This window comes from Carassius auratus, chromosome 49 (genome assembly GCF_003368295.1).
Source record: "Carassius auratus strain Wakin chromosome 49, ASM336829v1, whole genome shotgun sequence".
NCBI classification, from domain to species: domain Eukaryota; kingdom Metazoa; phylum Chordata; class Actinopteri; order Cypriniformes; family Cyprinidae; genus Carassius; species Carassius auratus.
The window spans coordinates 11,415,834-11,704,191 of record NC_039291.1 but is presented as its reverse complement, the minus strand read 5'-3'; the positions used below and the strand labels follow the sequence as shown (position 1 = coordinate 11,704,191).

The window sequence follows — 288,358 nt, the reverse complement described above, 5'->3', positions numbered from 1 at the left end:
GCTTCAAGAAATTATAACTGACCCTCTGATGTCACTTTGTGATGTTTACTTTGATGATGTTTTTATTACCTTTCTGGTACACATACTTTCAATGGAGGGACAGAAAGCTTTCGGACTAAATCTGAAATATCTTAAAATTTGTTCCGAAGATGAATGGAGGTCTTACGTGTTTGGAACGACATGAGGGTGAGTCATTAATGACATCATTTTCATTTTTGGGTGAACTATCCCTTTAAGATGACATCTGTATTTCTATCAGCTTTTACATTTATGTGGATCATATAGCCTCTGTGTGTTAGGTCATTTTGAAAATGAATATCTCTTCCACCTGAAATGTAAATCCACCTTTTCCGACTTATCTGAGAGATATTCGTATACCTTTTTTTTATAGCGGAACATTTTGTTTCTGAAGCTCCTTACTTTGTAGAGAGGTTTTCAGGCAGTGTTCTTTGATCTTTTTTTCCTACTGCCCTTCTGAGTTTCTAAAGAGAGAATATCTGGAAGAGTGTGTCTGATTCTAAGCTTCATACTTCATTTCCCTGAAAAGGGACCAAAAAGAATCCAAACACTCACACAGATAGATTCAGACACTCAATGGTGCATCTCAAAGGCATAGCAGTAACATCGACACATCTCATGAGTAACATACCTGCAGGGAACTTGAAATCCTCCTCTTTTTTCCTCCTTAAAATGTGCTGCTTTAATAAAACATGCAAAGCGTTTTAAAAGTGTTTTACAGTGGGTTTCTACAAACACATACCAAATAAACTCCACACAAACAAATTTGTCTAAATTAATGCAAAAAAATGCTAATTTTCCTTTCCAAATAATAACTCCCTCTCTGATCTCATGGAAATAAATGTAACTGTTTCTTTTGTTTCATCTGCAAATTACTGCAGAAGGGAGCTATCAAATATTCAGTGCTGATGAGAAAAAGAGGCCTCACGGACACCAGTGAACATAGAGCTTTTTTAAAAAGAACAAAGATTCAACGCCTCACCTGCTTCCAGTACTGAGATCCCTGAATGAAGACACTGGCTTAACATTGGAAGAGTGAGCAACATGCTGAAAGAGACTACTGGACAGGCTAAAGGCATTCCCAAAGGCCCTGCTATGCTTTCAGCAAGCTTGTTTATGAAGGTTTACCTTCCACCCGTCCTAGGGGCCCACAGTCTACAGACTTATTGCACATGGAACATAAGACCACCAGCTCATGTCAGCTGTTAGCTGGTGTCAGTAACCTGTTTGAAATGGAATTTAAAATCTATATGTTTGGCCTTGTTTCGGTCCCAGGCTTTGTTTTTCTAGAAAGGCCTTCATTTTAGACCTGCAGGTTTGAGGCGAGAGACAAACAAGCCTGATTTACTCTGCTTTCCTCTTGTAAAATAAGCATAAAAGGCCCTTTGCCAAAACAAAATGCTTACAGACAGCATTTATCGTACATTAATTCCAACAAAAATCTGATTGACGAAGACGAATCCGGTAAGGACGTTTCGTACGGGGGCTCTGAATAATTCAATTCATTTTTAATCAGGGATGGGACTCCAGGTCTATCTTCTCTCTGCTGTTTGACAAGTGTAATTCATCAGGGGTAAAATCTAGTCAGTCGGAGAAGTGTCACTGAGGAAGAAATTGACCAGTGGACCTCATGCATCAACATCCACCTACAGCGGCTTGCACGCATTCTCCAGCATTATACCTGGCTCGAGGTTCCACCCATGTATCATCATTCATTCAAACCAATTAAGCACTTCTCAATAAAAAAAATGTATGGTATTTCTAAGTAAGACTGAAAGAGGTGATCCAGAAAGCCATTTTCCCTCAAAATCCAATTAGAAAGGTGAAAAAGTCTAACTGATGTCATAAAAGCAGGGGATTTTGTTTAAGGACAGAAAGGTATTACAGGGCAGATTACTTGTGGCTTATTTTCTTTGTTGGAAAATTACATTGTGGAGTACTGGCTTTCAGCTGCACAGGAACGATGAATTCTCATCCGACCAAGTTTTAAACTTTAAGGTTGTTGTTTTGTCTGCAGTCAATCTGGCTCTTTTAGATACCAACAACTTTTGCCAATGTACACACTGTGACAGGTTGTAATCAAGGGTTATAAAGCAAATCTGTGCGTTTCTATGTGTTTATAGCAAACAGTTCTATGTCTTGAGGATTCGTGGCTAACGAAATGGTGCCTGACATCGCATCTCTTGCTTCTCATCTTGACATCCCACTGAGCTGCTGTTGTGCTCTTGCTTCAGTCGACAACATGATGGCGTAGACTCAATGGAAAAGTCAATAAAACTTGAGCTACTATCTAATTTTGCAACTCAGTCAGAAAAAAAAAGTGATTTTTTTTGAGGTCCCTGCAAAGTTTCCGTGTGTAGCTGAATCAAACTCGGAGGACCTGGTTAAATTAACTGTTTTATTTGTGGATGGCTTTCAGGAGTGGAGTTAAGTCAGAAGACCTTTAAAAGACAATGGTGCTTACTTGCTCTTAAACTCGCTCTTGCTCGGTCTATGACCCTTTCTCCTGTCATTTATTACAGGGTGGTCTCTAAATCCATAATCACCTTCAGCTAGACCTATAGTCCCTGCAAACTTCACAAGCGGCCTCTGCAACTTTCTTTACTGTCTGAAGGTAAGACAACAGTTCAGATTAGCAGAGAACTGAGGTAGCGATTTATCGTACTATAGATCACTGTGAAAGCATCTGCAAAATTCAAATAATATTTGTTGCTAAGCATGGAAGTAAGATCATTCGCATATTTCCTAAAATGTAATTTATAGGGTAACACTTTAATGATATGACAGTGACATGACAAAATTGGTTAACACTGCATTAGGCATCAACTAACAGTGAAAAATGTTGTTGTTTTTTACAGCATTTATTTAAATGGGTTAATATTAATGTCTGCATACGACAAAAAAAATTATGTTTCAAGTTGTATACATTAAAAAACAAAAATTTACATTTGAAAGAAATAATGTACTAAAGGAAAATTTATTAACAATGAGCAGCATTATTTTTGATAAATAAACAAACTGAATAATACAATAACAAGAATTAATAACAACAAAATTAAAATATTTATAACTGATTAATTAATTAATGCTGTTGAAATTGGTCATTGTCAGTTCATGATACCTAAACCAATAACTAATTTTACTCTCATGAACGCACATTGGCTGACATGGAAGAGAAGAAATGTATGAATAAATAATAAATAATAAATAATAAATAATAAATGTATGAATAAGTCAAAAAGTAACATTATGGTTGAACCAATATATCGATGTCCTTACTACCTTTCTGTGCCATAAAACACTTCAGTTGCATTCCTGTCTATGGAGTGTCAGAAAGCTCTCAGATTTCATCAAAAATATCTTAATTTGCGTTCTGAATATGAATGAAGGTCTTACGGGTTTGGAATGACATGAGGGTGAGTAATTAATGACATCATTTTCATTTTTGGGAGAACTATCCCTTTAATGAACCATAAAATGATTAATCATAATATAAATATTTTCCCGTGGAGCAGAGATCTATGGAGATGAAAAAAAAAAAAAATGTCTTTTATTTTAAAAACAAAAATTCACTAATTATAAAGCATGATATAGCAATCATAAATAATTTTCTTCATTAAACTTTTTATAAAGTGTTAGAAAAAAAGAGAAAAAAAAACATGTACTAGCATAATATAAAAAATTTCACCAGTATATAGATATTTTAGATATTCATGAGATGAATATTCTTATTCTAGTCAATGTTATCAATGTTATCAGCTATCAAAAAAGAACTAATAGAACATAGAAAAAAATGATTTAGCTTAAAAGGTCAGCTAACCTCACAGATAACAAAGGCAAAAAATAGCCAAATATCATCATCATCTTCTTCTTGTTAAGAAGTAGTGATCAGCCAGATATATGACCCCAATGAATTACCAGGACAAGAATCAATGAGCAGCAGGTCTTGAGGTGTGGTATGGGAAGCCTCTGTCATCCAAGAATACTCTTTCATATATCAGCTCATTTATCTCTGACAAAAGCACAATGCCAATCTCATGGCTAACTGAAAGCTTACGAAAGCAAGTTATTCAAATGACAAAATAGTTCCAGGCAAGCCAGCCAATTAGGGGCTTGCGCATCGGGGATAGCTAACTGTCAATGCATCTTTGCATTTCCAAGGGACTCAGAGGCATCCCTCTGGCCTCAAGGCCACAGAAGTTTCATTAGAGAGCATGGCCAAAACTAATACAAATGAATTATGGATCTCAAACAAATGAGACCTTGACGGGCAAATTGTCCAGGAAGATTGAATGAATGAATGTCTGTGTATGGGTAAGCAAATTTGCTTTAAGCACTAGCACAGATAGGGAAAAAAGTTATAATTTTTTTAATTTAACCTTTCCCAAGAGATGGTCTTTCATACACGAATATTCAAGTCCAGCAAGTTACTGCATGCTTTACAAAAATAGCAAGTACTTCTCTTGTACAGTCTACTCCCTATACCTCTGGACTCCAAGAGAGGCTAACAAGGGAGCATTCATTATACCTGAGACAAGAATGGAATCTAAATAACCAGGCCGAACCTCTGCCAGAATATATTAAAAGACCAATACCGTTTTAATTCCTTATGGGCGCAATTGGCAGGTAACAGGGGCTTTCATGTTGAGAATGACTTTTATATAGAGATCCATCTGAAAAGCAAAGCCTGCGACATAAAGGGACTGCACTTTACACTGTGTGACTACCACATAAAGGCAAAAGGCACAAATGATCCCCAGTGTCTGATCAAAGCCTCCTTACAGCATTCAGATATATATTTGAAACGGAGCAATTACAATGCAGCCCAATCCAGGTTGTTATAATCTTGCTTAAAAAAGGGGGGCGAAAAATCACGGAAAATTTTATTTAGTTAGTCTGACTCACTCTAAGCAAATCCATATGGTGCATGTGTGCAAATGTCAATATTCAACCAAAATTCAGTGATTGTTCTCCTCAAAGACATGCACAAAGCAAACAGTGAGTTCAGTCGAGTTTTCGAATGAGCCTCTGACATTTTAACACTGACTTATGGAAAAAGGTTTTCACTCTTCAAGAGATGTATTCAACCACAATGAGTTCGCTCAAATGGCTCACGGAGGAATTTAAATCCCTTGCAGGTGTAATACTTTCTCCTATACGACTTAATTTGCAGAGACAACTATAAGTAAGCCATTTGCAGGTTGATTTCCGCAAAACGTCAAAACGCTGAAGCTTTCAAAACAGTGGGTCTCACTCAATGTGCAAATAAACCATGTACACGAGTTCACATTAAAAGATATTAAAATTCATTCATCAATTAGGACAAAGCTTAGAAACAACTGAACAGCTTATGAACATTTAAATAAGAATAAAATGAATTACAGCAATCAAATACGCAAGTTGTTTATTATTTTTTTCATGAATCTTTTTTTTTTATATGAGTATGAAACTATCTCACATTGTTAATTGGAGTCTGTATACTGAAATGTTGAATGTATATATACAGTTACCATGCCAAGTCTGCATAATTCAATTACACTATACAACATTATACATTTATTTCACATCGATAAAGGGGCATATTGAGGAAGTGAAAATGAATGGAAGAAAGGTCTTAAGATGCGTTTTAACAGCTCATGCTGCAAGATGCAAAAAAAAAAAAACATCCGCAACTGGACACATTGCAAGAACTTGTCCTGTTTCAACGTCCTGTGCATGCTTTCTCTGTTCACCAGTATGCATTTGTGAAAAGTAGATTTTAATGTATTCCCAAATGTAAAAATGAGATACATTAGGTAGTTTATGCATGTTAGTATGTGCCTTGTTTCGAAAATGATAAATATGACACATTGCTGATATTCCTGTGGCTGTTCAATCTAGTTCTGTTTCAAGTGTAAAACTAGCACAAGTTACTGGTAAAGGAAGAAGAATGATAAGATGACTTCAAGCTGCTATAGCAAGCAGTGCCCTCTGTTGGTCAAAAGAAACATCAAATGGAACTTATATTTCCTGCCAGATATTATTTTCACCATGTGGCCTGTTTTGACTGTACAGTGAAAAAAGGGCCATCTGGTCATCGTACACAAGTGGCACAAGATTAAACACTCAGCTTTTAGTTCCAATTGAAATCTTGCCTTTATCCCTCATGGTTCTTTTTCCATTTTCAACATCACCCCTGTCTGTTCCTGATTATTACAGCCCTAAATTGAATATGAACCTTAGTTACACAAGAACATGTGCGTCGATCAAGTAGTCCAGTCTGAAAACAGGGCTGCAGAGGCTAAAAGAACAATTACATTTCATGTGTTTTCAAACTGCCCTCCTCCTACTCTAAATTCTTGGAAGAAATAAAATAACAAACCGCACAGTCCCGCGGTTTACGTGTAGCCGTACGTCTCTTTTATAGAACGTTTTCAAGCATATTTCTTTCATTACAACCTGCGGTTTGGATGGATTTGTCCTCTAAAGCAGTATTTACACTATAGTCTTAACAGCTCACTCCATATTGCAGCCAGTTTTAGATGATAATGGAGAAATCCTGTGTCCGCCTATGAAGCGTTCATGACACCGCTTAAGAACATCTCTTTAAGAAATAGTGTTTCAGTTAAGCAAAACATAGAATGTGCATTTAAATAACACTGAAGCCAGGCTTTCAGTTCCTCGACCTTCCCGTGACCCGTATGGAACCGCACGGACTGTAACCGCTACTGTATGGCACAGACTTCCCTCAGGAGGCCAAAGCAATCAGGACGATTCGGTGGAAGCCAGCAAACATCTGCCAGACACGTTTGGCCAAAAAACAGAGCTGTAATATACATTATAAGCTATACATGTGGAGCACTGGGTCGCATGGATACACCGAGCATCACAAAAGACAACAAACTAAGATGCTGGTGGTATTCAGGACGGATGGTTCTGGATTCAATGAAGTAAAACACAGGAAACATCTCATGGGGGCATTAAATACAGCTCATTCTAGGTACTCAGCGCTCTTTATGAGGAAAACATTTCCTTTAGTGTGAAGGGAAGGGAGGGCATAAATGGTTTCTGTGGACTAACAAGAACAGACTTTGAGTCTTACATAGCTTTAGTAGTGGTCGACTACTGGATTCACCAGTTTGGTGCAGAAAAATGACGGAAAACCAGCCTGCTACTTTATGACTGCAGATCTCAGCAGTTTAAAATGTAGATAAACCAGATGGTCTCTTAGAGGCCATGGGATTTGTATTTAATTATTTATAATGGTCTAAAACACTTTCCGGTGATTGTCTATATTGGGATTCAAGTTGAATGTAGCAGCAAGGGTTGGAAGCGTTGCTAGAAAATGGCACATACATGAACAGCCACGCCAAACCAAGTTCATCAGGGAGTTCAAGGCTAAATCAATGAATACTTTCCTCTCAATCAAATTCATTCCAGCAATACAAGGTTTAATTGTTTTTCTTTTTTTTTTGATGGCTGAGTGTAAGGGTGGATCAACTAAAATCAGTGTTGTTTCTTCATAAGATGCTTTAAAAATGGTCTTATATGCATGTGTGTGTGTGTGTGTGTATGTGTGAGCTTGTTTATGTAGTTAACGAGGACACAAATTTGTATAATGACATAGGAATGACACAGGTATTACAATGAGGAGGTGGTTTATGAGGACATTTTTAGTGTCCCCGTAATTCAAAACGCTTATAAATCATACAGAATTAGTTATTTTGAAAATCCAAAAATGCACAAAGTTTCCTGTGAGGGTTAGGTTTAGGTGTAGGATTGGGGTAGGGCAATAGAAAATACAGTTTGTACAGAATAAAACCCATTACGCCTATGGAGAGTCCCCATAAACCACATATACCAACATGTGTGTGTGTGTTTATACAGTATATATACATATACTCTCTTTAATCACTCGCTTTAGTGATTAAATATAAACAGTTTGAATATATATATATATATATATATATATATATATATATATATATATATATATATATATATATATATATATATATATATATACTAATTAAATGAAATTTTTTATAAAAGGTAGAGTGTTATCTTCAAGTGAAGAAATCATTTATTTTTTGCTTCGGACACATGGAAATGTTTCTTGCCCCATGGACTTAAACAGCGAATGAGCCTTGACCATTATTTTCATAAAAGCAATATAGACCTATAATTACAAAAATGCCAATAGGAATTTATCTTTCAAAAATCTATAAAGCTATTAAGGGTATAATTAAAAAGATCTGTTATTTTTGCACAAGCATCTGTGAAACTTAATCATGTTTATTTTCGTGCAAAGTCTTGAACAAAAACATTAACTTTGAAATATTAATCCAATCTCCCTTATTGATAAAAATTCAACAGCGTACACAAAGCCATGGCTCATACATACATGCATCATTACGCTCTGCCGCAATTACACAGGTTCATTACCTTCCAAAGAGCATCAACGGAGAGAGAGAGAGAGAGAGAGGGAAAGAGAGAGAAGATAATTGCATCTCATGACACCCAGAGGTGCCCGTGGGCTGAAGGTACGATGTGAAACAAAACAATGGCTGGTTTTTACAATTCATATCTTTGAAATTGAACAGAATCTCTGAATTATGATATTCCACCATTGAACTTCTGCTTTTTGGTGCCTAACGCCCTGCTTCCCATTCATCATAGCCAAATGTTTTGATCCACTTATTTAAGCCCTGGATATTAAGCAATTTTCCAAGGCCTTTAACGGGATTTGATTTCCTGAGGTCAATCCTCCTAGAAATGGCCTTTTCTTTACATTACCGGCTCCGGTATGATGCCTACTGCATCCCATCCCTCCCCCTTCTCATGCCGGGGATAAATAATAAATGAAAGTGGTATTTGAGTCTTCAAATCATCCGTTGGGTCGAGAGCCCTTCCTCTGCCTGAACTTTGAGAGACGTGTAGTGCAGCCTTCCCATGCTAAAGGTTAGCCGCTTGGACAGGCACCCTGCTTTACGCTAGCGAGCATGGGTAGTTTATAAGCATCTCCTCAGCATATCATTGAGAGACTTTTCATGGTGCAAATCCTTTTTCCCTCTCATCAGGGGCTCGGTGAAGTTGAGAGACTGAGAACAAATGCAGGAAAAGTTAGCATGCTCCCTAAGTATATATCAGCAGCTAAGCTGCTATTTCGTATTGATTTTCCTGAAGCCATATAATTTTGAAAGCTTGTAACAGAATATGAGGTAAATATCATTTTATTTGCTCAGATGGTCTTAGATTGGATCGGCATGGGGAGAAGTAGCAACAAGCAAATGTGGACCAAAATCAGCAATTTCATATAATTGTTTTCAGACCTAACTAGAACAGATCACTTTTCCTATCAAATTATCTCCTCTGAGAAGAGAGGAAGGGGAGGTCTATTTGGTTAATTAAGAACCATGAAAACGGAACAAACTCAGAGACAATTACTCCTCTTATGGTAAATAAAGCAATGCACTCACACAAGTTTCCAAGGACCCTTCATATGATCATCTAGAAATTTAGAGATGCAAGTATGACGGTGATGCTTGAAGTAATACTGTGGTTCCAAAAACATGTAATTAAACGAATGAATGTCTTGTGAAGTGTGGCCAATTACTTTTTGAAACATAAAATAAAAATACTCAAAATAGCATCTAAACTAACTTGGTTAGTTTTGAATTTCTCTCATAAACATGTCATTCTAAACTTTTACTCTATGCAATTATTTCTTCTGCTGAGAACTTTTGGTTCTAAATAACATCGGACTGCTCTGATGTTAAGACATACAAGTTTGGGATGAAAAATGCTATTTTAGTATCACTTATATACTATTATTGTATAATATTTTGGATTAGCTTTACTCATTTATATTTTCAGTTTTAAAATAATAATTTTCATTTGTTTTATCAATTGTGTTGTGTTTGTCATTTTATATGTACAATTATTTCTATTTAGCTTTATTTTCATTTCAGTTTTAGTCATTTTAGTACTTCCACTTAAACGTAAGTTCACGTTTCCATCTAATATTTATATTGTATTTAATATGAGCTTTATTTCATTTATCCACAACAATTTTTAACAGTTGTAGTTTCAGTTAAGCATAAAAACACTGGGAATGACATGAGACGTATTTTTTGGCTGAAGTGTCCCTTTAAGAATATTTGGTGTTCAATAGAGCAGCTTTAGACTAGTGCAGCCCTATTTCAGCATGCCAATGGTCGTTTACAGTGATGACGTAGTGTCAGGCTGTTTTTCACTTCAGTCTTTACAGCCTGGGTTATTTTGGGAAATGCTTATTAGCTAAGGTCAACTAATTATTTGTACGCTTAATGAAGGTCACTGTTGTAGTCAGGCTTCCCTCAGAGCTCTATATGTGATTGGGTTAAGCACCCTTCTTCAACCTGTTTCATCATTTGTCTTTAGACTGTAGTGGACTGAGGAAATTACAGTGTGACAGTAAAACAATGATCTTGCTTTTACTTTGCATGCAACCATAGGACAAATACATACATTTTTATTTTAAGTATTTTATTAAGTATTGTTTTTAATGTAATATTAACAATACACTGTATACAGGTGCTGGTCATATAATTAGAATATCATCAAAAAGTTGATTTATTTCATTATATCCATTCAAAAAGTGAAACTTGTATATTATATCCATTCATTACACACAGACTGATATATTTCAAATGTTTATTTCTTTTAAGTTTGATGATTATAACTGACAACTAAGGAAAATCCCAAATTCAGTATCTCAGAAAATTTGAATATTAATTAAGACCAATACAAAGAAAGGATTTTTTGAAATCTTGTTCAAATAAAAAGTAAGAAAAAAATTATCCTCTTCACAATACCCCATAGATTTCTGTGGGTTAAGGTCAGGCGAGTTTGCTGGCCAATTAAGAACAGGGATACCATGGTCCTTAAACCAGGTACTGGAAGCTTTGGCACTATGTGCAGGTGCCAAGTCCTGTTGAAAAATGAAATCTGCATCTCCATAAATTTGGTCAGTAGCAGGAAGCATGAAGTGCTCTAAAACTTCCTGGTATATGGCTATGTTGACCTTGGACCTCAGAAAACAGAGTGGACCAACACCAGCAGATGACATGGCAACCCAAACCATCACTGACTGTGGAAACTTTACACTGGACCTCAAGCAACGTAGATTGTGTGCCTCTCCTCTCTTCCTCCAGACTCTGGGACCCTGATATCCAAAGGAAATGCAAAATTTACTTTCATCAGAGTACAAAACTTTGGAGTACTCAGCAGCAGTCCAGTTCTTTTTGAAGCGAGACGCTTCTGATGCTGTCTGTTGTTCAAGAGTGGCTTGACACAAGGAATGTGACAGCTGAAACCCATGACTTGCATACGTCTGTGCGTAGTGGTTCTTGAAGCACTGACTCCAGCTGCAGTCCACTCTTTGTGTATCTCCTCCACATTTTTGAATGGGTTTTGTTTTACAATCCTCTCCAGGTTGCGGTTATCCCTATTGCTTGTACACTTTTTTTCTATCACATCTTTTCCTTCACTTTCGCCTCTCTATTAATGTGCTTGTACACAGAGCTCTGTGAACAGCCAGCCTCTTTTACAATGACCTTTTGTGTCTTGCCCTCCTTGTACAAGGTGTCAATGGTCGTCTTTTGGACAACTGACAATTCAGCAGTCCCATGATTGTGTAGCCTACAGAACTTCACTGAGAGACCATGGACTTTAAATGCATTTAAAGGTGTTTTGAGTTAATTAGCTGATTAGAGTGTGGCACCAGGTGTCTTCAATATCGAACCTTTTCACAATATTCTAATTTTCTGAGATACTGAATTTGGGATTTTCCTTAGTTGTCAGTTACAAACATCAAAATTAAAAGAAATAAACATTTGAAATATATCAGTCTGTGTGTAATGAATACATATACAAGTTTCACTTTTTGAATAGAATTTGTGAAATAAATCAACTTTTTGATGATATTCTAATTATATCAATATATGACCAGGACCTGTACTGTATGTGTTTATGAATACAAATATATACCTTTTTAAAATGAATACATCAAACTTTCGATAGATAGATCAATAATAAAAAAAATTATTTATTAAGTTTGTGCCTTCTTATCTCCTTATAAACATTTTATCACACATTTTTGTAAAGTCACAGTTCAACTGAATCATTTCTCATGGCAAGTATGAAAGTCCATCTCTCTGAAACAGTAAGACTGTACAGTTCTTCAGCATTACCATACGCATTACAGTTTCAGCACAGCCAAGCTGCAATATACATCTCTAAAAGTAGTTTTGAACTGAAACTTCTCCCTAAGTGGGAATGAAGTGTTCTGAAGGATATCCTATTTTCCTGAAACACTCGACAGAGGACACATTGAACTGAATGGGGTGGGCATCTCTCACAGCAGCCCATGCATCTCTTTTCTTCCTTGCCCAGGCTCTCTAAGTTGCATGGAAAACCCAGTTTATATTCCCACAGATGTCTAACAAGCTGTGGATATGGTACAGGATTATAGACAGGACTAGATCAATAGCCTGCTGTCTCTGAGGCATCAATATAGATTATGAATCACAGCTAGGAAGTAGTGGGTGATGGCTCTTGCTGGCAGCTCCGAGGAGCTCTGTGAGTGTGTGTGTGTGTGTAAGCAAGATTGAGTGAGTGAGTGATTTAGTCTGCTTTAATAGACTCTTTGTTTGGGCAAACACACCAGGCAGTGATCACCACCATCTGCCAGCTTTTTGCATAATGACACTAACATGCACTGATTCTTAATGATAGAGCGAGGACCCGGGGCCAGGACAAATGCAATAGTCAATTATGCTTCATCCTCCCTCTCTCATGCTCGTTCTTTCTCTGGCTTTCTTTCTCCCTCAACTGTCGCTGCGCTATTATAACATTCACAAGGCTCAGAAGGACTCAATACTTTTTGACTTCCCCCAATCAATGGGCCGCATCAAGATCCGTCTCAACACGTCTGACATCGGCCGTGTTAAACCATACAAAATCTCAATCGAGGGCATGAGCATCGCACTTCACCTAAAATCCATAACCTTGATGAGTTTACCCTGAGCGGGAGCTTTACATATCCAACATATTGAAGGGTCCTGATCTGCTTTCCATTAATATTGGCATGTGTCTACATCCCAAAGAGCCATCTATCACAACAGGAGAGCACGGGGTTACTTAAACACAAACTAAACATGATATCTTCCTCGCCCAGAGCAGCCCGGCACCAGCTTGTAGTGTAGTGCCCCCTGGCTTGTTATCTCAAAGATTGCTATTGAATACCTTTCAAAGGTTACGGTGCCAGAGGATGCCTCGTTGTAAAAAGGGGAAACGGGGTCAGTAGTCCAGCAAAATCAAGCATGTTGTGTGGCTAAAGGAATGTAATTTAACATGAAGAGTAGGCCTCATTCACAGGACCCAAAACAAAACCATATGATGTTTTAATGTTTCCAGTACTTTGATAAAACTAATTTTTTAAGAAAAAGAATGCAATTTCTTTGCCCAAACTTTCTTTATTGGTAAATGTTAACCTCTAATTTTTCACCTATAAATGATGGAAGTCAACGCTTTGATGAACCAAACATCTGTGTGAATGCAAAAGGAGAAAAAAATTATCTACTTTTTAAGATTAAAATGTTCATTGACAATAGAAACTGTGCCTTAAAACATATCACATCGCATTAAACATGAATTGTGCCTCGCCTCCAAAAGATATGGACTGAAAGCTGCTGTACCAAAAAAGACCAGCGAGTAATTGGAAAGAGTCTTTCTGAGAACGGCTTATCATGACTTCTATTGCTCTTAATTTCTGGACATTATAGGATGAAAATGACTGAATTTATTGTATCCTTTTGCCTCTCTCTCTTCCTTTTGGGGTCTTTTTTTTTGCTGAGAGTCTCTGGTGCTGTCAAGGTCGGAAGGAACACAGGACGCTGGAAATGATTAATCTGTCAATCTACATCAAAGCTTCCAGCTGCGTTTCCTCCCGATTGCCTCCCCAGCTCAGCGTGCAGAATGATCCGCTCTGCATTCTACTCTTCCAGCTCCAGCGTTCCCACTACAGCAGCCGGTAATATGATGACAAGCTAAAACATAGCACATAAAATTACTTGTTGGAGTCTATTTTACATCTCACCCCAGACTGTGCTTCCCTCTTTATGTCCCTATGGCAGGCCATTTCACCATAAATACAATGATTACTGCTATTTTCAAAGCAGGTTCAAATCAGACCAAAAAAAACAACAACTATGCCATCTTTACATGCCTCCTTGTCACAAAACACTGAGAAACAATAAACAATGTGCAAACATCTATGCAAAGGGCAAGGATCTATTGAATCAATGTAAAATGTTCTATAATTTGAATTCAAGATACGCTGTTTGCAATGTGGTAAACAACAGGATTGAATAAACATAAAAAAATTGCAATGGTGTGATCAGCAGACATCAGCACTGAATCCAAATACCAGCTAACAGAACATTAATTGAGCAAACATACACTAAGCAGGCCAAAAATAACAGCAAAATAATTTATAGGGGAAACCAGTGCTATTTGTGACATGCACAAGTTGTAACAAAGACTTTCATTCAGTAACTAAAGAAGTCAAAAACTGTGCTTAAAACGAGTATTTTTATAAATATTATATTGTCACATTCATATTGAGCAGGTCACTTGTGATTTAAATGGTGTAATTTTATTGATCAATTCTATTTTCTGTTGGCCAAATCAAAAAAATGTGATGCATATTTGTTTGTCATATATAAAACGGGTAAGAAAAATGTCAGATAGTACGCATAATTTATTAACAATATGCATTTTTTATACATACATATATATATATATATATATATATATATATATATATATATATATATATATATATATAAATTATTCAGATTGTTTAGAATTAGCATAAATCTGTTCATTGGGAAAACAATTACATTTATTTAGTTACAATGTATGAGCGTTGCCAAAATTACAAATGTAAATAAATTTACAGTCTACACGTGGTATAAATGGTATAAAGTCTGATATAAAACTGATTATACAATAAAGTTATATGAATGATGAATGAAGTCTAAAATTATAGATACTCCACTTTGTTGTCGGGAAGACAGAACATAGCATAAATCCAATCAGATTCTAACCTGCCACAAGTGTTTTGTGTAATATGTATTAGACTGTATATCAACAGACAATAAACAAACCTTGTTCTACCTCTTATGGTCTTATTAGTGCATATGTTGAGGCATACTGTAAATGTTTCTCTCCCTGCGATTAGTACGAGCCTGTTGTGGCTCAAGAGGAAGGACTGGCGCTTTTCAAAGTACATCCAGAGCATTAAGGTGCACTTAAGGAGGACACTGTGTCTTCATGTAGGTTTAATCAGGAGAAAGCACTCTTCCACATGCACCCAACTCCATGAGTGATACCCAAACCACATTACCCACAAAGCCTGCAAATGCTAATTGCAGACGACCAGTGTAGTTTATTAAAAGTTTAGAAATGGGTCCAAGATGGGCAGAAATCCATTCGATTTTTATTAGGACCTTAAAAGAGTTATGCGATTCCACGGGATTCAATCCCCGTCAATCAGCCATAGCAAATTGGATTCTTGAATAGGGAAATCCCTGGGGGAGGGTTGATGCTATCTGGATCAGACGCGGTGTTGATTTTTTCCCAACCCTTCACTGCTTGGTGCTCCTTGTGCTCTCCGGGTTCTGTTCTCACTTTAGTACCAACCAGACCATAATACGTATTGATTAACTCATTACTGTGTATTATTCACTTGCTTTGGGCTCGGCCTGTGCTTAAAGGCAGCGCCTTAGGTCCTGTCAGTTTGTATAAATAATAATAACAAATAAAATAAATATTTTAAATATTAAAACAAATACACATATACATACACGAGTGTATTATTTTCATAAAATAATATATACATTTGCATTACATATTAAAAAAAAAACAATTCTTGCATGAATCTGAATGCAGTAAACAAAACCGAAAAAGATACAAAAATGATTCATAATAAGAGTGCTTGTGTTTTTACAGAAAGCACATAATTGAGAGGAAGGCTTTGCTTTCAATAAACAGATGTAATCTGAGGTCATGGCAGCAATTAGTTTGTATGTCAATGCTCCCATGATGCTCTGCAATGGTTTCAGCCTCCCCATTAGTAGTCTGCTTGCCGGCAAGCCGAACCGCGTGGTGCAATATCCAGATAATCAGAGATCAGGCCGATAAATGAAGTTTGATTTCAGGGGACAAGGTCAGGCGCTGAATGGACACAGGTCAGAAAACTAGCATCAGGGTGAGCCGTCTCCTCACGAGCGCCTCAGTCCACGCCGCATGGATGGGTCGAACCCCCTTTTAATTCACAAGTCATTTGCTTCATCTGCCATGTGAAAGCGACACTCCAGGGCACCGCGGTGGCCATTGTCCAGTCACGTGACTGCAAGACAATTAGATGGCATGTTTTAGTATATTTTCCGCCGTGTCCGAGGCTCGCTTGATTGAGTGATTTCCGATACAGTGTCGAGGCGAATCACAATCACTTAATACGATCTTTGGGAAGTGAGGCTGAAGAGGACACAAGTATTAATATAAGACTGTGTAGAAACTGACACTCTGTCCCTAAGCCCTGAGGCAATATTACTCACGACCCCCTCCCTCCTTCCTTGATAGAAGAAATGCTGTCTCCATAGCAATTACCTAAGTCTTTTATCAGTCATTTCAAAGGAAGAAAATTAGGGCAATTGTGTCAGGACAGTCATATGGGCAGAAATTGCACACTTATTCGGTCCACTTACGTCTGTGACTTTGTTCCTGGCTGATGGGGGCTATTGTTCCCTGCCATGTCTTTGAAAGCTTAATTGGGTTTGAGCAGATGTACTGTACCAGCTTTTGTTTCCTCGGCTACTGCTTTTTATTTGAGTTCTAGTCGAATATAAATGACAGCTTTCTCAGTGTTTACACAGAGAGCCTTTTTAAACACATCTAGCTACTTATTGCACTGCCAGTAACCAAATACGACGGTAAAAGATAATCATAACACGTCTGATTGAAATATCTGTTTTTATCACATCTATGAGTTTTAGCTCATTTTTTGAGAGGCGGCACTTGAATCGTGGTTGTAATGGAAGTAATTGAAGAGCATGCATTAATTACCAGAGCAGAACATTTTACTACTTACAGGGAACTGACACTGCATATTGAATGGAATTACACGGAGGGGGGAGTTAAAATCAGGGAAATTAAAATGATCAAGATTTCACTGGTCAAAATCATGTAATTAGAAAAGAGGAAGATAATTGCTCACAGGACCTAATCCAGCGCCCCGTGTATTGTAAGGGAAAAGCCCAGATGATTTCCTTGCACGAGACGATAAGTCTAACTTAGCTTTAATGCTAGCTATGCTCAGCCTGGGACCTGCAAGCCTAATCTATCCCCAGTTCACCGCCCATGCCCTGTTCTCTGTATGTCTTGGCATATTGATTTCCAAGCTGTCTTATTGGTTCCTAACATAATTATACTAGGAGTAGGTCTCTTAGTGCAGCTAATACATTTACACCATGGCATCTAGGGAAGCTTATAGTCATGTCGTTTATTCAGGCAGTGGATTGTGGCTGCTAAAAGGCTGCAGTAAGCAGTGAATTTGAGGATTTTCTGAAATGAGAGAGAGAATTAAGTTGCAGCGCACAAGAAATGCCCAAATCAATATGCTCTCATCAAAAAAAGGAGATAGGCCTTGTATCCTATAACCATGAAAATGTACTGCATTATCTATGGGCTGCTATGTGCAATTGCATGTGTACTATATCACAAAATGAACATAATAAAATGTGAAAAACACTCAAGTTAACATGAACTGCTACATTGTGTGTGTAGGGGGGGGGGGTCAATGAGAAAAGGGGATTTGAATTTATCTATCAGTTGACTGAATAGTGGGTGTTAAAAACCAAATACATCAAATTTCAGTACTTAGAACGCAAAGATGATGTGAGAGACGTGATGCAGACATTTTAAAAATATATTAAGATGCTATAGTCACTAGTAGCAGTGAATGGGCTTTATGCTTAGCACAAGATTTACTGTACAGAAGAGACAGTGAGAAGCAAGGCTCAAGCCAGGAAAAGCTCCCTTGTGCCTCGTACTGCAAAATTAGCAGTTTAATGATATGATCCCTCAACGAGTGGTCCTGACTGCTTTTCCTTGCATATGCAGATCCTGTCAATGGCTGATCACATTCTCCCGTATCTAATGACAGAGGGAAATACTGCAGGAGAAAGGGTCATTGTCTATTTATTCTTCTCCTCCTAATTGTTGTCAGAGTCTGACCTGAAATTCAGAGCCAGTATTTTTCAAAGTCAAGGCTGCAGATGGCCATTTATCACGGTTTGTTCCTTATCGTGCGAAGGTCTGTTTCTTCTTTAATTCCTGTGATTTTGTTGTTAATAGAAGAAGCTGCCTCATAAATTAAGGAAGCGCTCAATTACGGAGCTTGACAGAGGTAGATCAGAGGGCAGCCATTGGTCACCTCTGGCAGGTGAGGCCAAACGCCGCAACACAAGATTTATATGAATTAACAGACATTACTTGAATTACATTATATTGACTAGTGTCACCAGAACCTTTGTGCCATGCAGCCCAGAGGCCAGGGCTGGGCGTTATCACAATATTTTATTCCATATAATACAATTTACATTTTTATCACTGTATTCATTTAGCATTAATGGGAAAATAAATGTTTTCCACTTGTTTTTTAGACCTTGAAAATGAATGTAATTTTTACTTAAGCAATGATAATTCCACTGTACAAAGGAAGCTACCTTGTAATTAATTGAGGGCCCCATGAAATTGATTTTATTTTTTCCAAAATTTTGTATTTTCCATTTTATTGTTTCTGGATTCTGTGTTTTATAATTAAATATAAATGTATCATTAATTGTATTATAATTATTATTATTATTATTATTATTATTATTATTATTATTTATAATGAAAAAATATGTCTAATGAAATTAATTAAAACTTTAGCAATTTAATATTTTTAAAAGTAATCAAACGAAATTTTTGTTTAAAAAAAAATTATTTACAACAAAACAGATTTTTTTATTTATTTTTCTAGTTTCGTTTTTTTGTTAAAGAACTGTATAATTAAAAATTTAAATGACCTTGTTGTATAATATTCCTTAAAAATATTATAAAGATTATTATTATTATTATTATTATTATTATTATTATTACTTTGAGAAGTAAATTTTAAGTTTATTACAGCAGTACATTTTGGTCATCAGTTCTTTAAGTTGAACCAAGCTTTTATTTTGGCGGTCTGCTATGAAGATGTTCTCTGGAGATGTTCATGTTGTGCCTTATTTATTGAGTCCTCATATATAGATTATCCATACATACTGAGATGTTGAAAACACAGTGAGTGTTTTTCTGACCTATAGTAGAAATAAACTACGCCACTCATTTACAATGACACACAAAACATGCAGATTTACTATCTTATCTATTTAGAGTAAAAATCTCCTCTATGCCTTGCTTCTGAAACGCGTCGATTTTCATAAGGCTCATCTCTCTAAAAAGCGAGGTGTGCTGTGATTGGCCAGCTATCCAGTGCGTTGTGATTGGCCAAATGCCTCAAGCATGTGACTGAAATATTATGGCGGTGGCGGCGATGGTGACAACAATACTATAACTAGAATAAAATGTACGCCTTTGCCTTTATAACCCTCCAAAGAGAAAGGAAAATGTGAAATCGCATCATATGACCCCTTTAAAGCTAGTGCTGTCACTTGAATGTCTCATTTCTATTTTATTCGTTTCTTCATATTGATGGTAAGTGGGGGGGGGGGGCATTTCTGTAGCTGAGACCCTTTCACACACAAGCCACCGGTCATCAGATCATACCACAATCAGGCATTTCTCCACCTTATCACTTCTGAGCCAGAACTGTAGGATCATCCAGCCACTGGATGAAAGGAAAAAGCAAGCATAGCATTTACATTTTTCAGCTACCGTCGGATGAACCCTATGAATCCGTCTGAGGTCACATTTCAAATGCGTCAAAGTGTGTGAAGAATAGAGGCTTGATGATAAATCTAATAAAGAAGCTTTGAGTATTAGGGAAAACAGCATTGCTGAACAAAACCACATTTGTTTTTGAGTGGAGCCACTTATCAAAGATGATCTGAGCTTGTGGCAATCTTGAAAGCATGTACGTCCTTTGTTATGAAATTGCATCGTTCGATAGCGTATTCTTTTTTTTTTTTTTCATGCACATATTTTTTTTCTTACAAGGTAAGGTATTAATTCACACTAAACACATTTTGCAAATGACTTTCTTTTAAATCATATCTAAAAGCCCTGGAAAAACTAATGATTTTTATTAGATTACTATTCTTAAGGATGCATTAGACAAATAGCAGGAAGTTACACTCTGCAGGCCCGGTAATGCAATAAAGGTCCAATTATAACACTTACGTACAATAAGTGGGCTTCTTTTTGCAGCGTTGCACACAAATCACCATTATATTTCTAATTCAATCTGGATGTGAAAGCTTCAGACATGTAATACATTTTTCCGCAGTCAAAAAAAAGGGGGGTAATTGTTCCAAAACTGTCATGCTGCGTTTGTTCGAATATGATGGCAATCATACTCTATGGGACATCCTGAAGGTCAAATGTTAGAGGGATATCAGCTACCCTTGTTCTGTTTTGCCTTTTTATTAGCCTCTAAGTCCCTCAGAGTCTAGAAGCCACAACATAACCGGCGGTGTGTTTATGGGGGGTGCCAAGGATTAGCCGTTGAAAGCCTGTTCTTTGGCTGTAGGCAAAGATCTGCCTGCCAGGCAACCCAGATGACCCCGTCGGCCAGTCAGTCATCATCTATGAACACTATCGTGCAGCGCGGGCAACCGAACATCATACGATTCCACCCGATCAGGCTTTACTGCAGTTAAAGGCTGCCATTTGCTTCTCATCCGCTCCTCCCCTTTGGTAACAGAGGTAGAGCCATGTGACTCTCTGTAGGGAGAGAGGACCAAAGCTAATGAAAGTAAACATGCAGAGGCACAACAGTAGGCTTTCCTTTCAAATGAACTTTTTTTTTTAAGTGAAAAACATGTAATTCAGAGAGAGTCAACCTGCAGGGACTGGCTGAAAGACACAAAGGCTGGAGAATGATTGAAAACATCAAACGGCAGTGTTTCCCGTCCCGCTGGTGTGGCCTCTGAGATTGCTTTAGCTGGAGATGTTCATTGGTGTCAAAGGATTCCACATTGAACTATAATGATATTCAAGTATCCTTCTCTCTTTTTTTTTCAAGAAATGTACCATTCACACAACATTATCATTCAACTAAGAAACACAGAGAGAATTTATTAATTTCCTTTCTTCATGGGTTTAATAAGCCTGACACAGGGAATCAGTTTTCCGGGAATGTGATGATATACACTACACATTTCACATAAAAGGTTGGCAGGCTTTAGCACGGCATTTGACCAAAGGTCAAACAGAAACAAAGCATGAAGGGTGGTCAGTTGGACGTTGGACATCTAAAATAGGATCTAACGTCTCTGCCATTTGCACCTATGATCCAGCAAATATATATATATATATATATATATATATATATATATATATATATATATATATATATATATATATATATATATATATATATATATACACATATATAAACAGGTAGGCTTGTTTCCAGTTATGTGTTTTTGCTCATTTCATAATCCTGGATTCAAAACATCTGCTGTACTATTCAAAGATATTCCCTTACCCATAATGCATTAGCCTGAACCTTTTTGAATGACAGCCCTGAATACATATTTGCTTACTCATGAATCTTTAAAGCATCTACAGATGAAAAGCTCAAATTGCTCTGACGTTCAGGGATGTGTCCGTAGGTGAAAGCCTAGATTGGCCAAGGTGCTTAACTGCTAGTACACGAGTACTATCACAATGACCCATGGAAGATGATGAAACTTGGCCTAGAAACATATGCCCGAGACATATGTTTCTACAGCGGATGTATCCGAGGTATATTCTTGACAGTTTTATAATTAAGCTTCAAAAAAAAAAAAAAAAACCCCGGCTCCATCTCACAATACTTGATACACAGGGATCAGCAGACACAACTTTTAAATGAGCTTCATCCAGATGTTGACTGTCTGTCTCTTGTTATATTTGTAGGGCTTTCATGCTATTTTGTTTCCTTTTTTATGTGATGTTGATGCTTTATTTATTGGGTGTTGTGTTTCTGTACACCCCAGTATTCTCCAGGGAAATCAAAACAATTGGAAGGATGATGTTTGATATCAGTGTTCTTATTGTTTTTCATGACATGGGGCGGATGGTAAAACCTGAGTGTTTAAAGCACACTAAAAGTAGCATGATAAAGGTCTGATGACTAATTTAGCAACCAAAAGAGTTATTCGTTTTCTCTGCAACAGGAAAACAAGAATTCATGTCAGATTTAGTTAGCAAAAATGTCATGCATGTGCCCCCTTAGATCAATTGTTGAACTTAATGATTAAATGGAAATGAAATATATGGCAACTATATTAAATATTAAAAAACAAAGTAGCTCCCTTGCAAATTTCCTTTGCTATAATGGATTGTTAAAAAAATATATTTTCCACCCTTATTTCAGCAAGTGATCGGTCCTCATTTACAGTGATCCTCGTTTCTACATTAGCTGCTTATTAAGACCGGTAAACATGCATGTAAATGTCTTATTATAGATGACACAGGCCACTCCCTCATTATCACTCTTATTGTTGCCTGTCTGAAACAACACTTTCTAGTTAAACATTATCTCCATTTAAACAGGCCCAGACGGTGGACTCAGGTCAGATATAGCTGGTGGTATATGGCAGTGGTGCAGCACTCAAGCAGGGGGGAGGGGTGTAGAGGTAAGAGAGGGGCGGGGTCTAATACAAAAGAGCCGTCTGGGTCCGACTCGAACTGCATCAATGGAAAGCCAATTAACTTGCTCCATTCGCATCCCAAGCAGGGCCAGACTGTTATCCTCAGAGCAAGGGTCTTCTGGACAGACCGTTTGTTTAAGAAGCCCCCCCTATCCCTTCCTCACCACAGGGGAATGACCTTCATTTAAATACAACCCCTATTACAGACCACAAAGGGGAGGCTGTAACAATCTCCCAACAAAAATATCACATGCACACCGCAAGGCTGGTAGCCATTACTAGAATATTTTTACAAATTATGTTTGTGATATGAATATAAGTTTAAAATAAAACATATTAGAGGTACTATAAGCGTTAGTTATGGGAGGAGGAAAGGTTTGTGCACAACAAGCCTCTCTACAAACGGACTCCCATTTATCAGGAACAAAGGACCCCAAAAGTGGCAGAGAGTAATGAGGGGAGAGAATCTCTCTTCGTGATAATATGGAGAAATTAATTAAAAATAAAGAATGGTAGCTCATTCTTCGCTCGCAAAATCATTTATTAGAATGGTAATTGCTCCTCCCTATTGCAGGTTAATTCTTTAAACAGTGTTCTACATCAAGATATTCTAATTCTCCTGATCTATAATTCATGATATACTTTGTACCAGGCAAAGCTGTTAAATATTTAGAGAATCATTGCCTGCAAACTTAATCACCCTGCAGTAACCGCATGTGTTTTTTAATGCATTTTTCATTCTTTTCCATTTAGTTAAAGTGATACACTTGGTGGTAATTTCACAATCAGAGATTAACATAAAACAACTTAACACAATGAATTAATTAACAGACTTTGTGTGGAACTACCGTACCGCACAGCGTGAGAGGTAATTATCATCCTGTTTTATAAAGTTTTAAGCATGGTACATAATTTAAGCTGATCTAATGAAACATTCATTGAGTATTCTCATTGCACCTCTGTTTAATTCTCGTGCTTATATTTCCACATCAGTGCCACAGGCCTGCAGAGTAGGAAACGTGATCAACAAGGCCATGAAATGTTTCATCACCTCCTGCCACTCCACTACAAGAGCTAACCATCAAACAACAGCGGGGTCAATCTTAAAAGGGTAATGAAGTGAGAAATCTAAATTCCCTCGACATTTTTACATATAAAAAGTTATTGTTCTATTAAAACATCCCGTAAGTTTCAGAACACAAAACTTTCTTGTTAGTCAAAAAACTGCTTATATTGATGCCAATGTGCCAAAACGACAGTTTGTGAAATGTGCCACTTTATTACGTAATAGTGTGGCTAAACCCCGCCTCCGCAGAAGATAATCCACAACCACTTCTACATCACTGCCTGTTTAGCCCCGCCCACCGATTCAGAAAGGATTTTCAGAAAGATGTTGTGCTGTTGGATCCAACAGTAATGTCGCACCATACAAGTGTAACTGTTTTTATTAAGTGGTCACTATTGCTTGGTCTGTTATTACATATCATTTGATATGTCCATTCAAACAAAGTGCTATGATGAGAGGGTCAAAACAGGACAGAAAATAGCCTATTACTTCTAGATTATGATGTTTTTTGGCTATATATATATATATATATATATATATATATATATATATATGATTTTTTTCTAACTTTATTTCTATCTTGTGTGGTTAATATTTCTGCCATCATTTCAAATACTGCGAAACTTAATGCGGGAGTTTCCTTCTTATAATTTTTTTTTTTTTTTTTAAATGACTGTATAGTTACAGAGAACAAAACTGCATAACAGGAATCACCCAACTTGATTTAGTATATGATGTTAATGTACAGTATCACCGGTTCTCATGATAATGTACCAGTAATGATATCTGTTCAATCACTGATGTACAGTAACCCTAACACACAGCGAGCTGTTTGTCTCTTACTGATTTCACATTCATTTTCCTGCTTCTACAGTCTCTTGCTGGATTCAGAGGTGTGATGATATTCTTGAGCGTGCAAGGTCACGTACTTAGCTGTGAATAACATCACATAAGAGCGAGGTGATACAAAGTCTCCGTCAACTCACAACAAACAGGACATACTGCAACAAAGTACACAGTGCCATTTTAAACAGCCCGTTTCAATGATTCACTAAGACACTTTGTGCCTGATTTATAATTCACCACTCTGCCGTCATCCCTCTCCACTGCTGTCAAGTAACAAACAATGAGTTTTTGATGTGAATAATTTAAAGTGTGTTACGCTGTACTAATATTAGAAGAAGAGTGCTTTTCATTATAGCATTAATTTCCCAGTAGACCCTTCGAATGAAAATGGAGACTTTTCACCAAAAAAAACAGAATAGAAAAAGAATATTCAACATCTGGAGAATAAATATAAAAACTGCATTTTATAGATCTATTTGATACGTAGGGAGTTAAGGTATGTCATGTATATGTTCAAATAACTGTTTTCAAGGGGTTGAAGCCAATACCAGCCAATAACAGGGTTTCAAAAAGGGGTTTACACTTCAAAAAATCTGTCCCATGATCCCAGTGCTTCCCAAGGCAGAATCCAGAGCTCCGGCAGCATCAGAGCAGATACATCAAAATAACTCTGTCGTGAATTATATCCTAAAGCTCCTAAAACCCCCTCCCCTTCCACTTCTCATATGTTGCTGTGTGCAAAAGAAGCAATTAATAGATTCCCCAGAGGAAACTTTATTGCTCAGACGTTGCTCTTTCATAGCTCTCGAGACTTATTGGAGATACCAGTTATGTTTAATTTAAGTATGAACTTTGTCGCAGATGTTTCTCATGAAATTCCGTTTGGAAAAATATAAATAGAAGCAGAAAGATTTTTAACTTAAAACTAGAACATATATGTTAAGAATGTGTTGCATTGCCTGGATGATTCAGTTTTTGCAATAAATGAAAATAAAATGCATTGGTTCACTCTAAAATGTTTGACTTTTCATTACATATTTTGGCATCTTGGCAAATTCGAGCACATTTTCAACACTGAGATATTTTCTTAAAGTCTACTGGAGGCACGTATGAGATTAATGGAGGACATAAACCCAAGCAAATAAAATCTCTATTTGTTCTTAATCTAATTGCGGTGCTGAAGAAACAATTCAGATTCTGAATTGATTGCGATATTATGTCATATAAATAAATTCCCTCATCATTTACTCTGTATGTCTGATTTTTTTGTCCTGTAAAACATTCAGAATTCAATGGGGTCCAAAAAACAGTTTTGGACCCCTTTGACTTTCATTGCATAGACAAAATGAAAACAAGACATTTTTGGAAATATCTAAACTTTGTGTTCCACAGAAAAAAGTGAGTAAGGTTTGCAATGACAAATTAATTTTTCATTTTTTAATGCATCTCGAAACAATAAACCAAATGCCACAAACCATATTAATACAGTACATGCTAACAAGAATTTTTTTTTTTTTATTTGTAACTGTATTTTCCTATTGGTTTAAAGTTCTATCAGTACAGTAAAATCCACTTTCTCTTCTCTCCAGCTATCTCTAAATTTCTTTCTGGGTAGATTGTGGAGTATTATCGATATCACTGCAGCAGAGATTATCCCATTCACGCTATCAGAGCAAAAAGAGCCCAGGATGAGAATCAACCAGACATTTTCTATAGTTTCATTACAAAAGATTTAAAAGATGAGGGCTTCAGTCAGATCATTGCAGATATGGCTCCTATAGATTGAAAATATGCAATAAATCTATAATGTGGAAATAGGCAGTGCATCAGGAGGAGGGCAGGTATTAGTAACCTATTGTATAGATAAGTGACGATTTCCTATGAAGCTTTTCAAACGGGCCTCCCATCGTCCCATTGAATGTGAGACTCTGATTGTGTGAAATCACCACAAGTACCTTCAATTACAGGAGGCAGTCAGTGAAGGAAATGGCTGCTATAGGTCAGAAGGAGAAACGGCTCTGATGAAGCGTCACTTTCAGACGGCAGTCTACATACCTATGTGAGCAGATAACGTTTATTATTTAGGGCTTGATAAAACACCGCCCATAAAATGAAGCATTTGGATAAACAATGATCGAGGAACACACAAAGCTGTAAAGACTCAGAGAGATTAGAGAACAAGAGAAGATGAGGGAGAAATGAAGAAGGAGAGAGAGAATGTTAAAAGAGAGGACAATTTTTTTAGCAATGGACAGATTGATCTTAAATATGACAACTCACATTCAAATAAAATAAAATATAATAATATAATATAACTCGTGATTTTATTATTTAGAACAAAAATGTATGTATATCAAGGTCGCAAAAAAATATAATAATAATTTTTAGCAAATTCACAAAAATTATCCAATCACAACATGTATTCACACAGAAAGAGCAGAGTAAATATGTGGCCTTGGGCCAACAAACTAGTCTTAAGTCAATAGGGTATATTTTTAGCAATAGCCAAAAAACATTGTATGGATCAAAATTATAGATTTTTCTTTTATGCCAAAAATCATTAGGATATTAAGTAAAGATCATATTCTATGAAGATATTTTGTAAATTTCCTACCATAAATATATCAAAACCTAATTTTTGTCAGATAAAGTATTGTCAGATCCTAATAAATAAAAAAAACGTATTTATTCAGCTTTCAAATGATGTATAAATCTCAATTTAAAAAAATTGACACTTCAGACTGGTTTTGTGGTCTATGGTCACATATATCATCTAGAGTTGTTTCACATGAAATAATGGTTTTAGAGAAATCTTTTAATTACAAGTTATTTATATAGACCTGATTCTGTAATCATAGTTAATAAGACCAACATTTAACATTTCATGATAGCTTTCAAAGATAATGTTAAATGGCTTTAATCACTCATTTTATCCTCAGAAAACACAACAAGAACTTCCATTTAGTACACAAATATATATATCAAACATTTTCATGTTTAATTCAATGTATTATGCATTTGTAATTAAATGTGAAATGTACTAGCAATACATGAATGAAAATTGTTTATATATAAATATATATATATATATATATATATATATATATATATATTTTTTTTTTTTTTTTTTTTTGGTATTGCTATCATTGTGGATCTGCTATTGACATTGACACCCGGTACTGAATCCCAAAAAATAAAAAATATAAAAATCTATCCCAAATTATTTTCTTCTGATCCATATGTCAGTCACATGATTCATGGCAAACCACACATTTAATGAAGCCAGGAAATTGTGATGCAGTTCCTGGGATGATGTCAAGCAAGTTATTATGGGGTTGCTAGGGTGGATGCTCACCCACCCCAATTCCCATGTCATTTGGGTCCCAAATATGGCTTTAACATGTCAACTTTGGCCGTTTTACTATCCACTGGGTTAAAAATGTGACTAAGAAAATGATTAAAACATGATTTGAGGTATCCCCCTTCTATAACATAACCAGTGTATGACAAGTTGTATAGAAAGTTGAATTTTTCAAACAAACCCCTAACCCTAAATACAAATAACGGTAATAGTCCCGCTAACGATCCACCAAACCAGAATCCACACAAGTTAGCAAAGGCTCTGCGCTCGTTTCTGTTAGCGTTCTCCTGGACACAGCAGGGGATAATCTCTCGATCAGCGTAATGAGGACATACATACGGTTTGATCCCAGCAGCTGACGCATGGCCTCAAGACCAAATTACCTTTTAAATCCTAAAATAACTTTTTCCGCCATTACATTATCCTTCAAAGAGAGAGCGGTTCAAATCCTCCCACAAACCTTGATTTATTTCCCCTGTTGGACGTCTCTTCTTTGTTTTAATTAAAGCTAATTCTGCCGAGGGGCGAGTCGCACAGAGGCCGAAGGGAATTTTTCTAATTATTGTACCCATCAAGACCGAATCTGGGTGATTAAAAACAGCAGCAGTTCCAAAGGCGCCATATATGACCGGGATCGAAACGACTCCGCAGTTTTTGTTTGCGTGCGAATTAAAAGGATTTTCCTAAACCATAAAACAACCTTGCCTCTAATGAAGATCTTGCACTGAAGATGATAAGACTTCTTTCAACCATACCATATTTCAAAGTGCAATACAAGCGAGATAAAAGCATTCACAGCCTGCTTGATTTACTGCGCAGCATATTAAAAACTACATTGATTCATTAACATGGAAACTGCCTCAGTGTCATTAATATTGGTGTTTGGAGACGCCAGGCTAGTGCCGTGGTTCCTCGGACCTGTGTAGATTGGGTTCAGGGCTTCTATTTCAACTGAGCCCCTAACCTTTGTTCTCCTCCTGTCCCAAGGGTAAGCAAGGCGAATAAAAATGCTTGATTACTTATGGTATACAACCATCAAGAGACAAATGTATGCAATTATTTGAGCATCTTACGCTGCCTTAAGTTAAAAGGAATTAAATATGATGCTACCTCCTTCATGATGAATGTTAGAAATGTCACGTAATATTTAAAAGATGACATTTGGCTGCAGTTTCTCTGATGCTATAGTGTTGCCGACGCACAAAAAGAGCGGAGAAGCACTTAATAGCGCTGGAGCTAATTGAAGTATGTTCTATACACATAGATTAAATTACATTCCTTTCATATTTCAGGTCTTTTCAACAGATGAATTCTTTGCATTCATTACATAAAAGGTGAAATTGATCAAAATTGCAAATTGTGAATTATGAAGCTACTGCACAGATAATCATCCGTCACTTTAATGATAGCGACCTTGAGGTGAAAATGTTCCATCATTCTCTATTCTTACTCATCAGTGAGATATAATAACGCTTGGTATTTCTATTTTGACAAAGACAAAGAAACAAAACACATTTTCCCCCTTGACAGTTTATTATTTTTATTCTCCTCCTGAAATGTAAAAAAGGGTACACTATGCGATTTTGTGATCAGATCACCTAATTTAATGAACAATATCACTTTTTCTCTCCTTAAATTGTAACTTGCATCTCTCTTCTGATCTATTTTCTATGGAAGCCTGTTTCCATCACATAATTAAAAAATACAAAAGGTAATTGTGACTTTTCCTTACAATTCTTTTTTATTCTAGTCTATATCTCGCAATTCGAAATATAAATTCCACTTATTTCTCCTTTGGCGGAAATGGGCTTCCATGGCTTTCTCCTTTTTTCTTCACTTCTAACAAATAAATCTACTAAATAACTGAAATAAATATTTATTATACAATTATATAATATTATATAATTATATTTTAATATAATATAACAACAGTATAATATATAATAATAATATATTGTTTTTTAAAACAACAGTTTTTATTATTGCAACAGATGTCTAGTCACCAAAATAATAAATAACTGTATTTTTAAACATAAATTGTTTGAAAATCTTGAATTATTTATCAATACTTTTAAAATCGTCTAAGTGAAATCCACTTCTCCATTCTAAAACTGTTCTCTCTTTTTTTTCTCCACTCTCCCTAACACCAAGGGACGATTTGGCCCAGAATGCAGCTTTATCTAATGGGTGTATCGTCTTGAGAAGCTGGTGACAAGTAAGGCAGTCAGAGGCAGGCTTTCATCACAGGTTATTTGGAGAAATAACTCATTTCAGTCTTTCTCCCAGCACGGACTCAAACTGCTTCCTCCTCTGGAGAGTTCATTAAGACCCTGGCATTCCAGATCTCCTAGTCAACAACTAAACATGGCAGTAACCTTTATACTGCAACAGTGTCTCATCTTGCCTTCGCCTGCACATGCTTAAATTCCAGTGTCCCATTCAAATGAGTGCTTTGCACAGACAAAGGGCACGGAATGTTTACAGAGAATTATGCTGCTGTGGGCCAATAATGAAATTAGATCACAAAATTCCACCGTAAACATTGCTTGAAAATTGTTTGCTTAAAAATAGCTCAATATATTCAGGTTTTAGACATTAGAAAGCATACATGTACAGAATAGCTCAAAGGTTTAATGCTTAAGTGTGTACTTTTTCAAATACTAAAATGCCTATTACTATTATATTATTTAGAATTACATAAATAATTTAAAATTTTAAATTGCATTTCTTGTATTTATTAGCAGTAGTAGTAGTAGTAGTAGTACAGTTATCACCGTTAGAGAAAAGTTTTAAAAAGTTTTTTTGGGGTTTTATCCCACCATATTACTCATGTGCCATGCCAGGCTTATGGTGCCAAGTCAGGCTTGAAGGACCCAAAATTGCATATGGCTCCCACTCCACCGGAGGCACAAGAGCCCGTGAAGATTGTGCTAATTCGCCCATCTCAGTCAACAAGGACAAAAGCAGGAGAGTAATTATTAATTCATTATTAAAAACTCGTATTATTTATTAGTCTAGGGATTCTGCCGCCTTGTATGTTTGGCATTCTGTCCAAAGAAGTCCCTCTGTTGATGAACACCAGCCCCAGGCACTGTACTGCCCTCTTTCTCTGTAGTCCAAGACGAAACCCGCTCCCCTGGGCATCACGTCTACATTCAACCAGGCTTCCACCTGAGACATCAGCTCCGTCGTGGCCCCGTCATCAGTGTAGGTTTCTTCTGATCGTAAGTGACCGAATTCCCACTTACAAGGCGCGGTTGTCCGGTTTTGACCTGATTTAGATTTAGCTGTGTCTGGACACTCAGACCTACGCAAAGGAGCAAAAGGAACCCGATGCGAGATTCAACGGCCCAAGGCTAAAGGTTGGCTATACACAAGTGATGAAGAGGACTTACAGAACGAGCTGTGATCAGGCTTTATTGATTTTTCAAAGCACTTTCAAAGTCATAGCCAGCTTGTTTGTGAATCACAGAGTAATGCGCTTTTTGCAGGAGAAGAAGGGGACTTCTATAAATTATAGCAGTTTTCACTATGTTGAAGCATGTGTAGATTTGAATATTTCCAGGTGCTTTAGAACTGCAGTTCCTTCAGAACTTCACGTCGTCACAGAGTTTTAGCAGTTAGGCTGATGGGTTTAAACCAGCCCCCACCCGGCCCCCTGCCAAAAACAGATTGTGAATTAAAAGCATGTTAATGGAACCAGGGGCAACAGCCAGGCTCTTGATCAACAAAATGTTTCAGTGTACGACTGCAAAGTGATATTTATGTATATGTTTAAAACTCAATTTAACATCAGGATAGCCTAACTATAATGGGCAGTACTTTTTGAGCTTGGGGCCAATCAATAATTGCTGAAAGCACAAATGATTCTTTTTTCTTGGGGCCACTGGAATGATGAGGGAATGGCTGAATTTGATATGTAACTGAATATTCTAGCAAATGTGTTAGATAAGATTATCATTTCGACACCATCAGGCATGGGGACTTGAGAAGCAGTGGGAGACAAACTCAAATCTTCACTGATTGATAATGAAAGGATCTCTACTCTAAAGGCGGGCGTACACGGTGCGATTTTTGCTGTCGTACGAGTTTGCATGCGATTTTTTTCAATCGTGTGGAAATCGTGTATTCTCGTATGGTCGCGGCTCGTATCATTTGCGATGAATTACGAGCCGAGCAGAGTGGCTTACGAGCACTTCCCGACCTCCCGATCATTTTTAAACATGTCTAAAAAGTTTGTGAGCTATTGGTTTGAATTCGTGCCATTTGTGCGGTTGAACGAGCCGATTTGTTGATTTATCTGAAGTTGACCAACCACGAACTAGGAAAACCACAGAAGAAGAAAGACGAAGACGGCAGCGCCACGACGAATGTGGACTATTGACCAGGAGGATAAACTTTAAGTGCTGCTTAATTTTTGTGGAAATTGTGATAAATGCAAGGATTCTTTTATGTACAGTATATAAAAAAAATGTGAGCCATAGTTCAAACTCACATTCTCTAATACAGTATACAAGTTTATACTAAAATATCATAAATTAAATATATCTCCATGTACAAATCATAGTAAGAAAGACATGGACATATCTTGAACAATAAGTGAGTTCAAAGAGAAATCGAAAGTTATAAAAGTACCAAAGTACCTAGTCAACAAACTAGACTATTTACGGTTTGCAATTTCAAGCTGATACTGCAGGTAACACAGATGCCTTTCAGTCTTTTATATAAAAGTCTGAAAAAAACTTAGTCAATGATAACCCTTTACCACAAGTATACTGTAGTTATGAATATACTGTATAGCGACCTGTGCGACTGAAAGACACACATACAGACAAAAAAAAAAAAAAAAACATCATGGCCTCTCAGTCTTAAGGAAGCCATTCAGATGAACATCCCCGTTTTGAAAACATGAACACAGCATCCAGTGGTAAACATTTTACCTTGAGAGCCTCTTCAGCATCGGTAGATAAAAGCCTTGGTTAACAATCAGTTAATCAAAACGTGAAGGTTTTTTGTTAAAAGTGTGCTTTTCTGCTTTCAGTGGGTCTTGCACTGCAACACAGAACCAAAAGAGTCGTTTTGTTTTAGTAAAAAGAAAGTAGACAGAACATGCTCTTCACAAGGACGTTGTAAACCCAACTTCGTCAACTTTGGCACTGTCAATAGCCCAGACACCCAGCACATCACGAATGACTGAATGAAACCCACAAATAAAAGCCTGCCCAGCTTGCCGTTTCAGATGCAAAGCGTATACTGTATGTAATTTAATTTCTCCGAAAAAAGGTGTCCCGTCTTATTTTATTATGAGCACCTTGGGAGGCTGGTGTTAAATGCTGTTTAGGTCACCTCTATCTGGTCTAAGTGCAATCTATCTTCCTTTGTCACTGTCACAGATCCAGGGTCAAAGCACAGAACCACCGAGACTCTGCTTTCCACTGCCTTTGTCAGACTAAGAGTTCATTACAAATCCATGAGAGAAAAAACAGGACGGATTAAAACAGGAATAGCTTTATTGATGCAGCTGTTAAAGAGACTTGTAGGGCATTCAAAACACAGACATACTGAAGCTCTGACTTTATATTATATAGACTGTACTACTAAGACTCCATGTCCACCATTTAAACAAACATGAGTAGGACAGATGCTCAGTGTTGCCATTAACTCAGCTTTATTACCTGCACTAGCAGTGGATATTCAACATAAGCTAGTAGAGCTTAAAAAAAAAAACACTTCTATATAAAAATATATTATGTCATTATTATTACTCCTTTGTCTGTTTCTTATTCAGAGCAAAAAACATTATCATTTGAATTGTTAAATAATAACACTGAGAAATGATCCGTCCTTATAATTAATTATTAATACTGTATTGATAAAACACAAAGACATTTTTCAGAAAAAAGCTCTCCTTCCTGTTTTGCATAAAGATTTGAACTGACATGAATGTGAGTAAATAATGACATAATTTTTTAGGGGATTCTCATAAAAACACTGCACATGAAAGGGTTTTCAACACACAAACCATTAATTTTTGCAAAGTTAAATAAAGGCCTACAAAGAAATCATAAATTAAGAGCCGTTCAGGAGTCGAAAGAGCCGGCTCTTCTTTGGGAGCTGAGCCAAAAGAGACGAACATCCCATCTCTGAAAAGAGCAGAAAAGAGCCGAACATCCCATCACTAGCTCATTTGTATTTGTATGTTTTACTGCTATAAATACGTCAAAGTTGTACGTTTTTATGTGCATGAAAACGTAAGTAAATGTACGTGCGGTAGAACCACATTTAACATAAAAATACACATGTATTCTCATGAGATCACGTTATTTAAATTCATCTGTAACAATTCATTTTAAAAAAATACATAAAATATATTTTTAAACAAATGTAAAGTTCCATTCATCTTAACCTGGACTAAGGTTAAAATAATAAAATAAAATTTCAAAAAGTACTTTCAAAAAGATTTTAAAAAAATATTAATATAAAATAAAGACTTTTCTCTGGACATTCATGGAAGCAGTCATATTTTATCCTTCTCTTACTGTCTGTATTGTTAGGTGTAAATCACTGGTTACTGAAAATCAGAGGCTCTTGGCCTCAAATTTTATTGGATAATCATCACTGCCAACTGGGTTTTGACCGATTAGGGTTCCTTACCGTAACTCCAATTCTGCACAAACATCAAACCATAATGAGAACTTAAGCAAAAGAGAGGCCCTCTGGTTCACTGGAAGGGGAATCACAGAGATGCCAGTGTGATTTATGAATTAAACATTCTCAAAGAAAATTTTGTTAAGTAACATTTTGCAATATACTATGACTTTCCTCCCTTTTCATTACCAACTGAAGTGCTGTAACAGTTGCTGGCAGCACAGAGCCAGTTTTGAATGCTTTACGCAGAGGAAAATTCATCCCTGGCATTCTAGCATAGTCACACATGGCCTTCCCAAAACAATGGAGTCTGGGTTTAGCAAAATAGCAGCCTGTGCTACAAATAAATGTAGCCGTGGCAGACAGATTGCCTTGTTCCACTGTGAAGAGTCTGAGTGCACCATTGTCTTTCCTACAAAAGTATATTCCAAAAATCAATAATATACTGACAGATTGTATAAAGATCAGCCATCTGCTTGCGGAGACCTCATTAGCGTACATACCTCCAGGAAAAATGTGCTGATAAATGAAAATAAAATTAACAACGCAGGAGCTCTTTTAAGAACTTGCCTGCAGTGTTCCTGTTAATTATTTCAGAGACCAAATTAGAATGAGACTAACCCGGCTTTTCACCTTTGGCTTTTGTGGAAAATAATACAACCTTTGTGTGGCTGTGTGTTCCTGGAGGCAGTGTTTCAGGGATGAGGGTAAACAATTCGCTTTCACTGAAGTGCAAACACATCTGAAACGTGAGCCTTTAACAGATAATGACATGCCATGGCTCCGTTTGAAAGCTGCCATGCTAAGCTCAGATTTAACTAGTTCACTGCCAATTTCTAACATATAATGAAGGACAGTGACTCTAAAACGCTGTTTGCAAGATAAATCAAAGAGGATTAAAGAATATTTAAACCATTTATTTTTCTCTAAAAGAAATGAATAGGATCAATAAAAACAGTAGAATTATTTATTTTATTTTATTTTGGTGGTCTCAGTAGGCTGAACACTGTCACAGACATAACATTTCACAATAAAAGATGAAAGAAATACTCAAACAGAGGGGTGGTATAAATCACAAATCATGAAGTTTGTGTTTGTGTGTGTTTTTTTCTATCGACAGCTATAATTTTAACTACAAAAAATAAATACAAAAAAACATATACATTTTTGTGAGACAAAAAATGTCATCTCTTCATCCTATGGTTGGCCTTCTGTTTCTTTAATATATATAAAACGTAATGATCACACTGTAAAGTCTCTTTCTATTGAGCCTGGAATAAACAGCTTTTGACTTATTGGTCGAATTTATAAAAATTTGGCCCATAGTCTTATCAATTTCAAAGTCATCCATAGAGCATACTGTACATAACTCCTTCCAAGGGGTTTCAAATTAAACTGCAATCGATCTATATCTGTCTGTAACACGGTATCATCAGGTATTTTTCTCCACATGTTTTAGGAACGTCCAGTTGTTGTCAACCTATGGACTGTCTCCTCAATCTTCTCAATCTAACACCTATATAAGTTGCTTTATATATTCTGTCATCATTTATCCACCCTCATGTCGCTCACGGACACTTTTTTCCCTATGGAACACAAAATGCATTATAACAAAGTTGATCTTTTCCATAAAATGAAAATGCACAGTGATCACTAGTTGCCAAGTTCAGCTACAGTCTTGTTTAGTACTAAAAAAAAAAAATGTAATAAAAAAAAATAAACACATACTGGTTGGAACCCATAGATTTGAGCCCATGTCACATGGCAAAACTGAACACAAAATGAACACCTTGCATTAACCACTACCCCGTTAATTATCCCACACAAAAAGGAACAAAAGTTGTCACTGGAGCTACTAAGCTGCTAATATGTAACATTGTGTTATTAATATGCACCATTTAGGTACTAATATGTACCTTTGCACGATTTAGGAGTTAATTAGGTGTACCTTTTGAAGGGATACTTCTACAGTGACAGCTTTTTGTACACTTAATTAATTGCATTTAGTAGGACAAGTAAGCCAGGATGACCACTGGTGCCCCTCTGAACAACTGGCGAATGATGCCTCGGTTACATTCCATATTTACCTCAATAAATGTCTCTACAGAAGCTGAACATTTAAAAAGCATGGAAAGGTAACACTAAACTAATCAAACAAAGCACTTTTGGGGTTCTGCATCCAATTCAGGGCATCGAATCAGGGGTAAGGCCCATCAAACCCATCAAAACACTGAGTAAAATTGCTTCAACAGTAAGAAACTATGCTGCTGACCCTTGCTTTCTCACAGCTACTATTCGTTCTTCTGATGCACAAGTTCACCATGGCCATCAGTGAGCTCTCGGCTCTCGGAAAGGCGCACGGTCATTTCAATGAACTCCACATAGTTATCCTTCACAGTGTTGCTCTGAGTATCATTTCAAGTATTTGCCACCTCAGCCCTGAATGTGGCCTCCATAGACCCTCATGCATTCATGTGTTTACTAAGAGAGAAAGAGCAGCATCCACCACAGGAAGGTGCATCTTCCCAGCCTCTGTTTGAGGAGGTGGAGGTGTTGACGGGGGTGGAAGAGTAACCACAGTCCATTTAAATCGGCCCAGTGAGCCTCTGAAATTGCCTTTGGGGTGGAGCAATTGCAATGTTCTAGATCATTAGGTCAAATAAGTCATGGAGAAATTCCAGTTAGAGAGGGCAAATTTGCAGACATTTTGACAAAACTGTAAATCATGGTTGGTTTCTAAAGATGGGCCAGAGAGTGGGTTTTGCCTAAAATTGCTCCCTACCTCATAGCTCTCCTGTCTTTTCAGATGGCAGCCTGAGCTTCCAAACAATTTATATTAGTGTGACCAATGTGAATTGCAATACATCAGCCAATTTGATACTGAACAGCTCCACATGCTCTTCAAAATAAAAAAACACCCTAGTGTGTTGTGACTTTTTTAAAAACCCCACACCTTCATAGATCATGCAAGAACTGACTCACTTGCCGCTGGTAAAATAACGGGCAGATTTCTGCTGTCGAGTAGTTTGTCAGACCGCTCTGGTTTCACAGTAGAGTCAGCCTCAAAAACGGCAATCATTCATTCTGAAAATAGAGTGGGAGGGTGTCAATTTGAATGCAAGGATGGCCAGAATTGTCAACTAGTTAGCCAACGACTGGCAATAAGTGACATCAGTTAGTTTATCTAGACCCACGGCTTTAAAAAGATTGAATAAAATGATTCAAACTGCATGCTAAAAGTCTTGGTTATAAAATCTAACATTAAAAAAGCAGTTTTTAAAAATAAAAAAATAACTGTTTTCTGTTTCCGTTCAATTTCTAACAGACATGACCTGAAACATGAAATGCTAGCTATGCTAATGCTATTTTTTTCCCATGATTGCATATCTACGACAGTGAACAACTCATATGGTGATCTAATCTACCATTCCTAAACTTTCAAATCATTCATATACATAGTCGTACAGTATCAGTGCACCACACAAACAAATGTAACACTGCAGATGGCGTCCAGCTCAGCCCACACAAGTTCAGTGTAAACTTCCTTATCAGGCAGAAGGCAAGCACAGAGGGTGTATCAGCAAAGTGTGCATGTCCGTAGTGTACATCCTAAACACCCCGCTGCCTGTCTGACCACGTCTGCAGTGTGTCACAGCACGTAAAACACTTTATTATGGCAGGTAATGTGTTTCCAGTTAAACCCCTGTCCACTTAAAGAAGGGTGGAAACGAATCAGCTTACGAAAGCATCACCTCACAGGTTATAGCAGTGGCGGCTTCATCTTATAGGTGGTCGAGTTGTGGCGTGGGGGCCGCTCAGGTCCCTTTGTAAAGCCCCCACATTGCCAACTGCTAACAGGCTTAAGAACGGGTCCATTGTCTTTCATCATGGCGGTGGGCCTGCTTGTCCATACTAGCCTGCCAAACCAATAGTTTTCACACATATGTATAGCTGGAAAGAAGCGGAGCAGATGTGGCTTTCATCTCCCCTGACAAAGTTTCTCTAAAAATACAAACACCCCCAAAACTAAGTTTAATTCTCTGAGGCAGGGTATGATCCATTTTTTACAGTGGGCTCACCGCGTTCACAATGAAACACGACCTTACTGTTTGGCATTGCAGTCTGTATTTATTTTCAATCCATCCTTTCTTCTTTCTCTCATCTTTTAATTAATTTTTTATCCCCTGCGTGCGACTGGAGCCCCTTGCTAGCCTGTTCTCCTGTTGGGACGTTATATTATTCTCAAGCGTAAATGAAGACAAAGAAAATTTTCAAATCACCTCCAGTCAAGCACTATGATTTGTTTTATTCATCCTCGTCCAACCCCTTTTTTCCCCGCATCCTCTTGTCAATTTTGCATGTGCAGCCTGGTGTGAAGCCCCTCTCTTCTGTTTGTCCCACATGAGGGCTGTAACTTTCATGCCGCTTTAGCATGCAAGTTCACTGCTGATCTCCCTCTAGGTATATGTATTCTTTGGTCTGAGGGCAAGTGTCCCGTCTGCCTGCAACATCATCTCCAGAAACAACACCAGTCCTTTTACAAGGAAAAAAAAAAATCACCTGTAATGAGAATTCGAGTCTAATGCAAGCATTTGCAAAATGTTATTATTTCTTTCACTCTGTGTTTTTAATTAACAGTGCAGTGTCTCCACAAGTGCTTACCGATATTTTATAGCAGCTCTATGATTTATTCAAGTTTAGCTTGCAGGCATGTTACACTTACCATAACAAGGGGAAGAACGAGGTAAGCTGTGTCACAATGTATTCAAGTTCCTATCCCCAGGAAAAGATAAATGAGTTGGAGGTAGATGAGCATACGTTGAATTATAATTCATTTCTGCAATCAGCTGAAATAGGGACATAAAAATGACTTGGAAACAAAGTAAATTACAGATTTTTGAACAAAGTTTCTTATGCTTACCAAGGCTGCATTTGTTTGATAAAAAATACAGTAAAAACAGTAATTTGGTGAAATATTATTCATTTAAAGATTCACTTTTATAAAGTGTTTGAACACAGATATGTGCCCTCAGTGTAAAAATCCACCAACACCTTTTGTTTCATTTTTTATAAACCCCTGTCATCCTACTACAGTTCCCATACGAGCACCTGTATTACAATTTTTAGATTAACATGACAGTACATGCTAGTCGATGAGTTGAATCAACGTAATTACACAACAACTACATAAATGTATCCTCTTAACATTCAGAAACGTTCTGGTGCAGTCTAAAAGTCTCTATATCATTGTCTGAATCTGGTTTCGAACATGTAAGGCTTCACTCCGTTGATGGTTGTTTTTGACATGACAGGAGACTCACCTGTTTTGTTGTTGCCGGAGAATACAAAGAACGTGTAAAGGCTCCACCCTCTACTTTAAAAATGGTGGGGAGAACCAACTCATTTTAATTTAAAGGGACAGACACGAAAATGGCGCATTTTAGCCCACACCCTAATAGGGCTATAATAAATTATATGTGGGGTATTTTGAGCTAAAACTTTACAGACAAATTAGGGGAACACCAAAGATTCATATTACATCTTGTGAAAAGGGGCATAATATTTTATGTTTTCTACTTTATAATATTTTAAAATGTAATTTAGTCCTATGATAGTGAAGCCGAATTTTCAGCATTCAGCATTTTGTGCTCAACAAACATTTATTATCATTATCAATGTTAAAAACATTTGTGCTGCTTAATTATTTATTTTTACTTTTTTTGTATTCTTTGATTAATAATAAAGGTTAAAATCAACATTTTTTTAATGAATTTTCTGTTACAATCTAAATCTACTTTCTATCAATTTAATGTCAATGAAAGCAGTTAAAATCAAATCTTACCAACCGTACTATTTGCATGGCCTGTTTAGCTTAACATTATTCATATTTTCAAAAATCTAGACAGGAAAAGATTTAATATTTAGTATATTTTAACAAAATAAAATAATTTTAAACATCCCATAACAGTATTTTCTTACATTTAGAGGCAAAGATGAATGACCCTTGGTCATTTATAAATAATTTAGTTTTTTTTAAGAATGGAAACTTTTCACAGACTGTGCTGATGCATTACCACATAAAATTGCAAATCTAGCACAGTTTTTATATATATTTTCATTTTTAAATATTTTAAATGTACATTTATACTTTGTGCTTTCTTACCTTGGCATTAAATTACATAGAACTAGTTAATGCTGCTGCGTGACTATTTCTAAATCTGTACATGAACCCAAGAAATGGAAAACGTACCATATTCATAAGTCACTTTGGCAAAAAATTATTTTGCCTGCCAATTAGAAAACTGACTTTGAAATTCCAAAATAAATAAATAATTGCATTTGCACTAAAAATACTTCTTATATGCAGCTGTGCACGATGGGCCCTTTATATCAATGTAGAAACTTGACAAAAATTGAGCAACGTTTACTAGAAAAAGGGAGCAACACATCTTCTCCCACTCTCCCCTACTGTTCCAGCTCTGTTCCAGCTCCTGAAAACATTGTTTTCACTTTCAGTAAGCTGCACTACCGTGTCCATTGTACTGCTTCAGCCGCCAGTAATACACTTGTGTTATCAACACATACAAGAGTTTGTAAACTTGACCTTGACTTGACATTTAAAGCCCTTTCTTTTGGTCAGGATTTGTTTTCAATTACAGCACCCTGTAAACCCCCCCAACACCACCAAAGTGCAATGAAACGGGTCTCCGATGTATATTTCTGTGGTTGCTCGGCCTGCTTGACACATACAGAACATAAAACAGGTAAAGATTTCTCAACCTCAATGGCAGCAAAAACAAAGACACCTTTCCTGAGAGGAAAATGTATTTCACTGTACCAAATAATCCAATTGAACCAACCACTCTGTGTCACCTGCATAGCAAATGAACACTTTTGTTCAGTTTAGCTACTTCGTTCAGAGAAGGATGTTCACACAGCTCTAATTATCTGTGGACATTAATAGTGAACAAAACTGAACTGTTTAATTACTTAACGTCTTGCTCATAATACATATGCTCTTTATTATAAGCCAATTAACACTAAAAAAGCGCTGCAACATTGTGTGAAGAGTAGTTTGAGATCTAACAACTGAGATTACTGACCCGATTAATCGCTAACTGATGAATTATTTTTCATTATCTGCTACTTGCTAATTGCAAAGACTGAGGGGTTTATTTAAACAAATTAACTAATTGCTCTCTTGGTTTTTCAGCTGCCGGAGGGATGATAAAATGTAAATGTGAGAGTCATTACCAATTCTTGGCATCTATGCAGTGCTCCATGCCCTTATCAAACTGATTTTTACAATGTATGACTAATGCTTTTAGTAATTTACCTTTCCTGGTCATATTAAAGTTCATTGTTTCCAGACTCTGATTGCGAGACATGGACGGCTACTGTTACAAACGCATCTGAAAGTGACGGATCAAGAGAAATGTACTGCCATACCTCCATCAGCATAAAGGTTGTGGGTCTCACAGAAAAGTGAAAATGGCAGGCTCCTTCTACATGGAGAGGAACAGACCTTTTGCACACGACTGACCTATAGGCTGATGAATTTGTTGCCTTGTTTTTCCTCATTTGTGCTACTGCTTGGAAACAGATCTTGCTGGATCTGAAGATGCGGGAAATTGTTTGTTTTATGAACAATTGGTTTTAATTAGACAAAACTACTTCATTAGATTTCAATGAAATACCGTTTTATTTCTTTTTTTTGATGTACGTCCTTTTGAAACTAGAAGTGTGAGATATCATTTTCTTTCAAACAGCCGATCAGCTTTATGTTGCATCTATGAATTATGATTTATTACTTAATTATCACTTTAGAGGACATTTGATTGGACAAAAAACTTTGTAGTACAGAACAATGCATCATTATTTTTGGTCATTTTTAATGAAAAGAAAGACTGAATGTTATGGGTAAACATGAAAAGTCAAGATGAAGGTATATTTAATACATTGACCCTCAAAAGATTTAAGAAATTAAATATTTTATTTAGCTACAATAAATTGATATAAAAACATGTATAATTTTATAAAAAAATCTCTATTTCAAATAAATTTTGTTCTTTTTAACTTTCTATTCTATTCAACTTTCAATAGAAATAAAAAAAATTATATATTATATATTATAAAATTATATAGGAAATGTTTCTTGAGCACCAAATAAACATATTATAGTAATATACTTTGCATATTTCTGGATGTGACACTGACACTAAAGACTAGAGTAATGAGTTTTTAATGATTTTTATAATTTTTTAGTCAAACTGATCAATTAAAAATGTAATTTAAATAAAGGCCTGCTTTCAGTTCATATCAACATTCAAATTCAAGTGTATTAAAAATGTATAAAAAGAAAAAAAAAACATTTAAATGTGAATATTTAAGAACACTGAAAAATTAAAGGACCACACTAGCATTATTAGCCGTCAAAACAGGCATGTACAAAAAGTGACACTTTTTTTTTTTTTTTTTTTTAAATATCCAACACTACCAGGCTGAAAAATATAGAAAAGAAAAAGGTATGCTCTAATTCTACAACCTTACCCAAATCTAGCCAAGAAGCATCCTAAATCATCATGGTTCGTCCCAGAGGCCATGAAGATGCATAAATTAGATCTAACATACTCTGCAGGTGACAAAGTGTTGTGTTTTACTGACCCAGATCCACCTTTGCTTAGCTGGAGCAGGTCATAAACATCTTGTGTATGCACATCCATGATCGGCCCACATCAAAAATCAGTCAATAATAAAAAATAAAAAAAACACACAGGGTGACATCATCCCAAGACTGAAAGAAAATAGCTGTTATGTAAAAGCATAATTCTCCACTGGCTGATGAGTAGCCAAAGGGTGAGGTGTAAAGATCCCCATCGGATGGGAGAGCTCAGAGCAACATACACGATCAATATATCAATATGCATTTAAAGGGTCCGGGTTGGACCTCTAATCAGGATTACAGCGCTCCTGAACAGGATTACCCTCAACGAATCAATTAACAAATGATATGTACTCCATTGATACGTGTTCATACCGCGGCTTTATTGAAGATCGGCCTCGCTGCCTGTCACACGCCAGACCAGTCGAGGGCTGTTTTGTACCAGCTCACCAAGACCTTATCTTCTGTTTCATAGACTGCAGCCATGTCTTCAGCAACTGCATTTCCATGCTGTGCCTACTGGTGTACAATCCAAAAAATGTCAGCTTAGTTTGCGCATTGTTATTCAAATGCCATCGAGACAATGGGGTTGATTTCTGGATGCAAGGCCATGAGGCCCGACTAATCCTCTCAGGGCTGTTACGCTTTAGCATCCCGATTCACTCAAGGTCTCATCACCTCCCAGCAGCCCTAGTATATAGTCACAACTGTCCTGAGAATTTATTACTGACTCGGTATTAACTGGTTTAGCTTTTAAAAGCATTTAACACAGTCTGTTGTGTGCGTTAAATACGTGCGGACTTCTAAAAGAGGGACAAACGTGAAGTGGAGCCAGATTTTAAAAAAGTAACAGCTAGACTTGTTTTTTGTTTTATCTGCGATTTATTTATTTTTTCCCAAGCAGGAAAAACTGAATGGAGGAGGACATGCAGATAATCCTTCCCATGCGGTCTAATCCATGCCAGCTAGTCTGAATTTAGAGATAGGCTGAAGCAATAAGAATCCCCATTTCTGGGGAACATTTCATAGTTTAATACGATCGATATCTGGGGTCTAATGCGACCTAAAATATCACTGATAAACTAAACCGAATATTTATAGAAGAAAAACAGACTGATAGCTCATGATCGTGATATGTGCTAAAACTTCATGGAAATTAACTGCACATGACTGCAGTGCAAGCACAATAAGTTTTAAGATGCACTTCAGTCCATTTTTGTGTTGAAACTCTGTCTGCATATCTGTCATAACAGAAAACTCCAGAAAACCATGAAATTTCTGCCAAACAATTACTGAGAAACTGCTGACATCGTCCCGCATCTGCTGCACAAAGTCAACTTCAATGTCTAAAAACCACATTAGTGCACAACGCATAATCTCTCCATACACTTTTTTCAATATTTATTACTTTTTTTCCCAGAGATGGACCACAGTATGTTGCTTTTAAAAAGCTGCTACCAACAAACGGAGCAATAAATCGATTTTCAGATGTGCAACTTTAGCTACCATGAGTAGTAACTGTTTATTTACCATAATAGCTGGATGGTTGTGATCTTCTAGCATACGCCCCTCTTTCAGTTTCTTCTTTGTGAAAACATAAAATTTTTATATTTATATATACATTACTGATTCATTTTGTAGTTGTGTACTTCACTACGGAAAATTATCTAATGTAAGCAAAGGTTTGTTTCGTTTATTTTAAATAATCATTTTTTTCTTTAAAAACTTGAGTAAACAAAGATGCCCCTTAAACATTTATCTTATTTAAACTGGCTTGCTTCATGTTGGATTCATTAATAATCCTATATCTACCAGTCGAATCCAGTCACTCTTGACCAGATTAGTTTTGCACGAATCTCTTTCTAGTACAACATTTTTTTGTTATATGATAATCAAGCTAAGATATCACAACCATGACAGTTGTCGGTCTCAAGCTTGCTTTATTTAACAGATGCGCACAACCATAGTAAGTCAGACTCAGAAATGAATCGCTAAATAAATACTACAAATTAAACGTTGAGTGATGGACCAACATTTCGACAAAATAAATCAAAACAGTAAAAAACAAATCCGCTATCTCGTCTAATTCTGATTTATTAAAAGCATAATACATGTGCATTCACTCACTAATAACCTCAACAGTAAACACAGACCAATACATCTTAATCTAACATTTGAGATCTCACACAAGGAATCCAGCAAGGACGAAAAAAAAGAGAGAGAGAGAGAAATAATGCTTAGATTGACCTTTGAGGGGCTTGCTGATCGAATCAGAATTCAGCTGTGGCCAGGCAGAAACTTTATTTGCTGTACAGGTTGAATTCTATTAAATACACCGACAAAAATGACCTTGACTTTTTGATGTTTTGATGTAAAGGTCGAGAACTTGGCTACTTCAGGCTCTTGAGCTAAAAGAATCTATGAGTAAATGTGAAGAATGCGTTAAAAACTGCAGAGCTGAGTAAATGCATGTTGCATTATAGTCTCCATGCTATGCCAAACATTGATTGGTTGCATTTATTTCAAGATATGAAATGACGAGGGGTCAGATCAATCAAGAGAAAAAACATTTGACCACAAAGAGACAATTAGAAAGGAGCTAATCTTTTCGACCAAAAATCAACTTGCAAAGGATTCTTCTTTTTTTTTCTGACACTAGGTTTGGACTCTGTTAGGTCTCAGTGCTCACAGGGGGAGACTGAAGCAAAATTGCATGTTTTCACCACCGCCCACCATCCCATCTATCTCCCCCCAAAGCAAATGAGGCCCAGACAGGAATCAGCAGAGGAGATTCACACCGCATGAATCCATAATACATCAACACCGGCGAGCCACTAGCAGCCATGCTGCTTCAGAAATTGCATTTTACACTGCCGAAAAAAAAGGAGCCGGTGCTTATAAAATTCCAAAAACAGAGAAAAACTGATAGTGTTGTTGCAGAATGATTCACAAATCTATTTCATGATAATATTAAAAAATAAATTACCACAACATGATCAAGTTTTTAGTTATGCTAGTCACAATATAAAATAGGGACATTTATTACATATTGGTTTGGGTCATTACAATATGCTGTTTAAATTGTTTTATGAAAATTAATACTTTTACTCCACAAGAATGCCATAAATCAAAAGAGAAAGTAAAGACATTTATAAAGTCAAAAGTCAAATAAATGCTGTTCTTTTGAATTTTCTATTATTGAGCAGCAATTTTTGATCATGATCATTTGATATTTTTTGCTAATTCAAACAATATAGACTTTTTCTATGACTTTTTTTTTAAATACTCAATTTACATAATTCACAATTTGTTTAGTTCTAAGCCAGTTTTAATATTTTAATGAAAAACGAATATGAACAACAATGCAAAACATCTACCGATTAAATAAATGTAACCATAAATTAATAATATAATATAATATATATATATATATATATATATATATATATATATATATATACACACACACACACACACACACACACACAGTTCTTTATTTGAATAAACACTCATCTCTCTAAGATAAAAAAATATATATTTTTACATATATATTTTTACTTTGCATTCACGTGAACATGCATAACCAAATCCTGCCTACTATGTTTGCAAATTGCCCCCATCACTCTCATGTCCAGCTGGACGTTTGTTTCTCATCTTGAATAACAGTGCCACTGGTCAATATCCATATACATCTACATTTAAACAATGAAACTATCAGGTGAGTAACCGCGGCGGGACAGCAAGTCAATATGACTATGAAAGATCTCCAATAATCAACACAATTAAAGTCAGGACATCTCTGATACATCTGCCTATCTTACTGACAGCGGCTGCTTTCAGTCACTGCATATCAACCCTAAAGTAAATCATCACTCCAAATGAAACCAGCATTATCACTAAAGAACACACGACTTTTTCCAGACCTGCCCTACTGTGTAAGTGAAGAGAAACGGACAGCGGTTACCAGTGCAGCACACACAGTCTTCAAGCATTATCAATTGATAAAATGAAGCTCATAAATCACATAAAAGTCTGAACTTGGTCGACGCACATTAAAATGCAAGACTGAAGAAAATGATTAACGTGGGGGATTAAAATACTGACGTTTAAACAGAGTGGTTTGCCACTACAGAACAGGCTTTTCGGTTTCATTTCCTCAGTGAAGTGCCTGTCAGCGACTGTGTGGCACTGTTATAGCAATCAATGCAAGTCAGGTCTACAAACACAGGGATGTATTTTCTACCCCTTTTTTGCCACTGAGCATCTGTTCAAAGTGAGCCATTATACGGCATCATCATGTATAAACATATTAGCAGGCATGGAGGGGAATAAATCTGCTCCCTTTTCACTTGCACACGTTCTATTTCCATAATATGCTTTATTAGATTTTTTCGTGTGCATGTCTGAGTTTTGGGTGGGGTCAGTTCCAGGTCAGGGCCAATTGTACTGAGGGGTACAAGGATCACAGCTTGCAATTAAAGGCAGGTGATTTGCTTCAAAAACATTTTTTGTTATGCTGGTTCTGGTAGAATGTCTCTTCACATCCCGATAGCTATCAATACGTTCAGTGGTCTAAATGTATTTTTATCAACTGTGGAAGACATAGGACCATAAAAAGTTCAACCAAACATTACGATAGGCTGTCCTACCTGCCTGTCATCCTATGTATTTGAATGCCTCTGTGCACCTTGTTCGCGCAGACAGGATACAGTACGTCATCTGTGCATTCTAATACACTTTTACAGACCAAATGAGAATGGAAGCCGTTATTATTTTAATATTATGCACTTCATACTGTAATGTTTTCTCACCGGTGAATGAAACATGAGGTAATCTGACAGCGTTGCATTCAATCCACCACCAATGTCATCTCTCATCAGGCTGCTGATTAGCCTCTGCAGCCTGTGCAAGTGTTTTTTGGAGGCGTGGCTTTGCAGAGGAGGGTGGGATCTTGTTTTTAAAGCTAGCTTGCTATTGCTAGCCTTTCCGAAATCACTTACCATAACTGTAATGCAGGAACATTTAGTTTATAACATAGTGGGTGCTTTCAACAAATTTTGCAGAGAAAGATGGCACATACTGTAAAAAAATAAAATAAAATAAAGATAAAAAGGAAATAATTAAATTGGGGAAAAAATAAATCAATAGACAGTCTTAAAACTTTTTGGGCTAATAAAGGTATTTTCTATTTAAATACTTATATCATGTTAAAAAGACAGTTTGGACAAAAATTTGAAGTTTGTCATCATTTGATATTATCATTTATGCATGATCTGCTTTATACACAAAATGTGTTAAGCAGACGTTTTAAGAGACCAGGGACAGCTATGGTCACCATTCACTTTCATAACAGGAAAGAGAGCAGCACAAACTTCTTTGTGTTGCACAAAAGTCACACAGGTTTGACATGAATGAGAGTGAAAGTTGCAATTTATTTTATTTTTGTCTGAACTGGTCCCATAAATAAAAGTAGATTTACTTCCCTGAAAAATAAAACTATGGTTCTACCCAAACATCCTGACACCGTAACACTGACTTAACCAATAGTATGGATTTGGGGGAGGGGCAATTTGTTGCTCCAACCAATGGAAAACATGGGGAGTTTTTTTTTATAGTTTGAAATCAATAATCAACTCCAAGACTTGTCCAAGCAAGCTAAAAATGGCATGGTGGCATTTTTTTTATCTCAAATTTCCTTTTTTAATCAGTTAGGTTGAGGGTAGGGTTTAGTGTAGGTGGAACATTCTTTTCAAACTTGACTCTTAGCAACACTCAACAGACATTTCATTTCTGAACTGCTTCTAGATGTACAATAATCAACATAAAACACTTCTGTTCTGTTTTAGATCAAACTGAACACTTAGAACCACTCACTGAATTTGTCGCGTGATATTTCCTGGTTTGGAAATAGCTTACTTCCACAGTGAACTTCAGACAGAATGAAACTGAAGACATGGTTAAATGCATGGTTATGTCAACATGCATCGAAATATTATAATAAATAAGGCTGCACGATTATGACAAAAATCATAATTGATTATTCCCTTGAAATTGCAGTTGCGATTATTTATGATTATCACAATTTACACTGAATGATGTTTTTACCATTGTTTGATGCAACTGCATGCCATATTATTATATAAAAATAAGCAGAAAACACTAACTGAAAAACCTTAAGTGCTTTTCTATAGTATTAAGCCTCAAATGTTATATACACATCAGATTGGATTCTTTAAAATATATTTAAAAAAGTAAATACATGAATGATATTATAATGTTATACTAAAAGTAAAGCAATGGAAAAACCCTTAAGATAACATAAAGAAGAAAAAGACATCTTAAGCTTGCAGAATAACATGCAAGCTTAATTACCGATTTGAAACGATTACTTAATTGTGGCATCTATAATTGTAATCGCGATTAGTAAATCAATTGAATGTGCAGCCCTCATAATAAATATACCGATATTTTTAGTAGGCCTAATTATACTGATGCAGATGAAGCTCATTTTCAAAGCGAGCTGGGCAGCGTATCATATACATGTCAAACATGAAGCCATTGGATACACGAAGATATTTTAACGTCTAATTAAACTCATTAACTGCTGATTAGCGATTGCCTTGCCTGTGGCAAAGTAGGGCCTCTCATCATTTGGCCGACTTGAGTTAGCTGGCAGGGGAATAGGGCGTCCGGAGCTTAACAGGCCTGCTTTTGTCCACAATGACAAGCAACATGAGGAAGCCAATGCTGTTTTATTAATTAGTCCCTTTGAAAGTTGAACCATGTGGCTACACACATTACGACATTTGTGAGGCTGCTCCACGCATGCACACTTCTCCATCTCCCTTGCTCTCTCTTTATTTCGCGATGAACGACTGAGGGCTGGTGGCCGATCATTACAGATGATCCATTCTTTCATAGCATGACCTTTGTGAGTCTGCTTATTTCAAAGCACCGCCCCTGCAATGCCTAAATCTACCAGGCTCTCACTTTTAATTAAACGCAAATGAGAATGTTTGCTTTGATGAAAATGAGAAAAATCTTAGGTCATGCACGTTCGTTATTTTCAACATTTAAATAGTTAGCTTTGTTTTGCAATTGGTGCCTCATGTTGATGCAGCAAACCCGAGGCACTGATGCTTTTGTTTTTGCCATGACTCACCCTTGTTTATTTGCCAAAAAAACAATGATAGCATTATACGTGTGAGATTAGGTTTTGACAGGACATGTGCGGGGAGCGTTCGGCAGCAGGCGAGCTCGGGATTACGTGCTAATGTTAAATCTGCATATGGTACAAGCAGAAATCAGCTTTAATGGGTCTGTAAAGCCAAACTAATAAAGATTATTTCTAAGCTGATGAGAAATTAATACTGAATGTGAGGCTGGATTCAAATCGATGCTTAGTTTGGCTCATGAAAATGAACTACAGTACGTTCTGTCCTCGTTTTTTTTTTTTTACTAATTCCAGTGCATGATTAAAAACAACTGAAGAGAAACAACAAAGACAGACTGAACAAAACGAGTTATTGTAAATGACATTGTTTCAGCCGTTTCATATTTTTCCTATTAAAGTTATGATTCAGTGCATTCTGTCACAAATACTGCCGGGGTAATATCACAGTGATTCTCAGGGTCATTTAGAGACATTTTCTTGCCTTTTTATACATCTCTGAACCCCCATTCACTGATCTCTCACATCAGCAGTTGCTCAAGACCTGGGGAATCTCCTAATGGACTTTTCACTGAACAAATAATTAGATGAGTTAAGTCATTAAAGTATAAGATGAAGTGCTACCATGGAGATCTCAGGGCGACTGAACATCATCTCAGCGTTGGATACTGACTCATCCTTCTGGACATGTAAACCTCTCTCTCTCTCTTCTGTTTTTCTCTGTCTATAAACGCAATGGAGTCAGATCTGTTAATCAATCCTGTTTGATCCACAGTAAACATCACAATAACACAGTCAGAAAAGTATGTCAGCAGGCATTATATTCATAATGGCTTGCAAAAGAAAAGTAACAAGTTTAATCCATCGACTAAAGCTGCGGTCTGGACTGAAACAAGAAAAAACAAGCATAAAAGTCAGACAGCACAATCAGACAAAATATGGTTCAAATGTAAAAAACAAAAAAAAACTAAAGGAAAGTGCAATCTCCCAAACAGCACTACAATAATATATAGCGTGACCTCGGAGGAGGTAGGAATATCAGTGCTAGATATTGCAATGTTGAGGAGTCGCCGTGGGATGTAGCCATAGGTGGGAAATTGGCTCAGAGGGCAGCACACCTGCTGTTCATGTGAAGTCCAAAGCCTCTTTGCTCAAGTACCGACTGGCCCACATCAGATCAACAACAGCAGGACAGCCATATATCCTGATGAAAGATTCACCTCATCATTTGTAAGATGGAACTAGTCAAAACCTGGGAGTTCTCATCAGCACTAGAAAGAAACGTGTTGTTTAGAGCAGTGCTTCTCAACTGGTTTTGCTTTTTGCAATTTTACATTGCACATCAAGTGGCACCCCAAAACACAGTACCAAAACTTTTTATCATACAAGAGTAAACAAAAATGTCAAGCAAACTCTTCATGCGACGTTCTGCCTTATTTCTTGCTTCCGCCCCCAAAAAACAATTTGTATCATATACAATTAATTTCAAATTAAACACACAAATTTATTAATATTCCAAAACAGCACAGAGTCTGATCAGATGGTGCATGATTTGTGATGCAACAAATTAAAATTTTTCAATAATTATTTTAATGCTTTGGCCACTTCTAAAATTCTGAAATTTAGTCTAAATAAATAACTAAAACACTAAAAACCAAAAACTTGATTGTTTTAAAAGCTTCATGTCAATTTAGTCATCACATTATGAAGATTTGGCAAATATAATATTTAAAATTGTTATTAAATACATATTGGTATGTAAAAATTGTGAAAATGAAAATGTATAATCCAATAACAACTGATACAATATAATAAATGCCAACATAAAAACAGCATAAAGTCTGAATAGATGCAAGACCTTGTCAACAAAAACACTGATAAATGCATGATTAGGAAATCAACAATATTAACGTTTCAAATAAGTATTATGGCCAATGACGATACCCAAAAAATGGCCACAATATTTACACATTATATTTTAAATTTAGTCTAAATAATGGAGACATCATATAAATGTACAATCCTGATATGTACCGATTTGCTAAAGATGACATTTAAGCGTGTAAATAAATTATAATTGTTTTTAAAGCTTATCATTAGAATTCAGAATAATAATCTACAAAAAAATGACATGCACATTTAAATGTCAAATTATATATATATATATATATATATATATATATATATATATATATATATATATATATATACACATACATATATACACACACACACACACGCAATAAAAAAATTAATAAAAGGCACAAAAGCTGTCACTGGGGCGGTACGGTTTTGTAATTTTAGGCATATGTACACTTTAGGTACTAATTTGTACCTTTAAGGTACCAATATGAACTCTTTAGGTACAAAGCTGTGCCTTTTGAAAAGGTATCGCCCCAGTGATTTTATTTTATAAAAAAAATTTGCAGTGTGATAGCAGTTTAGAATAACTGGTCAAAAAATATATCAACATTAGATATAATTTCTCAAAAAGAGTGAAAAGGCTTCATTCAATCAATGTTCCCACTTCACAAGGGCTAAAAGTCCGGACCAAACTAGTGATCTACATTATTCTGTACTGTAGTGGAAACTGAAATGATCAGTTATTTATAACACACACCACAATAGATTGTTGGCCATGTGAAAATCATGAGTATCCAATCACACATAGACTATAAATCATTGATACATTGATCTCTTTTGCAACCACATCTGGCAAAAACACACAGTGGACTTCAATCTTCAGTTCAAGCAAAATGGCGATGTGTGAAATTCAAAAAGCCATAATACTGTAGAAGCTTAGATTCCACCAGTTATACAGGCAGAAAACTGTGAATAAATGCTGCTTTGAATCTGTACACTGCCAGACTGAGGAATGCAAACCCCATGACACAGAGATGACTGAAACAGATTTGATTAATTTTATCTGTCATTAGTGTTCACTTGAATAATACATTAATACTTGCATAGAATTGGGAATTGTGCAAACATGGGCAGCTGTCTAATTAAATATCAATGAAAGAAAGTCTGCCCATCGATATCACACACAAGTCTTGTGCATTAAATATGTTTAGTGTTGATGGTGATCATGGCACAATTCAGCCACAATCATTGCTTGTGGGTCATTAATAATTAATGAAAACTGAGTGAACAGGTAAAGAGTAAATTGATCTTTATTTTACTAAACTTTACTCAAGTCTCACTTGCACATTTAGTTATAATCTGATATAAAGCAAACTTGTTAAAGCCTAAATTTATTTTGTAAATGCAAAAAAAAAAAAAAAAAAAAAAAAAATAATAATAATAATAATAATAATAATAATAATAATAATAAAAAAAAAAATATATATATATATATATATATATATATATATATATATATATATATATATATATATATATATATATATATATATATATGTATATATATATATATGTATATATATATATAATTTAAATGTTTGAATTTAGGCATCACAACATTACAATGTACTTTTTAAAAAACACATTTTTATTTTGGAGTTGAATCCCTTGAATAATACATTAATACACACATAGATGTGAGAATTGCGCACAACAAACAGCCGCCTGACTAAATATCTAAAATATTAAAACGTTTTCTGCCCATTGATATTTAGCGCTGATGATGATGATGATGATTCGCCACACATTTCAAACCTCCAGCTTATCAATAATGAGCCATTCATGAAAAGAGTCATGAAAACTAACCAAATGGGTAAAGATAAAGAATAAATCAATCTTTATTTTACTAGACTCTCTACGCAAGTCTCACTCACAGATTTAGTTGCGATCTGATACGAGGCTTTAATTTGTGTGTGCCGTTAGGATAGCGGTGTGTCACTGAGCCGCACGAGGAGCAGAAACAAACAATGAACAACCATAATCTGGGGCTTGAATCGTAGGTCACCGGGGGGCTGCTTGCGCTGCCTCCCAGTAAGTGTTGTGATGTCAGCTCCTTTACACACTCACCATCCATCTTACTGAAGCAATGGAGTCCACTGCAAAAAAAGAGAGAGAGAGGGAAAGAAAAACAATGGCTGAACGTATGTTTAGGGAAATAAATGAAATCTAAGGCTAAAGTACTCCTCCCCAGATGCAAAATTTTTGACACTGAATCGGGAAACAAATGACGTAGGGGCCCCGCTAGGCCACAGCAAGACAGTTGGGGGAACAAATGTCCTCTGATCTAAATGCCCTCTAGTTTTAAGAGTCTAACCTACGAGCATTACACCAGGGCCCGCTAGCTAGGCTAACGCAAGCCATTATGCTCCTCTGCTCTTTACCTGCGCAATAGAGACAAGAGAGAGAAACAATGGAGCTCCTCTTCAGCTATCCACACAGCACCTGAAGCAGAGCATGTCTTATTCCTCGCCCGAGGCCTTCCACCCCGCACAGGCTCGGATCACACCAAACAGTTCATCTTTAAAGCACGTCGCACGGAGACGCCGCAGTCATACTGATACCCAGGCTAAAGGTGCGAGGCTCTAGCATGCCTTTCTATCCCAGCATGCTAAGCTCAGAAAGATACAGGCTTTTAGATGAAGACCCAGCAGCTACCTACGGTATAAATAATGTCTGAGACCATTGTTAACAATGCATTGAAAGCCATATCTGGTAACAGAAAAACGGGGGTTTTCTGAAAAACAAAAAAACTACAAAATAAAATGCATTAACATCTATATTAAATATTTTTACATTTGAACAATTCTTAAACTTAAAAGAAAACACACTTCTCCTATAAGGCTCCTCTTTGTTCTTCAACAGAGGATCTAAGCTTCCCTTTTAGTCACGAGCCATCTAAATGGGAGCGAATCTTATTATCTAATCTCACCTTGTTATAACTATGTAAGATATGATTATATGAACCCTCTGTCAAAGGAGCATCATGCGGTTATAGTTGTACTGAGTTTCATTTAGGATGTTTCTCTTTTCTACCCACTTCTTGTGCATGACACTACACATAAATCGGATGAAACATTTCACACTGCTCATCATCACACAAACAAAATATCATTTCAAGGAGGATTTTCGAGAATAAAAATAGAAATGTCGTGTTAGTGCACTACCAGTGTTTTCAGGAGAAAAAAAAACTGAAATATGATTTCTTAATGACGGAGGAAATATAGCAGACTACAAATTATATTTTTATTAAAGTATATCAATAAAATACACTAATAATAATAATAATACCACAAAAGTGTGATTTTTTTTGTGTGTGTAAACAGAACTATACAAAACATGTTGCAAAAATGTATCAGCAAAGCGACTCAAAAAAAAACTTGACCAAAAATGCATACATTTATATGGAAACAAATGTTTTTTTAGAAAATTAAATAATACATGAAACATATTTATACATGGTATGTGTGATCTGTTTTCTCTCTGGTTTTGCTGCATTGCATTCTGAAAGTCATTCTCTTGTTAAAGGCTGGCCCTAAAGCACTTCCAATTTCCATGGTCTACCTATGCCTCCTATTGGCCTGTTTCATTCAGTCACCCTTTACTGCATGCTGAGTGCAATCTAAAAGCGCAGAAAGACAGCGAGAAACCGAGGTGGTTGAGGGTGGGGGCAAGAGGGAGATGAGGTTAAGAGAGAAACAGAGAAAGAATGATATCTTATGAATGTTGACCACTGTCTCCTTACATAAATCTGCACATTAAGTACAAGAAATGAGCCTTTTGCTGCTGAGGCTTGGACAATGGAGTCTGAATCAGTAATGTCATTTAAAAGCATTCACATCAGAGGAGATGGCGGACCCAGATTAGAGAGACTCCGTTACCATCAGGCTTGGTGTGTCATACACAGTCCAGTGAAGGATAGCGCCCAAACACAGCAAAACATGATGAGACAGAGTCACACTTAGGTTTGAAATTTGTCTACTTGAAACTGAAATTTCTACATGCCTTACTATTAAAAGAAACCAAGAGATATAATGTAACTTCGATAACAGAGCAAACATTATAAACCACAAAAAAAACATGAATATATAATACACAAATATTTGATTAATATAAAAAAGCTGTTTTCAACCTTGATATATATATATATATATTAAAAAATAAACATATTAGTATTATTTTTGAAGGATTATGTGACACTGAAGGCTGAAGTAATGACTGCTAAAAATTCACAATTACACTTTAAAATATGTTAAAACACAAAAAGGATATGAAATAATTTCTTAAAATATTACTGTATTTTGATCATGCAGCCGTGCTGAGCATTAGAGCATTATTGTGTTGATGTATACACATGAAATGTATGTACTGGCTTCATAAAAAAAAAAAAAAAACATGATCATACAAGCCATATTTTGTTTAACTATAAATAAATAAAAAATAAAACCTCTTAAGTACCTCTTAAAAAGGAAAAATCTTTTAATTTGATCAAACTTTAATTCTAAAATCAAGAAAGCTTCTGATCATTGTCCACACTGATGAGAGGAACCACACTTTCAGCTTTTATTTTACCCTTTTGTTCAATCCAAAAGCTCCAGATGGAATATATGCATTTTGTGTAGTAAAAGAGACAAGACTATTCCAAGCTTCATACATGACCAGAGAGGACACTCCATCGGTGTAAAAATCACTAAACGCACGTGCATTCAGCATTAGGGCCAAAACACCATGCATTAGTATAGTCATAAATATTGCCGCACGCTTAAAATGACAACATAAATGTGTGGAATCAGAGGGATTAGAATGTTTGAAGAAATGAAGCATGTAATGACGCTAGATTCACCTCCATTATTTTCAGCCTGCCACAATTCCTCCATTATTTCACTTAAGAGACCACATCAAAGATGCAGCTGACGCCTTTGAAGCATGTATCGGAAACTGAACTCTCAATGGCCCCATTTTACAAAGCTTGACTCCGGGATCCCACAAAGTTCCAAGAAGCATATGACCCTCCCATTAGGCAGAACACAAAAAAAGGGGTCAGGCACCCACAAACCCCCGCACATTTCAATTGGTAATGGAATCGCACGGGCGATAATTAATGTCCCGCTTTCCAAATGTGGTTCATTTGAAATATCTCTGCTAAATCCCTTTTTCTGCACCGAACCGCTGCTTTTATTTTTTAAGGAGTAATCCTGCTATTGTTGAACCTGAACAGAAAGTGAGACCCAACGAAGCACTGAAGTGGCAAAAGACAAAAAAAATAAATACATTTAAAAAAAATTGACAGTGATCTAGGTGACCGATTCGATTCCCTTTTGACACTCGGCCACAGTGGCTCTACGCTTGCCGACTCAAGCTCGGACCGCATACAGCATGGACCATCCAAACCAAACTAAAACGAAGAGGTTGAGAAGCTAAAGTGTATTGGATCTGGTAAGAGTTAGTCGATTGTTTCTGGCCCATGGGTGGTGGTTTATGCTAATGTTAGTATCAATACAAACAAAGGCCATACAGCTGTACAAAGTACATCAAGGAAATGAAAGACAAGGCTGCCTCTGTCAGTGCAGTGTACAATAAAAGAGGGATTTAAAGGCAGGCCGACCGATCACTGGGGAGCCACAAAATGAATGAACTGTAGAAATGCTCCGAGTTGATCCTTTTCGCTAGCGGTTTAGGGACTAGCTAATGGTCGGGACAGAAAATATATAACCCAGACACGTTTGGGCATCACAAAGGTCAGGGAAGGGTGAAACCAAGCAGACAGAATGATAGGGATCCTGTCATAAAACGCCATTATTGTGGGAATAAGTGATGAATTTCTGTTAGCCATTAGATAAAACATTTCTGATTAGGAAGACGTCGTCAGCCATCACGTGAGAAATGTATATAGGGGTTAAATCTGAAGTACAATCAATACGCTGTTTGAAACATTTAATGACAATTAAATGAAGAACAGGGGGCTTCAAGGTGAGAACAACCATTCATTTCTGAAAGATGCGTTGCGGATTTTAAAAAAACAAAGTATAAATATATCACACTCGCTGGAGAAACTCAGTGATTGATTATCATTTTTAGTTGTAACTTTTTTGTGTGATAAAAAATCATGTACTGTATAAACAAAACAAGAAAAAAAAACTTTGAAAGATATTTTAGCATCACATCAATTATGAAATTGGAAATAATCATCCTTGTGTTGACATTACAGTATTAAATTCTTCAGACCGGTCTGGTGAAGAAACACAAAGAGATTGAGCACTTGATCCATATGAAGGGTTTATGACAAATCTCTCTTATCCACAATAAATCCATTCTTTTGTCCATTTCAGAATGTCCTCATTATTAAAATCTGGCAAAACAAAAATAGGATTTATGCTGATGGCTTAAATTGCATTGAAATTAAGATTCTTACAGCTTAAAAACCCTCAAGTGCTCAATAAAAGCTCCTCAGAATTGCCAAGAATGGTGTATTACTGTATTACTATATTTTTCTACTTCCCTGTATTACTTAATCTTGTTTAATTTCATTTTCTCCTTTCTCATTATGCCTCTTTCTATAGTTTGTCTCTCAAATTATATGGAAATTACACCTAAAAGCAATAAAGGGTCATCTAAAATGGCTGTGTTGAAGATTGAATCATGAATTTCAAGGACCTATGAACGCAAGCTTCCATTACGGTCCAATTCCCAGCTTATTTCCCCGATATACATCTCCTGGCCTGTATTCAAAATTTCGCCGTTCCTCAAGTGACAAGAGCATGTATCGGACATCTGAGAAGTAAAGGCTTATTCCTGACCCGGTTTCCATGGTAACCCAGTGCTGACTATCTGCTGGCAGGTTTTGACACGAAGGAGAAATGTAGGTCTGGCTGTCTTTGTTGAGCATTATATGTTTATGTTTACATGTTTAACAGGATTTTTTTTTTTTTTTTATCAGATTGTGCTTTAAGAATAATATACAAAATATACATCATTTTCTGTGGAAAATATTTGAAATAAATATTGTGTCATTAAATTGTTGTTTCTAATTAAAACTTAATACTAATTGTTACTATACTGATATTACAATATTAGGAAAAAATTGATAACATATTTGACAATGATATATTTTTTTTTTTTTTTTGAGTGAGTGAGTGGGGGGAAAAAAATCAATGGACTTGGCTTGCTTTACAGGCCATCATACTGCAATTCATAATTATTTACCAACCCAGAGTACAAGAATTAGCATTTTGATTTATACTGACCCTGTTCAGGTTCAGGTCAATATCACTTCCATTTCTAAATCAATTCAGGAGAACGAATTGAAAACGAATTGACTGCTGAATTCCCCTTTGGTTTCCATATAAATGTCCAAAAAATGTATCCAAGTTCACCTCTTACATCTCTTAAATCTCATCTCTTTACCTGCTTTCTGAATCAGCCTAATCGAAGCTCGAATAGACTCCTACATGAGATATATAACCCAACACACATACAAGTTCTATAAATCATCCTAACATAAAAACATAACTATATTTTATCCTTTTAGTATGATTCACTTCAGTAAAAATTTGAAATTTTAGCTATTATAATTTTGACTGAAACTAAGAATAAAACAATCATGGGATAACAGACTGAGAACAATCCCTCTCCTGTCTCTTTGTAATGCATAAATTGCCAAAGCTGACCACCGTTACTTGTAAAAGCAATCTGGCATCCCTCTTTCATTTCTCCATCTCGCTCCGCGATCCTCCAGCAGTATTAGCGATACTAGGAAAGGTCACATGATAAATGACTGACAAACACATCAAACCATATTAGCTTGTAGCTTTGTTATCAGCTGACGGCAGAGATAACAGAAAAAATGAAGCTTCTCCCGAATCATTCGGCTTTGTGTTTTGCCTGCTCTGCAGTCTAAATCAGAAGGAGGGATACTAAGGGGAGAAGGGAGAAGAAGAAAAAAAAAAGAAGAATCTGGCGGTGGCTGTTTGTCTCAGGGTCTGACAGTGGGAGAGCAATAATACGCATTAATGATGGTGCGTGTGCAAGTCTGTGCAGCCAGGAGCAGTCAGTCACATTGGCTACCAGGAGGTGCCAGTGAGCACTTACACACACAAACACATATATATACCCCTCCCCAAGGCCCCCAAGGTGAGAGTGACCACCGGCCCCTGTCTACCCTTTGAGTCAAATCAGGGTTTTCCAAAAGAGTGATTAAGAATGGCACAGGCGTGTTGAGAAGCGGGAAGAAATTTGGAAATGGCAGTTCAGAAACAATCAAGGCGAATTTCAAACGGATTAGCCTGGGAGGTTCTGAGCACGAGTTAGACGCTATCTCAACTTTCCAACTGAAAAAATCAATCCCGTCTCCTCCAGGATGAGAAAAGTAATATGAAAAACAAGCGCAATGGCTACCATCTGCGCAACACAAAACTGTTCGGTTCCAAAATGAATTGCCATAGATATTTCCTTCCCCAGCTTCCTGCTTTTTATTAGTGTTCCCCATCAGCCTGTTCTCATTTCTCAGTTGTACTTTTGGTAGTTATGTACTAAAAAAAAAAAAAATGTTCCGCTGAGAAAATTGGGTAGCTACAGTTAGCAGGTTAATATTCCGCAAGTTAATCGAATTGTTACTTATAGACAACAAAGAACGACAGCTAAAGACGACAGAAACAATTTCTACTGGGTTGGAAACAACTTTAAATAGCAAAATGAAAGAACAAACATAGGTACTTGTAGGCACTTACATTGCATTGCTTCTGTTCTTTACATAGTATTCTTTTTTTTAAATAAAGACTTCTATTCTATATTCTAAACTGCCCTACAAAGCAAAAAGGCAGTAACTACGCAGAGTGCAGAACTGAGAAAAATGACTTAAAAGTAATTACTGTACAAACAACTACCATTTTTCTCCAAAACGACACACATTTCAGATAAGATGTTTTGTCACATAACAAAGGATGCCTTGAATGTCATGAAAATGACAATAACTAATTTTTGACCAAAAATGCAGTTACTGCCTTTTTGCTTTGTAGGGCAGTATACTTATTTTTACTTAATGTTGCATTAATAAGATTAGTGTATAGCACTTTATGGATATACATCTATAGTTTTGTATGGTATTATACAGTACAGATATTCTACTGCATCACCACAGGTGATTCAAAACAATGTTTCTTGCACTGAATTTACTTGGTAGCAACTTTTCCGTGCGCTTCCTTTCCATCTTAAGCCTGACAGCATCTTTAAACATAGATTTCAGTGTTAGCAGGCCAGTTTGAGCGCTTTGGGTTATCCACTCCAACTTATGGACATGACCTGAGTGGGAGAGGAAGAGATTATGGCAGAATGAGCGAGGGAGAGGGCGCTCGGGACCTAAGCTCCCTCACATGAAGCTTTCATTACATGAAGGGCGAGCCGCAGAGAAACCTGATTTACCATGGGACTGTGTTCCTGCGCCAGAAAGCCAGTGCTCCTGTCAACCTCCATACCGGTATCTCTTACTGTAGCTAGATGGAGAGAAAGAAAAAGAGAGCCTAACAATCCTTGTCAGAGCCAAATACTGTCTTTAGCCCGTGTACGGATTTGAAATAATTGCAGTTGTCATTAATGCCAAGAATCAGGCAGTGGCCTGCAATGGTGGAGCCAGGGCAGATGCTAACGAATCATGTCAAGCCATGCATACTTGACATTTATTACATAAAACAATAAGCAGCAGAAACCTCTTGCTGCATAATTACACCATTTAGACATGATCGGGATCAGACGTAATGAAAAAGACCTGCAGGAAAAAATAAATTAGTTGCCATCTGCTTTCCTGGAGGGCCTGCCACCACCCTGGAGAGACATCACGGATAATGTGAGACTTTAGGAGCTCTGCTTTAGCTGGGGAATGACACTAATTCTGCCCAGTGTTTATCTCCCCTCACTGAGCAGGACTCATAAAGATTTCATGTTACTCAAATAAGCCCTACAGTTTTCACTCTGATCGTGCTATAGATAGATGTGCTATAGACACAGCAGGCTTTACACAATCTTACAGCATACGTTTTATAGAAAGGTATTAAGACAAAGCGTCTTCATTTCAGACTTATCGAAAGCTTAGTTTAACACCACCGTGGAAATTCAACTTAAATATTTATTAGGCTGAAGTTTTAGTTTCAACAATTCGCATAAATCAAATAATGTCAAATTCTCAATTAGGGGAATTTTACGGTTTAGAATTTAGTAATAATAATGATAATGCACTATGAATTTCAATTTATATTTATAGAATTATAATATATATTATTATTATTATTATTACTAATATTGTTGCTATTATTATTATTATTATTATTTCTTCTTCATCATTTAGGTCACTTTATAACAGTTTTCGACTTTTTTACTGTTTCCACAGCTGATCCAACTTTCTTCCAAAACTGAAAAATGTAATTAAAATGTCAAATATCATTACCATCGCACAATAACAATATTACAAATCATCATCTTCATACACACTGCACCAAAATCAAGATGGTTGATCAAGGCCATGATCAGATGCTTAATCCAGGTCATACATGATAAATATTAGTTGTGGACTAATTATTATGTATTAAGTAATATCAACATAATATCATACTGTATGACGCATTAATCTCATATCTCAATAACACACACACATAATATAAAATGTTATATATTTATAAATTATGCCACAAATTATGACACTGGATACCAATTTACATCATGTTAAACAGATCATGCAAAAAACAACATACTACTAACAAAAGTACTAATTATAAAATTGTTCTTGTGTACTTTGCTTATATAACATGCATGCTATATTTAAAGGACGGGTCTGATATGGGTTTTGTGCAGTTTTCTGCAGCCAAGAGCAGCGAAGGCATATATAAGGCATTATTTTGGTGCGCTCCTGGCTACAGAGAATTAGAAAATATCAGACTGTCATTGTGATTTGATACTAGGATGAAAAATGTCAAAAGTGGAGATGACAAATCAGCCCAGTGAGGAGAAGTGGCTCTCAGACAGGGGATGTCATTTGTCATGATTGCCATTTGACTGCACTCCCAGTCCCCCTCCTCCACCGGCTTTTCTGCCTACAGATGAATGATACATTGATAGCCATTAATTCTAAATTACCCAAATTTGCCTAACTGCATCTAGCATGTTTGTGAAAAACAAATCTATCATTGCTTTGCTTTTCCTTGTTCCATTTTTCCTCCCCTTCGCTCTCCTCTTCTTTGCCTTCCGCGGAGCCTGAACCTTTCGGTGGACAGACGGGGAATTCGATTTGCACTCTGCACAATACACACAGCCAGACCATCAAACCCTAAGCTTGGTGACATTTCCAAATGTTCATCTCCCCTCATTTCAATCGTCCATTTGGAATGAATAAAACAGCCAGGCGACTTGAAAGAACGGCAGCCCCCTGAGCTTCGCTGAATCTATGGATCCTATCTCCACCTCCTCGAAACCCCCAACCCTTCTGCCCCCACCCTAAGCCCAACCTTTAGGAAGCCGAGAGGCTTTGTTGGAGGGGGACACAGCTGAGCCTGCCTCACATCCAGAGCCCCCTGCATAATGCTGGAGGTAATTAAGCCACAGCTTCAAGGTTGCATGGACACAAGACAATTCGGCCTAATGAAGTATCGATCGGCTGCAGCAGAAGTAAAACAAGTTGACATTCATTTAGAGGTACTAGTGAGAATATACCACAATGCCACGAATGACGTAAGGCTACAATGGCACACGGTTTAGTCATATGAAAACAATGTAGTCTAGACTATAATACCTCTTGTTGAGCCACTTTGTCAAATCAACAATCACGACCATGTTTTTGGTACTATTGAAGGGTGTATTATATAGAGAGTTTGGTTATAAAACAAAATGAAAAATTGATTTCAAAGAAAACTCAGATTTAACCAAATGAGTTTTACAAGAAGCAATGGCTTTCAATGGAATTCCTCTTAAGAATATCAAGATTTAGACTGATATCAGTCTTGTTAATAGAACAACGGACATTCAGATTGTATCAGACAGTGCGGTATTAAACAAATTCGCAATTATTCCAATATGAAATATCCTGAGAAACATACTTGATTTGGTCTGTCAGGAGATGTTCCTGAGAATATGATATTATTGCTCCAATGAGGTCTGATCTAGGTTTGGTTTCACTAAAAAAGGTCTACATGTCCTGAGAAAACCTCTCATAGCAGAAAACCCCCCAGTGACAATCGCATTTCTTTAACAAATTTGACTCGTTAAAGTAGTTTGACTGACAAATGTTATGATTCATAACATCTGCCCTAGTTCAATGATTGAAAGCTTTTAATATTTTTTTTTTATTTAGCATTATGGTGGAAAACTTTTCACTCCCTTTTATTTGCATGTAATCGTTAAAATGTAAATTAATTTCTAAAATAATAGCAGATCCGCTTAAACAAATTATGTTTGTTGAAAAGGCCTAATTTATTTATATGGTAAGGTTTTCACAATTTAAGTTGAATGTTTATTTATTTTTTATATTTTTGAGTGCATATTAGGAGCATTAGGATGTAAATTACACATTTTACAGCAATTACATTGAAAGAAAAGGTCTGATGGTCATCTAAACTACATCCCTTGCTAACAAAATGCTGATAAGAAGCATAATTCACCACAACTAATCAATTCATTTTATCTAAAATAAACACAGCTCCGCACTTTCCATGAAATTCAAACCGAGCACTTTAAAACACCCACATTTGTAGCTTATCAGCCCAATCAAATGCAAGCATCTGGGCGACAGCAGAAATTTTTCCTTAAGTAATCGTCAATCTTTTAATGGAGTCCACAAATGTCAGTTGCCAATATGTTTTAGCATTAAATGCAGCAGGAAGGATCCAGAAAGGTGGGCTATTCAGCAGAACACAACGCATTGTTAAAAAGCCTCAATTATGCCAAATAGCCAGGTTTGGACACATATTTGCATTGTGTAATATCTACAATCAATGCAGACATGAAAGTCAATTTGACTCTGCCTCATAAGGTGAAACTCACAGTAAGTGAAAACCACTAGCGCTTTACATAAAAAGTACAGTGAGTTCCATTTGTCAGAGGCACGGTTCAAATATTTTGACATACTTTATGATAATAGCCGCATAAACCTGCTAACAAATCACCAATCATGTGCAAACAGGAAAAAAGAATCCGTTCCACTGCCAAAAAGATCACACTGATGCATTACTGTATCGTTGTCAAAAAATGGCAGTCAAGTGTCACGGTGCGTTAACATTAGCGCAAGGCCTTAAATACATTTACACAAAACAATTCCACCCACAGAAGCAGAATACTTTATATAAAAGTCCGCATAGCATTTGGAGTGAAGGTGAGAGATGCTCAAAGTGCAGGTCAGGTGACATGATAAACAGAGAACTGAACATGTACTCGAATCTCGAACTCCCTTTTATTCTCTCTTTGCTCATGGCATAGACTGCAAAGATTACATAACATAGCATAACTACACACTACATTAAGGATTCTGGTAGAAACACCTAAAGGCAAAAGCTCACTCTAAAAAGGTTTTTTATACACATTTATATGGATATGAATTCAAAAACACATTTTGAAACAAAAGCTCAAAAAGTTTCAATGAAACATTGGTCATTCAGTTGCACAGACTAATTAAGAATTCAGACAGTGAATTATAAACCACCTAAACAGTTGATTTCACTTCACAGAAATACTACTTCTTTTTGATAGCTTATAGCGATCATAAATCACATAAATTATAAATCAGAGATTGTTTTGACACACACGAAGAGAAAAAAAAAAAGAAGCTGTCCAGTTTATGAAAGAAGTCAGCATAAATAAAACATTTTCTCATGGGCAATCATAAATATGGAGAAGCGAGGTGTGAAAATGAATATCTAGTCACCGCAAAAAAGAAAGGGAAAAAAAATAGGGGCTCATTGTGCAGGGCTGCTCTCTGCTTGTCTTACGGGGAGTTGTTTGGTTTCTTCTCTTACCTGTCACAGACGCAGGAGTCAGGCCAGTTTCTCCGAGGATTCTGCTGCTGCTGAAGACCGTCCGCAGAAACCACACTGTGAACACTTCACTGAAATACATATACATCAGATAATATTTGCGTCAAAACATCCACGACTTTAACTTTTGTCACAGCTCGCAAAACGCACAATGATCGCTGTATATATTTGCATGGATTGGATCTTGTGCAGCTCTCAGTTCTATTAACGTGTATATTTACATTCACAAAGCTGTACTCTGAAAAAAAGAAAAAGGTGATCAAACAAATTTCACCACACTGTATTATAATAATAATAATAATAATAATAATAATAATAATAATAATAATAATAATAATAATAATAATAATGAAGAAGAAGAAGAAGAATTAAAAAATAAATACACTAAAAATAAAACAGTAAAAAGAAATATACAGCTTAATTAGTTTCTGATAGCAAAAGCTTTTAAAGTAAAAAAAAATTACTTATTTATTGCTTGTTTTTAAAAAAGAAAATTTTAAAAACAAGAATTTTCATTTCCCTTTATTATGATTATATATATATATATATATATATATATATATATATATATATATATATATATATATATATATATATACACACACACACACACTTGTAACCAGTGCACATTTGATTTCAAAAGAGAAATAAATATGATAAACAATAAAAGAATATAAATAAATAATATAAAAAACACAAAACTTGATTCGCTTTTGATTGGAAAAGCTTTAAAGTTGTTAATAAAAAAAGTATTTTGATATGTATTGACATAATAAAGAAATTTTAATATTAATTGAATTAAATTATATATATATATGATTTATTTAAATTTTTTATACAGTGCAATCTTAAAAAAAAAAAAAAACAATTTCGTACGCTTTCATATTTCTTTTGTAATTCGTTTTAATTCAACCAATACTGTAATTTAAAGTGTTACTGATATTCATTTCACAACTTCTGGCTAGGCAGACACTTTTTTAAAAGTTTCTCTTTAACTGTACTTTGCTAAACTGCAATATCAGTATGTCATATGAAAAAGTAGGCCAGGAACTATCAATCTAATCCTCATCACTATCCAATCTACTGTATCTGAATAGTGCATGATTCATTCTTCAGTATTAATCATGTACTTTGTTCATATAAAACAAAGCTTACGCTCTATTTGCTAAGATATTTGACCCTGTGAAAGAGTTAAGACATTACGGCTTGGATTTAAAATGCATCTAAAGATTAAAACTGCTGGTTGACTATTAAAGAGGATTATAGATGAAGGAAAATTATTTTTCATTTTGATGCAAAAATAAAAATAAGGAACAGGTGGTACACGATATAAATTGTGATAGCAAATAAGGTTACGCAGGATATGTGTAACATATCGCTCCCCTCGCTTCAATCAGAGCAATAAAATTAAAGTAATATCTTGCACAAGCAACAAGATTTGTTGTAAATATATGCTTCAGTGCTTCAGGCAAAGTGCTACTTCAGAAATACAGCACGACTTTGATCTTTACTCATTGTAATGAAAAAAATTATTTATGACTATCAAATAAGTCTAACCTTTTTTTTTTTTTTCTGACTGTGAATATTTTTTACCAGAACAGAAGTGTGTGTTTACAGGTGAAAGGAAATTACTCAAGAGACACCGAGAAGTTTTGGCTCGGCCAAAAAAGCATATTTTCGCCATTCGGTTGCTTTGAAATGCAACCAAGGTCAATGTCAAATAAATCCATTTTAGCATTCACACTACCTGAAGCATTTCAATCGTTTTTCTCTTTTGAAATCAAAGGTGTACTGGGTACAAAACTACGTGCAACATTATCCTCACATAGAGCTTGCTCAAAGCAAAAGGGTGGACAATTTGACAGGACACTAAATACAACAAAAAGCTCATTCTATCATTCCTTCTCATTTCTATCATTTGATTAATGGAATTGTATGATCAATCTATGTATTTCAGAACAACTCTAAAGGACTCTTTTATAGGTAAATATTCCCATTCATATGGGAATCAAATGTCTGAGATTGCATTGAAGATCTGGGAATCTAAATCAAAATTTAAATTTAAAATTTTAGGATGTCAACCAATTTTAAATAGAAGTATTATGACGTTAAATGAAAAGAAATGTACATTTTTGCACTATTTCTAGGTCAATGTGCATATTAGTACATTTTTAATATCGACTGTGTGATAAAAACACCCAGAAGTGTAATAAATGAATATTTTTTTCATTATAAGTTATATTAAATAAGAAAAATGCAAAACAGAACAAATTTTAGCATAGTTTTCTTAAGCCATAGCATCCCACTAGGTGACTGATCACTGAGGGAAAAGGGATTTAGATTTTTTCCAATTACATTAAAATGATCTCAGACTTTATGATGTTTTTAAATCACTCTTACACACAACATGGAAGAGGTTCATAGTTCAACAGGTCACATTTCCGGTCTCTGCCAATGAATACTTAGTATTTACTTTGTAAATTGATGTATTTCAATCTTGTGATGACAGTAGGCGCAGCTGTAAATGTATCTAATTTGAAGCAAAGCACCAGGATGCATTTTTATATGGAGGTCCCGAGATCTATTTACTTGATTAAATCTGAGCTCCTAATCCTTCATAAGAGACAATGTTGATCATATTTTTGGCATCTGTTGAAGTCCACTATTGTTTATTTGATCCACTCAAGAGATATAACAATAAAAATAATCTGCCATTAATTTGATAGATTGTATTAATATAATATAATATAATATAATATAATATAATATAATATAATATAATATAATATAATATAATATAATATAATATAATATAATAAAACATAATATAATAAAATATAATATAATATAATAAACTTGACAAATATTATTAATAATGAAACAAGTAAACAACTAAATAAAGTATTTTCATATTTCATTAATGTTTTATTCCAAGTAATATTATAATAAAATAGATTTAAAAAATTATTTTCAAAGTAAAAAACAACAACACAACAATATTAGTTAATTTTAATTGGAAAAGCTTTTTTTGTTTGTTGATAATATATTTAAAAAATGTTTTAAAAAGTATTTCCATATGCTATTATTTATTATGAATTGTTTATTACATGTAGTAATATAATTTAATAAAATAAAGTAAATTAACGCAAAAAACGTTACTTGAAAAACAACAACTTGATTAGTTTCTGATAGGAAAAGCTTGTAAACTCATTATTTCTTTAAGGTTAAAGTCCTCCGATGTTCTGGGTGCATTTTAATTTCTATGCTTTTAAAAGGGGATGGGCTATGAGTTGTAATCCTCTCTCCTTTGGCCTCAGAGGCCTGTTTGGCTCCATGCATCAAAAACAAATGTTGACCTTTTTTGTTCAAAACTGAAGGCCTTAAAGGTATATGCAAACAGCAACACGGACACCTCAAAAGAGGACCGGCTTTTGATGTTGAGGAGCGCTGTTTTCAAAGCAAACGTGAGATACCCATAGGCTCAAATTCCATCAAACAGTTTTTTCATATATGTAGCTTGTAGGGGTTTATAATTACAAACAAGTGGCATCATGATTAAAACATCGCGGAATGATCAGAGGCCAGAGAAGACGTAATAAAAAACACAAGAGGGAGGACAGGTGCATTTCGATTTTCCTCAGACATCTCGCGCAAAATCAGACACACACAATCAAACATTCACATCGAGAGACCAAAACACCCTAAACAATTAACTAAAACGCCCGAATATGAATAGAAGCCACCTCAATTTTACTGGTTTTCATCAGATTCTGTCCAGGTATCACGTGAGTGACACTCTGACATGTTAATAATGTCAGTGCCACTTCAAAGCGAGGAAGGAAACCTGGGAATAGTCCCATCATCGTCTGTCGGCCGGATATTTTGTTTCGCATAAGTCACACGCACAGTCAAATGGTCAAGGGCTGTCGTGCTGAGATTAATGAGGAGGCTCTGGGCATTCTGGGAGATCAGTGCGACAGGAGGGATAGGGGTGTGAAAAAAAAAAAAAAAAAGCCCTCCCGGACACAAATTCACTCTAAATGGGAGGAATGATTGGTCTTGAATATGCTTGATCTGACATCAACTAATTAAGAGAAATTATGTGGTAAGGATTGTTTCCATAATGTCTTCAGGGGCTCTGTAATGAATCCTGATGTAATCCTAACCGCTTTCAAATGGCCTGTGACAAATAAAGACTGATGCAGTTTGAGTGCATTGAGGACTTTTGTCTCAGTGATGTAATCATAGACTGAGGATGCTTTTAATTACTAATTAAATATTTACATTGGCAATTAAGCTAATTAACAAACACCATCAGTCACACTTGATGGGCTGACATAAATTGCAGTTACTTATCACCCTCAACAGTGCGATCACCCTTTCATGCGATTCATAAACAGGGCTATCGAGGATATAAATAAACCTGACCGTTTCTATCTCCCTTTTCTTCTACTGTCATGTCCAATATGGCATTACAGAGAGAGACCTTCACTAGTCTCTTTAGTGCTGATCTCTCTTGATCCCGATGTGTGGTCTAAATGAAAACTCAAACAGATCCATTCTCTCAAGTTCCCTCACAGATGTGAGGATCAATACAGGGACATGTGGGTATCGATCAGCGTAAATGGTAGCAACACTCACAAATTTGCCAAAACAAGACCTTTTTTTCCAGAGGTCCGAGGCCAGCGCCACGTGCGCTGTAATGTTTTTACAATGTCTATGGATTTTATTGAGGTAGATTACAAAGAATTATGTTGTTCAATTTACAAGCAGGACTCTCAGGATGGCAAACCTTTTGCTGTGCCTTTTCCCAGACTGCAATTTCAATGCAGTACTGCCAAATTTGATATGCAACAGACAAAAATGACAAAGAAATTACCTAATATTTTCAAAAATGTTTTGATATTACCTTTGGTATTATTATAAACTCAAATATTCTCATATATTATAAACTGCAAATATTCCTAGTAAATTTAGTATAAAGATAGTCTATTGCAATTAAAATAAGGTAGTTGATTTTGATGATTATGTAATGAATGAAATCAGTTCAAACCGATGCATACGAAAAAAATTATATATATAAAAAAAAGAAAGTACATCTAAATGCACCAAATATTTTGTCATTTTGATCCCAGGCACAAGCTGCCTCTGATATGAGTGTCAAATCCTAATGTCAACAGGCACGCTGACAGCACGGTCTGCCACTGTGTTAATAAACACACATTTTCATTTGGGCCCATCATACTAATGAGGCTCCTGAGATTGGATGGAAATTGCTTTTGTCTTTCACTAAGTCCATCGTGTTTTCTGGAGAGACAAGCCAAGAGGACAAGATGTGCAGCGGAGTGTGTCAAGTTGTTCAGGGGGGTGGAGATACAAATATGGCATCGGACGATGTCTACACTGAAACATCGCGATGGACGATGACATTGATTTGGGGGGGGGGGGTTGATTTGTGTTGGAATTGGAGCGAGGGGGGTGGCGAAGAGGGAATCCTTATAAGGGAAAACAATAAATGATTCCTTACACCGTGTCTGCACTGGATTCGAGCGGCGCCACGCAACAAAATAATATAGATCCCCTGATCTATAATGTGAGCGTCGTGACATACTCAGAATTTGTGCTCTGCATTTAACCCATCCAAAGTGCACACACACAGAAGTGCACACACACACCGTGAACACACACCCAGAGCAGTGGGCAGCCATTTATGCTGCGGCACCCGGGGAGCAGTTGGGTGTTCGGTTCCTTGCTCAAGGGCACCTCAGTCGTGGTATTGCCGGCCCGAGACTCGAACCCACAACCTTAGGTCACAAATCCCTGACAGTAGACTGCTGCCGTGTTCTATTTATATTGTGTTGACACAAATTTCAAATGATTTTCATCGTCTTTATATGTTGCGGCATGGGGAAACTGACATCTAGGCAATATGTTAATTGTTGTAATTGACACTGTAACATCCCTGAATGTGTGTTAAATAAATTATGTGAAAAAAAGAAAAGAAAAATGCATCCACAGGTTTCGTCATTTTAACGCCTGTGTTAATTGGACATGTGTTTGCTTAAAAGTACACATGAAATCAAAATTGACTATATTTTGTTAGCACACATTGCTATTTTTGTGGTGAATTCATCCATGCAAGTCAATCCACTAAAAAAAATGTGTTTGTCTTCGTAATCTTTAATGCGAATCTGAGAATGCTCCTCCCCTCTAAAAAGAAATACCTTCTGTGATGTCAACAGACTGACCTAAGGCATGAGCCTAAGCACGCCCCTCCAACTGTCAGTGCCCCATGAGCGTTGACAGCACGTGGAGGAAAAAAACTAACAAACCACACCCTCTGCTTTCTGCGTTTCTCTCGGAAGTACGTCAAAATACAGAAGTAAAATCGGTCGCAAACTTCCGGTTCACGCAGACTTTAAGAACACATGGCGGCACACCAATGGTTAATATCAAACACCCTTATATAGAGGCTAAAATTAATGCCAAGTGGCAAAAATAAATAAATAAAATTAAAAAGGGGTTAAAAATCTGATTTGTTCAGAATATGAAATGGTGTTACTCGCCAGATGGCCAGTATCTTTTTTTATTTTTATTACTAGTTCTAAAAAAGCCCAAAAACACAAAATGATTTAGAATGATTTCCAGATCTGACTTCTATTACATATACATATACATATTTAAAAAAATATATATGAAAGAAAGGGTTTGGTGGATTTAGCATTCATCTCATTAATCTTGTATTGATTTTCTAAATAAAGAGGAGGCAATATATCAGATGTAAGATACACTTGGGCAAATACTAATAATTGCCAATCCCATTTTAAAATTGGTCCTAGCTGTTAATTACTGATATTCTTTTACCCGACAAACCGAAATGATCTCCGATTGTGTTATAAGCTGATATATATCATTAGTAGGAAGTTTGTGTTGAGTAAGCCCATCGATGGAGAAGCACGGGAGCAGCACGCATCCATGCTTTGCATTTTATGCAAGACAAAACAATTGATTTTTGCAAATTATTTTAAATACATCAGCAGTCCTTTTACCTGGTTTTCCCAATAGACCCCTAGCGTTGAGTGGAACCATGGTATGTCTTTAGCAATAATGCAAAATCAATGAGCAGAAACAGAGCTATCATCTCCTTAAACGCAAACTGCTATTTCACTGATTTCTAATTAACTGACAGTGAGTCCAAACGAACGGGCGTCCTCACTACGCTGATAATACAATAATGTGGCTGACTTCAGAGTAACAAAAAAATTATACAATTTCGCTTTCTCAACACTGAATGAAAACACGTTGATCTGTAAACACACTTCTTTGATCATTCGAAACGCTCAACAAAGCCTAGTATCTCGAAATAGATATTTGTATGGTAATTCTTCCATTTATCTTGGAGATGCGGTGGGGAGATGAGAAGCCCTCTTCTATTTGCAGTTCCATTAATCTTTTGAAGTCTTAAATGCGTAATCCAATGAAAGACAAAGCTGAAATCTAGAGCCAGTCGTACCGGATTAAATATTTATAGTGGATGCCTTTCTCCGTTCTTACACCAACAACTTCTACGCTTGTTGCTCTTTGCTATGAAGTGAGCTAAGGCGCTTGTGTGCTCGCTGGCCCATAACGGGGAGGACAGAGCAATCAAAAAAGTACCAGAATCAACATGAAATAGCTAACAATTACTGGCATTTTCCCCCCTTTTTTACATGGGCAGGAGGAAACGAGGAGCGTATAAATCAAGCCATTCTGCTAGGTGGAGGGCGCAGGAAAGTAACTGTGCTGTTAAATGATTATGTCTCATTCTAGTTCTGTCACTTTGTGTTTACACCACTGTCAATGACATGCCAATCAAGACCTTTATAAGACCTAATTCTCACAGAAAAGTAAACTGCTTTGCTTTTAGGGAGTTTTCGAGTCGCCACCAATGAGTATTTAAAATCATATCTTCTTAGATCTCTGCTTATAAGAAAAACACCAACTTGACCCAAAACTGATGTCACTCGGTAGTCTCTATTAAGTAACCAATATAGTTGATTGCACATGTGATACAAACTAGTGCAGTCAAGTGATTAAAAACTCAAACGCATAATAGGCCGATTAATTAATTGCATGTCAATTTAAAAAAGAAACTTTAAGCTTAAAATTGCCCTGATGATAGAAAAAAACGCTTAGAATGTTTAATATTGAAATGATTAATTTATGTTCATATTTAGATTTTATAAAAAAAATGAATTACAATATATTGAATACATAAATAATTTAATTTAAAAAAAATCAACAAAAAATGGAAATGAAATGAAGTAAATTATCAAATAAAAAATAAATTAATGAAATCAAATAAACAAATCGAAAGTAAAGGTTTTTCAAACTAATTCTAAATTTGTGTTTGATCACTGTGCTTTGTTGCAGTAAAAAAAAAAAAAATAATAATAATGATTATAATAATAATAATAATAGTAAATAGATGCAAAAAAAAGGCCAAATCTTGTGTTGATTTGGCATCTGGCATTGTTTTCTGGATTCCGGTCCTTGCACTTATAGACCTGCCATAAGGGATTTAAAAGATTCCCTGAATCTGCCTCTTTTCAACAGTAAATCCATGGTATTATACTCCTCCAGGCTTTTGCTGTTTTACAGCAGCATTTAAATAAATGAGCATGGGGGAAATATGTCAAAGGTCTGTAACAGATGTCCAGTGGTCTTTCTGTTCTCCCTTTGGCTAATTTAGCACTACATTGAGCCTTCAAGGGAGGATTGATGGTCCTGAAGGTGTCCCCCCCCCGACCCCCACCATAACATGAGCAAGTCTCAGGAGGGAGCAGCTACAACTTCCAACACTTTATTATTGGACAATTTGGAGTCTTCTTTCAGTTGGGTGACATGGCTTAGGAGATGTCACAGACTGCCCAATCAATACTGGAAGCTTAGCTGGCTGAAGTGTCTACCACCGCAGTGGCAGCAGCTGTGGCCGAACACACTGCTGACCTGTTTACGGGATGGTAATTACTTCGGAAGTGCCCAGCTTTTGGCTCTCACTGACCAGAGCGCACTAATGCAGAGAGAAAAAAAAGCTAAGCAATCAATCCATCCGTGAGCTTGACCACTGCATTTTAAATGATGGGGTCACTGATGATTACAGCTAGACAATGAAAAAAAAAATAAAAAAATAAAATGTAATTACAAAATCTATCCATCATTCCCCACACTTACGGCACATATGATTGAAAACATGTTCACTTGACAAGTTATTTTCAGTCTCTCAACCAGTGATTTATAATTTTTGCAAAAGATTAAGGTTAATATTTGTAAGCGAAACAATTGCTTTGCTGTAATGATTGCACTTGACTGAGATTTAAAAACAAAACAAAATCTCCCACCCACAGATTTTCCCAGTGAATCGACGAGTACTAACTCCTGACATTTCTTCACTTATTTCCTTTGAATGAGGAGCAGGAACAGCTAGAAGCTGCGTGTCGGGCTGCGGTTGCCTGTGGCTCGATCTACTTGACTTGTGGTGTAACAAAGCGCTCAGCATGTAGGCAATCCAAAGCCCAGTAGTCGGCAAATGTATTGATCCTATGGATTTCCTCCAAAAGTAGTGATAATGATATATCATGGCCAGATTTGGATGAGCAAAGTGTTGGAGAAGTGTGAAACCAATTTAAGGACATAAAGACCATGACTTCCATTTGCAATGCTTCAAACAACAAAAGGACAAAGAGAGAAAAATCTATGGAGACCTTTAAAGTCCTTTACAAAAGGCTTCATTGGTCTAGAGATGATTGTTAAATTCCTAACTGACAAGTGTTTTTTCTAAACTTTTTAGAACAATAATCAGAAACTTTATAGAGAAAGTATGATGGCTGTTAAATATGAAAATGTTGTTTGAATTGATACAAACATGATAATGATATAAAAACACACAAATAGTATATACACATTCAAATTTTGGGGTCAGTAAGATTTTTAGATTGTTTTTGAAACGTCTCCTATGCTCACCAAGACTTTGTTTATTTGAGCAAAAATACAGAGCACATTAAAGATGTATAATATGTATAATATTACATATATATATATATTATAAAATGTGGTTTATGTGATGTAAAGCTGAATTTTAAGCAGCCAGTACCAGAAATTTAGAAGTCCATCCAAAATACAAAACTTTTGAAAAAAATGTTTTTATCAATTTAATGCAAAAGTATTCATTTCTTTTAAAGGTCACACTGAATTGTTTATACACACAGTTTGTAAGCCAAAGTAAAAGCCAACAGAATTTTAGCATTAAGGCACACATGATGTGTGTTAACTAAGCACACTGCAGATGTTTATAGATTGTATGTAAATTAAGCTGATATCTTGCTCGCAGGGCAAAAGATCACTTTAATTTTATTTAGCTCATTTTCAAACTTTCAAATGAACAGTTAAGAAAACACTAAAGTTTCTCTAATTCATCACAGTTTAGAGAAATATGTATTGTTACACAGCAGTTTTCCCTGCATACTGCACATGTATTAAAGTTATGGGAGGACAGAAAGACAACTTACAGTATGTGTTTTCGATTATATTCTTGGAAATCTGGTCATAATCCTGCATGTTAAATATCAGACACTTTCATTTTTCATCCTGAATCAATGCATCTGTGCTTTAAGCTTCTTAGTATGCCGAAGAATTGGATTTCTGTGAAAACATTACATATACAGGTTTGTACTAAAATCTATCGTTTATATTCCATTTTTACCTGATTAAAATGTAACGTCTGATTATGGGAACCCTTCGCAATCTGACTGAAATGGGAAAATGTTCATTTTAATCTCTGCAACATTTTAATTACTAGGTCAGTTCTTACTTTAAGAGAAAAACAAATTATTGGTGCAACCTAAAAAGAAAAATATATCCAAATAAAGATAAACGGTTATTCTTAATTAAGATTTTTTTTTTCTCTCTCTGCTCTCAATGACAAAAATGTACTTACTGCGTCACGTTCAGTATTTCAATATTAACATTTTATCAGATCAGAAGAAACTTATTTAAACAAATATATAAAAATCATAAAAGGAGTTTAGGTTTCAATTTAAATCTGATGCACTTTGCTGTAACATGAAACAACCATTTAATTTACTAACTTTTGCTAATACTCAAATGCTATATAATGCTAAATAAAATACGCTCATGGATAAACTGGTCTCTTTCTGTTTCAGGCTACACAACCTTGAAATCAGACTTTCCTTTGGAAATGAAAATAGGTGGCATTTATGTCAGTTTGCTTCTCCTCGCTCTAGACATGTTGTTTGATGGCAGTTGTAATTTTGCATGATTTTTCCCCTTATATAAATTCTGAAAGGAAACTGGCAGTCTTTTGTAGTTATGTTTTAAATTCAAGCGCTCGCCAGCATGCTGAGTGTTCATTTTGGAACTGTGATGGCCAAATCAAGATAACAACATGTCTCTCCAGACAAAATGACCACAGCATGATGCTGCCAGCTGAAATTAATTCTGCAGTTGACTCGAGGGGGGATTCTGAAGCAGCGTCTACTGTACAAGTCTTGAATATTTAGGGAGCCTTATCTTTTACATGCTGTTATCAATTCACTCTCCCAGCATTTACTGACGAAAATGTACATCACGCAAAATATTTCAGTTGAGATCCTCACAGTGCCATTAAGAAAATGGTGGTGCGTCGCTCCTACGAAAAGGTATATTTGTTGGAGCTATTCTCTGAGGCAATTCTGGAGAGGTCAGAATAAAATAATCGTTCCTGTCTATGCAACATGACATCCGAGATTTTTAGGAGCAGATTCAAAACACACCATCTATAGATGTGTACTATTGCTTTTCATATTTCAAAGATAAAAATAAAACACACACACACACACACAAATTTGCTCAGCATGAATACAATATTCAAATATATTTAGCATGAGTCACAGATACATTTAAATGCAAAAATATTTTTTAATGGTCATAAATATATTATTATCATCCAGCTGCATGATAATGCTTTTTATTAATTAATTTTCACAGATGAGCTGTTTAGTTACGTATGGACCAAGACATTCCATGTTGATTAATTTTACAAAAAATAATAATGATTTAAAAGGGCATATTTTGGTCCACCTGTGATTTAGGTTATGATAACAGACTTCATCCAGCTCATGGAATCTTGTCTTTGTCAGTCATGTGGAAATAGGGCGTCAAAATTCTGACATTTCCATTAAAAAGAGATGTTAATGTTTGAAATATTGCCAAGGTGATTTTGAAGACTGATCAATATCATACACAGCATACACGTAGGAGACAATTCATAAATATATCTAACACTAGAAATATATCTAACTCTATATCTAAAAGTCTAAGGACTGACCAGAAACCACTGAAAATAAATGCATTATAAATTAAGACAAATACATGCTTATAATAATAATAAATTGAAAAAAAAAACATTTAGAATTAATGAATACATTTATTTATTTGCTGTTCATAAACAAATTTAACACTACATTCAAAGTGTAAGGATTTGCCAAAAGCAATTTAAAATAAATGCTTTATAAACACAGAACTAAAAAAGTGAGCAATACTACTACTAATAATAATATCAGATTTTTTAATATAAATATTTTAATACAGTATGTTCATTTATTTAATCATCACCATGTTTAACACTACAAAAAAAAAACATTATGCCATACGCTAGGAAGCTACGACCCTCGGCCACTTGACTACTCTATTCAGAAAGCAGTGTTGCAAATAATTACACACAATTAGCACTTAATTAATAAGGCTGAAACAAAGAAACAGCTCCCCTGGCGCCTTTTTACAGCTTGCTGCTGTTAACAATATGCCATCTGTTTCCAAATCCGAGGCCTGGAAGCTCCGTTCTGTGATAATATGGCATGTTGAAACAGTAATCGCCCCCTTGGGCCGACATAATTACGACTCCATGTTAATCACCTAACAATTAGCAGCCATCCGTTCCAAGGGGCAATCAATGAATAAGAGACTCTCCCACATGTTCAGTGTTGTTCCGCTCATTTAAAAAGCAAGCATCCCTCCAGACTGACACCTTCTGTGCACAGAATAAGAAGTCATTTGCACTTGTACCAATTAAGATTACTAATATCCCATGGTGAATTGAAGCACCTTCCACACATTTTGTGGTGTTGATTTTTTTTTTCTCACACTCACTTTTTTTCATTTCTTCTCCTTAAGCTTTTGTCCACCATGTTTTTCCCGAGGAATAATTCTCGATATTCGACTCTCCTCCATCATCATTCTCCTCATATTAGAGCCATTTATTATAAATAATATTGTACAATTTGATTTGAACAAAACTATTGAACCAGGTGCAGCCCTGAAACTGATCTTCATCCCTATTGTGTTCCATTCGTTTTGATCAACAATATTAAAAACAATCCAAATGCGAAAGCGCGCCATCAATCATTTCGCAAATATATCTCCATAAGTGGCATGCGTCAAGCTGTATGGCTAACAGTTCGCACATTCAAAACATAAACTGCTGAAATTCATGTCACTCGGATTTGTTAAGCAACAATAAGAAGCCAGATTTGCTCTGCATGTGTGGTTTCTTTTCCTACAGAGTGTTAGACTTTAGAAGCAATGTCAAATTTAAAAAGAAATGCTTATTATTTCACATTTGGGGCCTTAATTCAATTGCAACCTTGACTGTCCTTTATTCCTTTCATTATTCTTTATATTGCACAGATGTTATTACTGTGCAGATGGCCACCTTTCCCTTATTACTGCACTACATGGCTGCAGCCACATGCATGAATTGATGTGTGAGATGGAAATATTATACATCCGAAATATATACCGGGTGACATTGTAATGCATATAGGGGGGTGAACATACACAGTCATCCATATTCATGCCTAACCTGCTCCCCCCCGGATAATCAGCAGAGGGTTTGGGAGTCAGGTGCCAGCCCCTATAACTGGGGCAGGGGGCTAATTTAAATGTCAGCCTCAACATCACCAAAAAGTACCTATAGCAAGCACTGAAAGGTTAAATAGGTTTTCTGTCTTGTTCTTAATTTGCTGAAATTGCGAAATCAATACCTGCAGTTGTAGTCACAGCTTCTTGTTTTACTGCTTTAAGATAAAGTCTACAGGAAGGCAATCTTCACTTCCAATTTGCAATGTTCAGCATCAGGGTGCCTCTTATCAGTGCTTTTAAAAAGCAGCTGTCCGGTCTAACTGCTGTGCTGACACACTCCGTGACGCGGGACCTTAAAAACACCTTGAGCTGACAGGAAGAAGATATATACATTAATACACACACTACCAAAAAGAGTGTCTAAAATCATTTGAATTAAAGCATGCTGTGTTTTATTTTTCTCAAAGCATTTCAAAGGGATTAACACATTCTTTATGAACCTCTGTTTCTATAGAGTACATTACAAACAGCTGTTCATCAGGCTCGGAAGCTACAGGGAAACCAAGGATAAAGGGCACAGCCTTAACGCAGAGTCCCTATACGGTCCACTGGATATATATGTGCATGTGTGTGTGTGAGCTTGTGTGTGTCATCTTTGTCTGCATATAAAACACAAATTTCACCCTCAGAACACAGCTGGTTTCAGTTCTACATGTGAAATAGCAGAGAAAGCTTGATTTACACACAAGGCTGACATGCATGTGCTCGGTTCTAAAGCCTTTCTTGCCCTGTCAAGCATTTAGTGTAAGTGTTTTAGCATTATGCTAATGAAGCTTTGGAACGTGTGTGTTGATTTAGCTTGTTTTTAAGGCCCTTTCAGATCTTTTGTTTCAGTGTGGGCACTGTTAATCCATCTTAAAACCTCATTTTAATCTCGCTTTCATTAGTGGAGATAACTGCAAAATGCCACCTTTGTGGCTTTTGGCTTTGATTGTGGGTTGGTCATATGAGAAAATAAAAAGCCAGTAATAGTAATAGCCTTGGACTGCAATCAGAGGGCTCTGGGGACTTTTGCATTATATTGCAGAAATAATTTCACATGTTCTAGAACAGATTAAAGAATTTAATCTGGATATTAAGAACATTATATCCTAAAGTTTAGGGTCAGAGCTGGTACAGACAGGAAGAAATCCACAGGAATTAGAAATGGATTTGATTAGGGCAAACTGTAGATTTAAGAACTATAAAGATGGGGCAGCATTATTATTATTATTATTATGACTCTTATCATCATCATTCAAGCCTGGCTTGGAAGCTACAGGGAGCCTTTTCTGTGAATTTTCGAATTATTTTGTGACAATCCTAATTTGTTCTGAATCATGTTACTCAAAAGGAAATAAATAGCAACCTCATTTTCAGAGTCATTTACGTTTCGGTTTCATTTATCATAAAATACACTTATAATCTTAAAAATCACAAATGCTCTCTCGACGACTCAAATACTTCAAACAGTTGCGCTCGTCACTTTCATTATCTGAAGAAGCTGTGGTTAAAGAAAGCCTTGTTTACAATTTTCCATTAGGAAAAAAGGTTCAAGAAGTTCTTTTCTTGTCTCATTCCTACAATTGGAATGCTTGGGGAAACACTGCCATCTATTGGTCATGCAAACAACGGGTTAGAGGGTTACCTATTGAAAATGCATAGGAAAACATGCAAATGGTCTACATGTTAAGTAACAGAGTTCCTTGGGGTGTGTGCAACACATATTGCATGCACATTTCAGCCTTAAAACAGCTCAGTGGAGTTCTTGCTGCATGGCACGGTGGAACCACTGACAGTTTTATTTCTGTAAGGAGACATTAAATACACCGAGACCCAAACAGCCACGATTGTACTGCTTTTTAAACCCTTTGTAAAAGAAAAACAGGAGCTACAAGTGAGAAGTGTTAGTTCAAAATGAGCAGAGATGATGGTTAATTTCAATAAGCCACACTACATTAAGTCAGTTTAAAAGTCACTATGCAAATAAGCATTTGTCACAAGCCACATCATATGGAAGTAGTCTTCAAAAGAAGGGTGTAGTAATACTGTAAGAATAATCTAAGGATTACTGCAAAACTGAGCAGTTAACTGTAAAATAAGTCTCTATGCGCTGGCAATGTGATTATACTTAATCCCTGTAGTTAGGTGTTTTGAATTTCCATATATTCACACACACGTTCGAAGACAAATGTAAAGGAAGAAGAGGAGGGGGACAGCGTGGAGGTAGCAGCCAAAATGTCTGCCGCACCTTTTATTAAAATGTATGAAAGGAGCTGAAGGAAACCTACACCCTGTTTTCATTAGCCTCATCTCAACCACAGAGAAAGAGGGAGAGGAAGAGAGAGAAAGAGAAAGAGAGAGGATGCATTTTCTTTCCTTTTTACCTATGTGCTTCATATTACAGCATGAAGCTGGGAATCTAAACAAGAAAGGACTTTTTTTTTTCTTAGGGAAAAAAAGGCTTAATTTAAAAAGATTTTAAAAGCTTGGGTGGAAAAAAAAAATTGCAACCTTCTGGTTCAAATAAAAAAATACATATAATTTTAATAATATTATGCACTTTTTTTATGATGGCCCATTAGTTTGAATGTGAATTTAAAATGTAAATAAACAATAATAGTATTGCTAATTGCATAAATATAAATCCAATTGCACATATTCATTTTAATTTATAATCATACCCCAAAAAAAAAAAAAAATTAGCTTAAAATTTATCAAATCAAGTTCAAACACAAAAGTGCATTTTCCCAGTCCATAATTAACAATTATGTCATTTATGTCGGTTTTCACTTAATATATTTGCAAAATGTCTTATGACTAAACAAAATATATTTTTTTTTTAATTTGTGGTGCTTGTGAAAATAAAACCATATGTTTCTGTGAGGAGGAGTAGAACGGAATAAATCTTACACATTTAAATAGAATATCTCATAGTACTTTAGTAGGTGTGCGTGCAAGTGAATATCACTGATGGATGTTACATAAAGCTATTCTATTATACAGTAAATTAACACAACATGTAAATACAGTATTTTTGTATAAAATCATGCAACATTAAAGATGAAAAAAAAAGTATTGAACACTAAAAAGACAAATGACTACATTCCTTGCATATGCTCTCATCAGAATGCAAACAGAAACAGTGTGGGTAAAGATGAAGAGAATCAGAGCACAGGAAATGTGCATGTCGATCAAGCCGCTACGAGCAGCTGACTGACATTGTGTTTGTTAAAGCCCTGTGAGCTGTGAGAGCAAGCCAGGCTTATTACCATGTAGCATCCAACGCCAAGACTCAGCTTGAGGAAAGTGCGCTCTAACAGGCGCAAGACCCCCCTCAGCAGAACATTTCGGCTTATACACATCACTGCCCCGAACGAGCATCAGCAACCCAATGACGCCTCTACCAGCAAATTAGATTCCTTAATGAACATTTGACTGCGATTGTCACACACATCACTCTGTGCTCATGCAAATGTGCACTCCTGGCTGGCCAATGGCAGATACTAATAACTGCCCCACATGTGATTAAAGATGATGGATCTCCCTGGTTGATTACCACCACCACCACCAAAAAAAAATAACAGAGACTGCTCAATGTAAATCTATTCATCCTAAACGTCAGTCGGCGTGACTCGCTCACACTTATAAAAGGAGAATTAACGCAGGGAGATTGAATTGATGGAAATAACAGGGCGCCTCCTGTATATTACAATGGGCAGTCAGTGCCCCCTGAGCTACAACAATACATCCCTCATCAGGAACGGCGCAGAATTACAAGCACATGGAATTATTAAAGCAGCACTCCAAACTCTGACACAGCAGTAACCGTCAGCAACCGCCATTTAACCCAAATTACACGCACACTGCAAGCAACCACGGAGATGAGATAGTAAAACAACCAGACGGCACAAGGGTTCATGCAATATTTTGGCAACTCACTGATTGAAATATGACAGAGAGAGAGAGAGAGAGATGACATTTAAAAATATTTACCAGAACATTTCCGTCTTCTGAACCGCCCTATTTCACTGTGTTTGAGCGAGTGTGTGTGAGCTAGCCTCTTCTTGGACCGGGGAAAAAAGCAGACGGGGGATAAGACAATGGTGTGTGTATGAAGCCGTGGCCCCGAGATTCATGACCCACCATGATGTTTCGGGGGCCAGTCAGTGACCTTCTGCTATTTCTGTGATTAATTCCCTCTACCTTGTGCTCGGCTGGCCCCCAAAATTGTCACCAAAAATTGTCACATTTGCACAAATAAAACCTAAAAAGGTTTAGTTTTTCAATTCAATTTAAAATAATAAACACAAACTATGTGTATATGTAGACTGGATGTGCATTTATAGGAAGGGAGCAGAAATGGAAAAATCTAGAAGAAGAAAAAGCAGCCAATCAGTCAAAATGGAGGTTTGCAGTAGGGAAGCCATTACAAATATTCTCTTTTTTTTCCTCCAACCAGAGATTCTTCTCTTCCACGGCACGCCGATTCTCATATTCTGACAGAGTGATTTACTCTTCATTTACTTTCTTTTCTGATCATGTGCTGGACAGTGAAATTTGGGTGGCTGCGAATGCAAAACAACCCCCCCCCCACCACCTCGTCTGACACCATGACAGCAGTCTCTGCCGTCACAAGGGCAAAATGGGGAGAGGAGCAATCTAGCATCCAGGGATATGAATTTCTGATCAGTGGCGGGTCGGCTGCTCCTACCGCAGGCTTACAGTAATCCCATTGGACAGCCGGCTCTGATGAAGACAGGGAGAGTGCCGGCACAATGGAGGTGGCTTACAGTGACGAGAATCTCGCTGTAATTTAAAGTCAAGCATTTTGAGCTCCACAGATCGCGTAAGGAAGACCAACAAGGAGTGACTTAACCGCTGGAACTGTTATGTAGATTGTGCTAACACACCCATTTTCACCGCTTCCATTGTTTATGTTAGCTCTCGGTCAAACTTGCTCGCCTGACGCACTGTTTAAGAAACATTTTAATGTGCCCCCTTGGGCCAGCGTTGATTAATGAACCTGGGTTTGATTCCATTCAGGAGGAAACACTGGTATTCGTTCATGTATAATGTAGGAAAGGGATGCAGGTTGGGTGGGAAATAATGAATTGTGAATCTTTTAATCAGTTTGGGTAGTCATGCATATATTTTCGAACAAGAAAAACGGGTTTCGAGTGGGTTTTTGGGTGGAAATCCAACCCACTCTGGGAAGAGGCTCCAAATGGCCCTGGGATTCGTTGAGCAAACATGAGCGCAACAAAGTTGACCAAGACTATCAGCAGCTGTTAGCCCGAGACAGACAGAGCACATTCTTATAAAGGTCATGAATCTGGGCTGTGTGGACACATGACCAAACGAAATCCGTAAATGTTATTGTACAGAATGACCCGTGTGAGGTAAGGTGTGCCTCAATCTGCCCTAGTGGACAAAGAAGCCTGCAACAAAAGTGGAAATGTATTGGATCCCACTGCATGAGACCAAAAACCAACCCCCCCACCCCCCAAAAAAAAAAAATTTATATATATATATATATAAAAACTAAAAGACAAAACCATGGCATTTTGTAGATTCTAACACAAATATATATTTAATATTCACTATTTTGAGGTCACTATTAATCAAATATGAAAGCATGACACTGATCATATGACACTTAGTACAGACGGTCAAGTATTCTTTAAGCACTAGATGTTCTTTGGATCATTATGATGAAGATAATGATCAACAGATTCTACACAAACTTTTATAAAAACTTACTTAGCTCAAGTGCTGTTAAGGGACAATTTTAAGGGACATTTAAATTTTCATATATATATAAGTAGTAATTTTTTTAATAATATTAAAAATATGCAGCATATATCCGACTAATTAAGTTTTTGTCACAAAAGTTTCTTGATCACCAAATCAGCATATTAAAACGATTTCTGAAGGATCATGTGACACTGAAAACTAATGACTGCAAAACAATCATCTTTGCGATCACAGGAACATATTACAACTAAAGTTGTTTTAAACTGTAATAATATTTCAATATTAGTGCATAGTATGCAAACAATGATATATATATATATATATATATATATATATATATATTTTTTTTTTTTTTTTTTTTTTAAGAAATTAAGAGACTAAAAAAAGAAGGAAATAAAAGAAAAACCTTAATAAGCAACAAAGATCTTCATGTGAATATATATTAGTATTACCTGCAGAAAAAAAAAACACAATATTAATTTATAACTCAAAAATAAAACACATGATTCTACATTAGATCAGGATGACTTAGCAACAAATTGCTGCTCCACAAAAGAATATGCGCTGACCCACAGAGTAAAAACACACAAAACATGACATCTTATTGTTCCACCATAACTAAGAACCCAAGTCTTTGCCATAAAACTGCTTATGGGCATTTTAATGACGGGGAAGTCATCCACAGAGAATGAATAATGAATGAAGCATTTGATTTTGGAGGCAGTCTGGGTTCCTGTACTATAAAGGATATTGTGGAGAGAGTGTGGCAGTTGAGAAGCATGAATTCCCAGGCGGGCGCAGAGAAATCAGCAGTTTGCTTGAGCAAATTAATTCACCTGAGTAATGTGAAGACGAGAAGCTTGCAGTATTAACAGGGCTCTTATTGTAATTGCATGATTACAGTGCACCCAGACACCAAATAAAACCATTATTTTGGTATTTTTACACACATATTTGATCAAAGCTGGCTGACATGTTTATATATTTATGCATTTGTTGGTTTCCAAACCCACAGAGTTGACCAGAAACGATGATGTCACTCGGGCAGAGAACAACAGCGGCCCAAATCAGACGCTACAATCCCCCCCGCAGCTCCTGCACGCCTTTCCTCATAACCGCAGGAGCAGGTGATTTACAATATGGAAAACAAATTGTTCCGGATCTTCATGATGCCTCTCGCTGGGGGGAACCAATATTGAAGGAGGTTAAAGAAATGAGATTAAGGACCAGACCCCATGCTGCACCGCCACAAGATTGGGCCCGGGGATAGACACATGCATTAGACTGATGAAAGTGAGGCCGCTGATCAGAGCTCTGAGATGAACACTTGTTCCAAAAAAAAAAAAGAGCCTGATGGAAAAATAGAAAGAGAGAGAGAAAGAGATGACAACATCTGTGAGGTAATGAAAGCGCATTGTGCTAGATTGTATGGAGGCAACTAATCAGATCTCAGAGGGTAGAAGGGTGCCGGTGTCATTCGCTGGGTTCTTCCCGCTATTGTCGTGATGGACCGGCCTTCACTACGAGGCCTTCGCTTGATGATGAGTGTCTCACACATGAGGGGTTATGGGAAGTTCACGTGAATGAATGAAGTCCATTTCCGAGGTGTGCGATGAGAGAGCAACACAACCGGTGTTTTCAATTTACAGCTCGGGCCAAAGAAATGTACATCTGCGAAAGACAGACGAGGAAAAAAGCCCCAAAAATGCTTCCCGCAGAGGTGGCCTGCAAATACAGTGAAGAATGTGGTGGGATTTCTCCAGAATGTGCCAAGATGAATTGTGGGATCGGGGTTGCGTTTTAAAAACATTAGTCAAATTTTACGGCCAGGAACTTTCCTCAAACTCAGTCGCGTTGTGAGGAGAAACATCCTCACATATGTGAGACCTCTGTTTACGTGCCGATTCGAGATGGGAACTGCAAGCACCTCAGAACTCGAATTACCGCAGGCGCCGATGCAGCCAAGTCTAAAATAACCAGCATCACCTCATTATGCCGTAGGTGGGCAGAATTATGACTGCTGGCAAATTAAGTTGTTACATGTGTGCCGTGTTGAAATATGGAGTACAAATAGATGCAGCGAGGCAAAGTCGCAGAAGCGCTTGACTTTATCAGGAGACATGCTGGGTACCAATCTCTCTCTGCCAGGCAGGTCATTTACTTCCAGAGCACACTCGGCAGTATTGAAGCAGTCATGACTATCTGTCCCAGACACATGCTTCACAGAGCACCAGGCTAAATGCACAAATGCATTTAAAATGCAGCTTCCATTTTTCCCCGTATACATGACACACGTATACATGAGGGTTCTAAAGGGGCCAAATGCAGCATGCATCTGAATATTTTATTAGACTGTGACTGTGTTGCATCTCAATTTCAATCGACAAGCTTAAAAAAAATTGGAATTCACACATATGAATACTTGAATGCATCTTGTCTGTGATAGGCATGTTTTTAACTTCAGAATTAAAATACATTTTGATAAAATATAAACACAAGAAAAAAATGTATTACAAAAAGAAAACATGCAAACACTCATGACCAAGGTTAAGGTCAATAAGTCTAGTAAAGTATCAGATAATTAAACAGTTTCTTGCAAATTCAAATTTATCTGAACTAAATAAGATCGTTATTATTATTAATAATAATAAAATATGACATAACCATTCAAACATTTTCTGATTATATTTCAAACAAGTTCTTTCCTTTTTTCTTCTTTTTTTTATTAATTAGGATGCAATGAATAGTTTAAATGGGAAAATAGAGACTTTAAATTATTATAAATCAACTATTTCAAATAAATGTTGTTCTTTTGGAAATAAATAAATGTTTCTTGAGCACCAAATCAGTATTATCAGAATGATTTCTGAAGGACCATATGACAACGAAAATGGCTGAAAAGTCAGTACTATAAAATATATTCAAACAGAATACAGTTAAGTTTTATTTTTACTGTATTTATGATCCGTTAAATGCAGCCTTGGTGACTTCAACTTCGATTTCAACATTTGATTAAATAAATTCACCTGTGAAACATTCAAAAAGATTTGTGTATGGTAGAATAATAAAACCGAGAGAGAGAGAGAGAGAGAGAGAGAGAGAGAGAATAATAATTATAATATAAATGTCCACTCCCATGTATTCAAGGTGTAAGTGCAAAATACTACTTTTACTTTAACGTTACACCACATGACATTAAATGACATCAAAACCATAGGAAATCATCATGAATACAAAGAGCACACTAGATTACTTATTATCTTTAAAGTGGACCCTTATATACCACTGACCCATATATGAATCAAACAAACAAGACACAACCACTAAGTGCAGTATCTAAACCACATGACTTAATGACACCATAAAAGGTAATGAAAAGGACATAAAAGACATAATCAACGAGTTGGACCACATCTCTGTTTGTGCCTTCCCCAACCAAATGATAAAGGGTGTATTATTCTGCATGGAATAATGCTAATAGAAATGTCCTCATCAAATGTTGTCTATCAGGGATGTAATGAGAGTTGCATTATACCAGCAGGGTGGAAGGTAATGAACTTAAATTCGTTTACAATGATTGTTCAGGGGAGGGGGGAAAAAATGCATGGAAGGCTATAATTTCAAGGTGTGCAGAATGATCGGCTATCCATTTCCCTTATTTCCAGAAGACGCCTGTGGAGCAGTTTGCCGCGGTGCCCCGCAGAGAGCAACACATCAGTCTAGTCAGCAGGGAGTCATCATCATTCTCTTTTTGATTAACGATTCCCCAACTAAATATGATAGAAGAGGATGGTAAGCACATTATTTGAAATTAAATAACTCACAAAACTTCGGCTGCATTTGAGTGTTGTCACTTAAGAGACAAACACCAAACACAGTATTAAAGTTCAGAGTATTAAATGAAGTATTAATAGGAGGAAGCTCCAAATAACAACGGTCACATTCCATTTGCCATGCATTAAAATAAAATCAAATAAAAATACCTAAAGATAAACTTGAATTATTTTGCTCATAAGTTAAGCTTTGCAAGTACAGAGAAAGCCATTGTGCTTGTGTAATTAATTTCTTATACTACTTGTGAGTGCATTTCAGAATTATTCAAATTTCCAAAAGGCTGAAACACTTCCTTTAGCGGAGAGAGAGTGAATTTCTACACTTGACTTCCTGTTATAATCAAGGTCTTTCTAACCTGATAACTGAAGGTTACGCCTCGGTGAATAATTCAGTAAGGCACGAAAACTCTGGTGGCATGGAGAGCACTAATCTTATATAGTCACAGTAAAGGATATTAGGGAACAATTGCCAAAAGTGACACATCTAATAGAGAAAGATTATTCTGCACTACATCAATTTGATTTGAATTGAATACGTTTCATGAGCATTTTCTGCTGTGCCGCCTGGACATAATGCAAGAACGCAAGGTGTCAGAGAAGGCCAGGAACAGTCGGCCATTCTCAGACTAAACCCACATTTATGAAATGTTCTCAAAGGGAGGGTGCCGCACTGATGAGAGAAACCAGCATTTCAGTCCGTCCTAAATGGCTTTACCACTTCCTTTTTCCAAAGCAATACTGCGGTTTAATCAGGTAAGACATGCAGGCAATGGAAAAAAGGTGGGAATCATTCAAGTTCCAAATGTGTCCCTTCAATGCTGGGAGCCACAGGGTTTCTACACCTTTGCCTGCTTTCAGCCAAAAAATTCTGTTGATCTGGAAAGGAGCTATGGGTATAATGTGCGGCTGAAAAATGATGGGGGCGCAATCTTTACCCTTAATCTCTCATTGAGTGGCAAGCTGGTCCCCAGCCTGACAGACGCCATTAATTTTAAACTGTACTTACATTACCAAGTCTATCCGTGTGGTGATTTCGATTTTATTTTTTAATAAAATACTTTCGCTCTCTCTCTTTCCTTTGCTTGAACCTTGATCCAGAAAAGGGTGTAATGTCAGACTACCCTGAATTCAAGCCCACCGCAGCTAATAGACCAGCATTCATTCATTTTAAATGGAGAGCGGAGTTAATCAAAAATATTCCACCGGTGGCACAAATAAATGAACACGCCATCAACAAACGCTTTATAAAATAACCCAACGTGGAACACTTAAGATAAGAGTCTTGAAGGCAGTTGCAATTCGGATCCACGTTTGCATACGATATAAAATAAAAGATCAAGTGAGATTTGTGGAGACTCTTGCTGGAAATTCCTCACAATAAGAACCATCACGACAGTGGCTGAACTTACAATGTGCCTTTAATGACACCTAGTGGGACATTTTTGTAATTGAATTTAATGGGGATGTATTCAAGTATCAACTGAAACTAAAACACATTAGTGTCTATTTTGCCGGTTAGAAGAAAACTAGAATGATTCTAATAGCTTAGAAATAAGGATGAGATTTGAAAAAGTATGACAGATTCCCACAGTATGATGACTAGTAAATGCAAAATACTAGAATTTAATAAATATGCTGAAAATGTCCTAGCCACTAGTGCTGGAAGTATAAAAAGGGAACTGAAAAAGATGCCATTCCTTATTGTCAGCAATTAGAAAAATATCACCAATTATATACCAATTATAGAAATAAATGTTAAAAACATGTTGCTATAGAAACATTAGAAATTTCAGACAAGTTTACTATTACCAGAACAGAGTGTCGAGGTAAACATTAATGCCAGTTCAGGATCCAAAGAAAAGTGACACAATAACAAACAGTAGCTCACCTTCGCGATCTTTCCACACTGAAGCTGGAGTATGTGTCATTTTTGGTAAATGTTATATATTTATTTCAATATTTATCCGACTATCATATAAATCTTAAATGAATTAGGTCTAATTAACAATCAAGCAGGCCCCACTTCCGTGAAATTTAGTGACAGCAAAATTAATAAGAATAAAATATTTATGTTATGTATTTACCAACTGTATATATATTTTAGTTTCTTTGCTTGTTTGTTTGTTTAAGAAAATAAAATAAATTGCTTTTGCGATTAGTGGACTAAGTTGCTCTCTGAGGCCCCGCCCACAACTAACAAAACGTCAGCAAGTCACCGTTTGCCTATTATTTGGTTCATTGTTTCATAATCTTTTTTTATAGTTATACAACTCTATCATTTAGGTTCCTTTAAAATTGTATTATATAATTCAGTATCAACGTAGGCCTATTATAAAATTCATTAACATACAGTAAGAAAAAAATAAATATATATATATATATATATATATATATACGAATAAATCAATAAAACAAATTAGTTTTCTTTGCTTATTTTATTAAATAAATTAATAAATTGTGTTTGTTTGTTGTAGATCACTTTCCTAAAATATTATTTCTAATACTTTCTAATTCTAATAAAAATATGACATAAAAAATGTACATGAAACCATCCCCAAATCAAAATTTTATCTCACATAAGATTAAGATTAAAAGAGCCTGAGACCGTGCCAAATCAAAGCAGGGGTTTAAAGGGCAGCACAGCAACAGAAGCCATCTCCAGTCTGGAAGTGTCATTAAGCAAACAAATGACGGTTCTACAACAGAAAAGGGAGGAAAATTCCTCCTATTCAGCTTGTCGGCGATGTGGATTACAATCACTTTGAGTCTCCTCGCTGTCATGAATGTCAAGGTGTAGTGTGTGAGAGTTTCCTTCACCAGAAAGGTGAAGAACAGATATGCTTATTCTATCCACTCCACGTTGCTCAGAGGAGGCTTACCGAGCCTTAATACCACACCATCACACAAAGCTGAACGTCTCAGATGAGATGTGTGCCTTGAATAGCAAGAAAATGTTTTGTATACAAATAGGTGCATTCAGCCTTGTGCGCTTGTTCATTAAAGATCACTAGATGCTCAGCCTTCTCCTGTCAAGCTTGCCGTTTAGCCCCATCGAGCTGCCACTCCATTATGGAGTTGATTGGAGGGTTTGCAATGTTTATCTTACCTTGCTCACTCTCCATTTCCACTTCCTCCAAGCTCTCCTGCAGTATAATAGACAGCTACTACTGACGGCAGCATCCGACTCATCTGCCCCCAGGCCTTGTGCACTTACACCTGTGATATCAGATTGCTTTCTGGAAAATCATCCAAACAGGGCACACTCCAAAACTTATTACAGCTTCCCATGAACGCCGTGGTACTGACAACATGGACTTCACCTGCACCAAATGCTGTTGTTTAGATGCAGAAAATAGCCTGATTTGATGTGGTTTCGAATGAGCCTACTGTTCTTGCTCTTTCTCCGTCTGTCTGCCTCTCTTTTGGAGGTGATGAGGTGGCAGAGATTCACGATATGTCAGAGAGCAGCACCGTTTCACCGAGCTCAGATGAGATGTTATGATCCTCGGCTTTCCCATCTCAGCTTTGTCGTTTTGTAATAATTGCATACATTCCATATATAGCTCACAGTGGCTTTTCACTTTCAGGGTTTGCTTTAGAAAACTGACAAAAACTGCAATAAGAGATGTGCTATATAAACATTAGGTCCTGTCTGTCTTTTTATGCTTTATATGGCTCCAACATGAATCATTTGTGTGAATGTACTGTTGCCCTTGCATTCAGGGTCCATTGACATTTGTAAGGATATGCCTTCTTGTTGTAATGCAAGTGACATTTTGATATTTATATGAAAAAAAAATTCAAATGCAATGTGTCTGTCACTTAGTAAAAAATACAACAAAAAGCTCCTCTTGCCATTAAAAGTGTTAATATTACAGCACAAGCAATAATATTTCAGAAGATTATTTTTTCTACTGTATTTCGGGTTCAGTAGCTTTAAATTGTATATGTAGAGGGATAATGACCTTTCAGCAAAAAATAAGCTTCTTATATATATATATATATATATATAAATTTTAAGTCGTAAAAAGTTATAAACACTTACATTTAAAATAAAAACCACCTCAAGGCACTAAGAGCATTTATTTATTGTGTTTAAGGTCACATTTTCAAATTAAATACAAATTTCTTTAGAGTTGCAAGTACCTTGTAACTGACAATAATTTAATAATAAACAAATATTATCCACATTTACTAAGTTACCAGCGGTAGGCTGATACAAGGAGAAACCCAGGTCTGCCACCATGACAGATGCTTTAATGAAATACATTTTTCAATTAGTGGTGATCCACTTTATAATACATTTGAAATTTATTTGGAAAGTTCCCTTTTGATGAGATAAATATGTTGCGGTGGATGTGGGGAAGGTCATAACTCATATAATTTACACATATACAAACATACAGGGCATGTAGCAGAGAGTGGACTCAGAGGGGAGGCTCAGGAGAGGGTCTGTTTGGCATGGGCTGTGGCAGGAGCAGGAGAGCCGGGCTGCCGGGGGGCTGGTAGACCTCCTGGTTCTGTCCTGAAGTGGGAGATGGAATGGGGGTATCTGGGGAAGCTGAAGAAACCGAAACAAAAGCAAAAGCTATACAAACCTACAAAAAGCATTTTGTGTAGCTTGGAATATAATGAGCAACTGATTCAAATCAGGGTTATTATCATTAACTAAAACTAAGCCTTAACTGCTTCACTGATTCATTTTTATTTCCCACCAAGGTCCGACGTCTGGTTTATAAACCACTGCCTATATTTAGGAACAGATAAAAATAAAAAAAAAGTCTATGTCTTACCCATCTGCTGTGAGTGTGCAGATCCTGGGATGGAGCTAATGACTATGGTCTGTCCCATTAGTGGACCCTGAGGGTGACCATTGTGATGTAAGTGAGGTTGCTCTGTGTTTAGACCTGCAATAATAAAGAAATAAATTGCAGAGGTGGATTAATGTGGCATTTCCCTACACAAAATCCCATATTTATATAAAAAGTTAGGTCAGATTTGGTGGGAAATTTTATGTTCACCTAATCAACCTACTACTGTTGCATATATGCTACTTCCTGCTTACAAGTACAGATGGCAATAGAGACACTAAAGTTATATAATGCACAAAGTGCACATAATATTACACCTCTCTTTAACGTCTCGATGTAAAGACAATAGAATACTGCAGGTATTTTTGTAGGTCAAAACCCGGAAATGAGCATTTTAGCACTTCCGGTGCACTGTCCTGAAGTCAATGGGTTTTTAGTTCTGTCGATTTAGGCTTCAAAATTCAGCTGTGTTCATTTGTGAAGATTATCATGAGGAACAAAATGTGTAAGAATCATAAACTTTTGTTGGTCACAGAGATTATTTTCTATAATAATCCAAAAGCCAGTGGTAAAATTCTTTTTTTTTTTTTTTTTTATGTGATGCTAACTTCCAGCTTGGCCAACAAAAAAACATTATCACTTGGTTCTATCCACTGGTTGTTGATTAGATTTAGGCAGATGATGTTGTTAGCCTTAGCAATCACAAGTCTACCCTAGTCAAGGAAAGCTGCTCCAGAATTAATGTCTTATGGTAGTAATACGGCAAATGCATAATTTTGCCTCATCATTTTACATAATTTTCCAGTATAATATGCAGTATTATAAGAGAAAGATTAAGCTGACTTGTTACCGAATAATCTCCCTGCTTTCACCTAGTTTAAAAAAATGATCATAAAGCATTTTTTCAGCTCCACAAGCCCCTGCAATTGAATGCTTCACCTCCTACTCACCCCCAAGAAGCATCTCCTGCAGCAGGTTATCTATCTTGGCAAGACCGAAAAGCTTGATAAACTGTAGCTGCTCTATCATCTGCCAGGTTATGCTTTGCAGAGTAGGAAGCAGCAGCAAAAGCTCCCCGAATCGCCCACGCGAGTCATACTGACGGTCATTAATGTAGTCTTCCAGACTCATTTGAACCTGATAACGCATCGCCTTGATCTTGGAGGGGTCTCTTAAGCTTTTGGCGTCTGGAAGTAAAAAAAAAAAAAAAGAGAGAGATGGTAACATGTATGGCTGTTTTTGTATTAGTGATACTGGGTGTTAAATGAATGCCCTGTTTCATTCGTTATACCAGGGTCGAAGAACACAATGGCCTTTAGAGCTGCATATTCATTCTCGTCAATTTGGATGTCCTGGAAAGGAAGAACCAGTTCATCCAAGACTCGGTTGGATACACGACCTATTTCTGGCTCAGGGCAGTTTCGATGGACAATGCAGCCATTTCCTGCATGGAAAAGTAAATCTGTCAGTCTACAGAATAATTATGTTCAATGGTGAAAATAAATATTGGAAGTTACCTAGAAGCAAGAGGTCTTTGTATGGCATTGACCTCTTAGCCACGCCAAGCAAAAGATGCTCCCCAGCATGAGCTCGTAATAAACTAACCTGAAAGAAAATAAATAAATAAAAATCAGGCCTGGTTTAACATGTTTCCGTAAAACACAATGAAATTAATATCTGCTATACTATAATGAAATATTTTTAAAAAAGAAGAAGAAAAAGTTTGAGCCTGGTAAGGTTTTTTATGTTTTCAAAAGAAGTCTCTAATGTACAGCAAGGCTGTATTTATTTGATCAAAAATACAGTAAAAAAGTAATATTGTAAATGTTATTTTAATAGATTTTTAGAAACACTGTGTAGTTACAGTCTCTACTAGCAGGTGCCCTGCTTATTGGTTTACTGCATGTGTCCAAAAATCAGTATAATCAGTTTAATACAAAATAAAAAGATTTTTTAATGCATAAAAAACCATGCAAAAAATGATTTTGCCAACTTTTAGTGTAATATAGTATACTAGTGTATTACTAAAAACCTCAAATCTAACATACATGGAGTAAATTATTTTTTTTAATTCTTTGAGCATATTTCATATTTAAACATTTGAAGGTTCGGCATGTTCAATAACAATACATGCAAGGGGAAAAATCTGAAACTTAGAGCAACACAGACAGCGTGCTAAATGGAGGCTAAACTGAATCAGCCATGTGAATAGCAAATATTGAGCTTCAGTGAATGGCCCTGCAATTTAACGCAAGGGCCTCCCCAATTAGCACTGCCAGTTTTGCCTTGCAACGGCCATTACCTGGTCATCAAGTGGCAATTCGCCGAAGGCTGGGATGTATTTAGCCCACTCTACCAGAACAAGCAGCTGTTGCTTCATAGATTCACAGACATCACTGATAGTGGCTGATTTTTTCTCTGAAACATCAGCAGGGCCCGTTTGGCTGGCGACGTTGATCTGCTGGGAGACAAACCAGAGAAGAACCGAATTTACCGTGTTCTCTAAAAATGCTTTCACACAGGCTGTTACCTCTCTCTCAGAATAAATTCATGCAGGGACTCATGCAGATAATTAGAAATGTTGATGTCACAGACTAATGCTTAAAGAAATCAGTGCTCAGTTGTTTTTTATTTATCACTGTCATTAATAACTACTGAGCAGAACTTCATTACTGAGTTACTGTAATGAAACCTCTCTTCCTTCTTTTTATCAGCCCTGTTGGTTAATTTTTGTCTTTGGTGACTATTTATCTCTAGCATAATGCATTAAAACCATACACCTTTGCTTTAATTGACAATCATAGAAATGATTTATTGCTCAAAAGCAATAAATGTTACTGCTGCAGATACCATATTTTTTTCATTGTCTCTGCCCTTTTCTGCTGATATTTTCTTTCTTTGTGTGTGTATGTGAGAGAGAGAGAGAGAGAGAGAGAGAGAGAGCGAGAGAGAGAGCGTTTCGATTAACCTTGACAGGACAGTTTACCTGCTGCGAGAGCGCTTCAGCGTGAGCCAGGGCTGTGATTGGTGGCAGGTCATGTGAGTCCTGTATGTTCCTCCTCGAGCTGATACGGTCCCGCTCATTTTGCACGGCTGCAAACAAGCATAAACAATTTTGCTGATTAGTGAGCTACTAACAGTTAAGAGTAATTACTGTTTAGCCAAGATGATGGGTGTGTTTCTCAAGTTTATTTACAGAAGATCTCACACATTGCCAAGATACAGTATTAGCAAAACGAAGCAATCATTGTAATGTATTTTAAAGTCATAAATATTTCCTACTGGCCATGTTACTGTATTTTGCATTACTTTTAAATGTTTTTGAATACAATTTTTATTTACTTAAATACATTTCTTTATCAAAATGGATCTTTTGTAACCTTTTTATAAGTTATATAGTTGATGTGTGATTTTTCTCATATCTAGACTTTTGACTGGAAGACCAGTTTTCAGTCTATGAACACCAGATTCATCACCCAGGTAAACCAGCTTAAACTAGCTAAGACTGGTAAACCATCTGAGGCTGGTTTAAGCATTTTTTTTTTAGGAAACAATAGGAAACAATAGTGAGCAAAAAAAAAAAGCTAAGCTAGAGGTAAAACTTTAACTGAGCGCAGTCCTGAACAACGTGTACGCACGGAAAGTGAGGTGGAGAGCACATGATCGCCCATCATAAAAGTCTAAGCCAAGGTTATACATCCAATAAACTAAACATCCTTGTGTAATCAGGGCAAGTTTTATGGCATCATCCATTTTACTCTCTTGAGTTCCCTCTTCCTTGTTACTCCATTCTGTTTGAGACTGTGGGAAAAGGGAGTATTTGTGGGGGAAAAGTATGCATATAAAATGTTTACCTTCTTTCTTCATTCCAGCTCGAAAGCATTTGTGAAGTCTGCAGAAACGGCACTGGTTCCTTTTGTCTTTATCAACAACACATTGACGATTAAACCTGCCCAAAAGTAAAAATGAATAACTAAATATGGATCCTTATAATGACCATATTAACATCTCAGCAATAGATCTATTAAAAAAATGTGGTCCATTATTTCTAATAAGAACTGGAACTGTCTGGTTCTGATTTTATTTTCACTAAACAAAACCAGTTCCTTAATTGCATCTTTAATGATTCTTTCAGTTCATTTTATATGGACTTGACAGAAGTCATAGCTTATGGGTCATCAAATTGGTACACCAATTACACCAATTAAAATTGATAACTCACAAGTTCGAGCGAATTCATACGTTATAGCACTAAAATAACACATTTTCTTAGTATTTTCAATACACAATATTAATTTTATAACGTAAACATCTCAGTTGGGTACCTGCAGGAATAGACGTGACTCTTCCGGATGCTCCGGCGGAAGAAGCCTTTGCAGCCATCACAGCTGGAGGCGCCATAATGTTTACCTGTGGCTTTATCACCACAGATTGCACAGTTGGAGCTCACGCCATTTTCTCCTTGACTGATGCTGGGCTCTGTCGGCATGTTTTCTGTAAAAAACAACATGGACAGTCAAGACTGGGATCATCACACATAATGTTACTGCCACCTGAACACTTTGGTTTGAGATGGATGCGACAACAGTTCAGTCAAGCGAGGGCTTGATGAATCACTTGGGTGGCTCATTCATTAAAGGTTTTAGATGATTTAAAATACAGAATCACGCCCATTGTACATCCAGAATGTTAAATAGTGGGAATCTGCTGCTGCTAAGCTAAGCATGCTAATTCAAGTTAGGCTAACAAACAAAGAGCCTTGTGAGTCTCATAAAGCAACAGCACGATGCGTCTATCAAATCTCAGCCTTTTTACTCAGTCTCTCAATGATAACAGCTAATGAGGAGAATGAGGAAGAATTCTGCATAAATGAACAAAGGATGCTCATCCTAAAAGACCTTCTAATACAACAGAGAGCGGCAACCTTCTGTTCATATAGACCAGGATGAAAAATCAATCATTCCTTTGTGCATCCAAAATCATAACATTTCAACAAAAGAAATGCAGCAGGGGACTTTAGCCTTTTATGCACTGAGACTGATTGGAGCTTCCCGCTGTTGTAGGACAGACTTAATTAGGATTAGCCTCTGTTTTATCGCATGGATAGATATTCAATGGAGATTGACATCTCGTGGATAAATGTTAATGTGGGTTGAAAGCAATCTCTTCTGATTCAGTATATTCCCAAAGTGATTCCTTCTCATTCAGAATAAAACATAATTCGAGGGCACGTGTGGTTGCAGAGAGGAATTTCATCTGGTCAGCTTTCGTACAACTGCAGAGCATGTTTTGAAGTAGTTCGTTTCAGAGTAAGGTGATACAGAATTTACACTCGAAAGCAAAAATCAGTTGGTGAACAACTTCAACACATTCACAAATTTATGGGTTTAATTAAAGAAATAGTTCACCAAAAAAAAAAAATCTATATGACTTTCATGACTTTCTTCTGCAAATATTTTGAAAAAAATATTTGTCGCCAAACAGTTTTAGTTACCATTGACAACATTTCTCAAAATATCTTCTTCTGTGTTTCACAGAATACAGAAAATTATGTTTTGAAATTATATGAAAATGAGTAAATGCTAACAGAATATTCATTTGTGGGTGCACTCTTTTTTTTTTTGGTCAGAACTTAATTTCATTGTATGCAACCCATTTAAATTTCTAATTGTTTTTTTTTTCATTTGAATATATATATTGGAATCAATTAATGTATAGATGTCACAACAACAAAGCACATTAGGTTAACTTTTTTCAGTTGTACTACTATTAAGCATTTAGCAACTGCAGCAGATTCATTCTAGCCAGAATGAAAGTTCTAATTATATTGGTTTTACTCTGTTCCATTTCCAATACATAAGGTATTTGGGTAAAGTTTACTGATTATTTTAGGAAATTCCAACTGAATTAAGTTCAGCCAACATAATCTTTTTCTAGCTGGCCATCTGCAATGTTTAAGATTGTGCGTTTACCTTTAAATAGTTTGTATTCCAGTTATTTTATGGCCTTTCTATCTCTGTGTTTCAATGTGCTGTAAAGAACTGTAAAGATAACTGGGAAATCTCTTCAGCAATTTTAATCCAGCATTAGGTTAATGGAGAACCAAAGTGGATAAATCACATCAGATTGTAGTGATGTAATTGGGCAAGTCTAAAAGAGTTGCCCTATCCACAATGTACCTTTGAGCAACATTTCCCACAATGCTGCAGGGTGACTTTCCCTTTATTTAATGTATAAAAAACACAAAATAACATCACAGGACAGTCATCCTTTCATGCTTCAGAATATCTCCTCTGGTATTCAGGAGTTCATTGCTGCTCTTGTTTTGCTTTGAACTAACTTTGGAGTTGTACAAATTATTAATTTACATCTAAACATACCCCATTTTGTCCTACTCTCCCAACCTATGAACCCATGGAGATTCCAGTCTCTAATCCTGAGCCTCAGAACTCTTTTCTCAGGATTTGACCAAAACCCTCTGTTGAATTTTAAACCGAATGGAAAAACTTTCAAAATAGTTAGCTAACAATTATCTCCTTTAGGTTGAGGTGAATGATTTTGCTGGGACGAATCATTCCAGACAGTTCGGATAGCTTTTAAACCAGTCATGACACAGCATCCGTCCCCTGCAGACAGGTCTGAGACAGTCATACTAAGCCAAATTAACACCAACATCAATAATAATAAAAATCTTTATTTGTATATAGCGCCTTTAAAGCAGCTTCTCAATGCACTTTATATAATAAAAAAAGCAAATAAAAATACAACACATCCAGAACATCAGTTAGAATCTCTGAACTGACATTAATTCAATTAGCATTTTAATAACAACGGTAAAGCAAACACAGACTTCAAGCAGAATGATCGTCTGTTTATTAATACAAGCAGATGCATATACCCCATCTGCATCATATAAAGTACTTAAAAACACATATTCTGGACTAAATGCACAGCACTCACCACCACAGTAAAGCACTTCTGCATTCTCAAAGCCCAGTGTGCTATAGGTCGGGTCCAGGCCCTCGCAGTAATTGGCTACATCCATGTCTAACAAGGATTTAGGAAGAGGAGTTGGTGAAAACTTCATCCCTGCCTGACTATCTCTACTTAAAGTCGTCCCGGGACAGTGTCTCTTGGAGAGAGAACTGAGGGCAGCCTTAGGTTGACCATCTCTTCAGAATGCTGATTTGTCATCTTCTAAGACGAGGGAGGAGCTATGGCCAAGACTCCTCACCTCCTTGAACAGAACTTATCTTCTCACCTTATCCTATACTTATCAGAAGGATGAAGAGATAACAGTATTCGTTCCAGAAAGTAACACAAGGTTTTATTGGTGCAGCCAAACCAACAGGCCCTGTTTTCAGGAAAAAATACATTCTTACAAAGTAATACACCATCAAAAAAAAAAAAAAAATCCCTGCTGTACTGTAAATCAATGGTGTTTTTTAATTGGTCAAATAAATTTACAAAAATGTAAAAAATAAAAATAAAAAAGCAGTTCCAGAATTCTGTTGCAATTATTGAATTATTATAGACATAACTGACAATCGTCTGATACAAATTCTGTTTTGCATGTTAACGTTTATTTAAATTAGAAGAATTATTTGAATGTAATTTTTTGAATCTATGAGATATTGATGAGCTATTCTTCTTAAAGAGTTTATTTATTCACCCTCATTTCCTTCCTAACCTACACTGTAAAATAAATTTTGTAAAAGGTGTAAAAAAATTAATAAAATGACGACGGTTTTACAAAAATTATCAGTTGAGTCTTTCACCTTCTAAATTTCACATTATATCTCACGTTATTTTGACCCCAGAACAAAGAAATGCATATGAGTTTGGAATGACATGAGGTTAAACTATCTTTTAAAAGTTTTTATTATTATTATTATTATTATTATAAATGAAAACAAAAATAAGACACATTACTGCAGCTATTACTTAAATAATTTGCTATTTGGTTTCTTTAAGAATTTGTAAAATTTTAAAAGATCTGTGGTTTTTACAAGTACTCTCTTTTCTGTACATTATTTTGCCTTGTGGTGCAAGTGAATAACTAGAAAGTCAAACTGAATAGCACCATTACTTTACAAGCAGGGGCCATAACAAAAATATAAATAAAATAAAAAAATTTGGAAAGACAACAAAATAATAAAATAAAAGAAAAATCTTAAATAGAGTGAAGGATTGAAGTTAGATTCAGTAAGCACAGGGATAATCTGAGGCCACATCACAGGTTACATTTTAACTTCTCTCCAACAAACAATGTTTTAAATGAGGAAGTGCTCAAATGCTCACGTGATAAGAGTTTTGATAGGAAAGGCCATCTATTTTCAATAACATTACACCTCACTATCAGCTCCGATGCAGAAAGATGAATGCTGCATAAAAATCACACTGCATAATATTACCTACATTACTAGCCAGTTGATGTCATACCACTTCAACGCTAAAATAAATTCAAGGTCAAACTAGAATTGTTTAGAAGTAAAATATCACCCCAAAACCTCACAATATCAAGGCAGTACATTCAGTTTAACATAAAAGAGCCCATTAATGTCACTTCTACACACGCACCTGAAATAACTATCAGACCTAAATTATATAAAGGCGTATTTTTAATGTAAAATGCGACCTTTTATAGTATTAGATTAACTAAGTAAGTAAACTGTAAATGACAGAATAAATATGTTAAAACATTATTTCAGCAATATTGGCTATAAAATACGACATATAGGCCTAAGAGTAGCCTAACAGGCACCGCTTATTTGTTTTCTCGACATTAAATATCAGAAAACACACAAATCCAGACTGTTATATATATGTGTGTGTGTGTGTGTGTGTGTGTGTGTGTGTATCAAAACGAAGAATAATAATAGGCTAAAACCACAAATAGAGAATTACCTAATTAAAGGAATGCTGACGTCACAACTGCACGAGCGAAACTTTCTTAACCGTCAAAATGTTGTAGCAAGGACTTCTTCTAGACTGCATATCCAGGCAAAAGATAGGAATAAACGTTTTAACGGATTGTTTCCCATGGCCCACAATTCGATGACCGCGACTCAACGCTATCTGGTCTTACCTTCTCCACGTCCAACAAGATTTGCATTAATCCACCAAAACCCAAACGCCCCGTGTCAAAAATGTATGCTAATAAATATGATACTTAGGCTTTTATAGAGAGCAAATAAAGTGTTTGACATGTCTAAATCCTTACATTGGATAATACTTTTGGTTGTGTTGGGGGAGCCTCATTAGATCGATTTACTAAACAAACTGAAAGTTGGGTGGAGATGTTAAACAGTAACTAGCCCCAATAAAACACAAGACATGAATCGTTTTGCCTATGCGTGGGTTCACACCGTAAAGAACACGGACAAACGAAGCATAAAGTAAAGAAGGAAACATTTAAATTTATAATATCATAACAATGTAACGGACACTTTTGTGAGCCTACTTATGAACACTGGTTGAACCCTTCTCAACTCCTAGTTTTACAGAAATATTGTTTGTTTGACGTTTTAACTACCTCAGAGCGGGTCTTTGACGTTCTCCAAATTTATCAGAAGAGGGCGCCAAATCTCTATTTTCCTCTCTATCTCTCTGTCTCTCTCTCTCTCACTCGATGAGAAGTCGAACATCGTTTGGCCATTATCTCACTGACCATAAAACCATATATTTAAACCATCGAGTGGTTTCATTTCTGCGCGTGCCCAAAATGAAACCAACTGAGGCGCGCTATCCCTCGCGAGTTGAGTCGCGAGTTATTGGTTAAAACTGTGAAAACCTAAATAGAAAACATAGAGAGATAAACGTAATCGAAAATTCAAAAAGAGTGAGGTCATTTTTAGTTCACCGTGACTCATTCTGCACGACACTGATGTTTATACAGTTAAAATGATCTCTAAAATAGGAACGCCACCACATATCAGCTCACAATAAGATGTGCTCATAAACGTTGGCAACTTCCTATCAATGTATGAACATGGAATGAACATATTTCTTAATGTTCAAAACATCCTCTTTTTTATATAAAAAAAAACGTATGTTATGTGAACACTTAGTAAATAAAGTTCTGGCAACGTGACTTGAAACATGTAGGCTCGTAACTTATAACGTTTCAAAAAAATGTGACAAAATTTGCGATCACAACATTTGACAGAACGCTTGTATTATGTGGAAGAACGTGTATTCATACCCTTACCAGAACTTTAGCCAACGTTCTTAGAACGTAAGCCTTAAATTCACTGAGATGCATAACGTTACTTTAGAAATCAGTTCAGTTATTGTGTATTGAGTAAATAAAAACAGTACACTAAGTACAGTGTTTGTGTTTATGTTACTGTAATTACCATGCTATATTGGATCTGTCATGTTACAACAAATAAAAGGATCAGAAAATGTAAAAAAAAAAAAAAAAAAAAAAAAAAAAAAACAGGTCTGCGTTTCAAACAATGTAAAACGCTTTCAGAGTCACCATGAACCACTAATTTGGCGCAAAATACGGCTAACATGGTAGGCTATATAGGCTACATTTTGCCAAGACTGATGTTCATTCACCTTTACTGTCTTTACCGTATTATAATGAGTGCACTCGTTTTCTGTTAAAAACGTTTTCCAGCTTCACATCTGCAGACCTTTAGTGATGCTGAAAATAGTTTTTTATCCGCTTTATGTCCAGCACACTTTATATATGCTCTTCCCTGTGAACGTCAGCATGTCGAAACAGGTAAGCCCGGTGATGGCCAGAAACACTTCATTGATCTGATGAAGGTCATTAGTTTTGTTCAGGTATTGTAGCCGGAAAAGGTGGTACGGTACCAGGCAGGTGAGCATGATGAGTACAAAGCTGAGGTTTTTTATTTGGACCCAAAACTCCTGCTGGGAGCGGCTGGCGGGTCCGTACTTGAGTATCATCTGGCGCAGGATGATCGTCTGGATGCAGGCCTGAAAACACGACACGGTGATCAGAAGGATGGACAGAATCATGTTCAGGACGTAAACAAAGGGAGTTTGTAATGCATCCCCAAATGTGAAGCACTGGTTATGTGGTATGTCGTCGTTTCCGTATTGGATCAGCACGAGTGGGAGTATGATGATGAACAGGATCGTCCACACCAGAGCGCTCGCGCCCAGCCCGTGCAGCCGCCTGTAGAACTCAGTCCGCTGCGTTTTCTTGTAAAAATGTAGGAAGCGAACCGTGAGAAGAATGGAGTAGATGGTGAACACCATGTATATATGGAGATGCACCATGGCGCTGACCAGTTTACAGAATTCCGGACCCAGGTGCCACGATTCGGACGCGTAGTAGTAGATTCTGAATGGCACGGTGAGCAGGAAAAGAAAGTGTGCGACCATCAAGTTCAGGAAGGCGATGGTGGTTAACGAGCGAATGTTGGTTTTTAGCAGGCTGATCATGACGCTTAAGCCCGTGATGCCCACCAGAAGCACAACAGTGTAGATAGTGATCAGGGCGTCTCTGAAGGGCTTGGTGATGTGGGCTGGTGGGCTTGAGTTGGTTGTGATTGCGGGGCTGGTGATGTTGTCTACTGTGGTGTTCATCGTCATGGTTCCTAGTAAGAAAACATACTGGAAGACAAGCGTGATAAAGTTAATTAACAGATGCAACATGCATCTGCATTGTTTTTGTCTTAGTTAACCTTTACATTTGTTTACATTGGTTTTATTTGTCACAAAATTCACTGACAGCGATTTAACTAAATTTTTGTTAATAGGCTAAGCAATCATTCAAAAAGCTTTTTAATTAAACTTTAGGATAGTTAAAATGGAAATTCTGTAATCATTTACCCTCACGTCGTTCCAAACCTTTAAAACTTTCTTTCTGTGTAATATCACAAAATATATTTAAAACAATGTTCACCAGAGTTTCGCCAAAGTTTACGTTGACTTCCACTGTGTGCAGAAAAAACAATTAAAATAGTTTTGTATCACTGGAGAGGGTTATACAGTTTTGGAACGACACGAAGGTGAGTAAATATCGACAAAATGTCCTATTTTGTTAGCCTACACTTTACAGTAAGGTCTCATCTGTTACTATTAGTTACCTTCATTAGATGGCATGCATTAATAATGAAAAACACGTATAAACCATTTATAAATCCTAGTTAATTTCAACATTTACCAATACATTATTAAAATCAAAGTTGTATTTGTTAATACTATTTAACTGACCTGAGCTAACATTAACCAACAAAGAATCTGAAGTTAACAAAGATTAAGTATTAACACATACCCATAGTATTACTCACTGTTAGTTGATGTAAGTGAATGCATGAACTACTGGAACCTTATTGTAGACCGTTACCAGCTATATAAATGTATTTTTTGAGTATGTGCCAGTTTTACTATAGTGTAGATCTGCAGAAACGGACCGATAAAAAGCCAGTGTATAGGTAAATGTATTTTAGAAATCCTTTTTGCACTCCTTTAAAGTACTTCATGCATTTCTCTGTAGCTCTTTTGAAAGTGCCAAACAAGCTGCCTTCAGAAAGCAAGACATTTCAACTATCTATTTCACCACACAGTGCACTTAACATGTAAAAATGTGTTTACTTGGTCAAATTTAACAGCCTAATGAGACAATAAAGCAAGATACGCACCATCAGAACGGCAGCACAAGTCCACAATGGCAGAGCAGATGAGGAAGTAATGTTGGTTGCGTCTGCTCCTCACTCATTTAGTAACCACCTTTTTAACACATTCTCTCAATGAGGTAGACAATCTGCTGTTTGTTTTCATGGTCCGCACAGTTGCATTCGACACATCAGCTTAGGTGGCCAACCTCAAAAACAACAGTCATGTTGCAAAAAACCCCTCAAACAAACCTTCAGATTTTAGTTGTGATAGAAATACTGCAAGATCACAGCCATATGAAATTTTTTTGGTCTCTACATGGAGGAGTCTGAATGTATTGTCATAGTGCCTCTTAAAATTCTGTGTTGGTAGAGACTACAGGTATCATTTAAATCTTAATGGCCCTCAATAGTTTCTAGTCTTAAGCGGACACGGTTTGTGGTTTTCCTTTGTGTGCTTGACACAGTTGCAGGAGGAATGTGTTTAAGTTTTAAATGGACATTGATAAATAGACTATAATAAAATTTGCATATGTAAAAAAAAAAATTGATAAAATATTCGGTATATGTTGTTATATTATATAATTTAATTCACGTCAATGCTATTAATGACTGTTTTAGCTGCACTACCATTTAAAAGTTAGGAGTTAGTAATATCTTTTTGTGTTTTTTAAAGAAGTCACCTATCCTCACCATGTCTGCATTTCATAAAATATTGTGAAATGTTATTACAATTGAAAATAACTTTTAGATTTCAAAATGTAATTAATCCGTGATGTCAAAGTTGAATTTTCAGCAGCCTTTACTCCAAGTCTTCAGAGTCACGTGATCCTTCGGAAATCATTTTCAGATGCTGATTTGCTTCAAAAAACATTTCATTTCATTTGCTGACGAAGATCAAGGTCAAAGTGTTGTTGTTTTTTTCCCATTATTATTAAGGGAATGACACTTAATGTAAAGGTTTATTGTAAATAAATAATTTGAGATATTTACATAATATTAAAACACAGTATTATAAAACTACACATTTACCGTAACACCATCTTAGATTTAGATCCCAGTTAAAATCAGCTGAAATAAGTACAGTAACATTCCTCACCTTTGGCATAACTCATACAGTACATAAACAGAGACATAATCAAGTACATTCCCTTCAACCTAAATCAGACTTGTGGCCTTTTTTCCCCTTAGGTCCCAGAACTAAAACACCTGTAAATCTGCTGTATGTATTAACAGCAGACCCCTTTCTTTATTAGTTATACCATACCGAGTCTTCCTATTATAAGATGCAGAGTCATAAGTGTTAAGTAACATTGATGTTGAGAAATACCTAGAAACAGGAAGACTCTACGCTTAACATCCGTCATGTTAATGTACTACGGAGTGCTTGTTTTTTGCACCTTAAACATTAGCAGGGAGGTCCCGGTACTAGGTCGTCACCTAAAGTGCATCTTTCGTTTCCATCCGATGAGGATTCTCTTGGAGGTTAAAATGTGGGTCATGATGCTCAGCAACATGAGGAAGATGGTCATGGACATTACGATGACATAGTGACTAATACTGCAACACAGAAGAAACATCTGATCATATTTGTGCATTTACACCTGCGCAAAGACCGACGCAAAACAAACTGAGCTTGTGGTCAGTTTGGTTAAGAGGATGCAAGCAAGAATACAGTTAACCCACCTAGTGCCAATGTCAAGCCAGCTTCCGTGATCTTTTACTAAGAAAAAGAAGTGCTGGTGAAAAAGAACATAGATAAGTTAAGATAATTAGTTAAAAAAAATTGCCATTATTTGTCATGTCCTCTATGTTAAGCTTACCAACGCCATCAAGTCTGAGATGACAAGCACAACGAGGAAAAGGCTAAAAAATAAATGCAGAATTTATGTAAACTCATGCAAAACAAAGTCATACAGCAATCTTAAATACAAACAATATTTTGTTCCACCTGAGGAGGAACATATCCTTGTTTGGACTTTTTTTGTTGTTGTTTTTAACAAGTACTCTAATACCAAAGCAGAGTTGTTTACAGTCAACTGTAAAGTGTCTGTGAAGGGCACGAGCACAGATATAGCAAACGCTTGAAGAAATGGTCAATCTGCAGACAGTGTGGGCAAAAAGCGAAAGACCAGCTGGTTTCCTGCTGTTCTAAATACTCTGCTAAAATTACCTTCGTGATGAGAGCTGTGTTGACACTTGAATGCTTTCGAATGTGCACATCACAATAACAAATGGAATTAACACCTGAAAAAGAATGCTACAGTTAAAAGAAGCGTGATAGCACAAATAGGTGGGGCGCCCATAGCACGGATTAAAAATAAATAAAGTGTCAATCTTTCACTTTATGTAGAGCAAGCGCTATACCTTCCACATCAGCAGGCCGCCCATAATGAAAGGATTGAAGACAGTCAGAAAGCAGTAAACGGAGGATGGATCAAAACTATGAGGGAAGATGAAGGCACAATTCATTTATTGTAGTTTATTTTATAGCACTATTTTACTTAAAAAAACAAGCAGCTTACCTATTAATTGAGGCAATGTTACCACAGCCAAAGAATGCAATTATAATGAAAAACACCTATGCCAACAGTTAAGGAACTACGTTATTTTAAATGGTGTATGCATTTATCAATAATATAAATACACAAATAAAACCGTCTGTAGTCTAAAAGGATGCAAAGAAGTAAGATCTCCGAATGTCATCCAGCCTCAGCTGCCTGATCTTGGCAATGTCAATGTTTTCAGCAAAATCAGTGCTGGACAGCTGAGAAAACAAACAAAACGGTACAATCAGTGGTGCCTCTACAATTACTTTGTTACATAAACTTTACACAATGCAATAGCTTTAACCAAATGCTTTGGCTGAAGGAAAACCCCAAAAGAAGATGCCCGGAGGAGAAGGCGACCTACCTCAGTCCGATTTGAAGTCCCTTGTGTGTTCATGGTTTCCTGTTCTATGTTTATCCATGCAAACATGAGCCATGACAGCACCGGTGGAAAAAGAGCCTCATACCTTCACAATTTGCAAACCAAATTGCTGTTAGAATAAGGGCTTTCATTTAAAAATATTATTTTGGAATAAATTATAATGCAATTTAGAATATATCTCAACAAGTATCACATCTTTACAAATCCATTTGATTTATTAATCAAACATCATGTGATTTGCTTAATATTGTAGGAACATACACAACGGTTCAGAAGTTAGTAAGAAAAAAGGTACTTCACAATAATAATGTTACATAAGATTTCCTGAAAATACAATAATAAGAAATGTTTAAATGAGCACCAAATCAGATTATCAGACGACTGGAGTGATAGCTATATTTAGATAGAAACGTTATATTAATGTTATTATTGTAATGTTTTACTGCATTTGTGATCAAATAAAAGGAGCCTTGATGGGAATATAAGGCTTCCTTAAAAATAACCAGCCCCATACTAGTGTATTATTAAATTCTTAATTATTCATTTGAATATTGCATGTAAAACTGAAACCGTCTCAAACCGGTCAGCAGCTGAACTGGAAGCTTTTGCAACTTATTTGCACTATGTGGTCTTGAGGCAACCTCAAGAGGAGAATTTGACTAAAACTTACATGCTGGATTACTTCTAAGCATAGCATGATTAGATTGATGGCAGTAGATTGATGGTCAGTGGGATTTACCCTGTGCTCAGGAGGAGGTAGACACAAACTAAGGACATCAGGATACTCAGAAGTCTGTGAAAGAGCCTGGTGGAACTCAACAATGGTATCAAAAATGAGGAAACTAAATGGAAAAAAACAGTGTGAGATAACAGGGGATAAAGTATGAACCGGATGGAAGAAAAGAAGAAGTACAATTCACTGGTTAAAAGACACGCTTCAAGGATTCATCACACCATTTTCTCACCCTCATATCATTTCAGATCGTTATGACTTTTTTTCTGCACTAAAGAAAATGTTTTGGGGTTCCAGCTTTCAAAATAACACTGGACCCCTTTAACTTTCACGGAGAAAAAAAATACATTTCTCTAAACAATCAGGAAATCATACAGATTTGGAATGGCATGAGGGTGAGTAAATTTATGGATGAACTATCCCTTTAATACGGTGTGGTGTGTATGGGATCAAAGCATCATCGGAATGGAGATTGCAAACCTAGTGTGAGCCAACTAACAAGCTGGTTGAAGAGTGGCAAGCCTTGCTTCAGCTGCAGACTGGAGTGTGTGCTGGTCGGGATGTAAGCACACAGCACCACCTGCATCATCTGGAAACAAATAAACACAAATAAGATTCTCAGATCAGTTTAGAGTAAGCCAATACAGCAATAAATAAATGAATAAATAAAATATCTGGCCAAAATGTATTATAAATATATTACAATTAAAGTTAACGTATTATCACGTTAATGCCTTAATTGATAAAAACCGGCAATTATTTTATCGCGTGTTAACACAGTTTTTTATTATTATGAAAGTCCGTTGCTCACTGGCTCTGAATACATATTCTATTATACCTGGTCCTGATCAAATTATTTAGGCTAAGCATCAACATTCACAAACCACTGTCCACTGTTATATATTAACAGAAAAGAATGCAACAAGCTCGTAATCATGACTTTATAAGTTGGAAATAGGAAGTTTCTGATAGCACGTGAAGACAGCAGAGAAGCGCGCGCGAGTTCTACCCGCCCATCAAGTGTTGTCCCGCGCCCCGCTCTGCTGCGATGGGTCCCGCGATCGTGCAGGTCTAGGAAGACGCCTGTTACAATGTTATGATCGAGGCTCTGGACTTCTCTTTCTATAACAAGCTATAAAATATTTTCTATAAAAACATTAATGTCGTGGAAGTGACAAATAGCTTGTTTTATAAATAATTGCTACCATGAAAAAGGAACACTGCTGTAAAAAGCACCTTATTTATTTTAAGTCTTTGCAAACCAAATGTTATTAGTAGGCCAACTTTTAAATGAAAAAAAGTGCACAATACACTGCTTTTGAATGCATTATTTTGTGCATAACTTGCAATTAATCGCAGAAAATAATGCGATTGATCGCGATTAACTAAATGCAAGTGTTAAAAGGACTAGCCTTCTAGAGATCAAAACTAGATGTTGTAACCACTATTTAAAATGTGATTAAATAATTAGATTTTTGAAGTTAGAATCTGAAATTTGATTCACCTAAAATCCCAGGGGGTATGTCAAGTAAATATTTTACGTGAAAGGGATTTGGCTTTTGGGAATCTCACATTCAGCTGCTGTTTAGAGCAGAAACTGACCTCAAATGTCGGCACCAAAATGTTAATGCTAAAAATTTCCTGTGAGAGTGAAAAAGGACAAAAAAAGAAAGAGTCAAAAATGACCTGGCAGATGAACAGCTGACGATCCCTTCGGATCAGAGGAGAGCATCTCCATGATGACCAGAGGTATGAGGACGAGCTGAAGAGGGTCAGCACTCCAGCGCAAATTCTACAGTAAAACACATTCAATTAAGAAGATAAGCCTTCCTGACACCATTCAGCATCACTAATTAGATTGTTTAAAATGTATTTAACAGGTTAAAAGAAGAAAATATACAAATGATTGTGTGTGTAACAGGATTTGGCATCAGTAAGTGAACAAAGAGTGCTCACACATAGTTAACGTTTGGTTCCCGTCCCACGACGGGCAACAGTGGAAACACAGCCAGAAAGAGACAGCTCAACATCCAGTTCAATGACCTGAACTACAGTAGCATAAAAGACAAAAACAAGTCTTAAAAAAAAACACTCCTTTCAGGCCTCAAACCAGAAGAAGCCCTGAGAAGGTCACCTTACTTTTGCTTTAGTGTAAAGGCCAGAAAGCACAGGCCAGAGTGCCAGCACGATCAGCCCCAAGGTCAACATGGCCCGATAGAAAAAACTCACAACCTAATAAACACCAGCAGAGAGGAAATGAATTGAAAGAAGTGAAAATAGTTAACACCTCTAATTACTACTAAGTGCTAAACACTCAAACAGGACAACAATTCAACGAATCAAGCACTTACTAGTAACTCAATTCCAAATGTAACCAGTAAAAAATATCCAAAGCATTTGCTGAGCGGTAATGAGGGTACTGATCGAATCAGACTGGCAAGAGTTTCAAATCTGTGACAGAGAGAAAATACACAAACTTTAAAAATCTAATTGGGGGGGCTGGAATAATGTTTATGACTTATGTGTACCACAGAAGCTTGCGATCTGCAAGTGAACCACTCATTAAAGTGCAATCTTGCATGCAATGAAATTGCTTTCATTGACTTTAACTGTTCCCTGCTGGTGGAATGACCTGCCCAACTCAATCTGACCATCAAGAAACTGCTAGAGACTCAAGTCTTCCATCGACATTTGACCTTCTATCACTAGAATTCACTATTCTATCTAATATTTTCTTTTATTTATTATAAAAAACACTCTCCATTTTTATTATATCTGATAATCTTCTTTTATTTATTATAAAAAATTTGAGCCTTGGCACTTTTTATTCCATTTCAATGATATCTTCTGTTTTCTTTTTAATTCTTAAGAACATGACCCTCTAACGCTAGCATTCTCTGTATTCTATTTATATTCCATCTACTTGTTCTTGTTATTTAAAAATAACAAAAATAAACTTTGACCCTGTAATGCTAGCATTATCTATTCTATTTCTTTTCAACTTTTTATTTAATATTAAAAAACCTTGCTATGTGTACTGCGTTCGACATGTCAAAGCACTTCTATTGTTGCTCTTTTGTTGGTTTGATTGCTTCTATTTTCCCCATTTGTAAGTCACTTTGGATAAAAGTGTCTCCTTAATTCTTTAATGCAAATGTAAATTTATTAATACATTTGAATATGATTAACAAATATGGATTTGTTTATGGAAGCATTTTTGTGAAATGCATCTATTTGCTTATTCATCCTTGGTCATGTGAATAATATAGCGAATTGTTGGGCCTGTTAATTAACATTATAGATACACAAAATATATCAGAATGGCAATGATTTTTGGACATCATTTTATATTAAATGGTATATAACGGACATACATTAAAGAATACTGGATATTTAATTTTCCATGCTCGTTTCTCCTATATTAAGTACCTTTGCCATCATGTGTTAATCATTTAAAAGTTAATCTTTAAAATGCAAGCTTTAGAAAATCTCAAAATAATATTTTAATAAAAATAGGGATGAATAACTTACTCCCTCATGACAGAAAACCACACGGCCACAGGGAGCAAGCAGTAGATGTAGTATGTCCAAGGACTGGACTGGACCATCAAGAACAGAGCCACAAGCAGACCTATAGATAGAAATATCTGGCCCAGACTCCTTTCTGTTACCTTGAATTCAACAGATTCAAACAGATACAGGAAGTGACATTTATTTTAACATCTGTTTAGTTTAGTTTTTTTACAATAAACCACTAACCTCATTATAAGTGACAATGACCATGACCAACAAACATGCTACATGCTGGACTTCAACATCCCTTGCTTACCATGTGTAAGTAAGTTGGAGGTTTGCGTAGACTAGCATGTGTCTTCAGGATGAACAAAACCACATAAGAGGTCCAACCAATAAAACCCAGAACCACACTGCTGCCAAGGAATAGTCGGTCATACGTGTGATAATATGACAAGCCCTCCATGGCCTGAACTGTCAAATCTTTACAATAACTGATCTATGGAAAAAGACAGACAGAGAAAGACATGGCAAGACAAGATCAAGATGATCAACAAGTCAGTTTGGTCAAGACAACAACCAATCAACACTCACTGCTTCATCAAACTGCCCTTTCTGGATCAAATTTCTTGCATTACGCACAAAATCCATCTGTTTAGAGTCAGTCAGAGGCCTAGAAGTAAACAAGACAATCTTACAACTCGATCTGACCTTACCAGATTTATACCAACACCTTCAGAACACTTCTGGAAAACAAACTCGATTCAAAAATCCCTCTTTCCCAAGGAGGAAAGAAGTCATACAGGTTTGAAAAGACATAAGAGTGAGCAAATGATGACTGAACGTTTATCTTTAGGTTAATTATGATTTTTACTCACTGGTAGGGTGTAAACAGAAAGGATAATGTTGTTTCTTTCTTCTGTGCCATTTTTACCTGTTTGTTTAATAAACAAAAGATTGCTGGTTATTTTTTAATTAAAACAGACAGAATGTCTCAAAATGTACTTTACCTTACCCTGAATTGCTCCAAGATCTGAATTGCATTTGCATATATACTCTCAGCCTTAAAGTGTTGGCTGTTATTCAGGTAATTCAGCGGTAAGACACCCTGTGATGCAACAAATGCATCAAAAAAAATTATCAAGTGCATTCATGTCTGTATAGCAGTGTGATATAAACTCGTGATCTGAAAGCTCTGGCAATCATGCTCACCACTGAGTTCACAGGAAAGGGAACTCCTATAAGAGATGACATAAGTGGAGCAATATCAGCCTGCAAAAACAAAACAAAAAATCAGATCAGCTCCTGACATTTATAGACGTTTCGTAAGAAAACGAGACAGAAAATCTCACCTGATTGACATCCGCTCTCCTTAATGTTTCCAACCCCCATTCTGAAATGTATGAAGGGTTAAAGAAATGTTGACAAAATTAATTCCATGATGTAATTAGGTTTGAATATGGAAATAAAGTGGTGTGAGACCAATAAAGGACATTAAACAAACCTTTTAAATAATTATCATCATATTTGTGAGAGTCCTCTCTATGTGCTGTCTGAACGCCAGCGCCCCATGCTACCAGTGGGGTCAGCGTCTCTGATGGGTGTCCCGCACCGTGAGATCCTATAAAACATAAACCCGTATACTGCACTGAACAGATTTATAACTGATAAATTACCTTTTCTACACTTAATGTTATTTTGTAATGCTGACTTGAACTTGAACTGTAATATAATTCAGGTGAATGTTATATTATTCTCAAAAGATTGGCTTCATTCAGAGCAATAAAAGTAATTTATTAAAAAAGGTTTCCAGTCACAGATTTTTTTACGTTTTAAAGTCTAGGTCAGAGATATTTTACCCCAATTTGTCATGCCATGGTCGGATGTAAAAATATAAGCCGTTTTTCCATCATGCCCATAAAAGTCGTCCATCACACTGACAATTTCAGCGACACCAGAATCAACAAGGCCAATGTTCTCTAGATATTCCCTGTAAGTGAAGAAATCCCAAAGAAAATATTACATTTGAGAATATGACAATGGTAGGAGCTCCACCTAGTGGTGCATCGTATGTCAAGGTGTTCTGAATAAATGTATTTCTGTATGTAAATTAAATCATTTTAAGGTATCTCAACACATAATACTGCAATCCAATTAATTTTTTTCTTGCACATTTTATAACAACCATTGCTTCAAAGTGGCTTTAGATAAAACAGTAAAATAAAATAAAAACATAAAAGGGAAAAAGTGTTGTTAATGACATTACAATGTTAATGTGGTGAAATGTTTTAACTTACTTTGACATGGGCCGGTGGGCATGGCCATTGGTGTCTATCCCCAAAAGATGGAGGAAAAACACATTCTGTTCTTCATGTAACATATTCAGTAGAGTTTCATTGCTTTTGGCAACATTGAGAAAATCCTTAATAAAAAAAAATAATAATTATCTTATATATTACAAGATAATTTCAGGGTTTCAGACCTTATAAAAATATTTTTAAATAAAGTAATACTTTTTTAAAAGTAAGGATTAATTAAATTGATTAAAAGTGACAGTAAAGACATAAAAGGTTAAAAAAAGATTTTGGTTGCACTTTATTTTACAGTTCGTGTACTTACAGTGTATTTATCTAATAAAGTTCTGTGCCCGGTTGCATGAAACTCCTTAAGTGAGGGTTTCATGAAAAAATCCCTGAGGTAAGGGATTTCATTAAGAGCGTTGCAAGAAACCTCTTAACTGTCACCCTTACCTAAGTGTTTTTCTAAGCGTTTCACAGTAGTTTCTGACAACATACGGCAAAGATCGCTGCGGTTGCTAAACAGTAAACAGAACATAACGAACCACAAAGCCAAACCCTTGCTAAAATCACACTTGTATTGCTATGGAGAGAACAAACATAACAGAAAACAAAAAAATGTAAACCAAACTGGACAGAGGACGAAAAGGCAATTATTGTTTTCGTAAGTGGTTATAATAATAATAATAATAATAATAATACTTTTCAGCCTTTCATCAACCATTCATCGTCTCCAAGGGATTATTACGATCATTAAAAACATGCCTTGGTATTTCCTCCTCTTCAATTAACACTAAATCAGCCATCGTATTTGAATTTAAGTTGACTTAAGGGAGCTGTTTTGGTCCCTTAAATTTATTAAGGTGAAATGGTCACTTTGTAGCAACGCTTAAGGGAAAACTTAGATAATTAAGGGGAGAAACTTAATAATAGCCTTACATTCTTTAAGGAAACCCTTTGGGTTTATTCTTGCAACCCAAGTTTCACTAAGGGTACCCTTAACCTTATATCTAAGGGATTTCTTAGCTTAAGGAGTTTCATCCAACCGGGCACTAGTAATACAAGGTAACTACATGGGGTAGGGTTAGGTTTAGGGGTAGGTTCAGGGTTAGTACCTAGTTAATGTAATTACTATAATAAGTATATAGTATGTACATGAGGAACAGGACTGAAAAATAAAGTGCTACCAAGATGTCTATTTCAAATAAATGCTGTTATTTTGAACTTTCTATTCATCAAAGAATCTTGAAAAAAATGCATCAGTGTTTCCACATAAATATTAAGCAGCTGTTTACAACAAATGTTTTAAAAAAAACATTTTATTAAAATGGTTCATGTGACTGAAGACTGGAGTAATGGTCTGGACTGCTGAAAATATAACAAATTACATTTTAAAATATATTAAAAAAAGAGAACATTTAATTCATAATTATTTATTTTTATAAAATATATCACAGTTTTTACTGGGTGTGTGTCTAGGGGTGTGTGTGCACGGTTGAATTAATATGAAGTCACAAAAATGCATGCATAATTATTATCCAAGATTTAGGAAATGATTTATATAAATTGTATTTAAAATAATTTGAGACAAAGCATGTTGTTCTGTTCAAGTCTATGATTTTTTGAATGCCAGACTTCCAAATTTTGGGCCACGCTTTACTAAACATCACAAACAGTGAATTGAAATAACAGTTGTGTTTTTTTAAGTTTAGTTCATCAAAAGTGATTACGTAAAACTCATTCAGTATCCTACCTTCACTTCATCAAATACCCATGTATCAAGTCTGGATGCATCAGTGGAGGCGAAGTCCTCCCGCTCTGAAGGGTAAGTGTAAGTGTACACATGGTCTCCAGTGGCTCCTACAAAACACACAAGCTAGTAAAGCTATTAGATAAAGTCACTGTACCCTCATAGTTCTATTCACAGGTGTGGAGTTATACCTTTAGCAAACATCGGTAATATGTCAGGGCTTCCCCAACACCAGGTATGTCTGCTCTCATTAAAAACAGAATCAAACTCCACCGGATTCTCCTTCCAGCCTGTGACCACAGAATAAGAGACACATTATTGAATTTGCACATGTACAGGTTATACACAAAAACACATGTGACTGCTGCTTACCCTTGGCAACAGCACTAACATCCTCATAAAAGCCCGCTATTAAAGCCACGTGACCTGGCCTTGATTCCGTAGGGACTCGCGTGTGAGACACCCCCCATGTGCCGCTCTTCTCAATCACACTCCTTATAACAAAAAACAATAACAAGTTAAATGCAGTTATGAATATATTTTTTTTGGAGGCACACATGCATAGCAGACAAAAAATCTAATTCCGTTATTTTAAAATAATGTAAGGGTTTACTGTTTATAATATGGAATCCATGTAAAAACATTAAAGTGTCCTTGTTTCTAAAGGAGCATACAATTAAAAAGACTAAACGGTGTTCTTTGAGATTAAAACGCAATAGTATAACAAAAGTATGCGACTTATTTTTATTAGTGTGATTTATTTTCTGAATCATTCTATCTGCAATCATGAAGGATAGTGAATATTTTGAACAATAAGCATTTAATCAGTAAAATAAGAGACTGAATTTTCAGAACTACATCCGTGAATGGGACAAGCACATGCATGAGAAGATTATTCCACGTTCATCACCTTAGGTAAGGAGCCCTGCCTGTCCTGTTGTCAAAAAGACTGTCGGCTCTCAGACCATCTGCCACAAAGAGCACCAGGCGCTTGGCCGGAGGGGCCAGAGGGACACGTTGTGGTGTCATTCCATGGACAAGAGGGGACGTGAAATAGATGTCAAATATTGAGAGAAAGAAGACTATGTGGACAGTGAGTCCCACGATGAAGAATATCATCATCTTCATCTTGTCCGCTATCCGAACTGTGGCACTGATTTAGAAAGAGAAAGAAAGACAAGAGAAAATATGCACATTTGAAACGCATTCAGTTATATTTAAAAGTATTTTGAGTTTTGTCTTAAAGACATGACCTTAATATGACCACATTCAAAAGGACTAAATAATCCATAGCCATCTCAGAAGTAAAATTTGCTAATATTTTTACAATAGTATGAGTGAATAAAAAAAGTCTTACCTTTTTGCTTATTTCAAATTAAAACTGAATAACAAAGTCGCTTAACTGATCAGTGCACCAGTCGTGTCAATGAAAGCACCCAGCAGAGCGTGAGTGACCGTCAGTCTGCGAGAACAGTCTCTAAACAAAACGCCTGCTTCACTCTGGCTTTCAGTATGTTTTAGCGTACTGTTGATGTCTTCTTCTTCTTTACCGGCGGATGGTATCCACTGTTGATGTCTGGCGAGCAACTTGGCTTCTGACCTACTAAACCAAATAGTTTGTAAGTAGATTAACGGAGAACTTTTCCTCACTTCCTTGTATTAGTAACATTTGAACCGGAAGTCATGCAATGCATTGTGAGAAATGTAGTTTACGACCGGTGAGCTTTCCCCCGATTGAGGAAAAGAGAATGTGTTTTTAAACGACATATATATATATATATATATATATATATATATATATATATATATATATATATATATATATATATATATATATATATATATATATATATATATATATATATATATATATATATAAATAAATTTAATTAGCTTTAAATAATGTCAGTGATTTTCCGACCATGAAATTAATTTAAAATTTGATTATACCTTTTTATGCAAGTCTTCTAATTTTTACAGGAGCATACATTTAAAAATTCCAAATTGCTCTTTATATTTTTATATGATGTAATGATTGTTGCCTTTTTCCTTCACATTTGCAAATTTTATTCGTCACATAGTAGTCCAAAATAATGATAAATTGTAGTCTTTCCGGCCATGTTTCTTTTTTAGATTAAAACGATATTCAATTAACCAAACAAACAAGTAAATAGATAAATATGACACTGTACAAACATTAAAACAAACATTAAAGAGCAACAGAAACGTTCAAATGCAACAAACGAGAAATTAAAAAACATAGCGTTACATAAAATAAACGTAATCATAATAACGTAAAAGATAAACATAATACATTATATATATATATATATACTGACAAAAACATACTTTAAAAAATAATTTAATTTAATGAAATGAAAAACAAATAAGCAGGGGGAAAATAATTTATCAACAAGTACAGTCGAGTTACTTTGACTTTTATTTTGACACTGATATAATTCCTCGCTAACGCGTATGTTCGGTCGCTGGCTTCACTCCGGTCGGAGAGTTGATCAGGAAAGGGATACAAAAGGAGCTTTGTGAATGATTGTTAAATGTTGCGTTTACATTTTTAGATAAACTACACACTTGAGCTTTTGTCTAGAATTTTAAATCTCGTAAATTGCAAGTGGTATTTAATATAGTTAGTTCTAGTTAATCAGAACGCGACTCTAGCTATGGCTGGCAGCAGCACCGCGATGAAAACATGGGAGCTGTCAAACAGCATGCAGGAAGTCCAGAGTATTGATGAAATATATAAGTATGATAAAAAACAGCAACAAGAGATTCTGGCAGCCAAACCCTGGACTAAAGAGTGAGTTTTCCACACCACGCGAATGTATGCCTCTTCAAGGGGCCTGAATTGTTTTCGAATGATTAATATATGTTCTCCATACTGCTTTTGCTTTTGTTTTTTACAGCCATCATTATTTTAAATACTGCAAGATATCAGCTTTGGCACTGTTGAAGATGGTGATGCATGCCCGCTCTGGAGGAAACCTCGAGGTGATGGGACTTATGCTGGGGAAGGTGGATGGAGAGACCATGAACATCATGGACAGTTTCGCTCTGCCCGTGGAGGGCACTGAGACCCGGGTCAATGCTCAGGCTGCTGCCTATGAATACATGGCTGCTTATATAGAGAATGCTAAACAGGTACAATGACTATACATTTTCTACAATTCATATTAGGCAAATACTTCAAACAAACCCACAGTTGGTTTCTAAATATAAATCAGGTACATTGTGACTATACTCATGTTAGTTGAGTGAATACAGGTAATATGTGCACATCTAAAATTGTCACATTACAATACCATTTAATATAAACAATTAAAGGCTAAATTAAATGAAATATAAAAAACATTTCAAAAAGTGAGTAGTTATAGGAATTAAAATATACATGTATTGTGAATGTGATATGCTACACTGGTGTAATAGAATTTTACTAATACTTTTATAGTTATTATGCATTCAGTTTTCATGATCTAAAATTAATTGAGAGACTATATGGATTATTTGCACTTTAAAAAATGTTTATCACTCAACAAGACCATTTAAAATGAATTAATGAAGGCATAAATGTGATTTAAAAATAGTACAAATCTTAAAATAAATAGTGAAAAATCACAGGAAGGAACTAAAATATGCATGTATTGTGTATATGCTGAATCTTGGTTTCATATGCTCTACTCATCTAAACATATTTTACTAATACTTTTATAATTATTATGCATTCATTTTTCATGATTTTATATTATTTGAGAGACTACATGGAATATTTGCACTTTTAAAAATGAATTTCTCACATCAAAAGACCATTTAACATAAATTAATAAGGCAAAAATGTCATTTAAAATGAGTAAAAATATTTAAATAGATAGTGAACAGTCACAGAAACTAAAATATATACACTTTATACTTTCAGTGACATATTATGCGGTAACTTCCCATGAATGTCCTGTCCAGCTTATGATGAAATATTAGTAATTCTGAGGCTCGTCATTTCTGAATTCATTTAGGTGGGGCGGTTGGAGAATGCCATTGGATGGTATCACAGTCATCCTGGATACGGCTGCTGGCTTTCAGGCATAGATGTCAGCACTCAGATGCTTAACCAGCAGTTTCAAGAGCCCTTTGTCGCAGTAGTGGTAAGTGCTCTTAAAGGGTTAAACGGGCTGCTTATTTTACATTAGGGCCGATTTTGCAAAGTCCTCTCTAAACTCTGTTACCATCAATCTCAAAAGACAGAGGGGGGAAATAACTCAGCTTAAAGTATCAGTATAAATTCAGTAATATTAGTGATCCATAATTGACCCCTAAAATACAAATGAGTTTGGTGACATTTGTAGCGGTGTCTGATTAATGGCTGTTAGCTTTGTAACTAAATACATTATACAGTTTACCATTTCTTTTGCTTATTTTGTGCTGAGGGCAAATAGCGACCTGGTGCTCATAACTTTCACTTGCGAACCTGGCAGCTCAGTGTTTTTATTTGTGATATTTAAACTGTTTTGCTTATTACAGTCCTTGTCATTTTTTCATTCTTTTCAGATCGATCCCACGAGAACTATATCCGCAGGGAAGGTCAATCTTGGAGCGTTCAGGACATATCCGAAGGTAGGAACATTTTTTGACTAAATAGTTTTTTGTAAATGTCTAGTATTTCATATTTATGTGTCTATTCATTTTGTATGAGTGTGAAAATATTTTTCTCCTTACATATTTCAATTTTAATGCTAGGGTTACAAGCCTCCAGATGAGGGTCCATCTGAATACCAAACAATACCGCTTAATAAAATTGAGGACTTTGGAGTGCACTGCAAACAGTAAGCTTTTTTCTACACATACGTGTATTTATACTTGAAAATTGATTTGGCTTGAAAATACTGGCAATTTACAATAAACCGTTTTCTGCTTTTAGGTACTATGCTTTAGAAGTGTCTTATTTTAAGTCTTCCCTGGACCGCAAACTCCTAGAGCTGCTGTGGAACAAGTATTGGGTCAACACGTTGAGCTCCTCCAGCCTTCTGACAGTAAGTACTGTCTTTTATTGGTGTGAAATTATTATATTTAATATAGCAATATGTGCAGAAATCTTCAGTTATTTTAGATGTATGTAATCCTGAATCTTGGAGTTTTCTGTGCTATACTCATCTTAAAATAGTTTACTAATTGTTTTATAATTATACTGCATTCAGGCTTCATGCTTTTATGAAACCTTAGAGACTACATGGAATATTCACATAATAAAAAAATGATTGAAAACAGTTTTTGAGTGAAATAAGCATTATTTATGGATCATTGTGACAATATGAATTCACTTAATCATGAAGCCTATGATTAGTCAGTTCTGAAAGAAAAAATACAAAACCTGTTCTAATCAAAAGAAAACAAGTTGATAATATATTTAATTCAGTATTTGGTCATAATTTAGGATAATGAGATATAATGGGACATCACAAGTGTAACAAGGTTGGGGGAAAATAATCAAAATATTATCCACAAAATGTTAGCAAGTTGTTAAACGCTAAACGAGCAAAGTCAGTAAGTATTAACATTTAACTAGCATTTATGACATTTATTGTTTATATAAATGTTTGTCATTTTATTGATAACTTCTCTTTTGTTTATATAAAAATATTCACCGTTATTATCTTTTATCATCCTGAAAATGTTTTGGATTCTTAAGGATACCATTATTTTTCTGTGCAGGAGATGGATAATATAACGGGTTTGTTGACAGCTTGTGCACATGATTCATATTTGTAGATGCTGCTTTTGTTTCCCTATCTATTTGTTTTGAAAGCTTGTCATTGTTGATTATGACATTCTGTCATGAGCTTTGTTTAATGCTTTCAATGGACTGCAGACTATCTAAACAGCAGCCTCAGAGCTCTGTGTTCTTGTCAAAAAAGTGTTGTCAGTGATTACGCTGTCACCACATACCGAGACCTTTAGTCACCGAGTCTGTCTTTATTATGAAACCTCGTCTGGGCAGTGTACAACCTCACCTTCTGCAAACTTTTGAGACCTCATTCAGGAGGCTTTAGCAAACAATTCATCAACCTACTGAATTGACCATCTGTGGAATGCACATTGTGAAGGTTTGAGAAGTGTTGTGAAATTGTGCATTAACCTAGAGCAAGTGAAATGGTGGCGTTAATGGCTTTTATTCCTTCAGAATGCAGACTACACCACTGGACAGGTGTTTGACTTGTCTGAGAAGCTGGAGCAGGCAGAAGCTCAGCTGGGACGTGGCAGTTTCATGCTGGGCTTAGACACACATGATAGGAAATCTGAGGACAAACTAGCAAAGGCAACACGGGATAGGTAATACAATCCCTGTCAGTTGAGTAATATATAATCAATTATAAGTAGAAATAAACAAACAAGCCTAGGTAAGTTTATTTATCTCTAAATGTCATGCACACAAAAAAGTACTTTATAGACAATCATAGTTCTAAATAAAATTATAAGTAGACCCTACATTTCAACCAGGTTGATTTTAATTTTTTAAATACATTCTAAGGAGGTTAATTTAGTTTCAGACATTTCAGTAAATGTAGCAATTAAATGCATAAAACTACATGGAAAAATGTAAAACAATGTTTTTCTTTTCGAGTATGGAGAATATAATTTTTTCCACTGCTTTTGCCATTATTTTTTACTTATAAAAAATTATGTATTCATTTTGTTTAATTGATTCATTGTTTGATTAATTGGGGGTAAATTTGTTTCTTTTGGGTATTAAGAAAAGTATACTGACTTCACAATTATTATTTTTTTCTTTCTTTTTTATAATAGTATTTAATGTTTCATTTATTTATTTTATTTAACATTTGTTTATATTTATTTTGTGTGAGCCAATATGTGTCTTTAGTGGTGCAAGGGACCCCACTTTTTGACTTAATGTATTGCAACTAATGACTTTTATAAAAAGAAAATATATATATATATATATAAACATGATTAAACATCTTTCTTTGTTTTTCAGCTGCAAGACAACCATTGAAGCAATTCATGGTTTGATGTCCCAAGTTATCAAAGATAAACTCTTCAATCAAGTGAACACATCTGCCAACTGAACATGGAAGGAACTGTAGTTAGATGACTTCACGTGCAGTGTTCGCTTAGTTATGTGTTATTTCATTACTGTTTTGAAAGATTCAAAGGAATTCTGCTGTAGGAATGTTTGAATCATTTATCATTTGTTTAAACAAAGAAATAAATGCTGTTCATTAGTTGACAGGCATCAAGTGTTTTGGCTCCCTTTCTTAAACTTTTTAAAATTTGTCTTCAAAGTATTGCATCACATTTACAGCTAAAGTATTGTCTGAAAGTCTGAAATTATAACTTGCACAGCTCATCGTCAAAACTGTCCTTTAGATCAAGACAAATGAGTTTTCCTTTACGCTGTATGTTAGCAGATGTTTGAAATGTATTCTCCTCTGGGTTCAGTGTGTAACACAGTACCGCTCCACTCCCATTTCCCACAGCTTGTGTCAAGAGCTGTAACAGCAGTATTCAACATTAAATTGAACAAAAACCACAGTGCTCCACAAGAGGTCATTTTCATATTTGCCAGTCATAGCATTACATAATGGAATAACAAACTCAACGGCCCAAAGATAAACATAGCTTGGCATGGCCACAGCGCATCTGTCAGGAAGACCCTGTGCAGGTTGTCTCTGTGTTGTACATAATCCTTCAGGATTCTGAGCGTTACGTCGTGGCCTTTCACTGATGTATCACAGAAACGGGAGCTTGATACAGTGGAGTCTATTCAGCCCTGCGTGTCTGCTCTTTATCGCTGCAGACACTCGTGCCTGTGAGGTTTCATGCACACGTGCTCACATGTTCTTATTTATGAACTTGTTTTTTACCCCACATCATTGTGCTAATTTTAAGATTCGCTGTTATGTTCCAGAAAGCTTCAGTCTGTTCACCAATGGATGCTCTGCAGTGAATGGGTGCCGTCGGAATGGCAAAAAGAAAATTGTTAAAATGAAGAAGAAAAGGTTAAAATGCTTTAATGATGTATTTGTTTCTTAAAAATATGCAGCTATCCACTTCAGAAGATGTTTTCGATTGGCTTGAGTCTTGGAAATTATTTGTGGATCATTATGATGTTTTTATCAACTGTAACTCTTATAATAAATATGAAAAAATAACTCCCGTATCTCTTTGATGGCTTGAGCGTGAGTACATTTGTAGCTAAATTTAAATATTCCGTGAACTATTCCTGTAAAATAGTAGTCATCAAAAATCCCCCATTCTCTGTATTTCACCCATTAATAAAGCTTTTAATCATCACCAGATGAGTATAAATGAGATGAGATATAACTAAGCCTCAGTAAATTATGTTTTAAAGGAGTGAACTAACATCAGCCAATGGCATTTTCATTTGCTGAACCCAGAGAAAATGTTTTGAAATAATAAGTATTAGGAGTTATGACATAAATGTGAGTAGGAGAATATATCCGAGTGATGAGCATAAATAATCAACAGTGGCTATTGATCACTAATGTTAACCTAGCCTTTGTGACCATTGACCTCCAGATATTTGGTAGCACTGATGTTTTCTTTGGACCATAAATAATCTCCACAAGCATGGTAGGAAGGAGGTGAAATGTGTTCAGTGCTCCAGAGAAAAGTCTGAAAAGAGCTGAACACCCTCTCTATGTTCCTAAACCAACCAAAGCAACATTTCCTTTCTGCCAAGTATTCTGCATGGAGGCAAGTGTCTCAGGAACTGCATTCCTCCACCATATATAACAATACATGGGTCACCACAGTAACTCAGCCCACCGAAGCCCACCGCACTTCTCTAGAACTGATATGCATTATTATGGACAGCAGTTTGAGCTTGAAATGAAAGAGGGGAAATGTTAAGTTCTTCCAGCTGAAGCTGATAAACATGGTTTCTGATTTCAACATGTAAATGCTTAAGGGTCTTGCTAAGCCTCAAGGGTGGCCCTAGGTTTTGGTTTAAACCTAGTTTTTCTTTTTCAACAATTGTTTTTCTCTGCAATCCTCTGCGCACATGTGTTTCACATGTGAAATATAATATCTTCATATATATATATATATCCTTTATATATCCAAACAAGGAATGTAAAATAAAAAATAAGACTGTTTTGAATTTTTATTAAGGTTTGTTTCATTTGTTCATTTGCTTTCTTCCTTTAATTAATAAGTTAATTACAACTCAAATTATTTGTAACAAAAACCTGCGATGGCTTGAATTAATTACTAAAGACTTTTAATAACATCAGTAAAAACATTCTTTCACATTTTCACACAACAATATAAACGTTGAACATCGTGTTCTTAAATTGACATAGAATTTAAAACAATTAAAAACCTTTCACCATTTGTTTTGGGAATGTGTCATGCCGCATTTGAACTGCGCATCCCTCTGGCGTGTGTAAAGATGACCCTGCGCCTGCCAACAACTGCTCTCACTTCCTAAACAAAGCCAAGACAGGAAGCAGAAGATAAAGATTTAAAGCAGCAAAAAAAAAAAAAAACTTTTATAGCTGACGACTTTGTGCATTACGGTAAGATGCAGTGCTGTTTCATTTTATTTCGACTGTATTAGCTGTCTTTTTTGTTTGCGTTTATAATTGCCAACAGTGGTCTAAGTTGCTTGTCTTTGTTTATTAGTAATAAGAGTGTAAATTTGCAATATATTTTTAAACATACAGCAATATATTATAATGACTGGCAAACTGCTGTCTCCATCCAGGTCCCTAGAGTTTAACCACAGAAAGTTATTGATTTTAAGAGGCTCTCCATGTCATCTCCCCATAGTCTGCTGCTCTGAGATCAAGTGTAAAACCGACCTGCTGTCATGTGTTGATGTATGTATTCCCTTTACTTTTGTCCTTGTGTTCAACGTCTGTGGTTGACAACACAATCTAGAGAAAAGACTCAGCATACAGAGTAAAATATTGTCCTTTTTCAATGAGGTCTTGTTACTGTAGGTCTGGCTTTATATAATGTCTTTATATAATACAGCATGGAGATGTGCAGGGTCAATCATACTTTATGATAATCTCACTTTATGATAGTCTTAGGTCAGGTCACATGTCTATTTCACCTTTGGCCTCATTCCCTCTATTCAAAAATAATGTATTTTGACAAAGGTTTAAGGGTCAATTGACTATGCTGTTTCTAAAGTAGATATCATCAAAGAAATAATGATAACCACATCAATTTAAATCTTTAAATCCCCTCTAAAGAGTGTTTTAACCCTTATTTAAATCTATATAGAAATTTATTTAGAGGTCAGTGCTGTAAAATGTATTTGATCATAAGTTATTGCATTGTTTTTAGTGTTTTTGGCTTTCTCATAAATCTCCCTCCTCTCTTGACATGCTGTGCTGCAGAAGAGAAATCTATCCTGTGATATTTTTGCACACTGAGTCATTATGGTCCGTCTAACAGTGCATCTGATTGCAAAATCCAGCAATTACTCAAAAACCTGCGGAAGTGAATCTCTTCTGCAGTATCTGAAGAAACTGACCCATCTCAACTTCTCAAATAAAAGTATAAAGGACATTGTGTGTATATATATATATATATATATATATATATATATATATATATATATATATATATATATATATATATATATATATATATATATATATATATATATATAGAATTAGTCAAAATATTAATTAAGCACCACAACTGTTTATAACATTAATATTATTAGGATTTTTTCTTGAGCACTGAATCAGCATATTAGAAAGATTTCTGAAGCAATGTGTCACTGCTGAAAATTTAGCTTTACTCTCACAGGAATAAATTACATTTCCAAATATAAACAGAAAAAAAGTTATTTTAAATTGTAATTTATTTATTACTGTATTTTGATCAAATAAATGCAGCCTTGGTGAGCATATGACTTCTTTTAAAAACATAAAATATAAAAATTATTGATTCCAAATTTTGAGCAGTTTCTTTACTAAATATGTTGCCCTTTTTAACTTGTATGATCTATCAATGTGCAGAAACCTCACAGTCCTGTACCTATATGACAACCAAATATCACAAATCTGCAACTTTGGGTTTGCCTCAAACCTTACACAATTATACATGCAAAATAACAATATATCTTGCATAAAGAACCTCTCTTCTCTGCATAACCTTTCCAAATTGTAAGTATGAAAATACATGCATATTAACACATTCCTGCTTGCACTGAAATTTGAACTGTGACATTAATGTTTTCCATTGAAAATATACATACAGCACTACTAAATGGCCATGAGTGTTAGCGTTAACTACTAATGTTTCTATATTTGAGGTTCTTGGGAGGAAACAGCATCACTGTGGTGGACAGATTAGATGAAAAGCCTGAAGTAGCTGCATGTGGAAGGTCAGAATCTGACCCGTGGAGAAAAGCTGGTCTTTGACCCCCGTTCCGTATCTAGACTCTCTGTGAGTAGCTCATTGCTTTAACATTCACCTCAGTGAAAAGCCTTACAGTGGGTGTTTCATGGTATCTATAATCTAGTGCACTTTATATATAGATTGATATAGCACTGTGTCCTGTGAGTTTGCTGTCAGAATCAGATGAGAGACGTAGGACTCATGGACCAAGATGTGTATCAAAGCAGTTCTGTGCAAAATTTGATGAGGGTAAAAGAGGTCTCTGTGGCTGCCTCCTTGTCTGATAAATCAACAGGGAATGTTTACTGCCAAGGCTATGGGAAAACAAACCAAAAGTTGGGAATTTAGTTTATTTTGATAATTAATGAAATTACAAGTGTAAGTGCACCCAATTGTTCCCCTGCCAAAAGATTCCTAAATGCTCTCCTTTTACTAACACAGTGAAATTGCATTGGCTCACCAGAAGTGGGACTGGTTTTCAATTTAAAGTTAATTATTCATTAAATTAATATTGTATTTGAATTATTTCAGGAAACTCTGTGCATTTTAAATATCAGCAAAAATAACACTGATGAAATATGGGACTTGGCCCCTCTCAGAAAACTGACCTATCTTTATGCTACTGATAACCAGCTACAGGACATACAGGTAAATATGAGCTTCTGAGTGAAAAAAAAAAAAAATTTTGTTCTGTTTAGATATGACAAAGTTGTATGATTCTATGAAGTGTGAAATGATACGGGGAGAGCAGTGCAAGAACCTAATCCTACAAATCCTTCCAGCTGTCTCCAGACTTGCACAGGGTCAGAATTATTCAACAAATCAGCGGGCCGGTCTCTAGGGACAGCTTCTGCTGACAATTTAAACAAGCACAAGTTTTCCTCCTTCCTTAGTCAATGGATTTTCCTCTGAAATACACTGAGTGCCCCTTAAAGCTTCAGTCTTGTGTTAAAAACCCATTTGAGCCAAACATTTAGAGAAACTTAAGCTGAAAAGTAACCTTTTCTGGAAAAGTGATTTCAGTCTATTGATATCACACATTTAATGACAAAAAAAAAATTTGGTTAAGGACCACTTTCCGAACACCACTGTAGAAAAGCAGCTTGGTAACTTTGTCTTACAGCTCAAAAGGCAATCCTCTCAGCAACTGCCACCGATAATAGTGATCCATGTGTCAGAGGAAGCTTTCATGTTTAGCAGATATCTCCTTTAATTTATACAACCCCTTTGCCACTATTGATTCAGTGGCGACAGCACCCAAAGGATCAATTCCTTCCTTACTCAGTTTGGTCCAATTCCAGAGGAAGCATTATGGATTTTTAAAATAGATTATGACAGGCCGTCAGCCGGGTGACAAATGGGTACTGCAGAGGCTGTTAGAGGCACACGACCAGACAGTGCTGATAGGGATCGAAGCGCTGGTCAAATACAGGTTCATAACTGGCCATCATTAACCCAGTGTGGGGCTGGAAAGATCCCAGTCAGGACTGCATTCAGCACTCCAGTGCTTTGGAGGGCAATTTGGCGCTGGGCAGTTCCCAGCCAAGCCCTCAGAGTGACAGACCTGACACCATCATTTATCAAAGCCTGAGACCCACGGCTCTCTGGGATCCCGCTAGAGCTGATTGCACGCGGACTGAAAAGTGGAAGCACTTTAGTTGAGACAGGAAGGCAATGAACAATCAGAGCGTGTCCAGAGAGTATTCATATTTCCAGCCTGGATTAATGTTCTTAGATAAACATACACTGCAGGCAACATGCTTGAGGACTACTGCCCAGGGGAACTTGTTAGTTCCGCAGTCCGAGTGACAGTATTTATTAAAACAAGCTGATGTTTTGTTTATACTTTTTGCCCTCTGAAGTGTTTTTTTTTTTTTTTTTTTTTTTTTTATGCTCGTGGCCTCTATGTCTTAAATAGGATGCCGTGATCATTTCTAGCCTTGCATATCTATTAAATATGCAAAATTTATTTAATGTTCCAGGGGTTTTCCAGCATTCAGCAGCTTTTTGGGAAAATTTGGAGAAGATGCTACTATCCTTTACTCTGTCTAATAAATATTACATAAAATGTAATGCCTGGCGGCTACTGGATCTGAATGGAAATCCTGTGTGTCACAAACCTAAATACATAGACAGACTAATAACTGCCAGCTATGGACTATGGAGTCGGGCTGTCAAATAGATTAACTGCGATTATTCGCACCCAAAATAAAAGTTTGTGTATACAAAATGAATGTGTGTACTGTGTATTTTAATACAAATACACACACATACATGTACATATTTAAGAATGTGTAATATATATTTATATATAAATCATATATAAAAATCATAGAGTCATTAAAATGTTATTATTTATGGTAAAAAAACAAAACAATTTATGAATAACTGAATAACTCTGAATGATCTTTTTGTCCTTCATTATGTAATTTTTAAAAATCTTGTAATTTTGTTCCTATATTTTTAATTGTATTGTATGTATTTTTGTATTTATCGTCTTTAATAACATTTTAATTATATTTAACATTTTAATTACAGTTATTTTATTAAAAGTTATTTTTGTACTGTGTTTATGAATTTGATTAAATGATTGAGTGAAATGCACGGAAACTGTATGCTTTTCTTTATGTTTAGAAGATCTTGATGGAAAACAAATAAATGAGCTGTCTAGGCAGTTTCTAATCAACTGGAAGCTTGAGAAAAAAAAACCCAAAGAACAACCTAGATGATGGAAAAGACATCAAAGAACCAATCACAAATCCACTTACAAGTATGAATATTTCTTTATTTACAATTATTTACACTAATGAATAATATAGACTTAAATTAAATGTTAAATAAGTTAAGTATATGACTTTACATACTATGAAAAAAGTGTCCCTACATGTCACTGTTATTTCATTTATTGAATTTCTGTGCTGAGTACATTGCAGTGACACTTTCATTTTGTTCTCTAATTTTCCAGTCATTTGAAGTATCTTCAAGATTTTCTGTCTGTTAACACATTTCTGCATTCTGCCATTGTATATCATCACCATGTATTAAGTAAGCCTTACATATCCCTTGTGTAAGTTCTATGACAATATGTGACTAACCCATGTTTTGCTGTAGCTGATTTTCGCATGGGCCCCCTTCATCCCTTTGCCCATGAACGCAGCAGCGCTCTGAGCCGTCAGAATATGGGAAGCCCGGCGTTACATTTCGAGTACAAGGAGACAGCAGAGAAAAAAGGTATGAACAATCACAATATCTACTGTGCTGTTAACAAGACTCCCTTATCCTTTATATAATATTAGACTAATTAAAATTTGTATTTATAATTTAATATGCTATTTTATATTATTATTAATATTATTTTATCAAATACTTACAACTCATTTCATATTTAAAAAAGGAAATAAATTCTGAGATAAATGCTATCAGAGTAAAGTTGCAGGTTGCCTCAGAGATGCTAGATAAATGCCTGCTATTTGTTAAGTTGTAGGACTCTTATTTTCCCACTCATGCAAATAAACAGCTTTCTCCTTTAGAACTGGCCTGAGGTTAACCATAGTTCTATGCTGCGCTGTGTAATGTGACATCATCTACAGTTGCACTGCACAAATCATACCCCTTTGATGTCTGACATCCTAAACTTGTTAATTCTGTAGCTATCATTTCAGTTGATTTATCAGTGTGTAGCCTCTGAAAACAAATCATTTCTGCATGATGTAATTCCAATAAATATGAACTGAATGTTTCTGTACTTTTAAGAAAAAACTGTATTGCGCATGAGTATACTAATGTGTGAGTAACAGGAATGATAATGCTCAATGACAGTTGTTTAAAACCCCAGTTAGCTGTTTACTATGTTATTACAGAAGTCCAGTAATTGACTGATTTTTTTGTGATAATTTACAGATGCATATTTTAAACGATGTGTGCCAGCATTTTATGGTGTTCTTGGCTCTTTTTTTTTTCTATTAATACAAAACACAAAAGCATGAAAGTCAAGAAATAATATGGGGTATTTGTGTGGTAATTTATGGCATTTAATTTAATTTATTTAATTTAATTTATGACTGTTCTGGTGTGTTCACAGGTCAAGAGGGATACATTTTCCACTGAGGACTGACAGACTCTAAAAATCTGAAACTACTGAATAAAAATGTGAATAGCTTCTCAATGTATACTCTCTTTTACACTGACTACTTTGCATTTTCATATTCTGTTTTAAAAGAAATTCAGAACTTTATTAACTATTTATCTGTGTGTTTGTTTTTAATAAATGTACTACATGTTGAAGACTATTTTTAAATAACATAATATTTTGCACATTATTCCTTAGGATATAAAGATACATTAGGTAATAATATTCATTAAATATAATACAAATATTTAATAGATTATTTTTTTTCCATTTACAGGTAGGAGCAAAATCTCAAATCGAGATTTTAGGTGTCAATGAAAATGCCTGTGAAAATGCAGACTACATCTAGTTTCAAATTTTTTTTTTAAAGTTTGGTGATGCTTTTTAGTTATTTGTTAATTACGTCAGCAAACATACATTTTGATTGTTTTGTTTATTTTTCATGTTTTTATATATTTTTTCATATTTATTTTATTTCTCTGTTCAAGTATGGAGTATTTAAAGAAATTAACGCTCCAAACTCGCTGCATCATGCTTTAATTTAGCTAATGAAATGATCTTATTTAAAGCATTAATTTACTAACTAAACATTTAAATAATAATAATAATAAATAAAAGTCGTTAACGTTTTTTTTTTTTTTTTTATTAGACTTCATTTCAATTGCACATTTTCCAGAAAGATTATCAACATCATGGACACTGCGTTCTAGACTGAAACGGTAAATTAATATGAATTATTGAACTGATTTAATAATAATGTTTAGACATACGTGCTGAGTACAGTAATGCATGAATGCAATTCCTGCATATTTGAGTGAATATCTACCAGGGTATAACCTCTGAAAGATGTAGAGTAATTAGACAGAGAAGCTTACTTAACCTCATTTGCTCTGCTTCATAATTATTGGCCTGGGGGCAATACTGTTACTTCATCCTTACAAAAACAATGTTTATTAAGAACAGTCTCAGATATACATGTTATGAATAATTCCGTTCATTAATTCTCCCACATCTCCGTTTGCGGAAAACAGTGATTAATTTAGGAGTCTCACAAGAATTTCCTCAAGCATGCCAGTTGATTGCAGTGTTCAGAGTTTATTTATTTACTTTGTCCCAGGCAATGAAGCTGATGTCTGCTGCTCAAATTATAATATCAGTATCCCTTTTAAAATGTTAAAGAAGAGTTCAATTGTCGAGAGCAACGTGCAGTTGATCTGATCTGTTCGGCAGCTTGAAAATGATTTTATTGTTGAATGCTTGAGTCTCACAAACCACATCAGTTTTCATCAAACAAAGCAAATTAATAGGAATAAAGTATTTATTTCTTGAATAAACACGATTTAATATAATATTCAGAAGCTGTGGTTTGCAAAGCAACTCTGGATGGACCAACAAATGCTGCCTCTGGCGTCGGAAAATGGACTGTGCCCTCCTACAGACCGACGGGAAGGGAAAATAATAGAGAACGGCTCGAGCTGACAGAGTTTTAAAGGCTTTTGATTAATTGCACCGGAGTGAAACACTTGTCAGCTCTTTGTGTTCCCCGATAAATTAGAGGCTCAGGAGACTTTACGCAGTCATTCAGGTGAGGACGCTGCGTGTGCGCGGACATAAATGCACCTTATATATATTTTTTTTTACAACGAAAGGGACTATTAAACAGGATTTTTGCTGAGCTCTGGAGCTTTTCATGCCTTGATGTGTTTTTAAGACAACACATTTAACAATAATACAGGTATGTTTTACATTTTAATTACTTTTCATGACAATGCAACTTATAGTTCTAAATGGTTGTGTTAAAACAAAAAAAAAGCATGTTCTTGGCTGAAATGATTTATTGACAATCATGAACACTGCAGGCGTCTAATATGGCTATTTATTGTTTTGACATTATGACTCATATTGGCCATGAGATTTTTGGCTCACTTGAGGAAAAATGTTTTTAAAAAGGTTTTGATGAGTGCATAGGCTTAAACCTATTTTTGACATATTATTCTCAGATATTTTAATAAAAGTGCATCTTTGCTATTTAAGTGTGTGTCTGTATTTTTTTTATTTATTATTTACTGTTTTAACCATCAGGTTAAGAAGTGATTTCAGTGGTTGGAAGACAGTCGATCTATATGGATGGCATTGTGACAGTTAGGGATGACAGTCCCGCATCAAGCCCTAACTCGAGCCCCAGTCCTGACACGCTCTCAGCGGACAGCCGGCGCGCAGAGGCCCTGTCCCGCTCCAGGGTGGTCCCGTCTAGTGTCCTCGGTGGCAGAGGAAGACCCGCGGCAACCAACGCAGCGCGCGAAAGGACTCGCGTGCAGACGCTCAGGCACGCTTTCCTCGAGCTACAGAGAACATTGCCGTCGGTGCCCCCGGACACCAAACTCTCCAAACTCGACGTCTTGATATTGGCAACCACATACATAGCGCATTTAACAAGAACCTTGCAAGAGGAAGGGATGGAAGAGGACAACACAAAACAAACTGAAGCTTTGAACTCACTTAAGGGGGATGGCTACTTACATCCTGTGAAAGTAAGTCGAGTTATATTTTAGCATGAAATAGAACTGTAAACACGAAAATATTGCAAATTTGAGAATTTATAAATTTGCATTAATTTAAAACATTCACTCTTAAAAGTTTTGAATAGGAGACTTCAAGGTTAATGTTTAGTCTGCTTGAAAATATCCACTTTACGCATGACAATTGATTTTTTTAAAACAGATGATTAAGTGTTTCTATTTATCGCTTTTGTCTTTCAGAAATGGCCAATGCGTTCCAGATTATATGTCGGTGCAACTGGCCAGTTCCTGGATAACTCAAATGAAAATCAAGAGGCATCTTCGTCATCCTCTCAAACATAGATCATTTGCACATAAGACTTTTGGAGGTAATGATAAAAAATGAAGAATAAAAATAGAGTTGTCGTTTTAGTAATTTTGTTGCAGTCTGTAAAATTTAACAAAGTTGTTTTACGCGGCAAGTGAACCAGATTCATTGAAAGTATTATCATTATTGTGCCATATGACAACTGAGTATTGTGCATATTAATATAAACAAATGATTTCAAATATGTAAATAAGATTAAAATATTAAACAATGTGTTATTTTTATCCGTGGGTTTATTTCTGTTTCTGCAGTTCTATACTTGTACTCTGTCTGAAATTCCGTGTTTTGGGTTCAGTTATGCTTGAACTGTCGGCTGTGCACTTTCTGTTACATTTGCACTAAATGCATGTGTGAATAATCTAAACATTCGTCATGTGAAGTGGTCTGTCAGAATCGCAACAATAGCATCATCGTCACCTTTTCTCCTCCCTTGGCTCTTTCCTCCTTTTCATGTGAATAGCACATGTGGAATAGTAAATAAAATCGTTCTTAAAAATTACACTTATCTCAAGTTTATTATTAATGTTATTATTGTCGATGTTTTTCTAATATAACGCCTTCACAATGTGCAATAGGCTTTCGATAATGTGTTCCCAACACGAACATTATAATTATACCTTGGTTTAAAATAGGCCTATTTTACATAGCCTACACTGAACATTTTTTATATTGTAATATTTTAATAAGTTATTGTCTTCATTTACAGTTCTAATATATCACATGTGATGGCAGCATGCTGTGAATTTGCATTTATAAACCTTTAAAACTCTTAATAATGGAGTCACTGAAAGTCTGTGGCAAGTACTGAATAAGTCTGTAAAGCATATTTAAACCCTCTAAAGAGGTTTAAAAGTTAGGCTTTAGATTTAAAATGTATAAACCGGAGCAAAGGCTACTATTTATCTAAATATGTCATTAAATGGATCGTCGTTATCTATTTATTTAATTGTCTCTCTGTTTACTCTAATGTTTACTTTGAATTGAATATGCATGAAAGAGACAAACTATTGGATATGATTATTAAATGCACGGTTTAGGCTTTTTTAGACGTTTAAGTTTTGTAATGTCATAAGGTTTTTCATTAATTGAAAACTGTTGGGAGCGCTCTAAATATAAACAAAAAAATTACTCTTGGTAGTGCTTTAAATATAAACGCGTGATGAAGTATGCAATATTTAAGCACTTCCGGTCGACTTCAGTAAACCTCAACACGCATGTGCTGCTCTTTCTAGGAAGTTCCCCTTTAAAACGCGAAGTACGCATGCGTTACATCCTTTCTACCCAAGAGCAGGAAAGGAGCTGGTCACATATTTTATACGTTGCAGCATAACTTGAGGTAAATGTACTTCGATTAATTATTGTCTTGATGCATTTTAACATAAGTGAAAGTATAATTGAAGATCTTGGTAGAACTGTTCATGAGGTTAAAGGCTCGGGTAGAGGTTTTTTCTTCCTGGCTTTGCCACGTGGTGGGTTAGCACGCGCGAGAATAATTTCTAAAATAATGACTTGCTACATCGTTTCGTAGAAGAACAATTCTACTTTATTTACTGGAATCTGAAGCATTCCCATTTTATCAATCCCAAGCTTTATCGTGAATCTTTAGGAACGAGACGCTCTATATCACATGAGTTGCATAATGAGAATCCTTGCATTGACGTAAAGTTAACCGGATGAGGAAGAAATGTCCCAGTAAATTTACATTCAGGTTCTCCTTTTCGAAATAGAATGATTCATAAAAGTTGGATTGTCTATGTGGGGTTTAGGAAATGATTAGAAACACTCGTCTTAATTTGGAGTGTAGATTTTTCTTTCTTTATTTTTAGTTATGTGGTGAAGAGACCTCGAGTTACTCTTAATTTTGAACCCAAAGTGGATACAGATGTATTAAATTCCTTCTGGGAGCGTATGATCAATATTTTAAAATCCAGACTTAAAGACACGTTGTAATCATGACCCATCCTTAAAAAAAGGATTTAAGTATCCCATGGGGATCGTTATAAATCATTTTGGCAGGTGAGTGTCCTAGATCTGGTGATAAATTGCTCCTTTGCCATTTGTTCTGCTGTCGGCAGGACTGTGCTCTGTCCGACATAGGTCTGCTGTCCCCTGTGTGGCCTGGTTAGTTTTGGGATGGCCTTCTGTGACCTGGATTGGGTATTCAGGGCTTTGACTCACTGGAGGTGCTGTGGTCTTGATAAAGGTCCTGACCTTGATTTTAACTAGAGCTGCTAATGCCTTTGTGCTGCTGTGGGTGGGTCTACTCTACTCTCAAGCTGTGTTACATGTGCCTTTTGACCTCTAGTTCATCAGTCATCTTTGAGTTTTTAATTTACTGGCTGTTCCCTCAGCAGGGCTTATTTGAAGCAGAAAATCAATCGCTGAAACACAACATTGGTTTTGATGGTCTTTTTAGGGTGTTCTGTTTTGTTCCTTATCTTGGAAGATTTTACCTTCAGAGCAGAGCTAAAGCTTAAATTATAAATTTAAATCTGTCCTTTTTTTTTGTTGTTGTTGAATCACAAAGGAGCCAGATGAAGATGGCTGCAGCCACTGGAAGAGATCGTGGCATTTGGCACTGGAAATGGATAACATGAAGTACAGATGAATTAAAACTGGTAATTTTAATGTATTATAAATTTTAATGCATTTAATGTTTGTTGCTATGATGAATGTCACTTTTGCCGTTTACCCATCATACCAAATTGGGTTGCTGACACTGACTGTCTGAAGCAACAGCACAGTCGACTATCCAGTAGCCTTTTTGAGATTTTGACAGCATTAAATTCATCCTTCTATTTTTCCCACTAGATCTAAGGATTACCACTAGAAAAAGGGTGCCCTGAGAAGTGCAGATGAAGACCGGTAACTATAATACTTTAAATGCTAGTTTGTAATGTCAAAATTGAGCTATTTTATTTCCTTAAGTGATTAATTGTGTGGTTTTGATAAATCCATGTTGCCATGATGATCACATTTTTGCCGTTTACCCATCAAACCAAATTGGAATGCTGACACTGACTATCTGAAGCAACTGCACATTTGATTACCCAGTAACCTGGTTGAGATTTCGCCAGCATTAAATGTAACTTTTTTTTTTTTTTTTTTTTTTTTTTCACCCTCACACCAGGTCCAGGGATCGCCACTGGAAAAGGGTGACATGGGAAGTGCAGATGAATAAATGGTAACTTAATGTGTACTTATTGTAAATGCTTTAAATATGAGGTTTTCAAAATAAGAATTTTTTTTTAATAAGGGGTCATGTGATGCATCTTCAAGTTTTCCTTTCTCTTTGGAGTGTTACAAGCTGTTTGCGCATATATTAGATCCCTATAGTTGCAAAGACTAAAGTCTCAAACCAAGAGATTCTTTATAAAAGTTAAGACTTGTTCATGTGGAAAATGTTTTTAAACCACAAACACACTGCATTACACCAAATAAGCAATGTTATTTTAACAACGTCATAGGACCCCTTTAAGTGCTAAGTATATTTTAGGGAAAATGCTTGTTGCTATGATGAGTCACATTTTTGCCGTTTACCCATCAGACCAAATTGGTTTGCTGACACTGACTATCTGAAGCAACCGCACAATTGAATACCCAGTACCCTTTTTGAGATTTTCGTCAACGTTTAAGTTTGTCCAACCTTTTTCCTTACAGGCTCAAGGATTGCCACTGGTGAAACCTGAGAGTTGCAGATGAAGAGAGGTATTTTGGGGGGTTATACGTTGTAATAGCTTTAAATGATAATTCCAAATGTTTTAGCAATTCGGCCATGTAATGTTTTAAGTGCTAATTGTGTGGTTTGGAGGCAAAATGAATGTTTGTTTAGAGTGACAAAATGTTCCATTTTGCCAGGATTTCTATATTGCCTAAAATGCACACATTTCTGCATTGTTTATGCTGTGCAGACCAATTTTTTTTGTCAAAGTACCTTTTTATGAGAGCTCTAGAGAGCAGATGGTTTTGTGTGCTTTTGAATTGCTCTAACGGTTCTTTGTCATACACCAATCGCTACGCTCAGTGCTGCTTAAAGTCGAACACTATTTACACACATTTGCATGGCTTTGACGTTCTCTATAGATCCCACCATCTCACGCACAACGATTGGTCGATTACGTACAATGTTCCTTCATGAAGTATAAAAACAGGAAACAAAAACCAAACCTGGATATTTTAGGCAATATAGAAATCCTGGCCAGGATGTGTCCAGGGAAAATGGCACATTTGGTCACCCTATGCTTTTTGCCATGATGAATGTCGCATTTTTGCCGTTTACCCATCAGACCAGATTGGGTTGTTGACACTGTGACTATCTGAAGCAGCCACACAGTTGATTACTTGGTACCCCATTTAAGATTTCACTAGCATTAAATTTGCCCCGATTTACTTCCCACTAGGTCCAAAGATTACCACTAGGGGGAAAAAGGGTGACCAGAGAGGTGCAGATAAATGAAGTCTGGTATGTGGGTTTTTTTTTTTTTTTTTTTTTTTTTTTTTTTTTTTTTTTTTAAATGAATTGTTGTTTTTCCTGTGTGTAATACCTTAATTTATTCCTCAACTGTGCAGGTTGCGTAGGTTTGCACAAAATGCAAGATGTGCTTGTGGGATTCTTCCAACATGAGGTCCCTCTGGTGCAAGGAGTCCAGGTCACGGAGAGCACAAGGAAACACTGCATCAGGTGGAAAAACAAGCGCAGAGGCTCCTGCATTCCCAAGACAAATGTTCTCATTCCCAAACTCTATCATGTACTCATTGTAACAGCAGCTTGATCCTAACTATAAACTAGCATTGAAGTGCTAAAAGGTAAATGGGTTATGATCAAATGAACATAAAATTAAAAATAAATTCTCAGTGAAACCTTTTTAATTGTGTATTCATATGGGTTAGACTCGAGAAGGAAATCATTTTGGGGAACTAACCATGTTTTAGGGTGACTGAACTTTCGCACAGCAGAACTGCAATTACTGCATCTTCCTCCAGAACTTGTGTTCTTAAACTGAGTTTAGCATGAGCCTGGGCCAAAGCAATCCTGCCAGAACCAATAAACAATGTCATTTGTGTTTGAAAGTTATTTTTTTATTTGCTACCAGTTGTTTGCTGTTTTAGCTGAATATAGTCTTAAAGACTTATGTGCATCTCTAAATAAACTGACGTGGTATTTTGTGGTAAATTGTTAAACAAAATTTGCTCTCAGTCCTTTGGAAACTGGAAGTGCTGTATTGTGTATATAACTGCTCCATCTAGTGGTATAAGGCAGTGCTATGCAAAGAAAAGTAGTCCTGTGTAGCTGTCAGCATGTTGGTTTGTATAACTTACAGCAGTTTGACAGAAGTGACTGAGACAGTGGATCTCTGGGCCGAGTCAGAGCGAACTCTACGACTGGCCAAGTAATAGCTGTGGATCATTCTTTCAGCCTCAGGACTCAGGTCCACCTTTAGTTCCCTTGCATGAGCCAGTAGCTGGGAGAAAATACTCAAGTTTGGAAAAAATACTTTTTATGTAACTGAGACTAACCACATTATGTAAGTTACTTCTCTTTAAATGAATCAAACTACTAAAATAACAGTCTAATTACAGTTTATTGAACACTACTGGTAAAAAGTTTGGAATAAAGCTTTTGTTTCTATAAATCTTTTCAAGAAGGTGGTTTATTTATTTTAAAATACAGTAAAATGTATTTTGTTAAATATTACCATTTAAAAGAGTTGTCCCTTGATCCTTCAGAGGATCCTAAATTAGAATGCCAATCAGAATAATTTTACTAAATTAACTTTTGATCTGAAGTGTGCATTGACTGACCTCTTTATAGTCTTGTGTGGTAAACTGCATACATGCTGGATATAGGGGCTCTTCTGGGGACATGGCCTGTCTCAGTGTATGCAGTGTCATAGACAGGAGTGGATGATTGCTGCTTGTCTCTCTACACTGGACTATGAGTCCAAACGATTCAGCAAGCTGAAGAGGAACTGAGCCCATTTCCTGCATTTATATAATTGGAATCACTGTAAGATAAGCAGATTCTGCAAAACCATGACTTCTATACAGAAGCACTGATGCAGTACTATAAAATAACACTAAGTCATTGTTTAAACGATTTGGAGTAACTGGGATTCAGTTGCTGACACGAATAACCACTGTGTGCATTCAGTTCAAGCACATCTGAGGGATTTACATCAAAACTGAACTGATAAACGGCCTCTGTCTGCTCTGCTGGGCACCTGAAAGACATGTTTCCCTTTTTCAGTGTGTAAACAGTCATGAAGATATGGGTTCTTGTTATTTTAATTTAAATCTCAAGGATTCATTTAAAACTGGGATTTGGTTGCTGACACAAATAAGCACAATGAGGAACTCCCCTAAAATAGATGGCATTGTCTCTGGTTCCTGTTCCCAAATACAGAAAGAGGTGGGGTCATCTGGGAAGCAGAGCTGCATTCCTTCTACATCTGATCATTCCTGTGGTGTGTATTTACTGCTTATAAAATTCCTATCTTGTTTTCTGAGGAAAAGCTCCATTTGACTATAAATAAGATATGAACCCACCACAGAACCCAGCACCACATTATCACATCTGGCTGTCCTCTTGGAGGGGGAAGTAGCATCAGCTAGGGCCCAAAAGTTGCACTGGACTGGGAAGGAGAGGTGCTGGTCCATATCATCACCATATTTCTTGCCAGGAATGAAAACAGACACGGTTCTGCTTTCGAGAGCTGAGGGGAAAAATAGGTTTGCTTTGCTTGATTGCTTAAAATGCATGCACAATGAATTCTATCTTGTGTCTTCATCTGTGATGGAAATAATTTAAACAATCGGCACCAGACTGAAGCATGTCCATCTTGTCTTTCTTGTAGCAGGTGAGATCTCCCAACAGACAGACACCTCCAGATGCCAGCAAAGCTGAACCTGCATGGATGTTGGCAGTACCAGCTCCATGTTCATCTCTAGATAGAGATGCCAACAGCTCTCCTGTTAGCGCATGATGAATGCCACGCGAGGCTAAAGGCAGGCTATATCTCATCAACCTGTGAATGAATATGCACATAATATGCATAATATTTTGATGGTTATTATCAAAAGAGATGTGCATTTGCAAAACCCAGACCTGTCAATGATTAGAGTGTCACTGGTAAGAGCAAGTACATCCAGGTGGTTGGGAGAGTCTCGGTTATCTTCAGTTTGCACTAGGCTAAGAAGAAGCCCCAGTTTTAATGTGTTGTAAAGTCCAGGTGGGATCACCGGGGAACCAAATGAGTTGGCTACAATGGCAGCAAATCTCCACGGGGAACAGGCCGAGGCTGTCTGAAGTTTCTGGAAGTTGTTGCTAACCAGACAGGGGCCTGTGAGCAGCAGTCAGGAGCAAATGACTTTGACATTCTGTGAATATGTATGGTTATATTCATACCATCAAAGTCAAAACAAGACTTTACATTTGGGGGTCCATGGTTGAATGCTGCAAGCCTCTACGCTCCAGGTTACATTGGGCCACTGGTGTACATGAGCTGGAATCCCCACAACTCGGTACAGATGGCCGATTCTCATGGAGTTACACAGTTCATCTAATTACATTAAGAGAAACAAAACAATGCCAGCTGAGAGCTGGTCTTCACTTATTATTTGAGAAACATGTTCACCACCAACACAACTGCCAAGAGAAACACTGCAGGCTCTTTTAGACAAGGATTCCACTATGGGTTGTAGCAACTAATGAGTGTACCTTACATTCATTAACATATATGTTCAGTAACTGGAGCCTGACGTATTGAATTCCAGACTAATACTAGGTCAACACAATATGCTAATACCATCCAGAGAGTCTGTGGTCTCTCCAGTTGGCTAACTGAAAAATATTATTGAAGTAGACAGGATACTGAATACTGTGCGTGGATGGGTTTCAGCAGTTTATTTATTTGAGAGCTTTGCTTCAACATTATGAAAACCAGGTTAATTAGGCATGATGATTCACACACTAACTGTATTAATTCCTAATGGATAGCTAAAAAGATTATTTGCAATAGCATGATGAATAAAAAGGGGTATTTTAAGATCCAACAAGCATTTACCTCTTAGAAAAAGGGTGACAGATTGATATCTTAAGGAATCAGCATCATGAACTCCTAAAACATCCACTGCTCTCACATGAATGAGCTCAACTAGCTGTTTATCTGTGGATTAAAAAATAATTTTTTGAAATATAAATATTTTGCAACATTATAAATGCTGTTAATGTCACTTTTGATCACTGCATTTATTCCTTGCCAAATAAAAGTATTCATTTATAATAAATAAAAAAAATCATATGACTCCAAAAATTTTGAATGGCAGTGTATAAACAATAGTTTTTTTAATTAATGTTGTCTCACCCCCTAAAACCCGGGACTTCACATCCTCTCTCAGCGGAGAAGAGCAGAGAAAGCAGGTAAAATCACTCCTAACCGTGGCAGACTCTGTGGCACCTGATGCATGAACTCTGATATGATGAAACCCTTTGGACAAATTGACAAATCGTGTAGGACAACAATTACAAAAATAACCCATAAAGTTAATAACATTACCTACCTCTAGAACAAGGGCATTTCTCTTCTGAGCAGAGAAATCTGGCTCCTTGTGTGTATTTGGTGACACGTGTCATGGCAATTACAAGGCCCTCCAAAGCCAAGGGTCTCATTGGACCATACCCACGGGGAAACTCAGAGAGATCCAAACAATAGTTGGGAAAAGGTGGCAAGTGGGTTGGCTTTAAAACAACATTAACCTATACAGAATATAGATAGAGAGATAGATAGATAGATAGATAGATAGATAGATAGATAGATAGATAGATAGATAGATAGATAGATAGATAGATAGATATTCAAATATATTCTCACACATGAAAAAAGTGAAATCTGCATTTAATTAGGTTGCCCCTTACCTGGTTTTCTGTTTCTATGTGGTCAATAAGTGACAGTGTTTTTATAGACAGATAACAAACCTGAAAAATAACCACTGTTTAAATACAGATTTTATGTAAATATGTTAAGCACAATGAAATATATATGGTATTTTCACACATTTCAACCAAAAGAAAACCTTAAGTTGGGTACTTTGTATTTTTATTTGTGAAACTCACTGACTGAAAGAGTGAAATGGCTTTGACAGGGTCGTGCAGTATACAGTCTCCCAGTGTGGCGTTCAGTTCAAGCACATCTGAGGGATTGACATCAAAACTGAACCGATACACGGCCTCTGTCTGCTGTGCACCTGAAAGACATGTTTCCCTTTTTCATTGTGTAAACAGTCATGGAGATTTGTGTTCTTGTTATTTTAATTTGAATGTTAGAATCAACTTAAAAGTTTAGATAAAAACCAGATGTGGACGCCGGACGTGTCATGTAACGTAATACTCAAGGGCTCCTGTTCACTGAGGTAACGTTACGTATTTAAATGTAGAAGTAACGAACTAATTAACTAATAAGGCATCCAACATCATAAACATACCTTCATATATTTTACAGTCTTCAATGAGTTTACTTAACCCACCACTTCTGTCTAAATAAATAATTATAGCTTCTTTTAGGGAAAGCAGACCATCCATATCGCTGAAATGCACCGCCGTTGGCTCTGAACCTCGGCGGGAAGCTCGTGCTCAATGTAATATATGCAAATGAGATGCATCACGCGCAACCTTGTACAAGGCATCTAAAACCTATAAACAAACATTTTTAAGGCGGTGCAGTATTCAACAAGTCTAGGTAACCCTCGACATACATTTAAATACACTTTATTTAGAAAAGGAAAAACTTGTTTCCGAAAAGTGAAGCTGAATAGTTAGGCGGGAACCGCGTGCTCAATATAATATATATCAAAGTCCTTTATAAATTGTCTCTGAATATATGCAAATAAGATTTGTCCTAGATGAGCAAACATTTTAAGGCTTTGCATTATAAATGCGTTTGGTAAGGAACCACACGTATTTAAACACAGTATCAAATTATATGGGCACAAAGCTTTGACCCATAACACATGCAAATTTATGCAAATGAGAGGAATCACACGACAGCCAAGTAATTCAAGAAAGGGTGTTTATTTGTACAGTACATCATTTAAAGGTCATAATAAGTCAGTAGGCACTGTGGTGTCTCATCTCATTATTAAACAATGGGTAATGAAACAGTGGTTTATTATATGGTCGTTGTCACTATTTAAGTGCTATTAACTCATTAAAATCTAAGTTGAAAATAGCCACAAATGTTCAATTTACACTACTATGGCTGATGATGACCCCAACCCTTACAGGGTTATCAACATTCATTTTGATTTCAAAACAGCTTAAAAGTTCTGCCTATTTTCTAACTAGCATACTTAGTAAACATTATAAATTGAATATATATATTAATTTGTCAATCAGCATTTTTTTTTTCAAATTGCTTGCGTTGACATTATAACAAAAAAAAAAAATTTCATAGCAAATTTCTAATAAGAGTCTAAACTACAAGAACATAATTGGTCATATACAGCACAGTATTAAAGCAATCAAGTGTAGGAGTTGGGGCAAAACAAGGAATGTGTCAAAGTAGATATTTTGTTTACAAATATCATCAGCCCTTGAAAAGAAATCTTACGAAAAAGAAAAAGCATCAGTACTTCAGCTCCTGAGCTAAACTTTTAGGGAAGGCGTTCAAGGTTACACAAAATATAATGTTATTTATACATAAAAATAAAGTTTGAAACACCCTGCATCTCAACAGGTTAATGCACTGCTTCTGTTAAGAAACACAAAGGTCCACCCTCTGATCACGACATCGTACTCGGCAAATTCTTCCCTTTCATCAGAGAGAGCGATCACAGACGTTTCATTCAGCTCTCTGTGGATCGCCATTAGCAGCGTCACTCTTAGAGGAAAGAATCTTCTGATGGCGGAGCGTAAGAAAATCCCAGGAAGGCCTCATCAGCTTCCATAACACTAGCGTTGATGATTGACTGCCCTGAAGAATAGCACACAGAGTTTGGCACGGTTTCCTCCGTGAACTCGGGATCAAAATTTGAGATGTCATACTGGGATTCCTGCAAGACAATATTAAAGAGTTGAAGGTTTTAATGCATTTATGCATACAGTACTGTTTTGAAACTTACGTTGTTAAAGGTATAGTTCACCTAAAAATGAAAATTTGCTGAAAATTTACTTATTTGGCTATCCAAGAAGAGAGAAATTTAACATTACATCACTTTCTCATCAATGGATCCTAAGCAGTGAATGGGTGCCGTCAGAATGAGAGTCTCTTGATTCAGAAAAGACAACTTTTACACTGAAGATTGCAATTTTCTGGATAGACTATAGATAGATTTTTAGGTTTGAAGTTAAAAAGGTCTTAATGATAGATTTATTTATTACAAAAACACAGCTTTTCATATCACAAGACACTAATTGATGGACTGGAGACGTGTGGATTATTTTTAGATTACTGCAATATTTTTTATTCGCTTTTTGGACTCTCTAATGGCACTCATTCTTAGGATTCATTGGTGAGCAAGTGATGTAATGCTACATTTTACAGCACAAATAGCCTGAGGATGAGTACAATTTCAGGAGCTTTTCATTTTTGGTTGAACTAAGTCTTACCACACTAGGGTTGAATGGAGGAGGGAGCTTTTTCTGTTCAAGGTCATCCCAGTTAATAGATAAGAAGAAATCATGTCCTTTGACTTCATTCTGCAAAAAATGGGACATAACACATAAGGCCTTTTTAATATTCCAAGAAATTTTAAATTCAGCATTGCCTGGTTGAATGTAATATATTATAGGAAACTGAGAAATCCTATTGAGATGCTATTGAACTATTTAACAAAGTCATCCACCAGGGGGTGATATATCAGTACTAAACAGCTCACAAAGTCATCTCTGTAGCCAAGCCTCCTGGTGTGGTCTTTCTCTAGCAAGGCCAGAAGGATGGACCAGGCAGCTGTGGATGCCCCGGGGCGCATGGTAAGATCCTTGTGAAGAATGTTGTCATACATCTCATGTGTGTCCCTGCTGTAGAATGGAGGCTGTTGGCGTATAATGTTAAAACAAGATTTAAGCTTCATTGCCTACATTTTCAGACACAACTATCCACATTTATGGTTTATTTATAACTTACCAGGCCATAAAGCATTTCATACAGCACAGAACCCAGACACCACCAGTCCACAGTGTTATCATAGGGTTGTTTCCTGAGTACCTCTGGAGCTAGATACTATTGTGACAACAAGAGACAGCAATGTTATGTTAAAATGATTGTTATTTGCAGTTAATTTTCTGAAAATGTAAATAGGTTAATCAAGGAGAGTAAATCGTTAACAATTTAATAAGAAGAATCGTGGTAAGTAGTTACTTTTAAATTCAACAACTAATTAAAAGAATATACTTAGTATAAAATTACACAGTAATGTGTTTAACACTTTTCAGACATAAAATCGAAAACATGCAATACACAAAAGTTTGGGGTTGGTAAGATTTTGTGTTTTTGAAAGAAGTCTTATGTTCACCAGGGCTGCATTTATTTGATAAAAAAATATGTTTCTAGTATTGTGAAATATTATTACAATTTTAAATAACCGTTTCTATTTAAATATATTTTAAAATGTAATTTATTCCTATGGTTGCAAATCTACATTTTCAGCAACCATAACTCCAGTCTTCAGTGTCACATGATCTTTCCGAAATCATACTAATATGCTGATTCGGTGATCATGAATCATTTATTATTATTCAAGTTGAAAACAGTTGTGCTGTTTATTATTTTTGTGGAAACTGTGATACATTTGTTCGTAGAATATTTGAAAGAGAACAAAAGAACATAATTTGTCAAATAAAAAAGTATTTTTCTAACATTAAAAAATCTATTTAACGACCAATTTAATGTGTCCTTCCTGAATAATAGTATTTATTTCCTATTAAAAACATCCTACTGACTCCAAACGTTCGAACTGTCATGAAAGCATCATTCATCCATTGTATTTGTGTTTGTAATACCTCAGGTGTCCCACAAAATGTGGTCGTTGTGTCTGCTTGGGAGATGCCCTCCTTACACAGTCCAAAGTCAGTCAAGACTATATGTCCCTTAACAGACAAAAGATGCCAACAGGAACATTTTCAGGAAGCCACACAAAAAGCCTATTCTACACAGAGCCAAAGAGTCTTTTGTCTGACTGGAATATTTGCCAGAGCCTTGTAACCTCACGGTTTCATCAGATTCGATAGGAAATGCACAAGTAAAACTTGAAGCATTTATACAAATTAAAAACAAGTCTTCAGTTTCATTGCAATATTTCATTTGGCTGGCCAAAGCTACACTTTGTACACCTCGTCTCGGGAAATCAGAACAGTTTGTTATACTTCACAGCGAGGGTAGACTACTCTGTTTCCCCTGGAACTCTCTAAACGTTGATCTGCTATACGCTCTGGCAATGATAAAAGTGTGGAAAAAAGATGACTTACTTGAGAGTCCAGCAGGATATTTTCAGGTTTCAAATCCCTGGGAACACAAGAACACTTAACTTGTTGACATTTTGTCATATGTTTCCAGTCAGGAACAATTCAAGTAAAAAAAACATTACACAGACCTTTGCACAGAAAAATCATAACAATGAATTATAGCTATTATAATATGATAAGACAGACTATTCATAATGTATTTAATTCATATGAAGAGCAATTCCTTGCAGTCATATAGGGTCACACCCTATGAATGCAAACTATGATCTCATGATGGCCATTTCATACGTGAGTGTAATTTTAAATGACAACAGTTAAGCCAGTTCACCAATCAAAATTTCTCAAAAACGTTCTGGATAGCAACTGGGAAAACCATAAGAGAGAGGAGGTGTAGAATGTGTCTGTTAAACATTCCTCTGCCTCTGGGAATTCTCACAGACTTTAACAGCTAAACATCATCCAAGAATCACCAAACCTGTGTATTTATAGACAAGTGATCGTGTAGTAAAGCTGCATTTACCTGTAAACAATGTTAAGAGAGTGCAAATAACCCAGAGCACTTGCCATCTCAGAGATGTAAAACTTCGCTCTGGGTTCAGGAAAGGTCCGCTCTTTTTGGAGGTGAAAGAAAAGCTGTGATTGAAAGAAAATAATCAATTTTAACATTCACTGAATAAATGCAAAAAACTGACAGGTTACCCATTACATCATGGTTTGTCATGGCTATTTTGTAGCCTGCCTCACTAGCTAGTAATTATTGGTGTAATGTTTCATTAGCTGACATTTAAAATATCATCAGCAGACTTTTAGCTAAAAAAGAGGAAGTCAGACCAGTGATAGAATTAAGCATGAGAATAGGAACCATGCTAAATGCCAATTAAAGGACCAAACATTAGCAACAGTCATGCACTTCTTTTTTTTATGATCTCATGCACATGCCACATGACAGTCCCCTGCATTTCCTTGTTAAAGGGATAGTTAAAAAAACAAAAAAATAATAATAACATTTTGTCATCATTTACTCACCCTTATGTCTGTTAAAACCTGTATGACTTTATATCTTCGAAGGAATACAACATGTAAGTCAATGAGAACCCCACTGATTTTCATTGTACGCATTAAAACAGTTTAAAAAAAAAATCAAAATATCTTACTTCTGCGTTCCACAAAAAAAAGGGTAGTAGTCATATAGGTTTGAAATAAAATGAGGATGAGTGAACGATGCCAGAATTTTCATTTTTGGGTAAACTGTCCCTTTAAGACATACAATGTCACCATCAGCTTTAGCTGTATTCATAACATATTGATTTATAACAGTGGCTTTTGAGATGTAATAAGTCAGACGTCAGCCTTGAGCTTCTCAACCACAAATACTCACTTCTCCACCATTGACAAAATCCAGGACAAAGTATAACTTGTCTGTTGTCTGAAAGGAATAGTGCAGTCCAACCAGGAAGGGGTGTTTAACATTTTTTAGCAACACATTACGCTCAGCCATAATGTGCTTTTGCTGGCATGGAAAAACAATTAAAAGGAATTCATTAATCAAATGTCAAAGACCATAAAGCAAGCATAAAGAAAGGTTTAGGTATTAAAACAAAGAAAATCATTACCTCTCTCCTTTTTAAAATGACCTTTTTTTGTAAGACTTTAATGGCGTAATACTTCCCATCCCGTTTCCTCTTTGCAAGAAGAACCTTTGTGTGGTAGAGAACACGGTGGGTTAGCAACAGTTTCACCTTCCAATAGGGCTGTCCATGGACATAAAAAAGCTCTGATTTCAAAACTGAGAAAGTTTCACTTCCTAAATGGAGAGTCCGTGGATCAGAAACAAACACTACAGCTAACCATACAGCAAAGAAAACAGAGAAAATTAAGTCTCAGAGACTTTCAGTAACCTATTCATAATGTTACCACAAGGGATTGACCCACTTTCTCTGACAAACCTAGGTCCCAAATTTCAGGTAAGTTTCATCATTAGGCATTATATTTAAAAAGAACACTCACCTTGCCAAAGCTTCCCTTTCCTATGACTCTAAGAAAGTCAAAGTCAGTGGGCTTAGCACTATTGAAAAAACACAGTGATTAAGGCAAAAATTAAAGCATATGCATCATTCAGTTCTACCAGTTGGATGTTTTGCATCCAAATTCTGACATGAATACAATATCTGTCACTATACAAAAGCAATAAACTATTTGAAATACTTATAAAACACTTACTGTGGATTTCCAGATGGCCCTAGGTTTATATTTCTAGAGGTAGAGGTACTCTGTAAGGAATATGACAAAATTAGGTAAGACTCGTTTAAAAGCAGTAGTAAAACACTAATTTATTTATTTAGAGTTTATTAGTCTGGACAGTACAAAAATATAATCATAAACAGAAAAACAGAAATAAAGGATGCATAATAATTTACAGGACAAGTTATTTTGCATCTTGGGTCCTTAGAAAGGATTTTCCCAAAAAATAAAAAAAGATAATTCCATACATTTATTGCATGTTATAAATGCTTAAAATCTAACTATACCGCATTTAATGCATGTAAATACAGCCAACAAGCAAGACAAAAAGAAAAGTATGAAGACAATTTAATGTGTTAAATTAAAAACATAATATTAGTACATATACCAACCTTATCATCTTCATCCTCTGAGGCATCAGAGAAGTTTTTAGATTTGTCCATCTGCAGAAAGTCTTTGACATCGGGACTGTGCATTTGAAATGAACATTCACATGTTAGAGGTCTGACTGAGGCGAGATACAAAGCCACAGCTGTGAGGAGGAATATGAGCTAACATCAACAGCTCTCTATAACAAGAACTGTAACCATAGCAAATTTCACAGAAAATCAAAAAGAAGCATTTTTTGATTTGGCACAGGTTCACAAGATATAATCGGACCAGCTTTGCACTCAAAGTTCAGAGAGTAACCGGTTGTGGCTGGTTTTGGCACGTTTCCATTGTAAAGCCCACTCAAATTTGACATACATTTAGATGCACTGACACTGTGAGTGGTTAAGAAAACGGATATACTCACTGACTGCAGAGCTGTGGATGGGACAAAATCTTCTGAATGAACTCATGTAACCCCGCTCTCCTGTGTTTTATGAACTCTAAGAATTATACCAAATATAAAGGTACAAATTAGCTTAAGAAAAATATTATGAAAATGTGCATAGTAGTGATTTCAACTGATATTATATTCATCAAATAGTAAGGCCACACTACATTTTTAATGCATGTACTAATGTATGAACTGCATAGCCCTCAAAAAAATATTACCACAAAACAGGCTGATAAGATCATGTACAGTGTTTGTTACAAAATGCCTCTTGAACTTTGGTTTCATGCTTTTGGTAGACATTAATAAACTGCACTGAACACTTTGTGGTAAACACAAACCATGTTTACACTCATTGCAAGTGAAACCATATTTGATGTAGCCTGGGTGCTTTTTTTTTTTTTAACAGTTTTTCTCAGGGTTTTTGCAGATGTCAAGCAACCTTTCCAAACTGGCAATTGCATGATTTCCATACTTTCAGAAAGAGACATTTATGCCAAAATACAGGAGAGTATGATTGGGGTTCAGTCAAAGGGGTTATGTTAGCATCTGATATGTCTGATATATCATGCTGCCCAGAACACTTCTAAGAGCCATTTTTGAGAACTACTCAAGATAACCATCACCTCTTACTGGAAATAACTAATTTATCAGTCACTTATCAAAAACATAAGCCTCAGTCTCTCAGTGAAGCATGGGGCACTATTGTAAAAATGTGCACCAAATAATTAGATTGCTATTGTCGAGTGAGACAGCAATTATCCAGAAATAATGAGGGGAAGAGGGAAATTCAGAGAGGGAGAGAATCTTACCGATTTACAACGTTCACAAATTCTTTATGTGCTTTCAATGGTCAGATGCATGGTTTCTCCATGAAAAAGATCCTGACCACATACTGGCCACATAATTGGTCACACATGAGCTAAATACAATTGGTTCTTGGGTGTGCATTCACATTCTGTTATTTATGTACTCGATTGTGCTGCCACATTGTCTGAGAGCATAACATGAGATTAAACAAAAGACTAAGATTTAGGGTCGGGGCAGGCGGATTTAGCATGGTTGATTTTCTGTATTGAACACTGTTGGATAATCTAATTTAGTAAATACACATGATTTCTGTTAAGCTACAGGAAGCAAAGTCACTAAGGTATGTGCACGAGATGACAAGTTAACCAGTGGGCTCTGAACATTATGCATTTTATTTCATGAGAAAATAAGGAACTGTAAAATACCTGGGTCAAAGTTGTCTCCAAATATTCTCTTAGCAGGAATCTTCAAATTCAGAGTAGGAAACTGTTTTTTTAACTGTGGAAAGACACATTACAATTAAAAAAAACAGAACAAGAAATTTTAATTTAAAGAAGTGAATCCTTTTATTTCTGCATTACATTATTCAAAAGTTACATTAAAGACATTTATTATTTAAAAAAAAATTTTTTATTTCAAATGAATGTTGACCTTTGGAACTTTTGAACTTTCTATTCATCAAATAATCCTGTAAAAAGTGTCCAATAGTTCAAAGTTACAAGTTTTAACTATGATAATAATAAGAAATCTTTCTTTAACAGCAAATCGGCATGTTAGGAAAAGATCATGTGACACTGAAAACTAGAGTAATGGCTTCTGAAAATTCAGCTTTCCCATCACAGGAATACATTTCTTTTTTTAAATATATTAAAATAGATTTTTACATTCCAAAAGGATCATCAGTTTTATATTTTACATTACTTGGTCATATGTGAATATTTCATTAGAAACAAGTTCCAAACTAAAAATCTATGTTACTTAAAAATAGCTCAGTTCGGGAATCTTTCAGTTTACTTACTGTGTTGTACAGTTTGTCAAATTCTGCATATCTCCGGAAAACAAACCACTCATGCCTTCCAACACTGACAATTACTTTGTAAACCTATCAAAGCGAGGATTAAAACAGTCACATATTCGATCCTACAACATATTTAAACACTACACAGTGCGCCAGAGCTTTCAAAATGTAGATAAGAGCATCAGAGGTCACTCACAGTATAGCGTTTCTTCTTGTCTCTCTGCTCATTGGAGCAGGGAATGCTGACATTGGGGCAGCTAGGTTGCTCCTCCATCTCACAAGCAATCGCTCATAGATGCAACAGGTCCTCAAATCGCTTCCCTGACTCTCTGGCACACCTGATTCTGATGGGAACTCTCCATTTTGGTCCTACACAGAACACAAGCATACCAAAACATAAGCGAGATGTTCTATCACAGCCAAGCGCTCTTTTCTGCAGTGTCCAGCATCCACTTTAGCTCCAGAGGGCTCTTTGGGCCTTGCATTACAGGACAGGAAGGCCACTCAGAGTCACTAATCAAGTTTGGCATGAACACAGAGGAGATCCTCAGTCTGGGCGGCCAAGCGAGGAGCCTCCACCTCTCTTTTCCTCACTCTCTTCCATCCTCCCCTTTGCTTCTCTCCAACTGGGAGGGAGTAAAACAGGGACGTTCTTCTCTCATATGCCACTCCCTCTCGCTCACTGGGTGGCCAACATTCCCCTTCCCCTCTTTACAAGAGGTATTTTTAGATGACGCTGCACTGGACCTACAGAATGCAGATTTAAGGCTAGGAGGAGTCTCCCAAGTGCAGCTTATGATATAAATATATCTTCATCTAAAATTGCCTTTAGGTGTTCAAGCAAGAAATAAGGACATTCCACTGTATAGTAAATTAATTGTATTTTTCTGCATTCCTGCAAACTTGGAGGAATGCCACAGGTTTATTTGCCTACATGGTCGACTATTCAAAGACTCGGATGGTTTAATGATTTATTGGACTACTTCTGAAAACAACACGTGCATATTTAAATGTACATGTGTGTTCATGCATACATAGGTATTAGTTTAAATATGCAAATACATATCTGGCCAGCCCTAATGATTTACCTGCAGACAAGATGTCTCATGTCTCATTGTTCAACTGAAAACAATCACCAGAGGGCAATGCATTCATTTCTGTTGTCTGTTCCAGTGTCTGTCACATAGTCACTTCACTTTAAAACTGAAACCAGAAGCCGGTTTCTTTATGCATTGCATGAGAAATGAAAGATCACTCTAAAGGGCATATTTCAAATAAACAAAATTGAATAAGGACAAAGGATACACAGATTCAGGTGCATTATTATGCAATTCAAATCAAGAAACTATAGCCACTTAGTTCATGTCCTCACTACATTGGAGCTGTCAAAATGTTAATGTTATTAAATAGGACCTCATCCTTTTAAAAAAACTCAGTTAAACAGGTTTGAATGGCAAAAAGAAAGTACACATGAACAGGTATAATCTTGCACAGGCACGTCACACATTAAAATCTAGATTTATGCTGTGCAAAAATGTATCAGTCCAGGTTTGTCTTTGAGATTCTCTGGTTTTACTTGCATTAAGAGTAATCCTACACTATTAAAAAGATACATCTAAAACAACAGTGCATTGGAACCCATAAGTAAAATGTGTGTCAAAGAAACCAACTCTTTCTGTAATAAAACATATTACTGTTTAAATTCCAATAAATAATTCTAATGGAAGGCTTGGTGAATATTTCACTTGTTGGTCATATCATTTTTCCAACAGTTAACATTGCGTAAGCTATTGCTCATGGATAAGAAATGACAAAGACTAGCCCACATAAGATTCATAGTTTCACTTCCCAATATTAAACTATTCCATGATTTCTCTCACTTAAAACTATTTTCTTTTTAACGGTGTAATAACAAATATGCAAATAATTTTAATTTAATATAATAACATTAAATAATTACATATACACATTTTTTTTACCAATACATATTATTTTAAGTGTCCAGTGTTAAGTGTTTTTATTTATAGTATCAGTATATATCAATACACACACACATATATATATACACACACACATATACATATACACACACATATATATATATAAACACAATGGTTGGGTGCTTTTTAGCAGCCTATATTGAAGAACCAATAACTAATTAAGTAAAATACTGATAATCCAAATTGATAAGTGGTCTCAAATTATTATATCAAATTATTTTTACATTTATCTAAAAAATATTAGCACAGAGGTTTCACAACACACTCAAATGACATAAATGGCTGAAAAAAGGACACTGAATTGATGGCCATATGGTGTAAATAGGGATTTTCTTGTACATGTTTTCCGAAGGTAAGAAACGATACTATCAATTAAAACCAACCAAAGCTTCAATATTTTTGACGGCGGCTGACATTTGTTTCTTTTTTGTAGAGCCCTGTATTTCTGGCATCGGGGTTGCCTGTTTTAAATAAATAAATAAATTTATTACGTAATGTACATCGTGTACTATTGCAGAGAATGGACCTGTTACAGTCAAAACTTACTACAACCACCGACGTACTTCTAGAGTCCCTCGCGTGCTTCAGATTGTTCAAAGAGAGTAAAGTCACAACTTGCCTTATTATTTTCTCACTCTTTCCATCCAACTGGCTCCAGTGACGTGTCGGGAAGCAAAGGCAGTGCAACGATTCAAAACCCCAACTCAGCGTGTCTGGGAAACGAAATATTGATCCAGCTTAACTGAACAGACAGCATTCACCGTGTTACAAAAGAGCCGCCCTTGAAATAAAGACACTAACGTTTCTTCCGAAGTTCCGAAACAATCAGTCACGCGACAAAACGCGAGGAACGAAGAATAATAACGTTGGAAAGGAACATGAGCAACAGCACCATCCAGCGGAAGAACTGTCACTCATACTGTCAGTCACGTTCTATATTATATTGTTTATATTCATTCATATATATTTTTCAGGTTCTGTTGTGACAACTAAATATGATATTACATTGTAAATTTGTATATAATATTGAGTGCTATTCCTCATGACTAAAATAGAAAAGAATATATGTACTCTCACACACACACACACACCCACACACACACTAACTATTATATTATATTATGTTATGATATGTTATATTATGTTATGTTATGTTATATTATATTATATTATATTATATTATATTATATTATATTATATTATATTATATTATACTATATTATATTATATTATATTATATTATTGAGAGTATGTGGTATGTTGAAAGTGCAATTCATCATTAAAATAGAAAGGCATGTAACGTTAGGAAATAGGCAACACTGCAAGGCAAACGTTTTTTTTTTTAATTGTAAGTAATTTGCCTGTTTTTTTTATCAGTTTAATAAGTTTTATGTCAAACAAAGCAGATGTATTCATGTCTAAATTTCCAAAGACAAAATAACACAAAATACCCGCAAGAGGGCAGCAAGGGCTTACATACCGGTGAATAGAAAGCTATGTAAAATGGTCAATAAGAAAATTTTTACGTCGCAGTGCTGTAAATCATATTCAAAACCTGCCAATAAAGCGTAACCTTCCCTAAAAAATACCTTTACGTGATTTATTTAAACATAAACATTTTAGCGGTAAACGTATAGGTATTTTTATATAACCACTTGCAAATAAAAAGGGCATGAGCAGTTCAACGAGAGCGCGCTGCTCCGCCTACATTTCTCCACCAATCAGCGGCGAGGCCGCGTGCGCAGATTCAAACCCGTTTCCGGAAGAAGGCTGGGCGCGAGATTCGGCGGGATGGACAAAAAATGAAACAGAATGAGAGGAAAAACCCACGCGCTGAGAACACAGTTCAGAGTGACAGTACAGAGGGGTGTGTGCGCGGTCAAGGCGGGCAAGACCATCACATAGAGTTATATTTATAGACTTTTTACCATTTTGAGATCGCATTGGAAATATTCTTTTTTTTACTTCTATTATTTAATAACAAGTATTTTGAAAGGACGTTTTACGTTGTCATATTTATTGCATAATTGCTCTCGGGGATGTGACTACGGATCTGAAGCTTTTCACGGAAAATAGTCACGTGTGACAGTAGCATGTGTGGATAATATCAGCTGTGGGTTCTGATTTCAAGAAGAATTGCAACATTGGATGTTTTAAAGAATCTTCCCTTTGAAAAGAACTGGACTTAGACACAGTTGTCATGGCCAATATGAAGTCTCGCAGGTGAGTTTATGGATCTTATTCACTGCCTTGTAAACTTAATCAAAATCACACGAATAAGAACTATTTTAGATGTCTTATGAATTGTGTGCAAATGTACAGATCCTATGTTGATGTTATGTTTTGAACTTACATAACATCGGGAGATCGTGTAGATTGTTTATATCTGGAGTTTTCAAGATGAGTTCTTTGTGTCACAGCAGAAATTGCTATGGAAACAGTAAAGCTCAAGAGTAATTAAAAATTTAATTGCACAATATCATCTAAAACGTTAATAAATATTGATATTTGGTTTGATATGACAGTCCGATCCCTGTGACGTATCATGTTGCACCTGCTGACCCACAAGGTTGATCACGATCACAAGACAGTAAAACACACACATACACATTTATTTATTTATTGCTGTCATGTACAATCGTATTTCCTCATGCTAAATGTCATTTGTCAAACCTTTTTTAAGTAAATTATTGTGTTAGCCTCAATGCTAGCGGTTAGGCTAGCTGTCCCCTATTGAAAAGTACAGCCGGAGTGTACTAGCATGCTAATCGGCTATTTCATAATATCTAAAGTAAATTTGGTCCAAAAATTAAACGAGTGCAAGTGGATTATGGTATTAAATGAAACAACTGTGCCCTGCTGCATTTATAGGTCATTACATAATAACAATATAATTAGACCATCAATATTTAGTTATAAAATAGGTTATAGAAGCAGATCGTGAATATTTGTATCTTACTCTTTGTATAAATGTACATGTTTGTTATACTTTTATATTCAAATACATTTTCTGAAAAGGTATAAAGTCTATGATTCAGCTTAATTTGATAAGGAAGGAAAGCATTTGCCATTTACAGTACTATAGTCACTAATATATAACCTTTATAAAAATGTAGAGGTAAAAAAGAAGCTTTGTTCTACATATAAATGTGTATTTGAGTTGTAACTAAAGGACTAGTATATTCATTTTGTGCGTAATGTTTGACACACGAGCACTTATTCACATCTAGTTTGGTTTATAAAACTGTCCGACTCCGATTTTCCAAACGTGGATGTTTATAAGGGAAGGTGACCTACAACACCAAAAAAAAATTGGTTATTTATGGATGAATGGAGATTTTAATGTTTGTGGTACTGGTATTTTTTATTATTTTATTTTTATTTTATTTTAATGTAAAAATACGTTTGAAAAATGCGAATGAGTTTTCTGTAAGGCTCATGTTTAAGGGTAGGCTTAGTGTTGTTTGTACTGTATAAAAACCATTATGTCTATGGAAAGACCCCATAAAACATGGAAACCCAATATGTTCATGCATGTTTGCATTCTCCCTTGTCCTCTCTTTGTTGCTATTAAATCGGGGGTTAGTAAATTTATGTGTCACATTTTGATGGAAGATATCTGAATGTCATTTCAAAAAACAAGATCAGCTGCAGGCCTTAATATGACAGACTAGAATTGTAGTTTGTCCAGATCCTGTTTGTGCATTTCCACTGGCAATGAATTACTATGGCCTGCCTCCTGACTGAACGAAGCACGCAGATCACCACTGAAGCAAACCAAGTCACCACTGAAGCAAAACAAATCACCTCTGAAGCAAAACAGGCTTGTGCATCACCTCACCCCTTCCTTGAGGGTGGAGATCATACTAAAGCATACTTCTTAAATGAAACGCTTCTTTCATCGGGTGGCTTGTAATACTGAGAGCCAATGTTTCAATGCTAAATATGCAGACTGGCAGCTAGAAGGATTTTGGACTTCCATATTTGTACCGCTTAAGTCAAAGTTGGACTAAGGCCTAATAATACACCTAAACACATTTCCTCACAACTTTAGACATTACAGAAAGTCATTCTGGTAGAATGTGCCATGCATACTTCTTAAATGATAAGACTTCCTTCTTCCTTTCTTGCTCTTTTAGAAAATCTTTCAGTTCTGGAGCAAATAAGGCTTGAGCTTGGTTTATGTTGACAGTCACTATTAGCATCGGATAAATGATTTTCCATCTAGTTTGTGCTCTGGTATCCCAGGGAGAATTAACTACCCAGTGCATGGTGTTGATTAAAAACTGTCTACCTCACTGCGTTGGTGAAATGTAACCAGGCAACAAAGCATTCCTATAGACTGAAGTCTTGGGCAAAGTAATTGTCAGTTTGATTTACTTGTATGGACATGACTTGAATTAAAATGTTTGGATAATGGAATAAAATAATATTTAAATAAACATAAAAATTAAAATGCAAACTAATGCACTGGAATAATTTGAATAATGCTTGAATTCACTTTTGTAGCTTGCATTGCCAACTTGCAGAGTAACTAATTACACCCAGGAATGTCCTGTTTAACGAGCTGGCTGCTTTTCTAAACTGTTTGCATCTTGTATCTACAGATGAGTGCTCAAGCTTGTCTGCTCAACGGTTTGTGTCAGACAGACAGTTTGAGAGCAATGGCTTCTGTAAGACAATGTTTGTCCAGTTAGACAAAGTAGAAAACTCAGATTTACTCTTCCTCTTCTATAATATCTGTTTGTGTTATATGGCTGCAGTGAAGACGAGGATGATGAACGTCATTCTACAGACCCTGACAGCAGAGACTCCAAGAATTCCAAAAAGACCCTGTGCAAAATTAAATGGTCCCGGGATGAGGTACTTTATGCATGAATTTTTATGCTAATTCTAATTCTTCTACACAGAATAGCATTCAAAAGTTTGGGGTCAGTGCATTTATTTATTTTTTCAGAAATTAGTACTTCTATTCGGCAAGGATGCAATCAGTTGCTTAAAAGTGACAGTAAAGACATATTTAAATATTTCAATTTCATATAAATGCTGTTCTTCCGAACTTTCCTTTATTAAAGAATCCTGAATATAAATGTATCATTTCCACAAAAATATTACTACATTTTTATCAAATAAATGCTGTCTTGTTGAGCATAAGGGACTTCTTTCTTACTGACCACAACCTTTTGAATGACCGTATATGATATTTAGGTTTCAAATGGGATTATTCTTGGAAGCTTCTTAGGTTTCTATGATGAAACAGGAAGGGGTGGGGTATTACAAAAGTGCTGTTAGTTTTGCTGTAACAGCTTGCTAGTTGTGTCTGAGATGGAAAACCTGATGAAATCTCTTTCATGCACAGGATGAGAAGCTGAAGAAGCTTGTTGAGCAACACGGAACTGATACTTGGAAATTAATCGCCAATTATTTCCCAGTAAGTAACTTGCTGTATCAGATTCTTAATCATTACTCCTGAAAGTATTTTTAAAACGTGGCTGGAATATTCTAGTGGCGCTATGAAATGATTTATTTTATTATTTCACATACATATAAATTTTTCTGAAGGAGGCAGTTCTCAGAAGTATAATTTAAAATATTTTTTTTATTATACTTATGAAAAACTATATTGTATCATACTATACTATTTTACTATAAAAACACCCAAAAAGCCACATATCAAGTTCTTTATATATATGTTTACACCCAAAAGTACAATTACTGTCGAAATACTAGATAGAATTTCAGTGGAACTATTGTAAAATGTATGTTGTATTGTTAGTGACAGGCCTGTGTGTTAGTAAAAATGTTATTATAGGTGTACTGTAGGTGTATTAGCTGCAGGTGTTGATGTGGGATTTTGTTGCACTCCGACAGACAAGGACAGATGGTCAATGTCAGCACCGTTGGCAAAAGGTGCTCAACCCGGAGCTGGTGAAAGGACCCTGGACAAAAGAGGAGGATCAGAGGGTAAGATGAGCCGGGTGCTCTGTGTCTTCAGAGGAAGACGGATGACAGATTTGGGCGGGGTTTGATGATCTCATAGTCTTGATTCTGAGTTTTAGAGTGTAAAATTTGTTGTCCTCCTCCTCTACTACCAAAAGAACTGAAAGCTTTTGCTGCAGTATCCTACAACACACTGTTTAGAAGTTGCATGACACCATTCCAAAAGAAATTTGGACTTTTGAAATGTTTTTGAAAGAAACCTCTTATCCATTACTCCAATCTTTAGTGTCACTTGTGTTCTGATCATCTGTTTTGCATCTCAACAGGTTATTGAGCTGGTTCATAAGTATGGGCCCAAACGGTGGTCAGTGATTGCCAAGCACTTACAGGGCCGCATAGGCAAACAGTGCCGAGAGCGCTGGCACAATCACCTCAACCCAGAAGTGAATAAATCCTCCTGGACCCAGGAAGAAGATCGTATTATCTATGAAGCTCATAAACGTCTGGGCAACCGGTGGGCTGAGATCTCAAAACTGCTTCCCGGACGGTAAAAAGCTGTATTTTATCTCAAAACCTATGCAGAATATAGAAGAAGAATACCAGAATGTCTGTGTAGGTCAAATAATGACCTTTACCTGACCGGACTCTTACAGGACAGACAACTCCATTAAGAATCATTGGAACTCCACCATGCGCAGGAAGGTGGAACATGAGGGTTACTTGCAGGAAGGCAGCAAGAGCTACAGCAGTGACCCTGGCCAGAAGAAACGCCCCAAATCCAGTCCAGCTGTGGAATATCAACATGACCAGAATCAAATGATCATGAGTGGCCAATCACAGGTTATAACACTCACAGTGATGCTGTGTTTGCATCAGTATTATATGTCATACTTATTTTTTCATACTTACATTAATTTACTTAAAATATATTTACAGTAATTTTATAGATTAGAGTTTATATTCAGGGATTAGAATTTATATATATATATATATATATATATATATATATATATATTATTATATTATATTATTATGTAATTGTATATGTATGTGTGTGTGTATGTGTAAAGACCTCTAACTAGCTTGCTCTATTCTTTTATTTTTTATTCTATCGGTTTTCTTTTTATTTATTATATTACTTAAAATCCCATGCTACATGTACTGTGTTAACCCAACTGAGACTTGTTATAGCACTTATATATCATTGCTCTTTTTGTTGTTTCTGATTGCTTCCACTGTCTTCATTTGTAAGTCACTTTGGATAAAAGCGTCTGCTAAATGAATAAATGTAAATGTAATGTATGTATGTATATGTATGTATATATATATATATATATATATATATATATATATATATATATATATATATATATATTAGGAGTGTAACAGTACGCAAAAATCGCGGTTCGGTACATACCTCGGTTTTAAAGTCACGCTTCGGTTCATTTTCGGTACAGTAAGGGAAAGAAATGCAAACATTAAACTGCAGGTTGTTTTTTACTATAAATTTTTGGAACAATTTGTTTACACTTTTTTTAAACACTTTTTAATAATAATAATAATAATAATAATAATACAAATATATATATATATATATATATATATATATATATATATATATATATTAAGTTCTCCACTAAATAAAAAAAAAGTATATATATATATTAAGTTCTCCACTAAAAAAAAAAAAAAAAATCTCAAACAAATATCACATAATAAAATATAATGAAAAATATAAATGAATAACTATGATTACAGTGCAGCATTACCAATCCCAGCTTGTAGGCCTGCTCATATATATATATAACTAAGTGTAAAGTGCAGCAACAACAGTTTCAGTTTTTAGACCTGCTCACTTCGTTATAGCGTTGGCCCGATCGGAATTAAGAGCAAAGGTCTGTTTAAATGCCGACGGGAGCTGCATTTGAATTGCAGTCATTTTTTTCCTGGTTGTAGTGATGTTCACACTCGCGTGATGCCTTTTGAAAACCTTAGAATCAGCTGCAGGGCGGGATTTGCACTGAACGTGGAGACTTCTGCCACTTAATATGTATGTACCTATGTTCTGCACACAAAATATTGCATTCAGTCATTTGTGCACTGTACCGAAAACCCTGTACCGAAATATGTCCGGGACGAATACACGTACCGTTGCTATATATATATATATATATATATATATATATATATATATATATATATATATATATATATATATATATCGGTCAGTATTATATGCATGCTATTTTCCCTTATTTTGACATTTAGATTAACTTTACATTATAATGTTGTGATGCCTGAATTCACTTGTAGCATTTAGTGTTTGGTATTTTATTTGGAATTTTAATATCAACCATTATTCTGACGATCATTTCTACTGAAGCTCTATTTATGCTTAATTCAATAAATATCAGATATGAAGTATTTAACATACAAGCTTCCATACTGTTTTTGATTGGCAGCCACCCAGATATCCATATGGTTCACAAGGTGGCCAGTGTATGGAAAACATCAATGGCGAGATGTCTAGCTTTATGTCGGTAAGTCCCATGGTGCAGTTCTCACAGCATGCTTCAATCTTCTCTATATCTCTTAACTTTCTGCTTTCTGAAGTCTGTTTGTCTTTTTTATTTGTATTAATAAAAAAAAAAATCAATCGTATCTGTTTGTGTTTAATTGTTTAATCTGCATGTGTGTGGTGTGGTGTTAAACTGCTCTTTATCTCCTAATTTCACCAATGCAACTTTACAAATTTGTACCCATTGTAAAATAGTTTTCGGAGCATATTGGCATTAATATAATGTAATTTCAAAGACCTAAAATTCATCTGAATCCTGAGTGGTTTTGCTTGGTGAAGTCAGGACCTCATAAAAGTCTCGTGAAATTGTCAGTAAAGTTTGTGTCTCGGTCTCTCTTTCCGCCTCTTCCCCCCGGTTCTTCTTCCTCACAGCCTTGCCATGACGACCCAGACAAAGAGAAAAGAATTAAGGAGCTAGAGCTGTTGCTAATGTCAGCTGAGAGTGAAGTCAGAAGACAGTCGGGCCCTCGTGTAAGAAACACTGTGTGCGCATAGAATAGTGCTCTATAGGTCCCATCGCCTTCCCTCATTCCCATCCTACTCCCCCCATACCCTCATTTCTAGCTGTGCTGCTCAGTAAATCCTTCCCGCCTTCACTGCCTCGCACCCTCCTTTGTGGTTTTATTAGCTAAAACTACAGTAAGTGACAGCTTTGAGGCATGAAAGCATGTTTTTTTTATCTTGGTTTTTTTTTATCTAATTTATTATTTGTAATATATTCTCTATACATATTTTACATTTTCTCATACTATACATATTTTCTACCATAGAAAATAGATCGCTTTTATTATTTGTTCAGTTAATATCATAAATGTTTACAAGAGAATTTAGGATATGGTCACAAAGTAATATTCACATATAAGTTAAGTAGTGTAGGTTTATTGGCTCAGATGTGTGTTAACTCCACTAACTTTTTTTTTTAATTATTCTTATTTTTCATAATCTCTCTCTCCTCACTGAGATGAATTTTTGGTTCTATACAGAATCCAGAGAGCTACTCCAGCTGGTCGGACAGCCTGCCTGATGATACTGTCACCACCACCACAGACAGTGTGGAGGACCGAGGGGTCGAGGTGCGTGGTTTAGAGGAGGGCCAGCCTGCTGCGATGCCTCTTCCTGTCTCTCCCAGCAAGTTCCTGGCTGCTGAGGCTACTGCTGTGCTGTCCACACTAGAGACCATCCCAGAGTTTGCAGAGACCATGGAGCTTATTGACTCAGTAAGTAGAGAATTACAAAAATATGGTATAATATGTATATATTATAGCATATTTTGATTATTTATGAAAATATATTATAATATTTCGGTTGAAAAATATATATATCCAATAAGGATATTCTTTTTTATTTTGACAGATTTATGTTATTGAATTAATAAAAAATAAACTTAGGTGAGCATTAGATGATGGAAAATAGGGGAAATGAGCATGCACAATTAAATATCAGTATTGACAAAAAAAATTTTTTGTTGCATTTGGTCTTGAATGTGTCACACCCTGTTCAACTTAAAAAAAAAAAATATGGTATTTATTTTAGGTTAGGTATGAAGTTATAAAAGATGTTATAGATTTAACATTTTCTATTTTTCCCAGTTGCCTTGTTAACAAGCATGCATATGTTTACTTGCCACCTAATGAAAAGTAAGGTATATGTTTTGATGCTCCAGGATCCTTTGGCCTGGAGTGATGTGACCAGCTTTGATCTCACTGAGGGAGGCCCCTCTCCAAAGTCCACTAACCCCACTGATGTTTGTACGACCCCGGAGAAGTGCACAGAAAGCCTGGCCTATCCAATAAATGCTCCTACTGTCCCAGCTATGAGCAGACAGTGTGCTGCAGTGAACCAGGGCAAGTCTGTGGCTCTTTCTAACACCTGCATGAACCGATTCAGCTCTCCACTACAGTCCATCACGAGAAAGAAGAGGAGAGAGAGAGGAGATCAGTCACCTGCAGATGAAAGGAGCTGTGCGTACATAGACAACAGTGGGAACTCACCAAAAAACACCCCGGTTAAAGGCCTCCCATTCTCACCCTCTCAGGTATGGCTAGATTTATAACACAAAATACATTTCAGGCCACAGAAATGTTTGAATTCATTAAAAACTTTTTCTTTTCTTTTTCTTTCCATTTAGTTCTTCAATGTGTCTGGTGGTGAGCCCTTGATCCTCGACAATCCAGCTCTTACATCCACTCCAGTGTGTGGACAGAAATGCCTCCTCAACACACCCCATCATAGAGAGACCACACCAAAACACCAGAAGGAGAATGCAGGGTCAGGCATTATTCTTCACCTCTGCTGTTTGAAAATATCGAGCTGACAATCTCAGAATCAAGAAATGACTAATACTATATTGTCTTCACAGATTCAGGACCCCGAAACTCCATAAGAACATCACCGTCCACACTCCAAGAACGCCCACTCCTTTCAAAAATGCCCTGGCCGCGCAGGAGAAGATGCACGGCCCGTTAAGAGTGGTGGTAAGTCAGAGTGAAATATAACTTTTGAAGCTGTGTCATTATTAAGAGGCCTACAGCTATATGGAAGAAAAGAAAAAAACATTTATATAAATATATAAGATTTTAACAGTCCCAAAAACTGGCTTCACTTGTCAATTTATTTGAATTTTTAAGTTAAATATTGACTTAATACTATAGGTTACATAAGATTCATGTGTTTTTATCTGTGCTTTGTGTGTTCAGCCCCAACCACTGGCACTTCTTGAGGAGGACATCAGAGAGGTTCTGAAAGAGGAAACCGGAGCTGACATCTTCACACAAGTCCAGAACCAGCCTCCGTACAGATCTTATGAGGTGCTGGCCACTTTCTTACATATTTGTTCTCACAGTCATTCAAATGGGTTTATCTTAAATGTTCAACAGTTTTCACCTAAACTTAACTCTTAAACTGAACACTAGTTTTTCTTTTTAAACCGTGTCATTTGGGGTTCACAGCACATGGAAGCTCCTGCAAGGAAAGTGAGAAAGTCTTTGGTATTGGACAGCTGGGAAAAAGACTGTTTAAATGTACAGCTGTTTCCACAACAGCAGATTAACAACAATGGAGCGGTAAGGCCGTTATCATACTTTACAAACTAATAACATAATAATAATGATGCATCATTAGTATTTTTTTCCTTCTTGAGTTTGCAATGCTTTTGTTTTCCCCCTCCGCCTCTCTTGTAGTCTCGCAGTGACGACCTACTGACCAGATCCATGCTCATGATGCCATTGACAGAGAAAGAGGACAACTCTTGCCCTCCTGCAGCACTGAAGGATTCATTTTCCATAGTGCACTCCCTTAGCCCACAGGACAAGAGAGGAAGCATGACCCAAAGAAGCCCACCTTACCAAACACCCGCTCTGGTAATTCACTCATTTCACTCAGGAAAGATCCTGATAAGATATTAATCTGTTTATATCCATTATATCCACCACATAACTGACTCTCATTAACTCAATTCTCCTTAACAACAACAACAACACCTTGTCAAGCTCAAAAAAATGTTTACATATCCAGCAGGTCAACAGCGAGTGGGAAGCGGTGGTTTTTGGGAAAACGGAGGATCAGCTGATCATGACCGAGCAGGCCAGGCGTTACTTAAACACCAACCCCACCACCTGCATTTCCAGAGCTCTCGTCCTTTAAACTCCACTACTGCACTACAGCAACCTCCTCTTTTCCTCTATCACACCGACATTTAACCTCTCAGACAATCTGGTGTAGGAAACAGAAAACACTCACTATGATGTTTGCTAAACACCTGTTGACGTAACAATGTACCGCTTAAGAAAAAAACATTTATGGAAATGTACTCCTATGTAGTCCAATACGAATTGCATTAGATTTGCAGGATTTAGCTAACAGTATTTTAACAGTTATTTTTATCCATTTTTAGTGTGCTGATTTTAATGGCTGCTTTCAGTTAACTTTTTAAAGAAGGAATAAATCATATAATTGACATTTTTTCAGATTTTTAAAGCTCTTTTTTGAGGATTTTAGAGACTAAGGATAGGGGAGCACTGGCAGTGTTGCACTACTGTGGTGAATTGTTAGGGTGAGGAGCAGAGACAGTGTTGAGGAGTAACTGGAAAGCACTTGCAACGTATTCGTTTCCGCTCCAAACATAACAAAGGTTCCACCCCGATTACTTTATTTTATTTATTACATTTTTTTTATGAGTAGGACACTCACTGAATGTATTGTATAGCATGAATCTGCTAAGTTAACGTCTACTGGAAGGTACCTCGATCATCTTATTTTTGTGTTTTTTTCTTTTTTGCTCCAAAGTGAAGGTTGTTTAAATGAATTGTACTTGGAGAGGGGCATAAAATTGCTGATTTGCATGTTCGCAACTGAAGTATAAATCCAGCATTTTCGCTGCTTATGAAAATGTTCTCAGTTTAGCCAATATCATGTTTGGTATCGATATTAATGCATATGTTGCATTATGCATAACACGTTCCAAGAACAGATACGTAGGTGAGATTTGTTCATTAAGAGCTGTAAGTTCTATTTATTAAATCTTTACTAATTTATTTATTTTAAAGATATAAAGATAATCATTAATTCTATTTCTTTTCTGTTAAATATTTGACTACCTTCCATTACATATTTCTGATTTCAATAACACTGCCACTAATTTCTCGGACTGTACAGTAAATTGAAGATCCTTTCCAAGTTTCCGTCCGGTTTACACCAATTGGTTGACCATGAAAGTAGCAGCAAGCAGCATTCAACCTCCAAAATGTGGGGAAATTGCACTTTTTTAAAAATATTTTATGAATGTTGGTTCGTCATTAATATCTATCGTTTTATGCCCTCTGTCGTGTTTACATTTTGTTGAATGTGTTGATTTTTATCGGTGGCTAAATGTATTTACACATCATTAACACTGACATGTCAGGACGTCATCTGAAAGGGGAAATGGTGTAAATATAGTTTCTCTCTTCCACTTTTTAGCTCTGGAAAGGTTTTTGTAAGGTTTTGCTCGCTGCTACTGAGAGTTACAGCAGAAATAGACATAAGCACGATTGGCTGAAGGAAGTTTAGGACAATTGCTTTGCTCTCATACGAAGTGAAATGTTGAATGAAATGTCTTGCTTTAATATTTTACACTAAGAAGATCTCATGTAAAATAGTTTCAGGTTATTCACAATGATAAGTTAGTCTGAGAAAATGAAACACTAATGTTGAAGGATTTGGCAGTATTAGAGTTGCATTTTGGGTTTTAACACATTTGTCTTATTCAAATTGAGGAAAAAAAATTTTGTTAAAAGTTTATTTTTTGCTAATTGTAACCCAATATTGTAATGCAAAAACTGACCATCTGTATACATCTGTCCCTCATCATATCCATGTTACCGAGAGATTAATTTATATTTGGGTCACATAACATTGTGGATAACTGTTTAATGTCTTCATTCTACCGTCAGAATTTGTTGCTCTGTAGACTTGAGGGAAACAAGAATATGTAGCAAACTGACAAAGCAGCACACTTAATCTGACATACTCATTTCTCATGCAGTATGTTATGTATTTGACATTATTTTCTGCTGAACAATTATAACCTGCTTCATTGATATTACAACCAACTCACCAATAGTCATGTTGTCATTCACATACCTAAAAATAAAAAATATGCTCTTCAAAATGTGCCATTTGTGTATCTTTCTTTATTGGTTGTGGCTTATTCTCTGAAACTGATTCAAACAGTATTTAACTTTTTGATTGACAGCACTTCCATCCTTCCCAGGACCAAATTTTTCATCTAATAATCACCTTCTTATTCATGTCACACTGCAAAAGGCCTCAAAGAGTCCTGTTCTCTTCTGAAAGCCAGGTGTTTACTGCAGTAATGGAAGTTGACGGCTAGCCGCTGTCACTGGGCCAGGGGGGTGCCTCAATCTCTGCCCTTGGTGTCCGTGGACCCACACCCTCCCTGAACAACACAGCTCTCCACAGGTCAGCTGCTCTCTCTAAAGAGGCCCACTCGCCCATGAAATAATGTCTTTTGGCTCTATTGTTCTGCATGTCTGTTGGTTTTGCAGGCCCATTCACTCAATTTCCCCTGAATAGAGGGGCACAAGGCCCCACTGACATGCCTTCTGCTGCTGACGGCCATTACAAGCCTATAACACATGTGCTCTTATATGTTGTTTTTTTTTTTTTAAGAGAACACTTTGCTATTGATTTTTGTAGATGGTCAATGCAGGCTTGAGAGATGTCAAAGGACCATTGGGAATAAATTGGTTGCCTGGTTTTGGCTTTTGTACAGTGCACCGTGTGCTTTATGGCTACTGAAGCCATTTTGGCTCAACGCAAAACAAACACCTGTTGTATTCTCTGACAGTGATGTGTAAATTTAGAAACAACTTTAATCTTTAGGTTGAATCCAAGCTTTGATTGATGTGATTATTGGTCTATGAGTAGAAAAAAAAACTGCAATTACTGGCTGGCTTATTTATGTGTACTATTTACTGGTGGCTTTATGTATTTTGGATGTGTTTCAAGAAGAAGTTTAAAAAATATATATATATATATATATATATATATATAAACACCTGGGAATAGAATACATTGTCTATAGTTAATCACGGGTCTAAAATATTGTTGTAAATTTATTTTCAAATTGTATTAATTTATATCAAGATTAATTACCTTTAAAAATATTTATCCAGTAATAACAAACGAACGGAAAAGGCATGGAAATTCAAATGCTAACCACCTTTTATCATGAAGAATCTACAGCAACACAATGAAAAAAACAAAAAAACATTTTAATAAATTTTTATAATTTCCAGAGTGAATGTGAATTTTAAGTTTTTATTAATGAGTATACTATATATATATATATATATATATATATATATATATATATATATATATATAATGACAAGAACATCTGTGTTCTAATTTACAGCCAAACAACTCTTATGAACTGGTTCTTTTTAGTGAATCGGTAATACAGCTCAGGAAATCCCAATCGAATCACGAACAAATAACTCTTCTGAGTCAGTTCTTCTAATGAATCACTCAAATAGACCGGCAAACTTGCGAGTTCCCGGCGCTTTGTATAGGTATGATGAACCCTTCACTAAATGAACTCACTGAATTTGGAAATTTTATTTTAATTTGATTTGAATCAACACTACTCACCCTTTAAGTTGTTCCATAACTGTTGACTTTCTTCTGAAAAATGTTGGTAACCAAAACGATTTGGTTATGCACTGTATGGACAAAAGAACATAGACATTTCTTAAAATATCTTTTATGTTCCACAGAGGAAAGAAAGTTATACAGATTTGGAGTAAATTATGAAAGAAATTTGGGGTAACTGGGCCCATCAAACATAAATTGAACCAATACTGACTGATATGAAAGTATTCTCTGAAAACCCCCACAGGGAAAGAACCTATATGAGGATATATGTGGATATATGAAACCTATATGCAGTTGATATGCACATATATTCTGCATATATACAGCATATGTGCACATATGAAACCTATATGCAGTTTATATGCATATATATGTTGCATATATACAGCATATATGATATATTAATGCAGAACAGAACATTTTTATTCGCAAACATGTCTGTATATGTACAAATCGCTGCACAATCATTTAATCCCTAATCAAATTGAAAGGCATATGTTTGTGATTCATAAAATACATGTATAAAATTGATGTAGCACATTGATATTTTTGCATTTTGAGTCTAATTTCATCCCATAGTTTTCCTATATTATATGTTATATATTATATTATATGTATATATATTACATGCATATATATGTACATATAATATAAGAAAACGGCCAATTTTATATATGTAACATATATTAAAAAACTGTATCAAACATATATTAAAACATATATGTTTATATAGGTTCTTTCCATGTGGGACTGACAAAACCATCCTGACTGCATATCGGTCACTTTTTTTCCTAATGTTATTTTTTATTTTAGATGCAATAATGATCTAATATATGTAATAATATACAATATATGATCTATATATAATCTCTTGAGTGGGAATATAGCACCATGCACTCTTTGCATGTATGTGTGTGTGTGTGTGTGTGTTTTAGAGGTGTCCCAGTGGAGCATGTGGTACAGAACTATCCTGTGAAGCCCCTCCCTTGGGTCTGTGTGCGCATTGGCTGCCATTGTGTGCAGTAGACAGCAGATGGTAGGCTATCGCAGCAGTGACAGACCCAGTCATCTGGCAGGCACCCACAGTTCAGGCGGGAAACCCAGGCATGGTGCTCCACTGCCAAGTGTGCCCATTAATTTAGGTCAGTCTTTCCACTGGTTATGACTGCCTGACTGCTGAGAGGATGGACACTGAGCTGGCCAGGCACATAGCTATACTGTAGAAGCCTGTTATAAATAAACTCATTTAGATCATTTTTGAGTTCGAGAGCAAAAGGGGCCCTGTCAACAAACAGAGGCCTATAGTGTGCTGTGTACTGTGTTCATATACAGTGTACTTATGAATGATTCTGCTGTCCACATAGTTTAGTATGGAAGCCTGTCTCTGTCATAAAATAAAAATATAAAAAGGTCATTGCAACTTTTTATTTTACAATTCCCACATCTCATAATTTTAAGTTATGTTGAAATGTATTCTTTCTCAGAATTGCGAGTTATTTCTTGCAATACCTTGCAATTTTGCGTTTTATCTTGTAGTTCTATTTTTTTTTATCCTGCATTTTCATATCAAGTTTCTTAAAGTACTACTCTGAATTTTCTCTGTTCTATCTTTCATCCCAGAAATATCGTCTATGACTACAATTCTGATTTTTTTTTTTCTAAAAATCCATGAGTTTTTATTTCTTTCGTGGACAAAAGGATCTGTCAGTGTTACAACATGCATATTTCCTTCAAGAACTGTTCTTGGTACATTCAATTTCATATTATTAGTGCACAAAATCATATTACGTTCACAAAATGCATTTTGTGATTTTCAGGGGAAAAAAAAGACTAAGAATTGCAAGATACAGATATACACATAAACAATAGTAAGTATAAACAATACAGAGAATTCAGAATTACAAGTTAACTCAAACTTATTCCATAACCACTCAATTGCGAGAAATAATGTCAGAATTGTGAGATGTTAAAACATAACTGTAAGATATAAACTTCTAATTGTGAGAAATAAAGTCAGAACTGTGAGCTAAAAAGTCGCAATTACTTTTCTATTCTGGAGCAGAAATTGGTGCTTCCATATTCTAGACTCTGCTCTGCTAATGGAACAGGATGCAACTCCAAAAGTGGTCTAAACCAGATTTTTTCTTGTTTGAATGGGCTGTCCTGGTGAGGAGACACCTGGTGAATGGGTGGTGGTTGAGGACACTGTGTTCTATGGGTGGGGCAGATCGAAGTCTTTCTCCAGATGAACAGCTGCTCCTCAGGTGAGCTGCAGGCCACATGCTGCAAGATGAACACTGAGCAGACTGACTGTATGCATGCTTTTTGTGTTCTCATTTACTCTTTTGCAGTTTTGAAGGTTCTGAAGTGCAGTAGCACATCAATATGACAACAACAGTCAATGCATCAGTGGATTAGGATTACTAAGGTTCTGTAAGAGCCCTGTATAAGGGTCCAGGAGAAAGCTGAAGTCATTGCGGCCAGTAAGCCAAGATTAACAGATGGCCAAGGCATCTTAAAAACTGAGAGAAATCAGTTACTGGGGCTGATTCAAAGGAAACAGAAGCAAAATGTTAATCTTAAAATATATATGGCAAGCATGATGAGCACTTCAAACTTAAGTGCAAGGATTGCATTTTCTAGAAAAGTCAGACTGGTCAACAGGAAGATAATTATTGCTGCTACATTAAATACATGTCAGTGGTTGAGAAGTTGGACGTTTATTGATCAGACTTTTTCTGTGCCACTGAACAGCACCAAAGCAAGAGATAAATTGATTATTTTTATTTAGTTTTTATTTGTATTCACAATATAAAATTTATTCTATTCAATATATATATTTAATGTAACTAATATTTAAAAATAAAAATATATTATTTTTTTAATATATTTATTTAACACTTAAAACTGTGCAACAATATTTATCATGACCTTGAGTCATCAAGCGCATTTATAACACTATTTATGCAAAAAAAATATGTCTGCCTGAATTAAAAGACTAAATTCTGAAAATATCTAATGATCATTACTTCAGTATTATCTAGTTCAAGACTATGTAGCATTTTGCTTATTTTTATTTTTATTTTTTATATTAGTATTACAAATGCGCCAACTACCTTTACAACTTTTAACATTAAGACTATTGATTAAACATTATTATGATTAATTCTGTCTAAATGAAAATATATTTCTGTTACGTTTGGTACATTACATGCTCCTTATACCAAAAGATGACATCTAGTATTCTTTGAATTATGAAAGAAAATAATTGCCTCCAGTCTCCCCCCAATATATCACAGGACTGATAATGAGTTATTAAGAATAGGAATTAAGAATACACATTTCCAATCTAAAACAGCTACTGTACTACTTCTCCTGTGCCTTAATGAGTCATTCACTCAGCATCAGAAGCCCAAATGGTGGCCCCTGCAGTGGCGAATCCTATGGTGCTTGGACAAGATCCTCTGGAGCACGCTGGGAGAGCTGTGTGCCTGGGCCTCACGTCTGACTGCCAGCAAAGCGCCCTCCTCCCTATCGTCCCCCCCAGGGGACTTGTAGCCTGCCTCTGCTGGGGAACACAAAGAGGAAACAACAAACACAAAGGCCCTGTTTATTCCCAATGACCCAGATTCCAGCGCTTTGACGAGGGGAGACAAGTGACAGGCTGTTCAGCTTTGGTCCAGGACCATCACCAATCAAAGGACCACGGTGTGGTTTAATCTGCCACACCTTGACCGCTCAAAACAGGGTCTTGACAAGAACCCAGAGAGTCACCACATAGGAATTCACACCGGTGAAAAGTGTGAAATTGCACTGGCAGCGTTGTTTTATTGGTTGAGTAAATGCATGAAATGGCTTACTATTGAATTATGAATTGGATACAAACAGGTTTGCTGCACAACTACCGTCTAAAAGTTAGTAATAATTACGTTTTTGAAAGATGCCTCTTATGCTCACCAAGCCTGCATTTATTTGATCAAAAATATTGAAAAACAGTAATACTGTGAAATATTCTTACATTAATTTATTATTATGTATTAATTTATTATATATATATATATATATATATATATATATATATATATATATATATATATATATATTACATTTATTCCTGTAGCAAAGCTGCTAAGCAATTATTCCAGTCGACAGTCACATGACTCTTTAGAAATCATTCTAATGTGCTGATTTTAATTTTTTTTATTATCAATGTTGAAAACTTTATATATATATATATATATATATATATATATATATATATATATATATATATATATACACACACACACACACACACACACACACAAACACACAATGCTGTTTTGAATTTTTCTATTCATCAAAGAATAAAAAAAAATTGTAATTGTAATTGTAATATTTAGCAGCACAATTATTTGCAATATTGATAACAGAGAACTATTATTAATAATTCAGCACCAATAATAATTGATTTTGCACTAATTCAGCATTATGCAGAATATTCAGCTTTGCCATCACAGAAATACATTTCATTTTAAAATAAATTAAGATACAAAACAGGTCTTTAAAATAGTAATGATATTTTATAAATAATATTTTTTAAATAATATTTTTTTAACTGTATTTTTCATCAAATATAAGCCTTGATTTGAAAAGAACACTTTTTTCAACAAAAAAAATTAAATATACAAATGTTAATTATTCCTAACTTTTGACTGGCAGTGAATATAATATTCATACAAGCCATCAGGGAGGGTCCATTGTGCAAGAATTGATCAGGCCTGGTGTTCATTCTGTGTGCATTGTTAGCTAATGAGCTATGAGCCACCTGTTTAGGGAGTGTGATGCTGGGACGGGGAGCAGCTGTGTGTGTCGTTGGGGGTCTATGGTATAAAGAGCTGTAATTTGCAGACTCATTATGTATAATGGCAAACTCAGCCCTTGTCCTCCCTCAGGATCACTGCCATTCTTAGTGAGCGCTCCCCTCTAGAAACAATGTCACCCTCACCGAGTCTCATCTCATCGCAGTGAGTTACCACCCTCTAGTGGACAGATTATGAATTACATATATGATGGCTCAGATATAAATTAAATAATTTAATTTTAAAGACACTCTGTGATAAAAATAAAAAACACTTGCTGTCCATTATAAATGTGCTGTTGAATTCAGATTCACCGAGAGAAAGCCCTCTGTTTCCATATCTGTTTTTTTAATGCTCCTCACAAATTCAGAGCTTCTTGCTTCTTGTTATGCTGTGTTTTGATATACACCATTACAAATATTGCAATACTCTGTAGACACAAATATTAGATCAGATTTGTAAAACAAATTATTCAAATATTTCGAAGCGCTTGTGCAAAAACAATCTTCATACTTGGTTTTGATTATAAAGTGTAAAGTAGATATATGCAAATATACAATATAAACTTGTGGTTTGAGCCCAGTTACAACGTGTATCTTCTTAATCTCACATGGTGTATCAATAAACACCCTGCATCCTCAGAACAGCAGTGCTAGTGATTTTGGCATTAAGTGTGCCCTATATTTCTGCCCATTGGGGTGGCGTTTTTCTGTTATGATTGTATGACTAATGCTGCTCTATGAACCTGACAGCAGTCAACAGATGGGTACTTCCCCTCCCAAAGCCCCCAGCTCATCAGAGATGGTGTCTGTGGTCAAACACCATCCATCAACTCAAGAACTAGTTATTCATTTGTTTAGAAAGAGCCACCAACTCTGCAGACCCATCAACATTTTTAACATATGGTGTCTTGTTTCTCACTTGGTGGATGGTGAGAGTATTTAAGGTCATTAATTAACATCAAATTACTACATCATAATAGTTGCTTATAATCTATCAAAAATGACAACAAATCCAGAAATAAATGTTTAGGGGGAGTTTCAATTTAGCACGGTCAAATCATGCATGGTTATATGCAACGTCATTGTAGTACATTTAATAATAATTATAAAAAATGTAAAAAGCTTTTTTAACTAATGCAATTAAACATGCATTTAGATGAATTTCATGCATGTACCTACAGACTGAAAAATAAATGATATTTATTCTGCGGAAACAAATAATGTAAAAATAACCAGAAATGAACAAATGCAAGAAATAAGAAATTAGAAGAATTATATGAATGAATATATCTAATTTTTTTTTGTTGCACTTTTTATATTATATAAATAAAAAATGCAACTTTATACATAAAAGTAGTTATTTTTAAATGGTAGTATAACGTAATTTAAGATTGTATTCAAGCAGAATGATTCTCATTATTGTATTGCAGCACACATAATGAGTACGTTTTTTATTTTTTTTATTACTTTTTGGCCAAAATATGACCTCCAATCTTATGTTCTTCACAATATTCAACCAAGATTAGATGACGTATCAGAAAGGATTTTTTAATTTATTGTGAAATCACTAATATGAATAACAGCTGATGATAATAAATCAATCATTCATGTAGAAAACAGTCCAATTTTTTATTTCAGTCAAACACTACACTCGTGTTTTTTAATAAAAACTGCCAGTCCAGAATGAAACCACATAATGAATGCAATCAAACTGTGGCTGTATATGACACATGACTGGTTGACATCACATTCACAATATACATTTAGGATTTTACAATATATATATTAGAAGTCCATACTGCTGCAGATTTTAGTGCTTTCCTTAGGTTATCATGGAATTTCCCGCCAGAGGCCGTGGAGATCTTGGCGACCTGACGGCTCGTGCCAGCTCTGCTTTGGACTGCCGAGGGGTGGGTGCGAATCCAATGCCTGGTACCTTGATCTTCTGAGCTCTGGCAATGTTCTTGAGTCTGTTGTACTCATTCTTGGCCACCCGCTCCTTCTTGGCTTCATTCCTTTTAGAAAACTGGTCCTCATTGGGATCTGATTTCTCTGGGACCTCGATCAACCATTCCTTGGTGTCATCTTTGGCACGCTTGTATCCCCATCGCCTCCTTCATTCCTTATGAACTTCATCCCAGACCAAGTTGGTCTTCTTTTTCTTCTGAATGCCTTTCAGTTTGGCAAACTGTTCCCATTTTGTAGGAGGCTTGGCTTTTCACTGGGTAATAGAGTGGTTGGATCTGGTAGCTTGGCTACGATGATTTCTTCAACTCTTTCTGTCGGAAGTTTCCACATTTCGTTGAATACCTTTTAACTTTTCAGCCTCGTCTCTGTCGGCACGTCTTCTCTGCTGCACGAACCCATTTTGGTTTTAATGAGACAATGTGGTTTTCCCACGTGCTGCTGCAAGAAGAAATACTTTGTCAAAATAAGAGACCTGAAAACTTACTCAGAAGAGTAAAATTATTTGTTTGAAATAAGTTTAAACAAATATAAATGTAATATTTTTTCCATATAAAGTTTTAGAAAACAATAATATCTAATATAATAAAGTCTACGTATTATTTTGACAAGGTTAAGTACGGTACGTAAACCGACACGGTTGAGCTCTGCTTCATCGGCTCTGTGGCGCAATGGATAGCGCATTGGACTTCTAGGTTAATCACTGAGGTTATTCAAAGGTTGTGGGTTCGAGTCCCACCAGAGTCGAAGTTTTTGTTTTCAGAATCGATGCAAATGGCCATATTTCAGAAGTTACCTGATCGTCGGAAATATGATTCAACCAATCACGGCTCAGTGATTCACTGATAATGTGTGAATCTCTGAACGTATTTTGGAGCGTTACGTTCGATACTTACGACCAAATATTACATATATTTATGTTTTTCACTTCTATGTGTATATGTTAGGGTTATTTAACGTTTGAAGAACAATAAAATAGTGTTAGTCGAGAAACATTTATTGTAAAAATTGTATCTTTAATGTGGAGACGAATGCAAAATTGCTTCTTGTATTTAGTTTGGTTTTAGAATCGTTATATATATATATTTTGTTTGTGTCATGTGCTATTGTGTTTCATATGTTGGCCAGGTGCTGTAGACGCCACTTTGTGTCAAAAAAAAAAGAGAATCAAATAAAAATATGTTCTATTGTTTTTGGCTACTGTCTGCAAAAACATATATCTTGGGAAATTACAAATTATATTAGAAATGCAGATCTGTTTTTTTTTTTAATTGTACAAATAAGATGATTTCTAACTGAACTAAACACCAAAGTTTCAAACCTTCAAACCGTATAAAAAATATGTGGTAGGCTTGTCTTGATATATGTCTATGGGCTTGCCTAAACAAGTCGGATCATTGAACTGGTTCAGATTGGACGGCTGCTGATGTCGTCATATCCGTTGCTCGAGACACTTGGCGCGGAATCTGTTGTTTTTGCGCGACGCTTCGACGAGTGAAATTTTATCTCACATTAGCACAAATTTTTATTGATGGCTCCTGTCTCAAATCCAGATAAAGACATGGACGGTGGAGATTGTGGTGAGAGTTTGTACATTGCTCAGTGTTTATTAGCTTACAGAATATTAATGCAGTTCATTCAGACAAGCAGGCATCTTATTTGATTCCTGAACTGACAGCGCTGATACAATATTACGTTAAATATAATGAACTGATATTCCTCCACCAATCGTTTAAATATGCTTTTATGAAACACGTGAATGTGTAATATATATTTGTTAAGTAATTTTGGTGCTTCAGTCTTTGAATGTAAATTGAACATGAACAGAATGTTTCACTTTATAAGCATTATAATCTGTCCTAGCTGACACATAAATACACATTTATGACCCATTTGTAACTAGTTCCTGTTTGTATTTGACTATGACCTACAGAAGCTTTTTACATGTGCATTAACGTTTCTTATAAATGTTTAATAAAAATGTTTACCTTAGTCCTAGAATCAGTGGTTTATTGTTTTGGTTTCATATTTCATATTCGTATTTATTTTTAGAAATATATTTCTATGCCATTATCATTGTTTTAATTATAATCATATTTTTATATTGCGTTTCTTAGAGAAATTAAAACTACATGTAATCATTATTATAATATGTATTTTTATTTTCAGTAATAATTGAAAATTATACAGTAAATTATCTTATTCCATGAGAGCTTTCGCTGGAAACTTATAACCATGATTTGTGCATAATCTTAATAGATTTTAATTTCATGTGTCATTCAAGATTTGTGTTTTTACAGTTTTCTATATAATATGTTAAAGCTTGTTGCAGTTTTGATTTTACTGGACTGATTTCTTTATCCCATAGATGCGTCCGACATGTGTGGCATTGCCACTTCACGTTCCAGGCGGGAGAAAAAAGAGAAAGTGGGGCGCAAGTCGGCTTTAGAGCAACTTAAACGAGCCAAGAAGGGAGAGAAGGTTAAATATGAGGTGAGTTGCATGCCAGCTTTTGGTCTATTCTTGATGTACACGTCTTCAGTGTTTTGACAATGTGTTGTGATCAGGTGGAGGAGTTCACCAGCGTCTATGAAGAGGTGGATGAAGAGCAGTACTCAAAAATAGTACGAAAAAGACAGGATGATGATTGGATCATTGATGATGGTCAGTCAAATCTTCATACTTCTGCTGACCTCATTGCTTAAATGGGCACCAGCTGAATGTCTGTTGTCTTTGTCAGATGGGACAGGGTATGTTGAGGATGGCAGAGAAATCTTTGATGATGATTTGGATGATGACGCATTGGAGAAGGACCCTAAAAGTAAGTTCTTTTTATTTTGTCAGTATGCAATATTAAGCATTGTTCCCCTAGTTGGCTTAACCAGGTATTTTTGATCTCTCTTTGTCTGTAAACAAGGCGGAAAGGCAGGGGCAGGGAAAAAAAGTCTCTGTCAGTAAACCCAACAGCATTAAAAGCATGTTCATGAATAGCAGTGTGAAGAAACCTGCTGAGGTAAGAGTTATTTTGCCACTTTGTGCACTTTGTTTGTTTCTTACTTCTGCATAAAAATGACCTTTATGTAAATGTTTAAGTCAAAGGTGGACCTGCATTTAAATATGTATGGACTAGTTTCGACATGAAGGAAAGTTCTGTCATTATTTGGCAATTTGGCATCTGTAATGAAGGTCAGAGAAGTATAACAAAAATGTCTATATCCATGTTTGCATTATAGAAACATGTGGATTTGTCTCAAGATGATCTGCTGGGAGATATTCTGCAGGACCTGCACTCTGAGGTGAATTACCTTTTTTTTAATCAAATCTATAGCTGTCTACTTTTAATACAGGCATCCTGTAGGTGCTTTTTTTATGTACAATTTTTGTATTCCTGTATGTCAGCCATTGCAGGTTTATGAACTCATGATAATCTGAATGTTCCACAGAAACCAGTTTTGCTCACTCCACCACCAGTCATTACTTTAAAGAAAAAGAAAACACTGGGATCCCCTATGAATCCATTTTCTGTCAAACCACAGGTTCCAAAGGTAGTTATCCCTTATTTAAAATGGTTATGTATTCGGTTTTCTTTTTTAAAATATTTATTTAGAAAATGTGTCAGTTTTTAGCTAATTTTAGTATTTAAGTTTTAGTAATTTCGTTGTGCTTTTTGTCTTTTTTTAATATTGCTATTTAGCTTTAGTTTTTTTGTTTTAGTAATTTAATACTTAAAATCTATTTTTTCATTTAGTAGGCTAAGTAACATTTCTAATTTGTCTAAATGTAATATTTTTTCAGCTTTATTTTTATTAACAAAAATGATTTGCAATAGTTTGAGTTAACAGTAACACCTTTGGCATTACCTGTTTTTTTTGTCACAAGGGTTTCTCAATATGAGGTCATAAAACCAGATGTAGAATAATTATGCAGTGTTTAGTTAGTTTCGATTTTAAGTTTAAAATTGATTTACATGAAGTATGCCATGTTATTACACATCTTGCCCTTCATAAACTACAGGGGCCTTTCACAGGTACTGCCACTAGAGGGTAGTCTAAATCCATCTGTTATCGCTTGTCCATGTGAGCTGCTCCTCAGGACTTTGGCTCTGATTTCACACACCTCATCCTGAGCCTCTGTTCTCATTTGTGCTGTAACCAATTTGACTTGATGTCTTGTTCTTTTTATGCCACCTCCTTGGCATGATTAAAGGCTACCTACTCTTGACTTTAATGAGACCAGACTTTAAAAGCCCACTAGGGTGTAGCAATACACACTGTGACACATTCACGCTCATACCCCTCTTATTGGGGGGGGGGCCAATAATTACAATCTCTTTGCATTAGCTCCAGCATTCAACACACGCTTTCACTGCCTCGTTTCTTACAAGACAAGCTACCAAAATAAATCCAATGGGGGGAAAAAAGAAAAGCTTGTAATGTTGTTTTTTTTTTTACATTTGAGAATACAGTTTTGCAGTGTTTAACCACTTCACGAGTCTGCCAATATTAATATATCTGCAAGCCCAGCTTGACTCAACAACCTTAATTACTTTGATTAGTCTTATTGTGATACATATTCTCCACTGTCAACCATCATGATGCCGAGCTGTACGCTAAGATGTTTTGGTAGAGATCAATGGGAAATGGCCATACTTGCGTTGCGTTGACCCTGACATTAGTGGCATGATTTGAATGCTCCTGTATTCAGTTGCCATTTATATTTTGATTGAGTGGCTTCTTTATCTGTTGAGAACCATGTGAGTGATAGGCTTTGGTGTTGTGGATGTCATTTTTTCCATCGCGATAAAGATGCTTGATTTGGCCTCCATTCGAATGCCCTCCTGAGCTTCTCATCTTTCCTGATTGGCCTACGGTAAGGGGATCTGTACAAGCCCCCGGTGATTCTCAGCTTGTTGAAATATGCAGGTTATCCAAGCCGTGATCGAGATGATGGCTGTTTGGCACCAGTCTCTAAAGGGATTCAGTGCACGATGTGCTGTTTCAAACTTTTCATTTCCTTTTTGTGTCTTCCGTTGGTGCCAGACATTCAGAACGTGGATCGTAACCATTGCCTAATTTGACAATTGGGTTTTACGATCGTCAAACACTAAATCCTGTCAGTCAGATGGTGCATCGGCCTCGTCTTCTGATGGATGGTCTGCTGTCTTCACCATCATTGTTTTGAGATAGGAATTACAGGCGCTCTGCTTTTAATAGAGTTAACTAATTCTTTCTGAGAAGCTAGCTTAGTGCTAACCTGCCATAGGGGTGTAAATTCAGCCAGCAGGTGTTGTAAAGTGGGTGGAAGTCTAGAGGTGCCGTAAGGGAGAAAGTTTTGAGCTTTATTTGTTGGTTCCTTTTAGTGAAGTTATAGGGTTGGTTTCTTAAACAAGGGCTATCATCCCTTTTTAAATTTGATGATCCCTTTGCAAGGACTGTCATCCTGAAATATATATTTTTTTACACATTTCCATTAATACGGTGTTAGAAAAGTGTTTTGAATATTTTTTTTTTTTTCAATTTTGTTTTTATTGTATGATTGTATCAAATAAATGCAGGCTAGGTGAGAATATACAGGTGCATCTCAAATTACAAATGTCATAGAAAAGTTCTAAAAAGAAAAAGAAATAAGTTACATTTATTTCAGTAATTCAACTCAAACTGGGAAACTCATGTATTAAATAAATTAATTGCACACTGACTGAAGTAGTTTATGTCTTTTGGTTATTTTAATTGTGAGGATTTTGGCTCACATTTAACAAAAACCCACCAATTCATGATCTCAACAAATTAGAATATGGTGACCTGACAATCAGCTGATCAACTCAAAACACCTGCAGAGGTTTCCTGAGCCTTCAACATGGTCTCTCAGTTCACTAGGCTACACAATCATGGGGAAGACTGCTGATCTGACAGTTGTCCCGAAGACAATCATTGACACCCTTTACAAGGAACCACAAACATTCATTGCCAAAGAAGCTGGGTGTTCACTGAGTGCTGTATCCAGGCATGATAACAGAAGGTTGAGTGGAAGGAAAAAGTGTGAAAGAAAAAGATGCACAACCAACCGAGAGAAGCGCAACCTTATGAGGATTGTCAAGCAAAATCGATTCAAGAATTGAAGCTGGGGTCAAAGCATACAGATATGTCAAGGAATTTGGCTACAGTTGTCGTATTCCTCTTGTTAAGCCACTCCGGAACCACAGACAACGTCAGAGGCGTCTTACCTGGGCTAAGGAGAAGAAGAACTGGAATGTTGCCCAGTGGTCCAAAGTCCTCTTTTCAGATGAGAGCAAGTTTTGTATTTAATTTGGAAACCAAGGTCCTAGAGTCTGGAAGAAGGGTGGAGAAGCTCATAGCCCAAGTTGCTTGAAGTCCAGTGTTAAGTTTCCACAGTCTGTGATGATTTGGTGTGCAATGTCATCTGCTGGTGTTGGTCCATTGTGTTTTTTGAAAACCAAAGTCACTGCACCTGTTTACCAAGAAGTGCCACAAACTGATCACCTCCATGCCATGGCGAACTGAGGCAGCAATTAAACAAAAGGAGCTCCTACCAAGTATTGACATGTACATGTACAGTAAATGCACATACTTTCCAAAAGACCAACAATTCACTAAAAATGTTTTTTTTTTATTATTGGTCGAAGTATTCTAATTTGTTGAGATTTGGTAAATTGGTGGGCTTTTGTTAAATGTGAGCCAAAATCATCACAATTAAAATAACTAAAGACTTAAACTTCTTCAGTGTGTGCATTGAATTTGTTTAATACACGAGTTTCACAATTTGAGTTGAATTACTGAAATGATCTTTTCTACAACATTCTAATTTGAGATGCACTTGTATATAAATAAGTGTGTGTATGTATATGTGTGTGTATGTGTGTGTGTGTGTGTGTACATATATGTATGTATATATATGTATGTGTGTGTATATATATATATATATATATATATATATATGTGTGTGTGTGTGTATATACAGTATTGTTCAAAATAATAGCAGTACAATGTGACTAACCAGAATAATCAAGGTTTTTAGTATATTTTTTATTGCTACGTGGCAAACAAGTTACCAGTAGGTTCAGTAGATTGTCAGAAAACAAACAAGACCCAGCATTCATGATATGCACGCTCTTAAGGCTGTGCAATTGGGCAATTAGTTGAAAGGGGTGTGTTCAAAAAAATAGCAGTGTCTACTTTTGACTGTACAAACTCAAAACTATTTTGTACAAACATTTTTTTTTCTGGGATTTAGCAATCCTGTGAATCACTAAACTAATATTTAGTTGTATGACCACAGTTTTTTAAAACTGCTTGACATCTGTGTGGCATGGAGTCAACCAACTTGTGGCACCTCTCAGCTGTTATTCCACTCCATGATTCTTTAACAACATTCCACAATTCATTCACATTTCTTGGTTTTGCTTCAGAAACAGCATTTTTGATATCACCCCACAAGTTCTCAATTGGATTAAGATCTGGAGATTGGGCTGGCCACTCCATAACATTAATTTTGTTGGTTTGGAACCAAGACTTTGCCCGTTTACTAGTGTGTTTTGGGTCATTGTCTTGTTGAAACAACCATTTCAAGGGCATGTCCTCTTCAGCATAGGGCAACATGACCTCTTCAAGTATTTTAACATATGCAAACTGATCCATGATCCCTGGTATGCGATAAATAGGCCCAACACCATAGTAGGAGAAACATGCCCATATCATGATGCTTGCACCTCCATGCTTCTCTGTCTTCACTGTGTACTGTGGCTTGAATTCAGAGTTTGGGGGTCGTCTCACAAACTGCCTGTGGCCCTTGGACCCAAAAAGAACAATTTTACTCTCATCAGTCCACAAAATGTTCCTCCATTTCTCTTTAGGCCAGTTGATGTGTTCTTTGGCAAATTGTAACCTCTTCTGCACATGCCTTTTTTTTAACAGAGGGACTTTGCGGGGGATTCTTGAAAATAGATTAGCTTCACACAGACGTCTTCTAACTGTCACAGTACTTACAGGTAACTCCAGACTGTCTTTGATCATCCTGGAGGTGATCATTGGCTGAGCCTTTGCCATTCTGGTTATTCTTCTATCCATTTTGATGGTTGTCTTCCGTTTTCTTCCACGTCTCTCTGGTTTTGCTCTCCATTTTAAGGCATTGGAGATCATTTTAGCTGAACAGCCTATCATTTTTTGCACCTCTTTATAGGTTTTCCCCTCTCTAATCAACTTTTTAATCAAAGTACGCTGTTCTTCTGAACAATGTCTTGAACGACCCATTTTCCTCAGCTTTCAAATGCATGTTCAACAAGTGTTGGCTTCATCCTTAAATAGGGGCCACCTGATTCACACCTGTTTCTTCACAAAATTGATGACCTCAGTGATTGAATGCCACACTGCTATTTTTTTGAACACACCCCTTTCAACTAATTCAACTAATTGCCCAATTGCACAGCCTTAAGAGCGTGCATATCATGAATGCTGGGTCTTGTTTGTTTTCTGAGAATCTACTGAACCTACTGGTAACTTGTTTGCCACGTAGCAATAAAAAAATATACGAAAAACCTTGATTATTCTGGTTAGTCACATTGTACTGCTATTATTTTGAACAATACTGTATATATATATATATATACACACACACATATATACACACACCAATCTGAGAAATAAAAATGAAAAAATTCATTCCAAAAAGAATGCATAAAAAAATTGCATTAAACAAATGGAAAGAAAACATTTTACATTTTATATTTGCATTTTCTTTTCTTTTTTTCTTCTTCTTTTCTTTTTTTTTTTTTGAAAATCTAAACTTTTTATTTATTTATTTTTTTCTTTTGACCTTTGTGGAAAAAGATTTAGTGTTTTTAGATTTTTTTGTTTGTTTGTTTCTTTTTTATTTATTTATTTTTTAAATACATGCACTACAATCAAGGTCAGCAATGCAGTTGGTACCACTGTTGTAAAATCTGACTGATTAATCATGAATTTTTTTTAAACCAGCTTAAGCTGCTGTGATTTAGCTCATGTTGCTGTATGACAACTTGGGGAAATCCCCCTGCAGGCCAGTTAGTAAGACCCATGTGTGTTTAGCATTTACTAGCGCTCGTGAAGTGACGTTTTGTGGCCCTTGACCTTTCCAGAGAAACATTTGTTCTGGTGCGAATCCTGTACTCCCCTGGTATGAGATGCATGCCATGGAATAGCGTTTAGGGTTTCTTGCTGAGGGGTCTGTCCTGATTGATGTGCCTAAATTTTATTTTCAGCTCTTTGTGCGGCGGCCAGTGTGAAAAGCAGAGCTTCAGCTGTGGAGCTGGGGAGGGGGTTTGGGTCTGGGGTTAATCGAGTGATGTTTACAACTTCTGTGGCTACGGACTGCTGATGGTTTTGGAACGTTAGTTAGCCTGACCTCTCACCCGCCTTGCCGCCAAGCCCCAGACTCCTCTTTACCTAGTTTAGACAAGTTCAAAAAGGTAAAACAAAACATATTATGCGGTCACGGATGCCATGAATTCTTCAGATCTCAAGCAGCTGTTGGTGAGATGAGATGGGCTGTCTTGGTGAGTTAGGTGTCATCTGAGTAAACATTGTTTCTTTGCTGCTCTCTCGGACGGTACATTCAGTTGTCCGAATCACAAAAGCCATTTTTAACCTTCCCAGAATAAGATGTAAGTGCCCTCCTTCCTTCTTGTAGCCATTGTTGCACGCACACTTGACTCTGTGGTCTTTTGGTTGGGGATTTGCTCCTGATATCACTGGACTTAACAAATAGTCACAGGGCCAAAGCATATTTTTGGATCAGCCTTATGTAGCTTCATGTTGCTCACACAAGTTCCTTCGAGAGCTTTGCACCTTTTAATTTAGGCTGGCATCATGAGTGAGGTGTTATTCTTAACTAATGCCTAGGGCTGTAGTACTCGAGTCCGGTCTTGGACTCGAGTCCGGACTCGAGACATTTTTCTGTCGTCTCGGACTTGTCTCGGACTCGTTGAATTTGCACTCGGACTTGTCTCGGACTTGGCCATTGGACTCGCCAAGTCTTCTAGTTGGTCTCGACCGAGTCCAGCAAAAAAATAAAATAAAAAATGTCTCCTTCAAAACAAAACCACATTTGCATGATGTCGCGACTGAAACTGTGTGGAAAACGCTAGGCGCGCCGCTCTCCTTATTTCCAAAGCACTCTGTAATCTGCGCTCGCGCTCCAGTGGCGTCTGCTGTTGCTGGGCAACCATGACCCGCTCTCCATGATGACGCAGAAGTTTCAGCAAAGAATAAATGGAATTCACTTAAAATCACTTGCAGTAGCTCTGTTAATAGATTCATTTAAAAAATGGCTATCCTTGTACAACTATGATAATCTGTTTCTCCATCTTGCTTTAGCTTTCAGTATTGTTCCGGGAAAGGATGTGCATGACCAGTGGTGCACTTACTGCGACCTGAAAAGTTTAGATGTTTCTAATTTAATTTTCTACCTGTTAGATTGTGTTTTATTTACGTCTACACCTAGATAGCCTTTTTTTTTTTATCAATAAACGCGTATTAATGTATAGCCTTATGCAACAATTACATATGTACATTTTAAAAACTTTATATATGACATTACATATTTACATTATATATGTAACAACCAGTATTTGTATCTGTAACAATCACAATTTTTTTCCTATCTGCATTCGGATACAACATCGTACAGTTACTTGATAAGACTGTTATGACTTTTTATATATTTTTTCGTAGTTATCACTGAACAAGTATGTCGTGTTAAACTGAATTAATTATTAATTTCTAAAATAATATTTATCATGCAAGCAGAGAGATGTCATGACAAACGTGTCATAGTGATCATTTGAACACGACTGAATCCATTCAATGCACACATTCTCATTACGCAGAACACTTTGAGCAAGTCTATAATGTAGTCGACTTCACTAAACAGATGTGTGTGTGCCGCGCAAACATAAAGATGAAAACATGTAGGACAAGTAGACAATGTATCCATATCTATGTTGATTATTAGCCTACTTTTGAGACAGAACTGATTTGGTTTTTGAGAGACTGAGACGTGCAGCGCGGCTGTTTGATTGGCGAGCGCGCTGCTTATTCCATTCATTCGTATCATGGTAGCCTATAAGCTTTCAATATTTGCCTTTTAAATAGCCTATATACAAATAATATAACGTGTAGCTATGATGTATTATTATAGGTAAAATTACTCTTGCAACGCTCTGATTTCTGAGAGATGCACAGAGAGGCGACAACAATGCGGTGTTTGATTTGCGCGCTTTTCACTCATAAAGTTTACATTCATTCACTTCTGGTGCTGATGCCCTGGCTCACCTGTTATCTAGCAAACACCAGACTGTGTCAGCTTCAGCCGAGTATTCAGGCAGAATTATTCCTTGTCCGTTATTCGTTTTTTTTAAGCCATTATCCGTGCCATATTCGGCTTCAGGCACAACCCTAATTATTACATTACATACAATTCTACGTACAATTCTAAAATTCACGTCGTACTTGCAAACACTTTGTATGCATTATGGTTAATACATGCTGGAGTAGTCGATTGTTTCCGACAGTGCTCGACTAGTCTATGCAAACACTAGCACAGTATGACAAAAATTGCTGTATTTATGTGCGCATGCCCAGTAGAGCCAAACGTATCCATTCTAGCCTTGCTGTGTGCATTTGTCATATCCCGAGCTTTGCGTGTGTCTGTGCACTGTGCCAATTAGGCATAGTCATATACATTTTTGACCACAGATATAATGTCAACAAAAAATAAAGTACATAAAAATTATTTGACCTTACAGTTCCAAACTTTGTTTGTTTATCCAAGTTTAGCTCCCAGGGTCGGACTGGGGGTAAAACCAGTACTCATTAGCAAGGCCCCAAAGGAAGAGAGGGCCCTTGAAAAGTATGAATCTGAAATATATTTTATTTTACCTGGATATTTTCATGGGTGGGGGGCATGGGGGCCCATCAGGACTGCCTATGCATAGGGCCCAGGATCTTGTTTAATGCCCCTGTTAGCTTTAACCCTAATTATACACACTTGAACCTAATCAAGCTCTTACTAGACAAAATCTTCTAATCTTCCAGGTGTTTTAAGGCCAGTTGGAGCTAAACTTTTCAGGACATTGGCCATCCAGGATGTAGTTTGGAGACCCCTGTCCTACAGAGTTGTTACTTCGCACATGCTTTTTGATCATTACAAATAATAATGTAAAATGATTTTCTTAGAATAGGAGATATGCTTTCTCTCGCATCACAAACATTATCAGTAGTTAAGTATGTGGTCTTGAATAGGACCCTTTTTTCACTCATTTGGACTCGGTCTTGGACTTGGACTCGAAACTTTTGGACTTGGACTTGACTTGGACTCGAACCTCTTTGGACTCGGTCTTGACTCGGTCTCGACTAGTCCTGGACTTGGACTTGACTTGGACTCGATAAAGCCGGACTTGACTACAGCTCTACTAATGCCTTCTGCGGACCCTTTTAATGTTGTGTTTAATTTAACGGTGCATGTTTGCTGCCTGGTTCCCCATTCAGATTACTGAAAAGCTTCAGTTTAGCTCCAATGTAATAATCATCTTTCTCTGAGATAGTGGTATTACTGTTGTTAATGAATAGGTGGAAAGAATCATGTCAGCCTGCATGTGTTGAGGTGTCACTCAATTTTCCAATAATGTAGTTCAGTATACTGTAGAACATAGTGTTGTGTTACACCACAGCCTGCTTTGGGAATAAAGCAGAACTGCTTGTTGTTTTAGAGCTTTTATCAAGCAGAAGTTTTTTGGAACGTAAATGTAAACTTATATATATATATATATATATATATATATATATATATATATATATATATATATATATACAAAAATTTAAATAAAATAAATACAATTATTATTATAAATATAAAAAAATTAAATTGATATATCGGTAGACCTATTTTTTGCCCCCCAAAATGCTTGTTTATGGGGAAAAATAATAAAAGCAGTTGTTGTTATGGTTATTATTATTAATTAAGTGTTGTATTTTTTATTTACTTATATTTATTTATTTACAGGATTTTAATATATATTTGTATATATACAAAATTTTAAATTCTGGATGAAAATGTTATATTAATGGCTAATAATTATATTAATGTTATGTTTTGTCCAAATTAAAACACTACAAGCTAAATTTTACACGTTAAAGGTGAATTTAGTCATCAATGTGTGTTTTAATGTACAGTAAGAAAAATGAATATTCTTTTTGAGATTACATTCAACAGGTTTAAAAAAAAAACTCTTAACACTTATGTAAATGGTTTATTAATTGTATTTATTAATTTAAGAACGGCTTAAACTAAATGAAAATGGGATGTTCCCTTGGCAATGAGCTGAAATTAAAATAAATTTAAACATTTTATCTTTAAGTTTAATTAATGGTTATAGTTTAATTTAGTTATATAGTTTTTTTGTTATTATTATTATTATTTTCAATTAATTTTAATTTTGTTTCAAGTAAAAGCATTTTATTGCTTTTAGTTTAACTGTAATAACCCTGCTGTCGACTGGCCACAAATGTTCTCACACTGGCCCGTGTCAGGTTAAGAGTGCATCAGTGTTGTAAATGTATGTGTCAGCTCAAGCTCATAATTCAGAAACAAGATCTAATAAATTTTCCTGGGAAATATTGATCAGGGGTATTATGTTGAGGTTTGGGAAGGGGATGCTGTGCTCTTTTTAGTGGGATATTTTTACCTCCAGTTCTAAATGCCAGACTGCCTGCTGAAGTGATTTCAGGCAGCCATATTAAATCAGAGAGATATTTTACCCCTTAGAGCTCAGACCCCATGTGATCTGCCTGTTTGCTTCCACAAGGCCAATGCAGCATTTGTGCGCACCTGTGTTGCATAAATGTGCCTTTGTTGACTTTCATTGTACTGTTGTCTCTGTGCATTTGCTGTTGTTACATCCTTTGGATAATGATTTGCACACTGTCAAAGAGATTACTTTATGTGGCCATTGGCATTTGCCTAAAAAATATGTTTGCATGCTACGAGAGCAATTTATTTTTTGAGTGTCCCATTTTGATTTAATTTAGCTTGTGTGTGCGTGTGTATGTTTTAGATCCTCTGGACAGAGGATAGAGAGATGACAGTGGACATATTTCAGCCTGACAGTGCTGTGCTGCTATTGCTATTTCAGGCAGAGGACTGTCATCCTCAAAATGCTTTTCAGCAGGACGCTTTTCAAAACAATCGTCACCAGATACTTTGTTTTACAAGGTTTCTGTACCGCTCCAGGGCTTAAAATGCCTGCTATGATGTGCACCGAAGCTAACAGAAGGCCAGATGCCTCTGGCGAGCAAAAGGCTCCGTGGGGCAGGAGGAATGAACTGTTTACGAGATCAGCTGTAGACTTAGTTTTTTGTCTATAACCATTCCACCGCCCGCTTGAAATGGTTGGGAAGAGATAAATGAATGTGTTAATGACAGCCCTGTCGATTGGTGCAAAAAAGATGAAGGCCTTCTGGGTAGACGGGGCCAGATGCTCCTGTCCCGTCAGTCACTGCGATCTGAGCCAGTTGCTTCAATTCATGGGTGGTATTTTAACACCATTTTAACTTTAGGATGCACTGCTTGGTATCGCCCTCCATTAAGTGCTTATTGGGGTCAATTTGGAGTAATATGAATTTGGAATGACTTTTACTGGCATAAAAGTGATGCTTTTCCAAATTAAATTGTTGAATTGAATAAAAAAATAGGTTAAGACTTAATGTAATCCATCAGCATGTAATTAGGTCATTAAAAGTAGGTTTTAATATAATTTCTTATTCTCATTTATTAATGTCATGTTGCCTGTAATTGTCTGTGTCTGTTTTATTGCAATGTAAATTATGTTGAATCCAGGTCATTAGTGACATTAAAGAAGCTACTGAGTGAAAAAAAAGTGTTTACTGATGTGCCAAGGAAGAACAATTAGTCAGGTGTTTTTGCTAAAATGTGTGTGTGTGACAGAGGCATTCGTAATCTGATGGCAGGCTCAATAATGGCCCTCTGCTGACTCTTTATCATGTCACACTCCAGATGTGTCCCCAGGCATGTGACTGAGTGGGTCCGGTCCCCTTTTCAGTCTTACTAACAGACAGTTTTTGCTCCGACACCGCTGCTAATTCAGTCTTGTAATAACAGTCCACTTTCATCACTTCTGCCCGCAGTCAGACAGGGAGCTGAGAAAAGGCTAAATGGAGCACTGTTGGCACACTGGACAAAAGTATAGAATGTCGAAAACATTTACAGAAGAGTTTGTGCTGTCTGTGTGTTCAGTGTTTCCTGCACATTGAATTAAATGGGCTAGGGACCCACCACCAAACAAATTATTGTTCTAATAGAAGTTAAATTGGAATATTTGCAGCTTTTCGCCCTTAAAAGATTTTAAAATGTAACATTTATTTAATATCGTATCAATTACTTCAATTGTCATTTATTGTAACAACTGTTCAGGTCTGAGTAGGTTTATTTTCGTGTGTTGGGGTTACAGAGGAACACCCATGCTGGCAGAACATCGCTGGACTCTGATGTCAGAGGCTCTGTGCCTTCTGTATGTTTGCTCTCAGATGTGTTGGTTGGCATGTGCTTTAAGACAAGCTGACTCCGCTCTCATTTCTGAGCCATAGTCAAATGACTTGTCTTTCAGCTCTATGCCCCCCCCCCCACCAATCTTTTTCTATTGTCATAATACACCCACATACAGTACAGTGGCCATGGAAACATATATAAACATAATCTAACTCATCACTATAGCCTCTTTTCATCTTCGTCTCGCTTTTTTCCTGGTGCCTCTATCCCTCTCATTCTCCTTTTTCCAACTCTGTTAATATCTGACTTCATCAGCTTTAGCGGTGCAGCTAAATGAACTGTGTAATACAGTATACAGTTGCATTGCTAAGTAGCTGTAACTTTATGACTCTCTTTGAAGTAAACCCGCACCTGCTCAAGGTCAGAAGCACTCTCACACAGACAGATGGTGTATCAATTTAAGTGTGGACTCTAAGGGTACCACTGGAGAGCTGGGTGCGAAGTGAAGGCAGAGGACTAGAGCCATCACTGCCTTCTGTGAAGCCTCTGTGATCCCATCTAGCGTTCACCTGGTTGAATTGTGCATCATATTTACTGGTGCTTGCTATGCCAAGTATTACTTCTGTTGTTCATACATAAGGTTATGGATTTGAACAAACTCTTAATCCCAGGGGCGATTCTATGATTTTCATTTTAGGGGGGCCCAACCCCCAATGAGGGTAGAATAAATAAAATAATGTTTGACTAATAGGTTAGGGTAGTGTACTAATCCTATTGCAGTATTCCACTGTATTGCATAAGTGAGATGGGTAGAATGTTTAAGTAATAAGCCAAATACAAGTCTTCCTGATCACAAACACACACAATTTTACTGTTTAGATTTCTAGCAAAAACCTCTTACATTAGCTCAAGTATACGAACCTTTCCCTATTCTCAAGTACTGTCTGTTACTGTCTTCAATCATTTCTGTGCATGACTGTTTGTTAGTAAATGCCACTGTAGTGTGTTTTATAATGAAAGTTAAGTTTTCAGCTGAAAACAGCTCATTTTTATTAAGTATGTGTTCATGTGTTAAGGGCTAATGTCATTAGATGGGAGTGAGCCAAAGTCTGCTGACGTTTTCATATGAAATTTAAACGGGACTGAAGCGATCATGAATTCATGTTCAGTTGATGGAGCTAATGGCAATATGTTTAGAGGGGCTGAGTATAATTTTTTTGGGAGGGCTAAAGTATGCTCTCAAAATGGCCTAGCGATGCCCATGCTTAACCCTAAAATTAAACTTCATGTGAACGTGCTGGTGCTTTTCTAAAGCTTATAATGTTTACCTAGTAAATGTTAAAACGAGTGAACAAAATAGAGATCAAAATACAGAGTCTTAAAGTGCAGTCACACTTATTATTTGATGAAAATTTGTGGACAATATCCAGTTTTCCCCCACAATAAGGAGTGGTAAATATTTACTCAAAGTTTTAGCTTGTTTAAGTTGGTCATGCAAATTGACTGCATTGACCATAGACTGTATAAAAACATTGACGTAGTGCCCGTGCCGTCACCTGTAGACTCCTGAAGTGTGTTTTTGAAGCCTAAAGTGTGCAGAGCGGGCGGTAGCCATCTTGGTAGCACGTCACCGCGAGACTCTCCCGGACAATCAAAAATGGGTAAAAAGGCGGGAGCTACCGTATTTTCCGGACTATAAGTCGCACTTTTTTCATAGTTTGGCTGGTCCTGCGACTTATAGTCAGGTGTGACATATTTATCAAAATTAATTTGACATGAACCAAGAGAAAACATTAACGTCTCCAGCCGTGAGAGGGCGCTCTATGCTGCTCGGTGCTCCTGTAGTCTACACTGACCAGCATAGAGCGCCCTCTCACGGCTGTAGATGTAATGTTTTCTCTTGGTTCTCTAAATAAATGCGACTTAAAGTCCAGTGCAACTTATATGTTTTTTTCCTCATGACGTATTTTCGGACTGATGCGACTTATACTCAGGTGCGACTTAGTCTGAAAAATACAGTACTTGCTGAAGCCACGGTCACCTAGTGCGACGGCATTGTCAGCAGCAGCAATCCACCTGTCACTCAAGTGGCCACGCCCTTAATTATGCAGAACTTTCAGTCTTAATTTAAACGGATGAGTTATAAAAAAATTCACCCCCCTGTGACTGCACCTTCGGGCTCTTGTGACAGAGAAAGCATCCACTCAGAACTTCCTTTAAAACCAAGAACAGAATATGTAGCAACACATTTGCAGTGACTTTCACTGACAAGTACTTGCATTTTCTTCTACAAATCTAGTCTGTATCTAGAACCAGTTTTGAGAATGCAAAAATGGAAGGCGCATCATCAGAAAATAACAGAGGTTTAATCCTGCTTAATTAGTTGTGTGTTTCTGTGTCTTTTGAGGTGACCTTGGCTATGTTGGTTAATGCCTACAGCTATTTTGTTATTACTCAGACCTGACCTCCTACTTCCCTCTGGGAGGCATGTTACACCTCATAAAGCATGCTTACGTCCTGCTCCAGTTTCAAGGAGTGGAGCTTCCCATGCTCTGAAATAGCCTCGTCCTTGTGCTTCTGAGGGCTTGGGTTTGGCTATGATGCGTGTGTGTGTGTGTGTGTTGGGGGCATGAATCCTGGTGTCTTGCTCGATTGCTGTTGACAGGCTGCAGTGTGTCCCTGTCTCTTTGAGGCCGCAGATTAGCGCCCCTTATTTGCCTGCCGAAACCCCCACCTGTCCGAGTCCCTCTCCAATAGAGGTCACCCTGCATGCCGGCACATCGGCTATGGGGTGTATGTTTAAGGCTGGACACCCTAAATAAACAGACACTGTTAATATGACACTTCAGATATGTACAGTCTCTCTGTCTACCTGCTACTGTCTGCAGTGGGTTTGTGGGATTGATTAGTCACTTTTCTTTTATAATTTGCAAAAAGTTCTGAAGTAAAGATTTGACAAGAAATTATGTGGAAATGAAAGTCTTATGTGCTGTAAGAAAAATTTCGGTTTTGAGAATTGCAAATATGAGTTATATACTCGTATTCCTTTACATTTTTGTCATAGTAAATGGTTATTTGGAATATACACTGTAATAGGATACAAATTGATCTGCACGTTCAAAACACCCAGACGTTATTGTGGCTGTTAGGAGATAGTGTAGCAGTCTTGTGAGTCATGTTTTGTTTTGTTGGTTTGTCTTGTGACTCATGTTTTCAGGAGTCAGTAAGATTTTTAGTTTTAAAATAATATTTTTATATTCAGCAAAGATGTCTTAAATTGACCAAAAGAAACATGAATGACATTTATAATAAAAAAAAAATTATATATATTTCAAATATAATAAAAAGAATCCTTAAAACAAATTACCAAGTTATCTCCAAAAATATTCAACTTGTGAGTTGTTTTCGGCATTAAGAAATGTGTGAATATTTTCTTAAGGATCCGTTATTTTAATCTGTAATGATATTTCACAGTATTACTGTATTTTTACTGTATTTTTGATGCAAACATGACTACTTTTACTGACCCCAAACTTTTGAATGACCGTGTAGTTCATTTGTTTAATTACAGGATGATTTCATTAGCTTGAAGAATTTTTTTTTCTTTTTTTTACTTAAATGTTGATTGTAATAAGAAAGTGACACATAAATAAATTCAGTTAGAGCTGTGATTTGAACCTGTTTTTCCCAAATTTGCACCATGACTAACCACTTAGTCCTGTTTTCCTTTTTTAGCCTCCTCTTTTATGTATTTTTTCCCCTTCGCGCTACACTTCTACCTCCCTCCGTCTGCCCTTCATTTTTTCCTTTTGTCTGTCTCTTTATTTTTCTCTGACAGCTGTGGTTTACATGAGTCTCCCTCTGCAGCTGGACAACCCTCCCCTTCTCTCACTCTCTTTTTTTTTTCGCGTCATGCAGTCCAGTGGCGATTAAGACTATTAGGCCTTATAATGACTCTGCTGGTGTGTGGGTTTGGAGCCCCATTTCAGTGCAGCTAATAGACCTCTTAGCCAATTATCCTCCATTTAGAAGCAAATCACAGAGGCTTTTTCTCTCCCCCTTTGATAAATGTTGAATTACTGAATAGATTTGCTAATTAAATTCTTTGTGTGTTTTGCGTCCGTGTGTTTGAGTTTACGCACGTCTTTTTTTCCCCAATAGTATTTCTTGCTGATAAATGTGTGTTCTCTGAAGTGCGTGGGTTTGTTTGATGTTCCAGTTTGACCGATCTGAAATTGATATTGTTCTCCACTTGCTGTGTTTAGTGTTTATTGTGTTTCCCGAGTGACATGCAGTCTTTTGTCTCCTGCAGATTTTGATGCACACCAAAGAAATGGTGCAGAGGGTGAGTCATGATTGGTGTACGTTACAGTAATAATTAAGCGGCACTTGCCATGTTTGTTATTTTTAAGCCGTGCGTGGGTTTGACGGTTTACGTTTCTCCCTCAGATGAATCTAGAGGTCATATACGGGGATACCGACTCCATCATGATCAACACCAACAGTACCAATCTGGAGGAGGTCTTCAAACTGGGAAACAAGGTAAGGTTTTCGGGGGGAAGGGAGGGGGTGTTTCTGCACTTCTCAGAGTAAAATGCATTATTGGATTTTTAAAGCTTGAATAAGTCTGACATTGATGATTTGAGACATCCCTGACAGTCAGAAGAGAATTAAACCAACCATTCGGCAATTGAATAAATGTGTCTGTGTAGGTGAAAAGCGAGGTGAATAAACTCTATAAGCTTCTGGAGATTGACATTGATGGCGTGTTTAAGTCCCTTCTGCTGCTAAAGAAGAAGAAATACGCGGCACTGTTGGTTGAGCCTCAGGGAGACGGCAAATACACCACCAAGCAAGAGCTCAAAGGTCTGGACATTGTGCGCAGAGACTGGTGTGACCTGGCCAAAGAGTGTGGCAAGTCAGTGCAGTGACCTCCAGATAATCAACCCCATTTATAAAGAAGACTGTAATGTAGTAGTAATCTTGATCTACTGTATATAGTCTTTTGTAATACAGTTGTGATTTATATGATCCTTTTCCCGTTCATCTAGTTATGTGATTGGTCAGATTCTGTCAGACCAGAACCGTGACACTATTGTAGAGGACATTCAGAAGCATCTGATTGAGGTTGGAGAGAAGGTGGCCAATGGCAGTGTTCCACTCAACATGTTTGAGATACACAAGGTAAACTGCTGAATTAGAAACCTGCTTTTCACAGATATGTGCAGCGTTAGTTAAAAAATTGGAAATGCTTATCCGCTCAAAATGAAAAACAAAACAAATGGTCTTATGGGAATTATGTAGTTACTAAAATTGCTTATATATATATATATATATATACTGTTAAATGTAAAAAAGATATATATATATATCTTTGATGGCAAAGCTGACATTTTATCATTACTCCAGTCAGTCTTTAGAGTCACACGATACTTCAGAAAGCATTCTAATTTGCTGTTAATGTAAAATTTTTTATTATTGTCAGTGTAATATATCTAAAATGGTTGTGCCAATGATAAATGGTAACAGGTGACAACAATGATACATACAATATTTCATGGGTGTCTCTTGAAGTTTGTTCAAGGGAATACGTTTTTTGTTTTTGTTTTTTCCTTTCAGTCACTGACGAAGGATCCTCAGGACCACCCTGACAAGAAGAGTCTCCCCCATGTCCAACAGCTACAGAAAAACAGCCGGGACTCAGCCTGGACACACAGTATTACCTGTCCCAGCAGGTGCACCCTGTGGTGGGCCGAATCTGTGAGCCTATTGAAGGCATTGATGCAGTGCTTATTGCCACATGGCTAGGTGAGACTGTCTGTCTGGATCAGTATTCCCTGTATTTTTGCCAGAAAAGACATCTGAATTTCCCTCTTTTTTTTTTTTTTTTTAATAATATAGAGCTGCCTATATTCCAATATTCATTCAAGTTTTTTCACCTCACTGTAAACTTTGACATCTAATCACATCTGAACATACTTGGTTTGGATACATTTACATAAATTTTTTTTTTGACTTTTTTTTTTTTTTTTGATAAAAATTAAGTCTGAACATAATTTAACTGACATTTTCAGTTGAAAACAAACCATTAATTAATTTTAATTTATAACCTATTTTATTCTTTTATTCTCTTTTTTTTGATTAAGGTTATATGCTTAGATGCATTCTAAACGTATTCATTTTGGACCATTTAATAATATCAATTATATCCACATTATTTTTCAGTGTGAAAGTAAGCCATTTTCTGTGAATGTGTGAGACTTTCGGTTCATTTTCCGTTGTAGGGAAATAATGAGAAGAATAACAAACTGTAGTAAATGGTAAAACTGCACTACAAATCAGTGCGTTCATAATTAAGATAATGCATTAAAATAAAATGGTAAGAGACACCAGTTTGCAATATCAATCAGCAAAACAAGCTGTTTTGTACAGCTAATGCGAATGACACCCGAAGCCAGAAACATTAAATTTACAAATGGCTTAGCAGCTGAGATCCCATTTACCCCCCAGATGGAAATTCAGTTTCTTTAAAAAGTGTATGAACCCTGCCACAGACCCTGGTAGTGGGTCCAAAACTCGGACACTAATTCAATCTATCCACCGTGTCACCAGAACAAGTCGTTGGTTTCCTGAAATACTTAAGGCTGAATCTTGCAAAAACATCTAGATCACATTAACGATTAGCAACACATTTACGCCACCTTCACGTTCAGAATATCCCAACAACCGCTTCTTACATAGTTATGTAAAACAGTCTCACGATACACACAACATTCTGTGTCCATTCCTAACTACAGTTCACGCACCAGGCTGTTCACTTGGCCTCATATATGTGTGTGTGTGTGTGTGAGTGTGTGTGTGTGTGTGTGTGTGTGACATGCCACATGTTTACCTGTAGATGGCAGCAGCACTCGGCCGTCAGTGGGTTTGGATCTTCAGAGACAGTGGTTAATCCTTGAAGTCTCATAGTCAACACTTACTTATGTGCTCATTTATTCACTTAGCCAAATTACCCAGGGGGACGTAGGCTGTTTTTCCGTGCTCTAGTAGTGTTCAGTGTCACCTGGGGGGATTAAATGGAGATTCAGCTGCTGTCTCTTAATGATTTGATGATCTCAGCTGCCTGGGAAAAATCGGATAGCTGCGCTTTCTCAACCCCTCCTCTTTCCCCTTATTATGTTTCCAGTTTATTCTCATCATTTGCTAGTCTACCTCCTCTTGCCTCCTGCAGCCGTGCCATATTCTCTTTGATTCTGTCCCTCTATCCTCTTTCAGCTTTTAACTTTACCCCTCTTTCCAACACTGTCTTTCCACTGTCTATAAATAAACCGTGGGGAAGTGGGGAAGTCTGAGTCTGCATGGCTTTGTCACCAACATGCAAGAAATATGTTTCCACCTAGAACATCTTAAATACAAAAAGAAGTCAGCAGTGCAAGTTTGTTTAAATTTATAAATTAAATTAAATTAATGCATTTAGCAGATGCTTTTGTCCAAAACGACTTAATGCATTCAGGCTTTCATTCTTTACCCAAAAGTGTTCCCTGGCAATCGAACCCACAGCCTTTTGCGCTGCTAACGCAATGCTCTACCACTGAGCCACAGCAACACTTTTCATAGTTATTTACTTTTGCTATTTGATGCTAAATATGGAGTTTATAGTTAAATAAAAAAGAGAGATTTGTAACTTGAACTTTTCTACTTGTCCAGGGCTTGACCCAAGTCACTTTCGAGCTCAACAGCAGCAGCAACGTGAGGATGAAGGGGACAACTTCCTGGGTGCTCCGGCCCAGCTCACTGATGAAGAGCGCTACCGTGATTGAGAGAGGTATACTTTCACTTGTCCTGACTGTGGAACCGAAAACATCTATGGCAACATGTTTTGAAGGGGCGGTAAGTTATCAGCCCTCATATTCACATCCATTAGCAGACTTAATCTTATCAAAGCAAAATGCCAAACAGTCCATCCCGATTCATGCATTTCTCACCGTTCAATTGCGTCCTACCTTAACTTCCTGTTAAATATTGTGTAATGACAGGTAACAATAAATTTGAGCCGCGCAGGTGATTACTTCCTCTGCTTCAGGCTTTTACCGGCCTATTAATTTCAGAGGCACACACTTTATTTATAGAGGCTTGGCAGAGCTGGGCAGGGGGAGAGAGATTTTGCATGGGTATATTCCTGGAGCTTTTCAGTACACAGGATGTCCGTCATACTCCAGGCCGAGGTCAGCGGGGGCTAGAGGAGCATGTGTAATCTGCCTCTAATTAAGGGTCCGCACACACACATACGCTCACACACAGCTTTCTCTTGTCCAAAACTCATAAAAAGTGACATTGACCTCCTCTCCACTGGGCTGATCTCTGTCCTCCTAGCTATTTGGAGATTTTGCACGCTTCAGCCAGGGAAAGCTAAGAATTCTGGGAAAAACTGGTAGCATTATGCGCACTAACTCAAACGTGTTACAATCCCTAATGGACTTTAATCAGGGTAAACACCTTATTTAAACTGACATGGGTTTTAGAGTGTGTGTGTGAAAGTTGATTTTTTTTTTTTTTAAAAGGTCCCACATTGTCAAAACTGAAGTTTCCTGGCTTTTTTAATGATAACTGAAGTCTAGGGGCTATTATCTACCATATTAGTTTCAACACAGCCTGCATAACATAGCTGTGATTTTTCACAAGCCATTGTGACTTTTGTAAAAAGTTGACGTCAGAATTGCAGTCACTGCCTTCAGTCACAACCCCGAGCTGCGCCCACCGTCCCACTCTCCTTTTGACAAACCCCTAGACAACATCGCATCCATAAAATTGCTGAGCAACAACAACACTCAGTAAGAAAACAATCAGAAGAGATGCTCATGAATATTAGACAGGCCAAAATCTACAATTATATTACATTTAAATCTAAATTTAGTAATTTACATTACAACAAAAACGTTGAAACTCTGTCGCAGATATTTATCTTCTTTGTTTTCTTTTTTTTTCTTTTTTTATTACAGTATTTTAACGTTTCTCTGTTCAGTTCGAACTGGTTATATCTATTGGTTCAGTGACCAAATAGCTCATCTAGCCACCCCTAGTGCTCATTTATAAATATTTAACCATTTTGTTGCAGATTCATCTGCGAAACAGCGGCACTTGTGAATAGTACCCAGGAAACACTGAAGCCAATGAACAGACTATACTTCTATCTCTCACAGCCTTGTTTTCAAATAAATTCAGTATGCCATCTGCTCTAAGCTCTAATGGCATTTTTACAAATCCATATCCAGTGTACACCTTAAAGCATGTGGTACCACGTGTATGTTATGTTGATGAATAAATACGCTTGTTATTTATACTACTGATAAGGTATCTAATAATTAGGACTACAGGAATATAGGGGAGCTCTGGTTATAGGGAGTGCACTGATGAAAGGAAGGCTTGAAAGAACAGCCTTGACTCACAGTCACAGCAAGATCATTCTCTTATCAGAGCTGGCCATGGAGAGAGGCAGGAGGACAACAGGAATGCAAACAGATGATATAAGAGACTGTATTTGCATAGACACATGGTTCCCCCTTAAAGTGGCGCTCAGTGAGAGATGTAAAGATCATAAAACCGCTAATGGCTCGCAGCGACTACCGGATAGTGAATTGAATGGCGCTTCGCCACCGCCGTACCATAAAAGCAAGAGTGATGTGTTTGTGTGAGACTGTGAGCTCGAGCAACTGTGCTGACGCATTAGCCACACACATATACACACACATGCTCCTTCAGCTTATTTGAGGCATAATGAACACCATCAACAGCTCTGCTAGTGCCCGTATGAGGTTAAATTGAAGGGATATCAGGCTACAGTAGTTTTTATCCACTGTTTAACTACAATTGTTGCCACTGTTTCTCAATGGGAGGTCTGGGGCCTTTTAGATGTAGAAAAGCTGGCAAAGCTTGCAAATCATCTGCGCAGTATGGCATTTGTTACTTGCTGTCACCCAGATACACAGCTGAGAGCTTAATGCAGTGCCATTTTTGCTCCTGTGTGTTTCTTTTCCCAAACCTGGATAACCTAGAGCCTTGGTCTGAGGGCATTCACAGTATATTTTAGTATGTTTGAATGTCTAATAGGTCAGGTCTAATAGCCTTTAAAAGCTTCTTTGGGCAATGCCAGTCAACAGGATAAATGCCCTGATTATGTTTTGTGTGTGTGTGCCTGTGTCGTGATCAAATGCTGTGTTAAAAGTGTATTTGTTTGTTTCCAGGTTAGCTCCTTACAGCCCAGCCTGAAGAATTGCTGCCATATCCCTTGTCGGAGCAGCCCTGTTGAGCATCCTATCCAAATTAGCAACAAACTGCTACTGGACATTCGGCGCCACATCAGGAGATACGAGTATGGATAAATTATTATTGTAATGCACCACTTATGTGTGTTAGATTGGCCACTGCAGGTGTAGTGGATAAGGTGTTTCATAATAAGTAGTCTTAACTAATAAATACCTATTTGCACTACAGTTTTTCAAATCGCTGGAGAAAATCCACACCAGATGTGTTGTTGTTGTTATTATTATTAGTAGTATTATTTTGATACCAATCTATCAGTAGACCCAGTACTCAAAATAATAGCCAGCATACATCCAGTGTTGTAGTTGAGTCACCAACCGTCGAGTCCGAGTCGAGTCTCGAGTCTCAGTGTTCGAGTCCGAGTCCGAGTCACCAAAGAAGAGTCCAAGTCGAGTCACCATTACCAGAGTTCGAGTCCGAGTCGAGTCTCGAGACCCGTATTGGAATTTTTTTTTTTTTTTTTTTTGAGGAAACCATAGCAACCAACTGAGTTGGTAGACATTGAAGTCCAATTTATGAGGAAAACATCCTGAAATGTTTTCCTTAAAAAACATAATTTAAGAAAAAACGCCATGGATATCCTGGATGGCATTGAGAGGAGTAAATGATTAGGACATTTTCATTTTTGTGTGAACTAATCGTTTAACACTTTATTACAGAAATACACTCGGTGAAAAAAGAAATGTGCATTTTAAAGGACACTGTATTTTAAATGTACTAGAAACATAAAAATCAATACGATATGCCGAGAGAGAGAGAGAGAGCGAGAGGGAGAGAGAGAGTGTGTGGGTTTGTGTGAGAGAGCGAGCGTTTGTGTGTGAGTGACCGAGTGATTTAGCCTGAGTGCGATTTGTATGTGTTCAAGTGAATGGGTGTGTGTGACGGCACGCGACTGGTCAAGGGCCGTTCACATATCGCGTCTTTTGCGCGCTCAAGTTCGTTATTTCCAATGTAGGCGCACGGTATGCGCGCTCATATTGGAAGCGACGCGCTCTTTTTTTCCAGGTGCGTCCGCACCGGATTGAGTTAAAAACAAACTTTTCAGAATGCCGCAAGCACACCACGGGTCATTTGACAAGAACTAACCAATAAATCACGGCCGGTCTTGGGCACGAAACAGGAAAAGTGTAACACCTTATATATATTTTTTATAACATTTTTAGTTGTGATGAATGCTCAAGTACGATTTTATAAATCCTCGAGTCCGATTCCAAGTACGAGTCATCAGTCCGCGAGACCAAGTCGAGTCCAGAGAATGGAGTGTCGGGTCGGACTCGAGTCCTCCCTTCAAATGTGTTTTATATAATTACATTACAAGTACACATCATCACACTTATTCTCCAAGATGCTTTATCCTCTACTTGAATTAGCTGCCTGCCTAATGAGTTGGTCTTAAATGATCTGATCGCAGCAATCGTTGCAACATTCACATTTCTCCACCCAGCCACTCCGTGAGCACCTAACATGGGTTAATTTGAGCTCACCTTCCTCATGCTGTTTGTTTATTTCCTGTCTTTGTTCTATTTCAGATGCGGTCTTTCGCCTTTTGAGCATTGCTACCGTCCCCCTCCCGCTGCATCACAAATGGGTTTAATTTTGTGTGCACTCGCAGTGTCTTTGCACAGACATCTTTGCACAGGCCCTGGCGATGTGACAAGTGTGTAGATATTGGGCCAATGTTAAGAGCGTGCATACGTCTGTGTATCTAATTTCCCAGCTGAGAGTTTTGATCGACAACCCTAACCACTGCATGCCGCGTGTCGGGACAAGTGAGCCAGATTCTGGAACTCTCTAGCCGAGCTGGGAAGTTCTGGAATGTAGGAAACTCATGAATCCGACTTGTAAGTTGCGGGGGAATATTCTCCCACAGTGCAGTGCACAAAAATCAATTAGTGGCCTGAATGTAGCAACCTCCCTCGTTGGGACGGTGCCTGTAGGCTCTTTTGTCAGTATGTGTGAAACAGCTGCTGGTAGTGAATGCGGCCCCCACCTCCTCGCTCAGGCCAGTCTTCAGTGGACACAGCTCAGCTGTCCCCTCCCACACTAGGAGCAATGAAGAGGCTGATATTGTGTAATTAAGGATTCCTTTCAGCTGAGGGGAGAGCTCAAATAGGGTTGTTTGTTCGCAGAGATAGAGGGAGAAAGCCTGGCTGCGTGAGGGAGGACTTGCGGCTTACATGGTTACTGATTGGAAGTCAGCGGTGTTTGTTGAGTTTCCTACAGAACACCGGCGAGGCATTAATCATGAAAGAAATCACTGCCACCTCCACCTTCAGCCCACCACCATTACCAATAAAACCACCCTTTAGAGACAAAGCAAATATGCTTTCCTCTCGTCTCCTTCCCTTCCCCCTTTCTTCACCCCCCCACCTTCCTTGTCATCCGTTCTGACTCCTGGAGTCTTCTGCAAAATGAGAGCGTGGCACAAAGTGGCACCCCCCGTATTTACCCCATTCTAATGTGGGTTGCCATGGCGTTTAACAAATTATTGCAATTATGTTCGTCATGTGCTTCGCCTTTGGTAACTGGCTTGGGGATGTGATGCTGGTGGTTGTGCTGGGGGGTTACTGAAATAAATAAAAAAAGGTGATAATCCTGTTTTGAACAAAAGGTCAGATTGCTGAATAGAAAAGGCTTGATTAAAGCAGAGATGTACAAAGTGGACGCATTTGCGTCCATTCAGCTGCTCTCGGGCTCCGCAGCCGCTGTGTGAATGTACAGCTGTTGATTACCAAGGCACAAAGCCTGTAAGAGGCTGTTGTCTTGGGCTCTTTTTTGCACCAAACCGCCTGTAATCGCAGCTTTTTTCTTGAGTAAAAGGGGCAGCTCTGGATTAAGGGCATCAGAGAGGGGTTGTGTGCGATGAGGTTGGTGGATATATGGGTGTTTGGATGACAAAATTCCTTCATTTAGGGGTGCCTGCTAAGGCACACCTCTCTATTGCTGTTTCTTCAGCATGCAATTCATTAAGCATGGTTTGAGATGTGTACGAAAATAAGTCAAATAATTTTTTTTTTTTTACTTTTACATACTTTTTACATTTACAATTTTTGCATTTAAACAAGGCTTGCATTTACCATATCTAGCAATCAGAAGGGTTAAATGGTTTTCAAACTGAAATTTTTTTATTTATTTTTATTTTATTTTTTATTTTTCTGATACAATTTTGATTTTAAATTATTTAACAATTTCAATTTCTTTTTAAGAATAAAATAATAATAATAATAATAATAATAATTATTATTATTATTATTTTTATTATTATTATTATTAAATATTTATATATTTATTTTTGTCTTGTATTAACCTCAAATGTCTTATTTAGCTTTTTGTTAATTGTATGACTTTTATTATTTGTTTTCACCATGAATATAGCCTTGCTGTTGACGTTGAAAAATAATTAATATAATTATTAAAAATATATATATTTAACAAAATAAGAAGTATGTATATTGTAATATTTCACAAAAAAGTTGGAAATATTTAATATTTATACAAAAAGAATATTAACAATAGTTGTATATTTAGTCTTCATTTCTTTAATTTTAAATGTTAAAACCAAGCTTTTATTGTGGTGGGAAAACACAGGGAGACTTTAAAGCTTTAATTTATTTGTTTTGACAACAGCTTGGTTTATAAGCACTTCTCATATCAAGTCTGAGAAGATGGTTGACATGTCGTGAACCGAGCCGCTCTGAGACACTGAAAAAAACTGGATCATGAGCTGCTCATGACTCAGTTTAAAAGAACATTTCACTCTTCACTCTGAAACACAGTTCGTTAATCGCACTAAGCCACGTTGCCTTTAATGGTGTATTTTGATTAATTATGCACCCCTATGGAGCAGAATATCATAGAGACTTGGGTAAAGGCAGGTAAGCAACACTGTAATATTGACCCATATTACAGTAGCAACCACATTGCAGTGCACCAATGACCTTTTATAACGCCTTTATAGCTGCATAGCAACTCTCTAGCAACATAACATTGCATGTTTTTGCATCATTTTCATTGGAAATTGTAAAAATATTGTTTGCTTTCCCGCATTAGGTGTTGAAGAGAAAGCTCAAGCTTTCTTTCTCATTCAAAATGGTTAAGAAAGCACACATCTCCTTACAAACCTGACACAGATATATGAAACCTTAAGTGCTAAGTTCTAATTGTAGTCAGAGGTGAACCGAAATACTCTGGGTGAAACCGCTCTAGAAAAAGACCCACAGGTACAGATGCGACAGTGAAATTGTGAAAGCGAGAAAGAAAGGAGGAGAGCGAGAACGTTTTTCCGGTAGCTTGCACTGATCTGTGGGCCCCAGTGTTTGGTTAAATTATGTGGAACTCATTTGACGGCTGAAGAAGTGGCTGTATTCGCAGTGTCAGGTATCGACTGGTATAATTATGCAATTATGAGGCTTTATCCTGCCTCTCTCTATCACAGAGCAAGCTCTCTGTGTTTCAATTAGATGTTTTTTCTCTCTTTTGCTCCCTGATTTTCTTCTTTTTTTCTGCCCGTCCTCCATTTCTTGGTTACAATGAAGATGCAAACACAGTCTGCCTATAAAATAAGCAGGTTGTGTTTTTTTCACATGGTTTAGAGTATTTTGTCTGTGCATGTTGTTTCTAGTTTATATTGAGTGAATTGTTCCTCTGATATGTTCTTGGAAGATTCTTAGAATGTTCGAAGCATCCACAGGTGAGCAGCGCATCCATACATTTCCAGAGAAGACTGGAAGGCACCAAGAGTATGTCACGGTTTTACGTTGATTAAAAATAAGAAATTGTTCTTGAGCACCAAATCAGTGTATTAGAACGGTTTCTGGAGTGACTAAAGGAATGGCTGCTAAAATGCAGATTTGACATTGACAATAAATTCCATTTTAAAATATATTCAAATAAACAACAGTTATTGGCAGTGTTGGGAGTAACGGCGTTTAAGTATAACGGCGTTACTAACGGAGTTTAATTTTCAGTAACGGAGTAATCTAATTAATTACTTTTCCCATCGTTTCAACGCCGTTGTCTTTACTGAGAATGTAAAGCGTCACGTTACTACATTTGGTTGAATAAGGCGCGAGGTGTCATGCTTTGGCTAGTGGCTACACATCAGCTGTCTGACACCGTTGCAAATTCAATGATGATTGACTGGGTGCTCACGCTGTCTCACTGCACGCTCTGACAACCAATAAACACAAGCTGGTGTGAGCGATAATGGCGTCTGATATTTTTGCGCTTGCGGCATTCAGAAAAATTGTGATGTTTTTAACTCGATGCAGTGCGGACGCGCCTGGAAAAAACGAGTGCGTCGCGTCGCTTCCATTATCGCGTTTTTCCGCTTATCGCGCGCCTACATTGGAAATAACCAACTTGAGCCTGCTAAAGACGTGATATGTGAACGGCCCCTTAAAAGACAGCGCGCCGCGAGACAACAGTCCCAAACCACCGAGCTACCCCGAATCAGCTCCAGATCTCCGGAAACCATGCTAAACCATAGCAGAACCCTGACTACATTTTATGGTTTGTGATGCTAAAGAACATTTCATGACGTCTCAGACAACTGTAAATTTATGGCTACTGTGGTTTAATTATAAACGCTATCATAAGCTCATATTTACCATAGTAAAATAATTTTCTTTGCCTCTTATTTATTTTATACTGTAAAAGCTTCAACCACATAGGTTGAAAATAAATAAAGGTTGAAATATTATATTAGAAGTTGTACTTAAATTTTTTTTCTAAAGTTATCCAAAGGATTCATTAGCTAATTAAAAAAAGAACATTAGATTAATTATTTATTGTAATAAAAATAATCGTTAGATTTAGTCGACAGAAAAAATAATCGTTAGTTGCAGCTCTAGTTCACATCAGACGGGACTTGAGCGAATAAATCGCGCTATTCGCGAGTAGTTAAACGCTTGAACATTTTGAGTTCATACCCTATATTCGTGCGTAAAATTAACAGACAGGAATTCGCGTCATGGGGGGGGCTTCTGCCAGTTGAGTTCATGCAGCATTTTCAACCACCATTTTTATTCGGATAATTTTCTAAATATTACTGTTATCATGTCATGAAATGTAGTTTTAAAAGTATTTCACGCGAGAATGTAGTTGTTTTAAACTCAGGTTGTCTATTCGCGCCTTTGCATTGACTTAACATTGAAATCACTCGTACCAGACGCTCTATTCACGTCTGGTGTGAACGAACCATGAGTTGGATATTGTTCTATTTATTGTGCAGTAACTTTAGGCCTAATATACAGTTACAGAGATTTGCACTAATGGCCAGGTTTCCCTTTGTTTCTTTTTACCCAAGTTTACATTTGTTTGTCTTAATTTTGTACTTGAATTTTATTTTCAATATTTATTGTTTATATGTTTTTATTTCTATGCATATCATATGGCAGGCTGCAATCTATTGAGTTCAAATAAATACAACATTTTCTAAAATAAGTGTTTTTATTCTTCAATCAATTAATATATACATCTTATATATTAAAGATGTTATAGGATTTAATAACGTTATAGAACATAAAAAATAACGTCACAGTTACTTTGCTGAGTAACTAATTACTTTTACAATGTGGTAACTGAGTTACTAACTCATTTACATTTTGGGAGAAGTAATTTGTAACTGTAACTAATTACTTTTTTAAAGTAAGATGACCAACACTGGTTATTGGTGAGCATAAGAGGCCGATGCTGGCCGATATATATTTATTATTGGATCAGCCTGATTCAGAAAAAATCAGTGCATCATATGACTCTATGTAATGTGCTTGCATTTTATTTCTGGCCAACTTTTTATGGAGTGCATTGACACTAAGACACACTTTTAATGCCACGTTGTTTTGTATGTATGTGGCGAGTGGGGCGGGGCCGAGAGGCGTGGGAACGAGGAGTGAGGCCAGGTGTAGTGATTGAAGATGAGCTGCACCTGCGCCCCACCGCCGGTATCGAGTCCCACGTAGGAGATGGAAGGATATAAAACTGGAGCGACGACCGTGAAGGAGGAGAGAGGACCAGGCCTGGGACATTATTTTATGTTTTGGTTTTTATTTATGTGCACCAGTCGTCCGTAGGGGGGCTGGTGTGCCGTTTTGTGTTTATTTTTCAATTATTAAAATGTTTTGATTGTGCACCGGTTTCCGCCTCCTTCTTCCCGATGAGTATGGAGATCGTATCATTACAGTATGCAAGCTCAATGCCGTCACATACACCTTTAAAGGGCACTAATTTAGAATGAAGAAATGTGGGTCAGAAAATAGGTGAAATGGCAAAAAGTCTCCATCCCACACTTTTTTCATCAAATCAGGCCACTGTACATAAGACAAAGTCTCTAATGGCCATCCCTGCTGAATTTTGTGTTTGAAAACAATCACATACTTGTGTGTTTTTCAGTTGGCTTGTGTGTGTTCCTGTAGATGCAGTCTTTTGCTAAGTCCATGGGAACTGAACTGTTGGTTTAGTCTTGGGCCTCCAGAGGCACAAAAGATCTGTTAAGGCAAACAGAGGGGTGATAACACCAGCGCTCCCTTCAAAATGAAAGCCAAACAGCTCACATATGTTCAGATTCAATTACACACTCTGGGATTCCCTCAGCCCATGGGCTTATTGCTAATTACCTAAAAATAACATCAGCTCAAAATGCCACCCAGATGAGATTAATTGAGAAGTTAAAATAAGCTGTTGATTCCGATAATGCCGTGAGGTCTGAACAATAACCCATGTTGGATGAACAGGTTTGACAGCACAGGTGGGATGAAAGACTCCTCTCTGGATACAACAGGGCGATACGCTGAACAGTTTTATCTACAGATACTTGTAGATTAGGAAATAGAAACCATGAAATAACACCTAGAACATGTAATTATGTAAAGTAGAGTCCTGGTGATCATGTGGGATGAACAGGTTCAAATCTTGCTTGCAATATTTTCTTGATCCAGTTCCACCCTATTCTCCATAACAATTCCTGTCATTTCTGTAATGTCCTTATTAATAAAGGAGGTGAAAAATGAATAACTTGAATCAAATCTAAACAGAATTGAATCAATAAAATCTACAGACTTTAAAATTGTTGTTACATTCTGCACTACGATTTAAAACTTTTAAAACAAGAATTAATTTGTTTTTTTTTTTAAATAAGCGCTCATGATTCTTATGCTCACTAAGGCTGCAGTTATTTGTTAAAAACTTCAGTACCAACAATAATATAGTGAAATACTACAGTTTTAAATTAAAATTTTTCCCATTTTAATATTTTTAGAAATGTTTTATTTTTTCTGATTTGCCAAGCTGATTTTCAGCAGCCCTTACTCTGGTCTTTATGGTCTTTCATAAATCATTCCAGTATGCTGATTTGAAAACAGTTGTCCCTTAATAATTTTCTGGAAACTGTGATGATTTTTCTCAAAATTCTGGACCGAAAGAGAACAGTATATTTCAAATATAATTATTTGTAACATTATAATTCTTAAATGTGTCCACTCTGAATAACAGTATTATTTCAACGCCAAAAAAACGATTACAAAGTTTGAACGTTAATGTTGAATTTTAATATTTTCTTATTTTAGCATTTTTTTTTTTTTACCAGACCCTATTTTATTGTGTATTTCTATAACCCCCTTTCTCTCCCTTTTCCAGCCTTCTCCAGTCTATAGTAGGGTAGGTGGTGGTAATGCTTCAGGGACAGGTGCTCCTCTGATACTAGGGGTTTATTTAGTGCTCCGTCATTAGCAGGGCATTACCCGCATTACCCCCTGGCCCCCGCTGTAATAACAGGGGCAGGAAAGGCAGTGTCAGCAGGGGGCAGCTGCATCTGCTGCAGGCTGAGGCCTCACACGGCCCCACCAACAGGCAAAAGCACCAGTGACCCGTGTCCTGGGGGATGCAGCCACGAAGAGACACATGCATAACTGCCGATAAGCTTTTTGAATCGTTTTCTTTCTCTCCACACACAGGGTTGGCTGCTGTGTGAGGATCAGGCCTACCGGAACCGAACCCGTCGGCTGCCAATTGCGTTCTCGAGGTCCGGACCGATCTGTCCAACCTGTCTCAGATCCACACTGAGGCCTGAGGTACTGGACACTTTGTTGTTTTTGTTTTTTTTTGTACACAAAAACAGTCACTTTGTCCAGATGGTGGTGCTGTGGAGCCTGTGAACGTGCTCCCATGCCTTGGCCCAGGCCTTTTATTTCCTGTCCGTGTACTTTTTTAATTTCCTGTCCGTGTATTTTATTTTATTTTTTTCATCCACCACCCGTGTTTCTACCCATTATAAATTACCGGACCTGTCTGACCTGTGTGACACGATGTGGGTTCGCTTCCTGTCTTAACAAGGCTCCTCTGATAAGAAGAACCAGCCTCCATTTGGGCTTGGCCTTGGACTCGCTGCCTTAAAATAAGTGTGTGTGGGGTTTTTCACTCGTACTTCATCATGTGATCACTTCAGGCACCTTTGCTTGGTTTAGAGACACAGTGAGGGACATCCCTTCCAAAAATTTGTGTCTGTCTTTGTCCCTCCCTGTCTGTCTGTCTTTATCATTTTCGTCCAGTACCAATACCCCCCCCCCCCCCCCCCCACACACACACACACACACACAAACCCCCCCATTAATTCCTTCTTCCTCCTCGTGCTTTATTTCTGCATCTAGTTCTGTGGCGACAGGTTGAAACCCAAAAGGACAATTTCTCTTGTCACCATAGCCACTTAGCTGTCCTCGGCTCTGCCTGGTGAGATGGCAGTTTAAACTGCCGGCTGAATAAAACATTAACTTCGTCACCCCTCTACCATCCCTCTGTCGTTCTGGGCTTAACAGCTCGGCTGACAGCAATGCATCTCCTCTGGTGTCTACACGGACGCAGAGACATTGACTACCATTGTATCCAGATTAAATGGAAGCGTAATAGGCACCCTCAGCTTATTGGCCGGTAATTTGATGGAGTTGTACACAGGTGCAATTTGTAATATTTTCAGTAAATTATTTTTTTTCCCTCTCGCTCTCTCTCTCTTGTTTTCTTTACACCGGCTCTATCTCTCTCTTCGTTTTTCTTTTTCAGCTGCTTTCCCTCGCTTGTAGATCTCTCTAACCACCCCCACCCTCGGTCTCTCTCTTTCTACCTCTCCATTTTATTGATGTACGTTCAGGCACCCATTAGGGCTTCCTTTTTTCCCCTCTAGTGGAAATTGCAGCATGTTAATTTTCACACAAATTACAGCAATAGCAGGTATCTCTATTTGATACATTATAACAGGAGCAATCAGGGATAATTGAGTGCCTTTCAGATGGTAACCGGCGCATTCACTTCAATTCAAAGCCAGTCCATTTATCGTCTAATCGCTCTTTAAACACTGAATTTCTGGGAACAAAAATTCTTGTCATAATTTTGCTTAAGTGTATTTGGAAATCACAGTCCTTTGAGCAAGGATAATTGAAATCAAATCCCTTTCACGGGAGCTGACATTTCTACATTTCCCCCCAATTGAAATTAATTTCAAAAATTGAGCATGAATATCTTCAAATAGCAGGCAATTATACCTTTCAATGGGGAGAAATTATGTGCACAAAAAGTGGAGACATCAACTGGCGCTTCAGTTAAATGTCTTTGTTTCCCACTGTGTTTGCCTTGTAAAGATTTACATATATTGACTCATTATGAAACCTTGTGATGCCGATCGCCTTCCTTTTTCAGCTCAGCCCGTTAAAATTAACTCAGATTGGAACGTTTTTTTTTCCTTTTTTGTTAAGCCTCAATTAAAACTGTTTGGAGATTTTTCTTTTCTTTTTTTTGCGTCCTCTCTTTTGCAGCTGCACAGACCTATGCGAATTGAAAGAGTAGCCATTTTCTCTGCTGCTCTACTCAAAAGGGATATTATACATCCTCTACATATAAGCACCATGACCATGAGGAGTCTTTAAACGATCCACATCATATCTTTGGCCACTGATCTTCATTGAGTGTCTTTAAATGTAACTACTTTATTTTTACACCCCTTTGGTCATAGGATAAGGCCTTACGCTTGACACTTTCTCTTTTCCCCTCCATCCAGCTCTTCCAGCAGGCTGCGTTTGGGCTGTACCGAAGATTCGGTGGTATGGCACTGGCTGCCATGTCTCTATCAAGAAGGGGGAGATGATGCGGGGGTCTCAGGAGAGAGGCAATTTCACAGCTGGTTTGCTCCTCAGTCACTCGTGCCGAAAATCCTGCAGATTTGTGGAGAAAATTGAAATGGTGTCAGTACAGGAACAAAGCATTGAGCCGAGCAAAGCTGCATAAGGGAGGGGCCTCTGTTTGCAAGGTGGGGGGGGGGGGGTTTAAATTCATTAACGTTTGACGTGCTTTGGTCACGCCCCTTTTGACACCTGTCAGCACAGCTGTGGAGCTCATCCTGGCCCTGCCTCACATGTCCGTCCACTTATTTCTCGGACTGCAGTTTTAGTTCACGATCTCCTTCGCTCGCACATGGCGACCTGGCGCTGATTATAGGAGCTCCATTATGGCCGCATTGGTGAATCGACAGGCACCAGCCAGTGCATTATGGGTCACCAGCTGCTGGGCTCATCGGAAGCTGTAGAGGGCAATTAAAAGCCGTTGTGCTGAGAAGAGAGCCCTTGCTAAACTCCTCCGTCACCCACATCGCTCTGATTCTATGGTGACATAGAAAGACTGTGACCCAATAACAGCAATTAACATAAAAGTATAATGGCTAATCAAATTGACAGCAACAGTTGTTCATCAGATCCACACACGCTGCCTTATCAAAACAAACTATTATGAAAGAGGTAATTTCAGAGCTGAACGTCTCTCTCTCTCTCTCTCTCTCTCTCTCTCTCTCTCCATTCTCTTTTATTCTGTTGTTCGACCTGTGCGCCTTTGGCAGTTAGACACATGGCTAACGGTAATTACAGCCAAATTTACAAACCAAACACTGTTCCCTGCGTTTGTCAGGAGAGAAGGTAAGGGAGTACACTGACTGTTTTCGGCCAATCAGACCATTTCGCAGGTTCTGTGACTCCAAACTCGGGGTTTGACTGAGCGTGTGTGTTTGTCTTTGTCTGTGACAGTAGAGAATATTTGACAAACACTACCTGTCTCCGCAGCTGTAATTAACACAGGTGATTCTCCAGCTTTCCCTGATTGAGCCGCACCAGTCTCATTATGCTTCAGCCTTTAATTTTCTCTGGGACAATAACATGTAGTACTAAACTACATCAGTATGATTTTTAGATAATTGGTTTTTCCCTTTTCTCTTTTTTTAGTTATATTGAATATGCTAAGAATAATCAGCAACCACAGTGTCAGTAAAGAATTGGTAAACAGCTTTGAATGTTAAAGTTATAGTTTTACTTTTTATAATGAGCAGGTCTTACATTTTTATGAAAAATCTCCCATTGATAGAGTACACAGTGTTTATAAAACAGTGCCAAAGGGCCCTCAGCATTAGGGTTTTTTTGTTTTCGTTTTTACCAAAATAGTAGAATTTATTTTTATATATTGATATATATATTTTATATATTTGTTTATACCTAATTTGATGGCACTGTTAAAACTGTTCCACTTAATACATATTTATACATTTGGAGTATGAGGAACTATTAACATAAAACTCTAACCACTGCTTAAAAATATTGCAAATATCAAAATAATATACTAATACCATTCAGAGAAATTTAAGTACGGTTTTACAGAAATGTCTTATCGCCCAGTGAACTGGTCACTAATAGAATTTGCAACTCTAAACCAAGCTTGTGCTTTTCAATATAATGTAAATTATAATATTATCCATTATTTTAAGTGGTTTTGATGGGTTTGCTGATTGGCAGGCCATGTAATACCTTAAAAACTTGACAACTTCAATGTAAAATCATTTAAAAACCATTCTTTCTCCTTTTCCTGGAGATTACCATCATTTTTGTATTATTCAAACATTATTTGTTTCATTGTAGCTGGCTTCACTGTGCATATTTAAACTGTAGCTGGATCGCATGGGTGTACTGAATTTAGTCTTTTCTCCCAATATTGTTGCACTTATTTTATTGTAGCATTGGTTTGGTTTGTGATTCTTTTCAAAATCAGTGCAATGAAATTTGAACTTGTCGAAAGTTCACAAGAAATCAGTCAAGAGCCAGGGGAAATGGCCGAACGCCAGTTAAATTTCCATATGTTATGCATGTGATGATGATGCACAGTTTTGCCAAGCATTTTGTCTGGAAGCAAGTGGTGAAAGCCATTGATTTTGGCATTCATTCAGCCTGGTACTTTGACCAGCTTCTGACAGATCTTGTTAACCTGTCTGTTTTTAGTTTCCCTGACGAATAACATGGGAGTTTTTGTGTACGTGTCATCACCTTATAAGTTGTAATATCTGTTTTAATCCGTTTTATCTTTTCCTTTCCATTCTAGTATTCAGAGAAAGCTCTCTACAACCAACTGAGCTTCTACAGATACATCTTCGACTGGGAATACGCCGTCAACAAGGTCCTGTCAGGAGAGGATAGATGTAAGGCTTTTATTATTAATTATCCTGGAAATTCGCTCTCAGACATCACCCCTAAATGCTCGTCCAGCACTTTTTCAGTCTCTACGTGCACTTACACACATACCTCACAGCGGCTGGAGGCGGCCACTAGGTTGGGTTAAGAATCCTCAGCTCCTCGAGTCGACAGCCGTAATTCAGGCGACGGATTCAATCACGGAACGGTGCGGAATGCAAAGCGGTCCAATCAGTTGGAAGGAAGAGGGGAGTGAGTGAGAGAGCCTCCTCTCATCCCGTAGGCCCTCAGTAATAGCCCTGGCTATGTTGATTGAAAACAGTTTTTAGATTTTGGAAAATGATAGGGCGAGTAATTGGAGAGAAGGCTAAAGGATAGCCCTTCATAAATAATGGGACATGGAGCATATGTTTTCAGCGGGTCGTTGGAGGATCCAGACCGCTCACGGCCGCTGCTAGCGGAGTCATGGCTACTTACCCACAATCCTTTTTGATTGATGTCACTTGATTAAAAAGGACCTCTTGGAATAGACTTATACATTTATTTATTTTTACATGTGCCGACGAGGTTCCGAGCTGGGCGCGAGAGCCGTAGATAAATATAATGTGTAATCAATAGATGACCACTCAGAACATGGAGCAGGCTGAGTGGGCCTAACATGATTATAGACTTGACGTCTCCTGGGAATTTTATTTCTTGACTTTTTCCCCAACTGTTGTTTCTGTGAGTAATTGTGGCCAATCTGTGGCATTCTGTCAGCCACACTGCCCATCACTGCAGCCGGGGCTCTAATTCCTGAAGGAGTGATTTTAACCCTCTAGCACTGATTTTCACCAGGCGATGTTACTCCTCCTGTGCTCCTCCTCTTTTTTTTTTCTTTTTTTTATAATTCTTTTTATTTCCCCTTTGCAATTGTTCTCAGAAACAATTTTTTATTCCATTTATTATTTTGACTTTTTCACTTTCTAGTTGCATTTAGTGTCACGTGCATCTTTCTTTATCATATCATATATACTTATGTGCATGTGTATATTGTGGGATTAGTAGAGGACATCACACACGGCTTTGAAGTATAGCCTTGAAACGTTTATCTCCCCTTTCACTATAATACTACACATTACTGTATTATAGACTGCAGGGTTTACCGGGTCTAGGGGTGAAATTACAGGTCTGCATGGCTTGTACTTCCTTTTACCTGGTCCAGTTTCTTATTTAGACCCTGGGATGTACCTCTTCTGTTATAGGGGTTCTGAATGTACTGTCTCGCATTGGACACAGCATCCCTGTATTTACATACTGTAGGTTTAGCTACAGCAAGCTGGGTGGCTAGTACATGATAAAGCCACCTGTGACCTTTTTTTTAATTTTTTTAACCTTTGAGTAACATGTAAAATTCTATCAATCTATCCATCTATATAGTAATTTTCATTAGTTGTTTTTTTAATATCTATATGATTTGTATTCATTTTATTTCAGTTTTAGTTTATTTTAGTACATAGTTTAACTAAGCAAACATTAAAAACGTTGCCTTAGATTAAAAGCAGGTTAATAATGGCGTTCACATCAGAAGCGTGTCATTGGATGGTCAAATGGAAAAACTAAAATAATCATAATGTGTTGCCAAACCACACAAGGGCTTGGAAGGTTGTGTTTGTAGATCTTTCTAGAAGCTTGTTACGCTTCACCACCAAAGAGTGTTTTCTTCTATGCATTTGCACCAATTACCAGACGCAGCAAACAAAGGTAGAGGGTTGATCTGCAGTCCGCCGCTGTTGACAGCGATGGAAACGCTTACGAGAGATAGTGGAATAAAGTACAGTTCAGAAAACTTATATCTGCCCTCTTCCCCCACACACACATACACGCACGCCTTTTCGTAATTTACCAACCACCTCCCCCTCACACCACGAGACATTTAGTGTCGTATCTGCTAGATTTTCTGTCTGTCTCTGATGACGGAGGAATTGCTTTTAAAGTGGGCATTATGCCAGACCAGCAGCACAATAGAAAAACCAATCTTCCCCCTATTCTGTCTTCTCCGCTGTTATTGTGGAGCTTTAGATAACTGGAGATGTATGTGGCTGGTAGATTGAGCAAGAGAGAGCCATTTCTGCAAGACACTGAGGCTGGAGGTTAGAAGTCTCCAGCTAACTTCAGCCGTGGTCGCTGGAAGGTGTCTGAACAATGAGAAGGGGTGAATGAACCTTATGGTCAGTCTGGGAAGTTAAGCTCAAAGAGGAGTTAAAATTGCATGCTGCCTTGATGGAGTTTGTTTAGACGGGATGCAGTGTGTTGTTTTGGCCAGGGGTGGTGCTGTGGTTTGGTTCTGCTGGGATGCCTTGCAGGGCTGTGATGGAAGGAGGGCCTTGGTGAATTCATCCCTCTGTTGCTTGATGGTGAAATTGCTGGTCAGTGCTTTATCCATTTGCAGTCTTTTCCTCACTAGATTACCTGATTCCTTCAGAGAGAAAAGACTGATGGAAATTGGCCTCCCAACCCCCCTTCACACAAATACACACTCACTCACACACACACGCACGCACAGAAAGAGTAAGGTACAGGAAAAGAAAATGCCTTCTCTCAAGTATCTATATCCAAGGAAATCACTGTCTGTAATCTGTCCCCTCACTACAACCCACAATGCCTGATTCAAACCAGTGGATATGCTCTAACGCCTGAGACAACTGATGGGTTAACACACCTCAGTAATGTTTAAAGTTGGGTTATCATTAATTCATCTCAAATTTTGTATTTTATTTCTTCCTTTTTTATGTTTTTTTTATACATTGCTATAAATTCAGAATGAATTATACATGTGTATTATAATAAACTATATATATATATATATATATATATATGTGTGTGTGTGTGTGTATATATATATATATATATATATATATGTATATATGTATATGTATGTATGTATATAAATATATGTATATATAGTAGCATTTTTATAATGTTATTTCCATCAGTTTTATGTTTTTATGGTATATGTAATCTAGAATTTGATTTGCATATTTCTAAAACGTAACACTTAATTTAAAATAATTTTTGACGGTATGCTTGCTTGTAGATATTATATACTTGTTGAACTGTTCATTACATTTTTTTTTTTTTTACAGATTCGAATTTTTAGGGTTGCTGTTATGAACATTTTTTTAATCCCTTTTTTTCTCTCCACAAATAATATTTTTGTGTGCACTGAACATAGACACCTGTGCTTCTGCTCATATTTAGAATAGCCGTTTAGAATCAGACCAATAAAAATGCCTATATCAAATTTGACATGCCAGCCAAGTAAATTGAACAGCATTAAACATTTACATTTAACTATACATTATATCCCTTTAATAGCAGCTCCATACCTCACTTTTTGGGCAAATTCTACTGTAATGTAGATCTACATTACAGTAGAAGTCTCTGGCCTTCTTTCAAAAAGTCCTGTTTGACTCCCATGATCCTCCTGTCCAACCTCCTTCACCGATGTTCTCAGCAGCTCCGTGAGCGGATTATATCGTACATAGCATTGTGTCTGCACGCAGCGCGCGTGGGGTGCTTTTTCTTTGTGTATATCGGCATGTACGCGTATGAGAAATGAGAGACATTTAGATGCAGACTCCGAATCTGATCTACATGTAAACCACAGTCCTCCGCCTGATTGCAGCTACTGAGTTAAATGTGGAGGCAATTTCATGCACGGCAGGAGTCCTTCCATAATAAAACAGTTTTTTTTCTGCCGTTACGAAAAATTAGATATCCCATATCAATGACTTCCAAATCATGTTGAACTCTGATTTCATTCTTTTCATGAAGAGCAATTCATAACGTATTTTAGGCAAGCCCTTTTGCTCCCTCCGTTCCATTTCCTCCTCTCTCTCCTGCGCTCGACATCGGCCGCACTCTGTATCTCTTGCTCTTTCTAATACACGCTCCCTCTCTGCCTTGTCTCCTCTTAAGTGTGGGCAGTGTGATTATGTTCAGGCAGTAATGTAATTTCACTGCATTGATAAAATAGAAATTGTCCTTTATCTGTGTACTGATAGTGCTCAATTTGCAGGCGAGCTCCTCGGCAACCTCTTCAGGGCACAACGCTCGTGCCCTCCCCCAGCCCTCCTCCCCCACGCTCTGCCTGCCTTGAGCTGCTGGAAATCCACGGGTGCGATTGTTAAATCAATTATTCATTCTGTGCAATTACACTCGCACAAAGAACTTTTCTCTGCTCGGAATGATGATTAAATTAAAAGCTATTCCAGCTGCCTTATAACATCTAATAGAATATTCATAAGCAGCCCAAATGGAATGTATGATCGCCATTAACTTCATCATGCTCACTTAATTACATGCTTGTTATTGTATTTACACCTTGTTAGAGCACATGGAAGTTGATACACTCTCTCTCCGGACTCTGGACACTCTCTTTTTTTCTTCTTCATATTCCTCTCTTTCTATTGCTGTATGCTCACTTCTTTTTCTCACGTCCTCCCTCACTATCTCTTCACATCTTTTCTCCCTCTTAAAAATGCTATTTATTTTAAATGCGACCCCTGCCGGGCCGGGAGGGAACGTGAGGTCTCTGACAACCTCTGTGGCTTTTAGGTTTCTTTTATACATTCTGTACACGGTGATTGAGGGAAAAGAATCAAGAAGAGGAGAGGAGAAAGCTAAAAAAAAAAAGTATTTTCTCCCATCTTTCAAAAATGATGACATGATTGCTTTCCCTTGATCATGCATCATCATCTTTATTCAACCCCCACCCCCCTTTTCTTTCTTTCCAGGTAAATAGTCCCCCTCTCCATATCCCATGTGCCAGCATTCTGTTTTCTTTCACATCTTTTTCTTCTTCTAGAGATAAAAAATGTGCGTGTGATAATGGTAACCGGCTTTGCAGATGGAGCGTTTGGAATACTATTCCCTCTTTTTTGATGTTTGTGTTTGGCCATTTTCTATGACTGACCTTTTTTCCTCATGGGGCAACTCTGTAACTCTGTTTCTTCTACACCTGCTAATGGAGATGGACTTAGATTGAGTCCTAGAAAACAGTTGGGTGCCCAACAACATTTAGGAGGTACAGATTCAGTCACTATTCAAGCATTTTAAAAAAAAAACCTTTTCTCCTGATAAACAGTGCAGGGTCATATTTCAGTTTGGGCATTTACATATTCTCAAGTTGCATACATGTAAATACTCATCTTTCTTCTCAAAGCAAAGACTTGCATTTAACAAAAGTCTTTGGTTAAAGGATTTTGATTCAGTCTGTAATTCTCATTCAGTCCTGCTAGACTGCCAGTGACTCCTCTATCGTCTCTATGGTATTGAAGGCCCTCCTGATGGGATAAACGACCTTAGATATCGACCCGATTGCATGACCCCGTGGTCCCCTGGCAGAAGAGTCTATTTAGTTCCTGCAGACACCTAGCGCCTCTTGCCAGCGCTCTAGCCTCAAACTGCCTGGATTGCTGGTTTCTTATCGATTCTCAAAGACTTTCATTTGAAATGATACTTGATAGACCTCTCCAAGCACATGTCCGTGAGAATAGTTCGATATTATGACTGATTTTTTTTTTTCATATCAGTTTTGACTCGTTATGGATCCACTCCAGCCCTGTCTGCTGCCAGGCTCATGTTTTTGTAGTTGCATATAGGTGGAAGTAAATACAAATCGGATTAATATATTTGCAACTAAATGTATGGTCGGGAAAACTGTCTTTAACATGCTGTTTTAATATATTTAGATTGACTACTGAATTTGCGGACTTCTTTTTTTTCTCTTAAATCTGATTGTACTACAGCATGCTAACTAGCCAAATTCTAACTCTAAACTCAAAATAAATGTTAAAAAAGTATGTGAGGTTTTCAACTTTTCTTCATTGTGACTTTAAGTAAATGACAAATAGAAACATTTTGTATCTTACAACAGATTTTCACTGTGCTACAGCGACATTGTGGTTGTTCAGATATTTTAAAAACGTAAAAAAATGTATAGTTTGGCCTTTGCAACAATGTGTCAGTTATGTAATATTGTCTTTATAATATCATCCATTATGCATTTATATATTTTTTTATTTTTAATACAGTATAAAATGGGTTTTTTTAACACATATATATATATATATATATATATATATATATATATATATATATATATATATGTGTGTGTATGTATGTATGTATGTATATGTATGTATATATGTGTATATATATAATATTTATTAGCCTTCATTTATATTTTATATGTTTTAGGGAAAGGCATGAGGGATTATATGGATGAGGTGTCCTTGGGATCGTTTTCTTCTCAGTGAAATTCAAGATTGGCTGGAAAGAAGAAAAGGGTGTGTACAAAATGCTAAAGGATGTAATGGACAACGTCCTCTCCACCAGCGGATACTCTGAGGTCAACCTCGACAAACTTTTCCAGGCCTTCACAGTCCTCAAGTATTGACCAACTGTCGAAGCAAACCTGGGTGATCTGATATGGCATAATATTTATGCCTTTCTGACTACCAAGAGAAGCCCTACTATGTTATGTTTTCATCTTTTAATTCTGGTCTGCTGTAAATACACCTTATGGTTTTGTAATCTATGCTATATACTAGCTCACCTCACTGTGCCTTTATAAAACCTGACAGCATTTTTGATCCTGATGGCTTGGATGTGAATTAAGGTCAAAGGTGACGAGCTCACAGTCAATCTGCATGTAATCACCGAACCTTTCCATGTTTGAGCACCTGTCTCTCACTGTAATCTGTGTTCTTGTGTCCCATCCCATTTAGCCTTTGTCCAGGTCTAATCGATGATGAGTCTGTGGTAAAATGGCCATGGTAAGCGGCTAAAGACGCTCTCAACACAACCCAGCCCCCCACTCCCCGGGTAGCACCACACACACACACAGAGGGGTTTTTGAGATCACAATCAGGGGTAATGACAGGCAAGTTCATGGGGACTTGTAGCGGTGTGAAGGGGTCTTAGTCCAGTAATGACTTCTCTACTGCCCCCTTCATCTTTAACAGCACAGCAATTAGCCAATGATACAGAGGTAGCCAGTGATTTGTGGAGTTTCAAATGATTAAACTCATGTCTAAACTGCTCTCAGCTGGCATGTTGCAAATGTATTAGACAAATTGCATCATTTGGTCCGAGACTGGCAGGTTGTGTTGCATATTTTGGACGTTTATTGCTTTTATAAAGGTGCCTCTAGATTCTTAATTGTTTTTGATACTGAAACATCAGTTAAAGTATTTTTATATTCACCCACCCCCCACCTTTTTTGGTTATTTTATTTCATCATCCTGCAGGGAGTGATGACATTTACACATTTGAAGAGGGCGAGTTAACTTCTCCAAATGGAAGGCTCCATTTTCAAGACCTGGAGAATAGCAAGCCAAGAGTGTGTGAAAGCGAGGAGATTAGTCCACTTAAATCGAGTTGGGCTTAAGAATGTGGTGCTTCACTCGCTCATTCCATGTGTTTATAATGACAGTTAGACGATGTCTTAAACCATTTCATCAGATGTCAATTTCCATAAATGCCATGCTTGGAAAAAAAATTGACTTAAACGGCTGCGACTAATGGCACCGACCTTGGAGAGTGCAGCAACACTTAAGAGCTACTTTCTGTCCACAGCATGACAGACGGCATTTTGCGCATTGTAGGCCTTTGCTGCTGATGTATTAAACATATATCAGCCCATATATACATTTAGCTTAATGTGTGCTTCGGAACGATACTTAACAAATGCAGGTAGTTCCTGAAACTCATGTCAAACTTTTATAAGATTAAGTCGTCACATGATGTGGGGCTTTCAATGGGACATTCCTTTAACCGTGAACGCGCTTTTGTCGTGCCCGCGGAGGCTGTTTTCAAACTGGGCCACTCAATGCAGAAAAGGCTTTGCATTAATTTACCTCACTAAGTTAATAAGAATGATTCGTTTTTGTTATGCTAAGCTTTATTGCCTGTCTTTTTGACCAGAATGGTGGTGTTGAGCAAAGCGGTGGACAAGGTTCTCTTTGATGAGGGAATTAGTGCCCTATTCTTTCTCTATTATTCATGGCATCGTGGAATATGTAAGTACCCGTGGGTGTCAAAAGGAAAGCCGGCCCTATTGCAAAGTGCTCCTCTTGTTTCTCTGAATAGCAGGCTATGAGATGATAAACCACTTAATACACTGGACTAATTGGATGAGGGTAAAAGAGACGAAGGAATTAAGGCACACCAAAAGGGGACGAGGTTCCAGTGGCCCGCCATTCAGCCCTTTTCACTGTGATTTCTTACTCAACTGCTCCAATTGGAGACGAAAGGCTCATCAAAGCGCCTTTAGTGCTTTCACCTAACCTCGGTGTCTCGAGCTGTGTCGGGATGGAAATGGCGTGATTATTCGCTGGTTGTTGAAGCACAACCCAGTGAGCTAAAATCAAGGAAATGCATGTGAAATTTGACCATGCATGTATGAACTGTCAAAGTACACTTCATTTGTAATGTTGTAGTTTGCATATAGGTGGGGCTTTTCTTAAAAAAAGAAAAATGCTGTTGTGTTCTTTATGAACATGTAAATGGCTTTTAAAAGTTACCATTAAACAATTCTATAAAGATACCATTTTGCCTTCCCCTCAGCTGTTTCTCTCTATTAGTATAGCAAATTTGCACATTTTGATTTTGTGAGAAATATATCTATTATATATCCTTTTATTTATTTTTGCTGTGGTATTGACCATTAAAAAAAAAAAAAAAACAAGGACTAGGTTTTGTCAGTACACTCTTAAATATGGAACCCTGCTCCCAAGAGTTTGTACAGTAAACTATTTGAAGATTAAAAACTGGATTTTTGTAGGAAAATAAATTCTTTCTAATAAAGACATTGTGTCATTACTTTGCACACGACTAAAGATAAACTGTATTAATACTTAAAGCTTTTCTTTTTTTTTTTTTTAACTATGTTTGACTATGGTTTTGTTTTTTAGTTTTAAAATGAAATATGCACTCATTTTGCTAGAATGACTTGCATTTTTATTGGCGGTTCCCAAACAGGTGTTTTGGCACTCGAGTGTATTTTGTGGTCAGAACATTGGCAATGAATCATCTACACACTCTCCACAAAGCCGGTTTAATCATTCATTCACGCTTTATAAGAAAAGAGTTAGAGAAAGTCGCCCTGAACACTTCAGGTCAATGCCTCTACAATTCTGGCCAACATTCCCCAGATATTACGACCAAATTGGTTTGCGATTCATTAATAATGTTCACAATAAGATTAAGGCATTCTGTAAAATCTCATAAAAATCCAAACAGAAGTGGGCTGCACGCTTCAGCGATCCCTTCCACAAATAGAGGAGAAAAGACCATGCACCTCGCTTCGAGGTATGGCACTGGAGAGTAGATTGGTTTCTTTGCTTAATGCTTCTTTGAAAATATTCTTGCATGCCAACATGTTTAATATAGACTTGCTGCTAGAGGGGGGTCCTTATTGCGAGATATTTAGGAGAAGAAGTTGTTATAAAGCACTGATCCCCCATGCACGCCTCCCAAGCCGTCTTCATTTCGTGCGTTCCATCTTCACTGATCCTGCTTGTTTGTAGCGTCATAATGAAACGGATTAGCGCGGGTAAAACAAGGAAAGGAGAAATCTTTTCAGCGGCGCGCGCGATAAAGGAGAAAATTAATCCTTGAGGTAATTTCACGCGATTTGGTTCGACACCATGGACGGGTCAAACGGGCGAAAATGACTTCGTTTGAATGGAGTGCATTGATTGGAGTAATGGCATCCGACGTGAAATCCAACGAAGAGGGATTTGGGGAATTAAGGAATTCGAAAGAAAGACTTTTTGATAAAATGCTTGTTACTTCATTAATGAAAAAGGGTCTTAACAGAGTTGGGCATGTACAGATGCTGCGCCCAATTTAGCGCCTCTACAAAGTTGTAAGGCCTACAACGGATGAGATGGCGGAATAATTAAGCCGCTTTTTGTCAAGGCTCGAAGAATAGAGCCGTCATGAATATCATCATCTGACTAAATGAAAATAAATACGTTATTTTGGTTATGCTCCACATAAATTATTGTCAATAATTTATAGCAAGCTAAAAAAGATCTTTCCACGACATAAATGCATTACACTGAACTGCTGTGGTAATTGATCCATGTTTTAAGTGACCACTTGTTTTCTTCTATTTGTGACTCCAGGCTCCCCACTGAATAATTGCCCATTTACTTCTAGAAATGAAGTCTTATGACTATAAACCGCACTATAAAACAATATATGTGTGTGTATGCTCACTAGATTGTAAAATGATCGAAATTTTCGCGGCTATCCAAGCAATTACGAAATAGATAGATAGATAAATAGATAGATACATATTTCGATCTACATATTTAATTTTACCAAGGACAATTGTATAGGCTATTATTTTAAATAGATAAAGATTTAGTTTTATTTGCTAAATTTTAGAACTGCTTGCCAAGTAGAGGCTATATTAGTGATTAAGGCTATTTAATTTTTAACTCTTTATTACAATATAAACATTAAATATAATGATTAATAACATTTAATAAGTATAAACTTATTATTTCACTAAATTCAATTAGCATTATCTTTTGTAAATAATACAGAAGGATCTCTGTTTCACCAGTTTCTTTTATTCCGACTCGGTCCCTGCTTGCGACAGGGAAATTCTCACTGAATAGCAAAACTTCCCGGTATGAATTTCAAGATCCCTACCGGTCAGACATAAATAATCATCTAAAAATTTGAATCACATGAACAAAGGTTGAGTCTACGTGAAACCATTCCTACAGAACTACACAGAGAGCATATTCTCAAAACATCTTTTCAAATAAACAAATTTTTCTTGTCATTTTTCTCCATTTTCATTCCCTTTTTAAACAGAGCTTTATATACAGGATACCCTTAACAGATCAGTAAACGGGCTAAAGTTTAGATTTTCACATTGTTCATCCTTAAAACAAAGCATTTCTTTTTCATTATTTTTTTTCTCCTAAATATCATATTTAATTAACATAAGAGTTGGAAACAAACAGAAAGTAAAGCTGAATATTCATTTTTCAGAAATATGATTTGTTTTGCCAATATTGAGGCCAAACATGAATAGATATGGTTCAGGATGGGTAGCAGGTTGTGGGAGTTCCCTTTGGCATATTGAACCATCTCTGCTTCAGCACTGAGAAGACTAGGAAGAAACAACAAGTTCTGTTTGTATTGCAGTCTGGTTCCAGTGATTCCTCTCTGTGTGGGTGTAAATGTGTCTTTTGCCACATTTGCTCCTGATCCAAAAGACCAAATTGATTTAATGACTTTACCAAGCACAGCCTCCGTAACTTACCCTCTGAGGTGCCTACATTACACTCAGAATCTTTATGTTCAGGGTTTTGAAACATGTTTGGTGCATGTCCAGTGGGAGGCAATGTGACTTGGTGATGACTCTAGTGTCGAACAGGTCTCCGGTGTGCTAGTGCTAAATGGATTTGGTCATGCTTTCTGTTTAGATGGTTTCTTTAATATTTTGTTTTGTTTTTAAGGAGAAGGATCAGCACACTTCCTTCCCTGCATTGCTGGACGGCAAAATGTTCAGTTGGGTCAACTGTGCCGAATGTTCCTTTGCTTTGAGACGCAGTGCTGCGATGCTGGATGCCCTGCGGTCAGCGGCCATAGAGGACGAGGAAGAAGAAGGTTCTGGCAGGGTTGTCGGTGGCGGCACTGGACTCTCCACTGGCGGCACAGTTTGGCGCAAGAGAGCAGCAGCCGTGGAAGCACTCGTCAGAGGACCCATACTTGAGAAGAGTCTAAACAGAAGAGAGTTCCTATGATACTGCACTCATACAGAAATATGCTATATATATATATATATATATATATATATATATATATATATATATATATATATATATTTCACTCTTAGAAATAAAGGCTATTTGTTGGGAATTATTGTCCCACAAAGAAACTTTAACATAAATGGAACCTTGCCATTGCACAAAATTATCTTTAGACTGGAGGTCTAAAGGTTGTTTCGATTATTTAAATGTTCACAATAATAAAAATATTTATTTTAAGAATTGTTTACAGATAGGTTCTTTGGAGAACCCAAAATGGTTCTTCTATGGCATCACTGGCAAAGCCCGCTTTTGGAACCTTGTGATCGCAAATGGTCTTTACCTGCCAAAAGTAGGTCCAATAAAGGCCGGATGCCTGAACATTGCTGTGCTCAGGAAGGTTCCTAGGCCGAGGGGGGTGGCAGGAGGGAGGGCAGAACTGTTTGGGGGTGGTGCCAGGCCAGGGAATGCAGCAGCAGCTGCTGCTGCGGCGGTCCATGCTGACTCCAGAGCTGGGTGTGGGTGAGGTGGGAAGGGTCCTGCTTCCAGGTAGTGACTCAAGGGGTGAGCGGCTGCCAGCGGCCCGGGAAAGGGCAAGCCTGTGGGGTGAGCCTGGACACCTGCCTTTTCACGTTTCCTCCACTTTGCCCTTCGGTTTTGAAACCAAACCTGAGATTTGGGACAGAAGTCTCGTTAAAGTCCAAACTTTACTAACAACTGCTGGTGTTCAGATGAATGCATCTATGTGAGACCTTGAGAAGTTGTCCTTTCCCGTTTCTGATCCAAAGCCATTAATATGTCACCTGTCGGCCTGCATGGTCATTTAAGCATGAGCTTGTCGCTCTTGTTCATGTGCAATATTTGGTTCGCTTTAATGAGGTGACAAATAGGCTGGAAGTCAAGGGTAATTACATTGCCCCAAACTTACGGTCTGTTACCCTAACTTTGCTAATTAAAGTCTGGTTCGGGAAGAGCAAAAAACGGGGTGGAACATGGTAATTAAGTGCCATGTTAACAAAAGATGTCAGAATAACAGCTGAACGCCATCCAATAGCAATTAATGCACTTTAAATTAAATTCCTTCAAATGTAAGTTGCTTGAAAAGGCTATTTAACTTTCCCACGATCCACCTCCTATCCTGCTGAGCCCCACCAGGTTGTGCCGCAGGAACATGACCTGCAGACAGGGACTTCATAATGAAGGAAAGTGTCAGACAAACCAAAGGGGACCTTGGCCCCCCTCACAAATGCTCCAAACGTTTTGCATTACGTGGCCCCTAGGGCATTTATTAGCTTTATCACCTCCTGATCGAGCCTGTTAAGTGATTTGTTCTCCCACATCTCTAAACTGACATCTGTTGTTTAACATGGCCAATATAACCCTGGTAGCTTCCTCATGTTTGCACTGTCTCTTTGGTTATGAGAGTTGGGCTTGAACATGCGAGCCACGCTTTGAATAGAGAAAGGAGGGGTGGCAAACACCCTTAATAGTCTCTCACTCGTTCCAAGTGCAAAGCATCGGATCAATGCCGGTCTATTGCAATCACAAAATGGGAAATCAAATAGCATTATCCCCCCTACCCCTCCCTCTCCCCCGCGCCCGCGATGAGAATTCAAACACCATTTTCTCCCTGGAATAGCAGTGTTTGCTCTCTCGCTAAGTGCGCTTTTATGAATCAGGGGCGTCTGTGTAATTGCCGCTAAAATGTTCGCTCTATTGTGTATAATAACTTTCGATAACAGGAAAGACCTTGCCATGACGTGCAGGGTCATTTAACCAAGTTTACGATTGTCACTTTAAAATGAAATTAAATATAGACCATTAGGTATATTGTCTTAACGTCTATAAGTAAGCAAATTGCAAGAATTCGCAGGCTCACATCATAGTTAATCTTTACCTTCAAAATGTCTACAAGTTGTCATAGCCTATTAAAGGCAATCTTTCTCAATTCGCTGCAACTGAAATCCTTTTAACATCTAAATGGAGTCAATGTTCTAAACTGTTTTATAGGCTACAGTACACGTTCATATTAATATGCATTTAAATTTTTTTTTTTTTTTTTTGTGCTATAGAAAGAAAAAGGTTGGCACTCACTTGCACGCGCGCTTCTGTCAGATCCAGCCTCATCGCGAGCTCCTCTCTGGAATTGAAAATATAGATTATCAAAATGTGTGCAGGTTTCCCCCTTCACGAACACCGTAAGAAAACAGATTTTGCCTAAATTGTCAGAAAAGTATCAAAGCAATTTGGGGTTGATGAGAATCGAACGGATAACTTGTAGGTTTTTCATAATGGCTCGTTTCGTCGGGCGAGGCTTTAGTGCACTGACTGTAACAACATAATGATGGAAATAATGGCATCTAGACTATTATATGACAATTGAGCATTTACTGAAAATATACCTGGCTAAATTTGACAATTATCTACCACGTCAATAAAAACATCGATATTTCGTCATCAACAACGAACATTTTGGTTAAAGAAAAACGGTCCTCGAGTAAATTTGTCATCGACATGGTATATTTTTTATATGATAGATTTATGCTGTTGCATATTGATAATTTTTCTTCAATGCAACTTGACTACGAATAACGAATAATTGTAGGAAAATGTTTCAAAAAAGAAAGTCCAAAAACTAAATTATTTTTTAACGTTTAAATTTCGTAAACTTTGATTTCTGATAATTATTAAATAAAGGACATCAATTGTATAGCAACATATTTCATAAACAAAATAGTTTAACTCAAATGTTATATCCATGACACAAGTAATACCATCACATCCATATAAAAATAAGCCTAATATTATTATGCTATTTTATTTAAAACCATTACATTTTTTATTGTTTGTGTTGTTTAACCTAGGCTATAGGCTATTTCATATTTGTCTTGTCGGCATTTTTATGGCTTACTTTTCTAATGCTGTTCCAAATTAACATGAACCCCCAAAAAATAATTTTTAGCAATAACACTAAAAAAACGTGCCTAAACCTCTTCATGGCAGTCACAGTTAAATACACATCTTAATTAAATCCATTACTCTTTTAACATTTGAGACTGAAGAAGGCTGCTGCTGGTCTTGAGCTCTAAGGCCCACATATGTTTGTTTTGACGATCACCAATGTTCACAGTGATAGTGCGCCAGCAGTATTAATGTCAGTCGTAAAATAATAAATTGTACAGGACATGACATAAACCAGTGTGCGCACATTTCAGTGATGATTTCTCTGATATAAATTGTACACAATGCCACACCGATTATCTCCTCGATTTAATATAACACGATCAGGTGTCATTTTATTTTCTAGAAAAGCAAACCGAATCGAGCTTATTAACGGAATATATTTTTGATCACAGGCTATATCAACAACAGAAGCGTAGGCCACAAAGTTTTTGTTTCATGAATACCCTTTTTGAATTAACTGGTGTTTACATAGCTAGTTTAATGTCTTCTAAAAATATTTATCTTGAGCTTTGTATTTTTACAAATATTTTAAATATGTAGAAAAATATTTATAATTTTAAATATAAATTTAAAAAGTTTTATTTCATCGAATGTTACTAGATTTGAATTGGGAAAATAATTTAAAGTATGGATTATTGATGTACTTTTTTTATATAATGAATTTATATAATGATAGTTCAAATTTATCTGAATTTAGGCTACCAATATACATTTAGTTTTTAGTTACATGCATTTTTTTAATATTTAGAAAAACAATGCTGACATGTTAGGCATGCATTCTGTTCATGACTTACTTATTTATTCTGTCATCGTTGTCAAAATCTATAAACCATAATATGCCGTGTATCTACCTGGTGAACACGTCAGGGTAGTGGGTTTTCTGGAAGGCCCTCTCCAGTTCCTCCAGCTGATAGCTGGTGAAGGTAGTCCTGTATCTTCTCTGCTTTCGTTTAAGCATCCCTTCCTCCTAATCGCTGCGGGCCGACAGACACACACTATCCTCTCCATCTTTTACATCCCCATCGTTGTGCATGCTCTCTTCATCCTTGGGAGACAGACTGGCGTCTCCACACGCCTCCTCTTTGACAACATCCTCTTCAAACTTCAGCGTGCTGAGCTCCTCCAGCTCCTGCGCCGTGCGCTCGGGGCTCTGGCCTTCATCGCTCTGGCTGAAAGGCGCGTTCTCCCTGTACGACTTGCTACGGCTGATGCTGACTTGTGGCGCTTGGCTGATTTTTAGACTCTCACAGGCTTGGTCCAGCAGTCTCTCCCTCGCACCCTTCTCTAGGTGGTGGTGAAACCCCCTCCCGGAGTCCAGGTACTTCGCCCCAGGGCCGTAGAGCCGGCGCAGTTTGGGCGGCAGGTGCATGTCCGAGTCAAACGAGTTCTCCTTAGAGGTGACTACAAAAATAAAGCAATGTAATATTTTTAAAAGCACCAAGCACTGTAAATTAAAACAGCATTATATAGGCTACGCACGTTCACTTTTTCAGCTTTAGGGGGTATTATAAATATTACTCACTAAATAAATAATAATAAAACATATTCGTGCTTCAGCCAAGGGCATAAAGAACATTTTTTGCTGCTTAAGGTCTTTGAGTTTATTATATGGTTAGCGGATAAAAAATGTTATTTTTTTACAGGTTCTTCAATACTATTACAGTGATGGCTGTCAAGTGACAATTTGATATGTACAATGGTAATGAATGAGAGAGGTTCTCTAAACTTTCAGGACTTTTCTGTTTTCACAGAGGGGTTGCTTCTGACCACCAGGACACTACTGTACACATTTCTACAACTGTGAAGTTAAATGCGCGCGGAATCAATTAACTGTATCCCATTTTGCGACAACTTAAAACAGCATGAAATAAAGTAACCTCAAAGCGTGGCGCTTACCTTCAGCTGACTGGTCGTGGTCCGATCTGACGGGTACTGACAAACTTTGCACTCCCAGTTGTCTGACTTTACACGGGCTTCTTCTGCCCAGTATACTGTCTATGCAGTAGGAGGAAAGCACGGTGGGCGACTTGCTTTTACATTCGCTTCGGTCGCGGCTATCGTCGTCATACTGACTAGTCATATTTGTATCGTCCGAGGTTTTCCTCGAGTGGGTGACTCTTCCTCTCTCACACACTGTATCTGAATCGTCTCTCTTGCCTATCCCACCCTGGCCGCTAATGCCATATGCACTGATCCACAGTAGCTCCGCTCTCCATTCTGTTGCATTGACGTGTAACGCAAATCTGATTGGCTCCCAAGGGAACAAGGGGGATCCTTATATATTTTTCTTTTAAAAGTTAAACGGTATGAACTCAGCAAATGTTGTGATGGATGACAGAAATTACTGGATAGGCACCTCCACGTTCAGACTGAAATTAGATCAATGATGAAAGACTAAATAGGCTATGTTGCAGATGAATAAAAACTCTGAATTGAAATCAAATGATTTATCCAAACAAGTGGGAAAACAAATTCAGAAACATGTTTTAGGGCACTTACCAAGATGCTAGATGTTTTATTTTCTATCATAACTAAAATGTATATTAATGTTATTATTATATCGTGTATTTTAAAGTCAATAGGCCTATATATATATATATATATTTATATATATATATATATATATATATATATATATATATATATATATATATATATAATAAAAATAAGAAGGGATCTCAGAATTAGAATACACTATACATATATATATATTTGTTTTGTTGTCATTTTTTATTTTATCTTTATATTAGATTTGTTACTATTCGTGTCATACATTTATATTTTACCAATTTTTTAAAAGAACGTCTTATTTTGGTTGTTCTGTCTATCTATCTGTTTAGTTGTGATATTATTTGATTTTTTAATACACTCTCTGTGTCATAGCCATTTCAAAAAGGAGATACAAGCCCATAGAGGCAAGGCCTCACCGGGTGAATCGTTCACCTGGTCCTATACACACACATATCCTAATTGCCTGTCCTCTCAGAGTGAAGCGATCAGATAGCCATAGATGATTGACTTAAAAAGTGAGGGTGCTGATAATAGGCCGGTGAGAGCGTACTAGACTCCAGAAGACTGAAGACAGATTGAGAATGTAATTTTAAATGAAAGTCTATTTAACCTACTGCGGATGGCATGACCCTATCCGCCGCTCAGACCCATCAATGTTAAAAGGATCGTTTTCACAATTCAATCCCAAACTTGCAACGAAGCTGCAATTTACTTTGTCCTCTTCATAGGTTATATGATTCTGATCTGGTACTGACTGAAATGAAAAATACTGTAGGCTATGTGGAGAATGTTCGAGCTTAAAAACATTTGTAAAAGTGTTGATGTTTGGCTTTAATTGATGTTAAGCTTAAAAAGTCTCTAACATTCTTCATAAACAACACTGAACTTACCTGTTACTACGAATGATTTTTTTCTTCATGCAACTTCAGCACCAACTACAAGCAGATCAACAGAATAGAGTATTGACAATAATAACAATATAATACATTTTTCCTCGTTCCCAAACAGGCGCGTAATGCAGACGGGTATTTAAAGTCGCTATGTAATTTGGGGGCACAATTTGATTCATTTATACGAGCTCTGTTATTAACCCAAGAAAAGAAATGTCAGGGACTATTACCGCCAGCAGGACATCCGCGCTTTGTTTAAATGCACTAATTACACGCACGCTTTAAAAAAAAAAAAAAAAAAAAAAGCGCAATTTTCCCATATTCAGTCTATTTAGCGCTCTACGTGCGGGCAGGCAAGCTGTTAGTGGGTGCCAGTCAGTTTCACGCTCCTCTATTACCCGATTCCACAATGTGTCATATTTTCACAACAGCCTAACTTGATAATTTACACAATCGTCTTCTGTTTTGCAGGGTTTACATGGCCCATAATCCGTTGGGCTTTGGCTGCGCTTATGCAAACCATCCCCTTTTCCGATAACGAGAAGCTTTCTTCAAACTGTAAGTAACAGTAGGTGACACTTTATACCGTTTCGTTAATGTTATACCAACAGCTCAACAGCTGGAGCGTCTAAATCTCTAATATACAGTAGACTCCCACGTTTTCAAGCAGCGCCATCTCCTGGTGTTAAGAACAGCGCTCGTGCATAAATCCAGTCGACTGAGCAGAAAACTAAACAAGAACTGCGTCGTGATTGACGCTATTTTAAATAATCAGTTGTAATTCATGTGGAAGGTTTCCGCCACATTCGTTTTGATGGTGGATAATCAAGGGTAGTTGCATATTAATAAAAAAATGTGGTTTCTATCTATCTATCTATCTATCTATCTATCTATCTATCTATCTATCTATCTATCTATCTATCTATCAGATATAATAAGCAGGCCAGGAAGTTCCGAATTAGTTGGTGGTAGAGGTTACTGTGTGGTTAGCGGCTCACTGTTGAATTTAGGAGCCACTCTGATGACAGTTGTGCTCCAGAGGTGGTGTGTCTTCATTCCTGTTGCTGTGACTTAATTGGATGCTGCTCTGCTTGAAAGGGCGAACAAAAAGACGTGCTCTCAGACGCGCGCGTAAGCAAAGTTAATTAGTGGTTATTAACACCACGCATAATGAGAGCGCGAGGGAGTCAATTTAATGACTTTGTTAGCTTAAGTTTAGAATGACAGTCGATGATCGGAACAACAATAGCAATCTAGAACGCAGTGATCATCTGTAATTTTCAACAGTAATACGCACTAATAAAAACAAAAGGGCTCTAATTTTGCTCAACTGACTCGATAATTTGAATTTATTTAAAAAGAGGGAGAGAAGAAGGAAGAACATTTTAACCAAAGATTATCCTGTCGTTGAAGTCACAAGTAAATAGGATCACAGTTTCTTTGTTGCTTGCATGCCAAATTATTATTGTTTATTTATGGGCTTTCAGAAAGCTTCCTCTGTGCAGGCTGAGTGATAACATTTGATTTTGCTCCGTTTTGATTAATAAATCCTTCTCGGCTTTCTTCAGGAATGAAGAGTCTGCAGCTCACAGACATTATTTGAATATCATATTGTCAGATGCATGATTTGCAGTGGCCATCCAAGTTCACAACCATGGCCAACAGTCATTGAATGTTTGTTAATTAGCACAATTATATTTTTTGTGAGTTAATGAGTTTACTAAACCCAGTTTTGATTCATATATTAGTTTGTATTTCTCAGAAGATAAAAAAAGTCATACAAGTTTGAATTGACATGTCAGTGAGTAAATTATATCATTTTCTTTTTGGGGTAAACTACATCTTTAAGTGTCAGTGCTTTACATTGTTTACATGGGTAATAAATACAATAATGATAAGATAATGAAGATACTAACAGGTTGATAGCTTGAGAGTGACAACATCTGACATTTATATAAATTGGGTTTTTACTGCTTCTTTGATGCAGAAGTCAATCAATAGACTGAATTAATTTAGTGCCATATTTTTATTTTGGCCCAGAGGGACCATTGTCTTAGGGCTGACAAAAACTTGAAACTTGAAAACTGATTTGTCTATCTCACTTCAACTTCACCTCACCACACAAGTTCTTCCTTTATCATTCAGAGCAATCAAATGAACCATTAGCTTTTAGCTTGAACACATCGGTTGAAAATGTTTGTTTATTTTATTTTTGTATTTTTTATTTTTTATCAAATAAATGCAGGCTTGATGAGGATAATAAATTTATCTCAAAAACATAAAAAATAGTAATGGATCCAAACTTTTTACTGATAGCCTACTGTTCATCTATTTTTTTTTTTTTTTTTTTTTTTTGATGAAGATGTTGATGTTGCTGTTATTATTTTGCTGTTTTATAAAATTATTTTATTCACAGTTCCAGAATACCACTTCAGTAGATGGACATAAGTGCTTTTTTTATCATTTTTCAGGGTATGGGCAGGATTCCCCCCTCCAATTTAATCAATATTGACTACATGATGTTGTCATATTATTCATATCAGTAATATGATATTATGTATTCCATTATTGCATTAAATATGATATACACACACAACAACCAAGTGGAAGAGAAATACTACTAAGCAGAAAAAAGTTATTTTCTAGTTAAACTATAAATGTAAATTATAAGTGTTATGTTAGAGCACTAGCCTAATGTAGTATCGTCAGCTGAATTTAAAGATATACATCTGAAATAGCCTCATTTATTTTAGCCTACTTTTTAACTTTGAATACAAACATATCTGCTTTTACTTTTGTAAGTTAGCTCTTTTGATATCAGCTCCTGACGTGATGTCATTCTGTACGCTCATATTCAAAGCGTCGCGTGTGGGTGCGTCAATAAAACTGTAAATAATTACAGTAGGTCAATTGTGGGTTTTATTTATTAATTTAATTAATTTTTATATACTTATTCATTATTACTATTTTGCACGATCATACCTGGAAGCGGCAGAGCGGCGCACTGTTGCTATGGTAACTTCCTCACGCGAATCGCTGGCAGTTATTTAGCGCACTCTTGTACCCGGATTTTGAGGTAACTTAACGTCTTTTGGAACATTAGTTTGAACATAAATAGCCTACTCATATTAAAACATTGTATTATTTCAGGATTCAAGTATTTTTTGGGTTTGTTTGACGACCCCTGCCCCTCCAACCATAATTCATATTACGGTGCAGTAGCCTCATACATGCAGTTGCGGGCGATTTGCCGGATTTGGACGTTTTTTTTTGTTTTTTTTTTCAAATAAAAATAATTTCAAATAAGTCTGACTGAGTGTCATTTTTTTGTAGATTATTCTTTGCATTCGTATCGATTTGAGGAAATTGAAGCGTGGAATGACTTCTTTAATAATGCATTTGGGTGAAAGGTCACAAATATGAGTTGAAACAATCTTGCCTCTCCGATCTTATTATCGTTTAGGTCTGAAGAAGTGTAGGGCCTTCTGGAATTGTATTTGATTTATTTTTGCCTGTAAAGAGGGTTGATGTGCGCTGATGAGAGTGGTTTCTGCCCTTTATTGATTGCTTCTTGGGAAAAAAATATATAAATGTCTAAGTAAATTCAAGTATGACAATCCTTTATTAAGTTAATCAAAGTAATACATGCAAATTATTATTCTTCTCCCATGAGCTTATCAAAACCTCTCCCCTTGAGTTTGAAGAAGTCCATTTATTCAGTTAGCGTCAATAACGCTCGCAAATATAGCCATGCAAATGAAAGTTGATTAGAGTAAATTAGGGACTTAGCTGCTATCTGACCTTGTCTGAGTTTTATGTAAATTTTGGAAAAAACTACACAAGGAAATAAATGACATTTAGACGATCGTATAAAAGAAGTAATCAAGAGGGTTTCAACGGCAGGAAAATACATTTCGTGCATTTCGTTGGGCTTTATCAAGAGCCGGAGAGTCTATATAAGACTTTTTTTTACCCCGATCTATTAAGTTATTAAACATAAATAAAAATAAAGCATAATAATTTCATTCAGAAATTACTTAAATGTTTTATGATGGACATCTTTTCGATAGTAAAAAAAATTGTAGGCCTGTGTATGAGATTGTTAAACGTAAAAAAAGTAAAATGTTATTAAAAATCAATTTAAAAGGTAGAAATTCTTGATAAAAGCAATGTTGGTAGAAGTAGCCTATAGTTTTTAAAGCTTAAAAATTTTGTTTTAAAATATTATTGATATTTGTAGACCTACCGTTTGCTATAGGCCTAGATTAAAGACCGTTTATTGTCACGAAATTCATAATGTAAAAATATATGCAAGATGCACGTCTTATATTGAATGTATAAGGGTTTTTTTTTTTTTTTATTCAATCAAACTTTTATGTATGGCAGTGTTGTGACAAGCGATCAAATGAACAGTAGTTTTACAAAACCACTGTGTTGTATTGGTTCTACTGACATCTAGTGGAACTGGAGGGCATCAAAAGAAAATTGGAAAAATCCTAAATTGGTGTTACACGGTAGGCCTAAACTTTGCCTAAAATTTGCTTGCATGCCCAATTCAGCCAGAACCAGTGGATGCTGATAAAGCATCAAACAGAAGGGTATTGTTAATGAGGTCTGTGGATACTTATAATAACAGCCAGCAGTTCATCAGAGACTTCATCTCAAATGAAATTAGCTTCCTGCGTGCTGCTGAGAATGCTTCTCTGGAGTTCAGCTGTGATGGTAATGTCTGCTGTGACAGCTCTCCTCTGGCTCAGTCCAGCTCCGTCCCTGTCTCCAGTCTCTGCCTCCACACGAGGCCAGTTATTCTATTTCCCTCTTCCTTTTTCTCCTTCAGGACTCTAGCTACCATAGTTATGTTTGTTTTGCTTCCCTGTTGCTGGTAGATTGGAAGTGGTCAGGGGTGGCTGACAGTGATAAAAGGGGATATTTTGCTTTGTTTGTGATGGGCTGCAATGTGTGTGTGTGAAGAGGCCAAGAATTTTATGTGAATGTATCGGAGGGCATCATTAGTAGAAGCTGACTGCTCTCCAAGCCCTCCAGACCAATTTAGTGGGAGAGACAAAAACGTTTTGATCCCGGGTTGCAGCTCTGAACTGCATGATGGGGAGCCGAATGAAGCCATGCAATCTATACTGGATTTCTTACTCCTCCATTTCTTGGTGCTTGGAGTCCCTGTGGTTAGGAAGCTGTAACAGTAAATTTGGTCTGTCCCTCAGGGTCATCGCGGTCTCATTCTTGTTTACAACAACAGGAATTTAACAGGGTCAAAAAGCTACAGCAGACATCAATGGTTCATCCACTAGTTTGGCTGCCATTCACTTATCAATTATTTGTTTTTCTCTCTTTGACTCACAAAACTCAAACCAAATTTTCTCCTTGAGCTTAGAAAAAGTTCGATGCAACATGTCACTCTTAAAAATAAAGGTTCCAAAAGGCTTTTGAAGGTCAAAGAAAAAACCTTTGAGATCCATAGAACCCATCTGATGCTAAAAATAGGTTCTTTAAAGTGGAAAAAGGTTATTCAGACTATTAAAATGATCCACACACTATGAAAAAAAAATTTTTAAGAGCCGAAAGGTTCTCTGGGGAACCACATTTTTTTTCTTCTAAGGCTCTTAGTGTAGGTTAATTTTTTTTGGTTCCTCAAAGAACCTTCCAGTGAACAGTCCCTAAAAGAAACACTGTTTTCTTTAAGCGACAAGCATTTGAATAATCTAAAGAACATATATCTTTACAGAACCTTTCTGCTGCGATGCCATAAAGATTTATGGTTCCCCAAAGCACCTTTCAGTAAATCCATCTTTAAAGATAATTTTTTCTCTGTGAAGGGCATTTTAATCTGAAGAAACTTTTCCCATTTTACAGAACCTTTTGTTCAGTGCAAAGGTTCAGTGGAAGTTAGAGGTTCTTCACGAAAACATCACTGCCAGTAAAGGAACTGTATTTCTAAGACTGTGGCAGGTGTTGTTCAGTATCAGCAATTGTGAATCCAACAGATATTATCTGAATACCTGCTGTTCTTTGAAATTAGTGCTAAGCTATCTTGCCAAATCTGAACCATTATAGCTAGCTCATCTAGCTTGTGCGACATTGTCAGTTGTATTATACTTAATGCACTAGTAGAAGTCGTCAATAAAAGTGCAGTTTTTGTGCATGCATGTCCAAACATAAACACACGTATGCATTTCTGCATAATTCCTTAAATAAATTTCCTGAGCGACCAGCAGCAACAACTGCCAATGAGATTTGCAACACAAGTGATTATGTTTTTGCATGTTTTCACCCCTTTCCTAAAAAAAAATAAAAAATAAAAAAATCCTTATAACTAAGCAATTCAAAAGCAATTTTCTCCGTGGGAAGAGAATGTAATTTGCTATTCAGTGACATTCTGATGTGTAAAAAAACAGGAGCCGGTGGTAAAACGTATCTCTAAAGCCCGTGTACAGTGCATTAATGGGCATAACCGCAGGAGGAGGGGGGAAATGTCAGGGAGGGCACCATTTAATGACTCCAGAATAATCCCTCTCTCATTAGTGAAGGCTTTGAGGATCCACCGGGGCTTGAACTGGTAGAGCGTAACATGCCACTACTGTCTTTATTTTCATATTAAACCATTTGCATAACATTACAGCCACTGGAGAGACTCCTTTAACAAGGCCAGTTGCTCTTCATTTTAAAAGGGGACAGTGGGTGTCTCAGCAAATCTATTCAGCGGTAAATGGAACTGCAGCATGAGGTGAGAGGGATCAGGACGCAGCATTTGGAAGCACATTAATCATACACTTGCTCATGCATTAGGCTCGGTTTGGGGTGCCTCCAAAAATCCATACACAGTAGCTCTACCATCTATCCTGAATTTCCAGGATTTACAGACTGCCTTGCATCCTGTGATTGTGAATTGCACGGAACGGAATGTGTGGGGGACTGATTTCAAGTCCATCAACATGGTAGTTTGTCCAGGGGGGTGGGGAGAACATCAAGGCTATATTGTAGAAAATACTCTTGCTCATCTGTGCACCTATCTTGAGGCACTTTTGTCACTCTATTGCCTGTGGAAGAATGCGGCTTACTTTAAGAAAGGTGAGGGAGAGAGAGAGAGAGAGAAAGGCGTGACGAAATTAAAATCAGTCATTTTTTCCCCGAGGAGCAGATCAATTTCCGCAGACTGGGTCGAGATATTTTCCGGCATTAGTCTTTCTCGACTTGAGCACAGCACCTAAACGGCCTGCCAGCGGGGGTCTCGGCACAGCTGCACGCTTCAGTAGAGAACAGTTACTTCTGCCGCTCTGAGTTTATTTGCGCCTCACCATGAGAATTGCCATAATTTACCCCACCAACACATCAACTCCTCAAAAGATGAGCGAAAGGGAATAGTGTGTGGAATGAAAGAGGCAAATTGGTTTGACGTGATATTGTTTTCTGTTTTTTATTACGCCTATTCATTTTCTCAGAAGGAAATGCACAATTGGACCGGTGCCCGAGTTCAGTGTCATACTGTGGAACCAAGCTCAAACCATAATGGCACGGCCTGTTGGCTATGTTTAAATTATGGAAAAAAACTACAGCATTTGAACAGCTCTGGCCTTCTAAGTGCAAGTGCAGGATGAAGCATCTACAAGTTACATATTTCCTTTATAGATTTAGTCTGGTGATCATCAGCAGTTTTTCTTGTTAAATCGGATATATTACATCCACACAACATCTACATCTTATAATAAATACAAAAATAAAACTAGAAAGATAGAGAGGGTGTTGTGACCAGTGTTGTGTTAGTCTTAAAACATAATTAATTAATAGCTACTTCAACAGTGTAATTAGACTACTCTACTAACTGCTGTCTCTAAAAAGTATTTCATACGTATTACTTTCTAAATCTTATATCAACCTCGACCACATAAACAATCAAGGATAAACATGAAACACTCTTTTAATTCCAAAATAAATAAATCTTGAACTGACCAAAGTATTTAAAGGGGAAAGGTTACATTAAAAACATACATTTTTAACATAAGATGTTAATTCTTGATGGTCAAAGCACTATACAGAATTGTTCATAGTATTTAATGCAATTACATAAGTTACTGTAGTTAAACAGAAAAATGTAGCACCTGTCATTTGCCTTTGTATTTCTAGATTTGTTTGTAATTGTATTCGTTTTAAATATATTTTACATTTTGAATACATTTTTTAAATTAAAGCTGCAGTCGGTAACTTTTGACGCTCTAGCAGTTAATAAACAGAACTGCTTGAGTCTTGCGGAAGAACATCGTAGCCGGAACTACTTCTCGAAGAATCACAAAGGTACTGGGTTACTCCGCCGCGGTACCCCCGAAGAAATCTGAAATAGTCAGAATATAAACACTTATTATATGTGCACCCTAGTGATTCAGGACAAGCTAAAAACACGGATGGGAAAATGGATTCATGGTGAACTCGCTTATTATATAAATATTCTACATTTTGAACACAAACAAAGTTAAGGACCGCAGCTCTGATTGGTTGTTTCTTAGCGGGAGCGATGTATTTCTGCAAATGGCAATAGGACCACTGGGAGGAGCCAGAGGAGCTTGATTTTTTCACAGATTATCTTTCTCATATTCTACTGTCGGGGCATAATGACAGGTTTAACAAATATGTAAAAAATATATTTTTTACAAAAGTTACCTACTGCAGCTTTAACTTTTGTGATAATATTTCCACAAAAATGGTAATAGCCCTGAGTAAACTTGGAGATAAAAATCCAAACAAATGGGCCAACATGTGTACAGAAGTGTAATACCAAAAAGCTAAACATTCCTTGCTCTCTTCTATATTTAAAAACAAATAAGACTACGTGCATTTGTTAATGACCTGAGAATTGGACTTTAAGATCTTGCCTGAACTGACATTTGTTAAACATGTACATCAAACCTCTCCTCCTCCCCTCCAACACGTTGCCCAGATCTGGTTGCGTCACGAGCAGTGTCTGAGTCTAATTAAAACCATATTGAGAAAAACGTAAATACGACCCAAGTTCCTCCCTCGGTCTGCTGCTGCAAACAGAGCAGACTCGGTACAAGCGGTTTCAAGGGACCAGTGTTAAAGGAAGCTCTTCTGAGGAAAGTGCATCTGTGCAAAGTTGCAGCTATTTTTTTTTTTTTTTAGTTTACATAGATTTTTACCAAACTGCATTAGTAGTAAATAACGCAGCAATGGCTGGTCTGAAGGTAAGTGCACTTTGGACTGCATGGACGAATGCTTGTCTAAATAAAACACTACAAATTAAATAAATTTGCAGAGTCTGTTGTAAGTGTATCGTAATGCAGTTGTTCACTAACTTCTTCCAGATACAGAAAGTTTTCGTTAAAGACGTCTTCTTTCATATAAACATAGACATAAACAAACTGCAAAAACAGTGCTTGTTTATTATGTTTGAAGCATAGACTGTATAAAAACAGATTTGACTCACCGAAACAATCTATTAGCATAAGATCCGATTCTCTCTTTTGAGTCGGATCTTATTAATAAATAGATAGAGGCGTTTCACCCATATTTGTTAACAGGACAACATGTATCTTTTTCTAGAGCGGTTCACAAATGGACATTTAGGACATGTAGCTGAATTTCTTTTGTTGTTTAATGTAAATAAGACTTTATAGTTTATGAGCTGAATTATAGAACTGAACAACAAACTTAACTGGCACACATGACATTACAAACACCATAGGCTAATTAATAAAACTTAACCATTAAGTATGTTTTGTTGTTGTTGTTGTTTTGTTTTTTAGAACAAGTAATAGGCCTATACAATTCCAGAGACATCGCTCAATTAATTGTATGAATCGATTCTTTGAAGCGAACTGTTCGAAAGAACCGATTCATGAAAATGATTTTTTTTTTTTTACCATACAGTCTATGGTTTTTACAAGTCATCGTTACAAGAGGCGGATTTGGGGGGGCGTTTCAATTTGGCCAATCAGATCACTGGAATCTGCAGCTGCCCAGATGAAGTTTATATAGTCTCTAGGTTACATAAAATGTCGGCTGCATATAACCTTTAAGTTATACATGCTTTTTCAACAGATTATTCTTGTTTTATAAAAAAAGCCTAATGTTAAAAGGAATTTTACAGTCTACTACACTGGACTCGCAAAAAGAAACATTGATACACTGCTGGCAAAAAGAAACATATGCTGTCATATGTTTCCAGGTGAAATCTTAAATTAAAGTTAAATCTTAATTCCTGAGTTGAACACTTTCATATATTTTGTTTTCAATTGATGCAATTAAGAGCTGCTTTGTACACATCTGCAGATGCACCATGACTAAGCACATTTGTTGTCACTCACTCATATGGAGAGATGCTCAGATCCACAGCTACTTATGTTTTTTTTTTTTTTCTGTTCTATCACATTTTGCCACTTAGTTTGTTCTGAAAAAGTAAAATAAAATCCTATCTAATCAACATTGTTGAAATAACTGTGTTTGTAGTACATGAGCGGTTTTGGAAATGAGTTTGCCTCTGAGGACTCTCGCTGTCCAGGATCTCTACCTGAGGGACAGGTGATACCAGAATTTCTGTCACCTATCTGACCAATTAACATTACACATCAAACACTCAGTTTAGCTTATTGTTTTATAGAACAATCCACAAGTGTGTCCATATGGCTTATATGCTGAGCAACTCTCTGGATCTGCCTTCACATGCCCACGGTCAACCAATAAGAGAAGGTAGGACATAGAATAAAAAATAATAATAATAATTCATAACATAACAGTCATACCTAAACCTACCTAAACCTTTATGTTTATAGCTGGCTGTACCGCATTTTACCCTCTGTGCGCCACAAGCCTTTCACTCCGATGAGCTGTGGAGATCTCACAGAGAACTGGAATGAAGCGGAGCCTGACCCCAACCAGCTGCGCTGGAAGCCGTTTATCATCCCCAAATCTTCTGAGACAAAAGTGGATTTCATATCGGTAAAGAATTTAATGCTTGTACTTACCGCTCATATGGCCTTCATATTTTAATAATTCTCAGTGATGCCCATTGTCATCGGTTTGATATTTCTAGGGTCTACATACAGTCTGTGGAGCTGGAGATTCAAAATCTCGTAATGGAATCGCCATCCACATGTACACCTGTAACTCTTCAATGATTGACAAGTCAGTTTCAGTGTTGTGGGTAACGCGTTACAAAGTAACGCGTTAGAGTACTCTAATTACTTTTTTCCTTAAATGTGTAACTTAACGCGTTAGTTTCGTGCGTAAGTAATCAGTAACTTCGTTATTTTTTTTAAAAAGTAATCCGTTATTTTAAGGAAAGGAAAATCCCGACTGCAGCCTGCTTTTTGTCAAACAGTATGCCTAGGTCTACTGTGCCACCTGCGGATGTTTCAGTGGAGCCGCAGCTCTGTGATCGTAAAGTCAATGGCTGTGATGCGTCTGTGCCCTGCGCCTGACCCTGTGTGTGTGTGTGTGTGTGGGTTTTTTTTTCGAGCTCCCGGCAAGATAGCAGAGAGGACAGCGTTTGGTTTATGGAAGTACAAGTACGCACATTTTTTTCAATTTGTCAACGAAAAAGAAATCGACTGTCGGACAAACGTTTCGAAAATCTGCTTCTGCTACGTTTTAATCACTACTTTGAAGAGTAAATGTAAGAGGACTGTGTTACAGCGAATTTAGGCTTGTGACTGTGAGTGATACTTTAATAATAATTAGTTCGGCTATTAAGCGGTTTGTGAAGGATTTAATTCGGTTTGTTATCATTTTTGTTTGACAGGCAGCTGTTGATTTCTGTTAGATCGTTGGCTGGCTGGTTGTTCATCATTTCTAAATGGATTTAAATCTGCAAGCCTGTTTAAGGTTGTGTTTACAAGTAAGCATACTTGTACTTTGATAACTGCATTATTTAAAGTTAAAGAAAAATCAGGAGTTATCTTGTGGTGCTCATACAGTAGCCTAGGCTACCCGGGCTGGGTAAGGTTAGGTGCGAATTTTGATTAATAATATGTTCTGTGATAATAAATAAATAAAACGCCATGTGGAATAGCCTATTGCTGACTGTCTTTCCTGTTATTGTTATCCTGCAGTGTTAATTTAGTCGGATGACTGACGTTATTCATTGTCGGGAGTCACGACTTCTAGGTGCATTTAAAGGGGCCGGGGGCTGTGTCTGTCGTGTGTGAGCCGCTGCAAACTGCTTTTAATTTTTGGTAACGCATGAGTACTCTAACGCGTTACTTTTATGAATAGGTAACGCTGTATCATAACTGATTACTTTTAATTGATGGTAACGTTGTAACTTAACTAACTACTTTCCAAAGTAACTATACCCAACACTGGTCAGTTTGAATTGGATTCAACTCACCAATGATTTGACCTGTGTTCTCTGTACTGTGTGTCTTAAGATGGTACCTTTTCTTTTCATAGATGTTTCCAAAACGCAGATGGTGATTTCCTTATTGGTAAGCTTGTGGTTTTGTTATTCATGCCATTTTTTTCAGGAATTTTACATTTGTAATATTATATGATCTTTCAGGATTAATGCGTAATATAGATGTTTTTACTTGTTATACCTTTTGATTATTATTCCAATTTGTGTTTTAGTGCCTCAACAAGGGGAAATCCTGATTACTACAGAATTTGGGAAGATGATGGTGGAGCCCAATGAGATTTGTGTCATTCAGGTGTCACTCTTAATATCTATAAAACTATGAGATATTAAAGTTTGGGGTCAGTACAGTTTTTAATGGACTAACAATATAAATAACTAACTAACAAATAAAAATACTTTAAAAAATAATGTTTAAAATGTATCTTATGTACACCAAGGTTGCTAATGAGATATTTTAGTGTTCACTGTCACATAATACTTCAGAAATTTCATCATATTATCAATGTTAATAACAGTTGTGCAGCATATTTTTTCAGTGATAGTTTTTTTCAGGTTTCTCTGCTGAACAGAATGTTCAAAACAGTACTTATTTGAAATAGTGTTGTATGTGTTTAGTGTCATTTTGATTAATTTAATACATCCTTGTTGACATTTTATTTTATTTTAGTAAAATCAGTTTTTTTTTAATGGTTTTGTACACTCATGTTTGCATTCAACATTCCAATAAACAGCATAGAAATGGCACTTTTTCATTAATCTTTTTTTTTTTATTATGTACTCTTCTATGTTTTCCAGCAAGGGATGCGTTTTAGTGTTGATGTGTTTAGAGAAACCAGAGGATACATTCTGGAGGTGTTTGGGGCCCATTTTGAGCTGCCAGACCTGGGTCCTATAGGTATATACAACACGATTTCTTATTTTGTTTATTTTGTTTCCATAAGCTGCTATGAGAAGTCTATTAATTTGGTTCTGCATTGCAGGGGCTAATGGACTGGCTAACCCTAGGGACTTCCAAACACCTGTGGCTTGGTACGAGGACCGTACTGTAACCACAGGTTACACCGTTGTCAACAAGTACCAGGGAAAGCTCTTCTCATGTCAACAGGTACGGTGCAATGATTGCGTCATCATTAATTCCCATTACTAACATCAATAAGGCACTGAACGTAAATGTACAATTTGTCCATGCATGATAAGTCTTTAATAAGACCAAGATTTCGAGCATCATTCTGTACTGAATTTATTTCCATGTCCTGTCAAGTGAATAATTGACTTGTTATGGCTGTCAGAAGCAAATCAGAGTCCGAAAAAGTAGCATGAGACAGTATCACGCATTGTAATAATATATAATATAATTCAGATAGAGCACATCTATACTCTTTAATGGTTTACGGTCTTGAAGGATCTTGAAAGAGAAAGTACAGCTTTATCCTGTTGTTTTGTCCTCCAGCTGAGTGCTAAAATTACTTAAATTAACTCATTATTTGCTTGACTGGTAAATATGTTTGCGTTTTGTGTGTATGAGTTTTAGTTTTCTTAATTTTAATAGAGTCTGGTAGAGTTATTCTGAGAACTGTTATACTTGTGAGATTACAAACCTCGGGGTCCCCGAAACCCCGGGGTGCACAGAGAGTCTTTGTGTGGCTAACTGTAAAAACAGAAATGTTCGAGTCCCTCGGTTTGTGTTTGTGTGTACAGTTGTGACTGATATTTTACTTGTGTGTGTTTGTTCATGTGGGTTCTAGGAGGGCACATGAGGGTCAGGACAGCAGGCAGTCTCTGCTGTAATGAATTATATTGATTTTGCAGGCAGCATTCAAAATCTGTCTGCTGCAACATTATCAAGCGAAGTGCGTATAAAATTGCGGTTTTTAACGAAAACATTTCTTCTCCCCGTAACCTACTATTTCACGTGCAGGAGTAGAGCGCCAAAACAAAACGTTTTATTGAGGGCATTCTTTTATCGGACTTTTTAGTGTTTCGCGTTTGCATTACTATTGATTATGTACTCAAAGCCTACAGAAATTCATTAGGTGGTTTACCATTACAACATGTTTTTGTCATTTTAAATGTGTTCAAATAGGACTTTTCGCCATTTAATGTGGTCGCATGGCATGGAAACTACACCCCATACAAATACAACCTGGAGAACTTCATGGTCATCAACTGTGTGGCGTTTGATCACGCTGTAAGTAATTTGGTTCATTTGACGTCTTAAAATCACTACATTTGCGCTGTTAATTAAATCACCCGAATCTTTATTTCCAGGATCCGTCGATTTTCACCGTTTTGACAGCAAAATCCACACGTCCAGGTGTGGCCATTGCAGATTTTGTCATCTTTCCCCCTCGCTGGGGTGTAGCTGATCACACCTTTCGGCCTCCTTACTACCACAGTAAGTCTGTGTTGATAGCATAGACTGTACTTGTTTTGAAACCATGTGAAATTGCATGCGGTTAAAGAGCGCCCTCTGTCTATGCTAAAAGGGAACTGCATGAGCGAGTTTATGGGATTAATCAAAGGCCACTACGAAGCAAAGGAAGAGGGTTTCCAGCCTGGAGGAGCCAGTCTCCACAGCATCATGACTCCACATGGTCCTGACTTCGACTGCTTCGAGAAGAACAGCACAGCTGTCCTCAAACCAGAGAGAGTTGCTCAGGGCACTATGGTAATTTTTCATTTTGAAATGCATCATGTTAAAGGCTAGATGATGTTCTAAATAATGCTGTATCCGACAGGCATTCATGTTTGAGTCATCCTTAAGCATTGCTGTGACCAAGTGGGGATTAGACACCTGCCATCGTCTTGATAAGAGCTACTATAAATGCTGGGAGGCTTTAAAAAGTCACTTCAATCCAAACTGGAAACCCAGCAGCAAGTAGAATACGAAGTACATGGTTACACCTCAACAGTTGTCATATTTGTCTGATGTGGATCAGTGATTCACAATATTTTTCTCTCTATAACTAAGTTAACCAGAGATGTTCTGTGATATCAAAACAAAACATGCCATTATATAACCAATAAAACAAAACAAAGGGTATCTATAGGTTTTATAAAGACGATTTTAAAGACCTCTTTAAAGGCAATAAAAATAAAATACAAGCTATAAAATTAAGGGAACACAGTACATAAAAATGTAAATGTCTAGGGAACATACCATGAGTTGTATTAGCAACACTTTTACACTTATTTTCAAAATCTGAAAGTACAAAATTCAAGAGGTCTCATAACTTTTTATATATGAAAATAACCTTTACTGTACCATGCTAAAAAAGTAATGTTCTTCCTTAGTATGTTGGTCTTGTTTTGTAGAGCAGATGTCTATTCTTATTAATCTTTGTTTTCTCTAAAGCTGATCAAAAGGTTTAAGATTAAAACAAGAATAAATGTCAGTGGTCTGAAAAATGAAAGGGAAAACAAGTTTATAACCAGTAAGATCACAATTTTAATAATTCCTCCAGGAAATAAAGACGTCATGTATTCATTTTGGATTTTGAGTTGCATCTCATGTATCTTGATTTAAGGATGTTTAGATATTTGTATTGGAATACAAAAAAGCAAATAACATGTGGGTGAGTAGTTTTTTATACTATCCCTTTAAGACCTGCAGAAACTGTAAATGACATTACAAAAATACTGTGTGATTTCTTATTTCTTCATCAATAACAGTGTTAAGGCAAGTTTCAACAGAGTATTTTGTTTATTATATAATTACAAGTACTATGCGTTACAATATATATCGAATTCCAAAATAATCAGGTTGACAGTTTGTAGGGACGTTCATAGGTCCCTGCTTTCATTTTTGCCTCCCTTTTGTCCTAGAAAAATGGGGAAAACAGGGTTAAAACTTTGACCTAATCAATACTGAATATGAAGTGAATTCATACAGCTTCAACTCACCCGGTCTGTTTTAAACACAACATACAAGACGAAAAGAGGAAGAACTCCAAACAAGCCACCAATCAATGAAGTTTTAGCAGTTGGTCTGAAGTAGTTGTTATTGGTGCGCGCATATGTCCACCGTGTAAGAGCAGGATCCTCCTACGAATAAAACACATGGAGGTTGAGGACTTGATCAAACTGTTTAAATTTGTCAGGCTACCTTCCGGAAGTTTCAATAGTTCAATGGTCAGGATTGTAAACAATAGTGGGGCTAACAACCCAGGAGAAAGCATTCGGAGTAAAAATATAGTCTGATTGAACAAATTACATATTTTTACATAAAGACACATACAGATACATGTGGACCAAAACAAGCTCGCTGGCTGACAATAACGTTAACTGCTAGCCAGTGATCAGTGAAGGTCACTCAGTGTGTATTCAATATAAAACACTCTAGACTTCGTTAAATCTTCGACTTAACGTTAAATCATCAGAACATTTTACAGTTATAAGTAAGCACAACACGAAATAAAAGCTATATATAGCTTCATTGTAACTATGTTACTCTAAGCTAATGTTTGCAGATTGTGATACGGTTCGTCTTACAATCAGCTCTTTGCGATGAGGATTGTTCAGCTGCTGCAGATACTGCCGCTTCAGCTGTGCCCGCAGAGCCGCTCTCTTCTCCTCAGCCCGTCGGTATTCAGGTGAGAGATTGAAGTATTCGGCTGGATCTAATGTTTTTGGCTGAGTAGCCAAAGGAGCCCCTTTGTAGGTCGCCATGATTGCGAGCAGCGAAAAACACGCCCTGACAAAAAGGAGAAATCTGATTGGCTGCGCGTCACCTTCGCAAGTCTCGCGGTAATTCAGAATATTGTCTCGCCAATTAGGGTTACCGGGTTATTCGCTATTCGATTTCTATGACAGCAGCCGACAAGCTGAAGTAATATTATGTTTTAATAATAATATTTTTACACACACATTTGAACACGCAAAACCAGTCAAAACCTTATTTATTTATTTATTTATTCAAATTAATAAAGCAATTCGCATTGTGCAAAATATTACTAGAGCTGTATGACAGATTCCAGTCCCAGATGTGATCCAGATGTTGGTTCACAACTGTACTGGACCACTGGATCCTGACTGAACTGAGGAATCTCCCAAATACCACGCACAGAGACACAAGCAAAGTCCTTTTGGTCGCTTTCCGAGAGTTTATCTATACATATACATACATATAAGTGTGGACGCCCATTTTGACCACTAGAGGGTGCTACAATATAATAAAAGTGTTATTTTATACATAAAGCTACACTAGGGAACAGCCACGAGTCTTTTGTTAACTATGCAGCATTTGCTTGCACCCAAATTCCTCCATTCATTGATATACCTGAGAAACAAGCCGATATCCTTATTTCTAAATGGGATATTTTATGACTACCAATACCATGATGTAAAAATGATGATGCCGTGTACAGTATATCACATCTAATGTCATATTAGCTCAATTACTCATCAAAATTGCTAGCTTTGGTCCATGCCAGCAGTTCATCCACTTCCTGCTCAGCAACTGATTCTGGTTCAATCTGTTCAAGGGAATCCATCATTCTCTGTGTGGATTTTTGCATCAGCAGAGCTGTTTCACTGTGTTCAATACAAACATGCAGGAGACCCTCAGTTTATCTGTGTACCAAATCTGTGCTTACCATTATGCAGTCTATGATTAGCTCTGCAGAACATATCTTACCACCTAATACAGTTACTTTAAATACATTTTTTAAATGTTACATTTTTCTCATCCATTCAATTTTACGAATCTTCTTTTTTCTTGCAATATATTGTCGCCGTTGGATTTTGCAGTAATGGAATTCTATCTTCTTAACATTAGTACCTGGAGTCATTGGGTCTTTAAACACAGAAATCTTTAATCATAAAAGCAATGATAGACACATTATGCTTAGACACACAACATTTGCATATTTACTGTTACAATTCATATTGTACATGAAGCAGTAGAATTTAGAAAGTGTATTAAAAAAGAAAAGTGTGTTTAAAATGTAATTTATGTCACCTTGCAAGACACCAACCATCCATTGTTCTCCACCCGCTGGTACCACCCAGAGTGATCACTGCTCATCATTCGGCCATTATGAATCTGGCTTGGAGCAGGTTTCTTTAGCTGCGTGTAATCTTTAGGACTGCAGGCACACATGTTAACTATGGGTGCTCGAGTGTTTATTATAAAGTATATGTTTGGAGGATAGGTTGGCTGGAAATTTATTAAAACTTTTGTGTTTTTACTAATAATTAGCTTTTCAATAATATAAAATAGAGCAGAACAGAAACAGCATGTTCTTGAGTACAAATGTCTGTCTAATCATTGAGAGATGAATAACATCAGCACTCACCCCACCCAGTCTGAAATGGATAAGTGCCCCTGTAGCAGAATCCAGAATATTAGCCTAGTTCTGTATATTATTAGAAACTTTGAAGTTTTGATGAAATGGATGTTTTTCTGAAATGGCTTTTTTTTTTTAATCTGTTTTCCTACAAGAATTTGTATTCTCAAACCAATGTTAAAGCTTGTACAACATTACTTTTATTTATTTTAATACATTTTTTACATTTTTGAGCAGACCAGTTACAAGTCTATTTATTATGAGCTGATTTGAGTTTTCTTGAACTGATAATTTGACATAGTAAGTTGTTTTAACTCAGAGCATCAAGTTGAAACAACAAATGACCATTAGTTTAATAAATTGTAAAACGTAACTTCTTGAGTTGAAACAAAGAGTATCTGTAAGTTAAGTTAACTCACATTTTTAAGGCAGCAGGTGAACTTTCGTTTATAAGTTTAACCAACGTGAAATGTTTTACAGTGTACAAAATACAGAAATAAGGAATACGATAAAAAAAAGGTAGAGGAACTGGAAACAGTGAAAATATCTCAATTAAGATTCACACATGCATCGTAACAAACTTACCTCTGCAGGGTTAATAAATCTAAGAAAGAAGCTCACTAGTTTCTTAAGGTGCTTGGAAACAGCAGTATCCTACAGATGCATTACTTTTTAAAACTGTTGCATTCAATTAAAAACCTGGAGAAAAAGTAACATTAAAGTTTGCAGGGCTCTTTCCAGCTCTGGGACAAGTATGACATTAGTGTCTGATGTAGATTCCCCAGTTGGAGCGGTTAGGAGAAGTCTAAAGGGTTAAAAGAATTATAACAAAAAAAATTTGATTGGCATTTTTTTTTCTCTTTTCTATTGCTTCACTCGTTTAGAAATGAGCCTGCATGTTTTGCTGTATTTCATACCTGTCAAAAGAGTATGTGTGTTCAATCAATTTCTTGTTCATGCTAGCACATGCTGCTTATAGGATAAATAGAAAGAGAAAGAGAGAGGTTTATTCTGTTAAAAATTAACATGGATTTACGTTTCAATTAGCAGAGAAGGAACAATTTTGTTTAACCGAGGCTGAAGCTCTGCACCCTGATTAAGGCTTTGCCATGGCTTGGTATAGGAAATGGGTTTATTTAGCTAGAATTATGGCTATTTTATTGGATTAGGCTACATTTAACTACCGTACTCAGTTCAAAATTAATAGGTGCTTTTAATAAACCAGAGACCTCTTCATTCTCAAGAAACAGAATAGCCAATATTCTTAAAAACACCTGAATTAAAATGTATAATATAAGGTGCTTAAATAGGCAATGTGTTTTATGTTTTATACAGTCTATGGTTTTATCCTTATAATTTTCAAATCAAACCCATCCAGTGAATATCGAAAAGTAAACAAAATCGTGAATGGATTTTTTCAATGACATCGACAAGATGTAAAAAACGTAGAGGGGGCATAAACTGCAACCAAAGTGTAAACAATATTAATGGAGTTAAAAACAGGAAAATAAAGCTTAAGTAGACAGTAGGCTATGACTTTATGGGGATGGGTTAACGTGAAAACAGACTCATCCAACTCAATGCTAGAAAGCTAGAAATATATACAAGATTTCTTTCTAAAAGCTTTTTTAAATAGAGAACTAGGCTACATGTGGTGTAGGAGATTATTTTAAAAAGATTTGTTCAGTGGCCCTTTCAGCAGGATACACTGTTACGAAAGAAAAAAAAAGTGAGGGATTATTGTGACACTGAATAGCTCACTAACTTAAATTGTAAAAAAAATAATACAGCATACTCAAGAAGTCCAAAGAAGGCAGTCATCTTTATTTTATTTTTTAACAGAACATGCTCCTTGTTCGGCGAACCTGCCAACCATTACTGAAACATGAGTTGTATAAGACGGCCAAATTAGTTGCATCACTCAGAGTCATAACTGTTCATTGTAAAATTATGGCAGGTTGTGACATGACACGCATGAGTCGGCCTGTTTTAATGAGCTGTAATTAAGGAATTTATACAGTTTATTAAGTCTACAGTTTAATTTTAAATTAAAAGTGCTATTAAAAATGTAGCAAAGCAGATTAATTTAAGTCATGTGCAAAGTTAGTCATTTACAGATACTTTATTAAAATCTTTTATAAGTGATAAATATTATTCTACTTATGCCTTAAGAAAAATACTGTGTAGTCCATATATTAAATGTTAATAAATATAACCGATTTAATGAAGATATTCAAGAAATCCCTTACAAAAAGGACCTTACATATGTAGGCCTATGTTATACAGCATTATACTGTGTTGTTAGCAGTGCTGCATCTTATGGAGGTCCCTAGGCTCTAGGGGAGAAATTATGCCCCAACCCCTGCCCTGCATGATAAGTTATAATAAAAGATAAATTAAAATTACACTGAAAGCCCCACACAAACAGCACAATTAAATTATACAGCAACTGTGAGGTCTTATTTAAGAATGCTTAGTTCATCTAGTGGTATGTCGGTAGCACTTTATTCTACTTTCTTGTTCCCCATGTACATATTATGTACTTATTATAGTAATTACAATAACTATGTAATAACTAGGTACTAACCCTGAAGCTACCCCTTAACCTAACTAAATGTAACTACCTAAATGTAGTTACCTTGTATTACCAGAACTTTCTTAGATAAATACACTGTAAGTACACTATAAGTACATGTAAGTACACGTACTGTAAAATAAAGTGCAACCGGTATGTCTTTTGCATAGGTTGTGAGAGGCCATGTTTGAATCTCAAATTAACAAGTTGCGGATGCCAGTTTTCAATATCACTTTCATACTTTATCAAATAATATCAAATGGATGGCAGACTTCTGTAACATCTTCTTTACAGACTTATCCACAATTAATGTGGAATCTTCAGTGTTACTGGGGCACTTACATTTTTCTATTCTTTTTTGCTCTGATTGTTAAAGGAGCGGTATGAGTTGAAAAAAATTAAAACACCTCTGTTAAACAGTTGGTGTTCAGTTTCTTAGTTGACAGCTACTGACTAAAGAATGTATGTCAGAAAAAAATAATGTATTGTAACTGACATGCTGTGCTTTCAAATGCCACAGTGAATGAAAGAGTCAATAACTTACAGGAAGCAGGCCTAAATAAAGAAATGATGTGAGAATTCAACATTTCAAAGCCTCAAGATCCAGAAAATATTTATAAAAAATATAATGAAAGTGCATTGTATTGTATATGAATTCATAATGAAATCAATAATGGTTTACCTCAAACACTGAAATATTCAAAAAGCCCATTATATTGAATTTTTTAACAAAAAATATGAAATCATCATAACCTTATAGTTCTGATATAATTATAATTCCTTCTATTCATATCCATATTCATAATTTTGCTGCAGCTTTGTCGTAGAAGACCATAAGCGTAGAATCCCCCCCCCCCCTCGCATTCTTAAATGTTCAGTACATGTAACCACAGAATTCTCTCTTCTAAAGTTCTGTTTCTACTGCATCATCACAACTGTCAAGATAGTATTCATCATCGGTTGTGGTGTCAGAATCAGACTCCTCAAAAACAGTCAAGCTGGTTGTGTAGCTCCTCGATGACAGGATTCCACGAGGAGGAGACAGATTTTCTGGAGTTGTCCACATGGGGGAAGACACAGAAGGTGCCTGGGATATCCGACGAGGTGAAGAGGACATAGTTGGTGATGGAGGTGGGGTTGGGTCTGCATCATAATGATCAAAATCATCTGTATATCCAGGTTCAGACTGTTTACCACTGATAGATTTGGCATCACAGATTGGAGAATGGCTACTACTCATTGGAGAGTCAATTTGAGAACTCAAACTTGAGAGGTCGCTGATGCTGCTTGTTGAGATTCGTCCAGGACCTGATGGGCGGCTTGAAACCACACTGCTTACTGAGAAAGATCGTCCGTTGTGTAGACCATACTTTAAATCAGCATGTGATGAGGACAAGTGAGACCTCACAAGGTTTTGCTGCACAGGACTCTTGGTGGAGTTCAGAGAAGAGAAGTCATCAGACTCACACAGTGAATTAGTTTTTTTGCAGACTGGACTATAAAACACATTATCTTTCTGAATGTCTTCTGAATCGAAACCAAACAAATAAAAGGGAGATGGGGGACCGACAGATGATTTTCTGTAATGTGGCAAGGTGGCAGAACGATTCATACTTTGGGCCTTTAGCCTATGTGGACTAAAGCTTCTACCATAAGAGCGGTTTCCATTTTCATCGCTATGCCTCTTTTGTTGACGAACATTTAATTTATTCTCAGATGATTTCTTTAATGTTAACGGTGACAAGGACTCAAGAGAAGCCAAAGGTGCTTTATCAGTGGTCAAAGATGAGTTGGGGGCAACCCATGTGCACCCAGAACCTTTTTGTTCAGTTGTAGATCTGTTTTGCCAGTCCATATTTAAAGAATTCTCAGATTTCTTTAATGTAAGTGGTGACAAAGATGCAAAAGAGGCTTTATCAGTGGTCAACAATGAGCTGGGGGCCTCCCATGTGCACCCAGAACCCTTTTGTTCAGTTGTAGATCTATTTTGCCAATCCATATTTAAAGTATGCTCAGATTTTTTAGATGTTAGTAGTGACAAGGAATTTAAAGAGGTATTATCAGTTGTTAAAGAGTAGTTAGAAGGTTCTGGGTGGCTCTCAGAACATGTTTTCTCTCTCTTGGGACTTTCAAAAATCTCAGTATCTGAGGGTTGCTGAGTGGGACTCTTGTTCTTTTTCGGTAGTGCATCAAGTGCGCCGTCTGAAGGTCTGACACCAAATGTCAGTTTCAAGCGATTTAATACCTGGTCAATCCTGCTGCTTGTTTTAAACACTGGTGAATGTCTTTTGGTTTTTAAATACTGGGGACTAACAACCTCTTTGTCTGGCAAAGAAGCTGAAGAGAAGACAGCTTCTTTGTTTTTCTTAACTCGTGAACTAAAGAGGCCTTTTTTTGAATTGGAACTTTGCATTTCCTGCAATCTCTCATGCATACGCACAGCGGGAATCTCTTTCTCAGCTGTCAGTGGAGTCTCATTTTCTACTGTGAGCTTATCAGGTATTAAATACTTCTCTTTTTCACTCAGCCTGGGGTAAGAATTACCCTTATCAAGCTGAAGTTCCATCAAGCCATCATGCTCTTGATGATAGAAGTTGTTAGAGCCTGTGTTGGGCTGCCTTGGGTGTGTTCTTATATTTGAGCTTTGGCTTTCCATGACAAAACTTGCATCTGGTGCAGCTTGTAAGAGGCATGGCTGGGCAGGTTTGTGATTATCTAGGGCGCTTGCATAATCTTGAACTGCTGTCCTCTGTTTTGTGTTAGGAGAAGCCAACTGTTCCTTTGGTCTTCTTATTATACTTGTGTATGTGGACAGTGAAGACATTGGATCAACTTTAATGAAGTCTGGTGGAGAGGATAGTTCTTGTAAAGTGTTGTTGAGTGTAGGTCGTGAGGTGATGAGGCTAGAATATTGAGAAGTGCTGAGACGAGGTGCTGATCTTCGTCCAAAATCTGGAGGCAGAGATTGAGCTGGTGCTATATGAGAGCTGGAGCCATAAGATTTTCTTTGTAATGCTTGTACCTGTGGCACAGATGGGTTGAAGTCAAATGAAAATCTTGAGGGAACTGTTTTCCGGTCACCCTGCAGTTTTACACCTCCATCTTGCTTAGAAGGCAAGATTTCACCTCTCTGAATGTGGGAAGAAGGTGTAGAAGGGGAAGGGGTGGACACAGCCGGGCTGGACTCCCGTAGGTATGAATAAATGCTTGGTACTCTTACACTTCTGAGAGGTCTGCTTGGAGAAAGAGGGCTCGAAAGATCCACAGTGCTTTGACTTGACTGAGAATATTTCTTAGAGTCCAGATATATGTGCCCAACATTTGTGGGACTTGTTCCATCAACAGAAAAGTCTTCCCTGGGTGAGTAGTTAAGCCTGTCTGTGAAGGTGCTTGTGCCTGGTGAACTACTGGCTATTATATTGTGTTTACTTTGTGATTTTAATTTTTGAACATTAAAGCCAGATTGTTGAACATTCAAATTTGATAAAACTTTGGGAGAAAATGTGGTATCTGGAGTTACTTTTTGTCCGGTCATACTGGAGTTTTGCAGGTTGGTGTTGTTGGCAGCATTTTGTTCCACTGGATTTGTGTCCTCTGTACTGGAATATTTCCTCAAAAACTCTGAATAAGAGCTCTGTTGGGCTCTGAGAACCCCAAGTTGGCTGGTTTTTGTTGTGGAGATTGGGAAACATTCTTCCTCTTCTCTTGCAACAGAAGCATCAAGTCTCATTGAAATTTCTGTCTCTGGTTTGTTTAGAAACAGTGATTTCCTTAATGGCACTCTACTCTTAATTCTATGTGAGAAAGGGAACTGACTGACTGGTATTTCCTCTGTTCTTGCAGGAGTGTCTGGGTATTCGGGGGTTTGGTCATCAGCAGTAACATAATGGGCAAATGATGGAGTTTTCAAAACAACTCTGCTAGGCAATGTAAGGTACCTGACAGACCTAGTCATTGGGGTCTCTGATTGTGTGGGTTCAGCACTGGTGCTTCTCAAATTTGACCTCCTCAAGGAAAGAAGTAGGCTGCTTGTTGTTGGCTTAGAACTCAATGATTTGAAAGGCTCATTTTCATCTCCAGTTTTTGATATTCTGAACCCTGAATGAGCCAAATTTGGTACCTGTTGAGTTTCCAGATGCGTGGGAAAAGGATGCAAATCTGTATTATTGTACATCATGCCCACAGAGGAGGATTTAATAATGGGCCTCTTTGGCTGTACTGTGGCTGTGATGTTTGGGGAATTGTTCTCTTTTTGCCAGTCAGGAGAGTTAAAGCTGGTTCCTGCAGTCAACTGCATGTCATTGTGATTGAACATGTGTTCAGATGGTTGCCGCTGGGAAGGAAGAAACGGTTGTTGCTGCTGATCCTGGCGAAAAAAGGTAGATGGGTTGACATTCTGTCCACAATCTTGGAGTTCATGCTGTACTTCACTGCCACCTTGCTTGGGTCTGCGAAGACGGCCACTCCAAGGTGGAGCAAGAACTGAGGCCAGGGCTGATGTCAACATAACTGATGTAGGATTGATAAGACCAGGTTCTGGCTCAGGGGTACTGTCACGAAGAGCAGGAAAAGAGCCTAATGGCAAGACCTGGTTTACTACTTCTGAATGGTGTGCACCATTGTCCACTTCAAAGGAGGTCAGATTACTGTGGTACTGTGAAGTTGTTGCAGCATTCTTTCTACAGTCGCTGGCTCCAGATTCCTTGTTGAATTCGGTTTGAACCTCAAATACAGGTTGAGTAGAATGTCTTTGTGAGCTGTTGTGGACTATTTGCGTTTGTTCATGAAGGCCTATGCTGTGTTGTATTGCTGTATTTTGTCCCTGCTTTGGTGTGTTATGTCCATGCTGTTGCAGAGTGGTAAAACCATCTTCATGAATGCTTGCTTTGGGTCCATCCCCATTCTTAAATAATTCCCCAGTTGATTCACCACATTGCTCAGTTGGTGAAAGAATGTTCCTTAGCTGTCAGAACAAACAACAAAGCTTTGGATAACTGCCAAAAACAGTACAAAGCAAAGGCACTAGTAGCATTTGTACATTTTAGATTACTAAAGTTGAGTTGCTTGGGAAAATTGCAAGAAATACTTCTCACGTTTATTTGAACAAATCACCACTCCCATTCCATAAATGTTTAAACAGAGTTCAACTTTACAGTTGAGCTTTACATTCCACTGAAAAATACTCAAAATTGCACACATGGCCCAGTAGAGCAGAATGTATTCAAATTGTAGTACAATAAAGATTTTCTCATTATATTTAAGCAAGATATGTTTGATTAGTAACTTAGTAAGACATAGATTTTATTTTTTAAATCAGAAGTTCTCTTACTAAAAAGATGAAAAAGTGAAAGCTTACCTCTGTGTGGTTTTGATTAGCTGTGTTTTTTACGGCTTCATGTGCCCTGTAACTGTCAAATTGAGAAAATAATTTTTAATTAGCTTTTTTTTTTTTTTTATGAGCAAACATTAAAAATGTATTTAAAAAAATAAGTTCCCTCAGGTAGATAAACAAAGACAACTATGATGAAAACAAATATCTTGTCTAAGTCAATGTTTCACACACTATTCTTACTCCCTAAATACTTTTTCTAGTACATCTTTCACCTTTCTCTCAGTTTAAATATTTCAGGAGTAAACAATTAATTGGCCTGACATGAAGGGAAGGGTCCGTGGTTAACCTCACACACATTAATGCATACAGATGCCTATACCACTTAAACGTACACAAAAATAACCCCGTTTAAAAAACCTGTTCACTTCCAGATTAAAAAATGAATAAATTCCTGATCTTTTACTCACCACCATGTCATCAAAGATGTTCATATGTCTTTCTTTCTTCAGTTGCAAAGAATTTAATGTTTTTGAGGAAAACATTCCATGATTTTTCATATAATGGACTTCAGTGGTTCTGAGTTGCAGTTTCAATACAGCTTTAAATTATCAGGAATTTTTCATCCTGGAAGTGAACTAATCCTTTAATGTCTGCTTTGAAAAACGAGAGGCAGTGATGTCATACCTTTTAAACAAGATACTGTAATACTGCACAATAATGTCTCTTTACTGTTTCCAAGATCAAGTTGTAAACACTTTATAAAGGTGTAAGCAGTGTTTGAAAGCATGAACACACCTAGATACGGTACAGCCAAACAGCAAATCTTTGCCAATACATTTTCACACTATCATTCACCGTCATGAAATCATGATTTATTGCTATATAAGAACTATTACTGCCAGTCATGGGTCAAAAGAGTGCTGCAGTTCTGGCTAGGACTGTGCAAATGACATAAAACACACAGTGATATGACATCATTTAAAAAACAAAAGATATTATGTGCAGTGTGTATTAAGTGGAATCAAATTTTTATAAAACATTTACTAATAAGAAGACTAACAGTTTTGGAGTGAATCCTACAAAGTTTATCATTCACTGAATTATAGCAGTTGATTCACTGTTTAACTATAAAATTGGATTTTAAACTATATATGCAATAATATTAGAATTCTGGTATATGTCATAAGCTGATAATTATTTTAATATCATAAATGATAACTGATAAATGGCTGATTAAAATCCTATACAATTTTGTTAAAAAGCAAAAAGTGGACACTAAACTCCTTTTAAAGCATGATGACCCCCAACAGCAGTGTGAAAAAAAAAAAAAAAAAAAAAAAAACAATAAATGAATAAATAAATAAATAAAAAAATAAAAAAAATAAAACTCACGAGTTAGTTGTAGCTTGCAGTGTTTTTTCCACTGCCGTGTCTTTTTTGTTTCTTCTGTTGGGAAGACTGATAGAGATGGTGGAAGTGAATCTGGCAGATTTCCTTTGTTCCTCAGATGTCCTACTGGAGTCTTTCTTAGATCTAAGGAGTATTATTTGCCTGATCTGCAAATCTAATCAGTGGAGAAGTGTTACAAGAAGGAACAGCATGATAATATCTATATCTATATATATATATATATATATATATATATATATATATATATATATATATATATATATATATATATATATATATATATATATATATATATATATATATGAAAGGTTTTAAGCCAGTTATTTATTTTGCAGTAGTGTATCAGTACAGCAGAGAGTATCAGTTTACATTTGCCATTAATTGAAATACTTCACTGATATTTTTGTATGCACGAGTCTGAAAACATCCAGTACTCTACACAGAGATCTGATCTCACCATCATCCAGTCTGTCTGGAATGACATAAACAAATAGAAAAAACTGAGACAGACTGAATCCAGAAGAATTTTGGCAACGTTGAAATTTTTTGTTGAATTTTTTTTGCCATTGTTTGAATATGTAAACTGACATTTCCTACTGACACACTACAGCAAAAGATATAAAAATAACTGGCTTAAAACCATTTTTTGTTGGTGAAAATACTAATAGCCTAAGACTTTTGAACAGTGTGTATATACAGTATATATGCATGCTTCATATGACATTACATGAATGTCATTAAAATGATCAGAACTTTAAATCAGAATTTCATAAATTTATAATGAGCTGTTATGTCCCAAATTTGTGTCTCACAACAAATGTATCTGATAATCCGGTCATACAAACTCACCTCTGCTGCTTTTCAGCTGGCCTGTTAACTGCAAAGAGGATGAAGATGCAGTAGTTCTAGTTTCTAAATTTTTCTTGTTGTGGATGTGTTGAGCCAGGAGTCCAGGATGTAACTTCTCTTGTTCACTTACATTCTGAAAACTAATCAAGCTTCGGCATTACAACACTGCAACAATACAGTCTACAGAGAACTGGAGACTGTTTTTTTTCTCAACAGACACCACGTGTCTGCAGCGAAGGTTCACTCCCTTCATAAAAATTATTCACAGGAACACCCATAGATGTTCTCTAAGTATATTGACAGATGACAGTGACAGCGAAATTTCAATTGTTTTTTCCTCTTCATGTACAAAGAAAAAGATTAGAGTACTTTCCAAGTAGGCAAGAAAATACTTTCTTGTACTTCTAATAATGTTGAAGATTTTAATTTTTTAAAATTATTATTATTAAAAAATTATGAGACAATTTGGGTGTAACAAACTGCATAAGAGCTAAATTATTACCATAAACATTGTGAGACATTTTGAGATGACATTCAGCAAAAGATTAATAGTTAGTGAAACCAGATATTTTGGAGGTGTGTTCTGAAACAATTAAACTGCGATGCAGACAACATGTTGGTAAAGGTTCAGACAAGAGATCAATGCTTGAATAAATGTTCAGTCCATTGGCATGTTGTTATAACTCTTTGATTGTAAAATAATTTGTAACCATGTTTAAACTACAACGGATACATCTAACTAATATTTGCGCAAGCTCTTCTAATTACGTAAGAACTTCAACCTGTCCACTTAAAGCTACAGACTCACATAATGTTGTCCTTCCATAAGGAGGATCATAAAGGTTAGTTTATGAGAAAGAGAAAAGTAGGAAAAGTAGTGTTTGTGTGAGAGGAGATTATGAGCAAGAAAAACGAAGTAAAAATTCCAAGAACTTAGAAACTTTGTAGCCTACCGTGATTTGTCAGTTTGTGTGTACAATACATCCCGATCTGGGATAAAGCAAGTCACGCTGGCTTTCACTCCGCTTTGACAACTTGAGTGCTGTAACTTCAGATCATGTGTTGACATTATAGGCTAACTGTATATGCCTCATATAGTTTGGTTGCTTCCCTTTAATCCCTCCGGGCATCAGTTGTGCCATTAGGAACCCTCACGTGCGGCTCGACTGTACATTCCACCGGAGAAAACAGAGCGCGGTGAGGCAGACCCGTCATATCCACAAGTGAAGACCGACACCACCCGTTTCTTTCCCACCAAGGCGTGTGTTATCGAGGGCACAGCCGCGGAAGTGCGGACTGAGCTTGTGCTTTAGCAACAAACTCCGAACTTTGAAATTTGAGTTCATTACGTTACCTTGTACTATAACATTGCGATTAAGCATGTATACAACCTAGACATTTTCCTGTATCATGTGTCAACTAGTTATATTTCGGATTTACCTGAGATACCAAAGGGTTTGTTTCAAAACAGGTTTTAATAAAAACAAAAGACTTATTTTTAAAAACGTGTTATCTAGGATGGGAGATAAAAACCAGAGGATAAACAAGCGATAACTAAACAATAATATCCTACGTGTTTTTTCCACGAATACCCGATAGGTGGGGTCATAAACAATAGTGCGTGACATTTCCGCGAATCGATTCTTTAGAACAATTCGTTTAAAGGACCAGTTAAAATGGTTCAGTGATTCACTTACGTCAAAACGTAACAGCGTTTGCACGTAATAACTGCAGCTGGCATTCCAGCGTGGAATATTCCCAAACATTCTAGTAAAACCATATGTGCTTAAATATAGCTATTTATACCTTTTTTTATTAATAATTGTTGGTTGATTTCTTATGTTCGTTCTGTTTTTCATTTTGCAGTCATTTTTTCATCCAAGTCAGAACCTTAATATAGCCTAGGCTAGTATAGCCCATCAGTAAAATCTTTGATTCAGTCCAAATATTCCAAATGTAATCTGCTCGGGTGTATTAATGCGAATCGAACATGAGTCAGTGAATCAGTAGCGAACCACTGAGACCGATTCTGTCCCACTCGTGAGCAGACTCGCTGAGGCCGGTTTATAAGAACCAGTTTAAGTGAGTAATGGAAAAGATCCGACTCAAAAGAACTACTCGCTCACGAATCGGACACAGCATACAAATAACAGTGATGTTAATAAATGTGTCTGCATCTGGGGCCTGTACCATGAAGCTGGATTAGGTGGCTAGCCAGCTATGCTTCAGCTTGGTTTCCGCCAAACCTGGGTTTAAGGTACTATGAAAGTACCTCGGCTTTAATCGGTGTTCGTTGCCATGGTATCTTATGCTGCACAACCGGGGCAGGTTATGTTCTGGATTCAAGATCTCAAACTGAAGGTGAACCAATCAGATGTGAGAGAAGTGATGCATGTCTGACACAAAGTCACTCCAGTTTATCTTGCTCAAAATTAAAGGTCACTTATGCTTATAAAAATAAAAAAAATTGTCTGGCTTTAATGATAATAACTGAGTCATTTTATGATTTATATAACTTTTGTGATTCATATTATTATTTATCTCTTACACACAAGCAATTTTAGTTTAACAGTTATTATAAATTACTTTAAATAAATATTAATGTATACAGATCATGTAATATAAATAAGCTGTAGTATCAAAAGATTGAACTATTTTAAAAATTACAAATCTGAATTTACATGTTCAAGTCTCTATCACTATATATTTTCAAATGTATAAACTAAGTTAACAAGTTCCACTTGTGACTACACTGATGGAGCAAGATTTTTTTATTAGTCCTCCTTCATTTTTCACATGACATTTAATTTGTGATATTCTTCAATCTCTTAACCTTTAGCAAAACCTTTAACCTTCAGTTTTAAATCTCGCTGAGTCTCTTGCGAGAAGTAAATCAAACTTGCTCTGTATTGCAAGGCTCGTGATTGGCTGTTCGCCAGTGATGTCACACATTCATGTGCACGCGCTCCACAAACTCAGGATCAAAGCCTGAATTGACAAAGAAAGTTGATGAACAGCATCATGGTACCAACAGAGCCGGATTGGAGAGGTTTGGTTTTGTCAACTCAAAACTAATCCTATAACTCTGAATTTGTTCAGCTACCATCATGGTACAGGCCCCTGGGATCCAGTCAAACCTATTAAACATTCTGGTGGGAAAATAATAACAGAAATGCTCCTGAATTATACTCTCAGCATCAATAAGACTGAAAATTGCAGTAAAACAACAAAATGATTGTACATTTGCCTTAATCACTCTGCCAAAGTGAAACTGAGGTTTACTGAGAAGAAAAATATTGAATAAGTGGTGAATAAAATGGAAGGGAAAATCAATCCTAATTAAGATTTTTTTTTTCTTGTCAGTAATCAAGAGGGATGGATTGCTGGTCAGGCTTTCTGCTTATTCCACAAAGATTAATTGGCCCAGAGCAGGATTCCTAATTATTTTATATAGAAATACTAAAGGCCATCAATAAGACTCATTAGCCCCTCTAGGCAAGGAGCCTGGTTGTATGTTGCATTGCTGAATGGTGTGCTATGCAGATGCACATATCATTGGAGGGAAGTGTTCTATAAGATGTGATGTTTGTTTCCAGACTAGTTAAGTGAAAAACTGCACGTTTGTAAGAAATGAGTCCTCTATTCATAATATTGTGTTGTCCACTGGCTGAATGGACTGGTCAGAAGCAATGGTTTAAAATGAAAACATCTTAATTAATATTTCTTATAACATGCAACTTTTCACTTCAAAAGACGTTATCTGCTGGACTGGAGTCATGTGGATTACATGTGGATTATTGTGATGTTTTTATCAGTTGTTTAAACTCTCATTCTGATGGCACCCATTTACTGCAGAAGATCCATCGGTGAGCAAGTGATGCAATGCTAATTTTCTCCATCATAGACACAAACTCATATACATCTTGTAGTATAGTAGATATTCATTTTTGGGTGAACTATTCATTTAATGCAAAACTCATTGGCATGCAGTTTAAATTAACTATATGGGAGTATCACATTACTTAAAACATGCTTCAGAATAAGATTTATTTTGCCATGATGATTAATTAATGACATGGTCCATAAAGAGCATAAATTAGATGCTACAATAATTCATGTTGCATACATACTGCTAAACTGCAACTAGCTGTAGTTAATGCAGTTTCCCTGCAGCCTGAAATCTACATCTGGCCAAAGCCTGTCTTTAAGATGCCTTGAGCTCATAAGCCCAAAGAACATCTTTATTAATTGACAAGACTAATGTTTAATTTAAAACCCAGGACTCTGTCATTCTGCAAGGATGAGAGAACATTTGAGCAGGATGCTTGTGACTGGTGACTCAGAGGTTAAACCGTGGCAGCAGCCTGGCAGCCGTATTGACTTCTGGGTAATTATACTTAAGTGGTGACTAGAGGAGGCAAATGGCAGTAACAGATTATCTGTTTTGAGGGGATGCATTCTTAGAATCAATAAGAGTCCATTTGTGGAAATAGGGCAATTTAAGGGGAAAATACACCCCTGTTCTTGGTCCTAACAGAAGTCATTTGCCACTGCTACCATACTGTAGGTCTTAAATTTTTCTCCTAAATCTCTCATGGTTAAATTAAGAAATAAAACAGAGGGATAAATAGTATAAACAGTAGACATCAACAGCCTCTCTGAACAGCAGATTTACCTTGGTTTGTTTTCCTGTTTCTGAAAACAACATTAAAAATGAGGACAAGAAATGGTTTTAACAGGACATACACTACCATTCAAAATTTGGGGGTAAGTAAAATGTATTTAAAGAATAAATTCAGCATGGACACATTAAATTGACAGCAAGGGCATTTAAAATGTTAAAAAGATTTCTGTTACAAATGTATGCTGTTCTTGAACTCTCTATTCATCGAAGAATCCTGAAAAATTGTATCAGAGTTTCCACAAGTATATTAGGCTTAAATGTTTTCAACAAAAATAAGAAATGTTTCTTGAGCACCAAATCAGCATATTCTAATGATTTTGAAAGACCATGTGACACTGAAGACTGGAGTAATGGCTGTTGAAAATGCAGCTTTGCCGTCACAGGAATAATTTAAAATATATTAAAATAGAACATAAATGTTAACAATATTTTGGTTAATGTTACTGTTTAACTGTATTTTTTAATCAAATAAATGCGGCCTTGGTGAGCAAAGATTTCTTTCAAAAACATAAAAAACAAAAGAAGACCTTAAACTTTTGAATGGTCTTGTATGAACATTTTAACATACACTGATAATTTATTTTGCATGTTTTCATGTCTTAGCCTGCAGCCGTGCTGTCTTTCCGGCTCATACAGTAATTACTGATTACATTAATTCTGGTATGAGCATCCAGTCACCAGCTTTTGGGACAGGGAGGCTGTTGGGGGAGTCAATGACCTCACTAAGTGATGAAGGAGAGCAGAATGAGATTGCAGTCCGGTCCATTTGGGTCTCGTAAATAGATTTGCTTGTTAAAGAAGTACTTTTCCCTGGCTGACTTTACCACACTTACACTTTCCTCAAGCCCTTCCAACTCTGGTTCCTTCCTCAATTTGCACACAAACACCCTAGAAGATGAAAGAACAGAAGCAATGTCTTGTGATGTACTGTATGCGAAAGAATCCTCTCAAATTCAGCCATCACTCGGTTTGCCTGATTTACAGGGCCAAATCCCTTAGACTCTAACAATCAATCAGTTGGATTTACATCTATTGTGACTTGGCAAAACAGACTCTCCCTAAGAGACAGCAATTGCAGCAGTATGGACCACTGATCAATCCCAATCAACCGATGTAAAACGTTCATAATACAGCACTAATACTGTATGTATGCAAGCCAAACCAAACTCACACTTACAATATCCCAGAAGTGAATTATGGCAAAAGATGATACGGGTCAATTATCAGTTGGGTTGGATATACAAGTTATTGGAGACGAAAGTATATGTGTATAGATTTGAACACAGAGACTCTTAAATGGATCCAAGGCACTCCCTCTCTTTAATGTTCCCTTAATCTCACATCACCAAACCGTAGGCTTTAATCCAATCAGCAAAGAGCTTGTTCTCATTTACCCAGAAGGCTTGAAGGGATCATCATACATCTGTGTTGGGGTAAGCCATGACGGGAAGGTTTCTTTCACCCTACATTTCATTTTTCACAGCTTGAGAGACCTCCATTCGAAGGAAAGATGATGAAATAAGTCAATACCAGCTTTCAATTGATTTGTCTTTTTTGAGACACCAAAGTAATCTACATTTAATGATTGCTCAGAAATAATCCACTCATATGATTATTAATTCTATTTAAATCAAGCTTATTTTAGGTACAATAATGCTCAGTGGAACCAAATATACTCTGAGATTTAACAACCCATTGACACATCATTTTAACTAGCTTGTACTCTTGACAATAAGAGAACATGCTAATGAGGAAATATGTTCATGGGGTCAAAGTTCATATGTCAGGTCATCCTAAACTGGCACAAATGAACAGTACAAGTGTTCTATTGAAACATTCTGCTGCTAGTCAAATTTCCAATAGAGTTCCAAACTCACCAACTTCTTAAAAACGAATCAGTGTCTGAGGCTGGGGTTTCAGGATGGTAAAAGTGTCATAAAATAACGTGAATACATTTAAAGTCAATCTCTTAAAAAGGGTCGCAGCATCTGTTGACACAAAGCAATATCATTAGAACCCTTTGGATCCCCCTCCTTTTGTAGGAAATCCCTTTAATGTGAACCATGCTTGCCCTAAACCTGATGCCACTGATTACTTCTGGACAATTAAGCACACTGATAGAATGAACTCAGTGTGACTTCAATGCCTAATCTGAAAAGAAGTCAATACAGAGAGAGGGAGAAACAGTAAGCAGATGATGAGAGTGGAGAGTTATGTGATGTTCTGGCAGAGCTTGCTTACAGGGCCCATTGTCCTGGCTTGCAAAATCAGCACTACCCCATTCCCTTGGCCCAGTTAAGACATTCGTTCTGCAAGCTGGCCGGTAGTGCACTCAGCTTCTTCTTCTTTTTTTGTGACTGCCTGACATTTCTTCTCTGCTGCTGGTGCATCCTGTCAGATCTTCTTAATATCTCCGCTGACAAGGGTCCTAGTAATAACGCAGCTGCCTTTTTATGGATAATGTGCCTCAGAATATCTTGGTGTCGTTATCGAACACTCAAGGGACAGAATGGCATTTTCAGTGGGAATAAGTAATCGATAGGGAACAGCAAATTAAGTAATAGCATTTTTGCGTTGATGCATATTACAGCTCAGTTAACAGCCTTCAGATCGGCGAGGCTCCACGCCGCAGGATGAACGGATCAATCAATGCACAGAGCTGACGTCTCACTTTGACAACATAATTAGTTATTATACAGAGAAACGTGTTTGAGGACAAAATGAAAACCTCCCTTGGATATTCAGCTCATGGATCAGAGCCAAAAAACGGCAGTCAGGGAAACCATGTGGTCCTCTACAAGGAAAAAAAGTAGAGAGAGATAAATGACTGAAATGAAGGGTGTCAGTTAAGAAGAGATGATTATGTTAATGGGAGTGTCAGGAGAAATGGGCAGGATTCAGAAGCGGGTTTACACAAGGCTTTATTCAAAGCAGAGGAGGCAGATCAGATGAGTCACGTTCACAGGATTACTCGTAGTGACTGGAAGAATAGTCGAAGCAGATGAATCAAACCGATGAGTAACGTTCCACAGTTATTTGTACGACCACTGAGACCGGAGGGATGACACTGAAGCCTCCAAGAGCTCTGCGCTGGGGGACAGGGGGCAGAGAAAACAGCTAAACACACTGGAGCCTGAGGACAAGACACGACAAAGGTGAGTGCTAAGAACAGCTAGAAGATCCGAGCTATTGAAACGAGTAACAACAGTCTGACAATAGGCAGAGAAACACAGGGAATGATAAAGGTGTAAAATTAGAAGAACATAGAAAACAGGTGGCGAGCAATTAAGGTTCACAACACAGAAACAAGGAGGGCGGGGAAAACTCAAACAGGTAGACACGGTGAGCTGACAAGTGATAACACACACACACCAAAAAGGCAGGTGATTAGCCCCGAGACCCGACAGTACCCCCCCTCCCAGGAGCGTCACCTGACGCTCTAGGAAGGGCCCTACCTCGATGTCGCCGGAAGTCCTCAATCAACGAGCGGTCCAGAATGTCCCGGGACGGCACCCAGCACCTCTCCTCTGGGCCATACCCCTCCCAGTCCACAAGATACTGAAACCCCCTGCCGCGGCGCCGCTCATCGAGTAATCTCTTAACCGTATAGGTGGGAGATCCATCCACAAGACGAGGGGGCGGGGGGGTGGGCCGACTACAAGCAGGATTAAGGGGGGAAGAGAACACCGGCTTGACCCTGGAAACATGAAATACCGGGTGAACCCGACCAAAAGTTGGGGGGAGCTTGAGCCTGATCGCCACCGGACTAACCACCTTGGTGATGCGGAATGGCCCAATGAATCTGGGTGCCAGCTTACGAGAAGGCGCCCGGAGAGGCAGATCCTTGGTAGAAAGCCAAACCCGCTGACCACACACATAGGCAGGAGGAGAGGACCGGCGACGATCAGCTGCGGTCTTGGTTCGGCCAGAGGTTTGGATCAGAATCCTCCTGGCTTTCTCCCAGGTGCGACGGCAGCGCTGGACGAAAGCCAGGGCGGATGGAACCGCTGCGTCGGGTTCCTGTGAGGGGAACAAAGGTGGGTTATAACCAACAGAACACTCAAAAGGGGACATACCTGACGCGGCCACCGGAAGTGTGTTATGAGCGTATTCTGCCCATGAGAGCTGCTGGCACCAGGAACTCGGATTGTTGGATGCTAGACAGCGGAGCATTCTTCCTAGATCCTGGTTGGCCCGCTCACACTGCCCATTGGTCTGGGGATGAAACCCTGAAGACAGACTTGCGGAGGCCCCAATCTGTCTACAAAATTCCCTCCAGAACCGGGAGACGAACTGGGGACCCCTATCAGAAACCACATCCACCGGAAATCCATGGAGACGGAAGACGTGGTCCACCACCAGTTGGGCGGTCTCCCGGGCGGAGGGCAGCTTGGGCAGGGGGATAAAATGAACAGCTTTGGAAAAGCGATCCACCACCGTGAGAACCACAGTGTTACCCTTCGACGGAGGAAGCCCAGAGACGAAATCAAGGGCAATGTGTGACCAAGGACGGGAAGGGATAGGGAGAGGGGTTAGCAGACCATCAGGAGGACGATTGACCGGCTTACTTTGGGCACATGTGGGGCAGGCCAACACAAACTGTCTAACATCGGCAGCCATAGTAGGCCACCAGAAACGCTGTCGGATGGCAGACAACGTTCTCCGAATACCTGGATGGCAGACTAACCTGGATGAGTGACCCCACTCAAGGACCTCAGAGCGCAGCGCAGCCGGCACCGACAACCTGCCCGCCGGGCACTCTCCTGGCACCTGCACCCCTCGACCGGCCTCCTCAACTCGCTGCTCGATACCCCATGAAAGAGCCCCGACCACCACCCCCTCAGGAAGGATGGCCTCGGCCGCAACCTCCCCCCCTGGAGCATCGAACAGACGAGAGAGGGCATCAGGTTTGGTGTTCTTAGAGCCCGGCCGGTACGAGAGGGTGAAGTTGAACCTGGCAAAGAAGAGTGCCCAACGGGCCTGGCGCGAGCTCAGCCTCTTGGCCGAACGGACGTATTCCAGGTTCTTGTGATCCGTCCAGACCAAGAAGGGCTGCACTGACCCCTCCAACCAGTGACGCCACTCACCCAAGGCCAATCGTACCGCCAACAGTTCTCTATTGCCGATGTCGTAGTTACGTTCTGCAGGGCTGAGACGACGAGAGAAGAATGCACAAGGGTGGAGCTTCCCATCGTGGAGGGAACGCTGAGATAGAACTGCGCCAACCCCGACGTCCGAAGCATCAACCTCCACAATGAACTGGGCCTCAGGATCTGGAACCAACAGAACAGGTGCAGAGACAAAACGGGACTTTAAAATGTCAAAGGCTACCTGCGCCTCCCGGTTCCATCTGAAGGACACCTTGGTGGAGGTTAAGGCTGTGAGCGGTGCAGCGATCTGACCAAAATTTCTGATGAATCGCCGGTAGAAGTTGGCAAAACCCAGGAATCGCTGCAGAGCCTTCCGGGAGTCAGGGACCGGCCACTGGGCGACAGCTTCAATCTTAGCGGGATCTGGCTTGATCCCCTCCGTGGAAATAATGTGGCCAAGGAACGTAACTGACTCAGCGTGGAATTCGCACTTCTCCGCCTTGACAAACAACTGATTTTCTAGTAAGCGCTGGAGAACCCGTCGGACATGCTGGGTGTGTAATTGGAGAGAAGGGGAGAAAATCAAGATATCATCCAAATACACGAAGACAAATTGATTGATCATGTCACCCAACACGCTGTTGACGAGTCCCTGGAAAACGGCTGGAGCATTGGTAAGACCAAACGGAAGAACCAAGTACTCGTAGTGTCCCGAAGGAGTGTTAAACGCAGTCTTCCACTCATCCCCCTCCCGAATGCGCACCAAGTGGTAGGCGTTGCGCAGGTCTAACTTGGTGAAGACGCGAGCTCCCTGTAATAACTCAAAAGCAGAAGACATTAAAGGTAGGGGGTACCTGTTCTTAATAGTAATGTCATTCAAACCTCTGTAATCAATACAGGGGCGCAGGGAGCCGTCCTTCTTCTGAACAAAGAAAAAACCTGCACCAGCGGGAGAGGAGGAATGGCGGATGAGCCCAGCTTGAAGTGACTCACGTATATATTTGTCCATGGCCTCTCTTTCAGGACCCGAAAGGGAATATAAACGACCCTTAGGCGGAGAAGAGCCCGGGAGAAGATCAATGGCACAGTCGTAGGGGCGATGCGGGGGTAGCGAGGTGGCCCGGGCCTTACTGAAGACCGCCCGAAGATCATGGTACTCCGCAGGAACACCGGACAGGTCAGAGGGATCCTCCTGAGGAAGACAAGACACAGAGACAGGAGGAAAAACAGCACCCAAACATGACACGTGACAAGACTGACTCCAGGCTAACACGGAATTGTTGACCCAGTCAATGTGAGGATTGTGTTTGTGCAGCCATGGGTGTCCCAGAATTAAAGGGGCCTTAGGGGAATCAATAATAAACAACTCAATCAGCTCGCTATGGCTATCAGCAATATGAAGGTTTAACTTGGGGGTGATGTGAGTGATGGTGGTAAGGGGACGGCCAGCTAATGACCATGCTGATACGGGACTAACTAAGGGGATAAGTGGTATTCTCCATTGTTGGGCAGAAGCAGCATCGAGGAAGTTCCCCTCAGCCCCTGAATCCACAAGGGCGAGTCCAGCGTGAGATTGACTCTGGACGGAGAGTTGGAACGGCAGCTGAGTCCGTGCTGCAGGAGAGCTTGAACTAAGAACCGTGCCCACCAGGACGCTCCGCCTCACTGGTGGCCCCTGGCCCTTTAACGAACAGTGAAGAGCGAAGTGACCTCCCCCGCCGCAGTATAGACACGCCCCCGACGACAGACGCTCCTGCTTCTGTTGTGGTGTAAGCCGTAAACTACCCAACTGCATGGGCTCCTCCTCCGAGAGCTGTCGGTCGGCTGAACTGGCTGAAGAGGACTCTAGGTGGCGCCACGGGGCGGGAGTTTGCCGTTGCTTGCGGCGGCGGCTGAGACGGCCCTCAATACGGAGCGCGAGATTAATGAGGTTATCCAATTCCCGCGGGAGCTCTATGGCCGCGAGTTCGTATGAAATGGCGAAATCCAATCCCTCAAGAAAGCGGGCGCGCAGCGCGCTCTCATTCCAGCCACAGGCCGCCGCTAAAGTCTGGAACTGGATGGCGTAGTCCGTGACAGAGCTCCTCCCCTGAGTCAGACGCGATAACTGAGCCGCCGCCTCGTCTCCCTGAGCTGAGCGATCAAATAATTTTGCCATCTCATGACTGAAGTCCGCGAAGGTTGCACAACAGGAAGCCCGCGATCTCCACACGGCAATCCCCCATTCGCGGGCACGGCCCGAAAGAAGTGTAAGTACGTACGCAACTTTGGCCTCTTCTTTTGCGTAACGCCGGGGCTGCAGAGCGAACACCAGCGAGCATTGGGAGAGGAACGCTTGACAGGCGTTAGGATCGCCATCATAGACCGGCGGATTGTTGGCATGAGGTTCGGGCTCGTGGAACATACCGGTGTGAAGAACGGATCCGCTCGTTGCCTCTCGCCGAAGACCGTCCACCCGTGCGATGAGCTCGGAGACCCGGGCAGTGAGAGTGTCCACCTTCCGCGCGGTGGTGCCGAGCTGGGTGGCATGCTGTCCCAACAAAACTCCCTGCTGAACGAGAGCCGAGCGGAGTGGATCAGATCCCGCTGAATCCATGATCTGGTCAGACTGTTATGTCAGGAGAAATGGGCAGGATTCAGAAGCGGGTTTACACAAGGCTTTATTCAAAGCAGAGGAGGCAGATCAGATGAGTCACGTTCACAGGATTACTCGTAGTGACTGGAAGAATAGTCGAAGCAGATGAATCAAACCGATGAGTAACGTTCCACAGTTATTTGTACGACCACTGAGACCGGAGGGATGACACTGAAGCCTCCAAGAGCTCTGCGCTGGGGGACAGGGGGCAGAGAAAACAGCTAAACACACTGGAGCCTGAGGACAAGACACGACAAAGGTGAGTGCTAAGAACAGCTAGAAGATCCGAGCTATTGAAACGAGTAACAACAGTCTGACAATAGGCAGAGAAACACAGGGAATGATAAAGGTGTAAAATTAGAAGAACATAGAAAACAGGTGGCGAGCAATTAAGGTTCACAACACAGAAACAAGGAGGGCGGGGAAAACTCAAACAGGTAGACACGGTGAGCTGACAAGTGATAACACACACACACCAAAAAGGCAGGTGATTAGCCCCGAGACCCGACAGGGAGGTCTTACAGGAAACGGGATACATCTGTTTATGTTTTCACATGATTTTGCTGTCAACTTTGTTTTGTTTCTAAATAGGTCATTATGTTATTTTATAGTAAAAATAAACTGGAATCATTGATTCTGATTGTTCAGCTTAACTATTCTGTGGTCAAATATTTTTGTAAAATTATTTCTAAACTCTTCTCTCTTGCTGCCTTTTTCTTTTCACATATGAAAATAATTTCAAATCAACATTTAAGTAAATATTGCAACATAAAAGACTCGATGCAAAGACAATCTAGTGATCAGTTGAATATTCATGTTTCAATTCATTTCAAGTTTTTTTGTATAGCGCTTTTTACGATACAAATCATTACAAAGCAACTTTACAGAAAATTAAGTTTCTACAATATTTAGTAGTAGCCTATAAGCGGTGACTGTCAGTTTATGTGCATATGACAGGATTTTTCAGAAAAATTAATACAAGACGTAATCACAATATTTGTATGTTGTTTCAGGGTTAGCATCATCTGGAGTCCTCTGAGGGTCAGCATCATCTCTTCTCAGGTGTTCTGGAGCTTGTGTAAATCCTAGTTATCACGGGATGTAAATCCTGTGGCAAAACAGAGAAACAAATAGAGACATCATTAGCATAGCTGCTGTTCCAACAAAGTAAAATTAATTAATTTAACCAAAGATAAAGAATCAGAATGTGCATTTGATCAGATGCAACTGCAGTCACAAATTATGAGATGCATTATCCTTTACATAAAAATGTAATTACCTTCACTTGTATAAATGTGGCATTGTTATGAAAGTGGTTGAATGGACAGTCCTCAAGAATTAGATCAAACTTTACATCAGGATCACTTGAGACAACTTAGGTCTCAGGGTACTTGGAAAAGATTTTCAGTTAAATATGGCTTGTTGAACCTATAAATAGAAAATTAAACAAAAAAGTAATCAGCTATTTTAAAATAAAAATGCCATTTTTCTAAAATGCCTAAAAGGTTGCCTATATACCATGAGTCATAAATTAAACTGACACAAATTCATTTGCTTATAGCCTACTGCAGCATGATTGTATTGTATCGATAGATAAATTTGGCATACAACCTATAAGTCTGCATATTATAATTTTTGTTTACACCTTTATGAACCGAGACATACAATAGTTCGGCTGCGTCTTTTTGGTTCTTTAAATTAGATGCATATAATTCAAGGGTGTTTTCACCTCAGCCATTGACCCAATAACACTTAAAACTGTGTTTGTGATCTGCCCCATAATCTACCGTATAACTGGAGAACACGGGTCGAGACAGAGACGTGTGTTGCACCTTATAAAGGAGGTGATGAACATCTGCGCCCTGCTCGATTACCTGCAGTAGCCTACTGCCCAGCCGGCCACGCGCTGGAAGCATCACTGAAGTGGAGCAGCCGCGCACTCGCGAGTGGAGGCGCGTGTCACTCTCTCTCTCTCTCTCTCTCTCTCTCTCTCTCTCTCTCTCTCTCTCTCTCGCCAGAATACAGAGGCGCTTTTCAGAGTATCAGACCAGCTCGGTGGAAACCATGTCTTTGAACACTATGAAGAAGAGATTATTTAAATAAACGTTAAAAAGCCCCCTGACTGGAACACGTCTGTTTGAAGTTCACTCCATTATACTCAAGTGAAACACGCGAGGATGCGCGCGGCAGTCGGAATCCTTTGTGCTTTGATTTCCCTGGTCTCGTTCAGCCATGGCGCGAGAGTTGTGAGTGGTAAGTTTCAGTTTATTGGGTATGAATCTATTTTCATCCAACTTATTTTTTTAAGTAAGTGAGGATATACACTAGGCTACCGGTCAAAAATCAGAAATTGGGATCAGAACGATTTTTAAGTTTTTTTTTCAGGAGTTACTTATATGCTCATCAAGGTTACATTTATTTGATCTAAAATACAGGGGGAAATTTTAATATTGTGAAATATTATTATGCTGTAAAATAACTTTTCTATGTGAGTACTGTATCTGTTCAAATGCAATATATTCCTGTGATGCAAAGCTGAATTTTCAGCATCATTACTACAGTCTTCAGTGTAACATGATCCTTCAGAAATCATTCTAATATGCTCATTTATTATCAGTGTTAGAAACTGTTGTGTTGATTAATATTTTTTTTTTGGATACTTTTTTTTTTGTGATACTTTTTTAACAATATACACTACAGTTCAAAAGTTTGAGGTCAGTAAATTGATTCTTTCTTTCTTTTTTTTCTTTTTTTGAAAGAAATTACAACTTTTATTCAGCAAGGATGTGTTAAATTGTTAAGAAGTGATAGCAAAATATTTGTCAGCACAACTCTTGCCAGCACTGATAATTCTAATAATAAATCAGCATATTAGAATGATTTCTGAAGGATCATGTGACACTTTATACTGGAATAATGGCTGATGGAAATTCAGCTTTGCATCACAGAATTATATTTTAAAGGATATTAAAATAGAAACCATTATTTTATATTATAATAACATATTTCAAGATTACTTTTTCTTTTCTGTAAAAATGCACCCTTGATGATCATAAGAGACTTCTTTAAAAAACATTACAAGTCTTACTGATCTCAAACTTTTGACCAGTAGTGTATGTATTAAAATATTATAAATATATCAAAATATATTTAAGTTTAAAGGGACAGTTCAGCAAAAAATATAATTTAATCATCCTCAGGTTGTTCAAACCAGCTCAAATTGATTTTCTGTGTGGCAATCATAAATAATATCTGTTAGATGTGAAATAAACTTAGAGGCTGTAACAGAATTCCATAACTCTTCATAATGCTTTTAAGTGCTCATTCACATCTACTGCTTTATTTTATAATTTAATTATCTCTCAAAAACATTATCTGGCAGATGTGCTCATAGCTTTCACTTCCCAAAAGATGATTAATCCTGAAGATCATTTTTGAAACTTGTCTCCAGATTTTTTAAAAACATTTCTCTCTTAATAAACTGATGGGATAAAAAAGAAAATGATTACGAAAGGATAAGAAAAAGAGAGAGATGGTTGGAGATAAAAAGAGGTTTGCCATACACGTGTAAACTAAAAGGATGCACCAAGGGAAATTAAAATGAGTTCGGGTTTTTAACAAAGGTGACAAGAAAGTGACAGTTTTGGAGAGCATTCCATGCTGGAAGGAGTAAAACTGTGCCACACAGACAGGAATTGAGGAAGAAAGCTAAAGGGAGCTGGTTGAGAAAATGCTGAGTCCAGTTTTACCCCAGTTAAACTCGGCCAATTACTGGATTCAAACTGATGATATAGCGGATCTGGACTGAGCAATTATTTAAAGTACCTCCCAGGCAGAGAGCTAACGTTATTATTAGACTTTTAACAGTCTGTCTATTAATCACAGTTCCCTTCATTGGGCCTATCAGTGTATCTTAAGTGTTCTCTATAATAGAAGTGCTTTGTTTATGATTTAATAACAATTCCATACAGTTCCCTTCTTAGCTTGCAAGCCTTATTAAACATTTTAACTGAGCATCTTTTAAAAGTCCAAATCTATATCTGTCTATTGAAGAAATCGCGTATTAACTTTGTGACTTCAGGTCAGACAGTGTGTCAGGGGAGTGCTGAGGAGCCGTGCTATAAGATTGCTTACTTCAGGGACGTTTCGAGTCGTGTTGCATTCTGGGAAGCTCAGGATGCGTGTGAGATGGACGGCGGTTCATTGCTGAGCATTGAGAACACAGCAGAGCAGAAGCACATCGAACATCTTCTGCGGGAACTCAGCATCTCCACTTCCACCGGTGCTTCCAGCGGGTCGGGCATCACAGACGGGGACTTCTGGATCGGGTTGACACGTGTGGAGGGCGACACCGCACAGGAACCTAGCAGCTTTGTCTCGTGTCCCAATCTGTACAGGTGGACAGATGGAGGTTTCTCACAGTTTAGGTGAGATGGGACTGATCTGGGGCCTGTTCAAAGCAGAGATTTACATCAGGTTATGAATTAAACACACTTCTGTTCTACAGAAACTGGTATGCTGATGAACCATCCTGTGGAGGAGAAGCTTGTGTGGTCATGTATCACCAGCCTGCAGCTCTCGCTGGGCCTGATGGGCCGTATCTTTACCAGTGGAATGATGACAGGTGCAATATGAAGCATAATTTCATCTGCAAGTATGAACCAGGTAGGAGATTTGCACTGAACATTTTGACTCAAAAGAGTTGTGATTAACCTGAATTCACCGTACTAACGCGGTTTATATTACAATGTTTGTTATGTTTTTCTGAACAGAAAGTTACCTGGTAAAAGTGCAGAACGACACGCCTGAAGGGCCTGATGTTGGTATGCAGCCAGGTGTCAAATATGTCATCATTTGACTTAAAAAGTTACAGATGTGTTGAACTAATCTGTTGATTTGCCCCTTAAATCTTTCCTCAGAAGAACAAGAGGAGAGGAGAACATCTCCTGTCGATCAGGATGAGAACCCCCGATTCATAATGCCAGGGCACTCAAGTAACAGTAGATTTTCAATTCTTAAAGGAATATTCAGAGTTATGCTCAGTCAGTAGCATTGTGCCATAATGCTGATTAGCACATAAAATAATTTTGACTTGTTCTCCCTTTACTTTAAAAAAAGCATGACAACAGAATACCATAAACACTAAACCCTAAAATAACTGTAAAAAATAATGAGTTATATATAACAACAAATACTATGTTTTAACTGAATTAATTAATCAAATCTTTGGTGTCAGTGAAATTTTTTTAAAGAATTAATATTTGTATTTTTTATTTAGATTTTTAAATGATATCAAAATATGAAACAGTTAAATTGTAATAATATTCCATAATGTTGATTAATGTTGATTTTGATAAAATAAACACTACCTTGGTTAGCATAAGAAACAAAAACAAAAATAAATGACAAATTCACAACTTTTTGCACGTACTTTTATAAAATTTAAGCATCATATTTTCAGATTTCTGCTTTTAAAACTTCTTTAAAAATTGCCCCATTCACTTCTATTTCCCCATTATAACCCTTGATTTTTTGAGGGGTATTTTTCCTGAGAAAAAAAAAGAGGTGAGTAAAAATATTATTTTTGCCATTGTCAACATTAAACCACAAATGCAGTCAATTGAGTTTCTCTTGTATTGAACCCAGAATTCAACTCAAAATAAATGCATGTATGTGAATGGAATTAAAAATCATGTTGTTGTTGTTTTTTTCCCAGGTATGTTGCTAATCTATGTGATGATCCCTACCATCCCTCTCCTCTTGCTGATTCTGGTGGCTTCGGGAACGTGCTGTTTCCAGATGTTGAGCAAGAGGTGAGCCATTAGGATCAAATCACTGTAAACGCTGTCAGACTAATGCTAATGTGCTGTCCTATTATGCACAGTATCACCCAAATACTGTGTCGCATCAGGAAGTCAGTGTCTCACTAACAGCCTTGCGTCTTGATTAATCAGGATTCTCTAGCTGAGATCTGACACCATCCTCTGTTTTTCTCGCTAACCCAGAGGTTTTACTGTCATTAATTAGATTCAGCTGTTTATAACTGTGCCCGGCAAAACAGCTTAGCCCATACTAATCACCATCAACACACTTATTATAGTGTGCATGTAGCACTTTTGTAGTGGGGGAGGGGTTTGCCTGCCGCATTACGTCACACTGCATTTGAGACCAACTTGAGTCCAACTTGACTTCTATCTCCATTAATATCCCGATTTGCAGGGAATTGCTGAAGCAAGCTGTTCCCATCCTCCATTCTCATCCCTCAACATAGAGCACCAGATGCAGTTCATCTCGGCCCGTGCTTGGCAAGACATTATATAGTGGCTTATCTGTCTAATTTATTGTTTATACAGCTGACACTCCCACAGAATTATGTCTTTTTAACATATTTCCAATCACTGTGGCAGACGAGGAGATCCTGAGACAAAACATTTAATCACTTGCAATGACTGAGCACGCTCTATTCGGTAAAAGGCGTCCTGGAATGAGTTCAAAGCTTTTGGAAAAACGTCTTAAGTCCTTAACAGATGATGCTTCTCTGTTTTAAGATGTTTGCTACTGGTCCTCATAATTAAATATTATCATAAGACAAGTTTCGTAACAGTTGCATAGCTTTGGTCTGCTTATTGTGTATACCTTTGAATGTCCTGTCTTCCATACATTGTGCTATAAAACCTTCCCAGTTAAACTCCGCAACAAATTATGTAAATGACAAAGGCGACATATTCATGTGGGGAAATTGGCCTGTTTCACAATGCACACACACAAGTAATACTGCACATGTCAAGAGATTATAATATAACATCAACCCATAGAGGATGCATATTTTCATTAAAAAAGAATCATCAACTCACCATCATTTCATTCCAAACATGTATTAGTTTTTTGAAGTATTTATAAAATTAAATTAATGAATAATTATATGTATTAAATTATTAATACATTTACATTTTTTTAACAGTAAACCACGGACCACAACGCACGTTAACCAATCAACTCTCTGGATCTCCAAGACGCCAAAGATAGACAGTGGCATGGAGGTTTAAAGAATCAAACAGCTCCCTTTTTCTGGCTTTGCCATCTATGTCGCTTGATCAGCAACATGTTTGCCTGCTGGTTAGTTTAGTGTGTGATTTATTAATACTAGCTAAAATGTGTAGCACCGGCAGAGCAGTTACACACATATTGCATTTCTGTACAAACACAGTGAGCAATTAAATTACTGTAATTAAAGCAAGTACAAGTGGGAACCACATAAAAAGAGGAAAAAAGAGTTCCTTTTGACAGTGAATAGGGTCACATGAACTGAAGCTAGTGACACAGTAAAGAAATTAAACACTTAAAGAGCATAAACAGATGGCCTCAAAAAATGTATGCCTCATTCAATAAATGAGAGGCTTATTTAATCTCAAAGATTTCTCATGCATTGCCAATGATGGTTCACTATTGATTATTTAGTAGCATATAGGATTTCTTTTGAAACATATGCGATCGTTCTTTAAATGACCAGAATCATTGGCTAATATAATGGCTGTTTTGTTCTGTAGCTTATGAGGATGTTGTCATAAAGAAAAAAGAAGAATTTGTAAAAAATGTACATATTTTTTGTATGATGTGACTGTGAAGCTGCTTTAAGCTGCCACTGTTACATATGCAGTTTTTTGCGTGTGAATATTTGATCTCCTTTTAAAGTACTCCTTATAGAAAACATCAATGCTAAAAAGTATTAAACTGGTTTGCATCATATTGTATCAGATACCAAAATTTGTCAGACGTCTTGTTCTACAGGAAGTTGTGTTTCTGTGAGAATGGGTGATATTGTGCGTTTGAATTTAAAATGTGTTGTTAATACTTTTTTATATTTTTGCGACAGGAATTAGACGTGTACAAATGGATTCGATTTAATTGTGAAGATGTTTTGGTATGTTTTTATGGCTCTATAATCATGCCATTTCTTTGTAAATAATAATAATAATAATCAATGCTTAATCACAAGCAAAAACAAGAACTGAAATCTTTTGAGTTAATTGGATTTATTTTGAAATCTGTTTTGTGATTCATCACGGACCAAAATGTAGGTTCTTATCAATAAACAACTCTTAATGTGATTAACAGATATCGAATATGAATAGTATTATCTTGTATTCACACAAAGAATTAACATACATATCTCTGCTCCTCAAACACTTTTGCAAGTTTCTTTTACAAGAAAAAAATGCCTTGCACAGATCAAAGCTCATTTCTGCAGCTTTCCCACTTGAAATTACACCATTTGTATTTATTTATGAGAAACAGGGTTGTGGCCATGAATTTAAATAGACACACGATCAGACAGCTTTCAGGGGTCCAGCTGGCAGGCAGAGTTAGAGCCACATAAGACAAATGAACTGGACCGCATTAACACCGAAAAGATGTGGTACTTTGTATGTGATTTGCCCTGGCCTACAATTAGTGACAGCATAGACTTTAAAGCACACTGCTGATTACGGAGTCAATTAAACTAATCAGTCCTCTGCTTGAGCAGGAGAACTCACGTCACACACGCAGGATCTGGTAATTATAGATATGACTGTAATCACTACTCTGGAGGCACAGGGTAGAGGTAAGGAAACAAACCCTTTCCCATCTGGAGAGGGGGGTGATTTTAGCCTATTAGAGATACATAACACAAGCATCTCATTCTCCACCCGACCAAGATCCAAACAACTCTTCATCTCTCTATTAGAACTGCATTATGGTTAGTTAGTGATGGGAATGGGGAGGTTCACCCTCACTCCGTCCTGCAAGCTGGAAATCAGCTGTCTTCTAAATGTCAAAGACATCAAATACTAATCAATTGGGTTATGGCAATGATAATCAGTATATGTAATTGCACTTAGGTGGGGTTTTAAAATGATGGATGCACTTTATTAATCAATTTAATGTTAAAGAGTATAAAAATGAATTGAAAAATTGAATTATGCTGTAAAATACTGTTACATTTAGTTTTTGGAAGTGAAAAGCAAGTCGTCTTAGTTCAAGGTGAATAACCATTCTTCAATTTTTCTATTTAATTGCATTCAGTATGGGTTTATGTGACATCGTACAGTATGTTGCTAAGTTAATATTAGTTGTATTTAGTGTTGTGTGTTAACACAATGGTGTTTTGTTTTTGTGTGCATGACGCTTGCATTACAAATTAATTTGGATAACATTTCTCAGGATAACATTGAGTGATATTCTCAGCATAACAATATTTAGTAATCTGTAAAAATAATTTTTCATAAAACAAAGATTATCAGAGCACCTTTTACAAGAAATTAGCCTCATATTTTAGACTTTTTACTTCAAAATTTCACATTTAATTAAATGTGCTACTTATGTTTCTTTGTAATTATTTGTGCAATTTACTAGTAATTGCTGAGTGAAAATTGTTTAAACACATTTTTGGAAGTGAAAAATTAAATATTTTTTACAGTGAAAAAAGCTTTTTCTTATTCCTTATAGGATTTCTTCAGGGCTTTCTCAATTACCACTTGTTTTTTGTTAGTTTATAA

The 288,358-nt window shown here is 36.9% G+C and overlaps 13 protein-coding genes, 4 long non-coding RNA genes, 1 other non-coding gene and 2 pseudogenes across 34 annotated transcripts; 10 read left to right on the top strand and 10 right to left on the bottom strand.

Annotated features, from left to right (window-relative positions):
* Window positions 1–54,279: 54,279 nt before the first annotated feature.
* LOC113066238 (uncharacterized) lies at window positions 54,280–92,198 on the bottom strand. The gene is made up of 3 exons (XR_003279145.1): window positions 92,043–92,198; window positions 66,612–66,700; window positions 54,280–54,722 (listed from the first exon to the last, which is right to left on the bottom strand). It is a non-coding gene; the product is annotated as an uncharacterized LOC113066238 (long non-coding RNA).
* A 2,037-nt stretch (window positions 92,199–94,235) lies between these two features.
* Window positions 94,236–104,520, bottom strand: LOC113066236 (hepatocyte nuclear factor 4-gamma-like). Of its 7 annotated transcripts, XM_026238049.1 has the most exons (11): window positions 104,054–104,441; window positions 103,873–103,956; window positions 99,291–99,459; window positions 98,820–98,914; window positions 97,952–98,058; window positions 97,268–97,426; window positions 96,483–96,570; window positions 96,257–96,409; window positions 95,916–96,152; window positions 94,948–95,061; window positions 94,236–94,715 (listed from the first exon to the last, which is right to left on the bottom strand). In XM_026238049.1, exons 3-11 carry the CDS (start codon window positions 99,452–99,454, stop codon window positions 94,582–94,584), a joined length of 1,251 nt encoding a protein of 416 aa, XP_026093834.1. In that variant the 5' UTR covers window positions 99,455–99,459; window positions 103,873–103,956; window positions 104,054–104,441; the 3' UTR covers window positions 94,236–94,581. The 7 variants fall into 7 exon arrangements, with proteins under 7 accessions (XP_026093834.1, XP_026093837.1, XP_026093835.1 ...); XM_026238052.1 differs by lacking the exons at window positions 103,873–103,956; window positions 104,054–104,441 and adding an exon at window positions 104,501–104,520; XM_026238050.1 differs by lacking the exon at window positions 103,873–103,956.
* A 129-nt stretch (window positions 104,521–104,649) lies between these two features.
* LOC113066237 (probable G-protein coupled receptor 141) lies at window positions 104,650–108,225 on the bottom strand. The gene is made up of 2 exons (XM_026238053.1): window positions 107,592–108,225; window positions 104,650–106,560 (listed from the first exon to the last, which is right to left on the bottom strand). The coding sequence occupies exons 1-2, from the start codon at window positions 107,592–107,594 to the stop codon at window positions 105,643–105,645; spliced, it is 921 nt and encodes a 306-aa protein (XP_026093838.1). The 5' UTR covers window positions 107,595–108,225; the 3' UTR covers window positions 104,650–105,642.
* Window positions 108,226–108,507: 282 nt separating this feature from the next.
* On the bottom strand, window positions 108,508–120,456 carry pign (phosphatidylinositol glycan anchor biosynthesis, class N). 3 transcript variants are annotated; one of them, XM_026238043.1, is made up of 29 exons: window positions 120,146–120,456; window positions 119,699–119,945; window positions 119,161–119,282; window positions 118,980–119,078; window positions 118,792–118,898; window positions 117,039–117,163; window positions 116,601–116,731; window positions 116,246–116,362; window positions 116,094–116,134; window positions 115,954–116,013; window positions 115,757–115,849; window positions 115,620–115,675; window positions 115,336–115,414; window positions 115,058–115,240; window positions 114,760–114,899; window positions 113,580–113,679; window positions 113,368–113,460; window positions 113,185–113,276; window positions 112,915–113,020; window positions 111,709–111,817; window positions 111,235–111,337; window positions 110,478–110,580; window positions 110,245–110,331; window positions 110,090–110,145; window positions 109,932–110,007; window positions 109,738–109,811; window positions 109,388–109,430; window positions 109,251–109,303; window positions 108,508–109,124 (listed from the first exon to the last, which is right to left on the bottom strand). In XM_026238043.1, the coding sequence occupies exons 2-29, from the start codon at window positions 119,914–119,916 to the stop codon at window positions 109,001–109,003; spliced, it is 2,790 nt and encodes a 929-aa protein (XP_026093828.1). In that variant the 5' UTR covers window positions 119,917–119,945; window positions 120,146–120,456; the 3' UTR covers window positions 108,508–109,000. The 3 variants fall into 3 exon arrangements, with proteins under 3 accessions (XP_026093828.1, XP_026093827.1, XP_026093829.1); XM_026238042.1 differs by having other exon boundaries at window positions 119,699–119,941; XM_026238044.1 differs by having other exon boundaries at window positions 119,699–119,941; window positions 120,192–120,456.
* Window positions 120,457–121,230: 774 nt separating this feature from the next.
* On the top strand, window positions 121,231–126,048 carry LOC113066233 (COP9 signalosome complex subunit 5-like). Its single transcript, XM_026238041.1, has 8 exons — window positions 121,231–121,603; window positions 121,710–121,944; window positions 122,811–122,939; window positions 123,343–123,408; window positions 123,532–123,617; window positions 123,713–123,824; window positions 124,973–125,121; window positions 125,786–126,048. The coding sequence occupies exons 1-8, from the start codon at window positions 121,467–121,469 to the stop codon at window positions 125,874–125,876; spliced, it is 1,005 nt and encodes a 334-aa protein (XP_026093826.1). The 5' UTR covers window positions 121,231–121,466; the 3' UTR covers window positions 125,877–126,048.
* Window positions 126,049–127,986: 1,938 nt separating this feature from the next.
* LOC113066229 (minichromosome maintenance domain-containing protein 2) lies at window positions 127,987–146,827 on the bottom strand. 2 transcript variants are annotated; one of them, XM_026238038.1, is made up of 15 exons: window positions 146,690–146,827; window positions 146,322–146,452; window positions 146,124–146,183; window positions 145,769–145,964; window positions 145,573–145,695; window positions 145,273–145,374; window positions 144,640–144,768; window positions 144,315–144,549; window positions 144,029–144,234; window positions 143,756–143,922; window positions 143,012–143,191; window positions 142,529–142,671; window positions 142,132–142,241; window positions 141,754–141,914; window positions 127,987–128,259 (listed from the first exon to the last, which is right to left on the bottom strand). In XM_026238038.1, the coding sequence occupies exons 1-14, from the start codon at window positions 146,784–146,786 to the stop codon at window positions 141,760–141,762; spliced, it is 2,034 nt and encodes a 677-aa protein (XP_026093823.1). In that variant the 5' UTR covers window positions 146,787–146,827; the 3' UTR covers window positions 127,987–128,259; window positions 141,754–141,759. The 2 variants fall into 2 exon arrangements, with proteins under 2 accessions (XP_026093823.1, XP_026093824.1); XM_026238039.1 differs by lacking the exon at window positions 146,690–146,827 and having other exon boundaries at window positions 127,990–128,259; window positions 146,326–146,344.
* LOC113066232 (uncharacterized) lies at window positions 129,721–134,369 on the top strand. Its single transcript, XR_003279144.1, has 5 exons — window positions 129,721–130,242; window positions 130,726–130,842; window positions 132,829–132,964; window positions 133,306–133,425; window positions 134,276–134,369. It is a non-coding gene; the product is annotated as an uncharacterized LOC113066232 (long non-coding RNA).
* LOC113066230 (transcription factor 24-like) lies at window positions 135,006–137,422 on the top strand. The gene is made up of 3 exons (XM_026238040.1): window positions 135,006–136,058; window positions 136,406–136,854; window positions 137,083–137,422. The coding sequence occupies exons 2-3, from the start codon at window positions 136,447–136,449 to the stop codon at window positions 137,182–137,184; spliced, it is 510 nt and encodes a 169-aa protein (XP_026093825.1). The 5' UTR covers window positions 135,006–136,058; window positions 136,406–136,446; the 3' UTR covers window positions 137,185–137,422.
* Window positions 138,430–142,390, top strand: LOC113066231 (uncharacterized). The gene is made up of 7 exons (XR_003279143.1): window positions 138,430–138,545; window positions 139,737–139,827; window positions 140,021–140,074; window positions 140,340–140,393; window positions 140,870–140,917; window positions 141,610–141,671; window positions 141,779–142,390. It is a non-coding gene; the product is annotated as an uncharacterized LOC113066231 (long non-coding RNA).
* A 429-nt stretch (window positions 146,828–147,256) lies between the features above and the next one.
* On the bottom strand, window positions 147,257–158,435 carry LOC113066228 (serine/threonine-protein kinase Sgk3-like). Its single transcript, XM_026238037.1, has 17 exons — window positions 158,174–158,435; window positions 155,751–155,923; window positions 155,555–155,638; window positions 154,962–155,034; window positions 153,703–153,778; window positions 153,299–153,374; window positions 152,886–152,935; window positions 152,673–152,730; window positions 152,279–152,362; window positions 152,044–152,175; window positions 151,186–151,298; window positions 150,669–150,705; window positions 150,204–150,290; window positions 149,329–149,424; window positions 149,081–149,236; window positions 148,812–148,901; window positions 147,257–148,255 (listed from the first exon to the last, which is right to left on the bottom strand). The coding sequence occupies exons 2-17, from the start codon at window positions 155,826–155,828 to the stop codon at window positions 148,085–148,087; spliced, it is 1,461 nt and encodes a 486-aa protein (XP_026093822.1). The 5' UTR covers window positions 155,829–155,923; window positions 158,174–158,435; the 3' UTR covers window positions 147,257–148,084.
* Window positions 158,436–159,347: 912 nt separating this feature from the next.
* On the top strand, window positions 159,348–171,710 carry LOC113066227 (myb-related protein A-like). 4 transcript variants are annotated; one of them, XM_026238033.1, is made up of 16 exons: window positions 159,348–159,777; window positions 162,318–162,417; window positions 162,914–162,985; window positions 163,426–163,518; window positions 163,821–164,041; window positions 164,148–164,334; window positions 165,957–166,034; window positions 166,445–166,543; window positions 167,056–167,289; window positions 167,715–168,107; window positions 168,201–168,340; window positions 168,432–168,546; window positions 168,769–168,879; window positions 169,021–169,134; window positions 169,252–169,431; window positions 169,589–171,710. In XM_026238033.1, the coding sequence occupies exons 1-16, from the start codon at window positions 159,755–159,757 to the stop codon at window positions 169,712–169,714; spliced, it is 2,286 nt and encodes a 761-aa protein (XP_026093818.1). In that variant the 5' UTR covers window positions 159,348–159,754; the 3' UTR covers window positions 169,715–171,710. The 4 variants fall into 4 exon arrangements, with proteins under 4 accessions (XP_026093818.1, XP_026093817.1, XP_026093819.1 ...); XM_026238032.1 differs by having other exon boundaries at window positions 159,349–159,777; window positions 169,586–171,710; XM_026238034.1 differs by having other exon boundaries at window positions 159,350–159,777; window positions 167,736–168,107; window positions 169,586–171,710.
* Window positions 171,711–179,513: 7,803 nt separating this feature from the next.
* Window positions 179,514–180,691, bottom strand: LOC113065913 (ribosome biogenesis regulatory protein homolog; annotated as a pseudogene).
* Window position 180,692: 1 nt separating this feature from the next.
* trnar-ucu (transfer RNA arginine (anticodon UCU)) lies at window positions 180,693–180,782 on the top strand. The gene is given in 2 exon segments: window positions 180,693–180,729; window positions 180,747–180,782. It is a non-coding gene; the product is annotated as a tRNA-Arg (tRNA).
* Window positions 180,783–181,382: 600 nt separating this feature from the next.
* LOC113066224 (DNA polymerase alpha catalytic subunit-like) lies at window positions 181,383–206,242 on the top strand. The gene is made up of 14 exons (XM_026238031.1): window positions 181,383–181,615; window positions 182,404–182,528; window positions 182,603–182,699; window positions 182,776–182,856; window positions 182,953–183,048; window positions 183,269–183,331; window positions 183,479–183,580; window positions 199,903–199,935; window positions 200,040–200,132; window positions 200,303–200,508; window positions 200,642–200,774; window positions 201,210–201,398; window positions 203,298–203,480; window positions 205,832–206,242. Exons 3-12 carry the CDS (start codon window positions 182,676–182,678, stop codon window positions 201,396–201,398), a joined length of 1,020 nt encoding a protein of 339 aa, XP_026093816.1. The 5' UTR covers window positions 181,383–181,615; window positions 182,404–182,528; window positions 182,603–182,675; the 3' UTR covers window positions 203,298–203,480; window positions 205,832–206,242.
* Window positions 206,243–214,436: 8,194 nt separating this feature from the next.
* Window positions 214,437–228,208, top strand: LOC113066225 (uncharacterized). Of its 2 annotated transcripts, none has more exons than XR_003279142.1 (3): window positions 214,437–214,978; window positions 219,306–219,402; window positions 225,694–228,208. It is a non-coding gene; the product is annotated as an uncharacterized LOC113066225 (long non-coding RNA). The 2 variants fall into 2 exon arrangements; XR_003279141.1 differs by having other exon boundaries at window positions 216,952–219,402.
* A 1,797-nt stretch (window positions 228,209–230,005) lies between these two features.
* Window positions 230,006–236,431, bottom strand: LOC113066223 (aristaless-related homeobox protein-like; annotated as a pseudogene).
* Window positions 236,432–246,534: 10,103 nt separating this feature from the next.
* LOC113066221 (homogentisate 1,2-dioxygenase-like) lies at window positions 246,535–253,454 on the top strand. Its single transcript, XM_026238028.1, has 13 exons — window positions 246,535–246,790; window positions 248,055–248,126; window positions 248,206–248,294; window positions 248,378–248,543; window positions 248,638–248,729; window positions 249,996–250,030; window positions 250,173–250,252; window positions 250,756–250,855; window positions 250,941–251,065; window positions 252,044–252,148; window positions 252,229–252,355; window positions 252,447–252,628; window positions 252,699–253,454. Exons 1-13 carry the CDS (start codon window positions 246,776–246,778, stop codon window positions 252,840–252,842), a joined length of 1,332 nt encoding a protein of 443 aa, XP_026093813.1. The 5' UTR covers window positions 246,535–246,775; the 3' UTR covers window positions 252,843–253,454.
* On the bottom strand, window positions 253,390–254,668 carry LOC113066222 (NADH dehydrogenase [ubiquinone] 1 beta subcomplex subunit 4-like). 2 transcript variants are annotated; one of them, XM_026238029.1, is made up of 3 exons: window positions 254,452–254,666; window positions 253,864–254,004; window positions 253,390–253,781 (listed from the first exon to the last, which is right to left on the bottom strand). In XM_026238029.1, the coding sequence occupies exons 1-3, from the start codon at window positions 254,626–254,628 to the stop codon at window positions 253,719–253,721; spliced, it is 381 nt and encodes a 126-aa protein (XP_026093814.1). In that variant the 5' UTR covers window positions 254,629–254,666; the 3' UTR covers window positions 253,390–253,718. The 2 variants fall into 2 exon arrangements, with proteins under 2 accessions (XP_026093814.1, XP_026093815.1); XM_026238030.1 differs by lacking the exon at window positions 253,390–253,781 and having other exon boundaries at window positions 253,855–254,004; window positions 254,452–254,668.
* A 3,980-nt stretch (window positions 254,669–258,648) lies between these two features.
* Window positions 258,649–267,802, bottom strand: LOC113066220 (uncharacterized). 2 transcript variants are annotated; one of them, XM_026238026.1, is made up of 5 exons: window positions 267,367–267,802; window positions 266,414–266,553; window positions 265,547–265,718; window positions 264,179–264,230; window positions 258,649–263,785 (listed from the first exon to the last, which is right to left on the bottom strand). In XM_026238026.1, the coding sequence occupies exons 1-5, from the start codon at window positions 267,480–267,482 to the stop codon at window positions 259,727–259,729; spliced, it is 4,539 nt and encodes a 1,512-aa protein (XP_026093811.1). In that variant the 5' UTR covers window positions 267,483–267,802; the 3' UTR covers window positions 258,649–259,726. The 2 variants fall into 2 exon arrangements, with proteins under 2 accessions (XP_026093811.1, XP_026093812.1); XM_026238027.1 differs by lacking the exons at window positions 266,414–266,553; window positions 267,367–267,802 and adding an exon at window positions 264,622–264,804 and having other exon boundaries at window positions 265,547–265,683.
* A 13,002-nt stretch (window positions 267,803–280,804) lies between these two features.
* Window positions 280,805–286,940, top strand: LOC113066218 (chondrolectin-like). 2 transcript variants are annotated; one of them, XM_026238023.1, is made up of 7 exons: window positions 280,805–281,075; window positions 282,904–283,249; window positions 283,330–283,487; window positions 283,595–283,645; window positions 283,742–283,816; window positions 284,539–284,635; window positions 285,042–285,704. In XM_026238023.1, the coding sequence occupies exons 1-7, from the start codon at window positions 281,000–281,002 to the stop codon at window positions 285,091–285,093; spliced, it is 855 nt and encodes a 284-aa protein (XP_026093808.1). In that variant the 5' UTR covers window positions 280,805–280,999; the 3' UTR covers window positions 285,094–285,704. The 2 variants fall into 2 exon arrangements, with proteins under 2 accessions (XP_026093808.1, XP_026093807.1); XM_026238022.1 differs by lacking the exon at window positions 285,042–285,704 and adding an exon at window positions 285,784–286,940 and having other exon boundaries at window positions 280,807–281,075.
* Window positions 286,941–288,358: the final 1,418 nt, after the last annotated feature.

Coding starts and splice junctions, on each gene's coding strand:
- LOC113066236 (XM_026238045.1), bottom strand. CDS start 102,052: ATGAAGTTTTCACCAACTCCTCTTCCTAAATCCTTGTTAGACATGGAT. Junction 97,427..97,951: donor CTGAAGCGCTCTCGCAGCAG/GTAAACTGTCCT, acceptor TTTGTCTCCCAG/CAGATCAACGTCGCCAGCCA. Junction 94,716..94,947: donor TGCACACTCACAGCAGATGG/GTAAGACATAGA, acceptor CGGTTTCTTCAG/CTTCCCCAGATACCCCCATT.
- pign (XM_026238043.1), bottom strand. CDS start 119,916: ATGAAGATGATGATATTCTTCATCGTGGGACTCACTGTCCACATAGTC. Junction 109,431..109,737: donor ACACAGCTCTCATCACGAAG/GTAATTTTAGCA, acceptor TTTATTTTTTAG/CCTTTTCCTCGTTGTGCTTG. Junction 109,125..109,250: donor TGGCTTGACATTGGCACTAG/GTGGGTTAACTG, acceptor TCTGTGTTGCAG/TATTAGTCACTATGTCATCG.
- LOC113066233 (XM_026238041.1), top strand. CDS start 121,467: ATGGCTGGCAGCAGCACCGCGATGAAAACATGGGAGCTGTCAAACAGC. Junction 122,940..123,342: donor AGCCCTTTGTCGCAGTAGTG/GTAAGTGCTCTT, acceptor CATTCTTTTCAG/ATCGATCCCACGAGAACTAT. Junction 123,825..124,972: donor GCTCCTCCAGCCTTCTGACA/GTAAGTACTGTC, acceptor TTATTCCTTCAG/AATGCAGACTACACCACTGG.
- LOC113066230 (XM_026238040.1), top strand. CDS start 136,447: ATGGATGGCATTGTGACAGTTAGGGATGACAGTCCCGCATCAAGCCCT. Junction 136,855..137,082: donor GCTACTTACATCCTGTGAAA/GTAAGTCGAGTT, acceptor TTTGTCTTTCAG/AAATGGCCAATGCGTTCCAG.
- LOC113066229 (XM_026238038.1), bottom strand. CDS start 146,786: ATGGATGGTCTGCTTTCCCTAAAAGAAGCTATAATTATTTATTTAGAC. Junction 146,453..146,689: donor AGACTGTAAAATATATGAAG/GTATGTTTATGA, acceptor CATGTCTTTCAG/GTGCACAGCAGACAGAGGCC. Junction 145,696..145,768: donor GAAATGCCCTTGTTCTAGAG/GTAGGTAATGTT, acceptor ATTTGTCCAAAG/GGTTTCATCATATCAGAGTT.
- LOC113066228 (XM_026238037.1), bottom strand. CDS start 155,828: ATGGAGGAGCAACCTAGCTGCCCCAATGTCAGCATTCCCTGCTCCAAT. Junction 151,299..152,043: donor ATTTTGTCAATGGTGGAGAA/GTGAGTATTTGT, acceptor TTTCAATCACAG/CTTTTCTTTCACCTCCAAAA. Junction 150,291..150,668: donor ATATCCTGCTGGACTCTCAA/GTAAGTCATCTT, acceptor TTGTCTGTTAAG/GGACATATAGTCTTGACTGA.
- LOC113066227 (XM_026238032.1), top strand. CDS start 159,755: ATGGCCAATATGAAGTCTCGCAG. Junction 166,035..166,444: donor AGATGTCTAGCTTTATGTCG/GTAAGTCCCATG, acceptor TCTTCCTCACAG/CCTTGCCATGACGACCCAGA. Junction 167,290..167,714: donor CCATGGAGCTTATTGACTCA/GTAAGTAGAGAA, acceptor ATGAAAAGTAAG/GTATATGTTTTGATGCTCCA.
- LOC113066224 (XM_026238031.1), top strand. CDS start 182,676: ATGATGATTGGATCATTGATGATG. Junction 182,857..182,952: donor ATTGGAGAAGGACCCTAAAA/GTAAGTTCTTTT, acceptor TCTGTAAACAAG/GCGGAAAGGCAGGGGCAGGG. Junction 200,509..200,641: donor CTGGCCAAAGAGTGTGGCAA/GTCAGTGCAGTG, acceptor CCGTTCATCTAG/TTATGTGATTGGTCAGATTC.
- LOC113066221 (XM_026238028.1), top strand. Junction 250,856..250,940: donor GCCAGACCTGGGTCCTATAG/GTATATACAACA, acceptor TCTGCATTGCAG/GGGCTAATGGACTGGCTAAC. Junction 251,066..252,043: donor AGCTCTTCTCATGTCAACAG/GTACGGTGCAAT, acceptor GTGTTCAAATAG/GACTTTTCGCCATTTAATGT.
- LOC113066222 (XM_026238029.1), bottom strand. CDS start 254,628: ATGGCGACCTACAAAGGGGCTCCTTTGGCTACTCAGCCAAAAACATTA. Junction 254,005..254,451: donor CTCATCGCAAAGAGCTGATT/GTAAGACGAACC, acceptor TTTTATTCGTAG/GAGGATCCTGCTCTTACACG. Junction 253,782..253,863: donor TTGTGTTTAAAACAGACCGG/GTGAGTTGAAGC, acceptor CCATTTTTCTAG/GACAAAAGGGAGGCAAAAAT.
- LOC113066220 (XM_026238026.1), bottom strand. CDS start 267,482: ATGTCAACACATGATCTGAAGTTACAGCACTCAAGTTGTCAAAGCGGA. Junction 266,554..267,366: donor ACACAAACTGACAAATCACG/GTAGGCTACAAA, acceptor AAGCTTGATTAG/TTTTCAGAATGTAAGTGAAC. Junction 263,786..264,178: donor CTAATCAAAACCACACAGAG/GTAAGCTTTCAC, acceptor TTGTTCTGACAG/CTAAGGAACATTCTTTCACC.
- LOC113066218 (XM_026238022.1), top strand. CDS start 281,000: ATGCGCGCGGCAGTCGGAATCCTTTGTGCTTTGATTTCCCTGGTCTCG. Junction 283,488..283,594: donor CATCTGCAAGTATGAACCAG/GTAGGAGATTTG, acceptor TTTTCTGAACAG/AAAGTTACCTGGTAAAAGTG. Junction 283,646..283,741: donor GCCTGAAGGGCCTGATGTTG/GTATGCAGCCAG, acceptor ATCTTTCCTCAG/AAGAACAAGAGGAGAGGAGA.